At 39.0% G+C, this 288,358-nt stretch overlaps 1 protein-coding gene and 1 non-coding gene across 2 annotated transcripts; both read right to left on the bottom strand.

Annotated features, from left to right (window-relative positions):
- Window positions 1-45,846: 45,846 nt before the first annotated feature.
- LOC149286668 (BMP-binding endothelial regulator protein-like) lies at window positions 45,847-167,249 on the bottom strand. Its single transcript, XM_089493848.1, has 15 exons — window positions 167,132-167,249; window positions 165,675-165,760; window positions 132,789-132,888; window positions 125,735-125,817; window positions 123,068-123,158; window positions 121,843-121,925; window positions 99,572-99,671; window positions 93,171-93,280; window positions 92,664-92,804; window positions 91,892-91,996; window positions 85,172-85,217; window positions 84,219-84,548; window positions 76,941-77,277; window positions 54,571-54,701; window positions 45,847-46,028 (listed from the first exon to the last, which is right to left on the bottom strand). The coding sequence occupies exons 1-15, from the start codon at window positions 167,247-167,249 to the stop codon at window positions 45,847-45,849; spliced, it is 2,043 nt and encodes a 680-aa protein (XP_089349974.1).
- A 20,771-nt stretch (window positions 167,250-188,020) lies between these two features.
- Window positions 188,021-188,150, bottom strand: LOC149286669 (small nucleolar RNA SNORA35). Its single transcript, XR_016277593.1, has one exon. It is a non-coding gene; the product is annotated as a small nucleolar RNA SNORA35 (small nucleolar RNA).
- Between the last annotated feature and the right edge of the window lie 100,208 nt (window positions 188,151-288,358).

Genomic DNA, 288,358 nt, shown 5'->3' on the forward strand with positions numbered 1-288,358 from the left:
CACCTTGCTTATGTTGGAAAACAATTTCTGCATCTTTCAATTGTTGCTTTAATATGGCCAATAATCCCTTATCTTTCTTTATTTCCTCAGTCCATGTTTTCCAAGGAAAATGGTCTATCTGTGTTAGATTAAATTGCAGAGGTAGTGTTCTTAAACGCTCTGTGCCTATAGTTGAGATATTAAACTTTTTCCCATCTATCTCCAACTTTTTCAATTCACCTTCTATGCAATATAATCCTCTGTGAAGCGTATCATTATGCATACAATTTGAAAAGAATGCTCTGACCAATGACTCTTCCTTCATTACTTGAAAACAAACTTTCCCTATCTTTACTTGAGTCATTAATTCATGCATAGATGTAACACTTTCAATCCTGGCTTCACATGATGAATGATTGTGAAAACAAGAATGATAGACAACCTTTTCTTGCCCTGGAAGACATATTACTTTAGAAACAAAGTGAAGACAAGCTGAAACATCTAATTGTTCCAGATTTTCCCATCAAATACAAAATCTGTATATCTTAAATTATAACGAATCTAATTTGTCCAACAATGTCTCTTGATGTATCAATGTCCAATATCAGGAGTCGATCCACCCGAACTCTTATCTTATGTGATAACAATGATAAAGCCTGAACAAATAGGGCAATATATCAACATGACTTAAGATTTTGTTAGATGAATCCACAAAACCTCGTTTTTTCCACACTGGTAAGTAGTCTGTTAGTGAACGTACGACATATGAACTATCGCTATAGATTACCAAAGGATCGTTGTTTTCTTTCTTGTTAATTTCCAATACTGTTTTAACAGCTTCAATTTCTGCTCTCTGGGCAGAAAAATGTCCTGGTAGTCTATGCTGAATAGCTGGACCTTTCTTTGGAAACCAAATGGCATATCCGGTATAATATTGTCCTTTCAAGCAAAATCTAAAACCATCTACAAATACTGGTTCATCAGTTTCCTCTACTTCTTTCCTAAAAAGAGATGGATAATCCCCCTGAAATGTCTCAACACACTGATGTGATTCGCCCTCATATTGCATTAGTTGAGGGAGCACATATTTAGCTTTATGATCCACTTTGTTTTGGAGACAAAGACAACAAACAATGTGCAAATCTTTGATGTGACACTCCTGGGATACTTTTTTCAAGAAGCAATTTCAAAGTGGAGTGAGGAGTCTGCAGAATTAGTTTGTTAAACCCAACAATATGTTCAGTTGCCTTAACTGCAAAGTGTACACCCACCAAATGTCTTGCACACGTTTCAAACCCTTTTTCTACAGGTGAAAGGAGTTTGGAAAAATAGCCAACTATTCTCCATTCTTTTCCCTGTAGCTGCAGTAAAACTGCTGAGACAGCCGTCTCTGAGGTATGAACCTGTAAAGCAAAAGGCTTAGATGGATACACAGTTGTCAAAGCTGGTGATCTCTGTAAATCAAGTTTAAGTTGCTCAAACGCTTTCTGCTGCTCATCTCCCCATGGACCAAACAAATTATCATCATCAGTACTTTTTAGTAAGTCATATAAGGCTTTAGCTTTTTCAGCAAAGCCTTCTATGAAGTCTCTAGAAAAATTTACAAGTCCCAGGAATTGTCTTAAAGCTTTGAAACTTGTAGGTACAGGCAAAGCTGCTACCGTTGCTACTCTTTCCTGCAAAGGAGGTCTCTGGCCTGGACTTATCAAAACTCCTGTCACGGAGCTGGCTTGTCCGACCGACTACCTCCGCTGTCTTGTGCTCCCTTAGCCTGGGACAACACACTTTCTTCGGTTCCCCAGTCACTAGCCGAGACTCAGTGTAGGGTAAAACCAAACGAAGACTCATTTATTTTAGACACACAGAGCTGGATATATCCAGCAAAACACACATTAACATAAAACAAGATATTGGGACACAAACCGCCCCCTTAATCTGCCTCTCAGAGACAACAGGGGCAGTAACGGGATTAACAATACAATAGGGGGGAGACTGATTTATACAACATTAAACATCAAAGAATGGTGGTCACTCCCTGGTGGCAGATCCTGGCTGTCTGCTGGAGATAATCCCCTCAGCCAGTGATGAGATGATACTGCTGGGGGTAGCCACAGAAGTCTTTACAAACCCAGGGCCCATAGTCAATAGGGAGGAGGCTGGCAGTCAGGCTTCTCCAGTGGCCCCAGTGATGGAGGCTTCCGTCACAACTCCTAAGTACTGAACCTCTTGTTTAAGTAATTGGACCTTCCTTGGATTTAATTTCAATCCTGACTCATACAACAGATCAAACAATTCTGCTAACAAGATGAGATGTTCCTCTCTACTCTCTGTTGCCAACAAGATATCATCAACATACTGTAGAATACAATCTTGCCTTGAGAATTTTGATAACACTTTTGCCAATGCCTGATGAAACAGACTAGGTGACATGTGCGCCCCTTGTGGTAATCTGCAAAATACATATTGCTCATTCAGAAAAGTAAAAGCAAATTTGTATTGACAACTCCTCTCTATCTGAATACTGAAAAAAACATTACTGATATCCAGTACCGAGAAAAACTTCGCCTTAGCATTCAATCGAGACATGATGTCAGGGGTATCTGCTACAATTGGCGCCACATTTGGGGTACATTTATTAAACATACGCAGATCTAGAAGCATTCTATAAGAATTATCTGGTTTCTTAACTGCCCATAACGGATAATTTGTCACCGAATTTGATTTGCGTATGACGCCTTGTTGAAGTAGTTCTTCAATAATTTTGGACAAAGGCTCAATTGAATCTGGAGGCAATCGGTACTGTTTCTGATCTATGGATCTATGGATCTGTTCCTTCCACTTTAACAACAACATCTTTCATTGTCCCTACCTCATTCTTAGACTGAGCCCATAACGAGGGATGTTTCTGCACAATTTCTACAAGAGTCAAGTCATCAAAATCCATTTGTGGCCAAACATGATTTGGGGATACCTCCTCAATTAAATTGATAACGGCCACTATACTATAGTCACTTGGATCTATTACTACAGGCCCTTTAAGGTTATTACTTCTCCAAATCACTTGATTCCCTAAGTCAATGACCCAACCTCTTTCTCTCATTACGTCAGCCCCTAAGATATTTTCTGAGCTAGGACAATGCCAGATATCAATTTCAGTACACAAATAGCCAGGAATCTCAAACAAAACACCAGTAACCAAAGTTGCTGAAGTATTACCTTTTCCACTAAAACCTACAATCGTGCAAACAGGTGAGTTAGATGTTATAGGCAAAGCTTGATTAGTCACACTTAATTGAGCTCCTGTATCAATTAGGAATGTAATCTCTTTTCCCTGTAATTTTCCCTTGACATATGGTCTGCCACAGTTGTCAGTTGACACTGGAGCTACATAGGTCAACTTACAGAGTGATTGATTCTTATCTAGTCACTGAGAGGGTGTCAGACCCCTCCTGACATTCTTTCCTGTTACATTAATAGCAGTACTATTTGTTGTGAGCTCTCGCACCTGTCTTATTAGTGGAGTGTATGGGGACGTTGACTTAAACTGTTCACCAGTAGGTGGGGCTGTTGGCACCAGCCCATTCTTTTTCCCAAAATTTTATGTTCTAGGGACAAATTTTCTATTTTTAAGAAATTGTTTACACTGCCACTTCAAATGTCCTTTTTTACCACAATGATAACAACTGACATTTGGTCTGAATATCTTTTGGTTAGTATTATCAACTCGTTCAAAATTAGTAGGATTAGTTTGTGGCATGTGACAGTCATTCTGAGTTAATTCTAGCCGTTTGTCAATTAGTTCCTGTACTGTAGATACTTTTACCTTTACAGTTGACATTTTCATTGCTCTTCTAATACGATCAATGAATATGGCTGCTTCTTGCAAACTAGGTTTTTCAGAGGCAAGCTAAACTGATACAGGATCTAGATATTTAAATTTCCTTACAAATGCTATAATCATTGCCTGTGGTTCATCTCCATCATCAACTTCCATTACCATTCTATAGGCCTTCTCAAATTTCAACAAAAATGCAAAAGGATCATCTTGAAGATTTACTTTTAGAGATTCAATTAAGTCAAGAGAAGGAGATGAGTCACCAGTTGTAAACAGAATTAATTGCTTCAATCTATCCATATCATTTGCATGCACTAATTGACCTAATGCGCCTTCTGTAGGTGTGTCCTGTAACCTTTTGGACATATGGGAAGGTATCCAAACCCTAAAAATTGTGTTTCTTTGCTTGTTATTTAATTGGAATTTGTCTGTATTTGTCTCAAATACATCGATATTATGGAATGCATCCATTTTATCGTCGTATTTAGGAAGATCTTTAGCAATTTTCATTAATTGATCATTAATTTTTAAAGTCAATTTTGTTGCACTGTCTCTGAGCTTTTGTCTCTCAACTCCTCCTAAGTCAAGTTCCTCATCAGAATCTATCGTTGAGGTACCAGCTGTTTCAGGGACAAAGGATACGCCCTTCTTACTTTCTTGTCTTGTGATAACTGATACCTTTTTATTTTTAAAACATAATCTAGACAGTCTATCCCTCTCCAAGTTCTCTAATTGCTGAGCTAAAACAAAACAGTCGGGACAGCTGTTAAAGTCGTCAGTACTGTCATCAGGGTTAGATTCTGGTACAACTTTGTTGATCATGCAAATACTTTGTCTAGGTTGTAAATCCTCCACAATCAATTCATTGAACGTTTTAAACATGCTTAGGACATTTTGTAGTTTCTTCTTAAGTTTATCAATACATAACAATTTCTTATCTATCTATCTTCATATTTTCTAGCTCACATTGTTTGTACATACTAGCCCATAACTGTGCATTAGTAGGACAATTATCAAATTGAAAAGTTAGTTTACTTTTGTTAGCATACGTTTTTATAAAATCCATGATTTACCCTGTTTAGTGATCTCTCCTTGAGTGGCTGTTGTTTCACGCTGTATGGCTGTCTTGCGTCTGCCGTCAATAGCGTCTTTTAGCACGTGTTTTCCAATAAAATCAGGAAGTCTGTATCCTCAAAGGTCCTTTTCTTAATTTTCTCCCGACAGTTTGCAAAAAGTGTACAGATATATCTGCCCCTCCCCCTGAGCAAGCTGGAGGGCAAAGGTCAGGAAAAAATACGCAGGGCTGGCACGCCAGATATGTAATAAAATATATAGGGCCAATACAAACTTCAAATAATTGGATCAACACATATGTATGTATGTGCATCAAAAATAGGCAGAGTCACTTAGATGCAAACAAAGGTAAAACATTTAATACGAACAAAAATAGAAGAAGAATATAAAAAGAAGATAACAAAAATAATATGAAACAAGTCTTACAAAACCTTCGAGAGGAATTTAGTTCATGACATCTGTCCTATGCATTCCTGAGGATGGAGGGAGGGAGTGTTCGAGACGTGAAGAGTCCGTGGATGGCAAGTACATCTCCCCTCTACCTCTCCTTTCATGCTTCTCCAAGGCTTAACTTATATACACGGTTTGAATAATGATGTCAGTCTTGTTAGTCTATTGGTCTTCACCTAATTGGGTAAACATGCTCACTAAGATCTTCACACGTCGAAACCCTATTTTAGGTGGTAACTGTACGCATATTGTAATGCCCTTTTACAGTTACAACTATACCATGCATTAGCAAGTTACTATCCTATCTATAGAATGCCTGTTCAGCAAATCCTTCATTCTATATTTAAGGTCAAGGAAACCTTGAAGCCTATCATTGAAACATATTAATATATCTTAATAATCATTTATTTATGAACAATGATTACATATCTTTGACTACTGCCTATACCAATAATTATATATGGTCCATTTCTCAATTGAGGTTAGAAAATGTATTAGAATCTTTTACAGTGGGCCACGCACATAGAATACCAAAACCCAAGGTAGTAGTGGAGAGCTAACCTCGATATGTGATCGTCCCTTTGCATTACTACCACGCTAAAGAAGCCATCATGCAAGTCTTGTGAAAAAAGAAAAACAGACCGTCTACATATTACATATACATATTCTCAGATCTGTCGGCAGGGCGGATGATTAAAAGCAAGCCCTTCCGTAACAAAAGCCCAGGAGAAACAATATCCCCAACAGATGGGGCTTCCCTGTCAAACTGTTCGTATCTTGGGGAGGATTACCAACGCCCAAGACCGCCCCTACCGATGGCATGAGAGTAATTACAAAATGGGGCATTGTGATTCCACCTCAGAAGAGGACTAGCAGGAGCCTGATATCTTGACAGAGCTACAGAAACTCCCAGCTTAATGGCAGCAGATCTGAAGTTCTCAACGAAGGCCCAGAAACACAAAGACTTCTCCAGAGAGTTCACCGGGGACCAGCCTGCCATCACTGATACATTTTATTAGTTTACTTTTTAAACTATAATAAGGAAGCTCATTGAATATTCCTAGCGTACAAATCAATTTTTTTGCTGAATGCAGAAATCTAGGTCTCCATGAACTCATTGAGTGGCCTTATTATATCCAACCTCACAAGACAACATGACATCCCCAATGGAACTTCAATCATTAAGAAGTAGAATATGCCGTGGACTCACTTTAAGAGAACTCACTGATGAAGGGCTTCCCCTATACAAAGTTTGAAATTAGTTTTATGGCTTATATAATGCCATTTAAAGCATTTTAAACCGGTTGAGATTTTAAGCTGGTTAGAGGGAGATCTTTGATCTCCCCAACAGAGCCAGCTCCTCAGGTGGCGGACATTACAGTCTGTCTCTGGAGGGGTGCGCATTTGATGCTGGACTGGTGGCACCCCCCTGATGAGTGGCACCTGGGGCATACTGGCCCCCATGCCCCTGGTAGGAACATGCAGGAAAAACAACCACAGTAAGCAAAGAAGAAAACTTGCAAGGTAGAGAAACCTACCTCTTCTTTTTAGTCAGACTCAGAACCACTACACAGATTACCTATACATCGCCAGCACTCATTAAATCCTGCAATGACAGTAGAGGTAATCATTGAAGGAATGGCATTAAAAGTGGATGCTGATATGAGAGCTGTAGTTTCAGTTATTACACCAAACAGTGGAGACAACTACACATACAGACAACAGTCTGTCACGTATACTAGCACCAAAAGGCACTCACCACAGGAGATCTTCAGAACAGGAACCTCCAGGTAACTCAGGATGATCCCAACCATGAAGAAGCCGCAGTGATAGCAGAGAAAGGTAGATACTGAGCTGAAGCAGCGAGGTGCAGCAAGCAGCAGATGATAGGAACAGCCAGGGGTCAGGTACACGATGCAGGTAGTCAGACGAGCCAAGGATCAGGTACACGATGCAGGTAGTCAGACGAGCCAGGGGTCAGATACACTAAGCGGGTAGTCAGACGAGCCAGGAATCAGGTACACAAAGCGGGTAGTCAGACGAGCCAGGGATCAGGTACACGAAGCGGGTAGTCAAACGAGCCAGGGGTCAGGTACACTAAGCGGGTAGTCGGACGAGCCAGGGGTCGGTAACAAGAGTCTCAGGCAGAGGTACAAAATCAGCAGGCAAGAGGGTAGTCGGGAAAGCCAATGGTCAACCAAAAAGTAGCAGAATAAACTAAAACGCAGACTCAGGAAATAGACCACAACAGGGTGACTGTGAGGAGTACTGCAGGGTTTTTAAAACTGGCGCCACCTAAAGCCACGCCCCCAACAGTGCATCAGGGGCGTGCCCTAAGACGTCCCTCTAATTAGAATTAGCTGCGCCCCCAGTGGAGACCGGCGAACCGGTAAGTAAACCTCTCTGGGGATTCCTAAGGCAGCGAGCAGATTTTATTCTGATCGCTGCCGAATCCCCAGACCTGTCATCCTGCTTCCTGCACCGGTGATCGGGTTGCCGATTGCCAGTGCAGGGAGATTGGGGACTCCGAGCCCCACGGACATTATGTGCGGACGCCCGCCCGCCGGAGACGGAGCCCGAGCTCTCTTGCTCGGGTCTACGTGACCCGCGAGTGGATCGCCGCACACGAGATCCCGGGACCGTGACCGGACCTGGGACCGCGACACAGTCTGTCCAACCCCAATCAAGCTGCAGATGTATTCCATGCAAGTACTCCACCTGCTTGGTTCTGCAAAGGTACAGGTATCGTCAGGGGCGTACCTAGAGTATTTGGCACCTGGGGCGGATCCTGTATTTGGCACCCCCCCCAAACACTTTAAAACTGCATAGCTTCTATCGTTATATACTGGCGCAGACATTGAAGGTGGTACAGCATTACTGTTATCATTATATACTGAGGCAGACATTGACGGTGGTACAGCATAACACCTACCACTATATACTGAGGCAGACATTGATAGGGGTACAGCATAACACCTATCACTATATACTGAGGCCGACATTGACGGGGGTACAGCATAACACCTAACACTATATACTGAGGCAGACATTGACGGTGGTACAGCGTAATCCCTATCACTATACATTGAGCCAGACACTGATAATAGTGCAGCATAACTCCTATCACTATATACTAAGCCAAACATTGATGTGGTATAGGCCTACCACTTTATTGTCTGGCTTAGGGATGCACCTTAACGAAAATTCTGGACTGAAACCGAAAATCCAGCATTTACCTGTTCCAAACCAAATATAACCCCCCACCATAAAAAAAATATTGCACTTTTATTTAAAGTAAGTAACACAGCAAAATGGACCAAAACATTCAATAACAATATTAATATATATATATATATATATATATGATTGTTAACAGCAATCACACTCCTATCATGCCCAGGCATACCCAGATTCCAGCATGTACTAGCTGACTTGGCATGACAGGAGTGTGATTGCTGTTAGCAATTATATATATATATATATATAGTTATTATTATTGTTCACATGTGAACTCAGCACTGGAGGCATAGAATCAGACATACAAATACAATAATAATGTATGGAAACATAGCAAGAGATTTTTAGAGTTTTAGATATCTGAGGGTTAAGAGCTTCCTCTTAAAAACTTTACGTTGGAACCCGAACTCTACAGCCCACAGTTTTTTTAAACAATTAGCGGAAGGAGGAGATTGTAGAAAGCCACTGACAAAATCTTTAAAATTGATTAGGATGTGTAAAACAGATCATATTCCCCCAGTGTTAGCAAAATGGGAGAAAGATTTAGAAATGAAAATAAATATGGAGGAATGCAACAGAGCATTAAACCTAACATATAAAAATATACACTGTTTAAATTTGAACAAGCTTCAATTTAAACTTATGAATAGGTGGTATCTAGTACCCTCCGTTTTGGTAAAAATTTACCCTAATAATCTGCCAAATTGTTGCAGATGTGGAGCTGAGAGAGGAGACATGCTCCACATATGGTGGAATTGTAATCCAAATAAAAAATTATGGCAAAGTGTTTCACATAGATTGGTAAATAAATTCGGACAACATTGTCAATTAACCCCGGAAAGAGCTTTACTTCACATAAATTTACCCAACATTGCAAACAAAGATACACAATTTCTTTTACACTTACTGACTGCAATAAAAATTGTGGGATTTTGGCTCAAACCCTTTGGAACAGTAAAAGTTATACTCTCTGGGAAAATTGGATAAAGTTTCTGGTTGAAGGTAATCTAGACTGTTGAACAGAGAGTAACTTTAATGAGTAAAACTCCCCAAAAAATCACTCATACCGGATATTAAAAGGAACTATAGTAAAGACTAATGGAATCTTTGTATGTAATGTATGTACTGGATGTATAACTTATTGTCTTTAAATGCAGAAGTGGCAGAAATATATAATATAACTGTCTATGTATAGTATAATAGACATTGTACTAATTATCTTACAACAAACTGCATTTTTAAATTGTTGTTGATAAATATTTATAAAATTAAAAAAAAAAAGCTTTTGGACTTACCATCCTGCGGTGGGAGCACGACGCCTCCGTATTCCTGCTCTGCCACTGCTTCCTCCTCTGCCGCTGCGCTGCTTTACTGCTGAGCCCTGAAATATGACATCATATTTCGGCGCTCAGCATGACATGCCGGCACCGCGACAAAGTTAGAGACCTCGCGAAGGAGATTGAGGGGCCCGAGTGATTGCTAGGCGCCCCTATCTCTCCTCCGTGTAAAAAAAAAAAAAAGTGACGATGCTGCCGGGAATCCGGACATGTGGTCACCGTAGCCCGTGGCACCCCCCTGATGAGCGGTACCCGAGGCGGACCGCCCCCCCACCCCCCGCTAGGTACAATACTGGGTATCATACAAGAGACTATAATTATATATTCTAACACACAGAGAACCACCTCTCTTCAGCAGAGAATAGATTGATCATCAGGGAATGCCAGATATCAAGACTTCTTGCAACACCCTCACAGTCCAATCAGGACTGATTGATGTGTGGGTGAAATCCCTCAAACAGCATTTTCTTAAGGTTTTCAATGACCAGTCAGGGAAAATCAAAATTACTGTGTGAGGCTTAATTTGAAATAGGATGCTCAAATGGCAAAAAGAACAGGGCATGATTTCCAAGGAAGAGCATAGTGAATAGGCATCACCTCTTGTGCCAGTAAAGAAATAAAATGATTACTTTGCTTCTGTTGGGATTTTCACATAGCATTGAACACCCAACTGGATGTAGACCAGTATCCTCTACCCAGACTAGAAGGAACTTTATGGAAAGACATGGTTGTCATTACATTTGGCGTAACCTAACACTGCATTTCACAATAAGAACATCATACCAACAGTCAAGCACATTGGTGGCATTGTGATGGTTTGAGCCTGCTTTGCTGCTCCAGGGCCTGGGTGACTTGCCATAATGGAGCGAACCATTAATTCTCCATGAGAAACTTGGCTGTACATTTTCCTTCAGCATTACATATGTAACTATATAATCCTGAAGGAGACTGACAAGCCATCAGTTTTTGACCTGAAGCTCAAGTAGAGTTTGGTTATGCATCAGGGCAATGATCCGAAGCACACAAGCAAGTCCACCTCTAAATCGCTCAAAAGAAACACTGACTGCAGTGTCATGTATCATCCGACTTTCCCTGCTACTGTGGTGTATTTATTGTGCATATTGGACTTTTTACCTGATTTAACCCTTCCTGGGGCAGTATATTTATCCTATCCTGCATACTGGAATCCTTACCTGACTCAACCCTCATAATAGTATTAAAAGCCAAAGGTTGAGATCTTTGCCAAGTTTGCCAAGTGAGGTATTGGAAAGTCAGAACAGAAGGGGCCCTAGAACTGAGCCTTGGTGTCCCCCGACTTAGAGAGGAAGAGGAGGGGTAGTGGTACTGGAAAGGGAGACGCTGAAAGTACAATCAGAAAGGCAGAATGTCAACCAGGAGATGCCAGTGTTACGGAGTGGCCCATGGATTTAGCAGTAGAATATTGAGAGGGGAATCCAGAGTAAAGAGGGTCAAGTAAGGAGTTGGAGTCAAGAAACTGTGAAGTTGTATGTGAACCAAAAAGGCAAGAGGAAGTAGAGATATGGGACAGTGTTTAGATGGATCTGTGGAGTCTAGGGCTTTTCAAAATAGGAGTTTTGGTTGCATGCTTGAAGGAGGATGGGACAGATCCTGTAGAGATGGAGAGTTTGAAGATATGAGCCAGTGTAGGGACAAGAGTAGACAAGAGAGGCTGAGTAAGATGACAAGGTACCTTATCAAGGGGACATGTGGTTGGACAAGAGGAAAGAAGAAGAGCAGTAACCTCATCTTCAATAACAAGAGAGAATCGGTTTAATGTAGAATAGAAGGAGGAATTCGGTGTATAGGAGTCCAGGGCGCGACTCATGGGCCCACAGCTTTCTGCTGTGGAGCTCTCACACTGTTCAAGGAAACTCTTTTCACGCCCAGGTTCCTGCCTCCTCTGCACAAAAAAGAGTTTCCTCACATAGTGTGCAGGTGCCACAGTGTTAAGTTGCAGGCCTGCGTTAGGCGGCCGTCGGGTTGTATCAACTTCTGTGGGGCCCCAGTGATGCTTGGCCAGCCCCCAGACCAGTGAAATCTGCAATATAGGTAAATAGGCACAGGTGAGTAAGTGAATGAATGAGTGAGGGGCAGAAACGGGAGAGGCAGGCTGTTTAGGGGGCAGAGGTGGCACAGGCAGGTTGGTAAAGGGGCAGAGGTGGCACAGGCAGTTTACTAAAGGATAATACAAAGAAATAAGGTGTGGCCAGGGAATATATTCAAACAATGCAGCAGGGGTTAAACAACAATACACCTAATATTGTATAAAAGACATAAATAAAAAGGATAAACGAAGCGCAAGGATGACCAAAACAAACCCGTGAAAACACCAATGTGCTATAAACTTATTTGGGTATAAATAAAATATACCTGAAGGCAGATCCAATAAGAAAAAAAATAATAAAGAAAGATCTGCAAAACAATAATACACATAGTAGTGCAGAGTGTATAAATAAATAATATTAATTAAGTGAGGAAGGATTGCACTCACAAAATGAGCTCCATCTGAAAGTGTGGAGCAGCGCGGCAGGTAAAGAAACTCCAAAGTTGTAGGCTTCAGTGGTTAAAAGGTTTCCAAAGCGTCCACAGCAAAAGAGTCAACTACGAAAGCTATGAACTCCCAAAAGTCGAACCAACGCGTTTCGTCGAAGAAAGGACTTCATCAGGGTAACCTGCCTGTGCTCTTGAGGACGTGTTTATATATCCAATGCGGAGTCACGTTCATGTTTTATTTTCTAGATTACTTATGTTTTTATTTTGATATATTTATTTTAATTTGCAACTCCTAAAACAGAAGCCACATGAGACAATAGATATTTAAGATTAAGTAAATCAAAGAAAAAGTTTATTTGAATAAGGAGAAGCAATACAGTTCAAATTAAATTTAAAATTTGCTATATATTAGCTTAAGTATTTATTTGCAATGGTCAGACTAACTAAGTTCCACATCAAAGAGATACATTTTCAAGTATTCCCATTTCATTATTCCAATAAACTGTTCCTTTAGGCTGTGGAAGTCTGTGTGGTACATTTAGGACAGCTGTAATCTCCCTCACTCGTCTAATGATTTTCTTATTGAAGGTACATGCTGTGTGTTATCTGAGACTTCAAAATAGCTACTATAAAAAAGCAGAAGCGGAAAAAAGTTAAAAAAGGAGCTGACGTGACACGTAAATAATAGAACACATTAAGATAAATTACACATAGATTACTTCAATTACCATTTATACTTTGAGCATTGGTAATCAATGTTCCATCTAATTTTTCTTAGGTGGTGTGCGCAGAAAATTTCTCTTGTGCAAAAATTTTCCCAGAGCCAAAATTTTGTGCGCACAATATCCGCGCCACATAAAGTATCCAAAAAAATAATATATATTTTTTTTATTGAGAAAAACTGTTGTGCGCACCATTTTTGGACATGTGCGCTCTCTAAAAATGCTATGTGCGCGCGCACAAGCGCACAGCTTAGAGGGAACACTGTTGGTAATCAAATACCGTATTTCCCCATGTATAAGACTGTACTACTTCCCAGTCCATCCCTGCAGTCACACTGAAGACTGTCCCCGCCCCTTTCTGACTCATGATGATTGGCCCCACCCATTTCCTTATAGCAACCACACTCAGCAACTCATCTAACAGTGAGATAGTGTGTGGTGTAATAGGCCATGAGGCAACATTCTAGGAGTTTTGGTAGAAGCACAAACCTGGCAGTCTGAAACATACTTTCTTCAACTAGGCCACCAGAATAGTCTGGTATTAGCTAGAGTGTAGTTCTGGGCATTTCAAAACAGATCTAAAAGAGGGGATGATAAGGTAGTAACAGCAAACATATAAGAACAGTAGGTTTTCCTTTTGGCGATCTTCTTCAAAATCACTAAACATAGGAGGCATTAGCCTTTATATTCTTGGCTCCTGGGCAAATAAGAAATAAATGAAATCTGGACAAATTAAAGTCCACCCAGCCTGTAGTGGGTTGAGTCTCTTGGCTTTACTGATACAGTATATTTACCATGTGAATGGTGAGTATAGTCACATGGTCTGGTGATCCCTCCAAAATATGTCTCCATTTTTCTAGAGCTAGGATCACAGTGACTAGTTCATGGTTTCCAACCTTATAATGTTAAGCCATGTTAAGCCATGGAAAATTATCTGTAGGGGTATAAAGGCCTGTTGTGAAAGTATAGTTCCAGCCTATATCTGAGGTGTCTACTTCCAGAACGAATGGACTGAGAAATATTGGGATGAACAAGCACAGGACCAGATGCAAACGGTTATTTCAATTTGAGTCCAACTATGAGTACCTGCTTGCTTCTTAGTTATATCATTAAAGGGGACAACTACTTTGGAAAAGTCCCTAATACATCTTCGGCAGTAATTATCAAAATCCAAGAATCTTTGTAAGGGTTTCAGTCCCTTGGTTTGAGGACACTGAAGAATTAGTTTTTGCATTTCTAGATCCATCTCGAAGCCAGTGGCGGTTATGACATATCTAAGAACACAACATTTGTAGTTTCAAATTCCCACGTTTCCAGCTTTAAGTATAGTCTGTTGCCCACAGTGGGTCAAAAGACAGGGAGTGAACCAGAATGTTATGTAGGAAGATGATAACAAATTGTTGTACATAGTCTCCAAAATACTAATTTACAATGTCCTAGAAAACAGCAGGAGCATTACAGACTCTAAATGGCTGCTGTTTTCCATTCATCTTTGTGGCGAATTCTGATCAAATTATAGGCTAAAAGAAGACCTAATTTTGTGAAGATGTGTGATCCTATGACATTATCAATCAATCAATTCAGGGAGCAATGAAATGAGGTAAGCATTCTTTATGGTGATACAATTAAGACCTTTTTAGTGAATGTAAAGTCTTAAGGTACCACAGAGGACGTGGAATGATGGATGAAGCCTTTAAGTTTTCTTTGATGTACTGTTCCATAGCAACAGAGCTTCCAGGCACACCCTCTCCCCCGAATGGAGAGGGAGAGGGTGGATCCCGAGGCGCCACCCTTTTGTGGAAGTTCACTAAAAAGCCATGTCCACAGAGAAGAGAAGCCATGTCATGGACGAAGAAAGAAGACACAAGGAGAAGAAGATGCAAGAGAAGAATCGGTCTTGTTCAACAAGGACATAGGAAAACAGAAGTAGTCGGAAGTTAAGGAGGGAGACATTCCTAGAAAACGTGAGAGTAAATGAGTGCAAAGAATGTGAGTGAGAGTGTGAGAGACCTTGCACATATATAGGACCTGTGTTACTCTGGCATGGCAAGGGATGAAGTAATAGGCCAGCACAGGTTAACATCTGCCACTAAGGGTGTTCTTAGTTTTATACGTACATACATACATACTTGCTTGCCAGAGGTCTGGACAGGCCAACTAATGCCTTGACAGAACAGGCATTGGCAGAGAATTAAATCCCAGCATATTACTTATTAATATAGTACATTAAGTATTACAATTAGACTTGGGCACCAGGTCCTCCTCCAACCCCAAACAACTTTTCTCCCTCATCTGCCTTTAGCGTTGTGAGGCGTGAGCTGCCCGGAACGGAGAAAATATAGGTGGGAACCCGGTATGCAGGTAACAACTTGGAGCACACCACGAAAAAGCAGGAACGAAAGGAATAGCCGGGGCCTGGTACACGAGGTAGCACGTCAGGAAAAGCTGGGGCCTGGTACACGAGATAGCACGTCAGGAATAGCCAGGGTCTGGTACACGAGATAGCACGTCAGGAATAGCCGGGGTCTGGTACACGAGATAGCACGTCAGGAATAGCCGGGGTCTGGTACACGAGATAGCACGTCAGTAATAGTCGGGGTCTGGTACACGAGATAGCACGTAGGATAAACAGGAATACGAGGTATAAGGCACAATAACTGAGCACTGAATGAGTTTCAGTGCTCAGTTTTTAAACTTCCCGCCAGTGATCGCCACACCCATAGATGTGACGTCACTCGCGCGTGTTTCCCGCCGGCAGCAACGGGGAACACATAAAGTTTTGTGAGGGCGTGCGCGCGCTTAGGAACCACCACGCGGCCGGCTGAGGAGGACGGAACAGCCACGGCGCGGGCCCGTTTACCCGGAGCGGGTAAGTGATGCCGGCAAGGACCCTGCCGTCGGTCCTGACAGGAGGACGGGACAGCCGCGGCGCGGGACCGTTTACCCAGAGCGGGGGAGTACTGTTGGCGAGGACCCCGCCGTGGGTTCTGACAAGCGTCCAGGATCTTGTGGACTATTTCCAAACAAAAACACAATCCATCCGCAATAACATCCCAGCACATGGTCTCCATGTTCCTCCTCTTCCGCCATCAACCCCTCTACCTCTCTCCGCTTCTTCCCCCCTACCACAGTGGACATAGTTCACGCTCTACTGTCTTCCTCAGACCTCACTACATGCCCTCTAGACCCCATCCCATCATACCTATTTCATCACTCTCCTCTAGCCTTACTCCTGCCCTCACTCACATCTTTGACTCCTCACTCTCTTCTGGTATATTCCCATCCCCATTCAAACATGCACAGGTCACTCCCATCCTCAAGAAGCGCTGCCTTGATCCGAATTCCCCTGCTAACTGCCGCCCCATATCACTACTTCCTATAACATCTAAACTCCTAGAAAAACTAATTTATGACCGTGTAACCCACTTTCTGTCCTCTAACTTCCTGCTCGACCCCCTGCAATCTGGTTTCAGTCCACAGCACTCGACTGAAACCACTCTCACCAAGGTCACAAACAGCCTTCTTTCTGCTAGAAACAACGGCCACTACTCTATCCTAATCTTACTCGACCTCTCTGCTGCTTTCGACACAGTCGACCACCCCCTCCTCCTACAGACTCAGCTCTCTAGGTCTCCGAGACACTGCTCTCTCCTGGATTAACTTGTATCTTTCCAACAGATGTTTCTCTGTGTCTTTTGCTGGTGACTCCTCCACCTCAATGCCTCTGTCTGTTGGAGTGCCTCAGGGTTCTGTCCTGGGTCCTCTACTATTCTCCATCTACACTTCCTCACTTGCAAAACTTATCGACAGCTTAGGCTTCAAATACCACCTTTATGCTGTTGACACACAAATCTATCTCTCCACCCCTATCTCTCTGCATCTGTCCTCTCTCAGATCAGCAGCTGCCTATCTGGCATCTCTTCCTGGATGGCCTCTCACCACCTCAAAATAAATATGTCTAAGACCAAGATCCTTCTAATCCCTCCCTCTGACTCTATTCCCCCTTCTGACCTTTCCATCACTGTCGACGGTACCACTATCTCTCCTTCACCACAAGTCCGCTGCCTCGGAGTGACTCTTGACTCAAACATATCTTTTATCCCTCACATCAAATCACTCTCTAAATCCTGCCACAACCAACTGCGCAACATTTCCAAAATTTGTCCATTCCTGACTGCCAGCACCACTAAACAACTAATCCAGTCCTTGTAATCTCCCATCTAGACTACTGTAACAACCTACTTACTGGCCTCCCTCTCTCCCCACTATCCCCCCTCCAGTCTGTCCTCAATGCCTCTGCCAGACTTATATATCTCATCCGATGCTCTGCATCTGCCGCACCTCTCTGTGAGTCACTCCACTGGCTCCCCATCCATAGCAGAATTAAATTCAAATTACTCACTTTATCCTACAAAGCTCTCACTAACGCTGCTCCCCCTACCTATCCTCCCTCATCAGCAAATATACTCCAGCCCGCCCTCTAAGATCCAACAATGACCTGCTCCTCGCATCTTCACTTATCACCTCCTCCCACACCCACCTACAGGACTTCTCTCGCGCAACACCAACCCTCTGGAACTCTCTTCCCCATGCTGTCCGACTCTCACCAACTCTACCCTCCTTCAAGCGCTCACTAAAAACTTTTCTCTTCAGGTAATCATCAAAACTTCCCTCTCACCCACTTACAACCCTTATCTCGCCCCACATTAACGTAATTCACTACAATGCAGTCCTCACCTCCTGTTTCTTACCCCTTATCCACCTAGATTGTAAGTTCCTGCGGAAACAGGACCCCTCATTCCTCTTGTATCTGTATGTCAATTGTTGTATTGTATCTGTCATTATCTGTAACCTTTTCACCTTGTACATCTGTCGCACTTTAGAAATAAAGCATAATAATAATAATATTGGTCGCCGGCAAGGGCCTCCACTAGATAGTGAGAAGCAGAAGAGATCGTGCTTGTTTGCACTTGCACATAAATAATCTCTAATTAAAACTAGTTGTTTGTTACAAGATTTTTTCCCTTTCTTTTTTGTCGAGGGGGCGCCAGAGAAGTAGTCCGCACAGGGCGCCTGAACACCTAAGGCCGGCCCTGGTCTTCATGTATGTTTTGCCGCCGCAATGTTTGTTTCTTCGGTATTCAGGCTGTACAAGGAAAATGCACCCTTCATGTTTGTTTTCATGTTTGGCCGAATACGAATGCACAAGTCTATTAAGATCCTTTAACCTTTCCTGAACCTCTGAATTTTCTCCAATATATCTATATTCTTCTGTTGATACGGTCTTGAGTACTATACACAATACACAATTAAGGTCTCACCAGTTCTATTTACAAAGTCATGATCACTTCCCTACTGCTAATACCTCTCCAATGTATTACAACCAAGCATTCTGCTAGCATTTCCTGCTACTTTATTGCATTGTCTACCATTAAGTCATCTGAAATAATTACCCCTAAATCTCTTTCTCAGATGTTGAGGTTAGATGCTCAAAATCCTATCCTTTAACATATTTTCCATTAGTTTTCCCAGTACTGGTGTGTGACTCACAGGCCTGTAGTTGCCTGACTCCTCCCCACTGCCTTTCTTGTAAATGGGCACAACATTTGCTAATTTCCAATATTCTGCGACTACTTCATTGGTTAACGGTTTTGCTAGTACGCCACTAAGCTCTTTTAATAACTTTGGGTGTATCCCAATAGGCCCCATCGACTTATTGTCTTTACCTCGATAAACTCATATGTATCAAATGATTTTTCCTGAGGTCCCTTTCCTTTTTTTTTATCTGTAAAAACTAAAAACTTGTACGGCAGTGTATGTGTGTGTATAGGCAGATGCGTGTAAGGGCATGTTTATATATGTGTGTGTATGGACATCCACTGCCTGTCATCATATCCTTGCTGGCCAGACTCAAACCGGTAGCCCTCTTCTGCTCTCCTTTACATGTACATGGGTTTGGGGTCCCCAGTTCATTGCTTTGGCCAGGGCCTACAATTCTGTTAAGCTGGGGAGAATCTACCAGTTTTAAATGTTTTGTGCATCTAAACAGACATGTGAAAAAAGAAAACGATTGGCTTTGTATTGATCTATGGAAAATAGAAAAACTGGAAACTTTTGAGAATGTTATGTCTGATTTAATAATTAAATGCAAGAGCATGAACTCAATTTACTTCTTCATCAAACAGAATATTTCTTTCGGTGAAGTGACAGGCTATTTTTAATAGGTTGCTATCTTACGTTTTCATAACTGAAAATGGTGCGGGAAGGTTTCTTAAAAATGTTTAATTCCTTTAAAACCAAGAACATTATTTTGCTCTTTCTTAGAAGGATTTAAGCAATTTTATGTAATAAATTTTAAGGTAAATCCTGTAGCAATTAATACCATTACAAGTGTTCAGTGGTTGTTAATAATAACAAATATTTATCGATCACCACTAAAATGTGTTTTAGATTTTTACCATCAGTATACACAGGGGTTAGACATCTATTCATCCTGTCTAACTGGTCATACTAGCTAAATTACAATATAATGTTGTGAAGAAAATTAGAGATTATATTAGTCTTGGTGAAGGTATAATCTAAATTTTATTAAAGCAGCAGGCGAATAATTTGCATAAACCTTCTTTACTCTTCCACCAATAGCAGCAAAGAAATAAACATAGAAAAGATACAACCAATGAGCATGTAACACAATCCATAAAATCAAATGACAATCACACTCCATCCTCTTCTTTAGTGCGGCGAACACGAACAAGGGAATCCAAACACAGTCAAGAATCGGACATCAACACGATGACCAAACTGGAACCGGAGAGTCACTGCTGAAACCACAGGGGGGTAGCCAGGAACTCGCAGTTAAACTGAAAAAGAAAGAGAACCATAACAGCAACTGTGACCAGAGTAATGGAATCGAACATCATGAAGAATAAAATGCAGACAGCGTTAGAAACAGGTAAGAGCAACAAACGAAAAAGAGAATCTCCCACAACAACAAGGGAAGGGAGAGAAGGGAAATTATTTGCCTCCTGTCTTTAATACAATTTAGATTATACCTTCACCAAGGCTAATATAATCTCTAATTTTACAACAAGACAGGAGGCTTCATAATTTGCATTTTTTAATGCTCCACCAAGAAAGACGCGGCATGCGAAACCGGCCGAAAATAAAAGGTGCGGAAGGTAGACTCTCGAGACCAGTCTGCCGCCCTCAGGACATCCGATAAGGAAGCACCCAAAGAGACTGCACCTGAAGCAGCTGCGCCCTTGACTGAATGAGCCCCAAAACTAGGGTCAATCCCCACCAGACCCAAAAGCCAACGGACCCATCTGGCGATAGTGGGAGCCGAAACAGGCCGAAATGGAACAACGTAAGATAGGAGGAGTTGAGAACCCCCCGAATGATGGGCCGCAGTAACCGAGAGATACTGCTGGACACAGCAAGCCACACATAAGAGGGGTTGCTGGCAATTGTTTGAGCGAAAGTGATGGGTTATCAGGCCAGGATAACGAGAAATTGAGAATCTTCTGTACATCCCAAAGAAAGGCGTACCTGGAAGCCGGAGCCTGTGAAAGACGAGCCCCGCGCAGAAGGCGACAAATCTAGCGGATGCCGGCCGAGAGGCAATCCCTCCGCGTGAAAAGCCAAAATAGCAGAGCGGAAAACATTCAAGGTACGATAAGATTTACCCTGAGAAAAAAGATGGGATAAAAAATTCAAGACCTCGGTTACAGGGGCTGAGAACAGATCATCCTGCCGTCCAAGACACCCAGGATTTCCAAGCATAGGCGTAAACCCATCTGGTCCCTGGAGCAAGGGCATCCCGGAGTAAGTCGAGAGCGTGCTCCGAAAGCTAGCGCAAATCCCAGGATCATCTGAAAGGCTCCAAGCTATCAAAGGAAGACGCTGTTGTAAAATAAGGGGGTGAAATTGTCCTAACAGGTCCAGGAGCAGGTAAAACACTGAAGACAACAGAAGTGGTGTGTCCGCAGACAGTTCCACTAAAGCTTGTTGAGAGAGAGAGAAAGAGAGAGAAAAGAGGGGGGCAGGGCAGGAAGAACTGGACAGGGGGGTCAGAGAAATCTATGAGGAAACCCCGAACCGATTGAAGGACCCATGGATCTAGCGAGACGAGGGGCCAGATGTGGGAAAAGAGGGAGAGTCTGCCCGCAACTCTTGTGGGGAAATAGAGATTTGAAAATAAAGGACTCACCGAATCGCACTCTCCCACGGGAAGAGCCAGCGAAGCCTCTTTTGTTGGAGCATCTTTTTGAGGACAGGCAGCTGGTAGCCAGCCTCGTATGATGATGACTGGAAGTAGACACGGGAGCCTCTAGCGGAAGATTGGCTGGCGGCCCGGCTCCTCAGACATCCAGCCCTGGCCTGATGCAAAAGCCTTCCTCATGAAAGCGGCGTTCCTTGAGGAGGGCCATGTTGGCGTTATCAAGCAAAATAACACAGCACTGGGTCCATTCCCTGGTGAGGGAAGCATCCATAGGTGTACCGGATATGAGTTTCGTCGGCCATCAGAAACAGTTGTGTTAAGTCGCCTGCCACATCCAATAGCTTATCTTGTTCTGCCCCTTTCTTGGGATCTCGACCAGTTTCTGACATATATGTCGCCATGGTGGGGTCGAATTGTGGAGTTTTTAAGGACCTTGTGCGGGGCAAGGGCACTCAGCCTGTAGTTTATTGCGGACCTTCCTCTCCACAGGCTTGCGAATCCACTTTACTAAAAAGTTGTAGATGTGGTCGAGAGCACTCAGCACAACGTGGGTGCCTGATGCCTACCGGATCAATCGGAGTCCTATGACTCTCCACACCACTCATCTAGCAGGGCCTATGAGCTGCCTCAGATGAGGAACCATAAACATCCCCACGGAGCTCTGGGTGGAGCCGACAGGGTTGCGCACAGTGCGGTGTTTCCCCTTGCTGGTGCAAGGATACCCTTACGTGGGTATTTGTGTACTGAGCCCTTGGAATCAGGATCCGAATGGGTGGGATCTTCTCTACTGCGTACACCGCTAGGGGCATCCTGGGAAGCTGTGGTAGGCTGTGGGATGGAGGCCAGCGCCTGCTGTAGGGCCGAATCAAAGGCAGCCTTGGCAGTTGACAGCCAGGATGAGAGATCAATTGCAGAAGCTGACTGGGCACTCTCTGCCATATTGCTCAATGATGCGCAGCTTTCAGTAGTTAACACTGTAATTATAAGCAGACAAAAAATTGATGGCACCAGAGGTATGTGCAAAGCAGGTACAAATTACCGTGCAGAGCACAACTAATCAAACCACAAGGTGGCAGTAGAGGCTAAGAAAGCAGAAAATTGGTAATGGCTAGGCCCAAAGGTATCAATATCACCCAGAAGGGGACAGGGCCAACTGAGAGTGAGGTCTGCCTGTACCAGATCACCCTGTTTATTACTGAACACAGGGGACACTAAAGGGGACTGTATTAAACAATAAATATAATAAAATACTAAAATAAGATAATAAAATAAAAAATTCTCCAACAGGAATAGAACTCAGCACCTGAAGCGGGAAAGCCCCGGGAAGGCCGTGTAGACACAGGAGCTAGACCGCAATCAGACAGCACGAGAATATGAAAAGGAGGCATGGTGGCCCTGGAAAAGGGGGCCAGCGGAAAGGAAAACAGATAGTATAAACTAATACAAAAAGAAATGATACATTGACAAAACAGTAATAATAATGAATATAATAAAAATAATAATTAATATAATATAATAATGAAATCATAAAATATAATCATATATATAATGAATGACAATGTCAAAAATAATTAGCTAAAAGTGATCTGACCTTGTTGGTGGAAGCAGCAAAGAAAGAGGATGGAGTGTGATTGTCATTAGGTTTTATGGTTTATGTTTCATGCTCATTGGTTGTATTTTTTCATTGTTTATTTCTTTGCTGCTATTGGTGGAAGAGTAAAGAAGGTTTATGCAAATTATGAAGCTTCCTTCTTGTTGTAAAATTATGGTTGGCCAATATACTACAGAAGCACATACAAAATATAGAATACATATAGAAACGGATAATAAGGACACTTGAAAGGTCAATGCGCTCATCTGTCATGAAACTTCCTTTCTTCCAAAAAAAAAATCTTGATTTATTTGATCTTCTGGAAACCTTATTCATTTCTTTTATTTTCCTTCTGCCTTACAGCAATCTTTCATTCTTTCAATCTTTAAACATTCGCTCCAGTTGGGTTATATTAAAATATTCTCCAACTTAACATTTAGAATCTCAATAGTAATTATGCCAGGGCTGGCCCAAGACACTGTGCTGCCTGGGGGTGAAGTGTGAATGCTGACCCCCCTCCCAGAAAAAGTTCCGCAAAAAACAGCCCACATCCATTAGTAAAACTAAAATTACATTTATCAGGAAGTGAGAATGTACATGCAACAGCACAATAGAAAGGTGAAATAAACTTTATTACGTACAGTCTCAGCCTGGAATAAAACCAACTCAATATAATGCACATATAATAAAAAATATTTGGGGCCAAGAAGCTCACCAACATGGTGAAAAGAAAGGTGAAATTAAACTTTATTATGTCCAGGCTCAGCCTAGAATTAACTCAACTCAATAGAATGCATATCATTTCTGTCACTGCTGGCCGTGGCTGTAACTGTTGTCAGCTGACATGACACCTGAGGTCACCGCGCTCTCCTGGAAACTCATGCCTATGCTGCCACGCAAGAGCTGACCTTCAATCATGCAGGAGAAGACACTCTGCACAGCGAAGCATGCAGTAGGTCTGCAGACCGCAGACAAGCTAATAATAGCTTGCTGCGGGCTGTGTCGCCCAAAAGCATTTCTTGGTGCCAGGAGTGTACCCAGAGTATTTGGCACCCTGGCCAGATGCTATATAACACACAAAATTCATGTTGGCATATTTATTTCACAAATTTGTAACTGTATGTCAACTGAAAAAAAGAAATCTGGAAAAATAAATAAATTAAATTATTAATTTGAACAAATAACATTTACTGAACAGATATGGTACAGCGTAATCCCCACCACTATACACTGAGCCAGACATTGAGGGTAGTGCAGCATAACCCCTATTACTATATACTAAGCCAGGCCTGCCTGTGCCACTGCTGCCCCTTTAACAGCCTGCATGTGCCCCTGCTGCACTTGAAACAGCCTGCCTGAGCCAAATCTGCCCCTGAAACAGCCTGCCTGTGCCAACTCTGCCCTCCAAATCAGCCTGCCTGTGCCACTTCTGCCCCTAATCAGCCTGCCTGTGCCATATCTGCCCCCCTAATCAGCCTGCCTGTGCTACCTCTGCCCACCCTAATCACCCTGCCTGTGCCATTTCTGCATTTTCATTTGGCAATTTCTCTTTTCCCACCCAAGTTCCTGCTCCCCCTGCGCGTTAGTAAGCTGCAGGCCCGCCTTAGGCAGCCGTCAGGCCAGCGGGCACCCCCGTGCTGAGTGGCTCCCGGGTGGACCACCCCTCTTTAGGTACCCTACTGCCTGGGGCGGCAAAGTGCTCCTCTTCAACAGTGCTGCCTGGGGCAATTGCCCCACTCTGCTCCATTGCAGGGCCGGCCCTGAATCATACCTGAGAAGTCTCAGGCTTTGACCCTTCTAGTTTCATAATCAATATGATATCCCAGACAAAATATCTGCTGAGATACTGCATACAATTCAAAATATGTTTACATCCCGATAAGTACAATATTCCTTAAAATTTCATTTGTCTAAAAAGGAAGGGGTGGGCCAGGAATTTGACTGACCTTACCCTTAAGAGCCACCTTGCTAATCTTAGCTTCAGAGCGTTGCAAGTTGCCCATGAAGGAGCTGTGATGGAGGACAGCAACGACTTTAGAGCTCCCTGGGATGGTCAGGGGAGATCAGAGCAAGTACGTGTGATTAAGGGAATGAATGAGTATCTGTAAATGAATGAGTATATGAGCGGGGGTGGTGGCATGGCATAGGGAGCCTGCTATATATATATATATTGTTATTGATTTATTTTGGTGTGTTGACATACAGATACAAGAGGAATGAGGGGCCCTGTTCCCACAGGAATTTACAATCTAGGTGGATAAGGGGTAAGAAACAGAAGGTGAGGACTGCATGGTAGTGAATTACGTTAATGTGAGGCGAGATAAAGGTTGTAAGTGGGTGAGAGGGAAGTTTTGATGATTACCTCAGTGGTAGGCTTCCCTGAAGAGAAAAGTTTTTTTTGAAGGAGAGTAGAGTTGGTGAGAGTCAGACAGCACGGGGAAGAGAGTTCTAGAGGGTTGTTGCTGCGTGAGAGAAGTCCTGTAGGCGGGCGTGGGAGGAGGTGATAAGTGAAGATGCGAGGAGCAGGTCATTGTTGGATCTTAGAGGGCGGGCTGGAGTATATTTGCTGATGAGGGAGGATAGGTAGGGGGGAGCGGCATTAGTGAGAGCTTTGTAGGATAGAGTGAGTAATTTGAATTTTATTCTGCTATGGATGGGGAGCCACTGGAGGGACACTCAGAGAGGTGCGGCAGATGAAGAGCGTCGGGTGAGATATATAAGTCTGACAGACAGGGCCGGCCCAAGGCAAAATGCCGCCTGGGGCGAATTTTAAAATGCCGCCCCCCCCTTATCTACCCTCCCCCCCCCTGTACTTACCTTTCAGCAGTCCTGCGGCGAGTCTCCCTGTTCGGTCTCAGTGCCGGCTTGTAATGCTGAGCGCCGGAAATCTTCCGGCACTCAGCATTACAAGCCGAAGCCGGCACCGAGACCGAACAGGGAGACTCGCCGCAGAGGAGAGAGAGAGAGGGGCGCCGAGCGGGTACTGACAGCTTGGTAAGCGAAAACCACTCGGCGCCCCTTTCTCTCTCTTTCGCTTTTAAAAAAAAAAAAAGGGCTTGGGGCGGCAAAGTGCCGCCCCTTCAAAGGTGCCGCCTGGAGCGGTTGCCCCACTCGGCTCCATTGTCGGGCCGGCCCTGCTGACAGAGGCATTGAGGACTGGTGGGGGGATAGTCGGGAGAGAGGGAGACCAGTAAGTAGGTTGTTACAGTAGTCTAGATGGGAGATTACAAGGAGTGGATTAGTTGTTTAGCGGTGCTGGCAGTCAGGAATGGACAAATTTTGGAAATGTTGCGCAGTTGGTTGTGGCAGGATTTCGAGAGTGATTTGATGTGAGGGATAAAATATAAGTTTGAGTCAAGAGTCACTCCGAGGCAGCGGACTTGTGGTGAAGGAGAGATAGTGGTACCGTCGACAGTGATGGAAAGGGATTAGAAGGAGCTCGGCAGCTGCTGATCTGAGAAAGGACAGATGCAGAGAGATTGGGGGTGGAGACATAGATCAGCGCACTCACATCAAATAGTTTATAAACTCTCATAACTATAGTCTTTATTAAAGCTACTTAAAAAACACCTTTCTAATATAACAAAATGGGAGGTTTAGTTATATGGTGGGCTTAGCATAATATGGCCATATGATGTAACTATGACCTTGTATGATAGGGGTGTGATTGCTGCTAACAATCATATAAGTAATATTGTTATTTAAATCACACTCCTATCATGCCCAGGTTCTAGCATTGTCAGGACTCGTGTAATCAGGTTGGGTAGGAGCCCATGGGCAGGGGATACTTGGGGTTCAGTCTGTAACCCATGATGCATGATTATTCAAACAAGTCACCACAAGCAGAAATCTAGGTAATGCAATGTATTGTATGTAAATGACAGGACAAGCAAATAAGGGTAATACAGTCTGTAAGCAAGAAACCGGACGTATGGCAGGATAAATAAATACTGGTCCGGTCCACAGACTTCAATACAAAGGCCCTGATTGAAGGGCAGGGCAAGTTCATAAAGGCAGGGTAATCCAGGTAACAAGGCCCAGCTGCTTGTAATAACATGGTCTGGATGCTCCAGAGAAGAGGGGCGGCCACTAGTGGTTGTAAAACTACATGAGTAGTGAATAATTAGTGCATAGTCCTGGCAGGCAGGGTTGGTTGCCTGGGCACGATAGCAGTTTATAATATTGTTATTGCATTTTTTTTTTGTCCCATTTTGGTGTGTTACTTACCACAGTCTGGAACAGAGGGGAATGCCTGAGCACTGTACAGAAAACACCTGATTCTGCACTACTTACAAAAGAGCACTTTATCTTACGGAGGTGTCCGGTAACCCTAATTTTATCAATGCACATTTTGCACTTGAGCTGGTCCTCAAGTGTATGTTTGTTTATGAGTTTATTTACAACCTTGTGTATTGCCCCCTTTGTGCATTTATTTTTACGGTGTGTGTGTGTGTGTCTCGGTGCTGGTGTGGCAGAGCCTGTCCTGGTGTATCTGTGTGACAGAGTCTGTCATGGTGTGTGTGTGTGTTTGGGGGTTGGTGTGGCAGAGCCTGTCCTGGTGTGTGTCTGGGTGTTGGTGTGGCAGAGCCTGTCCTGGTGTGTGTGTATGTCTGGGTGTTGGTGTGGCAGAGGCTGTCCTGGTGTGTGTGTCTGTGTGTCGGTGTGGCAGAGGCTGTCCTGGTGTGTGTCTGGGTGTCGGTGTGGCAGAGGCTGTCCTGGTGTGTGTCTGGGTGTCGGTGTGGCAGAGGCTGTCCTGGTGTGTGTGTCTGGGTGTCGGTGTGTGCACTGTACTTACTGTAGTAATAAATTGATTTATTTAATGTTTATCCAGAGATAAAACACCCCCCTGAGTTTGTAGTCAATTCAGAGGACAAAACCTTCTAGCCCCAGAAATCAGTGAGAAGAAAAGTAAAGGTATTATGTTATTTACTCTTATTTCAATATGCATATTTTATCACAAAGGATTAATCACAGAAACGCGAATGGTGGTTGGGATCTTCAGAGTAAACCCCAATTTGAAAACCCCAAACTGATTTCATTTTTCTCATTGGTTTTACAGTCCTTCCTCCTTAAGAGAGGACCTTTTTGCATATACATACCGGCAGACCACTTTGCACCATTAACTGTGTGCATTTAAAAAAAAAAATAATGTATCTGGGATAATATATTCATTGGATGATGCAGTGCTAGAACAGTTGTGGTGGTATTAATAGCCAAAAGTTTCTTACAAGAAAATTGTGAAGAATAATGTGATTACTGTTTTGTTCCACTGAATAAAATGGAACTTTTTCATCTAAAACTTTTTGCAGTAGCAAATGTTTTGATTCCATTATGTCAAATTTATTTAATTTATTAGGGCATTTTAACACTTTTGCTTTCTTGTGTGTGTGTGGGTACAAGAGCTCGACCACGAGATTCAATATATGGGGCTGTTTCCAGGGCTGCCTTTCATTCCCAGTCCGGCCCTGTACACACTAGACATGTAATGTTTAAATAAATGTTTACTAAAATAACAGTAACAGTATACTGTACTTGAATAACATAATTTTTAAAAATGGAGGTTAAAAATATAACAAAATAGTTAAATCAACAATAATTTGCTCTGCCGGGCACTGTAATTCACTCTTTCACTTACACAGTTACCGGATGAGTCATATAGCTTAAGGAATAAGTGTTTCACACTAAGGAATAGGGAAATATAGAAATATCTTATTTCTAACTTACTATTACTATATATATATATTGTAAAAAAAACAGTATTGCATGATGTAATGATACCTTGTTTTTAGACTAATGTGATATTTAAAAGACAAGCTTTCAAGAGTTTTCCCTCTTTCTTCAAGTCTGAAGCAATACATGACAGAGGTTACCACTTAAAACAAGTGATGTTGTTAGAGAGGAGCGGGTGAGTGGAGTGTTAATTAATAACCAAAGGCCAGAACAAATAAGCATAGGATAACAAATAAACACATTAACATATCAGATATACGTATATCATTTAGACATGCATGGGCATTAAGATGTACAGTATGTTCATATAACGTTCTGGCTAGTGTGTCAGGAAACCAGAATCCACATTTAGTCCCTCTATTATAGTGTTGAAAATTTGTTATCATTTTCATCTCAAATGTTTTCCTTTCACAAGAGTCTTTAAAATTCCCTTTAAGTGCTTTCATTTTGAGATTTTGGATGAAGTGATCATTCACTTCATCCAAAGGGTAAAGTATGTCCTACCGTGGTACAATATTGGTCTTCCTCGTGGGTTTTGATAGAGCTTCCGTGCAGGTTCATTCTGAAATGCAGCTTAAAACCAGTTTCCCCAATGTAGCACCATCTGAAGACTATATAATGTACACCACATTTGCAGATGTGCATGATTCATTAATGGTGCATGTTTTGTTGTTCTGGCTGCCTTTGTTACAGCCACATACAGTATATTTTGGCAAAGTTTGCAGGGGGATTTATTGCATTGTACGGTGCCATTCTGTGTTAGCTTCTGTTCTGGGGTTAGTTTGCTGCGGACCAATCTTTTTGGAGGTTGAGAGGATATTTGGTTGGGTTGTAGGTGACCAGAGGGATCGCGGTTGTGTTTTCCTTTTCCTTGTACTGTATAAACCTTTCTCATGGTGTTCTTAGGGCGGATTCAATATTTGTAGATATAGTTTTTTTCCATTGTAGCCCTTTCTCTGCCATGACTCTGCCATGACTCTGCCATGCTAGTCCAATAAAACAATATTATCGCATTCTGCATTACTCAGTTGTTTTTTATATCCTGTCTACTGGACTAATACAGCTAACCCCATTAACAATTTAGTTAAATGCACACCCCCAGCATGTTAATTTAAAAGACAGTTTTCTCAAGACAGGGGGACCTTGTTTTTTTATCGAGCAAATTTAAAAATGCATTTTTTGTTGCCAGATGTGTTAAATATCCATTAAATGAAAGGAAAGTGCCAGCTACATAGGAGACCAGAAGCAGACAATCTTTACATGTTTTTTTAAAATCCAATAACTTGTTGAGCAAAAACACAAAAATGGGACAGAAATGAATGAATAATACATTTTCTATAATAATGTCACTGAACACTTTACAAGTATGAACCTTTGGCATTGAAGAACATCAATGCACATTATTCTGACAACTAATAGTCATACCTTCCACAATTACGGTTGTTAGACTGTGCCCTATAGGAAGCAGAAAATTAAAAGCGAGCACCTCAAGCTCCCACATGCGGTGGGGTCACATATAACATGGCAAAGGCCATTGTATCTATCCTTTCAACATCGTGAATTTAATGTAAAATAGGTAGCACATTTGTAAAAAAAAACCAAAAAAACCTTGAGTATGGTTTTCTTTGAGGACTAGAAATAGCTACTCTTATAAATATTAGCATTAATTCTGTTTAGAATGTGCTATTGTTTAGGACAGACAACAAAATGCATAGTTCTTTCTACTTTGCTGTTAATATGCTCAATTTATAAAGCTTGGTTAAAAGAAGAGTATGAGAAGATGCAAAATATTTAAATATTTAAAGGAATTTAACAAAGTAAAGAGGGAAGTTTATTTCAAAGGTGAAGAAATATTATAACAAGGTCATAATCTTAAACTAGAGGATGAGAGGATGTAAGGTATAAGGATGATTGGTAGAATCTAAAACAATGAGGGAATTTAAGCATGCATCAGTAAGGGAAAAAATTATTCTGAGTCTAAGACAAGATCAAGGACTGATCAAGCACCGCAAGTACCGTTATTTTGGAGGAATTTCCCACCAGGTTAATATTAATTTAGCAAAAAAATAAAGCCTGAATATAAGACCACCCTATAAGAAATTTTTTTTATTAGTAAATATGAATTCTTGTAATGTAAACTATTTTTTTATATTTAATAAAAACTATGATTGAGAAGAATGCATATTATATTTTTTTATTTCCTTGCATGCTACTCTGCCCCCCAGATATGCCGTATACCCTCTATATGCCACTGTGCCCCCCAGATATGCCTTATACCCCCTATATGCCACTCTTCCCCCCAGATATGACTTATTCCCCTTCATACGCCAATCTGCCCCCTGATATGCCTTATACCCCCTATATGCCCCCGACTTACAGGTGCATCCCAAGACTTGTCCCCAGTGCTCCAGACTCCCTGATGTCTAGTGGGGGAAGCCGGTGAAGGTCTGTGTGATGCGCACAGACAACGTCCACTACTACCCGGGACGGAGCATCAGCGTGATGTGACCTTGCGGTGCTTAGTCATAGAAGCCCCAGCGGATGTGTTTCGGGTAGCAGCGGAGGTTGTCTGCGCGCATTGAGCAGACATTCACTGGCTGCCAGAGAGGAGGATCCAGGTCTCCTGCAGCTGGTGAACGTCTACATGAAGCACATAGACAACCTCCGCTGCTGCTGGCTCGCTGGCTGCACTGGAAGGTCATGTCACGCCGGCACTCTGTCATAGAAGCCCTGGAAGAAATCTCGGCAGCAGCAGAGGTTGTCTGTGTGCATCGCACAAATGTCCACCGGCTGCCAGAGAGGAGGATCCAGGTCTCCCGCAGCGCTGCTGGATCTTAGTCTTGTAGTCAGACCTCTATTTGAGATCCGATTATAAGACGACCTCGAATAAAAGACCAGGGGTATTTTTCAAAGCATTTGCAGGTATTTCACAGGTTTTTTTCATTAGCTCTTGCAGATGAGTAAAAGAAAAAGGCCTTTTTTAAAAAAAAAATATTTCACCATATTTTATAATTTGTTTTGTAGTAAATTAGATGATGTGATAAAATGGTAATGGTATCTAACAAAAGCCCTGCTTGCCCTGAAAAAACAATATAGAATGTGTGTGGGTGCACTAAATGAGAACATTACAGCTAAACAACAACACCACAAAAATGTTAAAACAGCCTTTGTCCCAAAGTGCACTACAACTAAAAAGGGATTAACAGAACACAAGCAAGCAGTGGGGTGGGGGAAGGGTGAGAACCCTGACAGATGACAGCCCTCCCCTGCACAAATATACAGTAAAAGTAAAGCATTTCTTGAAGCATTGAGCAATGGTAGACATTGCATACAAAAAAGAAGACAGTGTTATTTTGTATAGAACCTATGGTTACAGTTGGTTAATAATTGGTCTATGATCAGACTAGCGCCTAACAAAGATTCTAACAATATCTACACCACTAGACACGGTATCATTGTTTATGATTTACTGGTACACAACCAGTTCGAAAACTATACTAATTCATATGACAAATGGGTCAAACCCACAGAGCAGAACCTCCCTTGCAAATACATTCCAGATAATTCTAGTACTTTTACATATACTTTTACATTTCGTAAGTTATTTTAATGCAAAGTAGCATGTCACATACATGCCATAATGTATAAAACATACTTATGTCCTGGTTCGGTAACATTTTGTGGATATAAATGGGGCATAATTTTGTGTCATGTTCTGCCTACATGACATTGCCAATTCAGACTGTTGGCAGATGGCAATTTAATTTCCATTTGTTTTTTAAATTCCTTATCACAACTCTATTCTTTAAGGATGATATTTAGTAGAGTTAATTCTAAGGTATAGAGTTTTTTTTTTTAATTATTATTATTTAAAGCACTCTGGGACTGTCCTCTGAAATGAGGAACACTTGGTTGCTTCATAGTTTATACAGGAAGCATTGTAACTATGTAGCCCATCATTGTAATTAAAACAAAGGTCCTGTCGTTTTCCTCTGTCAAAATCAATATTTAGTCATTTTTGTTCTGTAATATGAAATATTCTGTTATAGATCACACGTGTTAACACTTTTTTATGTTGTGATGAAATCGATATTCTCCATATTAATAATTATAATTCTACTACACAATCAATCAGACCCCAGCTCTGTCACTCAATCATGCAGCATGAACAAATGCTTATACCCAGAGAATCTACTTTGTACTGCGCGATAGGCTTCTTTCATTTCACGTTCCAACATGTTAGTATCAAATTTATTATTGGGCAACTTTTAAAACTCAAATTCGAAAATCTGATTCATGCTGAGAGGGATTTGGAAAGCATCTGTTTTCATTAACATTCCTTGTACTCTACAATGCTCTTACATATGTACTAGCCAGGCTATGTTAATGTTTAAGTTATAATTTGTGTTGAGTTGCATACCTATTTAAAATTTTACTTTACAGAAGACAACTTTGCTCATTCTTCAGATCCAGGGCTTAGCAATAGAAGTTTACAAAATGTAATACCGCCCTCCTGTGTTCAAGCACCACAATAGTGACATAATATTATTTTTTTATTATCATCTTAAAAGAGGGTTATTCATAAAGAGCAAATCTGATGTAAAGTTTCAAATGCCATATTTAAACCAGGGCAACCAATGAAAAGATCCAATTCCCAGGGATATTTCATTTAGATGTAATACCAGAAATACTTTCTGTAAACAAACCCCATAAGTTTCATCTTACTGTAAATTCTGTGTTCATTTTTAACAATTTATTTTTTTATCTAACAAAAAAGTGTTAGGTTTTATATTACTTAATCTAAATATTTGTCATAATCAACTAATAATATAGATTTTCCTGTGATAGTGTTCATTTGAAAGAATAGTTTTTAGATAAAGGCAACTTGCATTCATATTTCTATTTAGGACTTCTGATTTTTTTATATCTGAATGCGGCATATTGAATTACTTCTATATGCTAAATAAATCCATATAACTGTGTTAACAGATGAAAACAGAATAGAAAAAATATGGAATATATAGGGAAAAAATTGTTTAATCTCAAATTCAGTAGAACCGTCTCTATCATAGTTATATCCGTTAATTAAAACCTACCTATAGCATGGTTTGGGTTTTTGTGGTCTACCAGTAAGTCTCTAGTGTTAAACAGTAAAATATTAATGTTACATATAGATAAAGTGTAACGTTGCACCCTTCGCTGGCTGGACTTGTTTAAACTTTGAGTTGCTCATTCCCGTTTCCAACCTCTAGTGGCCGCCCTTGCCACTCAGAACCACTCAGACTCATTATCAGGTCCAGCTGCAGTGTATTACCTGATCAAGCCAGCCTATATAAACCTACCCAGCCCTGCAGTCTGGGCCTTGACATTGATGTTTGAGGACTACTTGTTCGTTCCCTGCTTTGTTCGTTCCCTGCTTTGTTCGTTCCCTGCTTTGTTCGTTCCCTGCTTTGTTCGTTCCCTGCTTTGTTCGTTCCCTGCTTTGTTCGTTCCCTGCTTTGTTCGTTCCCTGCTTTGTTCCCTGATTTGTTCCTGCTTTGGTCCCTGATTTGTTCCTGCTTTGGTTCCTGATCTGTTCCTGCTTTGGTTCCTGATCTGTTCCTGCTTTGGTTCCTGATTTGTTCCTGAGTTGCGGCCAGCGCCCCACTAAGTGGACTCCCAAGTCGTGTGCCCTGCAAGTGGGCAACCTGCCGTGTGCCCTGCAAGTGGGCAACCTGCCGTGTGCCCTGCAAGTGGGCAACCTGCCGTGTTCCTGAGTTGCGGCCAGCGCCCCACTAAGTGGACTCCCAAGTCGAGTGCCCTGCAAGTGGGCTTCCTGCCGTGTGCCCTGCAAGTGGGCTTCCTCCCGTGTGCCCTGCAAGTGGGCTTCCTCCCGTGTGCCCTGCAAGTGGGCTTCCTGCCGTGTGCCCTGCAAGTGGGCTTCCTGCCGTGTGTGCCCCAACTAGAGGGCTTCCTGCCGTGTGTGCCCCAACTAGAGGGCTTCCTGCCGTGTGTGCCCCAACTAGAGGGCTTCCTGCCATGTGTGCCCCAACTAGAGGGCTTCCTGCCGTGTGTGCCCCAACTAGAGAGCTTCCTGCAGTGTGTGCCCCAACCAGAGGGCTTTCTGCCAAGTGACTTTCCTTGTTTATATTGTTGTACCATCATATGCAATACAACTCTTAATCCTGATCTTCTGTCTGTGGTTTATTTCCTGCGCCTGTCTGTAACAACCCCAGGCCATCATGCATCGTGAGGTACAGACAGAGCCCCTCGTTTCCCCTGCACCTGGGCTCCTATCAGACCTGCTCCCCCGGTTCGTGACTTAAAGGAAGAAAATGCATAATTCATTTAATTAACAAATGCATATATTTAAATGCTGACATTTAAAAAAAAAATGGCACAATGAATATATAAGTGAAATAATTTAATTAAGACAGATACTGTTAGGTAATACAGAACAGATCCAGATGTATTTAGATTACATTAATGTGATAGGTGACTAGAAAGTTTAACTTGGTTAACAGTAATATAACTTAGAACTAAAGAAAGGGAGAGCAAAGCAGGTAATTTGGAAGGTTTCCCCAGGTGAAAAAAAGGGTAAAAAAAACCATGCAAAATTGTGATTGCAGCCATTGATACATGGTTTTGCAACACATTTTTATGATATTAAACAGAAGAAATGAGTCACAGCATGTAATAGTAAACAAGGATTTATCTTTATTACTTAGCGTTCACATTTGAATAATTACTAACAACATATCGGTTCACTGCTGGGTACAGAAATATTGTTTTGGTGAATGGAAGCACTTGGCATTTAACAATATAAATGATAACTGTCATAACAGCTTTATGCTTAAATAAAAGCTTAGCCTTCATAACATCATGTTGACATATCAGTCAACATTAGTTGATTAGTTGACAAAGTTTAGATTACAAAAATTCCAAAGTTAAAAACAATAATACATATATAAACAACATGTTAACTTATCTTATAGCATATAACAAGTTTTAAAGTATTAATATATTTATGATGGGTTTTTATAAACCCAGGACCACATTAATGACAAGATGGGTTTGATGAATTTTATTGACTGCCTAAGTGTATTCAAATGTGCTACACAGTGGTGTAAGACCAATAACAAAGTCTTTAAAATAATGCTTTTTTATTATTATTTGCTAGTGCATTTCCATGAGCAGTATACCTATGCTTTACCTTTTGCAAGTTTTCTACCTATAATTTTATGAATACCTTCCACAAGATTTTTTTTACAGTTTATTATAAAAAAAATCTGGTATTAAACATTTTTAAATAACTTTTCACAGATGATGATGAAAATTCAATACAGGCTTTATGTAGCTTATTGACGTATGTTAACACATGTTTAGCATCTATGGATGCCATGTTCATGTAGTCAAGAAGTTAAACTGTAAAGGTCATGTTCACGAAGAAAATTCTGTGACCATAGCCCTCTACAACTAACACGCAACATCTCTACCTACCCGTATCCTAATCAGTGGCGTCGGCAGGGGGGGGCCAGAGGGGGCCATGGCCCCCCCTACATCATGCTGTGCCCCCCAGTGTGCCCCCCCAATCGAAACGCCGTCTTTTTTTTTTTTTTAATAGACCCGGAGGAGAGAGTGAGAGGCGCCGAGCGGTTGCTGAGGAATAAGTTCTCAGCAACCGTTCGGCGCCTCTCACTCTTCTCCGCGACCGAGAGGCCTCTTCCTGGTTCGCAGTGCCGGCATTTCAAGCTGTGCGCCGGTATATGTGGTCATATCCGGCGCCCAGCAGTGAAGCCGGCAGAACCAGGGATACAGAGACCTCGCGATCTCACCGCTGGACAAGCCCAAGGTAAGTGAACTTCAAAGGGGGGGTTAGAAAGTTAGGAGGGGGTTAGAGAGTCAGAAGAGGTAGATAGGAAGTGAGAAGGGGTAGATAAGGATAGATTGGGAGGGAGAGGGGGTAGATAAGGATAGATTGGGAGGGAGAGGGGGTAGATGGGATAGATTGGGAGGGAGAGGGGGTAGATGGGATAGATTGGGAGGGAGAGGGGGGTAGATGGGATAGATTGGGAGGGAGAGGGGGGTAGATGGGATAGATTGGGAGGGAGAGGGGGGTAGATGGGATAGATTGGGAGGGAGAGGGGGGTAGATGGGATAGATTGGGAGGGAGATGGGGTGGATGGGATACATTGGGAGGGAGAGGGGATAGTTAGGATTGATTGGGAGGGAGAGGGGGTAGATAGGATAGATTGGGAGGGAGAGGGGGGTACATAGGATAGATTGGGAGGGAGAGGGGGGTACATAGGATAGGTTGGGAGGCAGATGTGGTAGATAGGGAGGCAGATGTGGTAGATAGAGAGTCAGAAGAGGTAGATAGGAAGTGAGAAGGGGTAGATAAGGATAGATTGGGAGGGAGAGGGGGTAGATAAGGATAGATTGGGAGGGAGAGGGGGTAGATGGGATAGATTGGGAGGGAGAGGGGGTAGATGGGATAGATTGGGAGGGAGAGGGGGGTAGATGGGATAGATTGGGAGGGAGAGGGGGGTAGATGGGATAGATTGGGAGGGAGAGGGGGTAGATGGGATAGATTGGGAGGGAGAGGGGGGTAGATGGGATAGATTGGGAGGGAGAGGGGGTAGATAGGATAGATTGGGAGGGAGAGGTCTTTATGGGACAAAAACGGCGTACGTTCAGCTGTTTGGGGACAAAGTTGACATAATGTGTAACTTAGGTGCTGGTCAGGTTCTATGTGGGCAGTGTGGACACCAGGGTTGGCTTTGGGGTGTGTGACCAGTGATCTATGCCTGTAATTTAGGGGGTTTTATCTATACCTTTAATGCAGAGTTTATATGTAATTTCCAATTGATTTATATCTGCAAAGCTGGGTTTTGTGTCATTCTGTTCATCTGTATCGGCTATATTTCCATACATTATTAATGTTTACCTGCAAATATAGGATTTGCATGTCTTATTCAGTTGATCAATACCTGGAGTGCTGTTTCCATGTGTTGATTATTTGATCTAAACCTTCAGTGCTGAGTGTACATGTGATTTCCAGTTGATATATACCTGCAATGCTGGGTTTGTGTGTTCTGTTGGTTTATACCTGCAATGCTATGTTTCCATACATTATTTATGTATACCTGCAAATACAAGTTTTTTTTTTATTCTCATTCAGTTGCATGTGCTGTTTCCATGTGTTGTTTATTTGATCTATACCTGAACTACAGGGTGTAAGTAAAAGAGCGCTATGGTTTAGTGAATGAGGGGACAAAGGGACTCTGGGGATGATTACAGTTGAGAGGACCTCTCAATGTAACGGTGCAGTCAGAAGGAGGGAACACTGCACTGACTCTCACTGTCTTCCCCTGATCTGCAGTCAGTGTGGCAAATATATTGGCAGCAGGGTCTAATATTAATATATATTGGCTGCAGGGGCTAATATTAATATATATCGGAAGCTGGGACTAATGTTTATATATATCGGCAGCAGGGGCTAATATTAATATATATTGGCTGCAGGGCCTATTATCAATAAATATTGGCTGCAGGGGCTAATATTTATATATATTGGCTGCAGGGACTTATACTATATATCGGCAGTAGGGGCTAATATTAATATATGTTGGCAGCAGGGTATCATTTCTATGTATATCGGCAGCAGGGTATAATATAAGTATGTATCCGCAGCAGGGGCTAATATTAATATATCCGCAGCAGGGGTTAATATTAATATATATATCGGAAGCAGGGTGTAATATTTATATATATCTGCAGCAGGGTCTAATATTTATATATATTGTCAGCAGGGGCTAATATTAAAGAATGAAAAATAACTGTCACTTTAGCTGTTATTTTGAAATCATATTTTAATCACAGTCTTTACTTCAAAGAGATAAGTGCATATTATGTAGTTAAAAATGCACGTCTAACGTGTGTGTGTGTATATACACTATATATATATAGTGTATATGTACCGTTTTATAATTGGCCCCCCTACTTTGGTCCCTGGCCCCCCATGTGCCCCCCCTAAATATGAAACCTGGAGACGCCACTGATCCTAATACTGCCACAGCATAGTAACACAATATGCTAACCTCAATATGAGATATGGCAGCTTTGCTATTAAGCAAAAAAATATCAGAAAATTCAAGTGTTCTCATTACATTTGTGGCTGTATTGGTCCACCTAGAAAGGCAAGTGAGATGTCTCAGATTTTCAGGTAGTGAGTTTCCAGGGAATATATAGTTTGTGAAGACAAAACAACCTAAATTCCACGTGTAGATGCAATATAGTGAAAGTAAAATGAAATAAAAAGTATTAGTACTCCCCAATTACAAGCAGCTTCCAATAACACTCTTCCTCAAAGCTCCACCTAACACAAACGATAAACCATGGAGCGCATATATATGGGGAAAAAAAATAAACAACAAGAATAGTGCAATATGTAAACACCAAAAGAAAAAATAATGGGGTATCAGATCCACTCACAAACAGGCTGGATAAAGTAGGCTCGTCAAGGATTCAATAGAATTTAATGGCTTCTAAAATCTATAAAAACAAGGAAACCAGGAATGGTGCAGTATCATCACAAGCATGGACCAAAAAGACTGGATACACTTACAGTTGGAAGTGGCACGACTATAAGAAAAATAGTGTGCAAAAGCGCAATGTAAATGTTTGTCCTTTTGCGCACTATTTTTCTTATAGTTGTGCCACTTCCAACTGTAAGTGTATGCGCTCCATGGTTTATCGTTAATACCGTATTGGCTCGAATATAGGCCACACTTTTTTCCCCCACTTTAAGTCTTTAAAGTGGGGGTGCGGCCTATATTCGGGGTCTAGCGCCCGACGCCTGGGACATGCAGTCCCGGGCGCCGGGGAGGCAGCGGGGTTAGGATACAGATCCCCCGCAGCGGTGCAGGGGACCTGCATCCTACTCCCTGATACGCTCAGACAGCCTCCCCTGCCACCACTTCCCACGGGAGGGGTGCCGGCACGGGAGGTTGTCTGAGTGCATCGTGCGGGCCGTCCGCACGATGCGTTTTACCTCTGCCCCCCCCCCCCCGACTTACCGGAGCAGACTCCCGAGTGTCTTGCGGGGCCGGCGGGGGACATCTACGCAATACGCGTATACAACTTCCGGTGCCGGCACATCCGCTGAGTGCCGGCACAGGAAGTTGTATACGCGTATTGCGTAGATGTCCCCCGCCGGCCCCGCAAGACACCCGGGAGTCTGCTCCGGTAAGTCGGGGGGGGGGGGGCAGAGGAGGACAGTGGCAGCATATTCCGGGGGGGGGGAGAGGACAGTGGCAGCATATCTCGGGGAGGGAGGACAGTGGCAGCATATCTCGGGGGGAGGACAGTGGCAGCATATCTCGGGGGGAGGACAGTGGCAGCATATCTCGGGGGGAGGACAGTGGTAGCATATCTCGGGGGGGAGGAGGACAGTGGCAGCATATCTCGGGGGGGGAGGAGGACAGTGGTAGCATATCTCGGGGGGGGAGACAGAGTGGCAGCATGTTTTTTTGGTGCTTTTTTAAAGAAAAAAACTTTTTCTTTAAAAAAGCACCAAACTTTTAGGGTGCGGCCTATATACGGGGGCGGCCTATATCCGAGCCAATACGGTATAGAGTTTGTGGCAGTTTAGGTAGCAGCCAACACCAAAATCATAATCCCTGGCTCAACTGTAAAAATGTTGAAACTTTGCACATTGATGATTTGGAGGTCTCTCATGAACAAGTAATGCTTACATACACCTGAAATGTTAAAAGGTAGATGAATAAAAATGTGTTCCAATTAGATTTGTAGTGGGCCACATAGAAAGTTAAGCAGGGTGTTTTAAAATCCGCAGTTGATTTATTTTCGGGAAACAAATAGTTTGTGGGGTTATTTTGGTGCTTAGGGGTAGATTTACCTTCCGGGTTCAACTGTAAATAAGAAAAAAATGTAAACCTGTAAACCACTTTGCACTCTTATGATGTTGGAGCCTCTTGTGGTCGTGTAAGGCTGATATACAGCATACATTTGGTATCTCTGTTCTCAGGAAAAGTGGAGGATTCGTTTCTTGAGTTTTCTTTCTTTTTATAGCTAGCCAAGCATGCACCGAAAACAAAACCCCTAAATATTCTGGTTCCAGTTAGATTTGTGGTTTCTGTTGGACACTGGTTTTAAAAATTGAAGGAATGTGCTTTTAGGGAATATGTAGTTTGTGGGGTTATTTTGGTGTTTAGAGGTAGACACCCCACAAATCACAAGGTGTGTAATTTTTTCCACCTAATACCAATTTTTCAGCTTGAAACCACTTTACACATGTGATACTAACTTACCACACATGTGCCCTTTTTGTGTTCAGGAGGCATGGGAGATTATTTGTGTTTTATTTCTTGTTCCAGGGAAGAACATCCATCCTAAAATATGTCTGAAGCATGACACAGATGGGGGAAAACTCCACAAATCTTGAAGATTCATATACCTTGTGGGCATTATTTTAGTGTTTAGGGGTAGTTATCCCCTCCAAATCACTGATTTGGACACCTTTGATTTGAGGACATATTGTGAGACTTTGGAGGTTCATGTATATTTTTTTTCTTTCATTCAACTAACACATGGGAAAAAACATAATTATATATTGTCCTAGAGATGAGTTTTTTTAGGAAAAATAAACTTCTGTTTATTTATTATGACACTTTCTACCAGTTTTACCATGGAATTTAATCACGATTAAAATAAATCATATACTGAAAATGTTGTGTAGGTATTGTAAATGATCGTCATCTACTGTTTTTCTTGAGAATACTGCCTGAAAGATAAGGAGAGACTGTACCTCTTTAAGAGCGATACTCGGGAATAACGGGCAGCTGAAGAAATCACTTATCGGCAATCACGCGATATGGACTGCTTTCGCGAGAAGTGCTGAAGAAATCACTTATCGGCAATCACGCGATATGGACTGCTTTCGCGAGAAGTGACGTATGCGGAAGTAAGAAGGGGAAGACACATATATAAGTAGTGATGGGATCATTTAGTGTGACTCACAGGAGTTACTGTTTCCCAGTCCCTCCCTGCAGGCACACTAACGTTTGGCCCCGCCCCTTTCATTACACTCAATGAACCCTCCTGCCTGCCTACTCTAGTGATGGTTAATGGGGTCTTTAGGGTTAATTTAGGGGCAGTTATGGTTGATGTGGTTTTTAGGGTTAATTTAGGGGCAGTTATGGTTGATGGGGTGTTAGGGTTAATTTAGGGGCAGTTATGTTAATGGCGTCTTTAGGGTTAATTTAATGCTGATGACTGAGGGTTAATTTAATTAACTTAAAGTTAACTTAAGGTGCAGTTAGAGGTAAAGGGGGCAAACCAAGGGGAATCTAAATCCTGGGGGCAGTGAAGATCATTAATGTATTTATTTATAAATATAAAATAAAAGTATGGCATCAGTGATATTCTCTGAATGATTCGAATCTCTGTAAGATCCGGATCCGTGTAAGATTTGAATCTATGAGTCATCGTTCCTCTGTGAATTAATGAGCTGTAACCTGATCCCAGAGTCTGTGTCTGAGTGCGCTGCAGATGACTCACTCTAGGATCAGGTTACAACTGCATGATTCACAGACTGAACTGCTACAAATGAATCATTCAGTCTACCGAACAGATTCATCTGGATCACGAAAAAGAATCGGATCAAATGGTCGATTCGTTTACGATCTGGACATCGCTACATATAAGGGACCTGCTTAGGAATGAAAGAAAACGCCTGGTTGAAGCTCCAGACGAGCGAAACGCATAGTGCTTTTTATTATTTATTTACTTGGAAAAATCCTTTTTAATCGGTTTGTAATAAATCCCATTTTAATGAGATTATGACTTCAGTGGAGCTGCTCTAGAGGAGGTTGGAGATCTGAAGTGCGAAGTGGGATGTTTATGAGGAGCATGCCTATAATTATCATTCCGTGAGTACATATATATGTCTGAAGCGGAATACTTATCCCAACTATATTACACTATTGGTTGTGTGTTTTCTCTTTTACTTTTAAGATATTCATCTCAAGAATTTATGTAAAGAACTAGCTGACATACAGGTTCTGAATAATTCATTATTCACTCTATTTGATTTAACACAGATATACACCGAGTGCACTTTAGTCTTTTGTATTTGTTACATCTACTCATATTCAATAAAAATATACTCAGGGGATGTTGTAGTTTAAAAATGTATTTGAATAAACTTCATGCATTTTGGTAGTTTTATAAAATAAAATATTATGAGAATATGTAATTATTTTATATATGTACTTAAGGCTTCATATCTTGTCCCATGACGCTCCCATGAAAAGCTGAACTTCTGCCCAAAAAAATATACCGTATTGGCTCGATTATAGGCCGCACCCGAGTATAGGCCACACCCTAAAAGTTAGGTGCTTTTTAAAATAAAATTTAATTCTAAGTGTAATATATATATATATGCTGCCACTCTGCCCTCCCCCGAGATATGCTGCCACTCTGCCCTCCCCCGAGATATGCTGCCACTCTGTGTCCCCCCCCGAGATATACTGCCACTCTGTGTCCCCCCCCGAGATATGCTGCCACTCTGTGTCCCCCCCGAGATATGCTGTCACTGTGTCCCCCGAGATATGCTGCCACTCTGTTCCCCCCGAGATATGCTGCCACTCTGCCCCCAAGATGTGCCCCCCCTCCCCTAGACTTACCAGCGCAGACTCCTGTGTGTCTTGCAAGGCCGGCAGGGGACTACACAATACGCGTCTCTGTCTCTCATAGTGGAAGTTTACCTATGGTGAAAATTAAAGGCCTCTCTCATCTTTTTAAGTGGGAGAACTTGCACAATTGGTGGCTGACTAAATACTTTTTTGCCCAACTGTATAGTACTCCTGAAGCAATTAAAATGTTTTAAAAACAGAAATACAAAAGCTTATAGGTAAATATAAAAGTTTGTAAAAATGCATGTAATGCATTTGGAAAAAAAATTCTACAAGCAACAACAAATTGTTTCCTCAAAATAATTTCTCATCCTAACAATTTTTGTTCAAGATTGATTTAGTTGAAAATAAATAAATGGTTCTTGTAATATTCAAGCAGTTAACATCATACTGAGTCTTTCTCAGCTTTGAACAAAATAATTACATTTTATGTTACTAAAAAATCATGTCAAAATGAAATATGAAAATAATTCACCAATGCAAAATCGTTTGTATTCATGATCTAGTTACAAACTTCATAACAACTAATTCTGTTTGAGGAAATGTTTTGGTGCAGTAGTAATCTACTTTTAATGGCTGACATTGAATTTAAGTATGTTTATTTTAAGATGATTGGTATTTCTTAAGAGGTTTAGTATATTTTAAGCACTAGCTGTGCTGTGTGTAAGGACAAAGTGGAATACATTGTGTAGTATTTTCTGCATATTGAAAACATAAAATATGTATAATTCTTCTCACTTATGCATAAGCAGGTGGACATGCTTATACAGTATCTCACAAGTGAGTACACCCCTCATGTGACAACACTGAAAAAAATGACACTATGCTACAATGTAAAGTAGTGAGTGTACAGCCTGTATAACAGTGTAAATTTGCTGTCCCCTCAAAATAACTCAACACACACAGCCATTAATGTCTAAACCTTGGCAACAAAAGTGAGTGCACCCCTAAGTGGAAATGTCCAAATTAGCCGTTTTCCCTCAAGGGTGTCATGTGACTCATTAGTGTTACAAGGTCTCAGGTGTGAATGGGGAGCAGGTGTGTTAAATTTGGTGTTATCGCTCTCACACTCTCTCATACTGGTCACTGGAAGTTCAACATGGCACCTCATGGCAAAGATCTCTCTGAGGATCTGAAAAAAAAGAATTGTTGCTCTACATAAAGGTGGCCTAGGCTATAAGAAGATTGCCAAGACCCTGAAACTGAGCTGCAGCACAATGGGCAAGACCATACAGCGTTTTCACAGGAAACAGGTTTCAAAATCTACTAGTGTAGGGTATTTTCTCAAGTTATTGAGTAAATGAGAATCACATGCATACATCACACAAACCATATAAATAATAACAACTTAACCTATCTGCTCTTAGGAAAAGCAGGAACAGGTTGTGGTAGTTATATTAAGAGTTGTGTGTTCATTAACAATTGTAAGTGTTACTGGGGTGAACCAAGTGTTTATTCAAATTAAATGTGTAAATTAAGTGATGTGTAATGCTCCTGCAAACTAAATGCTGTTGGAATGATTTGTTATTTGCATAGTTATGCCCTTAAGTCAAAGATAACCAAACGTTACTTATGAAGTATATATTTAATGCAGAGACTGCTGGCAATTTATCTTCCTCCTAGGCTGCAAGTGTTGGCAATATGCAATAATAAATGCTTAATCTAGTATGTCACTTTATTGCCAAATTTGACCTCAAATTGTGACTTTGTTTTGATTAACAATTGAATTGCATAGTTTATAACTCTTTCAACATCTAATGCCTCTTTGGTCAAATTCTTACTAACTTGAGGATTATCCAAGTCTAAGTACTCTCAAACACTCTGTCATATCATGATCCAATAAATCGGAAGATACTATCCATAATTACTTAAGGTTCACTGAATTATGTCAGCAATCACCATCCGATGTGACGGAACTATGTATTTTTCCCACTGTATGTAAAGAATGTCTGAGGAAACTATTCCTATTCCAAACAGCTTGTTTCCTGTTGAATTGTAAACTCTTATTGTGCATTTGAAAGAATTCACTTTGGCAACATTAGTGCCACAGAGGATCTTCAATAAACAAAAAATATATAAAAATAAATTTTAGGCTTAAGCTATGGCCAGACTATCAAATATACTTTCTTTAACCAACCGTGTTAAATTAAAAACATGTTTTATTATACAATTGTTCAAATAGCTTAAAATGATAGAATCCTAAAAAATAATACATAAAACATTATAGCAAAAAATATACATATAATAATTTGTCTTTCTTTTGCTTATATAAATGATGCATAATTTGTATTTATATTTATACATATACCATATTTATAATAATCAGTTGTGTCCATGAGTGAGAATGTGCCAACATGAAATAATAACTTTACATGTCCTGTGTTCACACAGTTGAGTCCTTCATTGGCTGGGAGTGTTTAGAAAAAACAAAAATCAGGTGTAAAAGTCAGAAGGCTTGTGTCACCGCTGTGGACAGAGGGCTGGTTTGATGCATTTTCCCTGATGAAGTACTAAATTGGCAGGGCAGTGACAGCCAGCCACACAGGGTCTGCTGCAGGGACCAATTTCATTCCAATTTTCACATGTCTTGAGGCATCCGGGTCCACAGGTATCATATACAGCTCCATGTTTGCACTGGGTTGCTGCAAGAAAGCATTGCACCAATATTAGTAGATAACAGACAAATGTATGCCCACATTCAGTTAAAAGATGAGAGTTGGTACCGTGTTAATCACATTCAGTTAAAATTAGAAAACAAAGCATAAATAACGGATTAGTATGAATCAATATACCTGATTAGAGGATGACCCTAATTATAAGACGAACCCTCAAAATTTGAATATACTAAATATTAATTTACATGTAATTATTTCATATTTAATAAAAACTATGATTGAGAAAAATGCATTTTTTTTGTTTTTATTTCCATTTGCCAACCTGCCACACAGCTTGCTATTCTGTCCCCCAGATATGCTGTATACCCTCCTATATGCCACTCTGCCCCCAATATGCCTTATACCCCCTATATGCCACTCTGCTTCCCTGATATGCCCCCCTGCCCCCCAGATATGCCTTATTCCCCCTTAATGTTGTATGTTTGGCGGTAGTGTCCTAAAGTAACAGCCCTTTAGGTTCAGATTTAAAAACTTGTAAAAGTTATAACAACTCATCACTCCCTCACCGGAAACTGCCCTTTTAGATTTCCTACCTGACCATATACACCATTCAATGAGTGAAATTTCCACCAAGTAAGTAATAGCAGAAAACTAAAAATCTCATAAGAATATACAAATACGGGAAGTGATAGATGCTCTCCATAAAATTCGGATATTCCTTTTTGTTAAGGGCTCAGATTTGGAGGAACCTGGTTAAAGCTCGAGTAAGTCCTGTCTACTACTAAACAGTACAATGAAAAAAAAAATTCCTGTTCAATTTCTGCATACGAATCACTTTCATGGAACATTTTCTGGAGTTATAGTATATGTAGTTTATGTGCCAACCTGTCAAAGACATGCACAGTGCTGTGAAAACGTATTTTCCCCCTTCCTCAGTTTCTTCTATTTTGCATATTTGTTACACTTAAAGATCATCAAACTAATTTTAATATTAGAGCAAAATTCCTTCAAGAGTGCATTGACAATTCATCCAGGAGGCCACAAAAGAACTCAGATAAACAAGCCTTAGCTGCCTCAGTTAAAAGTCAGTGTTCAAAGTTCTACAATAAGAAAGAGACTGTACAAAAATGGCATCCATGGCAGAGTTGCAAATGCGAAAACCACTGCTGACCAAAAGGAACAAAGGCTCGTCTCATATTTGCCAAAAACATCTTGATGAGCCCCAAGACTTGTTGGATAATATTATGTAGAATGATGATTGAAAAGTGATTTTTTTTTTTAAAGAAATGGGTTGTGTTACATCTGACATAAAGCTAACACAGCATTCCAGAATAAGAACCTCATGTCAACAGTCAAACACAGTGGTGGTAGTGTGATGGTCTAGGGCTGTTTTAGGATCTGAGTAACTTGCCAGAATTGATGAAACCATGAATTCTGCTCTCTATCAGAAAATCCAGGTCAGTTTGTGACCTAAAGCTCAAGCCCAGTTGGGTTATGCAGCAGGTCAATGAGCCAAAACACTCAAGCAAGTCCACCTCTTAATGGCCTAGTCAAAGTTTTATAATGCAGTTCATGCTCAAAAACCCTCCTATGTGGCTGAATAAAAACAATTTTGTCAAGAAGAGTGGACCAAAATTCCTCCTCAGGGATGTGGAGATTCATTGGCCGTTATCACAACCAAGGGTGGCACAACCAGTTATTAGGTTTAGGTGGGCAATTACTTTTTAACATGGGTGATATAGGTTTTGATTAATTCTTTACCTTTAATAAATGAAATGATTATTTTAAAAGCTGCATTTTGTTTACTCATGTTGCCTTTGTCTTATATTAAAATTAGTTTGATGGTCAGAAACACTTAAATGTAAAAAATAAGCAAAAATAAATAAATAGGAAGTCGTATTGTCGTATTGTAAGTAATATTGACAGAAAATCTGTGGGTGCCAAATAGCCATGGTATCCATGCTCCAGTAAACAACTGTATCACCAGCCACAGGTTCTTATCATTAAGATTACCTGACATAAGCAACATGTATTTATACGTGTTTTTTTTAGCCTAAAGGGATAATCGCCGTATAATTCTAGTCAAATTGTCTAAAGAACATAAGGGTAAAACGCCTGTAAAATTGCCTCTAAGGAGTGACACTGGTTAACAATCAATTATATTCAACAGCGTATTTTACTTTGATGGTAAGGGCATGTTTTCCTGTTAATTTAGCTTTCAAAAGCCATTACAGCTGATACAGAGATATTTTATCTTGGCCAACAAGTGGGATGAACATGTGTTGGCAAAAATCCCAGCTAAAACCTGTTTCAATTCTGTCTGTTGGGATAATGCTTTTCCAGGTAACGATGAAATGTAATGTTTTTTGAAACAACATGCATCTATTTCAACATTTTATGAAGGTTTTATTAAACCATTACTTTTTTCGTAAACCAGCATCTTGTAAAGAGTAAATTGTTATTATGATGTCTTGCCAAAGATCACAGGAGCTCCAATGAAACATTGAGAACAGCCGAATACGTTGCAAAAGGTTAATATTTACAATGATACAAGCAAATTAAAACAATCTCAGGTTTGATCTGTTTAGGTTAGGGGCTACAATGATATAAATTAATTGTTTTCATTATATAAGGCTTCCTATTGATTTATAGTTTTTACACATGATGTTATCGATCATCACACTGTGAACCAATTTTGTGTCCTAGCTATAATGTAGCACAGTATTACTAAATAAAAAAACCATAAAATAAAAATTCTGATATTTTTGGCAAATAATAAAATGTTGCCTTAATTATAGTCCACATAGGAAATTGTGCATGTGCAGTTGGCAGACGGTACACAAAATAATTAACTGGTCTGGACAGCCAGCACTCAGGGCATATGTACAGTTGCTGACAGCGACTTGACCAAATCAGGACTGCTGGCAGCAATTGGCTAGGTGGCTGGCTGGTTGTCAGCAGTGTTCTATTTACCTTCAAAAGTGCCAAGGCCTAACCTAGGGCAGTACATCCTACCAACACCTATGCGCTGCTGTCCTTTTAACTTGGCTTCGGGATATGATGTCACATCCTCGGCATGGAGCGGAAGGAAACTATGGAGGACTATGCTGATTTGGCACAGCCCTCCATGGTTTTAATGATCTCAGGTGAACAGGGCCCCTGTTAAGTGACAGAGGGGCTGCCTCACCCTAGACCTAGGCTTAATCAGCCAAGGCCAGAATATGCCACTGGCTGTGAACATGCAGGCATGCAAATTACAGCACAGAAGTTCCACTGTCTTGCAATTTAAGTAGCTAGGGGATAGGGAGAGAGAGAGCTAATGCATGATGGGGAGTCTGATTAACTTGCATAGAAAAAAAGAGGAGAGACAGCAAGTCCCCTTCAGCATACCAAGACATTTTGGACAATGCAATGCTTCCAACTTTGTGGGAACCATTTTGAGGAAGCCATTTTCTATTCCAGCATGACTGCGTCCCAGTGTTGGATGAGTTTGGTGTGGATGAACTTGACTGGCATTGCACTGTGCCCTGACCTCAACCCCATCGAACACCATCGGGATTAACTGCAACGGAGATTGTGAGTCAGGCCTTCTCAATTAACATCAGTGCCTGACCTCACAAATGCTGAGTCAGGGGTTCTCAACTAACATCAGTGCCTGACCTCACAAATGCTGTAGTAGATGACTGGGCCAGAATCTTGTGGAATTCCTTGTGGAAGCTGTTATAGCTTCAAAGGGGGACCAGCTACAACTGTCCAAAACTGACTTTTTGTCATATCGTGTGTGTTTCTGTGTGGATATATATATGGATATATATATATATATATATACACACACACACACACACACACACACACACACAGGAATTCAGGAACAGCATACAATGAACATCACAACCAAGTAGCTGGCATTGTGTAAAGGAACATCTGCACAGAGTATGGGCTAAACCCTGCCAAGTCCAAATGGGAGATTCCACAGAAGGTGGTGGAGAATAGCAGGGCTAAGATCTTGTGGGACTTCCAGATCCAGACAGACAAGCAGGTACTGGCCAATCTGACATTGTAGTGGTAGACAAGGACAAAAAAACAGCTGTGGTGATAGATGTAGAAGTGCTACGTGAAAACCACATCAGGAAAAAGGAGTATGAGAAGCTGAAGTACCAGGGCCTGAAAGATGAACTAGAAAAGGTGTGGAGAGTGAAGGCCAAAGTCGTCCCAGTGATCATAGGATCATTTAGATCTGTCGAATCAGAGTGCAGTGATAGGAGCAGCTCTCAACCCTCAAACTCTCAGGCCTCTGGTAGAGGCCCAGCAGTTGAGGATGATACATACCACCCATAGGGGTGAGAAGGAAATATATATATATATATATATCTTACCCAAATAAACTGTACCTGCCAATCTATGCAATGTGATGTATGTGTTTGTATGCATATACAGTATCTCACGAAAGTGAGTACACCCCTCACATTTTTGTAAATATTTTATTATATGACACTCTGCTAGAATATAATAATCATGTTGGAATACTGCCCTGAGGCCCAGTCTCCGAAGGGAGGGGGATCATGCTCTGCTTCAGTATGTCACAGTACATGTTGCCATTCATGGTTCCCTTGTCTTTGTACTCCTTTTTTTCAGATCCTCAGAGAGTTCTTTGCCATGAGGTGCCATGTTGAACCATGTGTGAGAGCGATAACACCAAATTTAACACACCTGCTCCCCATTCACACCTTGGAATACTAACGAGTCACATGGCTAATTGGGCCCAATTTGGGCATTTCCACTTATGGGTGTTCTCACTTTTGTTGCCAAGGTTTAGACATTAATGGCTATGTGTTGAATTATTTTGAGGGGAGAGCAAATTTACACTATTATACAGGCTATACACTCACTACTTTTCATTGTAGCAAAGTGTCATAAAAAGATAATAAAATATTTACAAAAATTTGAGGGATGTACTCACTTTTGTGAGATACTGTATATATATATATATATATATATATATATATATATATATATATATGTATGTCTGTATGCAGGTAAGTGAGGGTAAGTATATGCTTGTGTATGTTATGTTTCATTTTGGAAGGTGAAAACAGTGCACTACAGCAAAGGCAGGCACAAACATGCAATTTTGGCACTTTGAGGTCTGAATGTTTCCCATCATTGCTCTAAACGCAACCAAACAATATTGAAGATGGGTTATTATTGTTAGCAATTCTAAAACAAAAAGACAGGTCATAAGATCATTAGATGCTAAAACTGCAGGCTATAAATAACATTTTGGGATGCACTTAATTAGGACTGAGTGCACACTGTTCTCAGTCTTTAAGAACATTGCTTGCAGTTAGAATAATGTGCTCTTTTACAATTGTAATTGTTTTACTGTAGGGTAAGGACATGCAATGCCAGAGATTGCTAGCATACACACCAGAGATTGCTAGCATACACGATGCCTAATGACTAAGGCTTTAAAAGGTTTCAAAATCCAGAGTGCAGAAAACATGCTAATTTCTATTTGTTTAAATTAATACCAGGATTTCGCCATTCATAGGCTGTATTGTGCCAACATGAATAACATCTGTTAAAACTGTTTGGAAACTTGAATGGGAAATATAAAGAAAATCTTGAATCCATCATTGCTAAGCTTTACCCACTTGTGGCTTTTTGGTTTCTTTTTCCTTTTTTATGCCTTAATGAGAATCCTTCATGCTGCTGTGTTTCAGCTGTCAGATCATAGTCGGATGTGGTGGAAAGGAAATAGAGGTCTGAAGACAGATGTTCTTAGCCATGTTATTTGTGATCAGACAGATGTGAAAGTAAGTATGTAGCCCCTTTTTAAGGACAGATGAAAAGCGCCACTGGCAAACTTAAATGTAAGCAGTTATTCAATTCAACTAAAATTAACACCTACTAGTGATGAATAAATTCCATGGCAAAGCCAAGTAAAACAAATCATAAAACGTCTCTAAAAATTTTACCATGAGTCTCGGGTGACCAAGTCAGATCTCCAAAATCTTTCCCAAGTCATACAAAAGTATGAATAAGTATATTTAGTTTTAATTGCATTTTGTTTCTGTCCCTGGTGAACTAGACAGTCTTAAACAGGATATAACTGTTAAAGAGTGTTTGATTTCACGGTAGGTCTGCACTCCAAATATTCAAACATAAAGATAAGCAAGCGTCAACACAGGGTGGAATGAAATGTCATAAGGGAAAGTGGTCTACTAAGATAAAGCCAGTAGCTCTGTGCAGGGCCGGCCCAAGGCAAAATGCCGCCTGGGGCGAATTTTAAAATGCCGCCCCCCCCCCTTATCTACCCTTCCTCCCCCCCCCGTCCCTGCCACCCCCCCCCCCCATTATCTACCCTTCCTCCCCCCCCCCCCTTGTACTTACCTTTCAGCAGTCCTGCGGCGAGTCTCCCTGTTCGGTCCCGGTGCCTGCTTGTAATACTGAGCGCCGGAAATGAGGTAATCTTCCGGCACTCAGCATTACAAGCCAGCACAGAGACCGAACAGGGAGACTCGCCGCAGAGGAGAGAGAGAGAGGGGCGCCCCTTCAAAAGTGCCGCCTGGAGCGGTTGGCACACTCAGCTCCATTGTCGGGCCGGCCCTGGCTCTGTGTATTGATTTGCACTGATCTTATTTCTCCTGATGAGAGTGACAACATTTTGAGAACCTAACTAGAAGGATTAGGAAAACAACACATCCTCCAGGAACACGTAGCATCAGTACTGCCAAAATCACACTGTTATAAGATAAAGAGTAATCTTTTGTACCCTTTCAGAATTTTAGGGGTCCAACACTACTGATATCCTCATTTATCCATAGAGAGGGCAGAGTGACATCTGTTCTCTCACCATGATTGAGCATCCTTTCCTTTTCCTTTCAAAATAACATTAAATTTTATAGTGTCAAAAATGACCAGTCCTGTAGATAAAAACTAGCTAGTTTTGACTGCCCACGCAATCCATTCAACGAATGATGGACAGTTTTAATAGGAATTGACAAAGTACCACTTGTCATTGCAGCTAATTTTGGTAACAATAAGAAACTACTCAAACTCAACTACGGTCAATAATTAAATTACATTTAATGTGACCAAAATACATTTTGGTTAAGTGGTGCACTTCATAATGTGAAATTTGTTACCTTTTAAAGGTAATCTTGCTTTAATCTGTTAACATTTTGTGAAATGTGATATCATGTGACTGGATAAACTATGCTTTAGGAACTGCATCCAACAAAGATAGTCTTAATAACCATTGGCATTCATGTACCTTCATTTATTTAACTAGTAATTTAAAGAAATACATTTTCATGGCAAACATTTATTCTGAACAGCTATGCAATGATGTAGTAGTTTGTGAAATCCATAAACACTATTTATCTAGATGCTAAAAATGATCGAGGAGGTGTAATAACAGTTAAGGAAACCTATGATAAGAATTCATTTAAGAGTCAGATATTTCTGCCTGCAAAATCACACTGTGCAATTGTGTATATTAATACTGCCTGTAGGATTTGTTCATTTTGAAATATTTATTTTAGTATTTCAGAGCTGCATATTGTGAAATCCATAGTTCAGGAAAATCAACATTAAAAACAGAAATTCTCAGACGGAGAATTATTATCTAATAATTGTATGCATTTATCCTAAGCCTGAGTTTCTTCATACAACTACATAAAAGAACCTTTGCCCCAGTTAACTGTATCTTACTACAAACATTTTTTCCATTGTAGGGGACGGCTCACGCATGGGGCGCCAATGACTGTTTCACACAGGGTTCCAACGTAAAAGCGTGTTTATTTAGATGTTGTAATCACAGAGCACCATGTAAACAAAACAAACTATAAGCCTGTCCGGCTCTAACTAAACAGCAGGATACCTCTCTAGCAGCCTAAGGTCTGACGCAAAGTAACCAGTTTTGTATGGGGTAAAGCTTCATACCTGGTGGGCTGCAGCGCTGGCTGTAGCTGCTCCTTCATTCAGTGTCTCCCTCCCTCTGAAAACCTAACAGCCCTTTCTTTTAAGGCCTCCTCCCCAGTAACGAGCTTAGGAAGCCTCACCTGAGAGCACCTGGGTTTGCTACCAGGCCTGGCTGAGGTAACCAGGTGAGACATATATCCCATCAACCACTCTCCCATACACTTTACCACACCATCTATAACATTTGTGCTTTTTAAGGGGATGTCCCATCAGGGGCATGCTAAGGCATGTCGCCTGCACCAGATTCTGCCATAGAGGTTTTAAAGTTCCCACTATTTTCATGAAGACACAGTATGTCGTAAAGGGGAGAAGAGGTGAATATGCTAATGATTAATATTTGTTGCCTCTGTCATCTGTGTGAGTAATGATGCTAATATTGCTGGCGCAACACAATACCTCTACATTGGTCCTAAACTTGAAGCCCATCTAAAAGCAAATGCTCGGCACGCAAGACCATTTAGTTTGTTTTCATGTTTTCTAAGGAATGAAATGGGTAACTCAAATGCAATGACTCGGTTACTGACTCTTAAAAAAACTGTTTTATCAATATAAAGATTTGCTAATGGAATAACAATCAACATACCTGCACATGTGTGCTCGGGTTTCCATGGAACTTTCACGCCTTCTCTTAGACAGGCTCTGGCATAAGCAATTAAGGATTCACAATAACAGTTTTTATGCACTGGGCATTCACACATATCTGTTACACAGGACCTATAGGAGAGAATAGAAATATATATTGAGAACGTATACTTTTTGCATAATAATTGGCAATAAAAGGTAGCCAAAAGGTTTGAAAAAGCCAGCAGTTTTTAAGCTTTTCATTTAATATAGCTTAGCATTTCACGTATTCCAATGTAACATTAAACTCTATCAATCATCCTACTAATGAAGGATTTTTTACAACTGTAGCCATTAAAGTCAGCTAACTCAGTTTTTAAAAATAAATGCAAGCAAGGAAAACCCCTGTTAAAAATACTGTATATATTTATGATACTACAAAATGTGCATTAATACATCTGGTGCAGAAGAACATATGAAAAAATGGGTATGCAGGTACTAAGGCATATACAGAAATTTTCCAGAGCCATTTTTGGTGGAATAACGAATTTCCACAGCAGACTGATTTTATTACGTTCTATGAATTAGGAATAAACTAGAACATTGTCTTTTTGGGTCCTTCTAAGTACTTTCAACATGAATTTCATCATATACATGTGGACTTAGATAGAAGAAGAGACTTAAACTTTAGGCTTAAGCTTAGGGTTTTAAGAACAAATATGTCATAACCATACCTGGGAACTTCTTCACACCGGCTACCCGGAGCCTTCCCTTGCGGGATGTGGCCAGGACTGCCTACTGATGTCAGTGGGAAATACCCCCTTTTAAAGGGCAAATGGGCGGGGAGCGGGGCGTGTCAAGACCTCGCTCCCGTGACCCAGAGGATTTGGGTGTTGATCAGAGAACCAGTGCTTCACCTGGAGATCTCCGGGTCAAACATGGAGAGTTCCCAAGCATGGTGATAACAAAACATACTATCATAACATTGGTGCCCAACATGGGTGCCATGTTTTGATGGGGCAAAGCCAAAATGCCATGTCTTTCCGGCCACTAATTTTATAGTGTTCTTAAATTTAAACAGTCACCAAATACATGCTAGACATCGCTTAAGAAATAGAAAAACAAAACAAGTTGCGATAATGAAAAGATTTTCTATTGTTTTCTCGATGAGTAGGAACTAACCATAACTTGCTAACCATATGTAAAAAATAGCAACAAAAAGTACATATATTTGTTAATGTATACATAGCAGATATATTTCTGTAAATATATTCTTGATACAAGACGGTATATAATAAATATAATCTTTCTGAAATATTAATGCTGTATCTAATTCAGCTCACATGGCAATATGGCCACATTACGCCACATACCACAGCATGTGTATTTCTTGACACTTCTTACACATTGCAAGTGCGTTTGCTTTGTTTTAAGTTGTCTGGTTTTATTAGCTTGATGCTACAGCTTATATTTTAGCATTAAAAATACACTTTTTAAAGTAATAAATATTTTATTTTTCGATAATCATGACAGTTGTCATTACTAGTCCACTAAATGACATGCTGTTGACAGCACCTTCCAGTAGCCGGTGGCTTATGATTGTACAGAATTAGAACTGTACCACAAAAACAGCTTATTTGGGAGGTATGCTAAAAGTAAAATATGATTCCAAACCAGGCTGTTCAATATTTGTGTATTGTTATAAGTTTAGTGATATAACACAGGGGCTCACTCAGTGTAAGTGGGTCACTGCAGCTGTGCAGCTACCAGCAGCAAACACGTTAAGCCAACCAGATGCTTAGCTGCCAACCAGAGGCTGATCTGCTACCTACCAACCAGAGGCTGAGCTGCCATCCAGAGGGCTGAGCAGCCAAATGCCAACCAGCCAACCATAGGCAGTACTACTCAACTAGGAGTTCCTGCAAAGTCACTCCTTCTCCATTATACCTGCTGACGCAGCATCCAATAATGTCATGAAGACATCTTATTTCTGAAAAAGCAAAAGCTTATTCATCTGAGTGCACTGTGCAGATCGGCACACTAACAGCTCATTCCAGGACAATGTAAGATGCCCGGGACAGTGACTCAAAATGCGGGACTGTGCAATCCAGGCCATGTGGTCACCATACCTCTCTCACTCATTTATATGAACACATATTTATCAAAAATATCAGCAATTATATACTGTCGGACTCAGTAACTGACCAAAAATATTGTTTGCATTTAAACCTACTCTTGTGAAGACAAAGTCAAACAGATGCAAAAGTGAAGATTCATATCACAATTCCATATTATTTTGTTGTTTTATTGTTTTAACAATGTCACACAACAATGCTTACTCTGTTATCTGCTGCTAAACACTTAGAAGATTGTAGTTGATGAGCTTGTGGTCACTGGCTCCCTCTACTGACACATTCTGCAACTTCAACAACAAAATAAACATGTACAATAGCTTTAACCCCTTCAGTCCCAGGGTTTTTTGGCACCTCAAGTGCTGGAGCAATTTTGCCATTTTTGCAGGAAATGTCGGTTCAGCTATTATTCCCCTTTACTGAAAATAGTGTACCCATGTAAACTATGCTTTTTCAAGGACAGGGCTTTCTTTTGATACCATAGTTAGATAATTAGCTGAAAATTTAGGATGAGAAATTTAGTAAAAACTAGCGAAAATTAAAAATTTTAAAACACATTAATTGAATATTTGTAAGCACTGTTTACTAAAGTATAGGATTTAGGGAACAGGTAGATAAGATTAAAAGTGTTGTTAATATTGTATTTTAGCATGTTAAAAAGATAACAAACATAATAAACAACAGATACATATGTCAATAAGTAAAAAAATTACTTGTTTAGAACTTTTGAATAAAAATGGGGTGGAGGGAGTTCAAAACTTCATTCTGTTAGCATTAGATTTTGGAATATAAAATCCCTGAAAAAGGAAGGTTCCATTATTTTAGCAAGTTTTCATTTCCCTTCTTCAGAATAAAAGGAAGAAAAAATAATCACTGTAACATTAGCCCCGTTAAAATGAAAATAGAATAGCAACATTTTTCTTTCCTTTTGGTGAATACATTAAAATAGAAATGAGCTATGGACATCACATGCTGCTAGTAAAAGGCCAGAGTAGCAGAGGTCCATTTAAACTTTGTCCAAGCCCACCCATGGAGCCCTTCATCTTATTCTGCCTGTATAGCTTGCCAACATTTCCCTCTTCCAGACTCCCAGAGAGGATATGAAAATCTTACATTTCATCTTTCAGGACCTTAAGTGGCTATATAGTTAATGAGGGATTGTTCCTCTCTCAGTGGGACTCTCGCTTTACTAGTGGCCCAAATAGACTGCAGGGATCAGCGTGACTATTGGTTGCATGTATGAAGGTTTGATGAGTTCATCAGTGATAAGAACAGTTTCCCTAGAAGGTTATCCCTGCTTTACCTCATAGGTTGCATACCAGAACTTGATTAATATCTCATGCTTCAGTTATTTAATTAATTTATCTCAAGTGTATCATCTACATGAATATTTAATAATAAATATGTTTTACTTAAATAAATCAATAAAATATACCTGGTGATTTTATTACACTCAGCATGTTATACTAATATGGAAAAAACCCATTCCATTGCTATGGTAATAAGACCAATTTCCAGAATCATATTTCATACAGAACAACTTCTAACTGGACCCAGTCTTGTTAATGTGTTGCTCCCGTTGATATATGCCTGTTATTGAATTATCGCTGTTTTTTTAATGTGATGTATTATTGTAACTCTGTGTGCCCATCTCACCTATAACCATTCAATGTACACCCATGAGTCTTCACAGTATATACGTGGACACATTACTACTATTCAAACAGTAGGCACATTTCTGGTTGTTCCCTATGCCATACCTTCCCTAGGGTAAAATCTATTGAGGGGACACTCGCTCATCACATTCAATGTCCTATAAGTAACAGACAACAATAAATTAACTGATTTGTGTCCTGTGTGTTTATCCAGATTTACATTTGCCCTGTGTCCTTTAAAACACTATGTCTTCCCCAATAAACAGTTCTTTTATATCCTGACTGGTGTGTTGTGTCATTACTGGTGGTGAAGGTTCATTTAGGAGACAGCCAGGGATTCCACGGCCAACCTCTTCTTCCCGCTACAACCCTACCGTGTCTAGTGACTAATATCTAGTTATTTCTGAGAGGAAAAAGCAAATTGGCTGTGGTTTACTTTTATACTGACATTTCTGTAGAATAATTATCAGACAAATAGCATAATACATATTGCTTTATTTTTGAAAAATAGGTACAGCCAAGGTACCAACTTGTGACATGGCATACCTGTTGAGTATTACTGGCCCTTAAAGAAGTGAAGGAAGCTACACTATACATGTATCATAAATGGGAACTGTTGCACTAACAATTTTAAGTAAAATTACATTTATTTGTCAAAACTACTTATAGCCTATACTTTTTTTGTTTGATAACCACTGTAATTGTTTTGCAGATATTTAGTTTAGAGAGCTAACCTCGGGGAAGCTAAGAACATCAGCAGCCTGTGGCACGGCCAGCATTATGTAATCAATTTTTCTGTCCTGAAGTTCTCTCTTCCGCTCAATCATCCCACCCTTACAGACTACCTAAACCAGGGGTGTCCAAGTTTTTTCTGCAGTGGGCCACTTCATCAGAATTGTATACGTGCGAGGGCCGCACTCATTTTTCACTGTGAGAAAATATGGCCTTTAATAAAATATGCAGATTAAAATAAAGTAAATGACACAAAACCTTTACTTTTCCTCTCAATGATTTCTGGGCCTAGAAAGTTTTGTGACTACAAATTCAGGATAATTAAAAATGAAATAGTTCTATTTATTCTAGGGATGCAAAATGACCTGGACCAAAAACATTCACAGTTCACTTAGCCTAAACTGAAAATGACCCCCCACCTAAATAATAATAAAAACTCACATTTTTGATAAAAAGTAGGTAACACACCACAATTGGACAAAAAAATTAGCAATATGACTTGGCATGATAGCAGTGTGATTGCTAACAGAAATCACATGTCTATCATACCCAGGTAACCAGTAAATGCTGGTACCTAGGCATGATGGGACTGGGCTTGCTGTGATTGCTGTTAGCAATCACACTCCTATCATGCCAAGTCAGCCAGTACATGCTGGTACAGGGTGGCTGTAAGTGATGTGCAGACCCCATACTGCTGGCAGCATCAATACACAAGGGGGGCAGCTAGCTAGGTTTCAGCATGTACTGGCTGACTTGGCATGATAGGGGTGTGATTGCTAACAGCAATCACAGTCCCATCATGCCTAGGTTCCAGCACTTACACATCCAACCAGTAAATGCTGGAACCTAGGCATGATGGGACTGTGATTGCTGTTAGCAATCACACTCCTATCATGCCAAGTCAGCCAGTACATGCTGCTACAGGGTGGCTGTAAGTGATGTGCAGATCCCATACTGCTGGCAGCATCAATACACAAGGGGGGCAGCTAACTAGGTTTCAGCATGTACTGGCTGACTTGGCATGATAGGGGTGTGATTTCTAACAGCAATCACAGTCCCATCATGCTTAGGTTTCAGCACTTACACATCCAAGCAGTAAACGCTGGAACCTAGGCATGATGGGACTGTGATTGCTGTTAGCAATCACACTCCTATCATGCCAAGTCAGCCAGTAAATGCTGGTACAGGGTGGCTGTGATGTGCAGACCCCATACTGCTGGCAGCATCAATACACAAGGGGGACAGCTAGCCAGGTTTCAGCATGTACTGGCTGACTTGGCATGATAGGAGTGTGATTGCTAACGGCAATCACAGTCCCATAATGCCTAGGTTCCAGCACTTACACATCCATGCTATCACACACACACTCATTCATTCATATACTCATTCATTCACAGATTTATTCCCTCAATCACGCATTCCAGAGGAAGCAGGACTGGAGCAGAGTCATGTGATGTCACGTGAACTCTGCTGGGTTCCGCTTCCTTTATGTCTATGCAGTACAAAAGACCCTCCCACTGGTAAGTAGCAGGGCTCTTGTTGTAGCAGTGCTTCGAGGTGCGGCCCGTGAAAGATCGGTTGCCCTGGCTGCAGACCTAAACCAATCAACAATTCACAACCCTAAATCGTTCTAAGTAACATCCTTTATCCTAATCAATTTAAACTCTTGTTACAGACCACACCAGGATTTGTGTGCTCCCCAGGAGAAATATATGTCATGTCAAGACTAAGAAGGACTTCCAGTCATCTACAGGGTACACCGCAGGAAACATGATGCTTGAATTGCAACTTGATTTATTGTTGCTTATCAAAGAATCGGAACTTGGTGTAATACAACAAGGATACTATACGTTCACACGTGCAAAGAAAAGAATGAACACTCTCCAGCAATGCACACAGAGCAGAAGGATCTGATGAGGTTTCATTGTGTGTATTTTCCTGGGAGTCTTGCGGTGTAATAATAAACCAAGCAATCTGCTCAATGAAAGTTTGGCGTCCGTGGAGCAAACACACGCAGAGATTATCTCAGCGGTATTTTCTTCAAAACTAATAATACAATCTTTGTAATACATTTTATGCATATACTTGACACCGTACATTAATAACACATTCTAGTTTGAAATGATTATAGGTAAATTACAGCTGAAATACAATTATTTCTTTTACATAAAATATATAAAAATGTTCCATAAACATTTATTTTTAGACACCTGGGTGTTATTGTTTGTTAAGTATATTTTTTTCATTTATATTTTACTGCTGTATTTTACTTAAATATACCTTCAAGGCAAGTAACAAAGGGCACAGCCTAAGGGCATTTGTTTAGTACATGGTAGTGAATGTCCTTTTGTACAGAAATGCCTTGTGCTTCTGATTTTCTTAAAAAAAAATAGTTAAAACAGTGTTTTCATTTACAGACAAGATGCTGAAGTATCTTGGTTTTTCTGAACATGAATCCTCATTGATTTAAACAACAATGCTCATTACTATTTAAAGAACAGAGACTCCTATAAGTATATTTGAATGAAAGCTGAATAAAAATCCCATGTACAATGGGAAGCCCTGAATGTTTAAGGTCTCCCATTCTTCTGTCCGCCATTTAACAAATTCTAATCATAGATTTTGATGTTTGTCATCTGCTTAGAAACCTTATATTGCACACAAAGTCCAAAGCCTGCCTAGCTTACCCAAAGCCCACTTATTGGCTTGTGTCCATTCAGCAAAAAACTGAATTTGTGAGGTCAAGCACTGATGTTCCTACACGGGAACTTCTAAACTTCAGAGCCTTCCCTTGCGGAACATGTCCCGCTGCTGTCAGTGGGCGGTCCTGCTAACATCGGGGGCGTTCCTGCTGATACCAGTGGGCGTTCCCACTAAAAAAATTGTGGGAAACACCCCCATTTAAAGAGGAGATGGGCAGAGAGCGGGGCGTGTCAAGATCCAGCTCCCGCGACCAGGAGGATTCGGGTGTTGACCTGGAGAACCGGTGCTTCACCTGGAGATCTCCGGGTCAAACCTGGAGAGTTCCCAGGTATGCTGATGTTGGACAAGAAGGGCTGGCTTGCCATTGGTGTTCCAATAAATCCAGTTAAGGTCAGGGCTCAATGCAGGCCACTTGATTTCCTCCTCATGTATTTATGGACCTTGAGTTGGGCATAAGGCTACAGTCACTAGTACATACTGTGAAAAACAGCCCTGACCATTATCCACCTAACTTTACACTAGGCAATGTGCATTAGGATAAGTATAATTCTCCTGGAATTCACCAAATCCAGATTCGCCCATCAGACACATTTTAACTGCTCCAGAGTCCACGCTTTATACCACTGTAGCTGAAGCATGGCATTGCACATTGTGCTCATATAGTGTATTATAAAATGAATTATGTTATTCTTAAAAGCTTATTTTTTGTTAAGGGTTACTGCTTTGTCTAAGATAAGTATTTGTGAGCAATGACTAAATAGACACGTGTATCCAGATGTGATTATTTATGGTCAACATTGACAGGTGTTTTCTCTCACTTCAAGTGTTTTGCCCCATACCTGCTATGATTTTTTTTATGTAAATGGACTATATATAGCTGTCAGGAATATATAATTTTGTAAATATATTCTAACAGTGATGTACTACTACTACCAACACATTTTATTTTCAACAAGAGGAAGGCAAAACACCTGGAGGTATATCATGTTTCCACTTAACTTTAGAGCTAAAGACACATCCAAATTACATAACGCATGAAATACTTGAGGTCTGTTGTCTTAGCTTAGGCAGAGCTCCTGGAGGACATTGGTCTACAAAAGCACACAAGAAGTTTGGCTGAAATTCTACTTTATACCCTGTGGAAATGTAGAGCTGAAAAGTTTAAATATAAGGTCTTGAAGATATATTAAATCTAAAGTTGTATTTAATTATGCAACATTCAGAAGCCACAAAATACTTTTTTGGTAAATCAGTGATCACTATGTTGGTACACAACTACATTCATGACTTACAAACATATTAAACATGTCATTTAGCAGTCAAACCAGTCTTAGACTTTTTCCCATTATCTCTGGGAATCTGATTAGACTAAAAACATGGGGCCAAAAGGCAGCTGCTTAGCAGGGTCGCCTAATGATTTGTCACCTGATCCATAACTGTATGCGAGAGGGATGGTTCCCTTCAACCGGTAAGTGTGCGTTAGTGAATGGCACTTTTGAGTGCTTGAGTTTTGTTAACTTCACAATAATATTTTACTCCTTTCTGTGTATGTTTGGTCTCACCATGTTTATAACACAAACATCAGCTTTGTCCTATAAGCTTTCTTCGTCCTGTTCCCAAGTTTTGATGTAGGAAGTAACAGAGAGCATTCTTGCTTGGGGTGCCATTTGGACTAAGACCGCCCCTGAATACCCTGAGCTCATATATTGAATCACATTGCCTGATCTTTAGGGACAATGAGCTAAATTATATACACCAATATGTCAGGTTAAAATTCTGTATTTTTCAACCTGACATATTGATATGTCAAGTTGGTATGTTTGGTGTAAAAAAATCACATCATTATGAATAGTAATGTTTATTATTATAATTTAAGCTTAAAAATACAGATACTTAGCTGATATTAATTGGTCTCACATAAAATATTAATTGGGATTTAGAGTATAAATGCTAATGAAAACATTGCAATGCATTGTGCAAGCATAGATTAGAGTTTGGTAATATTGTCAGTATAAATTCTATTTATAGTAGATTCTCTGAATAATCCCTTACCTTTACAAACACAAAACTATATAAGAGATAATTTACTGGGATGGAAATAATTAAACTGGCAAAAAAGGAAGATTATAGCTAAAATATATGATTTTCTCTGCAAAGTTATGATATTTTTGACACTAGAAAATAATGATCACAACTTTGTTTGTCTTGCCAGTTGAGAAGTTTTAAATTGCTTGCCTGTGCTGTCTATTGCAGAGAGGGGAAGCAAATTGTTTTTACATCCCATACTTCCAGTGCTTTCCTCTTTAAAACAGGAGTGTTTTCTAGGCACTAAGAGCAAATGCAAATTTCTTCCCCTAGCTATATTAAGGACGGAATGTATGTGTTTTCCGGTTTTTAGGCATTGTCAGTATATATATATATATATATATATATATACCGTATTTGCTCGATTATAAGACAACCCTCCAAAATTTGAATATCAGTTTAGAAAAAAAGGAAAAAGCCTGAATATAAGACTATACTATAACACAAAGGTTTTACTAGTAAATAATAATTCACATGTATTTGTTCATATTTAATAAAAACTATGATTGAGAAAATGCATTTTTTGTTTTTATTTCCTTTTATTTGCCAACCTGTCCCCCAGTTATGTACATCTGCCCAACGGCTTGCTACTCTGCCCCCCCCAGATATGCCTTATACTCCCCTATATGCCACTCTGCCTTCCTGATATGCTACTCTGCCCCCCTGGTATGCCACTCTACTCCCCCGGTATGCCTTATACCCCCTGATATGCCACTCTGCCCCCAGATATGTCTTATACCCCCTATTTATCACTCTGCCCTCTTGATATGCCTTATACCCACTTATATGACCCCCTGACATACCAATGCATCCCTAGACTTGTTTCCCCGTGCTCCAGACTCTCTGGTGTCAAGTGGGTGCAGCCGGTGGACAACCCCCACTGCTACTCAGGACTTCTGCCGGGGCTTCTATGACTGAGCACCTAAAGGTCATGTCACGCCGGTGCTCCGTCGAGTAGCAGCAGAGGTCATTCACTGGCTACCAGAGAGGAGAATTCAGGTCTCCTGCAGCACTGCAGGAGATCTGGATCTTAGTCTTATAGTCAGACCTCTATTTGAGGTCAGATTATAAAACGAGGGGTATTTTTCAGAGCATAATTGTAATTCTAAATTAACAAATCACTTTCCCTTTTCCCTGTAGAATAAGGAGAACAGGAACAAATCTTTCCCATTGCAATATTAGTCGCAACCAATTTTGTTTTGGAGAATACGAAAGATGCTATTCTTAAGAGGTGTTTTACTGTTTCTATGAAGCTGAAAAGAATTATGACTTCTCAACCCATATAGTTCAGATTTTTTACACAGCAAATATATCTCTCTTGAGATCCTGACACACGTTCCTGTCAACGCAGCTGTGTACAAACTAACGAGAATAATTCTGTGGGCCAACTGTGACCTCTGGATAGTTCCCAGTATGTTCTCAAGTAGAACACATTGCTATACTCAAGCTAACAAATCATTTTGCCTGTGCTTTAAGGCACAATCCCGTTGACTTGGATCCTTAAACATAAAACATATTAAAGCAATTTAATATTTATAAAATGAATATGTATTGAGGGTCCAGTTTCTAAAGAGAAAAACATCCTATGTTTCAAAGAGAATATTTTTGGGATATAAAAGATACATTTATCTATTAAGCTATTTAAAATATATAATGATGCAAGATGCCAGTCCTTAAAAGCCCCCAATTATGGGGAAATAGAAAATATTATAGTCTTTTTAAAACCAAAAAGGTCCTCCATTCCTAACCAATTAACTCTATAAACATTTACTCAAAACATAATTCCACATTCACAAATCTTATTAAATTAGGAATTATAACAGAGAATATGTTGCTGTCCCACAAAACTATATAAATCAGGTGAACACACTTCTTGCTTGAATATCAATCCAATATACATTTTGACTGGCATGTGCCCACTATACCTCCCCTCCTGCATACGCTGTGCTATGGGAAGGAAAATTACAGTAAAAATTAAATGAACCAGCACTTTTTCCTAACCTCTAAATCCCCAAGGTAAATTATCAATAAAATATACTTTGTTTTAAGAAATCTGGTAAGGAATGCTCATATCATATTTAAATGTATTAATAATGATGTATAGTCCAAGACCAAAAAAAATGAACAATTATAACTCAAACATCAATATAGGTCTACTTCAGTATAAATATATATCTACACAGCATGCCTCTGTCTGTTTCAACCATTTTCCAGGCACTCTTTGAGCTAAACTGTTTCACAAAACCAACCACAGGACAATTTCTGTAATTCAGTTGTACTGACCTGGAAAGATCTGTGCAAATACAATTTGTAATGTGTAAATGTATACACAGGAAAAGGCTTCTGGAAAGAAATATTGCAAAAAAAAAGGATGATGCTAGCACGATATTGAAGGTAGGCATGCAGATGGTTTGGCCAAGGAGATTATATAAATAGTAGCTGCTATACTAAAATAAATGTGTATCCAATTAAAATTTTTTCTTGCGAATTTCGTGATGCTATTGACTTTTCCAAATGGAAACCTTACATAACAAGTGTATTAATGTAACGGATGCAAATCTGGTATGCACGGGAAATTGTTATGTCCTGAAAAATGATGGTACCTTTAATGTACCTGTTATTTTAGTGTTTTGCACACAATTGAATTCAAATGGTATGGTGGTAGTCATATAAGTGCCAATATCTGGTAAAGGTTACTCTTCACTGGTCCTAGGACACACTGAGGATTATTCCCTAAAGAAGACAAATAAAAAAATCCAGAGACCATAAAAACCATCCACCTAAAAGTAATCCAATAAAACCATACTCTTCAGCTAAAAAATAGCTTTACTCCATAGTATTTATTGACAATGAGGGGATACGGACAGACACAAATTGTATCAAAAAAAAAGAGTTGCCAAGAGAGTTTAACAGGACAGTTGTGGCTTGAATTCACTATACAGCTCATCCCTTTTTTTATTTTTTTTGCCAGAATAGCGAAATGAGCCGAAGCCATATTTCTCCCGATAGTGAATAATGGGTTTGCTGATGATACACTGTATAAGTGTGAACACATTAGATGAGAAAATCCCAATTACATACTGTTCTTTCTGTTACACTGTTGAGGCCAATTATGGTCAGGTCATTGATCTGAGCCCTAGTTATTTAATCAAATGTGTTCTATGCTAAATGTAATGTATGTTCACTTTTCTGCTCACTGATGAGATAAAAAACAATGTGATCCAGAGCACAATGGTAATGGTCCCTACATAATATTTCCTCCAGCTTTCACCATGTCTGCACACATCTATAGTTGGACATAATAGTATGTCCAATGGCACACCAATGAGAGGAAGGCAATAGTTCTATTGTCACTGCTTGAATTCTGACTTCTCCTCATTCTTCCCCTCTGCATAACTATCCTTGTGAAATATGAATCTATAATGTATAGGGTAAGGTAGCAGAAAATTTCTTCCCCTAGTAGCATTGGCCTCTCTTTCCCTTAACCAGACCCCTTGCCCTTTTATTGCATCAATACGGTAGGTTTAGAATGCAGTAGTATTAACAAATGACAAATATGAATCATTGGTCTCTTTTACTCAAAGAGTTAAAACCTCTTAAATTGTTTTCGACTTTCCAGAATTAAAATAAATGCCACCTAGGCAGATGCAGAGTCTCATAAACCACGTTTCTGCATATTAGTGCAGGTGCAGTTTAATTACCACTCTTGTATTGCCAAAAAAATGTTACAATGTACTAAGCAACCCATCATCTTAACTGCTGAATGCTTATTTATCATTACTACTCTTGAACGCAGTATTTGAATGCAACTCGATTTAAATAAGATCTTCTGTGATAAAGAACACATGTTTTAGAAGTATTTCATGGATGCTACTGAAAACAGGGTTTTTTCAAATATTATTAGAAACTTTATTGCCATTTGAGATGTTTTTTCTATCAAATGTTCAATGTGTTTCATAGGAGAGCAAAATAGTGTGTCTATAGAAAATCATACACAGCTAAAATCCCAGGTGAACTCAAATTCATCCAAAACTATAGCCTGGTCAAATTCTTTAAAAATATCTCCCTTTTTTCTATCCACGGTCCAGAGGGAAGAGGACACATCTGTGATCCCTCTGGCAAATGGTCAGTATGTTACAGCTGCGATAACTCTGCATACAAAGAGAATTATGTTTTTCAAATGTAGTCCCAAGCTGATGGGGAAAATATTCTGAACACACACAAGTACATGGAGTTGCAGAGCTGGAGACTTTGGTAGGTCAACAGGTCTCATACAGAACCAAGTTCAGATGCGGAGTGAGGACTTTTGCCTTTGAATTCCAATTCAAGGCTTCTCATCACAAATCTGAGAATATATTTCTGGCGCAGAACAACATCTGTGTGTGTCATAGGTAATAAAATCATCCTCTTCCTATTGTGGTGAAAAAAAATATATAACTGCATTCACACATCCTAGTAGACAGATGGCTTACGCAATTAAGTAGTAATTTAACTGCAGTTTCAATGCACATAGGGAAACCACATGTCTCGGATTGGCCAAGACAGTCTGGTAATTCTGCAAAGTCCTGGCGTAAACCTCAACCCCACACCAAGATGATGGATAGCAAGCAAGAGCAGCCAATGTTCTGTACCAATGAAACCTGATTGACACTGAACGGTGCACAGCCTAATTTTGCAAGCAACATTTAAAGTAACTTATTAAACATAAATACTTGACAATTTGGGTTGGAGTGGGTTCCTAACTACAATTTAGCTGAAGCAACTTGAAAAATCTGTACCATTAATTAAGTGGATAATTAGGATCATTAAACAATATGTATTTGGTTTTACAAGATATATTACATAAAATGATGTCCATGGTTTATAATACCAATCACATTTCATATTTGCATTAATTATTCATTCATAGATACGCAAGTAAAAAATGAGTACAGCAAATAATAACTCATGTTGGCTTTAGTGTCTCAAACTCCTTGTGTTCTATAGCAGCAATAACTTACCATGAAGCCACATGTAATATCAAAGTTGCATATAGATCTCTTTCTAAATATGTTAATGTAATATGCAAGTTCACTTTACAGCTACTATAAATCTGAAAAAGTTAATTTGCGTGAAAAACTAACAACTTTAAGATTCTTCCCAAGTGTCTATTAAAACATTACATGTCTTCAATTGAAAACAGAAGCAAAACACAGAATTAAATATTTCCACATGCAGCACTTTACACCTGTGTTAGTGTTAAAGCATGGATTAAGTGCAGGAAATAGTATGCTGAATACAATTTTATACAGTTCTTTTACAATTTCTATATTTTGTAGAATAGTCTTTACATTTTATATAGTCCACCACATGACACAATAATCTGTTTATGTTTTTTATTATCTTTATTAAATGACTTTTATGTGAGATAAAGTAGTTCGCAGCTGAATGATTCTCAAATACTGATGATGTTGAATTTCCTGCCATCATTCCAGAGTACCCATTGATTACAGCTTGTCCAAGCACTCCATTACAGGGAAATGTATGTGTCTCAGGCAGTAGGACGGCATGCCAAGATGAGAATTATGAATAAAAAAAATCCTCTAGGTGTAATGAAATGCATTTCTCTGCAAGCACATCAGGATTTCACAATAAATGCAGGATATTGGGACACCCAATACTGAAAAACTGAGAAAGTATGACACCTCTGAAGCACATCTTGAGTTTCCTTCACAAATGTTTATGGGGAATATAACCTTCCCAGATACTTTTGCAGAACTGCTTAATCGGCAATTTGTGCTTAAAATCACTGACTATCTTAACCTGACCAGACGTAAAATCGTTTGGTAGTTAAGATAGGTGTCTTGCCTATATTTTTGTAAATGCTCAATGGGAGGACCCTCTTCTCCTTCTGCACCATATCAATTATAGTAGCTATGGCTGTGGACGCCTTGGCATTTCTCGGCCCCTGATTATTTACAAATGAAGTCAAGCAAAGTCTACCAGTAAAAAGGTTCTATATTAAAACAGGGAACAGAGATAAACATGTCTATATAGCAACATCAGCTCATTATAGGACAGCACAGTCAAAATGAATTATCATAAATACTTAATGATGCAGGCCTGAGAAAACTGTACTTAAAAAGTAAAATATTTTTGAAACTTTTGCAAACTTGGCAGAATATCACATGAGCAATTTATGCAAAAATCTCAACATTTAGGGGGGGGGGGTTCATGTAATGTGACTGGCCAACAATCAATTGCTCTTTTAAATATTTGAAGGTAGTACGTCAGGCTCCAAATAAATCTTACATGTCTAAACATTTGCAATAAAAGCAATGCTACAGATAATCCAATTGGGTGATGTCTTTATGGGAAAATGCTTAATACAAACAAACTGTCACTTTGGAAAATAGCTCTCTTTAAAACAATTCAGCTGTATAATTCTATAAAAAGCCATTCTCACTAAATTTTGTAAATTATTATTATAACTATAAAAGCCGGTTAATATTACTTAAGATGACATATGACTTATTTGAATAATTAAAAGAAACCAAGAATTAAGTGCATTTTTAGGTGGGTACACCACACCCAGGCACAATTGTAACCCAAGCTCACCCAGCAACATGCAGATTTAATTTTACAGGTGGGATGTGGCTGGCAATGGGAAGACCATACAGAAGAAAGTATGGTAACATAAATAGGTATTGTACTGTCAGTAACCCCTTCATGACCAGGGGTTTTACTCCTTTAAGTGACTGAAGCTTTTTGCTATTTTTACTTTATCTTGTAATCTTTTTTATATTAAGTAGACCCACACAAAGTACCGTATTTGCTCGATTATAAGACGACCCTGATTATAAGACGACCCCCCAAAATCTGAATATTAATTTAGGAAAAAAGAAAAAGCCTATAGGAAAAAAGTTTTACCAGTAAATGTTAATTCATGTAAACTATTAATTTTTTTTATAAAAGCTATGATTGAGAAAAATATTTTTTTGTTTTTATTTCCTTGTATTTTCCAACCTGCCCCCCAGTTACGCACATCTGCCCCCAGGCTTGCCACTCCAATATGGCACTGTGGCCCATGATATGCCTTTTAACCCGCTATATGCCACTGTGCCCCATGATATGCCTTTTAACCCCCTATGTGCCACTCTGCCTCCAGAAATGCCTTATACCCCTATATGCCACTCTGGCATTTAGGGGGTTAAAAAGCATATTATGGGGCAGAGTGGCATATAGGGAGGTATAAGGCATTTCAGGAGGCAGAGTGGCGTTCAGGGGATTAAAAGGCATTTCATAGAGCACTCTGCCTCCAGAAATGCCCTATGCCCCCATTTAACACCCCCCCACACACACACACACACACTAAACGGGGCTTCCAATTTCCTGCTGTATACCGGGGCAGCAGTCTTCCTTCTGTCTCCCCCCCATTTAACACTCCCCCCCCACCCCACACACACTTACCGGTGCTTCCAATTTCCTGCTGTATACGGGGGCAGCAGTCTTCCTTCTGTCTCCCGCTGCAGCCGGAAGGAGGTGTGGCTAGCAGCGGGGGTTGTCTGCGTCCATCGGCTGTCAGAGATCAGAGTTCCCTGCACCGGTGCCACAAACTCTAATCTCTGACAGTCGGGGAAGGTCTGCGCGATGGACGCAGACAACCCCCGCTGCTAGCCACACCTCCTTCTGGCTGCAGCATAAGTTGTCTACGCGGATCGCGTGGATGTCAACCCGCTGCCCCGGTATACAGCAGGAAATTGGAAGCACCGGTAAGTGTGTGTGGGGTGGGGGAGAGAGACAGAAGGATCCAGGTCCCCTGCAGCGGTGCGGGGGATCTGGATCTTAGTCTCATAGTCAGACCTCTATTTGAGGTCTGATTATAAGACGACCCCGATTAGAAGACGAGGGGTATTTTTTGAAACCTCGTCTTATAATCGAGCAAATACGGTATATATTGTTTTTTCAAGGACAAATAGGGCTTTCTTTTTTTCTGTATAGTCTTCCATTTCATATGAATAATATTCCAAAAACAGGAAAAATATATTTTAGAAACCCTAATTTTTCCAATTTAAATCAGGACTTCCTCCACAAATTAGATAACCCCAATTTAAGTCAAGCAAGATTCCATAAGTAAAATAATATCCCGCATGCATAGGTTTTAAAATTTATAAGGGAGCAAAATGCTCCATTACATACCATACTATTTTGATTAATTTTAAACTTTGGATTGGGGCCAAGAAGATGTTATAGTTAATGTATACTTGTAGTGTGTGTGGGGTAAAACATGTTTGGTTGCCTATTTTCATTTTTTTTTTATCATTGTTATTATCAAGTATTTATTATTATTTTTTAAAAAACATTGTTGTTTCCCGCGGTGTCAGCTCTGAGAATGCTCGCACTTGTAAACGATGCTTGCGCCAAGCAACATCCATGTTATACCATAAGTTACACCATATCAGTCAGAAGGAAACTAATGATGTTAGCTTTTGCTGACAGAGGAGATCTCAGGCTGCCGAATGACATCCTAATCTTCCAATGCGAAACCCATAGGACAGGGGCGTCCAACATGCAGCCCGCGGGCCAAATGCGGCCCGCGTGAGATCGGCAGCCAGGATCACAAGAGCCCTGCTGCTTACTTGTGGGAGGGTCTATTCTCTGCTCTAGTCCTGCCTCCTCTGTGGGGAGAACGAGGGAGGCCGCGCCCCCTGCTGAAGTCTGTGATCGGCATCGAGAGCTGTAGTGCAGGTAAGGGGGTGGGGAAGGTTGTGTGAATGAGTATGTCAGATTGAGGGAATGAATCTGTGAATGAATGAATTTGTGTGTGTGTGATAGCATGGATGTGTAAGTGCTGGAACCTAGGCATAATGGGACTGTGATTGCTGTTAGCAATCACACTCCTATCATGCCAAGTCAGCCAGTACATGCTGAAACCTGGCTAGCTGCCCCCCTTGTGTATTGATGCTGCCAGCAGTAAGGTGTCTGTACTTACAGCCACCCTGTACCAGCATGTACTGGCTGACTTGGGATGATAGGAGTGTGATTGCTAACAGCAATCTGCTAACAGCAATCACAGTCCCATCATGCCTAGGTTCCAGCATTCACTGGTTGCCTGGGTATAAAAGAGTGTGTTTGCTGTTAGCAATCACACTCCTATCATGCCAAGTCATATTGTTGATTTTTTTTGTGTCCAATTGTGGTGTGTTACTTTTAATAAAAGTGTGGTTACACACTAAAATTGGACAAAAAATACAATGCCCAGCCAGCCAGTACATGCTGGAATCTGGGTATGCCTGAGATTGCTGTTAACAATCATAATATATAATTTTTTTGTACAATTTTGGTGTGTAACTTACTTTTATTAAAAGTGTGGGGGGGGTGCACTTTCAGTTTCGGCTAAGTGAACCCTGAATTTTCGGTTTTGGTCCAGAATTTTCATTTTAGTGCATCCCTAAAATAAATAGAACTATCTTATTTTTACTTATCCAGAATCCTGAATTTGTAGGCCCAGAAATCCCAGAAATCAGTGAGAGGAAAAGTAAAGGTTTTGTGTCATTTCATTTATTTTAATCTGCATAGTTTATTAAAGGCCGTATTTTCTCTCAGTGAAAAATGAGTGCGGCCCTCGCACGTATACAATTCTGATGAAGTGGCCCACTGCAGAAAAAACTTGGACACCCCTGCCATAGGACATACTATAACTATACTTATCTTCAGTATCTTATATCTACCTTAGCCTTACGTCTATATTAGGGTGACCACATTTTATTTCTGCCACTCAGGGACTATGAAAGCGCATGAGATTACACACACAGGTGTACATAATACATTTTTTATTGATAAAATTGGACCCTACGCAAGCATTTCCTTGGGCCCCGCTCCACGCTCACTATCACAATCACTCCCTCTGCTGCCCCACCAAAAAAAATATTTGTCACACTGACTGCAGATTAGGGGGAAGACTGTAAGAGTCAGCACAGTCTTCCCTCCTTCTGACTTTACCGTTACATTGAGAGGTCCTCTCCCCCGTAATCATCCCCAGAGTCCCTTTGTCCTGACATTCACTAACCATACCTCTCTTTTACTTACTCCCTGTAGTTCAGGTATAGATCAAATATACAGCACCTGTAAACATCACTTGCATGTATAGATCAACACATTAACATCACAAACCCAGCTTTGCAGGTATAAATAATGTATGGAAACATAGCATAGCTGATATGGATCAACAGAATAACACACAAACCCAGATTTGCAGGTATAGATCAATTGGAATTCACATAAAAACTCAGCATTAAAGGTATAGATAAAACCCCCTAAATTACAGGTATAGATCACAGTTTGCACACCTCAAAGCCAGCCCTGGGTCCACACTGCCCACATAGAACCTGACCAGCACCCAAATTACACACATAGCACTTGCCATCGCGCTCCCACCGCAGGACTCCTGCAAGGTAAGTGAACTACAAAGGGGGGTGAAGGTAGATAATGAGAAGGGTGGAGAGGGTAGATAATGAGAAGGGGGGAGATGCTAGACAGTGAGAAACGGGGGGAGACAGTAGAAAATGAAGAGGGGAGGAGAGGGGGGTTAGATAATGAGGAGAGGTGGTAGATAGTGAGAAAGGGGGGGAGAGGGATAGATAAGAATATTGAAATAAATAAAGAGTGAGAATGAGTTAGAGGATGAATGAATTAATGTGTGGATGAATTGTGTGAATGAGTGAGAGAATTAATGCATTTGTGAGAATTCATTAATGAATATGTGTAGATGATTTGTGTGAATGAGTGAGACAATAAATTATTGTGTGAATGAATTAGTGAATGACTGTGTGAACCTGTGAATTTGTAATGAAAAAACAAAAAAAAAAACTTACCTAAAAGTGTACTGAAGAATAGATTTACTCGTGGGAGATCATGTCAGACTAGTTTTGTCTTCTTGGAAATTGTAAATATAATGTATGGCTGTGAGTGGAGCGGTAGATATAGTTTATTGCATGTAAGTAAAATATTTGAAACTACTCAGTAAGTTCATTTATAATTTAATATGTGTACGGGATGGAACCGAGTGGATGATATGTCAGCCTAACAAAAGGCGATTATCTTGGTGAATGGACTACGTTCAGAGGAATAGGATATTTCAAGTATGGTTCCTTAGGGGTCATTCTTAAGGCCTGTTTGGTTTAATCCTGCAGTAGTCTGCAAGGGAATGTATGCTTGTTTGCAGATGGCACAATAATTTGTATTTGGTCTGGATTTAGGACGCTCGTTTTAAACAAAAAAGAGTACGAGAATTAGAGGGTATGATTTAAAGTTATAAGGTGGATGATTGAGTAGTACTGAAAATTATGTTACAGAAATGTAGTAGATACCGAGAATAGACTTCCAGTGGAGGAAGTTGGTAAAAACAATTCAGGATTCAAGGATGCATAAAGCTATCCTTAAAAAAATTACCGTATTTGCTCGATTATAAGACGACCCCCCAAAATCTGAATATTAATTTAGGAAAAAAAGAAAAAGCCTGATTATAAGGCAACCCTATAGGAAAAAAGTTTTACTAGTATGCATGTTATGCCTTTTAAACCCCTATATGCCACTCTGCCTCCAGAAATGCCTTATACCCCTATATGCCCCTATTTGCTTTTAGGCATAAAAAAGAAAAGTAAAAAAAGAAAGATTAAAGTTTCTAAAAACAAAAAAAAGTATTTGCAAAGAAACTAAAGCAATTATGTAGAATGGGCCTAAAAGCAACCAAATACTTTACTACATGCTCTCGAGATGAAGTGTGACCACTAGCAAAATAGTTTCATCCATCAAGTGAATAAGAATATGTGTGTCAGGAAACGGAAACCATTAAGACATTATGGAAACATAATTTATTTTAGAAATCCTAAAGAAGAAGAGAGTATAAGAATTTCTTCTACGCCCAGAAGATTTTTAACACTTTTGCGGTTATACTCTGATTTCCCTGTAAGCTAGTCACACACTTATCAGGAAGTAGGACAATGTCTTCTGTGGTGTCAACGCCGACACTTCAGGAATAGGATGCCCTAAAATTCACTCAGTCATCTTACTCCATTTCAAACCATAACAATATGGTGTACTTGAAAGAAGAAAGTCTCCATCATGGTTAACCTTCAGTTCTTGTGTGTTGGTTTACACTTTAAAATTAATTTCTGATTGCCATAGACAGGATCTTTATTTTATGTGTTAACCAAATGTGTTTTTAATAAACGTGGTACCCATATAATACCTTTAACCCCTTCAGTCCCAGGAGTTTTTGGTACCTCAAGTCCCGGAGCAATTTTGCCATTTTTGCGGTATGTCGGTTTAGCGATTATTTTCCTTTCCTGTGAATAGTGTACCCATGTAAACTATATAATGTTTTTTCAAGGAGAGATAGAGCTTTCTTTTGATACCATAGTTAGTTGATTAGCTGAAAATTTAGGATGAGAAATTTAGTAAAACTAGCGAAAATTAGAAAAAAACCCTAATTTTTTTATGTTTTCCCTCTGAATCCTCACAAAATTAGGTAAAGTGATGGAAAATCATCTCCAAGTTTATCAATTCAGGTATCCTGATCTCACAAATACCTAATTTATATAGATTTTCCATACTTTCCCAGCACTTATAGGGAACATACTTTGGGGGTTGTGAACGGGTGCAGGAGGGTTATACTTTTTAGATGTTGTGTTAGGGCAATGGGGTGTAATGTTTTTTTTTCTTTTTTTTATTATTATTACGGTATTATCTTTTTTATATATATTGTTAATTATTTTATTTTTTGTATTTTTTTCTTTTTTTGTATTTTTTTAAATGGTTAGAGGTCCTCTTAGGGACCTCTTGAACATGTTATTAATGACAGTCACAATGGCTCACTTTATTGTTTTTGTATTATTATTTATTCTATTATTTTAGTGACTTTTTTATTTATTTCTTCATTTGTGTTTCAGCATGGGAGAAGAGTGAGAAACACTCCCTGCGATCCCCCTGCACCGATCACACTGTGATCTCTATGCAAATCCCCACAGACTTCCAATGTTTTGGAAGTTTATCATAAAAAAAAACCATTATATAAATGATTCCCCCCATCATCAATGCAAACTTACTTGTAGAATATGGTGTAATCGACTGTGGAGTGGCAGTTCTGGAAGTCCCATGATTTTAGTTTTTGGCATTCTCTGTGAGCGCGAAGCTTTACCTTAACAGTCCCTTGACACAATTCTGGAACAGTCTTCCTCTGTGGACGGTTACAAAATTCATTTGATTCTACTCTCCATGAGTCTCCAAAGTCATCCACATCAAATTTAAAGTTTCCATCACTTCCTATAAGATCATCTCTTTTGTGCCCATTGTAATTTCCACAAAGACCACAAAGTTTTCCTTTGAGGTGAGGAGCAGCCATTACTTCTACAAAGCTGTCTCCATCCCATGAAATTTCCAAACCTGAATAAAAAGATAGAAAACAACAATAATTGGTTATGATAATAAGACAAAGTGTTACATGATATATGCTGGATTTAAAAAGACAATTTGCATTATACAGTAATAAATAAATATGGAAAACGTTAAAAAAAACTTGTCAAATAACATAATTGATATTTTTTGGAAAGCATAATGGTTTTCCCGTTTTGGAAATAAATCTTAAATGTTCTCAAAGTATTTATGTAATCATGTCATATCACTAAAACCCAAATTGTATAAAAAAAATTCCTGGATAATTAATTTGGGAAAACACAACACTATGGTTATTTTTCTTCTTTAAAAAATAAATAAATGTTATTGACACATCTGCTTTAAGTATTAGGCAGTTGACAAGAGGACTTGTGAAACAGCTTCACATTTGGGAAACAGTCCTTGTGCGCTCTGTTACAACTTTTTATATTTGGTTGTGTTTGTGGAGAACAGAAATTGGGCAGGAAATATGGTACCATCATCTCAATGGGGGAAATGGCAAAGCCATATTTGTCCAAAAGTTGATGTATTTAGTTTTATTTTAGTCTATTTTTTTCTGAAGAAGAGACTTTTGAGGTCCTGAAAGCTTGTGTGACTAGCCTTTGTGAAATCATTTTAAATGTTGGTCCTACAATCATCAAGGCAATGTTACTGCTGATTGCACCACTTTCCTCCAGAATTGCTTTTCGTACAAGTATGAAAATCTCAAAAATGGGCCTATAAGCAACAAAAATAAAGCCAAAACAGAGAAGCCATGTGTTAAAAACTAAGTATACCCTTACTGCTTCCATGGTAACTAAGATGCCCAAGTCTATAAAAGCCAAGGTTTTGTGATCTGGAGCATTCAGGTGTATGTTAACACAATGCCAAGGAGGAAAGACATCATCAATGCTCTTAGAGACGCAATAGTTGCTGTCTATAAATCTAGGAAGGGTTATTGGGCAATTTCCAAACAACTTAATGCCCATCATTCTACAGTGAGAAACATTATTCAAAAGTGGAAAACATTCTTGCCAGTCTTCCCAGGAATGGGCGTCCCAGAAAATTTACCCCAGGATCAGACCACCCAATGCTCAGAGAAATTGCAAAAAACACAAGAGTTACATCTCAGACATCTCAGCATGTTAAAGTTTCTGGCAGAACAATTAAAAAAAGACTGAACAAGCATGGTTTATTTCGAAAGGTTGCAGGAGAAAAAGAACATGGCAGCACGGCTGCCCATCAACTCCTCTGTATACCAAAGTATTCTAGAGTCAAATGTGAGGCCATCTGTCCGACAGCTAAAACTTAGCTGAAATTGTGTCATGCAACAGGACAATGATCCCAAGCACACACGAAAATCTACAACAAAATGGCTGAAAAATGAAAATAATCAAGGTGTTGCAATGGCCCTGGACCTTAAGAGAGCAGTGCATTTACAATGCCCACAAACCTCAATAAACCGAAGCAATGTTGTAAAGAAGAGTGAAATTAATTCACAACGATGTGGGAGACTGATAAAGTAATATAGAAAACGATTACTTCAAGTTATTGCTGCTATAGGTGGTTCAGCCAATATTGAATCATAAGGTGTACTTGGTTTTTCGCACATGGCATCCATGTTGGCTTTATTTTTGTTGAATAAATCATGACACGGTCTAACATGTCATGTGCTGTTGTTCATCTGAGGTTCTATTTACCTTATTTTAGACCTGCTAAGGACCGGTGATTGTTATTATGTCCTAAAATGTAAAACCATATAATTCAAAGAGAGTGTACTTTTTTGTTACACCACTGTATACAGTGTATATTAAATATTCTAAATGAGTCAGTAATATGATTATTAATATTGTTTTAGATAGCTGCCCTAATGTGCAGAAACTGTCAGCAATGTTTAGACAAACTACAGTGATTATAGTACCTAATGGTAATTATTTTTGAAATGGTGATATTGATATACTGATTGATAATTTGGTTAATTTGACATCACCGCAATTAAAATAATCACTGCCAGCAATACCTGAGATGAACTACAGTAACAGTTTTAATTCTATTTTGGCATAAACACTTTTATTTAGTATTTAGTCCAGGTTTTGGAAGTGTTACACTCTTTCACCACACTATAATAAATCTCTTGTAAGAGCATCTAAACATTATTTTTTTTCTTATAGACTCGCTTGTATATTGGATATACGAGGCCAAAATAGACAGATGTTTCCCATGCACAACAATGTCGATTCTTCCAAAAAAATTATATTATTTTAATAACAAGCATTCAGCTGCTGGACCTGATTATAAGATAAAAGGAATAATAAAGGTTTTAATTTGTTTATGTTAAGAAGCGTATTATTCTATGGTCTATCAGCACTTTTACTGGGCATATTGTAGTCATCACTATGTGTGGAAAGCACATCTTGGATATGGTTTAAATAAGAAATAGGTTCCTTAAGCATTTAAACTGTGTTGATCTCCTGAGGTCATATATATATAAGAAGCTGCAGATCCCAGTGAGAATGGTTGAGAACGACCATTAAAGTAATTGTTTTCATAATAATTTTCATGTTGTGATCACCATTATCTTAGCTTAATGAAAATGAGGCTCTTGGAAACGTTATCTCTCTAAGGACCCAGACACACTGATGCCAACAACCTGTCTAAGTGATTGATGTGCCTGTAAGTAGTTCTAAAACACATTTTTAAAGTTCATTTCGAAAATGGTAATTGAGACATGGGAAGAATTTAATTCAGTCTGGCGTTATCCTATATTGTGATGTTAGGTCCTGTAAATGCTTTCACTTGCCCAGTGCTGCTCAGTCCTTTTCCCCATGCCTAGTGACTGTAAAAATAGATAGGGTGACAGAAAAAAATGTTTCGAGAAAAATGCCTGGTGAACCCCCGCATTTAATGTGTGCCTGGAGCCGCCGCTGATGGCCCTCCACCTGCCTCCATACTGTTTGTAATCGTGTAAATGAAGTCTGCTAATGGCAAAGGGTGCAGGCACACATTAACACTTCAGTCCTGAATGGGGTTAATGTGTACCCGTAGCATCTCCCAATGCCCCTCATCTGCTTGCATTTTCTTTGTAACCAGGTAAATTAAGTTATAGGTGTACTTTACTGTGCTCTTTGTGGAATATCTCTACATTGTAAGCTCGTTTCAGCAGGGCCCTCCTCATCTGTTGTTTTGGATTTTTATGTTATATACTACCTGTCCTGTTTACCATTTGCATAGCATATTATGGCGCTATATAAAAAATAAATCATAATATGTGTAAGAGCTTTACTGTTTCACGTGAACAAGCATGACCTGACAGGTGGGAGTGGCTGTAAGCAGTCACTGCTGTGATGTAATAAATAGGGCAAGGCTTTGAAAGAATGACATCACTGTTTTTCTAGGCAACTGTAGAATTTCATTGAAAATTTCAACACACTTTATAAGTGACTGGGAGCATTAAGGATAACAATATAATGACAGGTGGCTTTCTTTTATTTTTCTCTACTTGATGCAGCACTTATCTGGGGATATTTTAAGATACCCCCCATGTGGAACAGCACATTTAAGATCACTGTTTCTTCTAATATCCTGCATCTCGGGCTGTTTGCTTTCCTCTCCTATAAACTTAAACAGCCACTTGCTGCAAAATCATTTGTTTCCCCTTGACAGCTGCTCTTTTTGTCCTTACTTAAGTTAGCCCTGACAACAGAAAAAGGTAGCAAATCCACTTTTAAGTCGCTATTGATCAAAGTTTTACTGCATATATTTGTTTCATTACTTTACTGGCTATTCTACTTGTTTACATTGAATATAATGAAATAACTATGTCATCACAACAGCTTACTCCAATCACACCAAAATATTACTTATATACAAATGTCTGCTATGGTGCTAACGTGTCATTTTCAGGTTTTAACAAAAATGGTATGGACAGTGGAGGTAGCATGCAGAGTATGTCAGACACCATAGGAGCATTATAACATAATTATATTAAAAATATAAATTCCAGTCATTATGTGTGTAAAAGGAGTTAAAGTGACCTGACATAACTAAATAACATTTGGCCAGTTGAATTTACATCCTCACAGAAAGGACAGGAGGAGAATTATTTAAGTGCAAATGTAGCCCTACCCCGAAGCCCACATCAAAGGGCAATTGTAATTCATGTATTACATTGTCTGTATGGTCTGATTGTAAATAATGTGTGATAGTGTTAGTATTGTCTTTTGATTTTGTATCCCTAGGATTGTATCTATAGGATTGTAAATTGTATGTATTGTCTTTTGAGATTAGTTTATCCATAGGATTGTAAATTGTATGTTGTGTGATAGTGTTAGTATTGCCTTTTGATATTGTTAACCAATAGGAATGTTAATGAAATTTACCTTTGATCCCACCCTATAAGAACTCCCTGTATGTCCTTAGTTTTGTTACAATATTTCCATCCTTGCTGCAGTTAGTTACAATCTTTCCATCATTGTTGCAGTCACAACTTCATTACCAATGTAACCCTGTGTGTGTTAGCCTTCATAGGCTTCATCACAGCATTAAACCCTCCATTTTCCTATCAAAGAAGTATTTTCTTGTGATTATTTGAGCTATGTGGATTTAAGTTATTAACCCCTAGACGAAGGTGTGTCGGCACCTGGAATCCCCTTTTCCCCCAAATATATCCCATTTCCGACAGACAGGATATTTAGTTTAAAGTTCAGGGGATCCCACTAGTTTTTACTGCAACTTCCTAAAAGATTCCTTTGTCTTTAATAAAAGGCTTTATTTTTGCTCACATCTGTTGTATCATTTTAACACTGTCTTTAACAGTTTGTAGGCAGAGTAGAGGTCAGACCATGCAAAGCACCAGGGACAAGCCCTCACAATCTCTCACTGTATACCGTAACATAGATCTTCAAAACCCATGTAAAAGGTTAACTCTTTAAGCAACTACATGGTGAGAAACATATTTGACTGCTGCATGTTTTACAAATCAACAGGACATAAAAAAATTTAAGTAAACATAACTGATCTGGAAGCAAGGCACATAATTGCATTGCAATTTATATACTGAAATCAATGCACAATAGAAATTGATTCCACATCATTTCTGTTACATGATGTACGTACATTCAAAATTATAATTTTTTGTTCCATAAAGAGCTGAAATGGTATTTTATTATACGGTATATGTTTCACCTTACATGCCAAATAAAAAGAAAAACATCCTATTTTTGAGCTTATTGATAAAATCTGCCAATAATGACTCTTTTTTGTTCAGCAACCTCCTTGTTTTATTCACTCTTACAGTAAAAACTCTTTCCAATACTGAACATGAAATCACCATTGCTATAAACCTAAGGGTATCCTTATACCCTTACCTGGGAACTTCTCTCCGGCTAACCGGAGCCTTCACCTGCGGGACGCGGCCAGGACTGGATATTCATACATTGTGTATTTACAACAGATCAGACCAAGATTAGGATAACTTTGAAACCATGTACCAATTGAAATATTCCACATAAACTTTCCTTCCTCACTCAGGACTTAAACGTATGAACCTTATAAGTGAATTGAAGCAAAGTGGAAAACAAGGGGGCTGTATTTTACTACAAGACATCAGAAACGCATGTACACTCACTTGCCACAACAATAACACCTCACTAGAGAAAAAATAATTGACATTTTTCTTTATACAACCATTTTTTAATTCACTTATATTCCACTCCATTCATAATATTTAATTATCCAGTGTAAGTGCTATCTTTGGGGAACTGCATACAGTTCTGAGCATGTGCGTGATCAAAAAACAAAGCCAGTATAAAAAATGTTTTCTAGTCATACTTAAGTATATGATAGAGAATTTCCGTCTAATGGTATTTATGGTTGAAGTTTTAGTTTTATTATCCAAGGCTATTTAAAGCACATACTGTATATTAAGGTGATTGTGAATTTGTGTTTAATCAACCAATCACAATCTTAGAATTAGCTTTAAGATCATTTTCAAAGGAATAACATTTTCCGGCCAAGTATAAATATGCAGGAACCCCCAAGCCAGTGGGTGTTATCTTCATTACTGTTATGAAGCCTAAGAGTTTTTTTTACAGTTAAAGGAAGAAAAGACGGAAGGAACATATCCTATTAAAATAAATCATACTGTATTCAGTATTGTACAATAAAGCTATATAATTGCTCCACGTGACTTAAGAAATGGCCATATTACATGACAAAACCGCCTCATTAATTTTACATACTGTTTAATTCATTTAAAGTGTAAATAATGTTTTTTCTGGAACACTAATACACTATACAGACCAAATCTCACAGGAATCCTCTATGTATCTGACACATGTTAATAAGACGTTTCTTGGTATTCACGCAATGTTTATCTACAACCAGGATATTACAGTCCCAAATCAGTTTGTCAAAACAAATTTAAGACCTTAACACATCTTCTAGGTTTCTGTGAACCTGCTTGTCTGTTCGCTCAAGAGTTGATCCAGGAAATATACCAGATGTTGTTAATGTTACTCTTACTTTTCTCTCCAATACATAGTCCAACAAAAACTAGCATTCTCCAACTATTCATAGTGGCCTCCTTACTTACCCTTTCTATGTGCCAACTTTGCATCAACACACTATTTAAAAGAGACCCCATTTTGCACTAGTTTTCCCGCTGAAAAACCAGATGATGTATTTAACATTTCCATAGTCAGAAATCCCCCTCCCCCACGTATATGTCATCCATGTCTTCATATCGCTGACATTTTACTTAGTTTCCCTATGGCAGAATATTTTTCTGCCTCTTATGATTATTTCTCATCCTACCCAATGCCCACCCTTACCTTTATATTTAGTAAAATATGGGCCGACAAAGTTAGCAATGACAAACAACTTCCTTGTAGGCCCTTTTTGAATCTTCTTGGATGTTTTTGTAGATATATAGATACAGTCAGTGGAAACCTCACCTGCTTTGGTTGTCACTTTAAGAAGGTAGCCATCCAGATCTATGTGAAATTGTGGTGTCTCAAAAGGAAGAGATATCCTTGATCCATTCCATTTCACTGTGAGATGCTGCTGGAGGCTAATGATGCTTCCTTCCATCAAAAGGTCAACTGTTTTTGTCCATGAGAAAGAATGTGTCCGTCGAGCATCATTTTTTACCAGTACTTGAAATGATGAGGTAGAAGAGGAGCAATCTTTTGTCAAAACGTACTTACAGGTTCCCTGAAAATTGAACGTTCTCCCATCGAAGGTGTTATAGTGGGGGTCTCCAAAAACAGTGCATACACCTGGTTCTAAATAAAAACCAAATGGACAATATTATTAATACTAATGAACAATATTTCTATGTTTGTTATATTCTTGACCTTGGCTGTAGATTTTATTTTACTAGTAACATTTTATCAACCTCAGCAACTGAATGCAGAGGCCACTTTTAAATTTGCCCCAACTTTATTTATCTAAGAGAATTCACAGTTTGCCAAGTTTGCTATACAACCGAAAGCTTAAAGTTCTACAATTACCCAGGTTTACTATATAAATTTAATATTACCAATTTACATAACCTCCAACATTTCAGGTGTCCAAACCAGGACCATTTTATTCGGGGCGTGGCCATAGACCAGTGGGTACAAGGCTATAGCCAAGACCAGTGTCACCTACTATACATTATCCTTAATAAGGTAGTAAAGCTGAACAGTGGGATTTGACATCACAGATTAATTACATAACACAGGGTCATGTTGTAGGTATGATTGAGGCTTGAGCTGAAACAGCTCAGTAGCCAAGTAAGAGTAGAGGTTATAATAATACTGTTACTTTTTAATATATTAGATATGTTATATAAATAATCCAAAAAGTAAAACAGTGTGATATTGTATGTATTGACTGGACAATTTTTTTATTTTATAAAACTTACTTTCAGTGCAAATGGGGCAGCATCCTTTTCTGTTCAGTATTTTGCCCTGAAAGGTAGAGATTAATTTAATTTCAGCAAATCTTCATTCTGGACACAACTGCGGGGAGGTTGTGTAGGTTAAGGAACAAGTAAAGACTTATTAACATGCAGGAAATATGTGAGACCTGATGCACCTATTATCTCTTATTGGAAGTCAGGTTCTATGTTAAATGAACAGCCTGGTCAACCAAAATTGTATTTTCATTTTTAATACATGTTGGAGTCCATGATAATCAGTGCATACATTCTTTAGTTACCGGAGTTAGAAAAGGAGACTTCTGAAACCAGAGGTAAACATTGAAAACATATTAGCCACGCCCCTATAATAGGAGGGTGGAATTAAATCCCAGATAGAGGTTCTAAGCAAAACAAAAGAAAATAAGAATATTAACTAAAACTTAACTTTTAATGCTTAAAATGAAAGTGGAAAGTGGTTAGTTCACAAAAAGCCCTAATATTAGCAATACCCACTAGTAAAAGATTGAAGGCACCGCGAGGGTGAAGAAATACTCACAATTAAAACTTTGGGTAGGAGAAGCCAATATAACAATGCAGCGCGGTTTGCATTCAACCCCATATAAGCCCTACCTACCCCCATGAAGCATCGTAGGCAGCGAAACCAATTATCACAAGCACCAGTGAGGCATCAGCTCCTAAATGGAGTTAATCGCCCCATTCTGTAATAAGTATGGAGAAAAGAATACCCGATGCGTGTTTCGCTAGCAGGACTCCAGCTTTATCAGGGTGTCTTTTCTCCTTACTTATAGCAGAATGAGTCGATTCACTCTATTTAGGAACTGATTCCTCACTGGTGCTTGCGGTAATTGGTTGCGCTTCCTGCAATGCTCCACAGCGGTATAACCACAGTTTTAGGAAGGCTAGGTAGGGCTTATATGGGGTTGAATGCAATCCACACTGCACTGTTATATTGGCGTCTCCTAACCTAAGAATACTGATTCTGTGTATATTCTTCACCCTCACGCTGCCTTCTTGTGCATGCTTTATTCCCCCCAAGGAGGTCTGTGGGAGTAGCAGCAGCCAGTCATTCTAAGGGCATTCTACTGAGCATGCGTAAGAAGTGTACTGATGAATGTGCCTTGCTTTCCATTTTAGCTGGCGGAGAAGTTAAATTACACAGAAGTATCAGCCCCTACCCTAACTTCTATAGCTACAGAAGCCATGAACTGATCTCCATGCAGTAATAGGTCCATGCAAAACGGATTCCAATATGAGAGTTCTAAGAAGAGCCTCTGTGTTGTCAGAGATGGGCAGGCTTAGCAATGAAGACAGACAGGATTCCGAGGCCCACTAAAAGGTTTTCAACAAGAAAATATAGCAAAATGCTATGTTATTTTTTTAAAGGAATAAGCTTATATTTGTACAAAAAAACATCTATGTGGAACAGCCCATTCAGCTACGAGCAGGAAATATGAAGATGAAAACAATTGCCGCAGTCATGGCAAATGGAAATAGGAAAAGGAAGAAAGATGGATAAATGAAGCATGTCTTTAGAGAAAAACATTTAAGGAAACTACAGGCCTGCTGCGCCAGAGTTCTATAAAGTACTCCCCGATGTCCTATTGAATAACCTATCCAGGTCAAAATATTTCCGAAAACTGAGTTATCTTAAAAAACAAATGACAGGAGTTTTACTCTATTGATATGCTAATGTATATATATAACTAAGAACAGTGGAACAGCAAATATAGGCATTTTTGTGCAAATAATTCATCATACACATTATGATAATACTAATAATAATAATAGTACATACATTTTATCTATAAACTGGGTTGTATGTATGTATATACTGAAACAGGAAAAAAAAAACTACATGCACCGTGCAGCCTGTAAAGGTATAAATAGTAAATCAATGCCAAAAAGACATTACTACAATTGAAATCCCATATGTTACATAGTTAACATGCCACAAAGACGAGACATTTATGGAGAACATTTTCATCATAGTTGGAAAGACTTCACATTTCCAAAACAATTCTTTAAATACGTTAGCATCTGCAGCCCTCTCTGGTCTTTGACCTCCTTTGTGCTCTTGTGAATCAATTGCTTTTTTAACAATAGCTATTATAAAAGTCTTAATACATAACCGATATTGTGGTGTTTTTTTAAGATTGTATAAAAGAAAATATGGGGCTATAATCACCAAAATAATCAGTGCCCTAAGTTCAAATAAGGTCGAACCCTGCGGCACGGCTGGTTTAATGAAATCTATGCATATTGGCAGGGATGTTTGTTTGTTTGTTTTATCTCAAAAACAAGGTAGCCTGTTATAATCCACATGTGTTGCGAATATTAGTGAATAGAAAGTGCCCCCCGAAGGAAATTGATGTGATATAATCCAATTTTACCCTACAAAAAGAGGCTCTCTAATCAGAGTACGTTTTAGTCTTCCTGGGTTTATGAGGCTTTCAGTTTTATGTCTGAAAATATTTCAGGCAAGACTAATTAGGCTTTTGTTTAGTTGTGCAACAGAAACAGCTGTTGTTTTTTTTTTGCCTCATTTGGCACCAAAGTAAAGAAGGCGACTTTTGATTTGTAATAAAGTACAGATGTGTATGAAATTAAATGCTTTCTACACCGCTGCTTGAAGGAACCTTAAGTGAATTTATAGCCAACTTGAGGATTTTGTATTGAAAATACCCTAGATCCACTTGATGGCAGCATTAAAGTTCTGCTGGGAGAATTCATCTCTTTGCTTTCTGATTGAACACAAGGTGGCTTATCCCATAACTGGCAAGCTATAGCACCCCATTCGGTTCTGTGAGTGTTTCCAATCAGCATGATTATTTTTATGAGGTTTCCAGCTTACGTCTGAAGTGGTCAGGGGAAAAAAAAAACACGATGGAAAAAAGCTATTAATGGTAAAAACAAAAATCCTCCTTCCCTGACATGTATTCTCAGTGAAAGGGCTACCTTTGGCTCATGTTACATTTAATGATATTACCTGAGTAACAACTTAAGTTACACACCGTGCAATTTTCTGCTTTATTAGCAAAAGAATCAAGTTGTCTCCATAAATGTGTTAAGGTTCTTAACACCGATGTGTCAAGAGAAACATTTTACATTTGAGGCATGCATTTCAACACCTGAAATGGTAAAATTCGGACAGTTCTCTTTTAGAAGATGTGGCTATTGTGCAGGACCTTAACAAGACTTTTTATGTGACTTTTCACAGCTATATACTGTATGTAAGTTTTATGATGGAGTTGTGTATGATCCTCATCATTTTGTAGAGCCAGAGAAGGACCCTGTACAATGGCTTTTGAGTCAACCGTGCTCTAATACATTGCAGATATGCCTACATCCTACTTCAAGCATTTAATTATCACAATTAGTATCCTTTAACCCTTGAGCTCTTGATGGTAATCAGGAAAAAAACGTAAGTGTGTCTTAGGTTTACTTCTTTTTCTATAGCCTATAGGTTTTATCTAGTCTGTTTCTCCAAGTGCCTTCCTGTTGCCAACTTTGCTGGTCCCTTGTCCATCACTTTTTGCCACCAGACCTTATTTGACACTGTTGACTTATCCAAAAATTGACCTACATGTTCTATTAAATGGTTTTCTCCTTCTATTAATGAGAGTCCCTCAATGTCCTGTATACTGAATCAGCAGACCTCTTGGGGAATTAAGCAGGGGTAAGTAACTTCTGCGGGTCACCTGCTCAACAAGGTTCACACTGAGTACCATAACAAGGCATTTAGAAGAAGAATCATGTATACTTATTTCTACAGTTTAAATGTGAAAACATATTTTCTGCTGTTCATATACATATTACAGCAACTTTTAGGACTGGAGACCACTGTGATAACCATGAAATATCCGAAGCTCCTGAAAACAGAGAATTCAGGGGAAGAAAGTGGGACAGGTGGATTTTGTCCCAAAGATGGACTATCTTTCTGAAAGACTGATACCTGGGAGTTACACGCAAGTCATTGCAGTGCATCTTAAATCTGGGTCTTTAAATGCCAACAAGATTGGATGGCAGAAAAAAGTATATCTTAACAAAATAATAAAATAAGATGACCATGGGGAAAAGTAAATATAATACTGTACAATATTTATAGGAAAAAAAGGATTATTCTTGTATATCTTGGAGAATGGACCTACTTAATCTACTATATTGTGGTGAATTTGCCGCAACATTCCTAATTGTGTTATACTCAGATTATATATATAAGTCCAAAAGGAAAGCACTCGCCTGAACTAGCATGCATTCAGGTGAGTGCTTCCCTTTTGCATTTATTTGTATTTGAAGATCTGACCAGGCTTTGGGTTTATCACCCCTCCCCACCACAGGTGCTCCATTAATGGGTCCTTAGAAACCTAAAAATTGCAGGAAGTATAGGAAGGTCTTTTGGTCCCTGGCGAGTAATATATTTGTTTTTAAGTAAACCTTAATAAAAACTATAGTTTTGAGAGTTTTTAACCTATTTGATGTGAGTGCTCTGATCTATGGATTATATATATATATATATATATATATATATATATATATATGCTTTTGAGATCACGTTGACATTTTAAATGATAGTATGACAAGATGTCTGAGAAACCCTGTATAAATGCCAATAATGAGTCTATATTTAATTAGTAAGTAAAGTGGTTAATACGCTGCTACTACTATCATTGCAAAAATGATTTATTAAACCCAGCTGAGTAACTTAATGTGTCCAGTACTGTATCTGTGACTTTTATTTATTTACTTTTAAATATCAGTCTATTTATTTTATCTAAAGTGCTGCCTGTTCTAAATTAGTTGTGACTTATTTGCCAGGCAGCAGCCTAATGTAATTTGCTCTGAGAAAGCTGATAGGGATGAACAAGAACTTTTTTTGTTAGAATTTTGCATCAGAAGTGCAAATGCAAAGTCTTTTTTTTTTCTCTTTTTTTTTTCCTCTTTTGATGCCTGTATTATATTATGCATATTAATGCCTGAATGACTTTCGTAAATCATTTTGTGTAATGTAACTACAGTGTGGCTAAAATATTACTTAACCTCTTAAGGACAATGGGCGGTCCCTAAACCCATTGAAAACAATGCATTTTGAGCCTGTACATGTACGGGCTTTGTCATTAAGGGGTTAAATATCGATAGTACTTATTTATTTGCATCATCATTAAAAACAACTTTACCTTTACCTTCACTGAAACATCATGTTTTCAGTGAGGTACTGTTGTACTTTTATGAAGTAAAGGTCTACAGAGATTATGGCAATATTATGCATATATGCATTTTATGCATATTAATGCCTGAATGACTTTCGTAAATCATTTTGTGTAATGTAACTACAGTGTGGCTAAAATATTACTTAACCTCTTAAGGACAATGGGCGGTCCCTAAACCCATTGAAAACAATGCATTTTGAGCCTGTACATGTACGGGCTTTGTCATTAAGGGGTTAAATATCGATAGTACTTATTTATTTGCATCATCATTAAAAACAACTTTACCTTTACCTTCACTGAAACATCATGTTTTCAGTGAGGTACTGTTGTACTTTTATGAAGTAAAGGTCTACAGAGATTATGGCAATCTTCCAGAGAGCAATGAATCAATTCTTCAGGGTCCTGCTCTTGTGAGTTTACAATCTTATTAGGATGTTGAGGGTGGGTAAGGGACTACTTGGGCAGGGGAGGATCAAGGTTAGTTGAGGCCCTGGGGCAACATTATTATAAAGGGGCTTCTCCATAAATTTTATAAAAAAATATATATATATAAATATATATACACACATATATATATGTCTATACACACACACACACAGTGCATTAGAAGGCATTGTCTGCTCAATAGGATTACTGCTTTTCCCTTCTCCAATTTATAGCACTATTTAGCCTGGGATTGGAAAGCTCCAGACAGTATCATGGATGTGAATTATATTTGCCATTGTTAGTCTTCCCTTGTACTTGGGTCAGGATTTCACAAGCAAGGATAATGTGAGTCTGACAGAACAAAGTGGGGAATTCAAGAAAACAGGTACAGCATTGGTGAAGTCCTGAATATGCGAGTGGGAAAAAGTGATAAAGGTTGAGGAGCTAAGCAAGTTGTTGAAGGGCTCAGTGAGGAGAATATTAGGACGTAACGGCAGAAATGTAGGGGCTACAGTGATGTTTGAGGCACAGTAGGTAAGGGTCAGAAGTTTGACATTTATCACGGAGGTTACTGCGAGCCAGTTCAGGAGTTGGCGTAACAGGGTAGCAGAGAAAGAGTGATGGGATAAGAATCTTAATCTGGCAGATGTGTCAGTCCTGAAGCATACCGATCGAAAGCAGCAGGGGAGACAAACAAGCACTCGAGAAAGTAAGTGTACAGCCAGAGACGTAGGATTTAAAGGAGAGAGCTGTGTCCAGAAAAATAAAAAATATAACTTCCAATATTTTAAATGGAAGAGGCCCTGTTTTAAGGCACAATTGAACTAGATTTTTAAGTGACATCATAGCCAATTAAAACATATTTATGATAACTATTAATGTAAAATGTATGTTCAAGTAAATGGAGCTCTGTGATTTTCAAACATCCACAAGGTAAAAAGAGAGGGCTAGGTGGGTCTCCAAAAGGAACTCTTCAATAGAACAGACTAAAAGACGCAAACTGAATAGTTAAACCATGGTGCTTACAGTTTGATTTTGTTAAATAAATAAATGAGACTTAAATACTCACATGTGGGCAGCTGTTCACTGGAATACATTGTTTCTTGCGACACTCAGTTTTGCCTTTCACACATGAACAGATGGTGCAGTTGACAGAAGACCACATCTCCCCATCCTGGAGAAAAAAAAAGTCAAGATGCAGCAATCAGCTGGGGTTTTGCTACTAAGGGACCCCAGTCATACATTAGACTACTGGAGAAAGAAACACATTGTTTTCCCAAAAGCGGCTGTATCATTTCTTAACTTAAATTGCAATGTTATGACTGAGATATTTGTTTCACAAAAGGGTTGCTTAAAACCTAAAAGATTTTGTGTTGAAATTAAATCTCAGTAGTAAAAGTTCCATTCTTATTGGTTATGCACAAGCATTATTTTCAAAATCATCCCTTAAAGAGGCAAACAATAATAAAATATCATGCCATACACCCCCCCATCTTGAGAGGGTTGGCATTTTGTCCACTTTAAGGTAAAGCACTATTTCACAAGTAATGTTTGCATCGAGTATGAATGGTGGAACTTACTACGACCCTAGGAAGTATGACACTGATATTAATATTAATAACTACTACTTCTACTACTACTACTACTACTACTACTACTACTAATACATTAATATTATTCTATTATTGTTCAGATATTTTGTAGGTAGACATATTCTGTATCAAGAATATGTAGCCAGATCTTTAAACAATACATTTACCCCAACATACCCCCAGATTATATCACAGATTTTAAGATGAACAAATGGAATGTACTATTTATTTGTTCCATATCCATTATACCCTGAATATCTTGTTTCCAGACTTGCAGATTTTGATTTCTTCTGCTGGCACGTAGGAGACACACTCATCGCAGCAATGCTCTTTCCCACTATTGCATGACCCAGCTGGAGAGCATTTCTTCTTACAAACTACAGTGGAATCCTGTTTGGAGACATGGATATATTTTTTTATATATTCATGTTATAAATATTATTTATTTCTAAATAAGAATTTTCGGTGATATACAGTTATATAAAGGTTTAATACATTTTTAGGACATGAACAAAATATATTTAAAAAACACATTTTCCAAACACATTTTCTGTAGTTTATAGAGAAATTATTATTATATTGTTGTGGTACCAACAGGACCTCCCTTAGGCACATGCGACAGCCCTACATACCCCTTCCCAAGTGCAAAGGGGCCCTGCAATAATAACATTTACAGCACAAACACAAAGTGCCAACAGAAAACAAAGAATACATTGTACATAGGAAAAAGGTAAAGTGCATAAGTACTATACTTACCCTGCAGGTGCATGTAGAGCAGGCATCATCCATAACTCTGGAATTATTGTCATAGACATCACTGCGAAAAAGACAGCTTCCTGAAAGCAGGTTAAAAACTTTCCTTTGGCCTAAAATAAGGCAATAAAAAAATAAATGGGGCAACGCTATACTTTATTACTAAAAACAGAAAAAATATAGACATATAAAATATTTTTGGATTTCTGAATAAACATTTATTAGTCAAATAATAAAAGAAAATACTTGTAGATTGAAATAGATGTATGGAAATGTGATGAATCTACATTTCAAAAAGGGTTTTTATTCAGACATGAGCCAGACTAATGGCCAATAAAAAAGCACTAGTTTAGCTTAATGTTTCTATATCTGTAAATAGGGTCATTCTATTTTAACACTTCCGTTCATATATTTAAATAATGTTAAATAAAAAAACAACTTTAGTCAGTGTTGCTGTGTACTGTACATTTCATACTTTGCATTCAAATTTTTGTAATACACTCAACTTTGTTCTGCCTAGATCTAAAACAAACTTGCATAGAAATGCATGGTTTCAGCCATTCTCATAAATCATATACCCATGCCTGGGAACTTCTGGTCTCCGGCTACCCAGAGACTTCCCTTGCGGGACGCGGCCAGGATTGCCCACTAACGTCAGCAGGCGGTCCCGTGACGTCGGTGGGAGGTCCCCCTGATGTCAGTTTTCACTGATGTCGGGGGCAGTCCCACTGATGTTGGGGGCGTTCCCGCTGACGGCAGCGGGAAACACCCTCTTTTAAAGGGAAAATGGGCAGGGATCGGGGCATGTCAAGACCCCGCTCCCGAGACCCGGAGGATTCGGGTCTTGACCTGGAGAACCGGTGAAGCGGTGCTTCACCCGGCAATCTCCGAGTCAAACCCAGAGAGTTCCCAGGTATGCATATATACAGCGACCCCTTGAGAAAGGAGAACCGAAACGGCGTAGGGGTGGAGGTCATATTTATTAAATGGACTAGAGCACTTGACATATTTTGATTTATAATGATTATCGGATTATCCATGTATGTTTGTGATTTTGCAAAGGTACAACATGTTATAATAGATACAGGTGCACTCCATAGTGAGTAATTGAATTGTTAGCACCTTATTCTTATTTATACTTTTGTAAATATGCACATAGGTCACTTTATATATCTCCACATGCTCGGATTTTTTTCCAAGAGACTTTCCTGTCCAACGTTTGAATGCTGTATGTGTTTTTATATTTTTGTATAATAAAGTAATATATTTTATAATAGAAGGGCTTATTTGGAACTCTTTTTCTCTCAGTATATAATACCTGTCTATATAAAAAGTCTTACTATTTAGTCTCAAGCAATATGTGTACACAAATAAGTCACTCAATCATTGTCAAATCCATCTAGTTTAATTACCCAATGTTGTTTACCCAATTTACAAATACAGTTAGGTAGGGTTTGCGTAGTGAGAGAGTTTCATTTGTTCTGGCCACTGCTAGCAATTGTGACCAATATTCCCTTTTGTTTTGCCATGTTTTATTGTAATAAAATATAAATGCAATATCTGAAATTACATATGTATGTTGTAAGAGTGTGTGTGTGCGCATGTATGTGTAAGGTGTTAGAGTGGGTGTGAGCACGAATGGGTTTATGCTTTAGAATGGCATCACAATCACCCACCTCCATCTTCATGCCCCCTAACGTAACTTCTCATCATTTCCATACCCACCATGCATTATTTCCATACCCACCCTGCATTATTTCCCCATCCTCTTCATACTCTTCCCTTAGTACACACCCCTTCATATTCACACAAAAATATTTCTCCCCTCACCCCTTCATCTTCGGCCTCTAAGTCTTGAAGTCTGTGGTGCAGACTTGCACGTCACATCTATTTTCATTGTTTTCATGTATCATAATATATGCTTGTAAAACATGTGGCAAAGTGATTATTACAATCTCAGCTGATTGCGGGAATGATTAACACAGAATAAACAGTGCCCAGATACTGGAATATAAATTCAAGATGCAAGATGCCAAAACACAAAGGCACTCTTTGTGCAAGGATAATACATCTCAACAACAAAAGTTATCATTGTAAAAGTTGCTATTTCCAGTCACACACTATGTTCACACAAGTCAAAACAGATGTTTTTTTTAACCATACCACAGCTAATCTGGGCCCACAAGAGGTGACCATGTACTATATGACCTTAGTGCTTTTAGTAGTCATTGGAATACTTCAGAATTATTAAATATAATGTATAATGCTAATAATGTAGCATGTGGCTGTGTATCCAGCAGACAGCCTTATCGGTCTTAATATTATTATTATTTTTTTATTTATATAGCGCCAACAATTTACGCAGCGCTTCATACAATACATATATTCAAGGGGTATGACAAGACGAGAAAAGATAAACCAATACATTAGGAAGATATAGCCCTGCTCGCAAGCTTACTGTATGGCGTTTGAGGAGGGAAAGTCACCCAAAACATCACGACCTACAACAATGGCAGATTTATGCCATCTTTAATGACATTTATTAAAGAAAAAAATACCCTATGTTACTGTATACATCACTGTATTTTATGAAGTTAAAACATATTTTTATTCCATGGTTATTCCCATTTAAATGTTTTTTAATGATCTGGATTGTAAGCATTATTTTAAAGAAAGCTAGACCATCAAGATTCTATGTAAGAAATAAAAAGACAAGGCTGTTAACACTTTAATAATGGTTGAATATGTGTCGTGATGTATGTTATAGAACCTCTAAAACCTAAACTTTTTGTAAGTGGTTCAACCCTTGATTATGATTTGTATTACTGTAGCATGTAGAAAAAAACCCATAAAGGCCTTTGGTTTCTTAGGTAATAGTAGTCATAAAAAACTAATACGTGAATTTACCTTCTTGACATTATATTTTATTTATAGTAAAGCAAAAATCTTCCCTTGTGTAACCTCACACTTAAATGTATAATGAGGATCCTTAAGATCCTTCGAAAGTTAGTATTTTACGTTTCCCCATAATCTAAATGATATTGCAAGAGTATATACAAAACTTTACTCATATAATTAATGTTCCTCATAGGAAAATATTGTGACTTTTTTGTAAATTGGTTAGAAGAATAATATACTGAATACAGTATTTAATACACTGCATAATGAATACATTGCATATACCCTAATAGTAATGGTTAATAGTAGTTTTATTGACCGTATTTGCTCGATTATAAAACGAGGTTTTTCTGAAAAATACACCTCGTCTTATAATCGGGGTTGTCTTATAATCAGACCTCAAATAGGTCTGACTATGAGACGACTAAGATCCAGATCCCCGCAGCTGGATCCTCCTGTCCCCCCCCCGCCCCATTTACCGGCGCTTCTGAGTCCCCGGTGTGTAGCCGGGGCAGCGTGTACATGTCTACGCGATTCGCATAGACAATTTACGCTGCAGCTGGAAGGAGGTGTAGCAGGGGTTGTCTGCGTCCATCGCGCAGACCTTCCCCGGGTGTCAGAGATCAGAGTTCCCTGCACCGGCGCGGGGAATTCTCTCTGACAGGCGGGGAAGGTCTGCGCGATGGACGCAGACAACCCCTGCTACACCTCCTTCCGGCTGCAGCGTAAGTTCTACACGCTGCCCCGGCTGCATGACAGGGGAGTCAGAAGCACCGGTAAGTTTGGAAGAGGGAGGGGGAAGGAGTGTTAAATGGAGGGCATAAGGCATTTATGCATGAAATGCCTTTTAACCCCCTTAATGCCACTCTGCCTCCTGAAATGCCCTAAACCTCCCTATATGCCACTCTGCCCCATAATATGCCTTTTAACCCCCTTAATGCCAGATTGGCATATAGGGGTATAAGGCATTTCTGGAGGCAGAGTGGCACATAGGGGGTCAAAAGGCATATCAGGGGGCACAGTGGCATTTAGAGGGTTAAAAGGCATATCATGGGTCACAGTGGCATATAGGGGGTATAAGGCATTTCTGGGGCAGATGTGCATAACTGAGGGGGCAGGTTGGAAAATAGAAGGAAATAAAACCAAAATATTTTTCTCAATCATAGCTTTTATTAAAAAAAATAGCTTACATGAAGTAACATTTACTGGTAAAACTTTTTTCCTATAGGGTCGTCTTATATTCAGGGTCGTTTTATAATCTAGCAAATACTGTACATGCAGGGAGAGGGCCATATATAATCCAAAAAGTTGCAAACTGACCGCTGCAAATGTCACTGACCTAGACAATCTTAATTTATAATTTGAAGACCAACCTCTATGAGTTTATACATAACCAGATACTAACAAACCTGCATTACATAAAGCAGAGGCACTCAACAGGCACTCTAATAGGTTGAACTTTATCTACCATGATCACCATTTAATTATTTGCTAATTTATTAGTAGTAGTTCCATCATAGTTGGACTTTTATATCTCTGTCAGAAAGATATATTAAGAAAATGTTTTTGGTTTTTTTTCCCTATCAAAAAGTGAACACTATTGTGGCAGAAAAATGATAGATTATACTGCAAATACTACTGTCAATAAAACCAGTCCTCACTGGTAGTTTTGCACGTTCTACAGTTGACAGATTAATTCTCCCTATAGTTTTTTTGATTACTTATTTTTTATGTGTAAACATAAAAATGGAAGAGAAGTGGAAGGTCTGCCACCTTAGTGTTCAGTGTCATTACCCCTGTCCTTTTAAATTTGGAAAGAATTCCAAAATTCTGAAGAATGTAGTTATGTGTCAATAATATGTTTTGTTTATATTTCCTAACATGTTGTAAATTACATACCAAACATTGAAACAGGAGGAAAAAAGTTCATAAAACACACACAAATGCTCTCAATATTTACAAAGGTCATATCACAAGAGAACTGTTTATTCTTTCTGGCAAGGGTGGTTGACATTGAGTCGTAGACAGCAAAGTTTTGGGCTTGTTGAGCAATAACATTGTAATCCTGAACTTAAGTCAAATACAGTACAGCCTGGCAATAGAATAATATCTAATATTCTAGAACCATTATCTATATAGCAAAGGTGACTAAGTTATCAGTCAGATTTAACATTTTATGCACCAGAAAGTAGTAATGTTATTTTAAAGGAGCAGTCATGTCATATTTTGTTGAAACCCACTGCCTTCTTTAAGTTGTTCCACTGGCCAGATACAGCTGTGTGTGGGTTAATTTGTCTGTGGTTGTGATCTAAGCTGTGTGACATCACAAATGCAGGGATAGTGAAGCAAACACCGACCCCTGAATAATTGGGATTGATCAATACTCTATAGGAGAACTATAATTGTTATTTAATATTAAAGGGACAGCCTAATTATAGACTATAGAAGAATGCATATTAATGTACTCTGCCAGTACTTTCTAAATATGTAAATATGCATTCTTCCAAGAGGAAAAAGGTAAGTTTGCAGCTATTTCTGACATTTCTTGCGACTGATTGGTTGCTTGACGTTGTCAATCAGTGGCAGGGAAGCACTGATGGAACGCTCGTCTGTTTAAATAGACCCCTGCAAGCAGCGTTCACCAGAAACAGCTCTGGAGCTTACTGGAGGCAAGTACATCATGTGCTGGGTTTTTAGTGTGTGTTCTGTTGACCCCCCCCTCATGCATTTGCAAAATGGAGCAATCAAAAATGTAAAGGTACCATGCGGCTATTATACGTGTTAAAGTGCATGTGAAGGATGGAGTGTCCCTTTAAACTATGCAGCAACTTAACTTCATGCCACATTTTTCAGAATATAAAACCAAACAAGTACCAACGTAAAAATTGCCAATGTTTTATCCTTCAATGCATATTGGAAGAGAAACAGGGCTGGCTAAGAGCGCCCACAACTTTTGAAATGCTTTGGAATCCTTCTGTGCAGTAAAGACCCTAAAGCGTCTTTTCATCCTCTATGACATTAAAATTAATGCCCATTTCCTCTAGTTTTGATTTGTAATATATGACACCACCATTACCCGTAAGGCTCCAATATAAATACATGCATGGTTTAATACTTATGACAAGGCTCGTTAATTCCATTACATCAGGGGTGTCAAATTTGGTACTCTGGGGATGAAATCCAGTATTTTAGGAATTTGCTAATTAATAAGCAGTCAAACAATTGTGTTAATGTTGTGCGTCGGCGCCTCTGCACTTTATGATCTTGAGCAAAAACCGCACAATATATTTGAAAACATAACTTACTTTAGACACTACAATAAAAATACAATTGAAATAATGTTTTGGTATTTCTGATATTGAGAGAAACAGATAGAATGAATCAGATGAATTTGAAAGTATTATTACACTGATTTTTTTTAAATACACAAACAGTGAGGTATTTCCTTAATTTATTTTAGAATATCATCCCAGGCTTGTATTTTATCATGTAATATGTTCACTCACCTACACACTTAGGGCAACACTGTCCAGTGGGTATATGGCTGAGTTGTTGGGGGCATGACAGGATCGGGCAGACTTCTTTTATGCACTGTGTCCTGCCTCCCTAGAATAAAATAGGCGAAGTAAGAAAAAAATATTGTCTATTCCCAAATTTCTCTTAGAATGACCTCCTCTGCATTTGAAGACAAGTTGTACTCCACTTTAAACCATAGGTTACAATAACCAAACATTTTTACTTATTTATCAATGTCAAAAGCAAGCTACTGGCTCCTGCAAATAATTTTAGTTACAAAACTTAACTTAATATCAACCTTTTAATATTATACAATCTTCCCAGGGGATTACAAGAGGTCATGGTATGTTATGGTCAATTAATGTTATGGCAACATGTTCATATGAGTAATATGATAACATATAATTTTATTTCTGGCTAAAATGTAAAAATAAAGTTATTTAGTTTGGTAGAAAAAATTGCATTGCTTCAAGAGAAAACCCTCTGATTATTAAATTATAGTTATTCTAAACTGCCAAATGTTGAGTTCTTCGAGCAATGTATTTTCTTATCTTGCCTACAAAAAAGCCAAGTTCAGCAGAGGTATTTTTTAAATCAGCTCTGTTCCCTTTTGACTCCTAAACATGAAATGAGAGTTGTATCACGTGTTATACTGTTTTAAAACATTGTGTTTTATCTTAGACTGTGTGGCATTACATCATAGAGTATACAAGAGCTGACTTATATGTTAACAAAAGCCCGGTAACTAACCTATGGCAGATAACAAGAAACACATGACAAGCTTCTAATGTCACTAATTTAGAAGAGCTTGAACCTCTACCAAAACTAGCAGTATTTCCACAACTACCTAAATGGTAATACATGGAGTCTCAGCAAAAAGAAAACCCTCATAAAGCTGTCATGAATCAACATTGAACTTTGATTGCATTGGTGAAAAATGAGGTGCGAATCACAAAGGAAAAGCTGAGAAAGACCAGATGTTGATGAATTGCAGAGTTAACCCATTGAATCCCAGAAAGCTGAGCGTGGGCCTCGATTTCCCACCAGGATGCACTCCATTTTGGAATGGAAATAGTGCCTAATCAAAACCTTTCTCTGATTTGCTTAGGAAACCCATGAAGCATTTATCTATATGAACACAGTGGCTGCTTTGTACAATCTACAAAATGTTCTTGCGTTTATTTCTTCATTTAATATTATTATTATATGCAACGTATTGTTTTAACAGGGATATGACATATTTCTTCACAAGATAGGTTCCATCTGTGAGGCCTAGCCCAGATTTGACCTAAAATAAATTACGATGACACCTACAAACTTTATCACAATAAACCCCAGCACTTTTGGGACAACCCTAGTCTAAATAAGGCTGACTGTAAGGCTGACTGATGTTTACTCCTCTGAGAATGCTATGTGCTCTATAAACATGATAGTTTTAAGAGAGTAGAAAGGGCCAGTGATAGTCTCCATTCTGTCTACGAACAAATAAACGCAGCCAAGGCCATGAGAAACAGTTTATGTCATGTATGTTTCCATGTGTATTATAGATAGCTGTAATCCATTATAGCCATGATGTAATAACATTACAATACATTTTAATGCTGTATGGGTGTTCTTAATGGGTGTTAGTTAAGGAATAACCTTCTCTTGTTGAAATGTGTAATAATAATAATAATAGTGACTCAGTTTGTGTCTAACATATTGATGGAACCACACTGAATATTTGCATTTCAAGGCTAACAGGGAGCAGTAGGTCCAGAGAAAACCAGAACAGTGGCATCTAAGTAAAACATGTATTTTGAAAAGAATTATTGTGTTATTCACTGTATTTATGACATTATTAACCCTGTTAAGAGTTGTGCAGAGGTTGTAGCCAATTGACGATCCAGTGTGATCACGTATTGCTCAAAAGTAAAATAATAAAGCATTTTCGCAGATAACTGGATAGCAGACAATGACAACACATCAGGGAAACGTCTTACAGGGCAGTGCACCAAGGCACCTCTCAAGTACCATTATTACCAGTTGTGTGGGATGCCAGCTGGGTTATATAGACATGTGCTGAAAAACTGTAAGGATGTATGTATCCAGCAACGCCACACACATGTCATTTGATTGCCGCTGACCTTAATGCAGGGTCATGCCAAGCTGACAGTCTGGAAAGAGAGCTGAAGTGGAAACTTATCTTTCTCTTCAACTCAACTGTACCTTTATGGGTTCTCCTTGAGATTAATTTTATTAAGTACATGACATTAAAAGATAAAACCAAGAACCTAAACTTACACAGTGGGAAACATCTGAAAATGTAATGACTTGGTGTCTTGGTTTAAAAAAATCAGCAATGTTGGTAAAAACTGACTACCATAAAAGGATATCACATCAACACAAAGTCATGAAGATCAGCAGAGTGACTAACCTGGATACTCCATTATTAATATTCAGATCCTCCACAAATTCAATATTATGCGCTATATAAAAGCAGGGCATTCTATGTATTTATAATAATTAAAATAAATGCATGTTGACTTTTATTTGAAAGATGCCAAACTTATAAAATAGAACATATTTAACAGAGAGGTTCAATAAGAGTATCCATCAATTACATGAACTATAGAGTGCAATATGGAAGTGTCTTTATTTTAGTTATTAATCACCTGTTGTCCCTGTTAGTCAATTTGTTATGTTACATACTACTTGTTATGTCCTGTCTACCCAATGCACAGCGCTACGGAATTTGATGGCGCTATATAAAACAATAAATAATAATAAATAATAATAATTTTGTTAATTTAAATGATGGATAGAGAGAATGTATTTTAGCAAGAGAGGATATTTTTTTAGGATTTTATTAGATCCATGGCTGGTAAGATGAAATGTATTATTTCAAAGAATAATAAGACATAGTTCTGCAGATGAGGTGTTTTACAAGGGGAAAAAACAGAATATTCTAATTTTATTTTTCTGTATAGTATCGACATCAATGAGTAAACTGAACCCTAGAATGCTTTAAAAAACTGTTGGTAAACAATAGGAAAATATAATAATAATGGATTTGAATTGGGGTTTCTGTGCAGATTACAGCAAAGATGAAAAAACTATCATGCTTCCTACAATTAGCTTGGAAGACTTTTTTTTTAGCGCCAGTTACGTTCCAATGGAGTTCTTACTGAAAGCATAACAGACCTCCAGATACTTCCTTTAACATATTTGAAGCAATTTTTTCGGCTTGGCACAACTTCTTCACGAAAACACTAAAAATATTGTGAGAAACTGTATTCCAACCATGTGTATATCACAAGGCATTGACTTCCAGTAGCTAATATCACGCTCAGGAACATTTTCAGCTTTTCATGACTTCTCAATGCAGTAAAAGATAGTCCCTCAACTGCCGTTTGGTTAAGTAGAAGAGCAGGTGGTAATTAGCCTATAAATTAGCCAACTTTTGTGGTAAACAGGCTCTATCCAACAGCAAGTATTTTCCTGTCTAGTATTTCAGCAAAGTTATGACAGCTTTATGTACTTTGGTACATAACTTACATAACTTTGGTTATAAGGGAAATTTTGGATAGTATCCAGGTGAAACAGTAGTGGTAACAGACAGAAGTACTGGATGTCATTTTAATTTATATAACATAATTCTGTGTAAATTGATATGGGTCTGATTAAAAAAGATATATTGTTTTTATAATTCTGAATGACATGAAATTGGCTGAATTCTGATGAACTTTTATGATTTACCAAGAATTATCTTGTTTTCTTACTGATTTTCACATTAATCCAGTAAGAAGCTTATGGCTGGCTTACATTTGAACAATAAAGTCATATAATTTTTATTTAGTTTTATTGCACATTTTTGTGTCTTTATGTATACTCCATATTGGGGATATTTTCACATTATTAATGAGAGGGACCTCTACATAAAGCTATGCGCTGACAAATATATAGAGACAGCAGGAGCAATCACTTTGATTTAAACATTTAGGGCTACTATCCAATTTTTTTTACTTGCAATTCCACATGTATTCACCTGGGTACCTAGAGTAACAAGGCAGCATTTAGATCCTGGCTAGCTCCTTTCCGTGGGCTTTTATTTTCTTTCCTTTCTGCAAAGGTGTTTTGGAGAGGACTGGATAATGCACGTCGAGCCTATTAAATGACGCATCTTGGGCTGCCTTATTACTAGGCCACCTGGCAGGGCTTCCTCTCCTCTAAGGATAAATGTCCCCATTTGGACACCTTAAAGGTAGATGGGTATGCACGTGATGCACCATCAACAGAAATTTGGGGTTACGGCACCGGTGTTTAACCCCTTAATGACGAAGCCTGTACATGTACGGGCTCAAAATGCATTGTTTTCAATGGGTTTGGGGACCGCCCATTATCCTTAAGGGGTTAATTCAATCAAAGTGATTTAGGAGCCTTTATTGAAACTACAATAAATAATGTTTGATAAAAAAAAAAGATATACTTTTTAAATACAACCGAAATGACAAAATAGTACACAAACGCAGGGAGAAATCCAAGGAAGATCCATTGTACATCTAAAGTCTCATATATAATAAGGTATGTTTTGACACAACGGGGCCGAGGAAATTCTGAATGAGTAAAACCTGATGTCATGCAACACTGTAAAGGTTAAGGGCCACTTAAAGTACTTAATCACAATATATCACAGTCTGCAAAGCACACCATTTTATATATGCAGGGAAGCATTTCTGGGGATAATCCATGGTCTTTGGAAACAACACAAGTCTCCCTGGCTTTTTACCAGCAATCCAATCAACAAAACATTTGGAACATTTTTGTTTTTTAAGTTGGCAGTTCCTTCATTCATTGCAAAAATGGTACACAACTCTAGTGATTTTTCTCCAAACATGGCAAGAAGTTTATTGTGCCCAGTCTGCAGATGTTACCTATTTTTTATATGTGACAACAAAATTAGAAGCAGCTCACTAAGGTGAGAGCGAAATAGGAAAATAAATATATGACATGTTGACATTCGGAAAACATCATGGAGTGTAAGTATTGTTAAAGTGGGGGACCCGTGGGAATATATTTTTCTTGCTGAGCATAAAATCTAGCATTGTATATAGTCATTTCTTCTGGCATTGACAAAAGCCTGGTTTGAACTCATTTTATCCAATACACTTTCTTTAATTGCAGATCTGGAGGCTGCCACTGTCAGTCAGGGACATTTGGGATGACTCTCCCTGTTCACGTACCAAACTGATTTGATTCCTTATGGCAATTCCAATGAAGTCTGTTCCCTCAAAGGCTGCCATTAGTCAAAGTAGCTAGATGGATGATTAAGACAGGGCCATTCTATTGTTTAGCATAATTTGTACGAGTCAGAGCATTGGTCTACTAGATAGGAATAACATAACAGAGCTCGGACATATATAAATGGTTCAGTGAACAACACTGAGATAAATTGAGTCTGCCAGGTAAGCAACATAAGAGCAAATAAGCTATGCTTCTTTGATCATGAAAAACAAATGAACATGACTGGGCCTTTAAATTTATGTTACCATTAGACTATCCTGTATATCTATATTGCGCCAAAACATCATGTTGAGGTTTCGTACTTTAAAGTTTCAAGTAATGAAACATAGAATTTGACAGCATATAAGAACCATTCGGCCCATCTAATCTGCTTGTTTTTTCAGTACTTGGTCTCATACATGTTTAAATTCCTGCACTTTATTAGCCTCTATTACTTCTGATGGGATGAGCCCCTCCATCCTGTAGTAGACTTACTTGATTTGTAACCTGTGCTGCCTGTAAGCTCTGGAGTAATGGGAGCCACTGTTACATTAAGTTTTATATTACTTCTCTGTCCCAACCGTAGGTCAGTTTAGAGGTGCCTATTTTTTCCACTCTTCTGTTGCGTAGTATATGTAATATGATGTTGTGACCTACATTATATTTGTTTACAATCATTCTCAAATGAATGAGGCAGCCTCAAGCGGGAGTTATTTGCCACTTGCCAACTGTCCAGTCAAATGTCACAATAGATAAAAGAATGTAGATAAATCTGCACAAAAAAGATGTATTTTTAAAAAAAGATTAATTTTGTTTTCTTTTTGACGTGGAAAAATAGTTGGGCACAAGAAAAAAAACTGTCCCTTTATGTATAAATGCTCCAGAGCCCCAAGCACTTAATCTGGCTTTGCCTGTTCCATTCATCTATCACCCTCACAATAAAGTAAAGGGTATTCATATTACACTTACACCTCTGACCCTACAGTTTTAGACTATGGCCTCTTGTTCTAACATTTCTCCCCTGAAATAAACATAGTTTGTTAAATCCCTTTAAGTGTTTAAATGTTCCTATCACGTCTTTCATCTCTCTTCTTTCCTTTGTTTTCCATTGGGTGTGGGAATATGCAATACAGTTTCATTTTAAGGCAAGTTCTGTGTTAACCATGAATATTTTAATTAAAATAACACAACTGTTCGTTTTTATACCATATATAAATACCATATAATATATCATACATTGAACAAAATGTCATAAAAACATGTCTATATCATCTGACAGTTTTTGACCATGTTCTGTATCGTATGTATGCACATTTGTTAGAGTATAGAGGAGCCTATGGTAATTGTGGCAAAGGATCCACGATGTATGTATGTGACACTGGTGGGAATTATTTCTCAGTCTCTCAAATATAGTCTTTGAATTACAAAAGATGAAGTCACTGAACCATCCCGAAACAAAAGTGTTAAATACAAAAAAATAATCTTTCAATTAACTCTTTCATGCAGCCTTCTTGCAGTCAGACAGATGCTCAACTGTGGACACTTGCCAAGCATTATATTCCCATACTTAAACTGGTTTTAGTCACACACGCATGCAAATTTATTTTAGGAATTCTGCTTTTAGGTTCTTTAGAGTTCTGTTTATATAGTAGAGCCGCGACACACATCATCATCATCATCTGGTGAACATTATAAAGAATTTACAGTATGTGTTTCAAATTAACAGAAGAAAGATAAATGCACTCCTTTTTCCTGCACTGCAGCTGAGTTGAACAAAGCAGGTCTGAGTTATCCGGCCACTGACGTATTCATTAATATAATAGAAAACTATATTACTGTAAAAAAGTGAGTTCCATTTATGTGTCTACAAAATTCAAAACAATATCTGCAGCTTAAGGGGTTAACCGACTGGTTGACAGTATATGATGCCTCCCAGTGTTCATCCAGTAACTCTGAAACAGGGAAATGTTTCAATTGGGGAATGTGATGAGATTAAGTGTTCCAGTTTGAGATTTATTTTTCTGTCCAGTTGCTGGATCTATGCCTGCCTTGATTTTTACTCTTGGTTGGGACAGACCTGCATAGTGCACCGATAGGTGTGAGTGAAGGGTTGAACTTTCCTTATGTCAGACTTAAGAATAGCAAGCAGCTGTAAATTGTTACATGCTGCCACAGGAAGTGGAGTTTATCTGCAAGTGAAAAAAAAAGCCAAGGGGTTTTTTTTATCCGAAATACAAAAATGAACTTGTTTAATATGACTTTATACATAAAGTCATAATAATTTCTGAGAACAAAGGGTGCATTAATAGTTTATGTTTGGTATCATCCATGCTCAGACTAGAATTATTACCATTTATGATGAGAATTGGCTGGCTTTTTAATACCACGTTCTGCAATGATTAACAAGTCAGTCAGTGGAGATGTCCACATGTAAGTCATTAAAGACAACATTGCTAACAAAGATCATCCATGCAGCCCACATACATCAATGACCTTAGACTGCCCATGACCCTGTTGCTGGTTCATCACATTTCCTTTCTTGGACTACTTTTGATAGGTACTGACCACTGCAGACCAGGAGCACCCCACAAGAGCTGCAGTTTTGGAGATGCTCTGACCCAGTTGTCTAGCCATCACAATTTGGCCCTTGTCAATGTCGCTCAGATCCTAATGCTTGCACATTTTTCCTGCTTCTAACACATAAACTTTGAGGAGGAAATGTTCACTTGCTGCCTAATATATCCCACCCACTGCCCAGTGCCATGACAACAAGTGTTATCAGTGTTATTCATAATGTTATGGCTGATCAATTTTCTATAACTGGGAAATTCCTTGGTTAAGCTACCTAGAGATCTCCCTCATCTAGTCTTAGATGGGACAAAGCTAGCCATGAGTAGGGGCCCGTTTAACAGCCTTTAGTTGGCATTAGGCAGGAAGTAGGTAGATGGTGGGCCTGGCCAAAATTCCACTCCCCAGCATGAAGAAAAAAAACCAAAAGAGACCCAGAGGTACTGGGCTTCACCCGGAGACTCCAGGTCAAACCCAAAGGGATCTCTGGAATTCGTATTGCCCATTTGTTTTATATGTTGTATTATATGTGTGTGTGTATATATATATATATATATATATATATATATATATATTTTATGATTTTAATGACTGTAGAAAACAATGGTACATACTCAGCAAACCTTCCAAGCTCCTTGATAACACAGCGACAAGGGATTTTTTTTCCCCAAGAGGGACTGCCTTTTAAACAGAGAAACTTGGCTGGTATGGTGGCAAATACACAGGACAATGGCACCAGTATCTGTCAGACATGCTGGTGCCAGTGTCAGTAAACAGATTAGGATAAGTAGATTGGCATAGTATTTTTTATGGAGCCACCATGTTAGGGTGCACAGCCAAGCCTACTTTGCGCATGGTCATTTTATTTTACATTTTGGTACTTGGTTTTATACATGTGACACCTGCTTGTGCCATTTGCACTCCAGACAAGCTATTGTGCCAGATCATAAAAAAGAATGGGGACATTGTCAGGAATGGGGACAAAAGACATTATTACCGTATTTGCTCGATTATAAGACGACCCTGATTATAAGACGACCCTGATTATAAGACGACCCCCCAAATCTTAATATTAATTTAGGAAAAAAAGAAAAAGCCTGAATATAAGACGACCCTATAGGAAAAAAGTTTTACCAGTAAATGTTAATTCAATTAAACTATTTTTTTTAATAAAAGCTATGCTTGAGAAAAATATTTTGGTTTTATTTCATTCTAGTTTCCAACCTGCCCCCCAGTTATGCACATCTGCCCCAGAAATGCCTTATACCCGCTATATGCCACTGTGCCCCATTATATGCCTTTTAACCCTCTAAATGCCACTGTGCCCCATGATATGCCTTTTAACCCTATATGCCACTGTGCCCCATGATATGCCTTTTAACCCTATATACCACTCTGGCACTTAGAGGGTTAAAAGGCATATTATGGGGAAGAGTGGCATATAGGGAGGTTTAAGGCATTTCAGGAGGCAGAGTGGCGTATAGAGGGTTAAAAAGGCAATTCTGTAGGCAGAGTGGCATTAAGGGGGTTAAAAGGCATTTCACAGAGCACCCTGCCTCCAGAAATGCCTTATGCCCCCCATTTAACATCCCCCCCCCGCCCCACTTACCGGTACTTCTGAGTCTCCTGTCATGTAGCTGGGGCGTGTAGACTCACGCTGCAGCCGGAAGGAGGCGTGGCTAGCAGCGGGGGTTGTCTGCGTGCATCACGCAGACATTCCCCAGCTGTCAGAGATCAGAGTTCCCCGCGCCGGTGCCGCACATCTTGAGATTCAATGAAATCTCAAAAACAACTTTCTTTAATCAAGTTAAGGATTGTTGGAGGTGTGTTTTTGGCTTTTTACTGTTTGCATATTGAGTGTGGCGTATTAATCTTCGGGGTTGCTGAGCTTAGGCCTAAACTCAGGCAGCACCATCAGCCACAACTTTCTTCTGAGTGTTAAAACAATGATGTCATATTCTGATGTTCCCCCTTTTAAGGATGTATAGCACACGGCAGAAGTAAACTATGGAGGTTTTGCCATCCGGGCATAGTCCTCCATCGTGTTAATGGGCTGGTTTTAAGAGATCAGCAACCTCCCTTTTAACCATTCCATTAATTAATGGTGCTACAAGGAACGATTGGCTCTCTGTTATGCAGCAGAGGGACTGTGCCAGTTGACCTGCCACCCTAGACCAGAATACGCCACGGCCTTTTGACTTAAAATAATACATAAATGCATAAATGTGCCACTTATTTATTAAAACAATTAGCTGATCAAACATTAAAATTGGCATTGGGAGTCTTACCATTTTAGGAATAAACACAAGTTTGGAAAAACATTATACTAAACTAAATAATATAACCTTTTGCAAGTCAAGCTAATTGAATGTTGTATTCTTCCATATCTGCATCACTTACAAACCTTTATGTGCTTTCTTTTGTTCAATTACATGGTTTACAGCTAAAGATGTCAAAAACTGGGTTCACCTCAACTGACATGTAACATAAGATCTTCTAAATTGATTTAATAAGAAATGAATTTCTGCCTGTGAGATCCAAGTTTTAATGCTTATCAGGTTCTATTTCAATGTAATTTTGGCTTTTGCTATTAGTATTACTAACACATTCAAAATAAGAAACTTTGCTTATCTTCTCAACATTAGTCCTGTGGTTTATTTGAAAGCATACTCGCTGTGGAATTCTTCTAATCCATACTTGAGTATTATAATCAAAATTCCCTTGTTAAAATTTCTTCAGAGTAACATGATCCATAAGAATAACATGATCCACTCAAAAAGTGATTTGTACGGTAACACAGCATATACATGTATTTATGTGCTGGTATTAGTGCTGATCTTGGTTTCATGGTAATATATGTTGGATATTCCATGAGGCCTTTTTTAAAATGTATTTATTTATTTAACTTTTTTGTTAAATAAAACAGGTTATTAAATCACCTGCTGTCATGTGCCAGATGGATTCATGTGATATCACAGCACAAACAGCTGAGTCACCTAACATGAAAGCGGGAGCAGGTCACTCTTCTTTGCTTAATTAAGGGGGTTGTGGAAATGTTCTTTTCACCAAGAACATATTTACAGACTTCCCTTGTCAACCAAACCAAGCTGAAGACAATTAATGAAATGCTTAGGCTGTTCTGGGTAGTCCATAAGAAAAAAAACATGTCTGTTTTATTTATTTTTGCTGGGGTAACATTGGTACCCTTGGGGGTAATACATTTATCTCCAATGTTTGCTATTTAAGTAATTGATATGTCTAATCAATTTGCTAACTAAGGTCATTGTGCCTTTACTGCCTGCAGGGAGCAGTATTTTCCTCTGTTCTATTTGAATGATTTCCTAGTAGTTACATGAAAGTGTTAATCTGCTATATTAAAACCAAAAGGAAGATTTGTATGTTGTGCTAAAAATTAAGCTTGCCATCTACATATACGGTATTGATGTTGTACGATAAAGGATACTATACTAAGAAAGCAGAGTATCAAATATCAGTACCACAAATCACTGTAAAGCATGTAATCATCAAGATTACATTTTTAGATATAAAAAAATATGCTTTAGCCTTATTCTGATAGGGTTGCTTATAAACATTAGGAAAACGACTGAGAAAAAGTACCAATTAATTTCTATTTTTGGTGCTTCATTCCATATTCAAAGTCTAAATCACACAACTTTCCCCCCACTTGCAATTGCCAAGGCAATCTCTTTTTTTTATAAGAACATTTTTATTAAAGAGAGACAATATATATAGATAGACGTACCGTGGATCTTCCAGACATAAGTGAACAGGGATAGAGAATCTATCTCTTTTAACATGGGACTTGGGGGGAAAACACCTTTCATGATAACAATGGCTTGAAGTGAGTGAAAGAATCTGGTATCCCTGGTTTGGCTGATATCATGTGATAATCAATATTATGAATTTTATCATATTGATAATATAATCATATCTATCGATCACTTGCTCTACACATGTGATGCAAATTCTGTAGACTTCTAATCTCTACATTTGCGGGCTAAAGGAATGCCAACCATGGCTGCTTCTAGGGTTGGATGTTTTAATAAGTTTTCTTTTTTAGTGTACTAAGGGACAGTTGGGTATAAACACTAAAGATACCTTTGTATTCAGTTACCTTTCTTTATATTAAGTTCCATGTAACCAGTCCTAGCAGGAAGGCCATATGGACTGCAAATGAAAGGAAAGTGAAGAGACGAATTCATAGGAAACCCTAGACAAATTCCAAAGGATCTCTCCCATAAATCTGAGCAAAACAGATGACATTAAGATGAGGCTCAACAAACTGACAGGTGCATTAAAGAAAAGGTTTTTTTTATTATTTCATTTAAAGGGACAGTTTAATGTCCCTGGCAGTCTAACTAAAAAAGAATGCACGTTAAAGTACGCTATGAGTATTTTAATATGTGTTTTTTAAGGTTAATAGTAGTAGTAATAATAAATCCTTACATTAAAGAGAAGCTGAAGCTCCAAGGCACTTTCCATGTGTATGCAGGCTGGAACTGACTGGCAGTAAGTATATCATGTGGCCAAACACACCTACTACATGGCAAACAGCTGGGGGGAGGGGGAAAGGTACCACCACATTACTATTATATTTAATATGGCTGCAGTTCCCCTTTATTTATTTTTTTAAATAATATACAACCAACCAGCCTTCCTGTGCCCTCCTTTTGAGGTACATTTTATAAACCGTTGCGGGAGCGGGGTTCTAACACACCCAACTCCCTGCCTATTTCCCCCCCATAAATGGGGGTGTGCACACTGGCTTAGCTACAAAGGCAGCTGCAACGGGGCCCGTTCCTCTAGGGGGCCCGGTGCGACCCCTGTGACCCCTTCTTCCTATCTCATTGTACCGGTTCAAAATTGTTTAGAAAGGCCCCCTCTGACCTGGACCGCACCAATCCAGGTCGGAAAGGCCCTTTCTAAACTATTTTGGACCGGCACGGGTAGAGAGGAGCGTATTGGGGTAATGTGACATAACGTGACGCGGTGTGAAACAAGCTGCTCGCACAATGTGTGAGCAGCCAGATAGCAAGCTACAGGAGCGGTAAGAGGTAAGCAGGGTCGGGAGGGAGATGTATGTAGATGTGTTTGTGTGTTTATATATATGTATGTATGTATGTAAGCGTGGTTGTGTACTTGTGTGTGTGTGAGCATGGATGTGTACTTGTGTGTGTGTGAGCATGGATGTGTACTTGTGTGTGTGTGAGCATGGATGTGTACTTTTTTGTGTGAGTATGGATGTATACTTTTGTGTGTGAGCATGGATTTCTGTGTGTGTGAGCATGGATTTTTGTGTGTGTGAGCATGAATTTGTGTATGTGTGTGAGCATGGATGTGTAAGTTGGGTGAGATGGAGTGTGTGTTAATGAGTATGAGTAAGTGTGTAATTTCTGTGTTTACATATGTTTTATGTTGGAAGGAGGCGGGCAAGGGGCATCGGGGCCCTGTGGTTTCTAGTTACGCCCCTGGATGTGCAGGACCACCCAATGACGTCAGCGGGTAATCTTTGCCGCCAAGAGGGGGTCTCTGGTTAGCCACAGGCTAAAAGTTCCCAGGTATACCTGTAATAATGCACAAATGTTTGAAATAAAATACAGATTGCTCGAGTAGTAACATAATAATCTTACCATAACTGAACGGCCTGTAAATTTAGTATGGAGACTGAAACTTTAACAAATCAAATTTAATAAAGAAGAAGTAAGACTCATGCATAGTGTCTGATTGCATGTCTCAGTCAGTCATGTGTCATAGTAGCAAAGAATGTTTTGCCAGCCGAATTCATATTAGCAAACTGCACTAAGGTATTTGTAAACCAGTTGGAAATCAGGAACCATCATAATGTTTTCCACCTGTTTTATTCAGTAGTCTGCCGCAATGTGGTTTATCAAAAAGTTACGTAGGTTAAAAAAATGGGTTGTTTAGATAAAATTTCGTCCTTTCTATTCCTCTTTTCGAGGAGCTTAGAATATTTGGTGGATGTAAATGTATGATAGTTTTCTGCACAAAATATGTAAATAAACAACAGGGAATTAGTTTATACGGTATGTTATATAAAAGTAGAATATATCATGCTCTTTAGAAATGCATTATGATGAGTGTTGAATAGGTCACAAGGGCACACAAAAAGACTCATAAGGCATAAACCAATTTACTGGGTTTTTTATATATTTTGTGTAGAGCACTATCATACGTTCACATCCCTCGTACCACACTGCCTAAAACAAGTGTCCCTCTTTGGCCATTTCAAACATGGTAGGCATGCTGTTAAGGCAGGCACAAGCTGGTCAAAACATTCAGTTAGATTCTGTGTAGCAGGGAAGACACAATGCTAGACCATCTCTGGTGGGTTGATCGACAAAGATCCCTGTAAAATAGGGATAGTCAAGAGAAAGCTATTCACCTGATGCGGAACTAAACTCATAGGAAGCTTAGTGTGCATTGTTAAAACAAAAGTGTGTGCCTGTTGCTTGCTGAGGGTTATCGAGTTAAATTCCAACTATAGAGCCGCTGAGTTGCAGCTCAATCTGTCCTAGATTATGTTCAATAAATACAGATGCTGATATACACATGGTCTATATAGATACATTTATGATTTTAATTATCTCGTTTTTACAATTTTGAGTTGTTGCCATCCTTTTCTTGTTCTGCATATAAAGGCAGTGAGGGGAGTGTAAAAGGCTTACTCTTAACAAATAAACAAAGAAAGCATATTTTTTGTGGGATTCAAGCTATTATTTTTATGTTGTTTTGGCACAAGATTATAGCCAAATAAATTAACATATTTTAAAATGTTTTTATGACATATGAATAGATTTTATTACCAACAGCATGTGTTTGGACATAAACTAATATTTAATATGGCATAAACTACTTGTGGAATTACATTAGTTTAACAAATGTTTTCTATGAAATGATTGTCACATGAAAAAAAGATGTTTAAGAAATATCTTAAATAATTATATTACTTATACTATTTATTTTTATTGATAAAAATGAATTGTCATCTGAGGTGTGTCATCTTCTTCTAAATGCACTCACTATGATATGACAAAAACTGGTTAGTGACATGAAACAATATTTACATTTTAGTTAATATTTAGTATAAATCTATGTAAGGTATCAGTCCTTTTTAACTTGTAATGTATGTTGGTCATCAAGCAGGTATACACATTTCATAGATTGTTTATAATATGACTACGTTTTGAAGTAACTGATTTTTCCCCTTTTTCCACATCCTTAGGTTTACTTTGACAACTGTATTAAATTTATTCCCAGAAGAATTAGGCAACCTGCCAATGGTATTCCCTAGAGATGTAGGCAGTTACGCCTTTTATACACTAGATGGGGCTGGTGGCTAAATCTCCACAACATGCCAGCAGACATAGATTACTTTACAGGATGATAGACATTCAATTAATAAACTAGTTGCTACAGAAATCCAGCAAATTGATTTGCGTGTTACTGTATATTGATCCTGTGCACTTGGAAAATACAATTTGCATGTATCTATGGTTTATAAAATAAACTAGCAAGTCAATCATTTATTGATTCTAGTATTGACGTACTCAGAATAACAAAGGTAAAGGCTTTCAGTGTAATACTGATCATGTAGCAACATCAGCATTTTTTTCTGTAACGTTGCATAGGGTAGATCTCAAATACTATTCCCAAATGCATCTATGTTTTCATTAAACACATGAGAATGTTTTGGTATGAAAGCATGCAGCATATTACTGTTATTAGGTCACGTCATGTCATCTACAGTATCTCCGTATTGCAGACCACGAGTAAATAAATATGAGTAAATCATATTAATTAATGAGTCATGTCTCTAAACATTATCCACATGGTAGTTAGGGATAGTTTAGGAAATTTAGAATTAATTTATTGGCATAAAGTGCAAGCATATTCTAGCTCCATGTTCAGTCAGCGAACATGGCATAAAAAATATTACCGATATTACAAGTTTAGATGCTTACAATAATTCCCGATACAGATTTAGTGATTAGCCATCAGTCTTTAATGTTTTAAACAACAAGCTTACCTCCTGTCATCATATTTTCTAACATGACATATTTTTTTTACAAGGGATTCTCTACAAACTTGCCATTACAAAGAACAAGTAATTCTTAGTGTAATGTCAAATCATGAATGACTCTTTATTAATTGTTCTGTTTTGAGTGGTATGCTTAACAAACCATAGGGCTTTTCTTCTACCTAGTTATCATGTTTTCTTTTCACAATTGGTAATACATTAAGAAGCAGTTTGGTTAGAGACAGACAGGAAGCAGACATAGGAGAAAAAGTAAAAACCTTAAAGGAAGGAAATCAATAGGTCAGCAAGTTAATTTCTAAGGACCTCATAAAGGGAATTTCAGAACTGTTCTACCTTGTTACTGTTTGTAAATAAACTGTTTCAAGATCAGTTTCTTGATCAACAAAGCTTCTTTTATTTAAAAACACACACAAGGGTATGAAAAATATTCAACTGAAATAACAACATTCCCAAGCGTGAATTTAGTTTCTGAAATTAGTAATATATCAGAATCATGGCTTTCTAAGACATTTGGTTATCATGGTTCTTTGTTCAATACATAAAACCTATTTATATAGAATAATATTTATATGGTGATATGTTGTGATCATATGACATTCAGTAGCAAATGGGTCCCACTACCTTCACACTAGTAATTTACTGATATGACCACTGGTAATGGTCCATGTTCATATTGAACGTTATGTACTTTCCAGCAGTTATGTACTTAATATAGTTGCTAACATCCTTGTCTTCACATGGTGCAAACACTTTGTAAGAGCAGGTTTGTGGTGGTTAAGCACTGACCTGCTTAGTGTAAATTGACCAGTTACAAAGGAGATCTCTAGCAGATCTATTGAGCCACAGCCTACAGTGGACCTCGACCACCCAACAGGGGGATCTTGCCCTGGTAAAGTAGGAAGGATTGTGCAACCCTAGGCATGCAAATGCCACTGCTTTCCATGTTGTATCTTCCTCTGTGTAAAATTCTAACAATTATGATAAAGAAATGTACTTGCAGCACTCTACAAGCACTCTGTATGCAAATGCAAAACCATAACTGCACTGTTATATCAGAACTTTCATTTCATGTATGGTCCCCTCCACTACTCCTTATCATTCAGGCCTCCTATACTACTGACTCAAACATATCTCATGCAATAACTAAATTGTCTCATAACAATTTTTAAACTACTTTCAGTCACACCATATCTTTACCATGGTAAAACATTTTCCTGAAATCAGTTTGTTATATTTCCAAATGTGTTATACAATGTAACTATATATATTATTTGAATATGTGATGAGAAGTAGCATATTACTATAAATTTTGACAACTGAAAAGCAAAGTAGCAGAAAACGTTAATGTTATTAAAAAGAGCCTAATTTTCAACCTATTAAAAGGCTCGGTGAAATAATATCAAAGGTATCAAAGAGGCTAAATTAAGTAAGCTTTCGTAGGGAAAAAAACTAAATTTTACTTAAAAAATATATAATAAATTGTTTTGTTTTAAACATACAAAAAAAAAATCCTACCATGTAGATTTTTACATTACTGCCAAACAATGAAATACAGGAGCTTGGTCGGTAATTTGAGAGACTTATTTATGAGCTTAAATGCTGCCTTTCAATTTATGCTTCTCCATGGTTACAAATATCACTACGTACTTTTCTTGTCAGAGTTTCCTTTAGTGCATCCTACTTCAAAAGAAAACATTTATGCGTACTAGAATCTAAATCTTTTATAATAATATATTCAGTGAGTAAGAACATTTATGAGCTACTCTCTAGGGTGCCATTCTGCGTTTTGCCTCAGGGAGTCAAATCAACAAGGGAAAGCAGATCAGGATTTGTGTTACAAATTTCAGTCTGGGAACGTTCATTGTAGGTGTCTCTGAATTGTTAAGTACAATCTAACTATATATATAAACAGAAACAATGCATTGTCCCGGATCAATAGAAACACCCTCCAGTGTCTATTATTCAGAAGACCTTTCAAAGACTAACATAACCTAGTCAGATTTAAAGCGACAGTCTCTATTGAAACACCACAGGATTTTCTGCATGTTAAATAATTTTGCTTCAAGGTGGAAATGTAGGGGAGAAATGTATTCAGCTGCGAGAAACTCTTCAATGCAAGGAGCCCTAGCACCCCATATCATTATTAGAGTAGCCATAGAAAGAGACGTTTGCATACAGCAATTTAAAGCGATATTAATCAAGGAATTTGGATGTGCATACACAAACACTGCAGATGTTATTAAGTGTTTACACTTTCTTTGCTAGGTATCAGAATAGAACCCATAGGCACTTTAATGCCAAATGCATGGAGGCCCGTGACTTTACCAGCAAAAATTATAAATTGTCTGCAGACATTTTTTCTAATAATGAGAGTCCGTTATTTCAATAATATTCATAAAATCTATTAAAAATAATGCTTTCTAAAATAACATCATAAAAAGTAATTTAGCTGCAATCACATACTTTGCATTACTTTGCTGGTATAAACATAATGTAACAAATAATAAATATCATAAAAATGAATTTCTGTACTTATATGGGCTATATGCAGATCCAATGGTGTGCATGAAATAATATATGCACTATATACATAATATTACTACATATATTACAAACTTCTTGTTCTGGAGTTTTGTTGTTTTAAGCTAAATTTTCTGTCAGTCAAGTGAAAAAGAAATGTTCCTGGGTGCTTTGAAGTTTAAAATCAACACCCTTGTAGTGTGTATTGAATTTGCCTGTGTGGTCCATGCAAACCGAACATTACTGGGTCTGCTGACAGTCTTTTGACGCTGTATTAACAAAAAGGTTTCATGTGTACATGAAATTCTTAGAGGAACAGACGCCTCAAAATATGCAATAGAAATAATTCAAAAGAACAAAGAAAGTGGAAAACAGAGACTAAGCAAAAAATAAGAAAAAAAACATACAGGTAAAGATGATATCATTGCTTTCTGCGGTAACCTCTCAAATACTGTCACTTTAACTAGAGTTCATAGACTGTATGTCCATGCATTTGTCCATGCACTATTTCTCAACTGAAATACTGGGGCAAATTACTTTTCTTATCTAACACAAACTTACTTCATAGAAGGTGCTTCACAGGAACACAGAAAGCATCATATCATTGTATAAACACTGCCTAAAAGTTCCCATTATTCTTAGTGCCCTGTGGAATCATAAATAAAATGTGTCAAAAGAAAAAAGCTGCCCCACCTGCTAGCCCTTCCATGAAGATTACCCTTTTTCCGTGGTTTTAAGATGGAGAGTGATCACAAGTCATAAACGCTAAAGGGAATTTAAACAGTAACTATTTCTACTATGCTGAAATTCCAGGACGGTCAGGAGCTTCAGCTTTCTAACTGTTATCCTAGAGCAAATCAGTAAATGCCTCAAAGGCACCAATGACTTCAACAAGCCATTTCATGGACACTGGTGTCCATGTACAGCCACTTTGCCTACCCCAACTGTAGGTATTTTCTTAGAAGCAAAAACACTATAGTTTATTGTATATGATGTTATTGATTAAACACAATAAGTCCTTCAGCTAATGTCATAAATAAGTTCTATGAAGGCAATGCTTTTTTATAGCTTGAAGCCCAATTAAAAACTGATGCCTCTAGAGAATATGCAAATTGGCTTTCACAACATAATTATGTGTACAGGGAATCTAGGTGTTTTGTCTACATACCTGTCTTTATCCGAGGGTACTTAGATATGGTTCATGTAGACATTGAGAGACACCTTAGTTAAGATCATGAGACAACAGATGTGAAGATAAACTCTTCCTGCAGGCAACATTGTTAGTACATGCAACCCAAACTAATAGTTTCTTCTACTTCAATCAGGAAATGTGGTGGAATTTTTCATGAGGTGTAAAATAAATATATATATTTTTTTATTTGAGGAAAACTTATAATTCACACAATTTAAACTTTTTCAGATTCTGAAATTATGTTCTCTTAAGCTATAGCAATACTGTATTCAAAGCTATTTTTATATGTTATAGCTATAAACAGATATGTCAAAATCTTAACAACTCAACAATACACTTGGTAACCAACTGTCTAGTGCTTTGCATAGATAAAAGATGATCATCTTAAATCTACAGCCCATCTTGTCATATTATATTGGTCTGTCACTCTGTGACCTGCCCAGCATGACAAGTAATTTGCACACTGACAAGGGGCTGCCGAGTGAGGGGCTGCCAGGTAGTCTTGCGTGGAGGGTGACGGGCTACCAGATACTCTTGTGTAGACAGAGGAGAAAATGAAGACGAGAGAACAAGCCAGAGAGAGAGGGCGAAAGAAAAGAGAGAAATGGATGAAGTGAAAGGAGAGGGAAATATAGACGTGAAAAGAAAGGAGAAGAAAATATATTTGTGCATATCATTTTAATGACAAGAGAGAAAGATAAGTACATAAGCTTGTTTAATATACTAGTGTTATGTCAGTGTTATAGTCAAAGATAAAGATAATACTCAAAGCATTAACAGATACAACCCATTGCACTTAAGTGGTTATATACTGCTGCTAAGCTAAAACCACAACTGACATACAGCATACTGACATGAAGCAGGCAGGTTGGAAAAATGTGTGATGTTTCATTTCTGGTGTTTTTATGGACTAGCCTATACCTAACCAATAAATTAAAACATAAACTATTTACATTGCTTGTCTCATATAAAAAAGTAAAAGTATAACATACATCATAAAGTGCAAAGCATGTTGTAATTCACCCTGGAATTCTTTTAAATAGAAATGTGAGAAACCCAATTTTCAGTCTCTAGCTTAGACAAAAACACCAAGAGTCTAAAGACCTATATAAAAATATATCCCATGATGTATGTCAGCAGTGCAGTCACCAACAAAAGAACACTTTTCAACTGGGGCATGAAACAACACCTGTTAGCATAATTGTGTTAATAAAGATGAACATTAATTTTATATTATAAAGTTAACAATATGTGAGCCTTTTTAAGCTGTCCAGCATCATGCAGCTGAATGTGAAAACATGCTTAGGGTATTTTATTGTATGGTAAATGGATTTTCTAGGTTGTTCACCTAGAAAATGCATTTGACGGTGACATTTTGTCTTGGGCTGGCCCTGCTGTTACTTCATAAGATATTGGCATTCATAACCAATTAAAGTTGAACTTTTGCTGTAACTAAATCCATTCAATAAAACTACCGATAGACCATGTGTTTTGTTTGTAATGGCTTAGGGGCTAATTCACCCAATGGAAGCTGAAATCCCCTTTTTTAAGCACAACCTTACACAACCTAAACTGCCCCAAATAGGAATAGTAACTTTTCAAAGGCGTTTAAAAAAGGGTCCATATGATAAAACATGCATGTAAGGTGGCTGCTGCTATACATATATAGTGGGTTTCAAATACAAAAATGTGATAGATCCTTTTTAACTCAGATCACATCCGTCTTCCTGGCTACAAATTAAACAACAATCTATGTCACAATAAAGGTAGGGGCCGTTTTTTTTCACCGTTTGAGCAATTTATCTCTGCTTAGTATGGCCCCTTATGCTCTGCCCTGTCTACTGCTATGCAGATAGTAGATAACACATATAAATTATCACAGCTGCACATTTTTCCTTTACTATAAAGTATGGATTTTATGAGGTAGGATACTATTCTCAGAAACTCATACCCATGTCTCCATGTTTGTGAATATTTACACATGGCTTGATGACATGTTAATGGTAATATGTACCAGTTCTGATGCTTCATGTGGGAACTGGTATCACGTAATAACCCAATCTGCTATATGATCACGCACAGCTTTCTTTTTATCGTTCAGGGTAAACGTTGAAAATACAAGGTAAGAAAAAAAAATGCTGCATAACTGACACCATAAATTACCTCAGAAGACCTGTAATAATATAGAGAAGAACTCAGCTACTATTGTATACCAGATGTTTGCGCTGAATCTTAAACCCTATCAGATTCTCCTATGTTTAACAACTACAACACTTATAATCCTCAGCCCACATTGGAAGGTTGGATGATGCCCAAGAATTGCTACAGGGTCACATATTACAAACTTTTTTTTTTGTTACTCTAAAAACAAATCTCTGCTACAGATTAAACCTAGATGAACTATAACACATTTAACAAACTTTTCCTTTCTTCACCACAACTCTTCGTTAGGTGCAAGGGAAGGGAGTGTTCCCAACACCACCTAGGCTTTAAGGTGTTAAGGTATGTTTAGGATAAACCACAATGTTCTATGATAATAAAAAATTATTCCCATGCATAGATTTACAGTTTGTTCATCTATGCCACGCTTCCCAGCCTTCTGAGCACTTTCATGCTTAATTTCAGCAACCACAACTTACGATGCAAGAGCACTTAAGGCATTTGTTCCCTTCTGGCTGAAATTCATCTCCTTCTTTATACTGTCGCCCTTCATATATGCAACCTGAAACAGACAGAGGAAGTGGTTAGGAAATGGATGTTTCTTGTTCTTCTGCACACACTATTACCAGTACCTTTGATCAGTGTTACATTTTATCTGTGCTTCCTCAATTAATTTATATAATTAAAATCTTTTTGGAAGGAACATGCTTCCTATCTGTAGTTGGTGTTCATATGCTTATTATCCCCAGTCATGATAACAATCTTACTACAGTATCTGAAGGGAACATGCATATTTTCAAAGTCCAACTCAGTTACTTTTTATTAGAGAAGTATAAAAAAAACCAATCTGCATTTGCCGGAAATATTAGAGACGGTCATATTTAAAAACCACCATTAAATACACATGTATATTTCTTTTGTTAGGAAATTAGGACCCCATTCTAGCTTTTCTCCGCAGTATGTTTCCAGAGCCACTTTTGCCATGTTTCTTTCCAAGATATGTATTTTAATCTTTATAACATTTGTATTTTATTTATAAATTCGTTGTGTTTTCTTTACTTCACCAAAAAAACATAATGGACGGTGACTACGTAGCAAGGAGAAACATTGGTATATTAGACTACCACTGATGTATGTTGTAACAAATCCATAAAATTAGAGGAGGAAGACGAACAACAGATTCAGGTGCAAAAATCTACTGGTTCTAAAACAGTTGTGGGTAACTCTGAAAGCCCAGTTTAAGAGTGAGAAGTACCCTAGCTCCCACATATTTTATATCTAGCCTGAAGGAAAGACAGAAGAGGCAAGGCCAGTGTTTTTTTATATGCTGTCATACATGGATTATCTCTCCATCTTGTTAGATGGGGCCAAGAACAGGCCATAATGTTCCTAGCAACCTAGGAGAACCATGTCTCTGGCGATTCCCTTCATCGAGCAGGTGACAACTATATATGACACATCAAACAAGCTCCACACCATGGGCAACCAAATAATTTACCAATAGGGTGAAGCCAGGCCAGACAGTACAAAGAACAAGGCTACATGAAGTAGGAGCTCTTACGCATGAAAGTAGTTATATCCACCGTTTTAAGAGAAGAAAAGCTACATAATTTTCATACTGTAGCTTGGTATAACATTTCCAGCCATGGTCTTTTATAGCTCCCAAATAGTTTCTAAGTGGTAACTGGACAATTAATATATCACCTGGGCATGTAGGACAGCACATTCCTGGTTGTCTTAAAGGATTTTTACAGTGAACGAGACACTGAACTTCTGATTCAGTTATAACTCCTTCCTGAAAACAAAAATACAACTTTAATATTGAACAATACAATCTTACATATGGAGAGAAAAGATGTGTCACATTCTTGGTGTCTATACCACCGTGCAATATATAATTTAAAGACAAATCACACAATAATATAAGGAATTTTATGCATATTAAACATGTTTATGTGCAATTAAAATTTAGTACTATAATAAATTAAAGCCAAGGTTTTGGCAGCTATACCCACGCCTCTAAAACAATAAAGGGTATACAAAAATGGAAACTTTCAAGGACATTACAACCCATGTAATTGTCATTAGTACTCTTCTGCAAGTTAAGGAAAGTTGCACAAAGCTCATCAATCCAAACTAAATGCTGCAAACTTTTTTTAAAAACACTTTAGCAGTTATAGAAGGCAATACCAGAAGCATCCAAAGTATACAGTTCCTTTTTTTCAAGTACAAATGACAGAATAAGATCAATGTCAACAACCAACAAATGAACATAGCACGCTATTTCCACTCCCAAATTAAAAAAATACCCTCTAGCTAGATGTTTTCATTTGCTGTTAAGTGGGAAAGCCCACTGTAATTGGTTTAGCATGAAGACATGTATATTAGGAAGGTAATTTTATAGGAAATGGAAGTTTCTTTTAACTTACAATAGAGCTTGTAATTTAGCAGCCCCCAGAAACAATTTCATTTACTCTACATCATAAATGTTGATGTCACCTGAAAGGACATGAAGCGCCCCCCCCCCCGTCTTCTCTACAGTGGCAGGAGACAGCTAAGAAGGTAGATAAAATCATATTATTTGTGAATGGAGCCTGTTATCTGTGATTCCTGTCCTGATATGCTTGTAAATTACCATTTCCTTAGCTATCAGATTTGCATAGGTAGAATCATGAAATTGCATTTGTAAACTAATCAGGGATGGGCAACAGTGGCCCATTAAATGTTGTTCTACGAGTTTAATACATCCATTGAGTCAAATGGTGGGCAGTGGTAATGAAAGCTGCAGACTGACTGACTGTGGGTGCAGTTTTTAACGTAGGTTTTGGTGTAAAGGAAAGATAACACAAAAGGCTTATTTGGGCTTATTTGGGATTTTTCCCCACCGCTTTTCTTACCACATATCCTTGGTCTATTTGTTAGTTGATGGCCCATGCATCTATTTGTGCTGCCAGGTCTCGCCCTATCAGAGAGACAAACCAGGCAGCTGTCTAAAGTGCTGAGCTGGTAGACAGTGTCACTAAATAACTACTGTTACCCAAGTAACTAAGCAAGCGTCGCAGCAATTGTCCTTTTATGTTCTTAGAAACCGGATGGTCTAAGTGTTGTTGAAAACTTCCTAATCCTATCTAATATTTCTCCTACATCTGACTATGAACCCTTGTTTGCTCGTCAGTTGATGGCTTGTTCAAATTAAAACATATTCATGTAAACTACTCTAAAAGCCTTTCGTTTTATGTCACAAAAACAAGTGAAAAAAAAGAAAAAATTAATAAAAACATGATACCTTAATGATAGGTCTGACTAGATAGCACTTTAGAAATTATATGCCTAAGGTCTGTTGGGTATCTCTCACAGTTCTCTGGCTACTGGTTTTTGGTTAGCTGGTGTAGGGTGCCGGGTAGGGCTCCCTGCTAAAGGTATTACCTTCTCCAATGCCCCAGGTAAAATTCTAAATTAAACATTCGCCTTGGCACACTTTTACATCAACACACTTCGGTGGACTGCATGACCATTCTTATACCACAGGGTTTCCAACTATGGAAGGTGTAGTAACAATGCTTACCAGCTTGGTGGTCTGGGCAAGCGCCGAGCTTACTTATATGGTAGGTCTGATCCAGCTAAGACAACTCAACTGTCAATTCCCTTATTTAAGAAATGCAGATCTTCAAAGTGGTTGGTCAATTTTTTTGTCAGTTAATATGACCTGATTCCAAATGGTTTGGGAAGAATCATTTTATAATGGGTAAACTAAATAATTAAAACTGGCCCTACCTACAGGAAAAGGTAATAATGGATTGAAAGAAGCAAGTTTTCATAATTTGCATACTAGAGTAATATTTTGACTGTTTTAATATTACAAAATGGACTGGTACATTTGCTCTATAACCTGACTACATGAACCCAGTCCAACTGTAGTCAGTGCTCAAGTAATTAATCTTCTTGTCCCTAAGCTCTTCTGAACAATGGGGCCTTTTAATGAACCAGACAATGTCCTTGGCAGGCATTGTAATAATTAAGGAAACAAAAATCTAAAGCAGTATTTTAAAATGAACAAGGAATAAAAAACTAAATAACAAAAGCATGAGAAGCATTAGGCAACTAACAGTATATGGACCCAAACAATCAACCAATTCTACAATGCAAACATACAACTTGTATTCCATGCAACATACAGTATTTGTGTAAAAAATAAAATAATGACAAAGTATTAAAGCTTCTTTTTTTATTTCCCCAGAAAATTTAAGGTGTACTAGGTTTTTAGATTACAGAACCAATCAGTGCTGCCATTTTGGCTTTAGCGATAGCCTTATAAAAGAACATCTCATATAGAGATATGAGAGGCCTTTGTTTCATAATTTGGAACCTTACCTGACACTGTCGGATAATGCAGGGTTGGTTGGAATCGTGCCATTTCATAGAGCTGTTGTAAAGGTTACCTTGGAAGTTGCAACCTTGAAGAAGGAAAGAAAAGCTTCATTACAATAAAGGAATTCAGGAGGTTATTTTAAGTGTTTCAGTAGCCCCTTACCAAGAATGTTGATATATGCTGATTTAAACCATCACCATTAGTGACTTTTTTATCATCCTCTAGGCTTCCTCTAGGAAACCAGAGATGGGAAGATTTAGACCTAGAGAGGACAGGGTAAATATTAGGTAGGAGCGATAAGAGACAAAAAGAATCAGAGTGTGTCTAAAACTTGCTTGGGGGTGAGCAGAACGAGAAACCTAAAGTCCAAAGTGTTAACCTAGAAGGCATAATATATGCAAAGGGGAAAGCATATTTTGTAGGTTAGTATTGACAAAAACCTAGTTATATTATGGGGGACATTCCCTGCTCAGATATAAGAGATATCGAAATTGATTCTTTAAAGTGATGCTAATGAAGTTTGTTCCCCCATAGAGTTTCATTAGTCACAATGTCCAGCTTGGTGATTGACAACAACCCATTCTATTGTTTACCATTAGGCAGCATGGTAAAGAGTCAGGGTTTTTGTCTCACAGACTGAGATAAAGACAGAGTCAGAACACATATATACAAAAAAAAACAAGTAGTTGCCAAAAAATATTGCATTATCTTAAACCTAGAGCCGCTTTAAAACAGAAAACAATACAGTATTTGTGCAAACTCGCTTTCGTGATGTGAAGGGAATGCCCCTTTTAAGTGTCAGGGTTAATAAACAATTAATTGCATAGACAGATCCATATTGTACATTGTAATGCATTTTGCCTGACTTACATATACATGACCTATAGTTCAATTCAATTTCAGATTGTGCTCAAGCACTTTTCTTTCAGGTGACAGGCCCAATTTATTTTTTGTGACATCATGTTTCTCTGATGTAGAAGACACAGTGTGGTACTGTTTGGCCTATGTAATTTTATAGAACAAATTCTTGTGACTTTTTATTTATAGTTATGTAAGGTGCATTTCAACATATAGGAAGTCCAGGATCTCCAGATCTGCATGATCTCCTTCCCCCAAAAATGCATGTTCTCTTTACATGATTAATATTAATCTGTCAAGCCACAAACTTATTGACCTACGCTCATACAATAATGAAAAAAAAACTTTAGACCGTACTGATGACTCACTTTGGAAAACATTTTCCCTTGACTATATAATTTAGGCAAAGAAACTGTGTACTATGAGCATACAAACTGCCTTACTGCTACACTCCAAGCTCATCTAAGCTCTTTGTTTCTTTTATTGTATTTCTTAGTGATGTCACAGCATTAGAGAAAACTAATGGAAAATATTTACAACAAAACCAGTACATTGTAAAACATCTAGGCTATAATACTTCTGCAGGAATCCCTAAGTCTCACATTTCTTCTCCTTATTTTAAAAAAACCACAGTCTATATATAGAAAGCCATGCGATTGCTTTCAAAATGCTTTGAAATACCGTTATAGATGTTAAGCAATTTATTCCATGTATGGGAATAAATATAATTAGTACTTTCAGCATTTTATGAATGCGTTTCAAAGAACCCACAGATCTAAGCATACTTATTATTGACTTACTCTGAGAACACACAAATAGTGTAATTTAAGTTAGTTCTATAAAATAATGGCTGGATACCAGAAGGTAGAAGATTGTAAGTTTACAAGAGCAGGACGCTGCTCAGCTTCTTTACCTCTATGGCCATCCTAGTATAATGGCACTCTATAGAAAAAATGACACATAATGTAGGGTCCTTCCTTTTGGAGGGGCCACCTGTGGAAACTAAATTCTTGCATTGCTCTTTTTTAATCTGGCATTCATTTGGAAAGATTGGATTTAGTATGATATAAAATTCAGATAAGACGATTTTGTCAAACCCTACATGGGTGAATTGTCAGACATCAGCTGAATCCAGTTCAAATTGAGGAATAGTAATTTACACATAAATATAAATAAATAGTAAACATAGTAAATAATGCAAAAGCTTCAAAGTGGGAAAGCTTCATCTGAAATATACCTCTATGTTCATACTCAATTTTTCAGACCAAGTGGTTCAATAAATGGATCTAACAGACCTGGAAACTACAAGTTGGAATGCAGTACACTATTACAAGCAAATAATAAATATTTCTAATTTCCTTGTACAGAAATGTCCTTGTATAGAAAATGTCCATGTTGCCTGTTTAGAAAGTGAAGGACACATCATATCCCAGTGTAAACAAAGACAAAACATGAATAATTATTAGTAAGGTGTTACTTTTAGTTAGCTTTGTTGTAATCCATGTCTTAGCCTACTAAATCAGAAACCACTGTATGGCACTTCAGTAGGAGAAGTGTTTTATTAATCAACATTCCAAGACATTCTCCAAACAGCAATGATACTGAGTTGTATCATCATAAACACTAGCTGCCATCTTTTCTATGCTGACAAAGTTTTATTGTTTTTATTAATAAAGTTAATAATGCATTGTGCAAGAGGCCTTTGCAGAACATAATTTAATGTGTAAGGAGACTTATACATTAAGAAAGAAAATCTTGCTGAGTTACGTTATACAGGCCTAGCTAAGCTTGCCCTGCAGCAGAAGCTCACCGGGGTTGGACCTTCATGGTATATATATATATAGTTTTTTATTTTATGCAGTAGCAGCATCTTACCACTTAGGAAATCAAATTATAAATCTTCCAAAGATACAGAACTCTGCGTTAGCATTTTAAACTATGAACTGTGTAACGAACAGGAAGGAAAGGACACAGTAAACAAATTCATTCTTATCTGAAGTTATGTCGGGAGGTTATTACATCTTTCCTGTTTAAATGAAGAATAACATTAACAAATAAAAATCTACATGTTGCAGATTTCATATTTGTATACAAAAGACTACTCAAAGATATGGGAGAACCCTCATTCCAAGATATGGGCATTAGAACTTTTTGAGGTCAGTAAGTCCACATTAAATTAACAATGACTTGCTAATAAGTAGTAGATTTGTGCATTTGAATTAGTACGAATTGCAAATTTAAACAAATTTGCTGATTTTGTCAACTTGTACGAATCTATGAAAACAAGGCCAGGCCCCCCCCCCCCACAAAACGAAGCAAAACGCTACAAAATGTTCTTCGACCACGTCCATGTCTTGGCAAAAATAGCCGAGCTTCTGGTGAAGTCCTCAACCCCCATTAGCAGAAGATAACCCTGTGTAAACGCACGCCAAAATGGTGGAGCCTCCTGTGCCGTCCTCTCCTTCTGATTGGAGGATCGGGGAGAAGACATCGGCAGAAGATCCACCTTTTTGCTCTAAGATAACCTTGTGTAAACTTTGAGTGACGTCCTCTCCCCTGATTGGAGAATCGTGGAGAGGACAGTACCGGAAGCTCCGACATTTTGGCGGAAGTTTGCCGGGAGGTTATATCCGTTGAGATGCAGACAAAGAAAGAAAAAAGAATAGAGAAAGAAGAGAGGAAAAGAAGATGCAGAACAAGAAGATGCGAGACGCAGCAGCGTAGATGCGAGACGAGGAATCGGTCAGGAGAGAAGGTAGGGAGACATTCAGAGAGCATGAGAGAGACAGTGAGCAATAATGAGATTGTGAGAGATTGCGAGTCAGAGATAGTGTGAGAGTAAATATGGGCGGTGGACCACAAATTTCATTCACAAATTTTAAATGGTCCCTGATTTTCATCCAAAACGAAAATGCAAATTTGCAAATATCTAATTATCAGAATAATTTGGTCAAATACTGTAAAGAAGTAAAAAGGCTTTTGCTATTGACACTAACAAATTCTATCTATCAATATTCCTTTTATGTTGATAAAATAAACCAGGGGAGGGCTGGCAGCCTAAGGCCTGGGGGGCAAGTCAAGTGAAGTGGCTCCGCCCCCTCGCACTCACCTTTCACCCCTCACGCTGCTCCCATCACTTTGCGGCTATCAGGCTGCTGGAAAACTTATCTAAACGGCCGCTGGTTGCTGATGCCACCGGCCGGAGCTACTTTAATCCTTTTTTTTTTTTTATTTAATATGCCGGATCGGCTTGCCATATTAAAAATAATTAAATAAAGTATTAAAGTAGCGCCGGCCGGCAGCATCAGCACCCAGCGGCCGTTTAGATTCGATTTCCAACAATCTGATGGCCGCATAGTGATGGGAGCAGCGTGAGGGGTGAAAGGTGAGTGCGAGGGGGCGGAGCTTTCACGCCCTCACGCTGCTCCCATCACTTGGCGGCTATCGCATACGGCCGCTGGGTGCTGATGCCGCCGGCCGGCGCTGCTTTAATACTATTTTTTTTTTCATTTGATAGCCGATCCGGCTTGCCATATTCAATTTTAAAAAAAAGTATTAAAGTAGCGCCGGCAGGCGGCATCAGCACCCAGCGGCCGTTTAGATTAGATTTCGGGCGGCCTGGGGGGCAATTGCCCCCCTGCCACCCGGCCCAGCCCGCCCCTGAAATAAACTCAACAAGAACATTAACACAGGAATAAATAACATCATTATTATAACATTTAGAAAGAGAACATGTTAACCCTGAATTGATTTAAATTAGGATTAAAACAAAAAATAAAACCACAACACATGTTCCATCCCAACGTGCTATGACACATTCTGCATTTGTTTAAATATGATATAAGAACTAGATTTTTACCCTATGGAAGATCTAGGTCAATGATCAATATGGAGCCAGCGCTAGAGGATTATATATTTCTGATGAAAAACTCTAGGAATTTTATAAAATTATGAAGTAGAATTTGTATCATTTCTGCAACTTCAAAAATCTGACACAATAAACCCTTAAAGAAGAAAGCATGAAACGTATTATTATTATTATTATCTTCAGTTGAATTATTATAACTTTAAAATGCAATATTAGTTTTAGAATTGATTTCGCCTAGGTTATCAGTGTTTTCTTTTTTCTTTATATTAATACTGAAATTAATGAAATTTATAAGGAGTTTATAAGGAGCCCTATGTGCTCAACATAATTTTAACAGATAAGTCATTTTACGAGCACACAGCAAACCAAAAATGTGTTCTACACCCTTGCTACTTATTATTATTTATTGTTTTATATAGCTCCACCATATTCCGTAGCGCTGTACAATGGGTAGACAGGACATAACAAGTAGTATATAACATAACAATTTGACCTACGGAAACAACAGGTAAGGAGAGCCCTGCTCAAATGAGCTTACATAGAAAGACTCCTTTGTTTTTTCAAGTGAGATACATAAAAGTTCCTTTTGGTAAGGTCCTGGAGAGTCACATTTGGAGGACAGTGACTTAATGGCTTATGCTGCTGACTAGGGCCCACACACTTGGAGTGGGGACGCTGGCCTCCAAGCCTGTTTTTTGGTGCGGCAGGGATAAATTGCAGCATATATAAAATAATTGGTACATTGCCTAGGGCCCCAAAAGAATCATTTATGAAAAATAATAGGTCTTGTCATTGTCAATGCATGAATTCTTCCACATGTTATTATTTAATTACAGGGAAGGAGACTGTGAATGGTTGTTGTTATTGGCATCTGATTTGAACACGTAAATGTTATGCCCATTGAAATATCTAATTAAAGGAATGTACATATCTCCTAACATTGGTTAACCCATGCGCAGAGTCGCTCGGTACAGTGCTTCATTGTGCATGCACAGTTATCTGACATGCATTTTCCAGCCCAGCTCAATGCATATGCAGCTTACTTACCAGAAAGTTGCCATCACAGTGCGTAGCCACTGCATGTGTATACTTATATCATGTCATCTGATTAACCCCTTAATGACAAAGACCATACATGTACTTGCTCAAAATGCATTGTTTTCAATGGGTTTAGGGACCGCCCATTGTCCTTAAGGGGTTAAAGAAGCAGTCTAGTCCCAAAAATTTTATTTTTATTTTTTAATGCATGTTGGAGTCCATTGTGTGTGGATGCCATTGTATTTTACTTTAAGCACACCGGGGAGTGTAATCTTTAGTAACAGGAGTCTCATTTTCAAACCTCACTGGGGATGGCTGGACTTCTCCTTTAAGTTAGGCAGCAATCATTGGATACCATGTTTACCTAACAGTGATCAGTAGAATATTTGACAGTTGTTGCCACACTGTATCCATTCTTTCTATTATTTGCAGATAGATGATTTAAATAAAAAGTTTTACTCTTAGTTGAAACGCGTTGGCAAACATTTTCTGAAAAGGATGAATATGGTTTAACCTCATTCAAGTGATTTGGTACCAGCTATCTTGCCTCCTTTTAACCCCTTAAGGACAATTGGCGGTCCCTAAACTTATTGAAAACAATGCATTTTGAGCCTGTACATGTACAGGCTTTGTCATTAAGGGGTTAAGCAGAGCTGTGTTGTTTCTCTCTATGCTTTCCCAATGTCGACTTATTTTATTTATTTTCAGGAGGGCTTTGGGTAGTCTTTGTGGTTAAGGATGGTTAGATGTAAATCCAGCCTTACTATCATGTGTTTATCAAGGGAGTTCTCCAGTAAACCTTGGCAAATCGTGCAATTCTAAGTTTGTATTTGTTATTGATAAACTCTAGAATTTGATGGCAGATAAGAACAATGTGGCTCATCTACTCTGCATGATGCTACTTATGCTGGAAGGCTGTTCCACTTATCTACCACTTTCTTCTACATTACATCTAGGCCTCTGAGTCTCTAGTTTTAAATTAGAATGTCATGTTTTGACTAGAAAATATGTTGTCCGTGGACAACAGATTCCAAAATGCATTCAAAAATGGGCTACTAGAATTTAACTTTATGGCTGCAGAGCAAGGCTTTCAGCCTTATGTGAAAATACAGTTACATTGAAAATGCCACAGAAAATAAAATTAAGAGTGGAAAAAAAAGGAACGAAAAAGATGTACTATTAATTGAAGATGCCATAGAAAATTATATTTGAATGGAAGTGACCCAACTTATTACCCTTTAGAAAATTCCCCATGTAATAACTAAAAATACGTCCTACTGATTAAACTGCACCTTTACACCGTTCACAGCAAGTTCCTGTCTGCTCTATAACCAGAGCACAATCCTTGGACAGCACTGGGCATTTCTCTCGTTTGCACGTCACTTCTTTATTCTAGGATGACACAGAAAAAGAAAATGCGATATAAATATATCACTCCAGTTTTCCAAATACAGGTTTACAAATAATTAAAATAACTATATTGCGAAAGGGCCTCATTAATTCTATGGCAATCCTAGAACATTCTAAACGGCAGGTATGATACACAAACATATCGCAGATACAACGCATAAGAATTAGTTCAATTTAACACATTAGTGGCTTCAATAAATAGGTTGACATTAACACGTTCTTCTCACCTATTTATATTTTCCTCCATAAATTCTCAAGCAGTACAGAAATAGTTCAGGGTAATAAAAAATATGTTTTTGTAAAATGCTATTACTGTATGGAGATTGCAGTCAAAAACATTAATTTTGATAAAATTGCTGATCTATACATATAGTTGACATTTAAGTGTAACACAGATTGCTATCAGTCCTATTTATTTATTTATTTATATTTGTCTAGTGAACTCTGTAGCCCAACTTGTTTCCCAGGAACCAGTAAAAATCATGTCATAAACATTTGTGTAAAAAAGCATTTGTGTAACAAGAACCATTAAGAAACTCTACCGCTATAGAAACCCCTTAACTTCTCAGTGTTCATACACTATTCCAAGAACAGCACAGAACTCTTTTACAGGCTACTAAAATTTCATGTACAGCTGATGGTGTTCCTATCCAGAATACTATTCCGGTAATAAAGGGTGTATATATATATATATATATATATATATATATATATATATATATATATATATATATATATATATATATATATATATAGAGAGCTTAAGGGCAGAAAGAATAGTTATGTCTGCATATTGACACAATCATAAATAAACAGCATAGTGTAATGTGCTGTCTACTAAAATAACAGATGAAATTTCATTTCCTTGTGAGTTCCATGGCTAATGTGTCGCAGTGTCAACATACTTCAGCTAAGTGTTTGCCCTGTACTGCACTCTGTTATCGAGGCAGACTAATTCACTTTTACATGCAACAACATCTAAAACCAACTGAAGAATTACATTAGCATTGCAAAATATTGGAAGCAGTGACACCTCACATGGGAACTGGTAGGGTTTATTATTTCAGCCGCCTCATTCAACCCTCCTTAGCAGTGGAAAGGGAAATGAAGTTCCGCTCTTTCAAGGAAATGTACGAGTCATTAACAACCAGAAGACACTTGTATTAACAGACACCTGATTTTCTCTTATGTAGAACCACAAGACTCCATTATATTTACTTTAGCCTAGACTTCCAGTCTCACCAAATTTCCCAGTGTAATAACCCAAGGGTTCCTTTCAAAAGATTTAATCATTTTTTAAAATAGGTAAGCCAGCATAAAAAACTATTAAAATAATTGTGATAAATAATAATAATAATATATTATTGTAAATGTTGACTATAACATATGGTCTGATATACTAATAGTATACTATAGAAATGGTACCATAAAAGCAACTGAGAAAAGTTGTAAGTATGTAAAACGTTTCACAGCTTTGTCAACTTTACCAGTGCATCTTAAGGTGACTTAATTTTACTGTTACTTTTGTATATTTACTATTTTAATGTAATTGGAGATATTCTGAAGTATTGTAATCAGGCCCGGACTGGGACAAAAAATAGGCCCGGGCATTTCAGACTGAACAGCCCATTTTTAGGAAAAAACATATATGTACATACATATACATAATACTTGGTCATTCAACATGGGAAGCCTGAAGCCACTATCCTTGAAATAAATATTATAGAGTAAATAACACTATACCTTATCTTTTCCACTAAATTATTTCAGGGCCTTGAATGTTTTGTCCCCTGAAGTCACTACAAATTCAGGAGGGCGTTTTATCTCTGGATAAGTAAAAATGAAATAGTTCCTACTGTAAATTAAGGAAACAGATAACCAAACACACACACCAGGACAGGCTTTTCCACACCGACACCCAGACACACACACCAGGCTTTGCCACACCGACACCCAAACACACACCAGGACAGGCTCTGCCACACCGACATCCAAACACACACACCAGGACAGGCTCTACTACACCGACCTCCAACCACACAAACACCAGGACAGCTAAAAAAATAAGAAATGGTTCAGCACTCAACTCCCAGGAAGCTGGGGGCTAGCAGCTAAAAAGGGCAAAACAAAAACAGAAAGCATAACAAAAATAGCAATGTTTCGGCCAAACAGGGCCTTTTGAGCTTGACAAAGTCCCTGTTTGGCCGAAACGTTGCTTTTTTGTTTTGCTTTCTTTGAATAAAGTAACCTAAGGATTGGAAGCTGACTGGAGTGCTGGGGTTCTTTTCTGCGTTCGTACACACACACACCAGAACAGGCTCTGCCACACCAACACACACCCCAGGACAAACACACACCCCAGGACAGGCTCTGCCACACTGACACCCGAACACACACACTAGGACAGGCTCTGGCACACTGACACCCACACACACACATCAGGACATGCTCTGCCACACTGACACCCAGACACACACACCAGGACAGGCACACCGACACCCAAACACACACACACCAGGACAGGCTCTGTCACACCAACACCCATACACAAACACACACCAGGACAGGCTCTGCTACACTGACACCCACACACACACACCAGGACAGGCTCTGCCACACCGACACACACACACACACACACACACACCAGGACAGGCTCTGCCACACCGACACCCAAACACACACGCAACAGGACAGGCTCTGCCACACTGACACCCAATCACAAACATCAGGACAGGCTTTGCCACACTGACACCCGCATCCGGGGGTTTTCCACGGACGGTTTCACTCAGACTCCCTGTGGCATCTTTGCCCCCATAACAGCTTGCCTGTGGCAACTTTGCCACCAAAACAGCCTACCTATGGCATCTTTGCCACCGAAACAGCCTGCCTGTGACATCTTTGCCATCAAAACAGCCTGCCTGTTGCATCTTTGCCCCCCTTACACATCCATGCTATGACAGACACATATTCATTCACTTGTTCACAAATATTTATCCACTAATTCAAAGATAATCATTCACTCATTCAGATATTCATTCATACATTGATACTCATTAATTCCCTCATTCAGATACTCATTAATTCCCTCATTCAGATACTCATTTACATATACTCATTCACAAACATTCATTCACTCACTCCACAGATACTCATTAATTCACTCTTTCATTCAATCTCACATACTCCATACGGCCTCCCTCACCCCCTTACCTGAACTGATGATGTACGCGCCGCTCGCAGACTTCCGCGGATCTGCACAGGGGAAGCAGACGCGCACATGGCTCCGTTGGATTCCTGCATCCCCCTGGCGGTAGAAGAGACGCTGCTCGAGTTGCGGGCCCGGTCGCAGTTACTGCGGGCTTAAGGGGCAGGTGCCCCTTTTGCCCTGCGTTAAGGACGGCCGCATAGGCCCAGTCAGTCCGGTCCTGACTGGGCCTATTTTAAGGTAGGGGCCTGGAGCTGCAGCTCCATTAGCCCCTAAGTCAATCCGGCCCTGCTGCGGCCCGGGCTGGCCCAGCGCGGCCCTACCCCGGCCCACCGGGCCTGATTTTAATAGAGCTATGAAATCTGCTGATCTTCTATTAATAAGATGTCTTGAAATACAGTAGACGTTGATAATAAAAAGCCAGATTTTTTCTTCTTTTAACAAGCCCCTTTCTGTAACCTTCGTAAGTGTCAGTTCATTCTTAGTGTCCGGTTTCACTCCATGCAGCTCCGCATGTGTACCATGTTTTAATGTAGTGAACTGGAGCCAAAAATACCAAAGCCACCTAGCAGATTCACAGTTGGGCATCATAAAATAAAACAGTTCTAGGTATTCCATAATATAATGTTTTCAGAAAGCTGCATGTTATCTATTTGTGTGTAATACTAGACCAACATCCAAATTCTTTATCTTACCATGTAAGGTAAACAATAGAATGCCAGTTTTAATCACCCAGACGGACACTCTGGCTAATTAAAGCCTGTGGACTAATGGACATTAGCACTCTAGTTCTGTAGATAAAAGAAGTATATTTTCAATATTAACCTACTGTACAACGCACTGCATTTTATGCTCAAGGAGCAGAATATTTTGTTTCTCCTTTAAGTACATTGGGTCTTCCTGGTCAATAATTTGGACTTTTGGGGGGTTTCTTGCTATGCTTACCCCTAAGCTGGTTTTAGTCTTCCTCCACCCACCTCTTGTTTCCTAGAGAAAGGCTTTTGGGAAGTTCCCAGACATTCTTCTTCACTTCCCCTAAAAGTTCACATAATAAAATGTCCACCACTAGAAAATTCTGAACCCCCGAGTGACACAGCGTTTTACATTGTATCTTTGGATCAAAACAAAATGCAATGACTTAAAATAATTAAAAAACAATCGTTATAGTAATAACCGGCATGCACCTAAACAATTTTTCCTGGCTTCATCAACTGCTTGTATTCTAACTTTTTAAAATCATGAAATCCTTTTAACATTTTATACGGCTGCTGCGTAGATCAGGAGAAGGAGGCGGCAGATGTGCTTCCAACCTAAGGTTAAAGTTATTAAAATAACATACCAAATATTAAACTACCGTATATATATATTTTCAGCTGCACTTATTTCCTTATAGACACATTTGTGCTTTGACATATCTACTTTTCAGAAACTCACTCTGACTTCTTATTGTTACCTTTGGGAAAACTAAACATTGGGTGCTGATTTCTTGAGTTGTATGATTTGGTTAGACACAAATTAGAGAGCTATGATGACAGTTCCATGTTTTGTAACACATTTTAATGTGTAAAAGGTGATTCTGTTACTATGGTTGAATCATGGCCATCATTAGCATAGGGCAAGAAGGACAGGAGCCCTGGGTCGAGGCTTACCTTAAGTCTTATTGTCATGACAAAAATGGGATCATTCTACCAATTGGATCATTTTATTAACTGCTAGGCTGATAAGATTACTTTTCAAAATTTGCACCAGAATCACCTTTCATACATAATCCCTAATGACCCTTACTGATTGCGTCCCGTACACATGCACATGCATGCACATTTGTAACCAGATGTATTGAAGGTCCACTTCAACCATCATGTGCACTATAATATTTATGAGAGCAGAGTGGTCCCCTTCAATTTACATGGTGCCCCCCTTGCAAATGCATTAAGGGGTTCTTCATAATGCCTCATATGCATTTGCCCCTGTTAGTTGCTGTGCAGGAGGTATGACACCATTCAGTTTCAACACTGACTCACCCCCTCCCATTGAATTAACTGGGAACATCTCCCCCCAGAGAAACAATTATGCTGTTCAAAATAAAATGTTATTTTAATTCTTATCCTCCTAAGTGAACATAGTTCTAGACAACGTATTAAGCAAAGTATGCTGGGCTTTTATCTATATTTTATATATGTATAATATATTCTTTTATTAACCTATGAAGAGTCTTTTTTTCCCCCTTCGATATAATAGTGTTAACTTCCACTGGCCTATTGACATAATTGTCTTAAATTACACCATTTGAAATGCTTACATTATATACATGACATGGATTTATTATGCAGCTTTGAATTCGTGTAACCTACTGTTAACTACGGCTAATATCAGGTTGTCAAAATTAGGAGACGGTCTTCATTTATAATTTTTGAAACTGATGTACAGATTACAGTGTTACCGTATTGTAATTAAGTAAATTTTATGACCAGATTACCCACAAGGCAACCTTGAATACTTACCAGGGCAATGAGGCTATATCTCCCACAATTTCAAACAGGAACACTCGTGCTCTGGTTGGCGCTTGTGGTTGGGGTATGGTTAGCAGCTGAGGGTTTATCAAGACTGTTCATATCACCATCAGAGACAGAGACAGGTACACTCACTAAACCCCTAAACTTAGGTCCATGAAAATATACAGAATTGATAGTGTTAGAAACACTAAGCTATGTATGCCCATACCATTCCCAAGGTAGGCTACCCTTCCTCTTCTGGTGTAGTGACTTTACGTAGGGATGGGGTAGCCAAATGTAGTAAGGGGCTAGCCCCTAATAAGCCTTTAATGGATGGGAACTTGGTATGGAGCTTGGAAACGTGTACAGGGAGTAGGTGTAACACGAAAAGGGAGAGGGCATGGCTATCCTGCCATTAGAAAATAAAAAATTGACCCGACAAGTCTCCTGGTATGACACAAGAGAAAGATATTTCTCTGTAAACAAAATACTAACAAAAATAATTTTTGTACCTTGATCAGATGGTAAAAAAAAATACACCAATATACAGATTTTCTTTTTCTTTCTATAATCACCACTGTGTGTACTAGTCAACTTTACCATATTTGCTGTACAGAGTTTTCATACAGCATGTTGCTAAAAAGATATACACATTTTAATTGTTATTAATCAACACAATATTTATTATAATAGGCTACTTTTATAAAGCATGCATAAATAAATCAACGAATATAAAACATATGTGAAATTAAACAATCTAGAAGTTGCAGGAGATTTGAATGTAAAAATCCTAAAATGTTTAACAATAAGAGTCATTCAGCTGGCGTTTATCAAACCATACACAATTTTCACATAACTATAATGAAGTAACATCTGACATATGGATATGTCACCTTCCTTATTTCAACATTAGTGCTCACAGCAGGAAGGCTGTCATTTAAAAGCCTGGCTTTAGAGATTTACAATAAAGCTATACATATGCAATAAATGCAAACATTTTGAGTGTGTACTTTTTGCACCGACTTAAATTTCATTACGTATTTAGGATCCTTGCTTTTATGCATTTTTCTGTTATTTTTTCTTATTCAACAAAAACACAGAAATGGCCTTCAACAGGATTGGTCACCTGGGGAAATTAAAATGAAAGAACACTTACAACTTATGTCCCTATGTCGCAGTGCCTTAGAAATAATGGTCCTACTTTTGTTAAACCCATGATACACATTCACTCTCACATATGTATTTTATAATATAGCAGTGTTTTGTATGATATGTGTTGCCGGGCAGCTTGGACCTGATGAGGTCACCATATTCCAATGACCCACAAAAATAAGATATTAGTAACTCCTATTATAATAAACTAAGATTTTCAAACGGGAATGTAATCATTGCATGAATGGTTTATTGGTGCCATATAGTGAAATATTACATGGACGAACATGGTATTTAAAGAGTGGATGGTTGTGGGCATGTCATAGAAAGCTAGGAACTGGAAGAAAATATCTTCGATCTAAAAGATCCAGAATTAGCTTTTTTCCCTGTCTCTAAATAATGTAAGAATTATGATAGCAGGAACGCTTAACATATGCAAGCGTTTTTTGGCGAAAGACCATCATTTCTAGCAAAATCATATTAATTCCTCAAAATAGCTATAGTAATAGCTATACATTTGCTTGCGATCCTCCTAGAGATATACACTATACAATGTTTTTAAGCTTCACACCCTAGCCCTGGAAACTATAATTTTAAAAAACAATTAGTATGTGGTCTGCTAATGAGTTTTTTCAACATATTAAATCCAAAAATTCAAGTTTCCATTTCACTGCTAAACAATCGCTATGCTATTCAGAACTAACGTGTTTATAAACGTCACAATATCTTATTATAAGTTACGATAAATACCTATTTGAGTGTTTATTTTTCTTTGTGGTAACCGTTGGTTTACATAAATGTGTGAGTTCTTTTCACCTTTGAATAAATTACCCCACAACAGAAGAATTGTTTTATAATTTGGTCCATGACCTGTGTAAGTCACGGAGAAGTAAAAATTCAAGGAAAATATTGTTTCCCTGTGTTTTTTTCTTTTGTGTAATAAGTTATTCAGGTTCGTTATACCCAAGGAAAATCCACAAGAAACTAAGGAGGGTTACAGGAAACAGTTATTTGTAACCAGGTGGACAATGTTTTTTGTTCATGTAATATATTTATTTGGAAATTGGCCTAGAGAATTCAACATGTTTTTTTGCCTTAGAAAACAAGCAAACTAGTGTTGAATATTAGCAGCTGCATTGTCCCTCCAAAAGTCTGGATTATCTGTGTATACGAGATACCAGCTGTGCAGTTGGACCAAACTTTTGTGTCAAGAAGACTCATCCACCAAAAAATTCATTCATTTCACCTGCACAATTAAATAATTTATATTGAAAGTACAGCACCATTGACACCTTCTCTTTAACACTTTCATATCTCATGTACGAACACCATTGTATTTGTATACAGATTAATAATCCAATGATTATTGTAAAGATGCTGTTTCTATAAACTTCAACAGATTAATCATTTGTTTAATCACTTTTAAGAAGCCTTTTCAGACAACCTATCAGTGTCTTTTGACACATGACGATGAACATTCAAAGCAAGTGGAACAGCACCTTTAATGCAAGCTGTAAAGATTGCCCAAGACATGTACTAAATGGAATACAGACTCTAAATAATACGTAGCGATAAACATTATGTATGTATATGTAATTGTACAGTACCCTAAATTATACCACATGCAAATACCATGTTATGATTGGACGGGGATAATTTGATTATAGCAAAAGTGCTGATGAGAGTGAGATGAGGATCTTGAAGGTAGGGAGAAAATACTTCTTTCACAATTCAGGTAGTTTTAAGAGTAAGATTGTATGCAAATATTTGATGTTAGAATACACACAGTATGAATTCCAGCATGGTGACATCCTGGATACGCAAGTAAGAAGAAGGGATAATAGTGGAGGAGTGAATCAAGTTATGGTCAGACTTAAGTGGACAGTTAGGAGAGCAATTGTTTATACTCTGTGTTTAAGGGTCTGGAGTATACATTTTATTTGGACTTTATTGGACGCCAGTGGAGGGTCTGTGTATGTCTCTCAATGTTCACATATGTTTGATTTGATTTTGAGCATCTGTCTCCAGAAGCCTAAGGTATCATGATTTTCCATCACAAGATGATTGTACCATGTAAGGCAGTAAATTGATGAATACCCAGCCTTCACCTTAGGGAGCCACAATCCCCAAAGGGGAGCCCCTTCATTCCCAGTGCATGCAAAGAACTTAAATAAACAGGTATGCAAAGAACTTAAATAAACAGGCACATAAAGAGGTCCAGTGTGGCTAAAATACAAAAATAATAAAAAAGTGCGGTATGGAACCAGCCTGTGGTTGAAATGTTAAAGATTCCTCTATCTCTAACCAGCCATAGGCCAATGAGTACACAATAAAATGTGCAAAGAAGGGTCTAGGCCTAAACATAAAACAAGCTAAAGGACAAAGTAAGATGTGAGGTCATTTTTATTCACCAACGTAACAAACCAGATAAACATTGACTTTTGGTAGAGCTGTCACTTTAAGATCTCAGGAAATCTAATTTTATAGCAAGACAGGAGGCTTCGTATTTTGCATTAAACCTTCTTTACTGTTAACCTCCAGCAGCAAAACAGTTAACAGAGAACAATAAAACAACCAATAGGAACACTAGCGTTTCCCCTACTGGGGTTGAGGAGTCAGATGCGGGTGGTTCGTCTTCCCCCGCGGGCACTGCTGCTTCCCAGAAGCGTACCTGGAGCGAACTACCTTCAACGTCAGCTAAGGGAAAGACCCCTCTAAAAAAGGCCCGCAGTTCGGCCTTTCCCATGATCTCTCCAACGGAGGACCTCGCTGACTATGAGGTTTTGGATGAGTACTGCGCTGGTTCGTCTGGACTGGCCTCCCCTGCCAGGGAACGAGACTTCGCTCCAGATCCTCCCAAAATTCCGCTCAACCCGTCCAGCGCTCCTGACCAACCGTTTGAGGTTACGGATGACCTCGGCACTCCGTTGTTTGACCCCAGAGCCCTTCGCCACCCACGCTCTTCAGAGTGGACTCCTTCGGCGCACATTGCCGAGTTTTTGCGGTTCTGGATCCGCCGTCCTCTAGACAAGGACGTACGTCAACGACTCCGCTCTGAGTGTCCTCGTCCTACGGTCAAGGATAAGGTCCTTAATACTCCCGAGTTCGACCAGACTTTCGTGACTTTCCTTACCAAGAATGGCAAAGACCCTCGTAAGGGCATTGAGCTGGGTTTGCGCTCTGCCCAAGATAAACTTTTGGACGTCTCGGGCCCCTTGACGCAAGTCTTTCAAATGGCTGACGAAGCCATCACTGATGGCACTCCTCTGGATCCCCAGTTGGTTCGCGACTGGACTCAGCGAGCCTTATGTCTTCTGGGCAACGCCAATTGTGCTATCTCCTCCGAACGACGCAAGGCGGCACTATTTAAACTGGACGCCAAGTTGGCCGAGTTGGCCCCTAAGGAGCTGGGCGCTGATGCTAAAGGTCTACTCTTTGGCGAGAAATTTATTAAAGATTTGAGCCAACACGTGAACTTGTTCACCTCCCTCACCAAGGCCCAGACCAACATGAGGCGTGTATTCCAGTCAGAGAGTCGTTTTTCCTCCAGAGCTGGCCGGCAGAGGGGTCGTGCCGCCAGCAGAACGGCCTCGTTTGGCTCAAGACCCCGGTTTCCGGACGCCTCCACCGCCTACCGCTCCCACTACCGGCTTCCGTTCTCCAGAGGTGGTTCCAGGGGCAGAGGCTTTTCGTCCTCCAGGAGAAGATCGGCATCAGGTAAGACTGTTTCCTATTCTTCCTCACATTCCTGTCGGGGGTCGGCTCGCCCATTTTTTCCATGTTTGGTCTCGCCTCACGTCCGATCCTTGGGTCCTTCAGACTGTCATGGGTTTCCGTCTCGAGTTTCTCTCTGTCCCTCGGCAAGCTTCTCTCCCTCCTCCCCCCAGGCTGTCTCGCGACGCCGCGTCCCTAGTGCACTCCGAGCTGTCCTCTCTCCTAGAGAAGGGGGCCATCGAAAGGGCAGATTCCCCTGCCGGCTTTATCAGCAACATTTTCTTGGTGCGCAAGAAATCAGGGGAGTTCCGCCCGGTGATCAACCTCCGGGCCCTCAACAGGCACGTAGTGTACCGTCACTTCACAATGGAGGGCATCCACCTCCTCCGCGACCTTCTCAGGGAGAACGATTGGTTTTCTCGCCTCGACCTAAAGGACGCCTACCTCACCGTCCCTGTCCATCAGGACGATCGGAGGTTTCTGCGGTTTCGCTGGCGCGGCCGCCTTTGGCAGTTCACCTGCCTCCCCTTCGGCCTCAGCTCCGCTCCGTGGTGCTTCACCAAGCTGTTGAAGCCGGTCATGGAGTTCCTTCGAGCCCGCGGTATTCGTTCCATAATTTATTTGGACGATATCCTTCTCATGGCCCAGGATATAGAGTCCCTGCGTCGCGATACTTACCTTGCGGTCCACCTGCTTCAGGATTTGGGGTTTGTCATCAACGAGGCCAAATCGGTTTTAGTCCCAACACACATCGTTCAGTTCCTCGGGTTCTCGGTGGATTCGGTGGCGTCCGTCCTCAGACTTCCCCGCGACAAGGTCTTGGTGATCAAGAAGGAGATCCGCAGGCTCCTGCGCGGTGGCTTGGTCTCGCTCAGGAACCTCGCCAGGGTTATTGGCCTGCTGTCCGCATCCATTCAGGCCATATTCCCGGCCCCCCTCCACTATCGGGCCCTTCAGCGCCTGAAGACGAGGCACCTTCGCCAGTCAGCCTCCTACGACACGCTGATCTCCCTGTCGGACGAGGCCCGGTTAGAACTCCATTGGTGGTTGGTCCACATGGACGCGTGGAACGGCCGTGCCATTTTCGGGTCAAGTCCAGATTTTGTCTTGGACTCCGACGCAAGCCAATCTGGTTGGGAGCAGTTTGCGGGGATACTGCTACCGGGGGTCCTTGGACCACGGAGGAGCGCGATCTCCATATCAATTGCCTGGAACTCATCGCTGGCTCGTTCGCGGTTCGCAGCTTCATGAAGGGAGTCACGCATTGTTCCTTGGTGCTGCGCATGGACAACGTCTCCGCCGTCCGCTACATCAACAGGTTGGGGGGCTCCAGATCCCGGCTCCTCACAGAGCTCACCAAGGATCTTTACCAGTTCTGCCTGGACAATCATCTGTCCATACGGGCGGAGTACCTTCCTGGCAAGGAAAATCTTGTAGCGGATTGGTTTTCCCGACATTGGAGGGACGTGAGCGATTGGCGCCTTCTACCGAGCGTGTTCCACTCTCTCCACCTTTGTCGGGGTCCTCTCCATCTAGACCTTTTCGCATCCCGGTCGAATCGCCAGACAGAGGCGTTCTTCAGCTGGCTCCCAGATCCGCTGTCCTCGGCGGTGGATGCCTTCCTGCAGTCTTGGCCTCTCCAGGGAGCATATGCCTTTCCCCCATTCAACATGATCCTCCGGACTCTGCATGCGGTCAGTCGTCAGGGTGTCTGTATCTTTTTGATAGCACCCCTATGGAGGACTCAGCCGTGGTTCCCGTTGCTTCTGGAACTGTCGTGCGCAGATCCTCTGATCCTTCCCTCGACCTGGGATCTGCTTCAGGATCCGGAGGGGAACCCTCATCCTCTTATCCTCCAGGATCGTCTGACGCTGGTGGCTTGGTTGGTTTCCGGGGATCCTGGCATGTGCCGGGCTTATCGGAGTCAGCTAGAAACCTGCTCTGGGGCTCTTGGGCCCCAGGCACCCGGAGATCTTATCTCCAGGCTTGGAACGCCTGGAGTCGCTGGTGTCTGGTTCGACACCTTGATCCCCTTACTGCACCTGTGACGGCGGTCCTTAATTTTTTGGCCCATCTTTTTTCCTTGGGCAGGTCCTACCGCACCATTAACTTGTTTCGTTCGGCCATTTCGGCTGCTCACGTTCCGGTGCAGGGTTTGGGTGTCGGTAAGGATCCGGCGGTCTGTCGTCTCCTTCGTGGTGTTAGGCTCTCTAGACCCCCGCAGGCTCGTTATCGGTCCTTCTGGGATGTCTCCCGGGTTCTCAATTTTTTGGAAACTTGGCCGGATAACGATGGCCTGTCTTTCCGTCAGCTTTCCGCCAAGACGGCTCTTCTCCTGTGTCTCGTTTCCTTTCGCCGGGTGTCCGATGTTCGGGCTTTTGATGTGTCCTCTTTTTCGTTTAGTCCCGAGGGTGTCTCGGTCTCCGTGTCTCGTAGGACGAAGTCCAACTCTTCCTCGGTGTCTTACCCTTACTTTCCTGAGCGGCCACTCCTTTGTGTGGCCCGGTGTGTCCATTCTTACCTCGCCAGGTCGGCTCCGTTTCGGTCGTCCCTCTCAGGTCCGCTTTTCATCTCTTACGTACGCCCCTTTCGTCCGGTCTCGGTCCCCACCCTTTCCAGGTGGATCCGTTGGCTTCTTCTTTTGGCTGGCATTGAGGGCTCCTTTGGGGCGCACTCGGTTCGCGGCGCGGCCGCCTCCGCGGCTTTGTCGGCCGGCTGTTCCCTTTCAGACCTGTTGTCGGCGGCGGATTGGTCCAGGGAATCAACTTTCCGGACCTTTTATTTCCGGACCCCGACTCATGCGGCTTTGGCGTTGCTTTAGCTGCGTTAAAATTGCAAAATACGAAGCCTCCTGTCTTGCTATAAAATTAGGGATTAATCTAGCCTTGGTGCAGTATTAATCTAAATTTTATTAAAGACAGGAGGCGAGTATTTTCCCCCCCTTTCTCGTTGTTCTGTCCCTCCCTTCTTTGTCTTCCTATGGTGGCATGTTTGGGGGGGTTATCGGGGGTTTGTCTATTGTTGCTTTGTGCCTATGAGTTGTCATGATTTACTGGTCTGTTGCATGGTACTGTCACGTTCTCTGTCTTCCAGGTCGTCCTCCGGTGGTGTGAGGTGTTGGTGCCATGGTGTTCCTGTTTTCTTCTCTGTTCCTAATGGGATGTTGTGGCTGTCGTTTTCAGCCTCGCAAAGAAAGAGGAGGAGTTTCTTGAGCTGCAGACTTTTATAGACTGTTTCCTGTGTTCCTATTGGTTGTTTTATTGTTCTCTGTTAACTGTTTTGCTGCTGGAGGTTAACAGTAAAGAAGGTTTAATGCAAAATACTCGCCTCCTGTCTTTAATAAAATTTAGATTAATACTGCACCAAGGCTAGATTAATCCCTAATTTCTGTGATCAATTACTACAGGCCATCGTGTTGCGTAGTAACAATGAATAAATCTGGCACATTTGGTATACCTGCATTGTCTTATCATGAATTTAAATGATTTAAATGTGGTTTAAATATTTAGTAGTTCTTTCCTCTGAAGTTGACATTTACAGCACAAAGATATTAATAAGTTATGGCACAAAATACAAAGCATTTAATGAACAACGCAAATTATGCACCTGGAACAACTGAAGAGCTCTTCTGTAAGAAATTTGCAATGATTGCCTTTGTAGAGCTATTAAATTAAGCAACTCCAGGCATTTCAGTTATGAATAACTTAAAGTTTTTAGAGCAAGAGTTATCAGGGAAAAAAGGTTCCTAGACATAAATAATACATAATCAGCCATCCATAGTGAAAAATAAAATGGAAATTGCAAATGTACTTGGATTACATCATCTTAATGCCGCATTAGGGCAGGCAATCTCTTACACCCCACCACTATTGTGTTCACAACAAACAGTAGATGTAGAATCAGAATCTGCTTATACTTGGTATTTGTGGTTTTATGATAATTGGCATTTGAAATAACAAAAGATTTCTTTGATACCAACTGACCCCTTCAAGGATAAAATCATAATTGAATGCAACACTTATAAGCTTCTAACTTGTATTATCAATTTTAATGTCAGGAACTTCCCAGAACCTGCCTTCCCCTCCATCTCATTAAGGGAGGCAGGAGCTGGGTGTGTATGTGTAAGGAAGTGGGACCAGCTGTGTGTGGAGGAAGGGCTAGCCCCTAAAGAATTGAAAGGGGCAGGTGCTGGGCGGGTAGAGGGCAAAACATGGGTAGGGAGTGCATGACCAAACTAGAATCCATTGCCCGTAAATGAAGCACAATGACCCATGGGCCCTGTAATAAAAACTGATTTCAAGAACCTCCAGGGGAAATTCAGAGTGTTTCCAAGCATGCCTGTATGTAAAATGTCTGAATTTCCAATCTAAACATGTGCATTAGTGGGGAAAAAGACAAGAATGCCATAAAATGACCCCCATCTGCTATCTGCAGCATTTTTGGACAACAGTGGCTCCCTCAATGGTGTCCTTCTATGAACACGGTTTTGTTCATTGTTTTATATATATATCATAAACTTGTCAACAGAGATGTTATCATGTTCGAGATATTTTTGTATTCCTTTTAGCTGACACTCTAGGATTCTTTTATAAGTATTCTGCATTGTGCTCTTGTCATATTTGCAGGATGATCTCTCCTAGGGAGAGTGCCAACATTGCTGAATTGTCTCCAGTTGTAGCCAATTTGTCTTATGGTGGATTGATGCACATCAAAGCTTTTAGATATACTTTCTTAACCCCTTCCATCTTTACGCAATTCAACGATTCTTAATTTTAGGCAATGCTTCTTGCGTATAGCAAACTCATACTTTATGATACGTCAGGGCAGCTCTGACCAGTACCTCCAATATCATCTTACTGATTGGATTCCTGGTTAGCAATCAACCTTACAAAGACCCCAGCGCTTAATTGTGGCTGTAGGTGAGGCTGGGGTCTTTGTAAGGTTGATTGTAAACAGCACTGGTCAGAACAGACCTAGGCTGTGAAGCTGCAAATTGTGGGCTATACTATGAGGTTATATATGAGGATATCTATTTATATATACTAAATATATAAACTATAACAAGTGATAAGGAATATCACAGATACCCAACCTACTTTTTATACAAGACTATTTCTTCTGGTCAATATGCCGGATGCGTTGGATAGTTCACAATTGCCTTATGCATTCCACAGTGGCAGAAACAAGAAGTGGGACTGTTTCCACTATGATCCATCTCAAGGAATTAGTGAGAAAGGATGCATGGTCTCTTGGAGACTTTTAAATGTATTCTTTCAGTTCAAAAAAATCTAGATTGAATAAATCTGTTCTGTTAATGTTGAGCCATATGGCAGTCCTACTTTTTTTCATTAGCAACAGCTTGTTAGTGTGAACAAACAGCAATTAGGAAGAATCCATAATTAGGAATCCTGTGGTACAGCTTAGAAAAAGTAAAGGAAAATAATATAGTCCTGTTTGGAATCTGTAATTTACTATGCTCATATTTCACTCTGGAGAATAAAAGGTATTTGTTTGTACAGGAATATCCCAATAGTGTGAGAGTACAGACTTAAAGACTGGGGAAGCAAAATGCCTATATGTGATACTCATGAATGCAAACCGTCATCAAATATCTTTGGCAAAATTAATTCATACATTTGCTGGCCATATGAGGCAAAAAAACCCAAAAACCCTCTTTCTCTGATTTACCAGATCAGTTCAATTTGGAAAATAATTTTATCACAAGACATCATCAATACAAAAAAAAGTATATAATTAATCTGTGCAGTTGACTATTTTTTAAAAACATGGCTTTTATCCAAATAAAAGATTATATGTGAAATCGCCATATTTCTGTTACAGTCCCCAGGCTTATTGTGGGTTTCAGCAAAATGAAAAGAAAATTAGTAACATTATAAACAAAAAGAGAAAGCTCATAATTTGATTATCTTTTCTTTAAAATTGTTTATGCTTGTGTGAGTACTTTCAGAAGGAAAGTTATGTGTGACTAGTATTACAATATTTGCAGATACTTTGGATCTGCTGTTTCTCACCAATGTTAAAAAAAAAATAAAAAAAAGCCAGATGCAAAAGTATGTGCCAGAGATGTGATGTATTTCAAGCAACTAGTTAATAGGCAATTGTGTGTGGGTTTTTTTTAAAATAAAAGACCCACCTTTTTTGACAAGGTGACGTATTAAAATACTGATAATACACTTTTTATTAATTGCTAATAAATTAAAATCTATTATTTTGATGATTGCTAAGGCGCACCCCTTATTTGAATTGAAGCCAGTGGCAATATAGAATTGTCAGACATCAATGACAATAAATGGTAGCAAAGACAAATCAAATTGTTAGAACAGTATTATAATCTTGTATATATATTATCTTTTATTTATATAGCGCCAACAATTTACGCAGCGCTTAAACAAAAATATATCTCAAAGGGGTAAGACAAGACGAGAATTGACCGACTAAGACAAACCGATACATTAGGTGGAGAGAGCCCTGCTCACAAGCTTTTATATACAGAATCTCATAAAAGTGAGTGCACTCCTCACATTTTTGTAAATATTTTATTACACTCTGCTACAATGTAAAGTAGTGACTGTACAGCCTGTATAAATAGTATAAATAATACAGGCTATAAAATAGTGTAAATTTGCTGTCCCCTCAAATATGACTCAACACACAGCCATTAATGTCTTATATGATAACTTATATGGTTCAGATGGCGTGAAGCGTGTGTGGCGGCAACCAGGTGAGGAGTACAAAGACAAGTGTATCTTGCCTACAGTCAGGCACGGTGGTGGGAGTGTCATGGTCTGGGCCTGCATGAGTGCTGCCAGCACTGGGGAGCTACAGTTCATTGAGGGAACCATGAATGCCAACATGTACTGTGACATACTGAAGCAGAGCATGATCCCCTCCCTTCGGAGACTGGGCCGCAGGGCAGTATTCCAAAATGATAACAACGCCAAACACACCTCCAAGACGACCACTGCCTTGCTAAAGAAGCTGAGGGTAAAGCTGATGGACTGGCCAATCATGTCTCCAGACCTTAACCCTACTGAGCATCTGTGGGGCATCCTCAAACAGAGGGTGGGGGAGCGCAAGGTCTCTAACCTCCACCAGCTCCGTGATGTCATCATGGGGGAGTGGTAGAGGACTCCAGTAGCAACCTGTGAAGCTCTGGTGAACTTCATGCCCAAGAGGGTTGAGGCACTGCTGGAAAATAATGGTAGCCACACAAATAATTGATTATTAATTTCCACTTAGGGTGTACTCACTTTTGTTGCCAAGACATTCACGGCTGTGTGTTGAGTTATATTTGAGGGGACAGCAAATTTACACTGTTATACAGGTTGTACACTCACTACACTACATTGTAGCAGAGTATCATTTCTTCAGTGTTGTCACATGAAGATATAATAAAATATTTTCAAAAATGTGAGGGGTGTACTCACTTTTGTGAGATACTGTATATATATATACTGTATATGCTCGATTAAATAATAATTTGGGAAAAAAGAAAAACCCTGAATATAAGACTACCCTATAGGAAAATAGTTTTACTAGTAAATATTATTTAATGTTTAATGATTGAGAAAATATTTTTTTTGTTTTTACTTTCTTTTATTTGCCGACCTGTCCCCCCCAGTTATGCACATCTGCCCCACGGCTTCCCACTCTGCCCCCAGAAATGCCTTATACCCTGCTATATGCCACTCTGCCCCCTGATATGCCACTCTGCCCCTGATATGCCTTATACCCCCCCATATGCCACTCTGTTTCCCTGTCACTCTGCCCCCCCCAGAAATGCCTTATACCCCCCTATATGCCACTCTGCCCCAGATATGCCTTATACCCCCCATATGCCACTCTGACCCCACCTTGACTTGACAATGCATCCCTAGTCTTGTCCTCCATTCTTCAGACTCTGGTGTCTAGTGGGGGCAGCCAGTGGATGTCTGCGTGATGTGCATAAAAAACCTCCGCTGCCCATTTTGCTGGGGGTTCTATGACTGAGCACAGGAAGGTCATGTCATGCTGGTGCTCTGTCATAGAACCCCCAGCGGAAGTGCCGGCAGGAGCATAGGGGATCTGGAGCTTAGTCTTGTAGTCAGACCTCTATTTGAGGTCTGATTATAAGACGATCTTGAATATAAGTGGAGGGATATTTTTCAGAGCAAATGCCTTGTCTTATATTGGAGCAAATGCAGTATATGGCATGGGTAAACATTGTTCATGTAAGGCACAAGAAAAACTAGAGCTACTATTGCTACTGTACAAAAGTTCCTAATTTTTTAGTGACTTACTTTGTGGACAGTGGTTTGTGCCCCCAAATTGCAAGGAATTTTTTTGCTGCATTTAATAAAAATAAGGTCAGATATTCTTTAGAACCTGTAACAGAGGAACTAGTTGTAGAGGGTACTTTTATCTGAAAGCAAACCACTGTATCCCAGAAAGTTCTGCATGGTCCTTTTATGCCTTGGGCTTCAGTATTAAATTATTTTGTAAGGGCCTCTAATCCTTAAATTGACAATGTCTGTTTTTCAGATCTTCCCCTGCAGCATAGGGTTTACTGTTGGACCCAAACTACAATTGCTTCATGGGCTGCGTGGCTTCAATGTCATATTTTGTTCTGAAGGAGCTGTTCCCACGCGGGTGGCTCAGTAAGCTTTAATTAATTCATTGGGGATGCTTTCACACACAAGTAAGATACTGAGGATCTCTTCCATTTCCAGTCACTGTAGGCAGTCAGAATTGTGAGGTATCAGGCTGGAGCAGAACTTTCCTTCCACACATCTGCTCACATTGACAGCTAAACCCCAATCTTAACATCTTACAGCACACTATGAGCTGAATGTATCTATAAAAGAAAACCAGACTATTAATATCTGACACTTCAATTATCATTTTATTTGCTTTATATGCACTTGCTGATTGGGTTGCATTATTGAAATGGTAGACAGTACCATGGAAACACCATACAAACACACCTACAAGATCCACTTTTTCCTAACACAGCTGTGTGATTATAGCTTTTATTTTTTTTGCTCAGAGAAGGTAGTTGTTAATATACTGGTCACATTCTTTCAAGCCATCCACTTAACTACATTGTTTCTATGTATGATGATTAGGCACTATGTTACAAACAAAGCAAATTTTAACCCTTTGGAGAATAAAAAAATGAATATTTTTCTTTTCTTTTTTATATAAAAAGCCATATTTTTCATGTGTATTGACCATTTCTGACATTGCTGATCTCTATAGGTTAGCAGCTATACCCCCTGTATCTGCTTCTGTACTGCAGCCTATAAACTCTCTGGTTGTGCTGTCTTGATGAGCATCTGTTAAGCTTTATTTTTTATTTTTCATGTTCTTTCCTGAAGAGCCTGGTCAAAACATTGCTGTTATATGGACATTCTTTTGTTTTTTTTAAATACTGATTCTTCTGTGCGAGTGCATGTACATTTTTCATTTTTTGTCTCATGGGGGCAAACTAAAATACTCGCTTACATTAACAATGTGGGTCTATTAATTTGTTTACAGAACCATCCTGGAGTTGACTCAATCCCATTAGCAGCAGAGGAAGTACCCACATCTAAATGGCCAAAGTCTAACTAATAACCAGCTTACAGTTTTAAGCAAACATTAGAACATTTTCTTTCTTAAATGTTTTTCGTAATTCTAATGATGAAAAATTAATGCAGTATACCAACAATTGCACCAATTACAAAACAACAATAAAAAGTACATTTGTATCATTATTCCAATCATATAAATTGCATTTTTGTACACAATAAATCTTGGTGCAGAAACATTAATGGACCCTTTCTTCCGAGTTACAGGAAATGAAATCTGTGATAATAGCAAATACTTTTAATGAAACAGTAACTGTCATAATGAAAGCGGTATTTGGACAATTAGTTTCTAAATCTTTCTTGCAAACAAAGTACAGCCTATTTCCTTTAATGGCATTTAGCTCAGTTTCAGAAAAGCAATTTCTAGAAATAAAGAAGTCTGATTATTTATAGATCAGAGCATCTTGGGGTTTTGAAATAGTTGGTATATTATATATAATATGATCTTTTCAAACAATTAACCATTTAAGCTGCTCATTATTGGGAAACAAACGTTTCAGCTCCTTTATGAGTAACCACTGTTAAGCAGTCATTAAAGACAAATTATAATGTACTCCTTCAATATCAATACAAGGACTAAAATTACCAAGAAAAGAGTTTCCTTACTATAATACAAAAATTGTATGGCTGGTCTTCATCAAGGAGTGACCAGTCATTATCCTAAGACTTCATCATTATGAGGTCACCCACACATAATTTAATTCTACAACCACAGTTATGAATGCTACATATGATTGCAAGAAGATAATAGTCTAATACTATACCAAATGGTGTTTTACATATACAAATACTGTTTGGACATTTTTTTCCCAATATGTACTGGATTCAGCAGAAATATAGAAAGTGGCTAGCTTAGACTGACTAAACACACAGAAAGCTTCTAAGTACAATACAAATGTAATTGTTTGCACAAAAAGCAAACCCTCCCCCCAAAACATCCCAAATAATAAACACAATATTTTTTAATGATAAATGATGAATGTCTTCAGAAGTGTAACTGTTTGAAGACATTCCATCTAGGGTCTCCCCTTGTTCTCTAAGTTTATGACATTGGTACTTAGAATCCTTGCTTAGATTCAACAAGCAATGCATGCACGTAATAAAAACTATTGTACTTAGAGTAGGCAGCTGAGGCTGGAATAACTTCAGTCTGTAGTACAGGAGCATCTGACCAGTACCTGATTAAGGATCAGTGTTTAGAACTTGTTCTTTGTTCGCTAAAGGGAGAATTGTGTTTTCAACTGTTTTACTTCGACATTCATTATGAAGGCCAACAATGGCAAGTCTCGCCAGTGTGAAGGGCTGAACCAACACTGTACATCGCATAATTCAATGTGTAAAGGGAGCTTGAAGAAATCTTGCTCATTTAACTATTCATTTTACAGGGCTGGCCAAGCTCTTCATGGAGTAGAACCTCACTGGGGTTAGCCCTTCATAATGTATAATTAAGTGATAGCGAAACACAACTCTCCTGCCAACTCCACTGCCAACTCTCCTGCAAACTCCACTGTCATCTATCCATTTACTGAAGTTTACACATACTGCTCTGTTTGAGACCCAAAACCTCAGCTTTCACTTTCTTTTCCCTATTATCCTATCGTTGTTCTCCCAGGAAGAGTAAATTAAACTGCAAAATAATGTGAGATAAGATAAATCCTTTATGAGCAGACTTTCACTAATTGTCTGCAGCAAAAACATATTTGCAGAAAATATGAGATTATGTACACTGAGATGTAGTTATGGATTTAATGTATCTTTCTGAAATATGTAATACAGGCTTTGGTGCCACAAGTTATCAACTACATTGCAATAGCGATCATGCAAATATCTCTGTCAACTTTAAATGAGGTTCACTGATCATTTGTAAAAGATTTACTTAACAAAGCACAAGGTAAAAACAACCTTAATAATAATAATTACATTTTTTTTTTACAAGTTAACCAATGCCCTAGAATGTATAACCTTACCTTTATTTAGCGATAATGGGTGGGAAAAAAATCAGTTGAGAAAGTATAGAGTACAACCATAGTCTTAGCTTTTGACCTTGTGAATTAACACTGTAATATTATCTTAACTGTGTGCTTTGTAATGAATATCAATATGTTGTCCCAAGGCAAACGGTACATTTGATGTTAAAACTTAACAAGGACTTTTGTTTATTGTAGAGAGTGACCTCAGAGAACAAAGAGTCTATGTCATGGAAATTGAATATGTGTGATGTAAAATTCAGGCCTCTTTATACAAAGCAGAACTGTTCTGGTTTTCTCTTTTGCAATACAAAGTTTTTAAAATAAAACCATCAACATTGAACGTGATTCTATTTATGTTTGTTGCATTCTGCTTTGTATTAGTATTTACTGTATATATACTACTGTTTAAAGTTTGACTTAGATATGTTCTTATTTTTGAATGAAAAGCAAATTTTGCCCATTAAAATAACAACAAATAGATCAGAAAAAGAGTATAGACATTGTTAATGTTGCAAATGACTATTGTAGATGGAAACAGCAGATTTTTAATGGAATTTCTTGAAAGGCGTACGTACCCATTACCAGCAACCATCACTCTTGTGCTCCAATGGCACTTTGTGTTAGCTAATTTAATTTTATCATTTCAGAAAGCTAGCTGATCCTTAAAAACCTTTTTTTCAAATAATATTAGAAATGTCCTTGTTTTCCATGAAGACAGCTAGCTGCCCAAAGTGACTCTAAACTTTTAAACAGTAGTGTAAATAGTGTAGTGTTTTGTATTCTTGGAGCAAATCCTCCCATATAAATGAATGACCAATTCCATAAAAGCAATCTAATCTGCTAATTTGTTTCGCAGTATATCCATGACCTATTTAATTTGGACCTTCTGCTAAAACACTTGACATTAATCATAAGAACATAAAGAGAGCTCCATATGTTGCGTTCACATCTTTTTAACACAACATATAGTGAGTCTTAAGATACTATATTTATTTTAGGTGCTTCTGCCAAACCTCATCTGCTTCTTTCTTAATTTGTTAGCGACAGATGAAGGCTGGCCCAATTAACAACAGCTCACTGCAGAGGATGTGGTTTGTGGGGTGAAGTGACAGGATAACCAGGAGACAAGCTCAGGCTCTGTGAAGATGCAAATGTCTGTATGTTACAATGATTGTGTGCTTGACTATGTTACAGTAAGTATGCCTTCGTGTTACATTTGAAACCAAAAGCTTAGAGTCCTCTCCTACATAGGGCTGTGTCTTAAGCCCCCTTAGCAGCTAACTGGGATACGCTAAGGCTATGAAAGTGAAAACCTGAGCAGAAGCTGGTATAGACCTCTCCACTCCTTCTTAATCAGTGCAACACCTCATATTGCAGAGTACAGGGAGTACTTAAGTCAAACTTCCCATCTAGTATAGCATCTCAATTAATGTGTCTTGGGTTTTGATGTCTTGAAAGCAACAACCTTCATGTAGTAAAGTAACACTGACTATAGTGTAGCAAGTGAGAACCCTACTGCATTAAAAAGATGCCATGGGTTTTTTTCAAGCAGCATGGGAGCTATGCAAAAACCCTTGAGGGCCACATCACTGGACAGGAATGCTCCAACATTTTTCTCAGATATTTATCTAACAGGTTCTCTGCATTCTACTCATCGTTCTGTTATTTCACAGAGCTTCCCTGATGTTTATTCACAAAAGAGCTAAAATAAAAAGATACAATAGAAACATAAGTGTTTTTTTATGTGTTTCGCAGTTAAGTCCTCTCGATGTATAAAAACACAAACAACTAAAAATAACAGTCAACGAAGCATGATAAGGAAAGATTCCCTTTCATTCTAAGTGAAAAATGATCTTGAATGGTAAGCCATCATTAGTTGTCTACTTGCACTGGGTTTACTTACACTCAGCATTGTAATTATGAACAAAAGGTTTTATCCACGCCTATCACTTTGAACTGGAAGCTGTTACGATTCTCTATTTTTCTTTCTTTCTTCAATCTACACATTTTGCAAAATAGGTTCATCAATGAGAGATTTCCTTTGATTTGGTGATTTAGTAAAATTAAAACAAGAAAAATATTTAAATGTAAGAGAAGCAGAATTTTCGTTACATCTATAAATGGCAGTCAATTCAAACTAGCAATTTGGCGTGGTCTATGAAAAATGTCAAGCTGGTGCCACCTAAAATTTGTTTTGGGAATCAGTATTTTTTTTTAATAATAAAGATTTAGAGCCAATTTATCATATTTTATGAGTCTAATACACTAAATAAACCCATGTACCTGTAAACATATTAAGAAAAGCAATATATATATATATGTAATAACAACCCAACTATTGTATATACCATGGGGGAAATATGTTAACTTCCTTTTCTTGAGATCTGTTTTGTTATCCCTCTCCATTAACTTATCTCTGCCCTGATGTTAAGTTGCTGATTGTTGTTGATTGGCTCAGGTATCCTTTGTAATGGTTGGTGAGTGGAGGGGCGGGGAAAGAACGTTAGGGCAGGACATTGTTAGACAATGCTAAACATGCCATTCTGAGATACATATTTCACCTTTAATATGTTTAGTTAGATATCCCTAAAGCAAAATGCAAAACCTGTGTATAGTTTTAATTAAAACTAACACTCGAATCCCCAACATCACATCAAACCAAGCTCTATGTACTTAATCCCTCTCCCACAATGGATACTTCACATATAAGACTTTACCCATTTAAGTGTTCTCTTGGTTATTATACTATTAAATAGTTAAGTAGTTTTCTCAGACCTTTTTAAAATTGAATGCAATATTTATTTTAACTTGGCACACGTATTTGTAGATGTGTTTAATGTATGCTAATTTAATTGGTGCATGAAGTCCATCATCAAGTAAAGATATTGAGAAAAAAAAGCATATGAAGACAAATGTATGCTTTAGTAGTTAAAGTTCCCCTTAATAACAACTTGCTTGAATGCAACGGCATTTATGGATTTGTTTTGGTATAAATGCACATAAGGGCATGTTATGTTCATAGAACATATAATGTAATTCCAAACATCCCTTTCTATATAAATAACTACATGCATATTAATTGGCTATCGTTCCTTCTGCATGTCTCTGTTTATAAAGTATATTTGTAGCAGCAAGATGGTAATAAAGTAGAGGAGATCGCATTACTTTAAAAAAGAGAAGCAAGTATCTATCAAGTTGAGGCTTAATGAATAATCCCCAACATTCTCATTAACTGTACACAGTGTTTTGGAGGAATTTGAAGTTTACGTGCTGCATGTTTTATAGTGTGATTTTAATCATTTCCAAAAGAAGACAATAAATCTCTGCACTATATATTTGTAGCTTTAGAAGTATTTCAACTGTGCTCTCAGCTAGCAGTCGCCCTTGTTGTGACTGGTAAAATGAAATCGGGAAGGTGAACTATTGAAGTATGTCAGAGCCTCACAAAAAAAATGTAAAAATTGTGTGCATAATGGTTAACTGAATGCCTTGATGTTCTATAATGGATTATTTTAAGTTGTCAAGGAAAAAGCAAAGGTTGTCATTAAGTGATTTTTTTTCTGTATACTATAATATACCACTGCTAACACATTAGTATCCAGTGTATTATCTGCCACTTTAAGATTTCACAGCAGCATCTCCAAAAAAATGCAAAAGCGTAAATATAATGGTAAATATAATATCAATCTTTCAAGACTATCTCTTCTTCAAGCATTTTATTACACCATATGATAATATGCCTAAAGAAGAGGCCTGAATAGACTTAACCTTGCAATATATTATAGCTCAGTTAGCCAATAAAGGTATTTACCAAATTTGCTTTCACAATAAATGCAAGGAACACAGAGATTTACATTAGCTTGCCAGGTATTGCTATGTCATTTTCTACTTGCATCTTAATCTCTGTTGATGGCTATTTTAAGGACCCTATTTTACAAGGTATAATTGCAGAGCAATAGAATGAAAGTGTTCATATCCTGCTTAAATCTTCAATAATACCCCAAACACATGAATTAATACCAAAAACCTATCAAGACAATGATCACTGAGAAATTAACACAAGAAATTAAGATATAAATTATAGTTTTCAAAAAGTTAATTTTAAACATATACAATAAAATATATTTTCTCTGCTTTGTTTGTGACATACAGATTTGTATGATTTTGTGCTGCTAGTATTATTATTTCCTAGATAATCGTAGAACAAGTCACATTTTACAAAGCCTATTAACTTTTAACCTACTATTTCAGCACTTTCTAAATTTAAGCATAACTTGCAGCAACTTTAATGTAATAAACTAAAATTTTGCCAAGCATTACCCAGTTTCCACATTGATTTTTCTATGGACTTAACTCTATGAAAACTGAAGCAAGTTATTTGAAACCCACTAGCTCATTCGGATCTGTTATGAAACTTGACTGTATCTCCACGAGAATGTGACTCCAGCAATATTCATCTTTAAGAAGAACCAAGTAGCCCGTTTAATTACAATTACAAAACCTGAGCATGATTATGGGTTAGTCTTTAGCCAACAAGACTTGTGTGACTAGTTAGTGATTCCCTATGGCCACTGTTGCAAAGAATGATGGTTAAGTGGGTAAGGCGTTTGCTTCTATGTATAAATAAATACATCTTAACAAAAACAGGGGTAAAAGGCCAATAACATAAAACATATATGAAACACTTGCTTCTTGGAGGCTGATGGCTACATTATTTTTACTGTCTAGTTTTCCTGATTATCTTGGCTGGACAACCCACTATGCAACATGCCTTTGTGCCAATATTTCTAGCAAATTTTCAAAGATATTATGCCACTGGGTGGTCATACTGCAGAGTGTCAGATGTCATTAGCAATGTGTATTTGTAGCTAATAGAAAACACTGCAAAACACATTAAAGAACAGTACAGCGGAACCACAGATTTTAATAATCTAAAACGCAACATGAAATCCTCCCATAATGAGATAAATAAGCAGTGTTGAGAAGGGCTTTGTAACTATTTTTTTAAAATCATATTGTTCCCTGTTATTGATGACTTTGGACATATGCCATAGTTTAAATCTGGAAAAAAACCAAAAAATTAGGGATGATGCTTTAAATGTAATGTTTGTTGGCTGGCATTTTACTTCTTACCATTAAATCTGCTTGGGTTCAAGAGCCATATGGAATTTTAACAGAGCTGTAAGTTTTTCACATTTAACTCCATAGCTAATATAATGCAAGTTGGCGAATTTGTAAAGCAACTTTTTTTTTTACTGCATAATACATGTAGGATGACCAGACATTCCCTTTAAACTTGTTGTAATAGTTGTAATCCAGTCCTGCTGTGTACATTTTTATAGGTGTCATCCGTTAACCTGGTTAACCTATATACAACATTCAAAATAGAATCTTACAGTTCTAACGTGGGAAACGTTATCCACAGGGTGATAGTTAAAGTATGTTTCAAATTACCGCTCAGTTTACACGACAGGGCAAACGTTAAATAATTGCAATAATTACGTCTTGTCTGGAAAAAAAACACCCTAAAGTATTTATAGGCAATGCATTGACTACATGTAATATCCTACTTTTAGGAAATACGTTTGTAAGAGTATTTCTCCTACGCGGTTGTTCTAAAGCTGTATGAACTAAGACTAAGTACAACATTACATTTTTCATATTTTTCTTATTGAACAATGTAACCAGATAGAAGCGATAAACAAACCTGTTCAAAAGTCCATTAATAAAAATGGTTCATGTCCTGACTCATAAATGTAAATGCAAATCTGCCTCTTAAACGTGAATCATTTAAGAGGCAGATTTTCCATACTTTCATTGTAATTTGCGTAGCCTAAGTTTCCAGAAAAAAATACACCACATTTGAATCTGAAAAAATTACTAGAGCTTTCATGGGATCCTGATCTCTCTCTCTCTCTTTTCTTTTCCCTGTCTAGAACCCCCCCCATAAGCAATAATCATATTATCATCCAGGTAAGGTGTGCAGAATCTGAGTTGAAAAGGTGAAAACATATGTTTGGAGTTGATGGACAGTGTGCTGAGTGTAGATCGATCTGAATAAAGATTGGGCAGAGGGACGCTTACTTTCAGAACAGAGTATTGTATCAAGAGATCCTCATATAAACAGCTTCCATAAGGATTTCTGAGGTCTTATAGCAAGTTCTTCCGGCTTAGGGAGGACTGTCAGTAGTCCACATACACAAATACCATCTTTAATTTTAGCAAAATATTACAATTCTGGATTGTAAGATTGGGGCCCTCTCTTCCTTCCTTTTGTATGTTTTTAACATGTGTTATGTCATGTTCAATTCATTTATTTTCACTAATTCTAACAGCTCTATGGAATCTGCTGGTGCTATATAAATAAATGTAATGTATGCATAAATGTGATACCACCACTTTCGGAAGTTATATTATTGGATCATAAATATTTTTTTATTATGTGCTAAATGAGGGGATTTGACTTTGTTGCATTCAAAGACCTGCATTGTATCACAGATACAGAGAAATCTGAAAGAATCAATGTTATTTAACTATCATGCATTAAAATGCCCAAATTCTTTATAGGGCAACCTCAGATGATATCATCAGTAATGTGTCCAGGGATTCCCCGTGGCTCTTGATACACCAAAAGTGGGTCTTTCCTATATGCTCTCACGTTCTCAGGATCACATAGTGTACTAATGTATATTACAAATAAAGAACAATATCTCTGCTGAGAGATGCTGAAAGAATAACCACCCTCATCAAACAATTTTGGATTCCTCCATTAGATAAATACATTTAAGATTATTTATACAGTACTTTGCAAAACACAGGCAGTTGTGATAAAATGCCTTAAAGTTAGAATGCTTTTAAAAAGACATGTTATTGTTATCATTTAACAAAATGCAAAGAAAGTAAAAAGAAGAAATAAAATAAAATTAATATTTGGTGTGACCACCATTTGCCTTCAAAACAGCATAAATTTTCCTAGGTATAATTACACAAAATCGGGGATTTTGTCAGCATATAGTCAGGTGATACTGCATCCACAAGGTCTCTCCCAAGCAGAAATTTCACGGCAGGGGTTTACAGATGTTCTGTCCAAGATGTTTTGAAGAAGCCCAAAGAAACTGGCAATGTAGGTGGACCAAGGAAAAGTGCAGCAGATGAAAGACACATCATGCTTGCTTGCGTTTGCAATCGGAAGATGTCCTACAGTGCCTTTCGCTCAACATTGTCAGAAAACAGTGAGACCCAGGTTTGAAAAATTTGGGTGTAGCAGAAGGTAGTTTATTCCCTGAAGGGCTAGAGAGCGGTGCAAGAATGAGTGTTTGCAGGCAAGAGGGAAGCATGATGGAGGTTTCCTGCAATTTAGGGCAGATCATTTTCCATCATGCAATGCCATCAGGGGGCATCTGATTGGCCCTACATTTATTCTCCAGTATGACAATGACCCCAAGCATATTCCCATAGTCTTAAGAACTATCCTAAGCATAAAGCAGAATAAGGGGTCCTGGGATTGATGGTATGGTCCCCACAGAGTCCTGATTGCAACATCATTGAGTTTGTCTGGGATTACATGAAGAGAAAGAGAGCACCAACTGAGGATGCCCAAGTCCACAGACTGAACTGTAGTCAAATCTCCAAGATGTTTGGAACAACTGTAGAGTTCCTTACAAAACTGTGTACAAGTGTACCAAGGCAAATTGATGCTGTTTTGAAGGAAATGGTGGTCACACCAAACATTGATTTAGATTTTTCTTCCATTCAATCACTTTGCATTTATTAAAATGATAAAAATAAACTATTAGCATATTTTATGCATTCTCACTTAACAGCATTTTTCACACCTTCCTAAAACATTTGCACAGTACTGTGTATCTTAATTTTAAATTTAAACAAGGTCATAAATACTATGCCCCTGTGTGTCTTTAAATATATGCCTATTAGTCTGAATGTTTTGTGCCATCATGAGTTAAGGGTATGTCATTCCTGCACACTAACCTTGGGGAACATTTCAACAGCTAGGGAGGGTGCTCCTTGTCAGGAACCTTGCTCAACAGCTTTTCACCTTCTCTGTTAATGTCTCTCATTGGTTGGGGGCTTCTGGCCCCTCTTTTTACAACAAATTTTTGTTTTACCTCCTCTAGTCCCAATTGTTTTTCTATTCCCCCTAATGAACTTGATTTGTGGCCACAGGCTTCTTAACTTTCTTCTCTTCCACTCAGTAATTTTAACCTATCTTTTTCTACCACCCCCTAGGCTTCCATCATGCTGGCGGTAGGGCCTGTGTATTAGTTAGTTACTAACACCACTGTACCTGGAGCAGCCCGTACACGGCTTGTTACATTGGTTGATATAATCCTAATCAATTTTGATCTTCATATACAGTTTATCGCTCCTTAAATGTTCTGCCAAGTTTTACGAATGTGTTTATTGTACCATAAATTTTAGATAAACGACTTCTAATTGAAAAAGATATTTACTGTTCATTTGTTTCTAAGTTTTAACCTCAACCTTAACACTTCTTGAAAGGCATGTTTTCGTTGGTAAAGTTTACTTCAAAAGCACACACACTTTTGCTGTTTATTTTATATTTGATGTTTATATTTCATTGTTTCTTTGTTATATGAAATATGTGCAATATACTGTATACGGAACTGAAATCATTCTTTCCATGTGGCATGTTTGAAAGCAGTGATTTGTGCAAAGTGCTTTATGAAATCTAACAATATGTTAAAAGACATTATATCTAAAAAAAATAAGCTATATTGGAAACAGTTTACATTGTGCACATTACAATTGATATTGCTACTATATGTTCTGTTATGAAATACCATTATCTAACTATATTTTGCTTATTATTACACCTTCTTGTAGCATATACGTTTTGTACTTTAGATGGAGTGGTATGTAACCTAAAATAACTATTAGATCGTACAATGACCTATACCAAGACCACATTCCCATAAGATTTTGTGGGGCTGGATCAGTTTGCCAGTCTTTATACAATACCACAAATGCAGCAGGGAATGCCCTCTTTAATGTCATTTAACCACTATCCTAATATGAAGTTGTGGAAGGAGAAGTGGCATACTGCCCTTTTACCTGTAGTTTGTGCCTTTCTCGAAATTAAGTTGTCCACAAAGATCTTTATGCTATTACAATTTCCGGAACACTAGTTTATCTTCCTATAGCAATATAATGCTACATTTCCCCAATAAAGGAGTATGCATGTAGCTTTACTGTCAATAATAAATGTCTTAAAAGTACCATGATTATATATAAAGTACCAACCAGCTCATATAGCATTCATTTGCAGAGCAACCAAACTTTGAAAATAATATTTAGATGTGTTTTCCCCTACAACATTCCTCTTTTTTTAGGTTTCTGTCCTGTATTTTTGAAAAAATCATGAAAAGTACCTCAGCACATTGGGTAATTGTTCCAAAAAGTAATGACCTTAACTGCTACATAATTGAATTGCTTTGCTAGTGCTTGGCTCTCATGTTCTAAGAGATAAATGCCTATTAGTATAAGGGGTCAAATTTGCTGACAAAAGGCAACTTGTGCAAGAGAAAAGGCGCAGACAGCATCCAAACAATTCCTTCACTTCTATCACATTAATATATAATAAGTTATTGTATACCACACTGCTCTTATTAACAGAACTTGTATGATGCTTATAATGCCACTTTCCGTTGACATGCAAACCCTAACATGTCAATTGCCCTGGACCACATCTACATGATAATTACCCAATTAATAAAATTATGAAAATAAATTGATGACCATAGACATCCCCATGATGTTCCTTTTTTAGTGAAATATTTATCTCCAGAGAATAAGAGAGTAGTATTAGTGGGATGATTGCCTTTTAAACCAATTCAGCAATTAACCCTTTCGGTGCCTGCGGTGAGTACTACCATCCTTTGCACTGAAAGGATAAAAAGTACAAAAATATCTTTTTCTCTAAAATATATCTCAATCTAATCGTATTTTCTGTGGTTGCATAGCACCCCAAACAAGCATTGCATGACTGAGTTTTTTGAGAAGAAAAAAATTAAAGATTATTATATTATTGTGCTAATTCATGTGAATCATTTCATATTTTTTTTATTGGAAATTGGAAAGAAATTTTGCCTCCAGGGATTTTTTTTATTTTTTAGATGAGCAGGCACAAGTAACTAGCCACTTATAGTCAAGGGTAAATAATGTCTCAAAAATACAAATAATGCTGATACTATGACTAATCCTGACACTAAAATTAACTTGCCAGTATCAATTATCTTGATTAAAAACATTTGTATTAGTTAAGCTGTGAATTTGTAAATCACCACATTCATAATAAAATAAAGTGTAGTGCAATCCAAAGAAATAGCATAGACATTAGGCAAGAAATCAGATTGTCGACATCAGTTGAGCTTCATTTACATTTAGTCAACCTGAGATGTTAAGTAATAGCTGGTTGTTGAATTGGATAAGGATTATGTTCATGCTAAAAACAGGTATATAACTATGTAACAGACATTAATATCTACTTTGCAGTCTCTTATTTGAAACTAAACAAACTTCTAACGTTAACCCCTTTAATTTTCAGTTGCCATCCCACACTCACCAGACACAAGCAGGAGATGCAGGGGTTATCTGTGATCGATGGAATTGTTAATGCTTCCCCCTCATTCTCGCATTTAGCCACAGATCCTTACAAAAACAATAAGTAAAAAAAAATATCAATACAATATATAAGTGATGGGCAGAAATGGTTAATAATGCACCAAGGTATGTTTATGTGCCTAAGGGACCGATAGGTTTAAAGATGGCATATACTGGTTGAAAGATGTGATACAATTTAAAGGGAAGCCTAACTGATGAGTGACATGGGTTTTAAACGATGGCACCCCTGAACACCACTTGTAGCAAAAACTTAACTCTCTCATGTCTGAGTTCATAACCATTTGAAACCCATTTTGGCTCCCATAGGGTTAAATTAATAGTAAGCAGTATACACATATCCACTCTGGCATTGATGGGGTTAATCTGTTATTCTAAAGCAAAGACAAAAGGGATCTGAATAAAATAAAAAGTACCAGGAGGTGAAAAGGGAAAGAAAATAAGATTGTAATGAAAATGGCAATTAATTTATAGCCGACTGAGCTTGCATGCATGGCTGGAAAAGGCAGGATATCTCTTAACACTGATTTAACAGATTGTGTGTGGGGGGGTCGAGACACATCTTTAATAACTCTGCCAAGTTGAGTGATCTACGGTAGCTTTCAATTAGTTGAGAAAACACATCCTGTAGACTAAAAGAAGAGGAAAGGAGACAAAAAAAGATCGTGCCTCTAGTTGTTACATGTTATCCTGGCTAAATATGTCTTTAAAGAGACATAAGGAAGTATATATGGTGCAAGACAGTATACTTAAAACAGTGGTGATCTCCAGATTTGGCACATTTGATGATGTATCACAGGTTGACACTCCAGTAGCTAATTCTTCAAAAATCAAAGCTAAAAGAATAATGATGTACCCCATAACAATCGTTTTTTTTAGCTCTCCTCCTCACCCCTGTGATCGTTTTAACATTATCTCATATTGAGATCACCTTTTGAAACTCGACACTTGCTTGCATTTAAGAGATGAATCTAAAGGTTTCTTTTATGCACCAGGTGTCACTAAGGTATGCCCTTGAAAAAACGTCTTAGGTCCTCCTCACCTGCCTACAAACATGTAATTACACCCAGGAATAATATTTTTTTTTTATAAAAGACATTTCCTTTGTATGTAATGTAGATATAGGAGGTAAGATGTTGATTGCTATACTGGAGTGAAGGTTTGCAAAGGACACCTGCCTTATATGTACAGTATAGTACTGTCAATCACCAGGCTTTTAGGGGATTTGATACAAATTACAATTACAGAAACTTAATTCATTTTCATAAAATGAGTCGTGTAACTATATATATATATATATATATATATATATATATATATATATATATAATGGAGCTCAAATTTAATGAAGAAATATATGCATAGTTCCAGAATGAATTTGGAGAAATACTCCTTTCTTACCTGTCAAGAATGAAGATCCTAGAGACATCTGAAAAAAGGTGCTGAGTACAATGATCCAGTAGGTAAATTTAATAATCCCAGGAGATGTGGCACCTATTGATAAGGGTGATGAGGTCATGCCACTAAAGAGGTGGTAGAAAGACATGTTCCCCAAAGCAGATCCAGGATTCAGGAGGATCCAAATGAGTTTATGTGCAGCCAAGTGCTTAGACTCCTCTCGCTAGCCCGTGCTGCTGAGCTACTGCTGGAACTGAGTACAAGCGGTGATCAGAGGAGGGTCCCTCTGCTGGTGCTGCTGCTGGATAGACCTCTGCTGCTGCTGCTGCTGCTGTTACTCTTTTTGGTTGGCTTCCGTTTCCTTTATTTTCTTTCTCGCACCCCTCCTCCTGTGTGTGGTTTTTGTGCAACACACACAAGCGTGGCTAAAGTCTCGAGTGTGCTACTAACGAGGCTGATTGTGCTGGTGTTTAATGCGTGCAGACAGCCTGGGCTGATCCCCCAGATCCTGTGATAATCACTCATCAGAGGTGGGAGGTCACAGACCTGGCAGACAAAGAGCTGACACGGGACGCCACCTCTTGTGATCGCCCCACACATACAGGGGTCGCGGTACCCTCATCCCCCCGTGTCCCGGGCAGAAGACAACCCAGCACGGGGGACAAGACTGCGCTTCTACGATGTCACCAGAGAAGCTTCTAATGCGGACTGTTACTCTAGATCCATACCTGGAACAGAGGAGCTCAGCGCTGACATCCCAGGAATGTCTTCTTTCCAATCTCCCTTCTTTCCCTTCACCTTATCGGTCTTAATTCTCCAAATACTTTGCCTAACGGTCTTTATTGGCGGCTTCCAAGTCCAGACAATATTTATGTTACTGTCAGCCCCCCAGGGATCCCAATGAATAAGTTGGTCCCACCACCCCGTTAGACACCCGGTAGTCTGCAGTCCACTAACTTCTCACCAGACACAAGACATCGGCCCCCGACAGCTGGTGGGTGGTGGAGTCTCCTCTCATTACCAGTTACTTTTGTGCGTTCCTAATCCTTCCAGCCATTATGTCGGCTTTCTGTAGCCACAGAGTAAACTCCTGCACGTCAGACCACTTTACCTACAGCCAGGGATCAGCCTTTTACAGGGATAATGAATGCGGGGAAAACATAGTGTTTTTATTTAAGCAAGCAAAGCATCTGTGTTTACAGGACAGTTTCCCGAGCAACGTGCATATTCTCTGCATTCCTTTACAAATAAACCCCATTGTGTCCTCATTTAACCCATTTGGTTCCCAAAGTATCCATATGCTGTAACACGTGCGACCAACCAATCAAGGACCCTTTAATAAAATGTGTTTTAACGGACAGTGAGTAATCCGGGCGCCTTCCAGATGTGCGTTCCCTGCATTTCCAATCTTTTTTGGGATCCCGAAAAATTAACACTTTCGTTGCACTCCAACTAGATTAACTATTTGGAGCTCCTCTTAAAGTTATGCCATCAAAAGTGCCTTATTAGCACACGCTCTGGGCATGATCGTCCATGAAGTCAGTTTTGTATGTGAATAAAGGGGATTTAAGGAGAGGCGTGCAGTGATTGTACAATGTAAACATATAGGATCCCACATAATCTAGTGCCAGCCGGGTAACCATGCGAGCAGCAGGCAGCAGGCGACAAGCAGCTCCTTTCTCTGCTGTGACCTGATCAGGGTCAGATAAAGACAGTGATGAGAGACTAATGCAGACGAGACAGTCTGCTGAGGCTGACCCCTTACCAAGCACTGCCTTGATGAGATCTGATCCGTCTCCTCCCTTAAGGCAGTGAAATGAACTCATTAGTGCTCTAGTTATGCTGTGGATTTTAAGGAGACTTCCCACTCATTCATTCACTGCTGTCTCCACCCTCACCATGTCAAGGAGACACCAGTTATTGGGACACGGGGGAGGAGAACCTCCAGTGGCTTCAACTTCTATGAAAGTGCTTCTGGTCCCCCTCATCTCCGCAGGATAAATCACTGTTAACATGATGGTGAATCTGTAGCGTGCAGAATCTCAGCATGTCTAAAATACATCTATCTCCACATTATATATCGAAAAGGAGAAAAATGTCATGTATCCTCATTTTTTTCCCGTGCATTTCCCCCCTATATTTTTTCTGCATTCATTAACAGATTAGAGAAATTAGATCATCGATGCCAGGAATTAAGAGTTACATTTATTATTAATATTAATATTACATCTAAAGACTACTGAGAAGCTACATGTTTTGCATTGACAAGTTTAAATATCTTGTGTTTATTTTTTTATCTACAAAAAAATATTTTTCTACCATTTGATAACACTGTTTTTTTTTTCTCTCTAATCATGTATTTTTTTATAAATATATCAGTGGTTTCCAGTTACCATTTAAAATGCATGTTCTACAAAACAGGAATATTAGATCACCTTGTATGTACTATATCACAGATTAGTTTGTTAATAATTAACAAAATCTTGTTTAATACAATTGTCTTTATTTAGCTCCTATACTAATTTAGATGTTTACACAATGGTTTTTTTTAGAAATTTCACAACAAAACATGATAAAACATTAATTATTTTAGCAATCACAATCAAACAGTACACTTGAAAAGTTGTATAGTAATCTTTTTTGAAGCGCCTTATCATTGATCTCTATAAGAAGTGTTCATTCTGAATACTGTAATTTATGATGCTGTTATGTGAACACTATACATTTTATTAATTTTACTAGATTTTTTCTTGTTGTTTTGGTCTAGTTTTTTAAAGAAAAATATTTAATATTATCAATTCATTCTTAGAGTAAATGCCATTTAAATATACATGAAACTGCAAATTTTTTAACATGTCACTCTTTTGGTTCAAAGCACAACTTCTATTCCCATAATAGACTGACAGTAACCTATCTTGGTAAATTCATGTAAAATGAATTCACAACACAATTTCTACACACACCTATCTTCTCCATTCTATTGATTAATAATTTTATGTTTCCATTCTAAAACATAAGTTATTATTAGATTTAGATTTTTTATACACACACATTCAAATGATACGTAACAAAAATAAAATAATTAGTGGTTATTCTGCCTCCACCAGCACATCTAAAAGTAACAATGCCAAAATCTGTATATATTACCAACCATATTTTATTCCTTAAATCAACCCTTTCAAACTTACTTTTGCAGTCTTCGGTGTTTTAAAGCTATTCACATTTTCTACTATTGCATGCTATATTTTACAATTTAGAGCATGGATATTTGAGGATAAAAGGGTTCATGAAAGCAAGGTATGCAATGAGTGTATTGAATTTGTGGTTCATTCTGTTGCTTACATCTGACATCAGGAATTACTAAATCTAAATCATATGTAAGGCACTTGCAAAATTACACGGTCTATGTATAAAGAATAAGAAGCATGGTTAGGGGGATTTTTATTAAAAACAAACATTACTTGAATATATATATATATATATATATATATTGTATTTACTCTTTTTTATGTAAATCTCTATATCTTTTAAAACTGAGAAAGTTAGCTGTGGCAAATCAAGACATGCCATAGCATTATGTTTCATATACTGTGGAGTCTACTCATTAAATCTGAGTTGCCTTGAGTTAACTCTCAAGCTGACAATAGTTAAAGTTCTGAAAATTAACTTGGGTACTAAATTCAGCAAAACTGCCTTAAACTTGACATGATCACTACATGTAAGTTAAGTAAATTGTGTTTGTAAAAAGTAAGGTGGTATCTTTCATGGCAGACATTGGCAAGATCTGTACATGTATTTTTTTTACTATTATTATTATTATTATTATTATTATTATTATTATTATTATTATTGTCCTTTGTGTTTAACCATGACAAATCTCATAACTTCCCCCAAAAAGCTCAGCAAACATTTAGAGCAGCACATTTTTAATTGTATAAAATCAATTGTTTCTTTTATGACCCCCCCATGGATATTTTCTACAATAAAAACATTCTAGTGTTTTTAAGATTTTTTTATAGATTCTGACAACCCCAGCATGTACCTCTTCATTAGGTTAGCTCAAAGTTTTAAGCCATATACTTATCATATTCACAGCAGCAAGCTAATAACATGTATAGCACAAAAAATATATACAATAACAGGTAAGCACACATCCTAAAAAGCATTAAAGGGGATTCCATGACACTATATGGCAGCCACTATGTCAAAGTACCCCAAGTTTGGAGTACTTTGACATAGTGGCGGGCTAAGCAATATATGGCCAAATAGTGCGACGGAGTCCCTAATTTATTCCTTAGGTTGGTGTTTATTTGAATGGTATTCACTGGGTGTGCGCTGAATTCTTGCTTTGTTTTTGTGTACATATTGGTCATTGTTATTCTAGCAGCAACCCAGGAATCTGAATTGTCTTTTAATGCTTTTTAGGTTGTCTGCGCCTCTATTTTTATATATTTTTGTGCTATGCAAATTTGCAGATTCTGACTAAACCGTCGGGTTGAGCAGCCCCTCCTCCAGAAGGCTTTAAATTGCATGATTGTCTCATTTGGTTTAAAATGCAGTGCAGTCCCACTTTAATTTAATAACATCATGTTACAGAGAAATCAGCCACCACCTTTTGAATTACCAGACAATGTACCATGAAGGAATACGCATAAAACGTGACTATAGACTATAGCGGTGTTACCACCATAGCAAGCAATGGCAATCTATTGCTTGGTGTTATATTAAAACTTTTTTTCAGTTGAGTGGCCATTGGCTCCATATTTTACATTTTAAGAATACATACAAACCCAATTCCAGATTGCTGATGATCACTGATCATTGACAGAGTACATCATCTGTGCATATTTGAAAAAAAATCATATATCCTAAAACTACTACAAAATTCCAAAAAAATCCTAAAAAATAAGATCTCACCTATTACCTTATTGGAAAATTACATTAGAACTTTACAGATTAGAAAAGGCTTCCAAATGTATCTCTTGACATGAACATATATTCCCAGTATTTCTATTTAACATATAGGTAACCGATAAAACTAAAACACTAAACTATAATAGATTAAATATATATCAACAAAGAAGCTTGGTCGTGCTTGACAAGAAAACATTAACAGCATAAATTTATTTTACCCATGACAACATGGCGAGCACTATTTCTTTTGTTGAAATAATATGTAAGCTTTAGAAAAGATTGTAAGCTTGCGAGCAGGGCTCTCTCCACCTAATGTGTCGGTTTGTCTTAGTCTGTCAGTTCTTGTCTTGTCATACCCCTTGAATGTATGTATTGTATTAAACGCTGCGTAAATTGTTGGTACTATATAAATAAAAGATATTAATAATAGGAAAAATGAACTAATACTCTTGTGTCTTCACACCTCCCTTGTTCCTATAAGAGAAGTGGTGTAATTTGATCTTCCAGTATAATCTCCTCCCAGCATATCATTCAAGGACAACTTTCTCCATTAATGATTTGGAGAAGACAGTTGGTTACAATATGAAAACCACATGCTTTATTTGCCATTTGACTGCAAATCCAAATGAGGCAAATTTAGGGAAAAAACCTTTGCTTCTAGGTGATATATACATAAAAATATGTTAAGGACAATATATGTCCAGAGGTAATTATTAGTACATATTTCTGTAAACACCAAATATAGCTTCATACATGTGAAATCCTGGTCAGGAAAAGAGAAATTACAATAATGTTTATAGTTTACAGTTTAACTTTGACAAAAGACAACCTACAACTTTAAGATATTTAATATAATGGATAGAAGTTTGGGTAAAAAATAATTGGATTTATAGTTGTGCCATTTTCAAAATAACTCTGACTTTGTTAAGAATTTAGCACAGGGATCAGAAAAAAATGCTATTTAATGGTGCTGGATTTGGCATTGTTGCTCCAAATGGGGTTTATTAATTATATTAGTTTATTATTCATTTATCCATTGCCATCATATTCTGCAGCACTGTACAACGGAGGAACAGGACATAGAAAACAGTGGCTCACAGGGCACAGGGAGAGAAAGTGGAGGTTGCTCAAGCGAGTGTACAATCTAGAAACAAGATTAATATTTCATAAAAAATATAATTCTTGCACAGAGGACAAATGCTGGTGGGCAAGATTTGTCTGGCCACACGCTACATGAGCCTGTGCATATCTAGCTGTTGGCTCCACTGACGTTATCAGACAGCCACTGGCCTTAAAGTGCCAGGACCATCCCATCATCGCCAGTCTGGCCCTCTCCCCAACATGAACTGAGAGCTTTGGGGTTTCTTGCCTGAATTTAGTAATCTCTGATGATTTACCAATAAATGAACTGGGACAATATTTACTCAAATTTGCAGTAAATATATAGTTACTCCCCTAAAAATTTTGTTTTACTTTTTTTAAGCTAAAAAAGTGCAAGGCTTGTGGAAAAGAGGGATTTTAACCTTGATATATGACCCAGCATGCAAAGAAAATGTGCATCAGCTGGTATGAAAATCCAGTAAAACCTACCAAGAAGATGGTGTTTGATAGATGAAAACAAAAAGTTTTTTTAACTCAATGGTTCCTTGCATGACTAAAGCAAGGCTAAAACAAAGCATTGCAAAGCCACTTAACTTGCAAAGAGGTTCTTGAACAGTAGTCTATTTCAATGGGTCCTTTTCAGCAGGGTAAACCAGATTGGCGACACAGTTCCATTTCAGGGAAAGTTTGGCAAGGGGTGCAGTTCATGAATATCACTGCCAATCCATACTAGAGACCACCATGTGGCATTAGTGACTGAGTTAGAAAACAAGGCATATGCTTTGACAGTGTTTAAAAGTCCAAAAGCAGGCTTTTGGTCTTCATGATGTCACGGAGACCAGCATCCAGTTTTATATTAGGGAGAATAAGAAGAAGTTTTTGGGACAAATCAGATAAAACCAGGTTTTAATCACTGCTAATACACCTTACTGTATGCAGCACTGCATTTGTGCTCAAGGATAAAAATATTTTCTATATGTAGAGTCCCTTAGCTGTTTTTGTTGGTTTATTATTGCATGTCATTAATGACCATCTACAAACTAACATCTACAGCGACATTAACTCCATGATACATTGTTCTCCATGATAAAAAGGCAATTCTAATAAAACCAGTAGCAAGTAAGGGTTTTTCAATGACAGTTCCTGGATAATAGCTAAGTCTACTTTAATATATACAGATTTTTTAATGAAATATTCCTTTTGAGCACAGAACGGGGAGGTGGCAGGATTCACACAAATCAATGAACTATAAATCACGCAAAGCAATTATTCTGTGTGAGAAATATATAAACATATTGTCCATTGGTTGCATCTGCCTAAGAATATGTATTATGTTACTAAGGAATGTAAACAGATTTTGACTATTTTGTTAAATTATTGCACTTTACCATTGCTGCCAGGTGCAATATTTCATGCATGTTTAAGTTATATCATACAAATTTTGACAATCAAGAATTACGTGTAATATTTGACCAGGATAGAAACATCTGCACTGTGGACCATATTTGGACAGACTTTCTTTAGCTTCTCTACCATGTCCAACTTTTTGTCTAGCTTCTCCCTTATGTTCTAATTCATACTGAATGGGGCCGCTGGGACTTAAATGACACAAAATAAAAAGTAAACATGACACTGCAGACAAAACAAATGGAACAGCTGGATTCTGTTTGTGAGGCTAATTTCTCCTCTACTTCTCCAAAGTCATTTGACCTCCCAGGGTCACAAAAAATGTTTGGCCTTATTGTATGTGTAAGTAGGTTTATGTTAGTTTTGTTTCAATACAACACTTTCAGTTTTGTTTTGACACAGTTAGGACTAGTTGGAGCAAGCAAATTAAAATACACAAGGGTGACAGTGTATGTTAGAGAACAAAGGGTTAAAGTAGTTACCTGATCCACTACTCAACTGTGCAGTGATGGCTTGAATTTAATTGATGGAACTACACAGTGAAAATTTCAACAGCTAACATATAGTGTTTCTTTCAGGGTTCTGGGTAATTAAGAAATTTCAAATTTATTTTTTGGAAGGAAAATACATTCTCCTTATGATTTTCATGCTTATGTTTTGAGTACATCTGTGTGACTTTGTGCTGTAAACTTGTAGAATGTAAAATCAGGTCTATTCATATATGTGCAATGCATCATATCATTTCTCACTTAGCTACACTTACTGCATACCCCAATTATAATAATCAACTCTATGAAAAAGCATTATCTATGTAAGCAAGGTGTATTATATACTGATGCCTCATTTTTGCAGTGCTCATGGCTCTAAAGGAGTTATATGCAATGTGATACACTTTCAAGGAGCCATACTGATGTTTTTTTTATTGGGTACTGCTTTTAAAATACTGTAAACATGATATTGGAATTTCCATTACTGTTTTTCGATATCTACATATCTACATAAACAATTATATGGAAAAAAGAGATAATACTTGTTTTATCTATACATTTTGCCATAGGTAATATTGCTAACATTAGAAAATATTTTGGCAGCACATCCACTTTGAAAAAGCATTTTGGATTTTTTCACTATGCATCTGTGCAATGAAGTAGGTAGCTACAGTAAATGGATGCAAACAGATGAATAGGAACCTATAAATCCAGTAGGTGGCAGCAGTGTTCATTCAGCTACCGTTCAATCATTCTAACCTATTTCTAACAGGGAATGCCACCATTTGCATGAATTTTACTAGCAAATATCTGTTTACATTTACATTATAATGCTAATAAATATGAATCTTATGTGATAACTGTCTTTGTATTTTATACCTCAAAAACACAACAGAAACCAAACTATACATTAGTTAACAACATCACATCATAGTCCATAATAATATATTATCCATGTTATAATGTGGTCCCAGTGTAGTTAAAATAAAAAGATGCCAATAATGTTGTCTTATTTAAGATGGTTATTTATTAGGGATTAATCAACTTCATGTAAATATTAGAGAAAATGCCTATTTTTACATTTTTTTACTTTAGGAAGTTTGAATTATGCTGACTTTTAACATCCACCGTACTTAACTAGCGTGCAAATTATAATTGAAGTTTATGAAGTTGTAAACGATGTCCTTTGAGACCTGTGTTAATATTCACAACTAATCCCTTTGTCAACACACAAGAGCACATATGTTTATTCCTATGAATACTGCATTGTCATAGTGGATTGCAAAAATGATGTTCTACTGTTTTGTCCTCTGGGCTCCTGCTACATGGGACGTACAATAGATTTCAGGTTACTCTGTTTTCAGGTTAGGAGAGTCAGAAAACATGTCTGCTTGGGGTATGTAAGAACTAACACCAAATTGCCTGGGGACCAGTTAGAGAATTGTGATTATTCACTTATGTATCTTGTCTGGTTAATTACGATGATTGCAATCACAATTCTACCTCTATAAGGGCTGATTTTCTACCCACAAAACTTTGCGGTCAGATGATTTTGGGATGTCAGATAGACTTGAGTTCCTGCTTGTTCCTTGATGTGCCACATCAAATCTGAAGAATACAGAGGACAACATTTTTTTTCTAGTTAAGGAACCAGTTATCAGCCTGGCACGAAAATCGGAACTTATTACGAGTAACTTAAAATACAGATGAGCCAGTCAGTATGCAGCTGTAAACTAAAGTGGTATTTTGCAGATGAATTAACCTACCCAATTGGCATGATATCAGTAGCATCAGATAACACTTAACATGGAGATCAAGCAAAGCTAAAGAAATGGTTTACTTACTTGGACTCAATTCAGTCTTCAATTAAATCATCTGTGATCAATCACTATATACTCTTATGAAATATCAGTGAGGACATCACCATTAGGGAGGCTCAGTGTTCACTTCTTGATTATCAACAGGATCATACTGGTTCTTATGAAGTGGTTCCTTTTAGGGACGAGTTTACAGTATGTATGTACTTTTAGAACATATCAGTACACACTGAGGGGACCTTTTTTCGCTTGGAAAAGTGCCACTCACATTATAACCAAACTAAGAAATACCACAGATGAGGATATTCTAGACGATGGGATAAAATCAGAAAAGCACCAAACATCTATATAAGAAAGTACTACTGCAAAGTTTTAGCTGCATATAAAGTTTTGTTTAATTTCATTTAATAGTATTGAGAACCAAACTAAAGTGTTTGTAAGCAAATACATGTCCTCTATGTGTGGTCAGTTTATTTCAAGACCTTTTGAAGGTCATGTTCACAATTTGCTGAAATGTATTAAATTGACTTAATGTTAATAAAATAATTATGGTAAAAGTGGAGGAACACAGAACAACTTGCTAATCCTGTAATTGGAAGTACTCAAATGATTATCAGCCAGACTATATGTGACTTGCCAGCTGTCACAATTTGACTTATTGTCCTGTAAGATGGTTTCAACCATTGTCCCCATTTTTCATTAAGTTTATGTTACTTAACAATAAGTTTGCATGCATTACGTTGAGTACTCAATTTTAGGATTTATATAAAAAAATAAACACCTAGCAATGCCCTATTGGGGGGTTTTCTTAGCAACCTATGAGGGCAGCAGCTTACTGACTGAGCTCTTGCCGAATGGGAGTTTGAAACAGCAATGTCTTGGCTAAAGGCTACAGGAGAAAAGTGAGACATGTTTCTTACAGAAAACTTGTAAGGCGCTGCAGATCCAAGATGGCGGATTCTTTCCGCGTTGAGCTGTATCCCTGGAAGAGACATCAGAAAGTGCTTTAGACATGCCATCGGAGGCTACAGTAGAACAAGCAGTGCCTCTCAATATCCTGAAAACCTTACTGAGAGAACTCAGAAACTCGATCCAAAATGATTTTCAAAAGAGAATTGCAGAATTCAGAAAGGATATTAAAGACATAGGACAAAGAACCCCCCCCCCACACCCACACACAATAAAATTGAAGAGGTATGTACTGTAAAAAAACAATCTGGCAGACATACATGACACTTGCAAGAAGAGGTAAAAGCACTTAATGTAAAGATCTGAAATATGGAAGATAGGCAAAGGAGAAAAACTATCAGGTTTAGAGGGTTTAAAGGGTTAATCCTACACCTGCTCTCAGACAGTAATCCCAGAGCCCTGATAGTGGACAGAATTCCCCGCCTGCCTAAACCAAAGCATTTAAGCAAATCAACAACCAGAGATGTTATTGTAAGTATACATTTTTCCATATAAAAGAGGCGATTATGTCTGCAGACAGATTACAAGATTTAAGAGGCTCCCCTTACGAAGGGCTACAATTAGTTGCAGACTTATCAGCACATACCATGATGAAGAGGAGGGAATTCTCAAACATCACAAAGGTTCTCAGAAACAACAAGACAAACCACAGATGGGGTTTTCCAGTAAAAGTAGCAGCAAGAAAAGACTGAGTAGCACAGATTTGAGACTCCCCTGCATCTCCATGGAAGGCATTGGAGAACTGGTACATGGTGTCACCAAGAGATTCAAATTGACAAACACACAAAAAAAACCCAATTATAATATCATGGGAACCTACAAAAAGTCCAGAGTGATGAAAACTGCAGACAAGATCACTGCACCAGGTTACCCATTTATGGTACTAAAGACCAGCCTTTACAAAAGATATCTAGATTATTCAATTAAATTCCCAATTTCAGGTATGTTGTTTAGATACCCTTTCCCCTTGCTGTAATCTATGTTGATATATATAACCTTCAAGTTTTCAGCCAAATGCTTATGCAACATGGATCAATGCATAAAACTGATGCTTATATATAAGAGTAAACCCTTATAGGCTATGCACCTATCAAAATAAGGCTAAACACTCCTCACTTACATCTATCATCTACAGGTATCAAGAATAAAACATTAACTCCTATCGATGTAGAAATGGTTTGGTTTAATAAACTAACTTTATATATATTTATATATATACCGTATTTGCTCGATTATATGACAAGGTTTTTTTCAGAGCAAATGCTCGTGTTCAAGGTTGTTTTATAATCTGGTATAAGACTAAGATCCAGATCCCCTGCAGCGCTGCAGGGGACCTTCATCATCCTCTCTGGTAACCTCTGCTGCTGCCGGGGCTTGTATGGGGGAGCTCCAGCATGACATGACCTTCCGGTGCTCCATGATAGAAGCCATCATGCAGATGTTCAGCGCTGCAGGGGACTTGGATCCTCCTCTCTGTCAGCTGATGCACCTCTGCGCGATGCATGCAGACAACCTCTACTGATACCGGCACTTCCACCGACGCTTCTATGACGGAGCACCAGCGTGACATGATCTTTCAGTGCTCAGTAGTGGCAGAGTGGCATATAGTGGGGTATAAGGTATATCTGGGAGGCAGAGTGGCAAGCCTTGGGTCAGATGTGCATAACTGGGGGGCAGGTTGGCAAATAATAGGAAATAACATTTTTACAAAATCATTTTTCTCAGTCTTTTTATTATTTTTTTAATAAATATGAAAAAATATTTTAAATTAATTAATATTTACTAGTAAATTTTTTTTCCTATAGGGTAGTCTTATATTCAGGCTTTTTCTTTTTTTCCTAAATTGATATTGAAATTTGGGGGGTTATCTTATAATCAAGTAAATACGGGATATAAATACATTAAAGATAAAAAGAAAATAAATGAATATAAACGACTGCCTTTATGTTCTTCCTTAATGTCCTTTGACTCCACAAGTCACAAATGTGTTGCAATAATATGTTATGTATAAATATTATAATGTATAATGTTAATGTATGGTATTTTGTAATATTAAAACTAAATTAGAAATTAAAAGGACACTTTAATGTCCCGTACACTTCCACCAAAAAAGAGTGCATATTTGTACTTTGTAAGTATTTTAATATGGTCCAAAAATAGGGGGGAAAAACACTAACCTGGCAAAAAAACAAAAACATGCTGCATCTGTGAAGCTCCCCACCCCCTCTACTGTCCATGGTTGGCCCGAGCTTTGGCACCTTAAAACAGCCAATCACTGACAACAGAACACTGTTATAGAAATCAATGGGAGTACTTTCTAAGCATAAAATTAAACGTCTACATCCGGCGAAACGCGCAGAGAGGCTTGACTGATTTATTGTAAGTTGTTTTACCCCAGCAGGCACTATGTTTGCCGTGATATGCTGCACTATTTTGTATACTTCTTTTTATACAGAGATTAAATACCTCATGAACATAGAGGATCCCTATTCCGTGTTTGAATCTTTTATTGCACCTACACTTGTGAGTGCATCTTATTAACTATTTCCATTTACTTTATGTATTTATGTATTACACTATGATTTGATTCCCCCACTTACCTGTATGATCCTGCGCTATCCATTTCTTTGAGATTTGTATTATTTGTACACTGAGAGGAGTGTCTAGGATAGCTGCACTTACACTGCGGGGCACGTTGCGCTTTATCTTTGTCACTTTCTAAGCATACTGCTGTGCATGAAATGCAGAGTAAATAGGAGATTTGCGGAATTGTGGAAGAGAGCAAATGCATAGAATAGAAAATGCATATTATGCCTAGAGTATCCCTTTAAGATCTAATATATAATCATACCTGGGGATTTTCTGTCTCCGGCTCCCAGCATGTGGGTAGGAGGTCTCACTGACATCAGTGGGCGTCCCACCAACGTCGCGGGACACATGCTTTTTTTAATGGGGAAGTGGGCAGGGAGTAGGGCGCGCTACAACTCCACTCTTGCAACCTGGAGTTTCCTCTTCGTAACCCAGAGAAGTGGGTATGCATATAATATAATATTTTCCATGGTGCAAAATAGATTTTACATGTATTAAGTGTAGCTTACAGTAAAATAAAATAGATCAGATTTCACCTCACTGTTTTTAAGTGTTCTATACAACAAAAGCTTAGCAATTCAATAATACGTAGGTGACTTTACCGTTTACTTCTGCCAGCAGGGCTGAGTTGGACAAAAATATCTAGTGATTATAGTTAAAACATTCAATACTCCTTCAAACCCTTAGTTTATTGAATTAATATTATTATTATTATTACCTTTTATGTATTAAGCACCAAGAAATAAGCAGTGCTGTGCAACATACACTAAACCAGGGCTTCAAACTCCAGGTCTTGAGGGCCAGAATGAGGCCAGATTTTCTGAATATCCCAACATGAACACTGGCAGCTCAATAAAAATGGTTTGAACGGATTAAATATCTTGTCCAAAGCAGGGATTTACCGAAATCCTGGTCTGGTTGTGGCCCTAAAGCCTTCTGTTGCACCACCACCAGCACACAATGCTCCCCATTCCACTGAGATCCTGAGAATAGTTTCTGCAGTAAATGAATCATGATACTTCAGGTCTCTTTTCAGTATACAAACTGTTAAGAAACAGCTGTCAAAGAAATTGCAAACGAAAATACAGAATATATCTCTATATATGGATACCTGCAAAACAAGTCTGCTTCTGAGCTTTATGTGATTAATACCATTGTCAGTAGACTGTAATATATAGTGCTGGGTTTCTTTTGGAAGTGTACATTGAGTTATAGCATTCAACAAGGTTGTGGCAACATGATATATTAACTGAGATGCATAAGTTAAGTTTATTTTTTCACTGATAAGTGACCTCAGAATGTTGGTTTGGCAAACACATTTTCTTTTCTGTCTGTAACCATCGTTTGTTTAACTTTCCAAGGGCTGTCCTAGTAAAGACCAGGGAACCGGCAAAAAATATAGACACCTTTTATTTTAATTGAGTGTTTTTTAACCACTTTGTGTGTTTTTGCTATGTCTCTTTTCAACTGTGATTGCCATGTAGCTCATTTAGTGACAGGAGGGCTTTCTTTAAAAAAAAATAATAATTATATATATATCTGAAAATGTGGGGAGCATCCGAAAAGGCAAAACAGTTAAACAAAAGTAAAAATTTTTTGAAAGTTGACATCATAAAGTATTTTACTTGGTTCATTTTAACACTTTTTATTTAACCATTTTAGCGCCAGTCTGTCCCAAACACTGCAGCAAAATATTTTTTTTTCAATTTTTACAAACCCATTTTATATAAACACAGTATTTAGTAAACACAGTACATTTAATTCTCAAAGTATCCCACCTGCATGGCTAAGGGCATGTTTTTTGGCACTGCAAGTAAAATTGGAACATAGAATTTTGACAGATCAACATCTTTTTTGAGACACATAAAACATGGTATGTGAGCGTCGTATAAATATATATTGCAAAAAAAATAAAAATGTATTGCTATTAGAACACTTGTAAGTGTCAAGTTTAGGCCACTGACATTTACATTAGACAAATGTGGCGATGTAGGGCATTTCTTAAGCATGACGTATGAGGCATGTCACTGGTCCTATGAGCACACTTTGGCATGCCACGTAGCTGGCACATAAGGGGTCGTGAAGGGGTTAATAAAGTGTTGTTAAACAGATTTTGTGATGCAGCTATTTTTTTAAGTCTACTTTTCTAGACAATGAATGATCACATATAGTTTTCTGCACCTCATAGAGATCATAGGTAATTATTATACTCATTCATGTATTGTAACTAGTGTATATATATATATATATATATATGTATATATATATAATGTTTGTGTTAAAATTAAATGTTTTGGCTAACTTACAGCCTTTCTCTTAAAAGAACATTTGCAGCAGAGGAGAGATTATTCTTTCATGTGCATTATCATAAGTATTTTTCTATAAATGCAAGTTGTCGCATCTTCAGTACCAGCAGTTTCTGGGATGGATGGACAGATCAAAAGATCAATAGACAGAGAGGCAGAGAGTGGAGCTCAGCAAAATGTGAAGAAAAAAAACGTTCCAGCGCAAAATCCCATAACTCTCACAAAAATGTTGATTCCAGCAATTAGTGCTTTGCTTCGAGTATGTCATGGTTGATATCCTTGCGTAAGTGTATCTTAATAATAAAGTCAAGATTTTGTCAAGGACCAGTAGTGGGGTCATTTGGTTTACACATTTGATGAGTCTCTACATAGAATCTGCGAGAAGGATCATTCAAGTGTTACTAGTAAAAGTGACTTGGGGTCAGATCATTTAGAAAGTTCCCACGTATGATCATTGGTGAAGAAATATTCAGTGTTTTTAGTGTATTGCTTTAAAAGAAATGTAAGTAAAATGAAAGCTCTATGGCTATGTTTTGCATTTTTTCAAAGGGAAAAAAATAAATAAAACTGCCAATGCCAGAATTACTTGTATGAAAAGATGCCACATCCTGATACCAAGTTAGTTGAGTTTACTGTGTCTAATTCATCAGTACGCTTTATAGTAGTTATATAAGGGTCATGGTTAAAATGCATTCGATAAACGCCATCAATTTCTAGCAATTTTACCCTTAGTATTGCTTTTCGTTTGTTGGGAAGAGACGTGCATTTTTTCCACATTATTTCTTTGTAGAAGAATTCTAGAAGCATTTATCAAGGATTGTTTTTTTGTTTTTTTTCTTCGTCCTATATACTACCAATGCCAAATAGGCATCGAAACAAAGAATATGACAAAAATCACATTATGTGAAATGTAACCTTATTAAGTTAAAGCCAGTGAGACCTAGCATATCATTCGGAAGGATTAACACAATTACACAAAGTCGGATTTGTTGTTTGAGAATAAGCAATGGTGATCTTTCTTTTCTCCAGGATAACTACATCTAACATTGCAATCATTATTTGTATTTTCTTATTTTTTTAATTTTCCTTTACTCCGTTGGAATTGAAGAGTGGACGATTAAAATACTAATTTTAATAATTCCTGTTTGAAGTTTCATCCTTAAATTAAAACTTCAGATACCCCGTTTCACAAGGGAAACCTAAAAGTTTATATATGTAGTTATATGTAAAGGGACAGTATAATGCCCCCGACACAAACTATAACAAAAAATGCATATTAAAGTATTCTGTGAAAAGCGGGGAAACCATACTGTGAATACTATGATTTATTTATCAAAAAATAATATTAAGCAGCAGCTGCTCTAATCCTCCATGACTTGACTATTCTTGCCATTGATTGACTCATTGGAAGTAAGTATATCAAGTTCATGGATGTATGTTTGATTTAACACATCTCCTGCATGAGATATAGCTGTCATAGCAAGTGCGTATATTTTCCGAATGGACCACATACAAATGTAAATACATTAAAGAGCATGTGATAGCTAGACTAGCCCTTTGATAGAGACGGATACAAAAAAATAATTGCCCTACAATAAATGACTTAAGAAAATATGGCATATGTTTCTTAAGTATTTTATTATTTTATATTCTGGGATGCGGCAAAACGAATCGGAGCTGGAACAGCTATTTTTATGCCCCTGCGTCATTTCAGCTTTTAGAAGCATATGTGACATCACCGAGGGACCAGAGACCTCTCACCATGCCCCAGGCACCAATAACACTAGTTACAGCTCTGTATACAAAGTAGAAAAAACAATATACCGTATTTGCTCGATTATAAGACGACCCCCCAAAATCGGAATATTAATTTATGAAAAAAAGAAAAAGCCTGAATATAAGACGACCCTATAGGAAAAAAGTTTTACCAGTAAATGTTAATTCATGTAAACTATGTGAACAATTGTTTGTTAGTAAAAGCTAAGATTGAGAAAATTGAGATTTTTTTCAACCTGCCCTCCCCCCAGTTATGCACATCTGCTCCCAGGCTTGCCACTCTGCCCCAGAAATGCCTTATACCCCATATATGCCACTGTGCCCCATGATATGCCTTTTAAACCTCTATATGCCACTGTGCCCCATGATATGCCTTTTGACCCCCTAAGTGCCACTCTACCTCCAGAAATACCTTATACACCTATATGCCACTCTGGTATTTAGGGGGTTAAAAGGCATATTATGGGGCAGAGTGGCATATAGGGAGGTATAGGGCATTTCAGGAGGCAGAGTGGCATATAGAGGGTTAAAAGGCATTTCTGGCAGCAGAGTGGCATTAATGGGGGTTAAAAGGCATTTCACAGAGCACTCTGCCTCCAGAAATGCCTTATGCCTTCATTTAACACTCCCTCCTCCAAACTTACCGGAGCTTCTGAGTCCCCGTTGCTTAGTCCGGGCAGCGTGTAGAGCTCTACGCGATTCGCGTACACAACTTCCGCTCTACGCGAATCGCGTAGAGCTCTACACGCTGCCGGGACTAAGCACCGGGGACTAAGAAGCACCCGTAAGTTGGGGGGGGGCATAGCACAGGAGGATCCCGATCTTAGTCTCATAGTCAGACCTATTTGAGGTCTGATTATAAGACGACCCCGATTATAAGACGAGGGATAATTTTCAGAGCATTTGTTCTGGAAAAAACCTCGTCTTATAATCGAGCAAATACGGTAACTAATTAACTATGCATATAGCAGCCATGATTTAAATAAATAGATACAAATAACTGCAGAATACTTCAAAATGATGCCCCCAAAAGACTTATTTTTTACAATGAAGTACAGTCCTTTCATTAATAAAGTGCTCTTATATTTCTTTAACATGTATATTTAACAACACAACATCTAGTGAGTACTTATTGTCAATAACATTTTGGATTTGGTGAATGTCACTTTTTAAAGTAACAGACTTCATATGGTAGCGCTGTCAGCGCTTAAACATTGTTACCATAAAAAAGCACTGTACAGAGATTGCAAGGAATGGGTGCACATAAAGGACATGACTGTTTACAATGAACATTGAAGGCAAATGCCCCTCTCCCTCAAATAAATGTTTGTTAAATGAAACAACCAACATGGGAGACTTGATTTAAGACAAAAGAATGTAGTTATTGATGCCAAATTCAAAAATAGTGAGAACAGTTATGTTTCCAAATGTTCCATTGTGATGATACATTTATCCATCTCTGCTTTTGATGATAATATGATTCTGCCAAAACAAATATCTCCCATAGTATATATTCTCACACAAACTGATGGTCATTTTTTATGGAAAACATATTGTTTTGTTGTATTTTCTGAATTGTAGTTGAATCCACTATGTTCACTTCACATATAAGAGGAGTCTTTTACCTTCTCACATATAGTGTATACAGAATATTATGGGTACTTTTTTTTATCTTTCAGACCTTGAAGAAGTACATATGGTACCATTTAAATTAAACTGTTAATCCGAATTGAAAAACACAGCTGGACCTGCATAAGCTGTTAATCCTTTTACTTATTTATGGAGATGTATATATGGGTTTCTGCCTGCACTTTATTCTACCCTTCTGCCAAATCCACAACTAGTTTCCGTATTATTATAATCTGTCTCATCATGGCTGTTTAACATTCCTGCCTTCTAGTCACTATATGAATTTATCTCGCTCTAGCCAGCCAATCCTACTTGGACATTTCTTGAAATGTATTTTAATAGGTGAAAGACAGCACATAGTCTCAAAATCATAAGGGCTTCTGGGCCCATAGAAAAGGGGCTTTTATGTAGAACTCTTACAATATTGAGAAACAATTGCTATTTCAGACTTAATGACAATGGGACAGCTGTTTAGGCTGAATGTAGCATTCAAGAACTTTACAAATGCCTTTGATTTAGGGATTCAATGATGTGGCTATTTTAACTGATCTTCTTAAATGCACATATCAAATTTCCTTCCCAAAAGTCAATATTTTGTTGCAGTTACGCCATGTTTTTACAGTGACCTCTACCAGCTGTAACAGAAGTGACAAAATTTGACCATGCTTACTAACCCACTCAAATCTTTCACATTTCTTTGATTCTAAGAGTTAATTCTCTGTTTGTGCCCCAAGGTTTTAAATTGATTTGGGTTAGGTGTCTGACTAACGAAATATACCATTTTACATTCATCTTTAGCCATGTCTGCATTAGGCCATTTCCAAACTGAATTTTCTTTAATTACCACTTTGTTATCTTGATGCACATCCAAGTATTTGATTATGTGAAACATTCCACTATTAAGATCCAAAGAGTCTTTATTCAGAGGCTCGTCAGACAGTCTGAATGAAGTTTGCCACTTTGCACCCGAGTGCTGGGTCGAGAATGGGCCACAAGTAGTATCAAACTTTAGAATGTTTTGCATGACATATTATGGATTTTAGCCCTATTAACCCCTTCGTGACAAAGGCTGATTTTACTTTTTGTACCCTTCGTGACAATGGCTGTTTTATCGTTTCTGCGGTGTTTGTGTTTAGCTGTAATTTTCTCTTAACCCATTTACTAAACCCACACAAGTTATATATTGTTTTTTTCAGGACAAGAAGGGCTTTCTTCAGACACCAAAATTTTTTTCATATGATGTAATTTCCTATAATAAAAATAATAAAATATGACGAAAAATTGAAAAAAAAACACATTTTCTCACTTTTATTTGAAAAATCTTTTATTCATCATAAAAAACTACTGAAAAAACCTGCTAAATAGATTCTACTATTTGTCCCGAGTTTAGAAATACCCAATGTTTTTATGTTTTTTTGCTTTCTTCTACACGTTATGGGGCAATAAGTACAAGTAGCGTTTTGCTAATTCAAAACCATTTTTCTCTGAATCTGGTAATTCTGTCTCTATGTGGTATTTGGGGCATCTTTGAAGCCAGCAAATTAAATTTACCCCACCAAACCATATATTTTTGAAAACTAGACACCCCAGGGTATTTTAGATGCTGATAGTTTAACCCTTTCCATGCACTAATCCTACCACCAACCCTTGTCAAAGTTTGGGATAGTAATTGTTTTTGGTGTTTTTTTCACATACTTTGTACTTCAGGTGTGAAATTACAGCTCCTGGTATATGTCACTGTCACACAACACCCAGATATGTGTCCAGCAACATCTCCTGAGTACATTGATACCCCACATGCATGGGTTTGTCAGATTGTTTGGGGGCAAAAGGGCCACATTTGGAACATGAGCAATTCAAATTCAGTAGGAATTTTACATCTGGGTAAAGAAAAATGCTTGTACCCAACTATCAGTAGGGACAGGTTACAAGAAAGCCTGGCCTATCTCCAAGAAGGGATTTGATCTAGCACCTTAAGTGGTCCCTCATGCCACGGAATGGACACAGGGGTCACTTGACAGTGCAAATAAAAACGCTTAAAAATGGTGGAGCAAATAAAAGCTAAAAAACAGTAAATGTAACAAAAAATTAAAAAAAAATACAAAAATGGAGCAGGAACAAAAAAAAAATTAAAAATGGGAAACTGTGTGATACAGCTTGAAGCAGTCACCGACACAGAGTGCAGGTTTTCCAGGGCAATCTGGACAGTAAAATGTGGTGTCCTTTCTTTGCCCCCTGCTGTAGCATACCCTGCATCTCTTTTGGGGATTCTGCTTCTTTGCTGTAGGGGGGATTTTAAAAATAAAATGGGTAGCCCCAATTCTGTTGGTTCCCATCACTACTTCGGGACCAGGTGCATCACGGTACAAGATACCTGAAATTACTTCGAGCTGAAACTGCAAAAAAGACAGCTTCAGCCCAGTGTCTGCTTTTTTGTGCAGCAAAAAAGCGTTATAGGTTGCAATTTGCATTAGATAAATTGCAACCTTCTTGTACCAGGCCTTTGTCTTCCTCATAATGAGGTAGGGCTGTAGGAGTTGATCTGACAGATCAACTCCACCCATGTGCTTGTTATAGGCCCTGATGCACACTGGCTTTGTAGTGACCCCAGCTCTGCCACGGACAGAAACCTCCACGGTTCTCTCATCGTGGATGGTGCTCAGCATGCACACCTCTTTTCTGTCCTTGAACTTCAATGCCAAAAGCTCCTCTTGGCGTAGAGCTGAGGTCTCCCCCTTTCCTAGCCGGGTTCGTACCAGGCGTTGTGGGAAACCCAAGCGGTTCTTTTTTATAGAACCGCAAGCTACCGTATCGAAACAATACAGCAGCTTGAACAAAGGGACGCTTGTATAGAAGTTATCTACATACAAGTGGTAGCCTTTGTTCATAAGGGGGAATATTAGGTCCCAAACAATCTTGGCACTGGTGCCCAGATGATCTGGGCAACCTGGAGGGTCAAGGTAGCTATCCTTACCCTCGTATACCCGGAAGGCATGAGTATATCCTGTCTCGCTCTCGCAGAGCTTATACACCTTCACTCCATACCTGGAGCGCTTGGAAGGAATATACTGCTTGAATCCCAACCTTCCTTTATATTTCATTAGGGATTCATCCACGCAGATATTCTTTCCAGGTGTATAAACCTCTGGAAACCTGGCAGCGAGATGGGTAATCAGGGGGCGGATTTTGTACAGCCTATCAAACTGGGGGTCCTCCTTAGGGGGGCACAGGCTGTTGTCGCTAAAATGCATGAAACGAAGAATCATTTCATACCTTTGCCTAGTTATAGTTTGGGCAAAAATGGGGGTACTAAAGATGGGGCTGGTGCTCCAGTAGGAGCGGATGGAGGGCTTTTTTATAATGCCCATTAACATTGTGAGTGCCCAGAATTTAAGAAATTCTGGCACGTCAATGGGAGTCCATGGCTGTTTTGCCCAAAAAGAATTAGGGCTAGCAGCACGGTGCTGCTGGGCATAAATGTTTGTTTGTGTGACAATGTCTCCCAAGACATCGTCTCCCAAAAAAACCTGCACAAATTGCAGTGGAGTGAATCCTGTAACATCAATATTGATGCCAGGAATTCCAGAAAAAGGAGGGATAGCTGGCTTGTACCTATTAGGCGCTACCCATGCCTCTGGTGCACTGCCACGACTACGTGTGGTAGGCGTCCTAACAGCCACAGATACATCACTAGATGTATCTGTGAACTGACCAACGTCAAAATCTGACGCTGTATCAGTGGCCTCAGAATCTGTGGCCAAAAAGGCATACGCCTCCTCAGCCGTATACCGCTGCATGGTAAGAATTGCAGCAAAAATAGTGGGGAAGGAAAGGGTTAATGGCTATAATAAAAAATAAAAAAAAAACCTAAAAAAAGTAAAAAAAACTAAAAAAAGTAAAAAAACATGTAAAAAAAAACAAACCCAAAAACAATTGCCACTATGCAAGATCACTGTTTATGCAGTGATCAATGGCAATGAAGGGGTTAATATTATATGGGTGGCTCTTATAAGAGCCTTTGGATCAATATATATATATTTTTATTAGGGAATACCTGAAATACCAGAACACACCGATCTGTCTCTCTCCCTCACTAGAAGCAAGTGAAGGAGGGGGGCAGATCCAATACTGATCAAAGGCAATGTTTAGAAAACATTGCCTTTGATTTATCAAATCATGATCACTCTTATGAGTGATCTGACCACTAGGGGTGTTATTCACTGGATGTCCATGACATCCAGCAACACCCCCCCGATGATGTCAGCAGGCTCCGCCCCCCGGCTTGATGGGCGCCGCCATCTTGAAACACCGCGTGTGTTTCGAAGACACCGGCACCGGGAAGGTAAGTTGAGCATTTAGGAAGCGATCGCGAGTCGCTTCCTTTGCTAAACAGGTGTTGCAAAGATGCCTCGATACTGAGGCATCTTAGCAACACCAGCTAAGCAAAGGAAGCGACTCGCGATCGCTTCCTAAACCCGTTTTTCGGCGGCGGGCGCCGCCATGTTTGAAAGACGTGCAGTCTTTCAAACATGTTTTTTTTTTGCTCCTAGGAGCGATCGGGGGGGGGCGGGAATGTTTTTTTTGGTGTTGCTCAATGCCTCGATGTCGAGGCATTAGAGCAACACCGTTTGAGTGAAAAAATCGATCACGGATCGATTTTTTCACCCGTTTAAAGACGTGCCGGTCCTGGCACGTCAATTGTCATAATCGTCACGATTTTCAGTGACGTGCCCGGACCGGCAATTGTCACGAAGGGGTTAAGGAAACAAATACCGGTATTTATTCTATACATTATATAGTAACCACGCCTACTAAAACATATATATAGGGCAAATCATACCTGTGTGGTGATATATATATTTATATATATATATATATATATATATATATATATATATATATATACCATATTTGCTCGATTATAAGACGACCCTGATTATAAGATGACCCCCCAAAATCTGAATATTGATTTATGAAAAAAAAGAAAAAGCCTGAATATAAGACGACCCTATAGGAAAAAAGTTTTACCAGTAAATGTTAATTCATGTAAACTATGTGAACAAATTTTTTTTAATCAAAGCTATGATTGAGAAAAATATTTTGTTTTTATTTTCCTTTTTTTTCCAACCTGCCCCCCCACATCTGCCCCCCTGGCTTGCCTTATACCCCCTATATGCCACTGTGCCCCATGATATGCCTTTTGACCCCCTATGTGCCACTCTGCCTCCAGAATTGCCTTATACCCCTATATGCCACTCTGACATTTAGGGGGTTTAAAGGCATATTATGGGGAAGAGTGGCATATAGGGAGGTATAAGGCATTTCAGGAGGCAGAGTGGCGTATAGAGGGTTAAAGGGCATTTCTGGAGGCAGAGTGGCATTAAGGGGGTTAAAAGGCATTTCACAGAACACTCTGCCTCCAGAAATGCCTTATGCCCCCCATTTAACACTCCCTCCCCCTCCCTCCTCCAAACTTACCGGAGCTTCTGAGTCCCCGGTGCGTAGTCCAGGCAGCGTGTAGAGCTCTACGCGATTCGCGTAGACAACTTCCGCTGCAGCCGGGAGGAGGTGCGGCTAGCAGCGGGGGTTGTCTGCATCCATCGCGCAGACCTTCTCCGGCTGTCAGAGATCACGGGGAACTCTGAATAGAGTAGAGCTCTACACGCTGCCCGGACTAAGCACTGGGACTCAGAAGCACCGGTAAGTTGGGGGGAGCAGGAGGATCCAGGTCCCCTGCATCACTGCGGGGGATCTGGATCTTAGTCTCATAGTCAGAGCTAGTTGAGGTCTGATTATAAGACGACCCCGATTATAAGACGAGGGGTATTTTTCAGAGCATTTGCTCTGGAAAAAACCTTGTCTTATAATCGAGCAAATACGGTACATATACATAATATATATATATATATATATATATATAAATTAATATAGAATATATATATATACATTAAAGAGTAGTATTTTTCAGGATTATCAACTATCAACTGTAGAATATTTAGCATAAATTGAGCGTAGCTTATAATAATAGACAAATGTGCAAGGTTCATGAGTCTGCTTGCTATACACCTATGGCACATACAACGCTACTGTGTATTATAAAGCAGGCTTTACTGCATGCTGCTGGAAATTTAACCCTAATATACAGCACCTTCAGAAATGGTGTATTTCATTTTGGCTGGTTTATTTTTGTATGTTGTTTGCACTTTGACTGGAACAGATGAAAGAACACTTTGCAAAAAATTCAGCTGCTGAAAGCCAGTTCAAATCACTTAAGTGCGTAACATTTCATGCTCCTTCACAGTGACTGTTCTTAGCGTCACAGTAAGTACTGCCAGGTAGAGAAGCTGCATTTTGTCAGTCACGGCTGAAAATATTTAGGAAACAGAAGATAGATTGTGACTCCTTGTGGGTACAGAAAAACAAAGTTCCATAAAGCAGTTAAGTGAGTTAAATAACTACCAAGAAGGATCAATTATTTCACATGGTCTCTTATACAAGGTTATTACATGAAAGAATGTATGGTTTTAAATCTTCAGGGTGAGATCTAGAAATAAGAAAAAAACATGTTACTGTAAAAAGTCTTGTTCCACTAATGCTTAAAAAATTAAATGGAGGTGAATGAACGATTTATAAGTTACTCTGAACCTGTTAAAAAATGTGAAAAGCTCTAGTTTTCACACCAGTAGCCCAAATGGTAACGTTTTAAATTAGGCATCCTTAATATAATTTGCTACAATTTAAGATGCATTTGTTAATTTAGAACATTTTATCCATGTCTTAAATTTATATACAGTTATTGTTTTACAACTATAAACTACACAATTTAGTATGATATACCACACCACCTTGAGCACAACCTAAACTTTGTGTTGTGCTTCAACCAAAGTTTGCACAAGCCATTAAAAAAATATACAAACATTTTTGTAAAAAAGACTGGCTTTACTCCTTTTATTAACCTGGGATCATTGTAAAGGTTGTTTTACTCATCAGTATATTATAACATAATAGATTATGAAATTACAATAATTAACCCAATAATTTAAGCGTGTCACTTTAAATGGCATCAAGACAAAAAGAACAGAACACTTATCCATATATACACTGAGAAAAGATGGGGTTAATATAATAGGAGTTTGGCCACCAGCAAATACAGGAATACCAGGTTTTTTTAGGGTACTATATTACATATTGCATAGCAAGGCTGATGGTTGATGGGTTAACCAAGTACATATAACTAATAAAACCTGAGGTTTCTGGTTCCAAACAAGAACGTTCTAAAGTACAGCAGTAAATTATTTCACAGTTAATTGATATCTCTAGTAATAATGGGTGTTTAGGTATAGACAAACAAAAAAGTATATCCCGAAAACTCCCAAGGCAAGCAATTACATAAAAAGTAACATTAGTCAGTAATTATGGTTAAAAAAGTCCATGTTCAACCCTTCTCCCTATCTTTCCTGCTTATGATCCAAAAGAAGGCTTAAAATATCCAGAGCATTTTTGTAGGCATTCATTGTATTTAATAGCACCACATCTCTTGGCAGTGAATTCCATACCTTTATTAGCCTTACTGTAAAGAATCCCTTCCATTGTTTTGTATGAAATCTTCACTCTTCTAGTCTCAGAGGATGACCTTTTTTTTTTTTTTTTAGTCTCTCTTCATAACTAAGGTCTTACAGTCCTATTATATCATATATATTATATAGTTCTATAATGTTCTTTTGAAGGACTAGTGCCCAGAAATGCACCACATTATATCCCCTATAAGACACCATTTTTCTAGTGTATAGATCAACATTTTTAATCTCTTTTCATAACTAAGGTCTTCCAGTCCTATATATATATATATATATATATATATATATATTATATAGTAATATAATATATATATATATATATAGTAATATAATCCATGCCCCATTTTATACATGCAAATATCTTAATGGTCTTTGCAGCTGTCTCACAGTAGATACTTTAGTTAAGTCTGTTGCCTAAAACTATTCCTAAACCAGTCTCCTTAGTAGTTTTTCCCAGGGAGATACCACCTCACTGCACCTTCCAGCATATACCAAGCCCTCTCATTCTGTTCCTTTGAGGTTCACACAATCTGTCTTTTCTCTCTACTCTCTCTTCAAATTGCAGTAATATATCGTCCTCCAGGTCCTACCTCACAGTTCTTTGACCACCTTTCTGCCTGGCTCCCTTTCTTTCTCTCTCCTAATATCCCCTGTCTTTATGGGGGACTTTAATATTCCTTTCCTTGACATCCAAACTCCTTTCCCTGACATCCTCTTCTGGTCTTTCTCAATGGACTAATTCCCCTACATACATTGAGGGACACTCACTTGATCTGGTTTTCACCAGATCATGCTCCCTTTCAGATTTCTCCGTCTCTCCCTTCCCTCTGTCTGATCACCGCCTTCTAACCTTTTCTCCAGTGCTAACCCCTAACAAAACAAACTTGCAGCGCTCACCTCATATTTGTAAGCCGTAACCAGATAATACCATTACTCAACTGTCAGCCTCACTATAACCTCTCTTACCTTCTTTAACCCTTTCCTGCTTAGACGCAGCAGCCTTTTTTTGATACTGTTGATCACCACCTTCTTCTTGATTCAAGATACACCTCTCTCCTGGATCTCCTCATATCTATCTAACCGTTCCTTCTCTGTCAGCTTCTCTGGCAAGACATCATCACCCCTTCCACTTTCGGTTGGCGTCCCCCAAGGTTCAGTCCTTGGCCCTCTGCTGTTCTCTCTTTATACTTCATCTCTTGGCAAACTAATCAACTAATTTGGCCTCCAGTTTCATCTATGTGCAGATGATACCCAAATGTATCTGTCTTCTCCTGATGTCTCTTCATCTCTCATGTCCCTTATTACCAATTGCTTGTCTGACATTTCTTCATGGATGTCACAACCCTATCTGAAACTTAATCTTTCCAAGCCTGAACTCATTATCTTCCCTCCTTTGATCTCCACTCCACTCCCTGAATTCTCTATCACCATTAACAACACTACTATGTCTCCTACTAAGTAGGCCCGATGCTTGGGTCGAAGTTTGGGTCATTCTTGACTCTAACCTCTCCTTCATCCCTCACATTCAGTCCCTCGCCAGATCCTGCGCTTGCACCTAAAAAACATCTCTCACATCCACCCATTCCTCACCCAAGAATCCATAAAAACTCTTGTTCATTCATCTATCATTTCCCATCTTGACTACTGCAACACTCTTCTGGTTGGCATTCCAGTGTCTCGACTCTCTCCTCTACAGTCTGTCCTAAATGCTGCTGCTAGGCTTGTCTTCCTTGCACGCTGCTCCTCTTCTGCTTCCCCACTCTGTGAAACTCTCCACTGGCTCCCTATTACCTTTAGAATTAAATGTAAAATCCTGGTACTAACATATAAGTCCCTCCATAACACTGCTCCTCCATACATTTCTACCCTCATAAGCAAATACTCTCCTACTTGATCCTTACATTCTTCCCATGGGCTAAGTCTCTCCTCCTCACTTATCGTCTCTTCCTTTTCCCGTCTACAAGATTTTACTCAGGCTGCCCCATATCTCTGGAATCTACTCCCAAGGAACCTTCAGCATTCATCCTCCCAACATTCAAGAAACATCTCAAAACTCACTTCTTCACAGAAGCATACCATCTTAGCTGCTAGAACTTCCTTGTCATTGATACAACCACCATACTACGTCTCACTCTTTCTCTGTGCCTTATGTTTGTCACCCCATTCCCTCAAGATTGTAAGCTTGCGAGCAGGGCTCTCTCCACCTAATGTATTAGTTTGTCTTAGTCTGTCAATTCTCATCCTGTCTTACCCCTTGAATATATGTATTGTATTAAGTGCTGCGTAAATTGTTGGCGCTATATAAATAACAGATAATAATAGTAAAAATGTTGAATTGTTATTATTTTCCCGTAATGCATAACTTGAACGCCATTTGCCACTTGCCGGCCCTGTCCCCTACTCTGTCTAAAACCTCCTGAGAGAAGCAACATCAAGCTTATGCTCTATTATCCTACCTAATTTTGCAAATACAAAGACATGTTTCTCAATGCAATATGGGAGGTCATTCATCAACAAATTAAAAAGAAAGTTCTTATTAGTGGATATACTATGTCATATAAAAAAAATCTTCTCACCCCTATGGGTGGTATGTGTTTTCTTCTACCTCCGGTCCTCTACCAGAGGCCTGGGAGTTTGCGGGTTCTGTGCAGTATCTTAGCTGTTCCTAGCACTGCATTCTTCTGGACAGAGGTGCCCTGAGTGCTCCTATGACCACCGGGACCACTTTGGCCTTCACCTTCCACATATTCTCTAGTTCTTATTTCAGGCCCCGGTACTTTACCACGGCTGTCATCAGGTCCTTGTCTAATTTATATGTATACCCCAGAGGTGTGTATTTTGAACCCAAAGTTTTACAGTTACTCACCTGTATAGTGGGAAGGTACAGTCCTAGGTAGAGTATAGTGTAATATTTGGGTATATTTGGGTCCCTGGAGTGGAGTATACAGAAGAGCGAGGTGGGCCGGTTCTCCGTCCCTCTGACAGGGTGTTTATGTACTGAAAAGTCTGGTCCATATTTTCTAAGGACTGCGAGAGGTGAAGTCTAGAGCCAATGGGAGACATTTGTGAGCAGAGCAGGGGAAGATGCTGCCAGGCTGCTTTTAAAGATAATTGGTAAGATATTATCTTTAAAATGATATTTATATTGGTAAGATGTAAGTGCTGAAAAGGGCAATGATTTGTTTATGTTTATTTGTTTCTTTTGTTTATGTAACCCTGACAAGGAGTGTGCAAATAAAACAGGTATTTGCTTATTAATCCTACCCTAGAAGACTATGCAGTTATAACACTCTAACCACCTGCTTAATGTTGTGTAGGTCCCCCTTTTGCAGCCAAAACAGCCTTAACCCATCATGGACTCCACTACACCTCTGAAGGTGTGTTGTGGTATCTGGCACCAAGATGTTAGCAGCAGATCCTTTAAGAAAACAACATATTTTTCTGGGATCTTCTTTTAACTGGCAAAAAGCAGGCTGCTATTTACTAAAGCAATCCAAATGTATTTCCCCTCAACAACTTTCTCCCTAAATATATATATATATATATACAGGGGCGGACTGCGAGCAGGATTGAATGCGGCCGTCATGCGTACCTGGCGTGGGGGGGAGGGGGGCGGTCCGCCCCGGCTGCCGCTCATCTGAGGGGTGCCACCATGCCGGCACGCCTCCAGAAACGATGCGCGCGGCACAACATTGAAGCCACGCCCACCGTCTTCCGCGCTCAGTGCACCGGAAGGACAGGAAGAAGAAGAAGAGGAGGAGGAGGAAAAGTGAGAGTGAAAGAAGAAAAGGTAGGAAAGAGTGGATTAGTAAGTGTGTGAGAGTGATGGGTGTTATGCTGAATGTAAGTGTGTGAGAGTGATGGGTGTTATGCTGAATGTAAGTGTGTGAGAGTGATGGGTGTTATGCTGAATGTAAGTGTGTGAGGTTATGGGTGTTATGCTGAATGTAAGTGTGTGAGAGTGATGGGTGTTATGCTGAATGTAAGTGTGTGAGAGTTATGGGTGTTATGCTGAATGTAAGTGTGTGAGAGTGATGGGTGTTATGCTGAATGTAAGTGTGTGAGAGTGATGGGTGTTATGCTGAATGTTTGTGAATGAGGGTTTCAGATAGCATGGATGTGTAAGTGTTGGGGGATAGCTTGGCATAGGGAGTCCGTAATCACATTCCTTTCATGCCCAGATTCCAGCATGTAGTGGCTGCCTAGGCATGATAGGAGTGTGATTGCTGTTATAAATTATTTTTTGGTCCAACTTCGGTGTGTTAACACTTTTATTGGACAGAATAATTCAATGACAGTATTAATATATATATATATATATATATATAATTGAAAACAGCAATCACACTCCTATCATGCTAAGTCAGCCAGCACATGCTAGAACCTGGGCATGATAGGATTGTGATTGTTGTTATATATATGTGTGTTTGTGTGTATATATATGTTAATATTGTTGTTGATTTTTTTGTCTAATTTTGGTGTTACTTTTAATAAAGTATTTTAAAGGGTTTTTTTTGGTTTTTTTTTTCAGTTTTGGCCAAGTGAATGCTGAATTTTTAGTTTCAGTCCAGAATTTTCATTTCGTTGCATCCCTACTATATACTTTGCCAGTCACTAAAGTGGTAAGCCTACACCACATCAATGTTTGGCTTAGTATATAGTGATAGGGGTTGTCAGTGTCTGGCTCAATGTATAGGCACACATTGACGGTGGTACCGCATAATCCCTAAGCATATAATGATAACAAATATGCTGTACCCCTGTCAATGTTTGCCTAACCATAGAAACTATGCAGTTTTAAAGTGTGTGTGTGTGTGTGGGGGTGCCACATACAGGGTCTGCCACAGGTGCCAAATACTCTAGGTACCCCCCTGCATCATGCGGCTGTCAGACCCAATGGCCATGCCTCAGCTCCTCTTCCCACGTCTTAAAAGTGGTGGGATGAAGAGCTGAGGCATGCGGTGCGTGCACGCCGGCCACTTTAATTTCATTAGGCGCTGGTGGAGTGACTGCCGCACGACGGCCGCTTTCAATGTCGCTCGCAGCCGCTTTGATGGTGCAACGGGCCAGTTGACTAGACTTGCCCCCCAGGCCTTAGGCTGCCAGCCCTCCCCTGTATATATATATATATATATATTCACACACACACAAGCTTCATACACCATACATTCATACACCATACATTTTATCAGTTGAATCCATGACATGCATGACATGCTAAAAGCTCCTACATACCATTGATTAGTATATTTTAATAGTGTTTATACTCTAGTTGTTAGAAGTATGAATGATTAATGTTTTGCAAGTAATTACTGTAATCATTATATGCCCCTTGAACTGGCGCATCATGGACTGCAACCTTCTAACACTCAAAGGTTGCATTGTGGCCTGTCCTGGAGTGTGCTTTTGTGCGTTCTTGTTATGACTGCCTACTCTTTATTTAACCTTGTATAATGACCCTAACATTGATTGTAGTCTGTTTGACCTCTGACAGCAATGCTGTTTTGACTCATGCTTCATCGGGAGATGCTGGTAAAGGGACGTTTGCCTTCTGGGCATCTCTAAGTTTAAGATTTTTTAATCTATTTTGGGATTTTGGAGTTCCTAATATAGCTGTCAGGGTGTCTGTATTAAATTCAGCCGATCCCTTGACAAAATCTTTCTGTGCTTGTTTTATAGGGTCTGAGCAGATCCTTTTGGTGAACAGTGTCTGATATTGTACCAAATGACAAAGGTTTGTTGGATCACTATACTAGTGGGCTAACAGCCCTCCTTTTCGTTTACAATCTGATTACTCTTCTACATTATCTGATCTGTTGTATTGTGATTACGAAGAAAAAAAACCTCACTCTATCTATCTAGACACTCGGGAGTCAGACGGGATCTACCATGCAAGCATCAGTGAAGATAAGTGATCCACTCACCAGGCATTTGCTCAGTTTAATACATGACCATTCTGGGTCAAAAGACACTGTATGAAATATTTTCTATAATGAGTTTCTGGTTTACTTTCCATAGGATACATGCATTCTGTATATTATGCTATTAAAAATGTTATATAGGTTTTAAGGACCTAACTTTGTATTATTTAACAAGTAGAATTTTGGTGAGGGCAGCTCCAGTTTTATACTTTGTACACCTCAGTGTTACGTTGTTTGTGGAATTAAGAAATGCGTCTTAAGTACGTGCTAAGCACCATGCTTAGCCTAATTAAAAAACAAACAGATATTGCGCATTGAAAGACGATTCAGTCTACAACCACACCAGTGAACCTTTGCAAACAGGAGAGCATTAAATGTTCTTTCACATTTCAGACCCCCTGACACCACGGGTTTTCCCCAGACATGCTAACTAGTTACTGTGCTAGTAAAAAAAGTAATTTGTTATTCTATTACCTTAATGTTTATCTTGCCATTTTCTTCAGACATTCACGGTAATCCAGGACAATTTTTTTCTTTTATTCTTAACTCTTTCACTGCCAGAGCAGACTAAGATACATTTACCAATTAGTGTCACGATATCCTCCTGAGCCTACTGACACATGGGGTAGGTTTGAGTTTGGGCACTGATGGATTGGGGGGCTCAGGGTGACCAGGAAAAACCTGTCAGGTCTGCCATAACCAGACCATGGACTAGGTGGCTATGGGGCTATAAATGGGCAGAAATGCTCCATGCGCCTGACCATGTCCCTTCCTGGCACAGCTAAGCACCTGAGTTCCTGTGGGGAGTGTGTGCAGATTCCTGATTTTGGTGACCATGTCCTAGACGCAAATCCATGGAACTGTGTGGCAGCTGGGAACCAAGGTGATGCCCGGCAATATTTGAAACTGAGTCGCTATGGGCATCTGTAGCCCTACCACGTCGCTCTTTTGGGGTTATACTGGGATCATGGTGGGTCACAATGAGAGGTAGCTACAGAAAGGGAGCTAATTTTGGAAAACTTGGTTTTATTACTAATCCTTAGAACCAGGGTTTACCCAGCCATGGCTCTGCCACTCTGGCCTGGCTACTGTGCGGACTATTCATGGGGATGTTCCTGACACTGCTGCTCAGGGTCCCAATGATGGATCAGGTCACTTTTTGGAACATAACATCCTTGAATCCTGGGTTCTCTAGTGGTCCCCCCGGCATTGATGCCACTAACTCGGGATCACCCAAAATTGTGACTCTTTTTTGGGTAGGCATTGCTGGCCATAGTACTGCATGGAAAAATTCTAAATTAGACAATTTTTTCATCTCTTGGCATTGGACAAATATTTAATATTCAAATCTTCTATAATATTATGTTAACTTCTTTTGGGGCCTTGCTTAAATTTGCAATGTCTTCCAACAGCTTAAGCAAGAAGGGGAAAGTTGTATCTACTTTAATTAGACCCATATAAAATTAGTTGAATTTTGCTTTCTGAGAGAAAAATTTGTTTTAATGAGGCAGACTTTTTTAAGAAGAACAAATTTAGATTAAATATAGTTTGCAATTGTCAGTGTCTTTTCTGGTACTGAGACTTTTTGGTAGCCTTTGCAACTAGAAATTATCAGTATGATTAAAATATTATTTCTGAAGTTAAGACGGTTATAGGCAGTTTTCATTAAGTCAAAATAGAGGGAAATCTGAGGGAAAGTAGGAAATGTAAAGGAATAATCATAAAAACCAAAGGAATTTCCTGTTGTTGGCGCCAAATTGCTCCAGTGTCTCTGATATATAGGGCCCAAAATGTCTTGATACTATAAAAAGTGTGCTATTTATTTTAATACTTATGAAGGGAATGGTATTGAGATCTTCAAAGAATTAAGTATCATTAAAAAATAAACTAATTCGGATTGCATATTTTTTGCTTTACCAGTAATGAGTGATGTTGTATTATTCTTTTTAAGTAGGTAGAGAAAAAAAGTAAGTCAAAGAACAAGAACCTTTAGTCTAAACCTGAACAAATGAGCCTTTTGAATGCATGAATGGACAACCTGTACTTATTCATGACTGGGTGCAGTAGTCACTATAACCTGTGTTTCTACACCGGCAATATGTGTGCAAGAGTAGCAGAGGTTTTGATTGTACCTATTAGTCATGTGAATAAACATGACCCAGATTTTGTTAAATGAGAGTTCTTCTAGTTCGTGCAAGGGTTATGTCAACCATAAGGTGCACTGGTGATCATTGTATAAACATAAAGGGATCATTGCAGCAGAGCTTATTGCATATAAATGTGGATGTCAGGGTAATTAGCTGAACTACAACAAGAACATTTACATTCTTAAATTGACACAAAAACCAAATCCTGTGAAATTTTTTAGGAGTATTACGATGAGTTAGTTTCCTTCTGATGTATAGATACTGTAATCAAGCCATCTTTATTGTTGATTGGGCCCTAGGCGAGCATTTACTTGACTCCTCCCCACGCTTCCTGCCATGTAATCAAGCCCTCTACCCAAACACACAAAAAAACACACAAAAAAACAAAAGTACTTGTCTCACTCCCTATGCAGATTAGCTTGATTTTGTGTAAGACGTCCTCATGTCATATGTGCAGGGCTGGAGCACAATACCGGGCAGCCGCACAGAACACACAACGTTCGAGGGGGCAGGCACACAGAAGGTGTTCCTCGTGGCAAGGAGAGGGTCTTCACATCGGAAGAGAGCTGGTGTGTGTCGGTGTGGCAGAGCCTGTCCTGGTGTGTGTGTGTGTGTGTGTGTGTGTGTTTGGGTGTCGGTGTGGCAGAGCCTGTCCTGGCGTGTGTTTGGGTGTCGGTATGGCAGAGCCCATCCCGGTGTGTGTTTTGGCATCTGTGTGGCAGAGCCTGTCCTGGTGTGTATGCTTGCCCTGGTGTGCGTGTGTCTGGCTGTATGTGTGGCAGAGCCTGTCCTGGTGTGTGTTTGGGTGTCGGTGTGGCAGAGCCTGTCCTGGTGTGTGTGTTTGGGTGTCGGTGCGGCAGAGCCCGTCCTGGTGTGTGTGTATGTATGGGTGTCTGTGTGGCAGAGCTTGTCCTGGTGTGTGTGTTTTGGGGTCGGTGTGGCAGAACCTGTCCTGGTGTGTGTTTGGGGGTCAGTGTGGCAGATCCTGTCCTGGTGTGTGTGTGTTTGGGCGTCGGTGTGGCAGAGCCCTGGTGTGTATTTGGTCTTCTGTTTCCTGGCACTGCAGGAATAAATAGTACTATTTAAGTTTTACTTATCCAGAGATAAAACACCCTCCTGAATTTGTAGTCAGTGCAGAGGACAAAACTTTCTTGGCCCAGAAATCAGTGAGAGGAAAAGTAAAGGTTTTATGATATTTAGTTATTTTAGTGGCACTAAATTGTGGCTTCAGATGTCCCGTGTGTGATGACACATAAGATTCTATCCTATATTTTCTGCCGAGCACTGATGTCATCTTTATCCAGTACACATCGATGCCGAGGAGTTAAGATTCTGTCTATTTTATTTATTTCCATAAAATGGCCACCAAAATCCTCAGCACCAGGCCCGAGATGCTCTTAATCAGGCCCTTCCTCCAATGTGCGTCAGCCAGCTTAAATCCAGCTTGTACCACAGTGTGCTCCAGCCTTGTGCAGCTTTATTTGGCTAAACTTATTTTAAATGGTTTGTGGACTGACTTTGTTTTACTGTTTAAGTAATTTAGTAGTGATAGAATGACCATAAAATTTGATCAAAAAAACGTTTCCACCGCTTTTTTTGTTATCGCCAAATTAACCCTCTATTAAAATGCATGATAAAGCTAAAAGGCCATATTTTCTCTCAGTGAAAAATGAGTGCAGCCCACACACTCATACATTTCTGATGAAGTGGCCCATCGCAGAAAAAACTTGGACACCCCTGCTCTAGGCTAATCACTTTAACAAAAGCTAAACTGGAATCAGGAATTGGCAAACCCAGAGTCAAATCAATGGAACACAATTGGAGGTGTGTTTTAGAGCTACTTTGACATTAAAAAAAAAACACATTTTGAGTTTTCTACTCCTTGAACCATGCCTTACAAAAAATAAATCTCAGAAGACTTACAATCAAGAATTGTTGATTGCATAAAGCTTGAAAGAGTTACAAAGTAATATAAAAGACTTTACATATTCATCAGCCAAATTATTTATTACTGTGCCTGCTCTCGCTAGAAGTGGCCACCCAGCCAAGATGATTCAAGGGCACAATGCAGAATGCTTAATGAGGTAAAAATGAGGGGACAATGAATTCCCAATTTTATCAAGGAACCATGATAAATGTCAGGATGGCTATCTGCCAGCTGAAGCTCAGTAGAAGCTGGGTGATGCAGCAGGACGATGACCCTAAACATTGAAGTAAATAACTACAGAATGGCTTAAAAAAAGAAAATACATCTTTTGGTGTGGCCCATTCAAGCCCAGACCTTAACACATTAGAAATGCTGTGGAATGACTTCCAAGAGAGCCATTCACACCAGACACCCTAAGAATAAGGTTGGGCAAAGGAGGTTCGACCGGTTATTAATCCAAGGGTTAGCTTACTTTTTAAACCAGTGCTGTGAATGTTTAGTGGGTACAGTATGTTTAATAAAGACATGAATGATTATCATTGTTATGTGTTATTAGCTTAACCACATTATGTTGTCTATATTTGTGACTTAGATGTACATCAGATCACATTTTATGAAGTTAATGCAGGTAATTCCAAAGGGTTTATTTACTTTTTCTTACCACTGAAATATTGTTAGCAGTACAGTAAGTGCTAAAAAGTATTTCTTTAAATAAAATTGTAGCACAATGAGAGAAAATTGGCATTTTAAACCATTGAAGGTTGGTTACAGACACCCCAAGAGAAACCTTCAGAATTTGAAGGGCAACTAAGCCACATCTCACTTAAATTGTCACATTCTACCTTAGATCTCAGTGAGTACCTTAGAGAAATAGTAGAAGTATTTCTACAAGTTCTTCATTTTTGATGGAAACTCAGACTCCGGCACCTGCAGTTTCCAGTGAATTGTGCTCTTGAACTGATATCAGTAGGAACCCCAAATTGTAGTATTTAATAGTCATGTGCACAGCAAGCAAAATATAATTTTTTGTTTCATTTTTGTTGTGCTTGTTTTCGGACAATGAATTTTGAGGTCTTTTTTTATACCGAACAACATTTGGGGGTATTCCCAAAAGAGGGAGGTCCTGACACCTTCTTGACTCATCTTTCATTATAGAAATTAAAAAAGGTTCCCCCAGAGTAAGGACGGTGAAAAAGGTGCAGCAGTAGGGGTAGTAGTAGTAGAGCACTGGGCGTGGGCAGGCAGACACTGGCAGATAATAGGTGTCTGCAGCCCTGTGGAGCAGGACGGAATTTCCCAAATATTATATATTATAATGCCTGTTTTGTCACAAATATTTATCAATGAAGAATAATAAATGATATTATAGAAAGATAATTAGTTGTCCACAAATTAAAGGTTTGGTTGGTAGCATAAATGGGCACCTGTCTTAATCAACTGAACTCTACTCAGTCTGCTGCAGTCCCTTTAATGCACTACAGTAGTCACTACAGCTTCTCCAATCCACCCCACAACAGTACATTTTCTGCACTAAACTATTAATTAAAATTGCACACTTATATATTTCATGCTTTTCCCTTCCCCTTTTAAATGCTGATTGGCCAGAGTAAAAAATAGTAAAGAAAAACTCCCACAGGTTGTTTGAGCCATCAATCACATCAATTTTTTGCTACGTCTTCCTATCAGTTATTGACATGTACCCTCCTACACACAGTCCTTTCCACGTTACCTCATCAAGGAGCACCAAAAAGGCTTGTAATGGTGGCTACCTGTGGCAGCGGATCTAACAAATTCAAACAAACTTTTGTCACTTTTGCAATTTGTTTTATGTTTTTCATCAGAGATCACCCTTCTTTTTGTTGAGTCGTACAAACTCACGAAACTGTCAATTTTCGCTAACAATAAAGTTCGTATGAAAACAAATGCAGATATCTAGTATGTAAGAGAGAGAGATTGAAGCAGCTATTTGTCAAATAGTCAATATGGATTTAAAAACATCAAAATAAAATGTGTTTTTATAAATGCACAAAGGCTCTGTAGAACAAATTTAATCGTTAGACTAGGCAGCGAAAAATATAACATTATAATGTTATAAAAAAACAGTATCCTTGGTCTAGAAGATTCACTCATTTGTGCTCATATTTTTGTTGTAAATTGTCATACTTGGAAATCCATTAACAGAACATAAAACTTAAAACCAAAACGAGAAATAGTTATTATTATCATAATGCAATCAGTTTAACTACGATATAAAGTGCCAAAAGTGCCTTTTTATGAGCACTCTCTCCTAGGGACTAGTATTTTTGAGAAGATTGGTTACTTTACTGTCAATTTCACTGAACCAAAACCACAACATCATAATCCAAATCAAATTTAAAAGAGATTTGGAAATTTGGCAAAATATTTGTGTAGATTATGTTGGCTAAACCATATGGTGTTGAATTAAATCTGTACTAATACCAATTTAACCTTTGAGTTTTCGATTTGTGGAAATATTTTTAAAAGAAAATTGAATCAAAGTCATAAATGAGTCGTATATGGTTTAACCAGAGGCGTATCTACTGAAAATAGCGCCTATGGCAAGCACTGAAATTGCTCCCCTGTCCAAATATCTAAAACCCATTTACTAGCCCCTGCTGCCTATATATATATATATATATATATATATATATATATATATATATAAATATTAGTCCCTGAGCCGATAGCGGGTATAGATCAACACACAAACCCAGATCAATTGAAATTCACTTGTGATCTCAGCACTGAAGGTATATATCAAATAAACAGAATCAGACATACAAGTCCTGTATTTGCAGGTATTCAATAATAATATATGAAACGTAGCATCGCAGGTATAGATCAACTGAATAAGACATATTAACCCTGTATTTGCAGGTACACATAAATAATGTATGGAAACATAGCATAGCAGATATGGATCTACAGAATAACACAAAAACCCAGCTTTGCAGGTAAAGATCAATTGGAATTCACATAAAAACACAGCATTAAAGGTATATTTAAAACCCCCTAAATTACAGGCATAGATCACAGGTTGCACACCCCAAAGCCAGCCCTGGCATCCACACTGCCCACATAGAACCTGACCAGCGCCCAGATTACACACATAAAATTTGCAATCTTTGTCGCCAAATAGCCCAGCACAAGTCAACTTTGTCCCCAAACAGTCCGGCCAGAGCCATCTTTGTCCCATATACACCCTGCCTGTGCCATCTTGGTCCCCAAGGCTCAAACCTCCTGCTAGTGCCATCTTTGCCCTTCCACAATTATACATCTATGATACACAAACACTTTTACAGTCACTCACTAATTCACACTTTCATTAAGACAACTCATCCACACATTAACTCATGCTCTCCCTCATTCAGACAATTCATCCACACATTAACTCATGCTCTCCCTCATTCAGACAATTCATCCACACATTAACTCATGCTCTCCCTCATTCACTCAATGCATCCACACATTAATGCACACTCTTTACTTATATCTACCCCCTCTCCCTTATCACTTTTTAACCCCCTCCCTCCCTCGTCACTTTTTAACTCCCTCCCTCATCACTTTTTAACCCCCTCCCTCCCTCGTCACTTTTTAACTCCCTCCCTCCCTCATCACTTTTTAACCCCCTCCCTCCCTCATCACTTTTTAACCCCCTCCCTCATCACTTTTTAACCCCCTCCCTCCCTCATCACTTTTTAACCCCCTCCCTCCCTCATCACTTTTTAACCCCCTCCCTCCCTCATCACTTTTTAACTCCCTCCCTTCCTCATCACTTTTTAACTCCCTCCCTCCCTCATCACTTTTTAACTCCCTCCCTCCCTCATCACTTTTTAACTCCCTCCCTTATCACTTTTTAACCCCTCTCCCCCCCCTTCTCTCTCACCTTGAAGTCCAGCGACGGGAGGACGATGCTTCTGTCTTCCTGCACCGCTCGCTGGTGCCCGCTGCTTCACTGCTGAGCGCCGTAATATGACATCATATTTCGGCGCCCAGCAGTGAAGCAGCGGGCACCAGCGAGCGGCTTTTAAACGCTGTCTTCTTTTTTTTTGATGCGGGGGAGAACGAGGGGCGCCGAGCGGTTGCTAGGCGCCCCTCTCTCTCCTCCGTATCAGTGTTTAAAAGCCGCTCTCTGGTGCCGGCATTTCATGCAGAGCTCTGCATGAAATGCCGGCACCGGGACGGGGGTAGAGGGCTCGTGGAGGAGAATGAGGGGCGCCGAGCGGTTGCTAGGCGCCCCTCTCTCTCCTCCGCATCAAAAAAAAAAAAAAAAAAATGCCGATGAGCGGCATTTAAAAGCCGCTCACCGGCGCCCCCCTTGAGATGGCGCCCATGGCACGTGCCATGGCTGCCATACCCTATATACGCCTCTGGGTTTAACAAAAAAAACTACATTGCTAATTGTTCCCGGTACAATGCTTTTCATATTGGCATCATGGCAGTAGTCATGACTGTAATAAAATAGAAACAAAAATAAAATAGAGACAGATAAGAACCATTTGGACCATCTAGTCCGAGTCCTTGATTCAGGATATGCATGTAAGTGCAGGGCTTGGTCATCCCAAGCAGCTGCCTGGGATGCTTGAATCATGGGGGGAATGGCCAGCGGAGACAGGTCTGAGGTGGTGGCAGCCTCTGGTTCACCTTACTAGGGTCACATTGCCCCCCTTTACTACCCTAATTTCCATCCATTCTAGAATCTAAAAATGGTTCTTATCTGCTATGTGAGACAGCAGATAAGAACCATTTGGCCCATCTAGTCTGATGATGTAGGGGGTTTATCAGTCCTATCCTATCAGTTCTATCAGGTCAGCTCCTATAGTGAGTATAGCTTTATGTCTATCCCATGCCTGTTTAAATTCTCTCATTGTATTAGCCTCCATCACTTCTGCTGGGATTTATCTACTATCCTCTCAGTTAAGTAGAACTTTCTTGCGTTACATCTAAGCCTCTGACCCTCTAGTTTTAGACTATGACCTCTTGTTCTAACATTGCTCCTCCTTTCAAATAAGCTTTCCTCCTGTACTGTAAAATTCCTTTAAGTACTGTATTGGCCCGAATATAGGCCGCACTTTCCCCCCTACTTTAATTTTTTAAAGTGGGGATGTGGCCTATAATAGGGGTTTAGCATGCAGTTCCGGGTGCCGGGCAGGTGTTTTTTCCTTTTTCATTTAGCCCCGCTGCGGGTAAGTAGCAGGGTTAGGATCCAGATCCCCACAGCACTGCAGGGGACCTGATTTCTCCTCTATGGCAGCAGGTGGAAGTCTGTGCAATGCGCACAGACAACCTTCGCTGCTGCCAGCACATTTAATGTTTCTATTGCATCTCCCTCTCTCTTCTTCCTTCCAAGCTATACATATTAGGATCCATTAATCGTTCCTTATAATTTCTGTCCAATTTCTGTCCAAAACTCTCTCCAATCAGAGCAGCTTCCCTAACCCTGAGTCACCATAAGAAAATGTCATCGCCCTATAAAAGTACCCTCCAACATAAACAACAGTAAATGCAGGGTCGTGGGACAATATGTACATTTTGTCTTGAGCTCCAACTAATATTTTATTAATGTCACATGAATAAGTTATTATTCTGATAAATACAAACATATTGAAGCTGTTGATCAAGGTTATTGTAAGGTTTCTATTGTCATGCCTTAGGTTGTTCCCTTCTCATTGTGAACTATAAATGCTACTCAATATTTCTCACATTTTATTTAAATATTCATGTTTCTTGATTAATGAAAATCAATCACATTTTAAGTGCACTTGTTATGTCATATTCCTGTTGGAAAGGGGCAATTTCAGGGTGACATTCATTATAATGTCTTTAAAATCCTGCTATGCATTATTAATTGTATATTGAATTTTGAAACATTAAGTGCCACAGATCAATTTAACAGGTGTGTCTGGTCAAGGAACTAGCAGATGTCACAGTTTAATGAGATAGTAGTGAAGAAAGTAATTGAAGCATTTTATATTATACATAGATGCTGTGCTGCAAATATACCTACAAGGATGTATGGTAGTGTTAGTGGGATAAAAATTATGCTTATTATGTGGGTTGGACAGAGTGGGTGGAGCTTTGAGGCAGTGGGTGTGGTACATTTTCAAGTAAGTAATTCATAGCACAAATGTCAATGTAACCCCCACCAGTTTGAAGGATTTATATTAGACATGAGCACAAAAAGGGCTATATTATCTACAACAGATGCCAATTTAGCAAGTGTCCTTTTTTCATTCCACTTTTTTAGGTATGGGTGTTTTCTACATAATAATTATTTGAGACTAAAGGTTTTATTAATAATTACATAATTTGGTTCTTAAACTTGTTATTCTGTTTTTTAATTGAGGTTTATGTTTTGTTTTTGATACACATTTACATGGTCTTCCTTGCATGGTTCATTTTTTTAATTGTTCTATTAAAAGCAGGAGGTACCAATTGTATTTTAAAAAGCCAACTGCAGCTCATAAGGCCATAGCTGACCAACAGTCCTCCACTCTAGCGACAAGATTTGAGAAATACTGTTCGATATACTTAAACAAATCAAGGGAACTATGTCTGCTTCCTTTCTCCTATTGCTATGCCTGTATGAAGGGTCTCAACAATGTATTACTATTATTATTATCTTTTATTTATAAAATAATACATATATTCAAGGGGTATGATAAAACCAGAACTGACAGACTGACGAACCAATACATTAGGCAAAGTTAAATATCTCCATAATTACACTAGACTCTTCTTTTTCTTATGGCAATATAGCTAGGTGAGATTTGAATGGATTTTCCTAGTAGAATAAAGAAAGCATATATCAGATTACATTAAACAGATTATAATTTTATAAACTCTGACATCTGTATGGACCTAAAGCTGTTGAAATACAATTTATGATGTGTTTAAGGATGCTTCACTAAGTAACTAAAATGAAAAATTGGAAACACATGTATTACATTTGAATGCCCAAACACTGCCCAGAAATATGTGGAACAACATATTTCAAATTAAAACAAATGTTTTATTATACTGTTCCATACAAAACTGTTGTTAGTTTGAGCATTCTTTTTATTGTGAGTATTTTCAGGAATTATATTTGCATCAAACAAATCCTTTTTTTTTAAATCACAAATGAACATGTGTATATGCATGTGAACTTAGAATCATACATGTTTGGTGAATTGTTCATATGAATAATATTTATAGTCTGGCCAGTTACCTTCATCTTTCATTTCAGCTTACTGTATATAATAAAAACAGGAGGAGGTATCTGGTAACTCTCTATTTGCTCTTGGGCTCACACATGAATTATAAAGAACCGTAAGCAGGACAGGAGTAAAAATGTTTAGACCAAATAACAGCATTTTTGTGTACAGGATAATTTATAAGTAACAACGCAGGGGCTATAAACCTACCTATTTTGTGAAGCATAAAACTAAATCTTCTTAATACCCCCAGGCAGGCCCGGACTGGGACAAAAAATAGGCCCGGGCATTTAAGCCTGAGCAGCCCATATTTATTTATTTATTTATTTATTTATTGTTAAAGCCCACCCTTCATGTACCATCTTTGCATTTAATGATTCACACAAATCATTAACACATTCATTAATGCAGTCTCACAAATCATTCACACAATTCATCCTCACATGAATTCATTAATTGTCATACGCATTCACACAATTCATCCACACATTTATTCATTCATTCTCATACGCATTCACACTACCTCCTCTCTTCATCTTATCTGCCCCTTTTCACTATGTAACCCCCTTCCCCACTTCTCAATATGTACCACCTCTATCTATCCCCTCTCCCCCTTTCTCACTATCTAACCCCCCTCTGCCTCTTCTCACTGCACCCCCCTCCCTCACCCTACTTACCTTGTTGCCGGAACAAGCAGCAACTGCGACCGCACCTGTGGCAGGGGAGGATTGACTTAGGGGCTGATGGAGCTGCAGCTCCAGGCCCCCACCTTAAAATAAGCCCAGTCAGGACCGGACTGACTGGTCCTCTATGGCTGCATTAACGCAGAGCCCCTTAAACCTGCCGCAACTACCCCCTCCTAACTATCTACCCTCTCCCTCTTTGAAGTTCACTTACCTTTCAGGAGTCCTGCGGTGGGGGTGCAAGGCCTCTGCCTCCCAGCTCTGCCACTGTATGGAACAGTATAGAGTGATGGGAGTTATGATGTACTTTTAGAGCATAATTAGATCATGAAAAAGACATTGGAAATGGTACAGCATAACACCCATCACTCTCACACACTTACCAATCCACACACCTACCAATCCACACGTATACACCAATCCACACGTATATACCAATCCACACATATATATACACCAATCCACACATATACATACACCAATCCACACATATACATACACCAATCCACACATATACACCAATCCACACATATACACCAATCCACACATATACACCAATCCACACACATACCAATCCACACGTATACACCAATCCACACGTATACACCAATCCACACGTATACACCAATCCACACGTATATACCAATCCACACACATATATATATATACCAATCCACACATATATATATACCAATCCACACATATATATACACCAATCCACACATATATATATACACCAATCCACACATATATATATACACCAATCCACACATATACACCAATCCACACATATACACCAATCCACACATATACACCAATCCACACATATACACCAATCCACACATATATACCAATCCACACACATATATACCAATCCACACACATATATACCAATCCACACATATATATACCAATCCACACATATATATACCAATCCACACATATATATACCAATCCACACGTATATATACACCAATCCACACATATATACTAATCCACACACATACCAATCCACACATATACCAATCCACACACATATATACCAATCCACACATATATACCAATCCACACATATATACCAAGCCACACATATATACTAAGCCACACATATACCAATCCACTCTCACTGAATGTTTTCCTACCTTTCCTTTTTTTCTCCTTACAGCTCCTTTTCCTCCTCTTCTTCAGTTCTTCTGTCTTCTCTGTCTTCTTCCGGGTCAGAGGGCACGAACAGCGGTGGGCGCGGCTTCAGTGTTGTGCGCCGGGATCTGACAACAAATCCCGGCGCACAGCAGCTGTTGCCGCGCGGATCACAAGGGAGCGGTATCGGAGGTCTTTAGCAGACCTCCGGCTCCCTTGAGTGATTTTAAGCCGGGTTGAACCCGGCTTAAAATCACTCAAGGGAACCGGAGGTCTGTTAAAGACCTCCGATACCGCTCCCTTGCGAGCCTGCTCCTCCAGCGGCGGACATTACTGTCCGTCTCTGGAGGGGTGCCGGGTGCCGCAAGTTGGCACCCCCTGATGAGCGGCAGCCGGTGCGGACCGCCCCCCGCCGCCGCCCCCTGGAGTGTGGCGCCCTGTGCGGTCGCACACCCCAAAGGCCGGCCCTGCTCTAAGGGGCCGGGAAGCCCCCACCATGGCCGGCCTTAGGGGTCTGCGGCCGCACAGGGTTTAAATTAAAACATCGGGTTTTTGCGGCGGTTAATGCGGCCGTAGGTAGGGTAGGGGCCTGGAGCTGCAGCTCCATCAGCCCCTAAATCAATGCGGCCTTGCCGTGGTCCGGCCCACCGGGCAAATGCCCGGTGTGCCCGATGGCCAGTCCGGGCCTGTATATACCAATCCACACGTATATATACACCAATCCACACATATATACTAATCCACACACATACCAATCCACACATACACCAATCCACACACATATATACCAATCCACACATATATATACCAATCCACACATATATACCAAGCCACACATATATACTAAGCCACACATATACCAATCCACTCTCACTGAATGTTTTCCTACCTTTCCTTTTTTTCTCCTTACAGCTCCTTTTCCTCCTCTTCTTCAGTTCTTCTGTCTTCTCTGTCTTCTTCCGGGTCAGAGGGCACGAACAGCGGTGGGCGCGGCTTCAGTGTTGTGCGCCGGGATCTGACAACAAATCCCGGCGCACAGCAGCTGTTGCCGCGCGGATCACAAGGGAGCGGTATCGGAGGTCTTTAGCAGACCTCCGGCTCCCTTGAGTGATTTTAAGCCGGGTTGAACCCGGCTTAAAATCACTCAAGGGAACCGGAGGTCTGTTAAAGACCTCCGATACCGCTCCCTTGCGAGCCTGCTCCTCCAGCGGCGGACATTACTGTCCGTCTCTGGAGGGGTGCCGGGTGCCGCAAGTTGGCACCCCCTGATGAGCGGCACCCGGTGCGGACCGCCCCCCGCCGCCGCCCCCTGGAGTGTGGCGCCCTGTGCGGTCGCACACCCCAAAGGCCGGCCCTGCTCTAAGGGGCCGGGAAGCCCCCACCATGGCCGGCCTTAGGGGTCTGCGGCCGCACAGGGTTTAAATTAAAACATCGGGTTTTTGCGGCGGTTAATGCGGCCGTAGGTAGGGTAGGGGCCTGGAGCTGCAGCTCCATCAGCCCCTAAATCAATGCGGCCTTGCCGTGGTCCGGCCCACCGGGCAAATGCCCGGTGTGCCCGATGGCCAGTCCGGGCCTACCCCCAGGTAAAACAAAAGGTCTCTGCAATAAAGGTACAGAGGCTTGATTTTTCTCTTGACTTCACAATTTGTAAGCATCTGCATGAGATTGAGGAAAATAGTGAAAATGATATAAGGAGGAAGAGTAATGTGTAGTTATGTTAAACGTTTCATGACTGGAGGCAGAGGAACATAACAGAAGATAACTACCTCCCACACCCAATCCCATGTACCTTGTAATCTAGATTGCGAAATATATAAAGTTGGCATCAGATACCTTGGATGTAAATGCAAACCTTAAAGCAGTATCTAATGGACTGATCCCCAGTTGTGAGACTTTATCTATTAATTAGATTGATCAATTTACAGATGTAGTGTTTGCCTGGAATTAAGGCCAGATATGGGCTTATGGAAGTCTGAATTTTCTTGCTAACAATGGAAATATGTATGTTTCTTGTTATAGAGGCTTAATCAAGTCTGCCATCATAAAGATTAGATTGACATATATGAAATATTTGCTCTGCTTGTGTGTGCTGGAAGTTCTGATTAGGTAAGGATATAAATAAGGACTTGTAGGTCATACCATATAGTGATTTTCTGAACAATCATCATGCTCTAATTATAGGCTATATAAATGGGGTTAGATTTACAATGCAGTGGAATCTCCTTGTATGGGGCATGCAGAAAATAATGCAAGTATAGGTAAGGTACAACTTGTTAGTTGTTACCAGTCTGTATAGCCAAAGGATTGGGCAATCTACTCAAAGGAGATAAGTAATATTTATCCCCCCCCCAATTAAATCCTGGTGCAACCAATTTATGAAGACTTATTTTTTTCCCAAATTAACTTGGAAAATGTTTTATTCAGTTTCACACAGTAATGTGGCTGTGGCAGAAGAGGAAGTATATGATGTTTTTAAGATTAGATGGAGAGGAGTAGTAATTTTACTCAGGTTCATAAGAAGACAGGAGGCAGTGGGTGTAAAGTTGTGTTCATACAGCAAGGTAGGATCTCTGGGAAGCACAATGTTCCAATATTTCATAACCCGTGAGGGCCATTTAAAGACTTGTTTGAGGAGAGAAAACGTGCCGGCCCTAATTATTCTGATTTATCGAGGTTTTTATTTAAAGCCAGGAAATATTGCAATATGAGTGGAATGGTGGTCTAGGGAATAAAAAATAAATAAATATATATATATATATATAAAAAAAGTTTAAAATTAGCACTAAATCTTTACAAAAATTCTCGCATTTGAACGAGTTAAAATACTGGCATGTTAAATCCCCATGGGGTGTCAAAGACAGATTTTGCTATGCTTTTTTTTAAAAAAAAAACAAAACATTGACTCTTTCTACTTGCCCTCTATGTTTATTTTAAAAAAAGCCTTTCCATTAGCCCCCTCAGACACCCCCGCGGCTCCATATTACAATCAAAATGTAAATGTATGCAATGAGGGACAGTACACATAAGTAGGCTCTTAAGGACTCTAGAGGCTGAGCCACATCCAGCTGTTCTGGCTGCACCCTCTTAGCAGCGCAGAAAAAGCAAAAGCAAAAATAAAGTTGAATAGAAAATGTAATGTAGGATGGAAATGAAGTATTTTTAAAGCACTGCTAGCTGAGATTAAAATGTAATAATAATAATAATTATATACGGTATATAATAAACCAAACTATATATATATATATATATATATATATATATATATATATATATATATATATATAGAACACATACAACCATTAATTCTAAGTGTGCTTGAAACAGAGAGAAACCTTAATACACTATAAATGCATATAATTGCAGCTTTTTAAATAGCTGTGTTTTTAATCAGGCTTTTATGTATCATTTATTTGCATGCAGCACTTTTAAGGCAGGCATAGGTTTGTATTTGGAAGTTACAGAAGAAAACATACTTCCAAATTATGCATTTCTTACTTTCACCATGTTCCGTCATCTTAATGGAAGCTGAATGGGTTTGTTGATACAACGGATCCTCACATTGGCATAACAAGCAATAAAATGAGCCAAATGGAAGCAACTGCCAACTAGGAAATTACCTATTCCATTAATTCTGAATGAAACTGTTGGACGCAGGTATCCTTTTTTTACAGGACATTCAAATAGGCCGACGTGGGTAACAAGAACTGAAAAGAAAAGTGCTTTGGACTTTCTTCATGTTTTGTATAATATAATGAAAAAAAAGAACTCACTGTTTCATGTCAGTAATGAAACAGAGAAGTACTATACATTTTGGTTCATTTTGCAATGAAGCCCATAAAAAGTGATGTGAACAATTTAGTTTATCCTGCCCATAAAGACTGTAGTAGAATAACATTAAGGCAATATGGGAGGTTGTATAAGTAGCCATTGTCCATGTTGTTGGGCAGACTAGATGGGCCGAATGGTCCTTATCTGCCTTCACTTTCTGTGTGTGCTTTAAGAGGGGAGGGGGAATTCCCCTGCCTGGAGAAAGAGGAAACTGACCCAGAGAGAACATGGATAGTTCCTAACCCTACAATCTACCTTAAACTAAAATTTACCCATTCCATTATTTTCCTATATAATGCTAATTTGTACAATTTGAAAGATATACAAACAATTAGACTTATGCATTAGTTTTCTAACAAACCTTATTTATTTAACAATTTTGTACGAATTAACGAAAACAAGAGCGTTCTCCAACAAAACTAATGAAAAAGGAAATGCAAGGGATGAAAGTTTGTTTGGATTCGTTAGATTCCTTTCCACGTGAAGCCACCATTTGGGTGCTCCTTGGTAAAGTGGAAGGGACTGTGTGTGGGAGAGTACATATCAATGACTGATAGGTAGAAGTAGCAAAAATAATGAGAGATGGTCTAATTGATGATTATGGCTGTGATCAATGGGTCAACTGGTGGGAGTTTTGTCCTTTCTTTATTCAGCATTTACAAGGGGAAGGGACAAGCATTACATATATATAAGTGTGCTGACACCATTTTAACTTGACAGTAGCAGCAGTTACAGACTAATGGGAGTTCATTAATATATTTACCTATATGCCTACCTACTTAACTCTATCATTAGAAAACTAGCTGGATAACCCATACCTTATCCAGGATCAAAAAAATAGTGTTCTAAAACCAAGACGTGCAAACAGGCCATCAGTATAAGCAAGCGGAGTATTTTTAGAATATATCCACTCTGCCGCACGGTATCAATGTTTGTCCATTTAGTACCACAAAGTTATGGAAATAAACTGCAGCACTATCTTCGGGCTACATTGATATTTCAGTTATAGCTGTTCAATTTGCACTAGGAAATATGTCTCAGGCTTGCAAATAAATCCTTGCCTCACTTCATTTTCAGCAAAGATTTCTTGGACAATGCTGAATAATTGGCTAAGTTTGCTGGATAATGTTGTGTATCAAAATACCAGCATTTAAAGCATTCATGCCAAGACCTTTCAAGAGTTTGCATTGTCCTGTGGTCCAAATGTCTGCGTTTCACATGTTGAGTCAGGAAGTCAGAGTTTTCTACACTGACAAGTTCATACATACAAGTTCATAAAGGAAAATAAATATATAAAGTATTATTCCTGCAAAAACACAACCGGTTTATTCCCATGGCTGCTTTTAATAAGTCACAGCACAAATTGCTGAGTCCTTTGTTTAGAATGACAATGCCTACCACCTAGTGTTTCATCACCAAAGTATTCTATTGTATGTGAGTAAATTGTATGATGCTGCATATGTTTGGAGGCCAAGGAGGGTTCACAAAATATCCCCAAATAATATGTGACAAACATTGAAGTAAGCCATAAAAACGAATTGCTAATTTATCTGTTCATTTACATTATTATTAAATTATTTATTGATTCTGCAGTGCTATACAATGGGCAAACAGGACATAACAAGCAGCAAATAACATAACAATTCGACTTACAGAAACAAGAGCCAAGGAGGGCCCTGCTCAAACAAGCTTATGATCTGAAATAAAGAAGAAGAATGAATATAACCCTTATTAGTCCAAGAAAAAAAAAATGTCTTTAGCTGAAGTTGATGTTTTTCATTTGGCCAACAGGGCAAAATAAGTCATATAAGCTTTTAGGACTCCAGAAGTCTCTTCATCAGATGAAATCCCCTTCAAAATTAGACCTCTAATGTGTATGTAACTGACACCGCTAAGGACTTATTATTGTGACGTGGAAGCATTTATAAGTAACAACAGTTCACCCATGTTTCCTCTGTATGCCTGTTTGCCGAATAAATCCCCTGTCTGCTATGCCCAGGTGAGCAGGTGAATTCCAGTTGCTCTTTCTTTAACTATTTTAACTAACACCAGCCCCACACAAGGTCATGTCATCTTTACCGAGGATCAGTGGAATCAGGTAAAAGTTCTAAGTGGGTGGGTGCAATGTGCATTCCGTAACATGTGACAGATCCTGGCCTAGGCCAGCAGGACCAGGAAGGCACCAGAGGTCTAGCTGCCCCTAGTGTCCTACTGTATGAGCTGGTTACAAGGGAGATCTTTATGCTTTTTATGCTATGCCATTGACTTCATTAAAAGGCGCGGCGTCATATCCTGGCACTCCGTTCCTTAAAGGTGCACAGCGCCATTATTGTAACTGAATGTTGACCACGTAGGGGAAGGGGACTGTATGTAACTTTTTATTGTAGAATTTCAGATCTTATTTCAACCCATTTGATATTTGTAAACAGAGACCTCCTACAGAGGAACAAATGAGTAGCCTAGTCAGAAATGATCCAAATAGCAAGACCACTTTTAACACTTTACTTTTCTAAATCGCCTGTTATAAATAAAACCCAATGTAGTTCTGTATGGATGTAAACAAACAAACACATAAATAAATGTAAAAAATATTTATGGGCAGGGCATAGCAGAGGGTTACCACATGTCCTAAAAATAAAAAGATGTGACAAATTTAGCTACACCCATCCACCTCTGGATTAATTTTAAAAAGTCTATCGGGAGCAATACATGAAAGATGAATAACTTGAAAATGGTTATTCTCCTTAACACATGTACGGCATGTACCTAGGAAATAACAGTTGAGAGGCCTTATAAAGGTCCAAAGGGAATGAAAAGAAACATTGCCATAATGTAATAAAGCAAGACAAAAGTGCAGCTAAAGATTGTATTTCAAAATCCTATACTAAAAAAATTGAGGGTGTTTAAGTGAAGTGTGAAACAATATATATTGTCCCCAGAATCCTAACAGGTTGTGTGTATATAGCACCCCAGGGAGATGCAGAGTAGTGCACGTGATTTATTGTTTATTTTATCCTGTGTATTTTGGGGTGGATCATTTGGAGCGTCTGGTGGGCCAGTGGCCCACTCTACATTTTATTTTAGCTCGTATATGGCAGGTGAGGATTCCAGACAGTCTTGGACCTGTAGGCAAGATAGCAGGTCTGGTTGGGGAGATTGAGCGTGTTGTCTGTCTTCCTTGCAATTCTGCCAGCACCATCATATGCCATCATATGCCAGCGCTCAGCTGACATTGGTGAATTGCTCCTCCCTAACCCCCATTCCCCCCCCATGGGGGGTAGCCAAATTAGCTGCGTGTGTGTTTGGGTATTTTAGTGTGTTTTTGTTTGTTAGTGTGTGTCTGCCTGGGTTTCTATGTTAATGTCTTGGTATGTTAGTGTGTGTTTGCCTGGTTATGCATGTGTGTATGCCTGCATGTGTGTCTGGCTGGGTATGTCAGTGTGTGTATGGGCATGTTAGCGTGTGTGGCTGGGTATGTTAGTATTTGTATCTGGGTACTTTAGGTGAAAGTGTGTGAATGTAAGGATGTAAACATGTGCATTAGTGGGAGTGTGTCTGGAAGTTAGTGAGTGTGTTTTTGTTTTTTTTTGCACTTCCACCACAGGACCTCCGCAAGGCAAAGAAATTAGGAAAGACCGTGTGAAATCTGGGTGCTGGCCTAGTCCTATGTGTGCAATATGGGTGCCAGGGCTGGCCTTTGGGGTGTGTGGCCTGTGATCTATGCCTGCAATGTAGGCGCCGTCAATGCAAGGGGCGCGGGTCATGCATATGATGGACAGTGCACAAGGGGCAGAGTCAAAGGGGCAGAACAATGAGGTTTTGCCTAAGGTGACAAAAAATCCTTGTACTAGCCCTGATTTCAGACCAGGAGTTCCAACACTTGACTTTACTCAGCTGCTTCTCGTAATAAGAAGGGAGGTAGTTAAATATTCCGGATGCACTGTGAGAGCCATTTTGTTCCCTGAAATAAGAAAGCAAACATCAAAAACCTATGATTGGTGAATATCCTTAAGATTAAAATTTTGGCAAATGGCAAGCAACCCAAAATAATTATTTAGTGAGTGCTCATCAGAGCAAGGATTTTGTTTTGTTTATTTTTAATGCTGATTCTTTTGTTACATGAAAACCATTAAAAGAGTCCAACCTAGAGGCAAAATGTACAATACCAGAGGTACATTTGTCACTATATATATATATATATATATATATATATATAATTTTATTTAAGAAAAATTGTGAATTTGTGGAGAGAGCCAGTATACAAATGAGTCCACTGGCAGAGTACAAGAATGTCTGTGACAGACACAACTGTCCTAATCAGGAAATGGCATTCAGAATGGAGATTATGAGTTTTAGGAAACTGATTGGCAAATTGAATGAGACTGGAAGAGCACGCAAGTCCTTATCTGCCTAACCAAAATTTATTAAAAAGAACATATCTGTGAATTCTGAGAAGACATTCCAAAACTTCAAACTCAATGTGGGGTAATCTACAATCTTCACTCTCTGCAGTCTCAGGCTACAATACCAGCGATAACCAGTTTATCCCCTTTGATAGGTCATCTTTCCAACAATTGTTTAGAGTCCTACAACCATCAATATCAAAATTTCCTTTCTTGTGAGTTATCATTTTCTCACGGATTTCTTTGTTAACCTTTCAGCTTCATACGAGGATTCAACTGGAAAACAATAGATGCATTATAATAGTATTTTTTTTTTAAAGATACAACATGTTGGGTTCATTTCAAACATGTAATTGATTTCCTTATGACTTTTACATTAAAGTGACACTCCAACCATCATATGTGCTTTAATGCATTATGGTATCCTTCTTTTGAGTGCACAGGAAGAATTCTGCAGATCGGGGGGGTGGTGGCGGTTCAGGGCTTCTAAGGGGTGTCCCAAAGTAATCCACAGTATCCATTTTGTAAATTATAGCAGATCTAATGAAATGTCCTTGTTTCCTATTTGTTTTCCTCTGTATACTGCCCACATACATAGAGTTTTAATACTATTGTAAGTGTTCGCTATATAATTTGGCCAGAGTGTGCTAATCTTTCCCCCCACACCATGATTCATTTAATCTGTGAATCCTACTTAAATATTACCATAAAATTAGAATTTTGTAAATTCTTCCATGATTTACCATTAGTAGATCACATAACATTGAGTGGGTAAACAGCTTAAAGGTTATGGCCATATCCCTCCAAAATATACAAGTTAGATCCAAGACTGGGCATGCTCAACAACGAGCAATAGCTAATCTTTTTTAAGTTTAGAGAAGCTTAGGTGTGACCAAGAACATGGTAGCAGCAAAAGCATTCCAAATATTTTGTTTTACAAAATAATATTGGTTTTATAGATGGTTTTATGATGGCACTTCACTCCTGTCCTTAATTGGTGTATTCTCCTGTTTGTTTCTTTACTCTCAGCCAGTGAAAGGATTTTCCTCTTCTCTCCTCTTTTAATTTCTCTGCTTTCTTTTTTTCCCTTCTCTCCATCCTTTTTTTCTCCTTTCCTTTTTCTCCTTTGTTATATCACTCCCTCTCCTTCCCCTTTTTTCCAGGATGTCCAGGAATTGCTTGGAAAAAGGTGGCAGCCCTAACACTAGAGCAGGCAGCTATGAGCAGTGACATATTCACATTGGGTGCTGCCCTAGGTCTGACACAGGGCAGCTCCCCCAACTACCCCATGTGCAGCAGCTGTTGTGCAGCGAGATACAATTTATTATCTTGGCATTGCACCTGGTGCTTTGAAGATTACACAGGCTGTGCACAGTCCTCACTAGTATAAATTTGTTGGTTGGGGCCAGATAAGAAATCTCCCTTGTAACCAGCCACTTGAACAGTGACAGAGGGGCTGCCTCCCCAAAGACCTGCTGCCCTAGGCTGGAAAATGCCACATACCAAAACAAAAACCTGAGCTTACAAGATAATGAAAATGTGTACTTTTTTAAAGATTTTGTTGGCTAGATAAATTGGTATTATTATTTTATTAATATTATTATTAAAGCTCAAACATACATGCTCAGACAGAGTCACCCCAGATAACATCAAGGTAAGTCTTCTGCAACTATACCCTGTTTGATACCTGCTACAAAATTAAAATATATTTATTTTGCACTCATTCTGTACGGAAAAGCATAATATTGTAAAGTATACTTGAAGAGAAAAAAAGTGCAGTGATTCACCTCAGTTTGTTTACAGGTGTCTTTTTGTGCTAAAGGTCAGTTAAATTCTTGAACTGTACTGCTTTCTTATAGCTTAGTATTTCTAAGTGTGTGTTCCCTTTATTATTGTTTTATGCATTCACATCTTCTACCAACTATAGAATTCAATACTGCAGTGTGTCCATCAGTGGAAACGTGGGAGGGCTAATCTTGAGCTCTGTATAATAGGTTTCATATCTTTCCCTTCTCTCTTCTTATCACCCCATGACTTCAAATGCTGACCAAGCCCAATCTGTTTCAGACAAAAGAGGACAAAGGCTTAACAAAATGGAGATTTGCTGAAATTAGTTTAATGATTCCATATTCCATCGCTCGATCTGTTACCAAATGTCCACATAGGGTACATGACAACACAAGCATTATGCACCAGCTTAACCCTGTCTATACTTTCTTAGGGTTATTTACATATATCACACCATGCCTTGAGGACTGATGGTTAAGACTACATATTATCTGGAGATCAGGACTATGAAACTCTTGCCCTCAAGTATCACAGACACACTGGGTTTTAATCTTTAACATGTTTCTTATACACAGTTAAATGGCTAATTACACGTTAATTACAGAGAAATTTGAAAACAATCTAATGAGTTAATGACTCTAAGAGACTAAGTAGGACTAGATTATAAACTATGATATGCTTCTATTTTAAAACCTCACTTACCAATCATTGGCTATTGTTGTTTAGTATCCAATTACCTGAATCCAACATTGTAATCTCCATCAGTGGAATGTTTTATGACACTTCTATGTTCTACTATAGAATAATTAAACCTTAAGTAATTACATTTGTACTATTGGCAGTTTAGGCATTTCAGTGTTCATCCTGGAAGGGAGTATTTCTACGGCCCAGAACATCTTTGACCAACAATTATGTGGGATCTCGTGAAGAATGCTAGGCTTTACAACTAAAAGAGTAACTACCACCAAATGTTTTTTTTACTGGTATCAGATTAACCCCTTCGTGACAAAGGCTGATTCTATTTTTTGTACCCTTCGTGACAATGGCTGTTTTATCGTTTCTGCGGTGTTTGTGTTTAGCTGTAATTTTCTCTTAACCCATTTACTAAACCCACACAAGTTATATATTGTTTTTTTCAGGACAAGAAGGGCTTTCTTCAGACACCATAATTTTTTATATATGATGTAATTTTCTATAATAAAAATAATAAAATATGACGAAAAATTGAAAAAAATAAAAAATTTCTCACTTTTATTTGAAAAATCTTTTATTCATCATAAAAAACTACTGAAAAAACCTGCTAAATAGATTCTACTATTTGTCCCGAGTTTAGAAATACCCAATGTTTTTATGTTTTTTTGCTTTCTTCTACACGTTATGGGGCAATAAGTACAAGTAGCGTTTTGCTATTTCAAAACCATTTTTCTCTGAATCTGGTAATTCTGTCTCCATGTGGTATTTGGGGCATCTTTGAAGCCAGCAAATTAAATTTACCCCACCAAACCATATATTTTTGAAAACTAGACACCCCAGGGTATTTTAGATGCTGATAGTTTAACCCTTTCCATGCACTAATCCTACCACCAACCCTTGTCAAAGTTTGTGATAGTAATTGTTTTTGCTGTTTTTTAAACATACTTTGTACTTCAGGTGTAAAATTACAGCTCCTGGTATGTTGTTGCTGTCACACAACACCCCGATATGTGTTCAGCAACATCTCCTGAGTACATTGATACCCCACATGCATGGGTTTGTCAGATTGTTTGGGGGCAAAAGGGCCAAATTTGGAACATGCCTCCTCAGCCGTATACCGCTGCATGGCAACAATTGCAGCAAAAATAGTGGGGAAGGAAAGGGTTAATGGCTCTAATAAAATTTTTTTAAAAAACCCTTAAAAAAAAGTACAAAAAAAAAAAAGTAAAAAAAAATGTAAAAAAAAAGAACCCCAAAAACAATTGCCACTATGCAAGATCACTGTTTATGCAGTGATCAATGGCAATGAAGGGGTTAATATTAAATGGGTGGCTCTTATAAGAGCCTTTGGATTAATATATATATATATATTATTGAGAATACCTAAAAACACACTGATCTGTCTCTCTCCCTCACTAGAAGCAAGTGAAGGAGGGAGGCAGATCCAATACTGATCAAAGGCAATGTTTAGAAAACATTGCCTTTGATTTATCAAATCATGATCACTCTTATGAGTGATCTGACCACTAGGGGTGTTATTCACTGGATGTCCATGACATCCAGCAACACCCCCCCCCGATGATGACAGCAGGCTCCGCCCCCGGCTTGATGGGCGCCGCCATCTTGAAACACCGCATGTGTTTCGAAGACGCCGGCACCGGGAAGGTAAGTTGAGCATTTAGGAAGCGATCGCGAGTCGCTTCCTTTGCTAAACAGGTGTTGCAAAGATGCCTCGATACTGAGGCATCTTAGCAACACCAGCTAAGCAAAGGAAGCGACTCGCGATCGCTTCCTAAACCCGTTTTTCGGCGGCGGGCGCCGCCATGTTTGAAAGACGTGCAGTCTTTCAAACATGTTTTTTTATTTGCTCCTAGGAGCGATCGGGGGGGGGCAGGAATGTTTTTTTTGGTGTTGCTCAATGCCTCGATGTCGAGGCATTAGAGCAACACCGTTTGAGTGAAAAAATCGATCATGGATCGATTTTTTCACCCGTTTAAAGACGTGCCGGTCCTGGCACGTCAATTGTCATAATCGTCATGATTTTCGGTGACGTGCCCGGACCGGCAATTGTCATCAAGGGGTTAAAAGAGTTTTTAAAAACAGCTGGATGTTATGTTCTAGCTATTATTTTAGCCAAATATATTAGACAAACACCCAGACTCTGTATCATACTACCTTCTGATAAACTATATAATGGACCAGCCTTAATTACCAATCAATGCAGACTAATGGACAAGCAGGGCTTCTTTAGCATTGCCATAAACAGGTCAGAGTGGTTTTTGAGCAGGGAAAGTCACTCACAATATCACATGACTACAACCATGACGGACTACAGATCTGTATGTAAAGGAAGGTTAGTGGAACAAAAGCAAGTTTTTTTAATGTAAATCTACGTTACTGTAGATTTGCATTAAAAAAAACACTTCTATGTTCTACTATAGATTTATTAAACCTTAAGTAATTAAATTTGTACTATTGGCAGTTTAGGCATTTCAGTGTTCATCCTGGAAAGGAGTATTTCTGCGGCCCAGAACATCTTTGACTAACAATTATGTGAATGGGTTAGGGATCTCGTGAAGAATGCTAGTCTTTACAACTAAAAGAGTAACTACCACCAAATGTTTGTTTTTTACTGGTATCAGATTAAAAGAGTTTTTAAAAACAGCTGGATGTTGGCTCAACATTAGGGAGCGCGAGGTCTGTCACTTCAGTCTGTCACTATGGCAAATAATGGCGAGCGTGGGGATATGACGTCATCCCTGCACTCTACAGCAATAGCCGACGCGTAGTGAAGAGGGATCAGTAAAGCGAGGTCTGAAGTGACAGACCTCGCTCCCACCACAGGATACAGGATGGAGGAAAAAGGAAGAAGGATGGAGTAAGAGGTAAGAGATTGGGAGAAAGGGGTGTAAGGGCAGTGTATGTGTATGTATGTGTTTGTAAGCTTGTGTATATGTATGGGCCTGTGTGTGTAAGAGCAGTATAGTTATTTGTTAGCTGGTGTGTAAGGGCAGTGTATATGTGTGTGTAAGGGCAATGAACATGTATATGTGTGTGTGTAAGGGCAGTGTACATGTATATTTGGTTGTAAGGGCAGTGTATATGTGTGTGTGTGTAAGGGAAGTGTATGTGTGTTTATGGGCAGGTGTGTAAGGGCAGTTTATATGTGTGCATAAGGGCAGTGTATATATGTGTGTAAAGGCAGTGTATGTGTATATGTGTGTAAAGGCAGTGTGTTCGGGTCTTGGAAGGGAGGCTAACATTAGCCTTTTTTAATTTAAAAAAAATCTCTGCTGCTGTGGACTACTCTTCCAATGATGCTCAGCCAGCATTATGGTGGACACCTGGCTGGCTGAGAATCATGGGAATTTTAGTTCACAGCTAGCATCTGCAGCTTTACTGTTGCTGCACTTCCCATGATGCTCAGCCATCATCATTAAAGTAGTATGTCTGGCTGAGCCTCATGGGAATTCAAATCAATGTGTTGGTTATTTTTAATATGCATGACTATGCTGACAAAAATGAAGCGTGTTTTAAGTGGTGATGCAAGCAGGACATTTAAAAAAAGTCCCTCTTTCACATTTTGAAATGTTGGGAGGTACGCACATAACATGTCTTACCTGGTGCTGGCTGCAGCCTGCACTAAGCTCCATGTGGAGGGACTCAGCTAATCAAGAGAGGCTTCTGAACTCCTGATTGGCGGAGACATCCTTCATCCTAATAAGAACTCCTCCTCCAGCCCCTTCTAATTAGTTGTCCAGTGCCTTCCAGAGTGGCCTCCAAGGACAGCTGGGCCTCTTGCAGCTGTAATGGTTTTACCTCCTGATGGTGGTCCTGGGATTAAGAAAGATTTTTTTCTTTGTGCAAACCTACATTGAACTTTGTATTTGTAATAAATTCACATTAGGTGTAATAATGTGACGTATATTGAAAACTTAAACTTGGCATCCATTAGACAATACATTCCTATTTCTGTATAAAACAAGTAAAAAGGACATGTGAAAATAGCATGGTTACACATTTACCCTAAGTCCCTTTCGTTATGTTCACCTATCCGTTATTATATAGAGATGTGTTAAACATATAAACATTCCAAAAATGTCATCAATAAATTAAATTAAAAAACCTGTGTACGTTTGTAAAATATATTGACTTACAAATTTATGAATTTGCATTCCATGGAATCGCATGGTTTCATTTGTATATATTACAGATTTACATTGAGCCAAAACTCTCTGATTTGAGTTCAACTCTGAACCAGCACATGCCAAAAGGTTTAGAACAGATGTTGTCTGAATTTATGAGAAAGCTTTAAATCTCTAATCTGTGTCACACATTGGCTCTGTCATTATACCGCATATTCCCTTAAAGGGGCAATAAAAAAAAAACCTCATTGTAGATTTTATGGTTGTTACATATTTATAACACAAATAATTGTTTTGTGTCACTGGGGTAACTACAGTGGTAGTTTCTAAACAATTGTCCAGGTCCAGGTTGGAAGGGCCCTTTAGCAAACCAGAGATAATGGAGCGCATATACATGTGGGAAGAAAAAAACAAATCCAATGGTGTAATATTGTTAATAAAAAATAATATTAATAGTGTATAAGTTACACACACAAAGGGACTGGATAAAGCAGGCTCATCGGAATGTCAGACTTCCAGAAATTGAATGTAGTATTCTATAAAAACAAGCATAAACCAGGATGGTGCAGTATCTTCAATCAACTGATCTTAAAAGATCAAAATGCACTTACAATTAAGATGTAGCACAACTCAGCGAGTATTGTGCAAAAGCAAGTAGAAATCAAACATCCGGTCTAAGGTAAAAGTATTTCCAATTTATTCCCTCTACGCGTTTCGCCGATGGGTCGTCGGCTTCATCAGGAGAAAAATAAATAAGTAAAAGTGCAGTCAAAAATCAGACAGCAGCATAAACCAAATAATAAAGTTCCGTATGGCTTCAAACGTCCTTTTGAATAGATGGGGATCCTTCCGGGTACGTCATCGCGTCTTCACGTCCTCGATCGCGTCATCACGTCATCGCCACAGCTCCAAGGGATTACGTGCCGGCATCACCGCAATCTCACATCTAGATTGTGCATCGGCGTTCCCTCGCTCCTACCGAAGCTGCGTGTTGGCGTCACCGCGTCTCCGACTGAAGCTACGCGTCGGCGTCATCGCCTCTCAAGTTGGAACCACAGACCTGCCGGTCTGCATATACGAGTTCTTTCGTGTGGCGTGTAATCTTTCCATTATTTATGCATGGCTCAAAACGGCTCGTCTCCCCCATGGAGTCCTATTGTCAACTGACAGATCTTACCTAATCCCGGGTATCGCCCATGATACATAAATCAACTTGGATATACAGCTGTATATGATCATGATGATTAAAAATATATTATTCAATTTACATAAATATTAAAAAGAATACTACAAAAAATCAATTGTGGTGTGAATCTATAAAAGGAAATCCTAGATATTATAGATGCTAACATAAAAAGGAGATATAAATATATCTATTAGCCAGAGGTAATACAAAAATGGGTAGAATGAGACTAAAAGATGGATAAAATATAAAGAAGAAACATTAATATTGCACAGATGTTATCAGTAAGTGCACAATATATATCAAAATCATTTTTCATTATTACACATGTTATAAAGTGCTTTGTGTCATTATTGCACACACTAAAAGTGCTTTATATCATTAGTTGTTATGTATACATTAAAGTGCTTCGTATCATACATATATACCGTGCTTCATAAAGTGCAAACGTGTTTCAAGTGTAGTGACAATATTTTACCTTAAATTCATACAGTCAATACGGTCAGTACTATACAGGTAAGTATATATATCTAAATATATATATATATATATATATATAAATAATTTTTTTTTTTTTTTTATATGTTAATCATTCATAAAAGCTAGAATATCTAAGTCAGTATTTAAACCCCCATATTTATGTGTTTGAAATTTAAAAATCTTTTTTTGCAAGTGTTTGCTTTACGTCTCCACCTCTCCAATGTGGGGAAATTAGATCAATTCCTATCACTTTAAAATCTGCCAAAGAGAACTTGTTGCACGTATTGCAATGTTTTGGGACACTGTGTTTTTGGCTCTTATTACGTATCCCCCCGAGATGCTCCAAGCCTCATACTTTAAGCTCTCTTATAGTTCTTCCAATATACTGGACCCCACAGCTACATTCCAGTAGATAAATAACATTAGTAGACTTACAGTGGATAAAATGTCTGATGTTATATTCCTTTTTGGTGTTAGAACATTTAAATTTAATGATTTTTTTCTCTTGCTTATGACATGTTCTACAGAGTTTGCATTTCCCACACCTATAACAACCTGGATTTCTTTTAAATAGGGCGTTATCATCTTTAGTTGTTGTATCTATTTTGGGTAACATGTGGGTCTTTTTGGAAGATGATCTTTTAATATATTATCTTGTTGTAAAATCGGCCAACATTTATTCACTGCCCTTTTTATTTCAAAAGCCTTGCTATTATACTTTGTTAAAAAAGCAAAGTCAAACTTCTTTTTGGGTTTATAGTTTCTTTCTCCCAGAAAGGACTCCCTTTTTGTATCCCGTATTATTCTCAGATTGCTTTGTAGCAATTCTTCTGGGTAGTTTCTCTCTCTGAATTTATCAATAAGAACTTGACTTTGGGTGAGGAAATCATGATGTTCTGTACAATTTCTGCGTATACGCGCAAATTGTCCTTTGGGGACATTCTGTAGCCACTGTGGGTGGTGACAGCTTGCATAATCTATGTAGCTGTTACCGTCAATTGGCTTAAAACATGTTTTGGATTTTATTTTATCCTCTTGGACATATAGAGTGAGATCCAAAAAATTAATTTCGTTGGGGTCAATACATGATGTAAATCTTAGATTGTATTTGTTGTCATTAATATATTTAAGGAACTGATTAAGTCCATCTACCGGACCATTCCATATAATTAATACATCATCGATGTAGCGCCGCCAGAGGACCAGATTCGCACCAAACGGATTATGGGACCAGATGTGATTAGCTTCCCAGTCAGCCACATATAAATTGGCATAGCTTGGTGCGAATCTGGTCCCCATGGCGGTGCCACAGAGTTGCAAATAGAAATTATTCTCAAACCAAAAGAAATTGTGATGAAGTATAAAATCTATACACTTTAAAATGAACTGGTTCTGCAAAGGGTCCATTTCTTTGTCGCCTTGGAGGACTTTGTTTACAGCCTCAATTCCCAGGTTATGTGGGATAACAGTATACAATGATGACACGTCAATAGTGGCCCATAAATAATCCGATTGCCATTTTATGCTCTGTACCATTTTAAGGATGTGTTTGGTATCCTGGACATATGAAGAAGCGAGACGGACATATTTCTGCAGGAAATAGTCTACATATTGTGAAGTATTGCTTGTTAAAGAATTTATCCCACTAATGATGGGTCTACCCGGGGGGGATGTAATATTTTTATGAATTTTTGGCAAAAAGTAAAAAATTGCCACTTTCGGAAATTCAGTTTTTAAAAAATTAAACTCATGAATATTTAGCACCTTATTCTCTTTGCCTTCTTGCAATAAGTTCATGAATTTATTTTTAAATGATTGCGTAGGGTTACTAGATAATTTTTGATACGTGATAGTATCTCCTAAAATACGATTAGCTTCCTCGATGTAATAAGACCTGTCCATAATTACTATGGCTTCCCCCTTGTCCGCTGCCTTCACAACAATTTGTTTATCTTCTTTTAATTTTTTTAGAGATTCCTGTTCTTTTTTGGATAAATTAAAACTTCTTTTTTTATTATTCAATTCAATTTTTTCAAATTCCTGCAAAAGCATGTCAGAAAAAACTTGAATGTATTCACTCTTTTCATGTTCTGGATAGAATCTTGATTTAGGTTTAAAATGTGTATGCTTATACACATCTGGAAGAGTGGGCTCCTGAAAATTGTATATACTCATGTTATTCTGTTCTTTTTTCAGAAAAAAAACGTTTGACCGTTAGCTTTCTGAGGAATTTTTGAGTGTCCATAAAAAGATTAAAACTATTAGGACCCTTATTGGGTACAAACTTAAGTCCTTTTGACAACAATTCAATTTCAGTTGGGTTTAATATGGTTTTTGATAAATTTGTTATATCATTAGTATTTGATTTAGTAGTGGATTTTAATCTGAGTCCCTGTCCCCTGCAGCCTCTCGATCTCTTGTGGTTTTTCGTTTCTTGATTGGTGAGTGTAGGAATTTGGAGAACCTGTTCTTTGTTTCTATTGGGGGACCTACAGGGAGTTGTTGTTCTGTGGATCCTTTCCTTCGGGATCGCTCCCTGTCTAAAAAAGAATACTTGGAGTCGCTGGGGGTGTCAAATCTCGAATGTTTATATCTGTCGGACTGATTTTCTATCCTAGCTTTATTCGGTAATATAAAGGAAGAATTCTCTTCCATATGTGTTCTATCACGATAAGATTTATCATTATGATGATGAAATCTTTGATTTCTTTCTCTTTGTGTATAAGTGTTACGATGAGAAACAAAGTTTCTTGTGGTCTTTTATTTTATCTCCAATGTGAATCCTTCTGACCAAAGGAATTGTGTGTTCTAGAAACTATTCTGTGTGTACCTTTATGATAATCATCTCTGTCTCTTTGTAATTTCTTCTTTTTATTATCTATGATTGATTCTTCCATTTTTAATATTTTTAGCTTTAAAACTTCATTTTTCTTTTCTATCTCTGGCATAGTAAATTGTGTATGTATTTCCTCCTCTATCTGTCTAATATTCCTTTCTGTATCTTCTAGAGTATGTTGCTGTAATTCTATAAGAATTTTCATAAGATCAAAAGCACATGCTTCTAAAACGTTATTCCATTTGTCCATAAAATCTTTATTATCCTGCCCAAAGGCTGGATACTTTTGAATTCTCAGCCCTCTTGGAATTAGCTTATTTTTCAAATAATGTTCTAAAGTGGTAACCTCCCACCATTTTTTGACTTCTTTCTCCGCCAGTCTTTCCAATTGATTAAAAAGGCTGGTCGCAGAGTTAACGTCTTCATGGTTGGAAGTAAATAGTGTATTAATTTTAAGGGATCTTTGCTCCCTAGTACTTGTGTATTGACTTCTGAATTGGGCCATTGCCCCACGTGAAATAAAGGTGAAGGAAGATAAACCAATAAATATAATAACAAAAACCAAAATACCACGTGTGAATGTGAATCACAAAAATATAAATATAAATACTTCCCACAATGAGAGCAGCTACTAACAAACACTCTTCCTCAAAGTGTGTACAACAGCAAACCAGAGATAATGGAGCGCATATACATGTGGGAAGATGTTTTTTTATTAACAATATTACACCATTGGATTTGTTTTTTTCTTCCCACATGTATATGCGCTCCATTATCTCTGGTTTGCTGTTGTACACACTTTGAGGAAGAGTGTTTGTTGGTAGCTGCTCTCATTGTGGGAAGTATTTATATTTATATTTTTGTGATTCACATTCACACGTGGTATTTTGGTTTTTGTTATTATATGGAAGGGCCCTTTATAAACAACTTTGAACCGGCACGGGGAGACAGGAACATATTGCGGTCACGTAACGAGCAGACGGAGAGAATGCTGCAGTATCAGTGAGCGGTAAGCAAGGGTGGGAGGGAGGTGGGCTGTATGTATGTGAGCATGGGTGTGTGTTTGTGTGTGAGCATAGATGTGTAATTGTGTGTGAGCATGGATGTGCAATTGTGTGTGTGAGCACGGATACGTAATTGTGTGCGTTTGAGCAAGGATATCTAATAGTGAGTGTGTGAGCATGGGTGTGTATTGTGTGTTTGGAGGTAATTGGAGTGAGATGGAGTGTGTGTTAGAATTAATGTGTACATGTGTGTTAGTATGAGTAAGTGTGTGTAATTTGTGTGTTTACATATGTGTGCCAGAGTGTATGTTGGAAGGGAGGGTGTTGAGATATAATCTGAAAGTGCTCTCACAGTGCTATAGCCTATGTGATACAATTGTATGGTTAAGATAAGTATAAATAAAGTTTATGTTGTTATCTCCTCCTTCCTCCTGAACAGGAAGTGAAGCAGTTAATATGTTTCAATAAAGACACAGAAGCAAGGAGTACCTGAGTGTTTGCCTCCATCTTTATATATATAAATTTCTTATATACCCGGTTATCCTATCCTAATAATTCAAATGGCAACAGGTTATGGGCCCAGGAAGGATGCAGGAAACCGATGGAGCAGACTTTGCTTTGATGGAGATGAAAAGAATTATGAACTTTGGGAGAATAAGTTCTTGGGACATCTGAGGTTTATGAATCTTAAAAAGACCATCCTGAATGTGCCTGCAGACACTGAAGATGAAGATAACAGTAAGAATGAAGAAGCATATGCTGAATTAATTCAATTTTTAGATGATAAAAGTTTGTCCCTGGTTATGAGAGAAGCAGCTGATGATGGAAGAAAAGCACTTCAAATATTGAGAGACTATTATGCAGGTAAAGGAAAGCCACGAATAATCAGTTTATATACTGAACTAACATCTCTACAGAAGGCTGTAAATGAGAGTGTAACTGACTATATTATACGTGCAGAGACAGCCATTACAGCGCTGAGAAATGCTGGAGAAACATTAAGTGACGGACTGTTGATTGCAATGATTTTGAAAGGTTTACCTGAATCATTTAAACTATTTGCCATTCACATTACACAAGGGGATGAAAAAGTAACTTTTGCAGAGTTTAAAACACAATTGAGAAGTTTTGAGGATACTGAAAAATACAGCAGCAGTGCAATTAATGATAATATATTAAAAGTGAGTAACACAACTCCAAGATTTAAAGAGAGAGATAATCCTAGCATTGTTTGTTACAATTGCGGCCAAAAGGGACACAGGGCCAGAGCGTGTTCAAACAATAAAAATAAAGGTCAATCGCTGTGGTGTAGCTATTGCAAAAGCTCAACACACAAAGATGCAAATTGCAGGCGTAAAAAGAAAGACAATGTCAGACAAGCAACAGATGACGCCGACAACAGACACTCATTTGCTTTTAAAATTAGAAATGACCCACTAGATGAGTTAAAACTAAAGGGACTAATGGTTGATACAGGAGCAACGTCCCATATAATTACTGACATCAGAAAATTTAAGAGCTTTGATGACACTTTCAAACCGGAGAAACATTCAATGGAACTTGCAGATGGAAAAAAGACAACTGGTGTGGCACTGAGAAGAGGCAATGCAGAGGTTTGTTTGCTTGACAGCGAGGGAAAGCAAAAGATGATAACACTGAAGAATGCGTTATACATACCTTCATACCCCCAAGACATCTTCTCTGTAGATACAGCAACAAACAGTGGAGCATTAGTCAGGCAGGAATGAACTTGTGCATAAAAACGGTACCAAATTCACAATCCAGAAGTACAATAGACTTTACTATCTGAATGTTTTTGTTAAAAATGATGACAGTTGTCATGAATGTCATGATATACAAATGTGGCATGAAATCCTAGGTCACTGTAATTATGATGATATTGCAAAACTACAAAATGTGGTAGAAGGAATGAAAATTAGGGGTAAGATTGATAAGTCTAATCTAAATTGTGAAGTTTGCATTCAAGGAAAATTTGTTCAGAGCAGGAACAGAGAATCTGATACAAGAGCCACAGCTATATTAGAGCTAGTACACACTGATTTAGCAGGTCCTATAGAACCACCAGCTAAAGAAGGTTTCAGATATACAATAGTGTTCACTGATGATTACTCTGGTGCAATATTTGTATATTTCCTAAAACACAAGAGTGATGCAGTGTTAGCCACTGAAAGGTTTATTGCTGACACAGCCTTGTATGGAGTCATAAAATGTATAAGATCTGATAATGGTACAGAGTTTATGGCAAGCAGCTTTAAGTAACTGCTAAATAAGAGAGGCATAAGACATGAAACCTCAGCACCTTACTCACCCCACCAAAATGGGCCTGCTGAGAGAAATTGGAGAACGCTATTTGAAATGGCAAGATGTCTGTTAGTTGAGAGTAAATTACCAAAAGAATTATGGACATATGCAGTAATGACTGCGGCTCATATCCGAAACAGGTGTTTTAACAACCGTTTAGCACAAACTCCATATTACCTTTTAACGGGCAGAAAACCTAATCTTTCTAAGATGAGAGTTTTTGGGTCAGAGTGTTTTGCATACAGGTATGACAGAAAGAAACTAGACTCAAAATGTGAGAGAGGGATTTTCATTGGCTATGACAAGAACAGTCCTTCTTACCTAGTGTTTTATCCAGACACTGGAAAGGTCCTTAAACACAGACTTGTGAAGTTTATCACAAAGAGAGTTTTTGAAAGAGAGACTCAAACTGACCTGTTACATGATGATGAGGAATGCCATAGTGAGAACTATGTACCCTCTATACCAAAGATTAATCCAACTGAAACTGAGTGTCCAAACTCGATTCAAATTTCTGAAAAAGAAACTTTGAAGAGCAAGGACAATAGTCAAGCGGGGAATGACCATAGTACACGTTATCCTAAAAGAGACAGAAAAACTCCTCAGTATTTGGAGGACTATGTTTCAGAAGTGGAATGTGATGATCAAATACTAACAAACATTGATTATTGCTACAAGGTGTTTGATGTACCACAAAACTTTAAAGAAGCTATAAGCTCACCTCAGTCACAGAATTGGCTTAATGCTATGACAGAGGAAATTGATTCATTGAAAGAAAATGACACCTTCACTTTGACAACTTTACCAGTAGGTAAATGTTCAGTGGGGGGACGATGGGTGTATGCAATGAAAAATAATGTTGACGGATTAGAAACGTACAAAGCCAGATATGTTGCTAAAGGTTATTGTCAAGTAAAGGGAATTGATTACAAGGAAAGTTTTTCTCCAACTGCTAACATTATATCCGTACGTATTTTTATGCAACTGGTAGCACAGTATGGTTTACTTCTTCACCAGATGGATGTGAAAACAGCCTACCTACATGCTCCAATTGATTGTGAGGTTTACGTGGACCAACCAGAGGGATTTGAGATAGAGTCCAAACAAAACGAGAGACTAGTTCTAAAATTGAACAAGTCATTGTATGGTCTAAAACAATCAGGTAGAAATTGGAACAAGATGCTGCATGATCATTTAACTGAGAATGGGTTTGAACAAAACCCAGCAGACCACTGTGTATATGTCAAACATTCTGGACATGAGAGAGTAATATTGCTAATATGGGTTGATGATCTCATTATTGGCTCCAGTGAAGAAACAGTACTCACTGACGTAAAGAAAATGCTCACAGCAAAATTTAAGATGAAAGACCTTGGGAGTATCAAACATTTCCTAGGTATTGATTTTGAACAAAGTGATGGTTTGGTAAAGATGAACCAAAAGAGATACATATCAAAGATTCTGGAGATGTTTGGAATGTAAGTCATGTATATTAAAAAAAATAAAATAAAAAAAAATTAAACACTTGAGAGCAAGTGGGGGTGTTGAGATATAATCTGAAAGTGCTCTCACAGTGCTATAGCCTATGTGATACAATTGTATGGTTAAGATAAGTATAAATAAAGTTTATGTTGTTATCTCCTCCTTCCTCCTGAACAGGAAGTGAAGCAGTTAATATGTTTCAATAAAGACACAGAAGCAAGGAGTACCTGAGTGTTTGCCTCCATCTTTATATATATAAATTTCTTATATACCCGGTTATCCTATCCTAATAATTCAAATGGCAACAGAGGGCAAGAGGCCAAGAAGGCACAGACAAGTTGTTTGGGGTCAATGATGGCACAGACCAGCTGTTTGAGTTGCGGATCCCCGGGGCAATTTCCGCACCAGGACCCTGTGGTTTCAAGTTATGCCCCTTCTCTGTTTACCAGATGTCCTCCCCTGTAATAGCTACTATGTCCAGGGTGGTTTTAACATACAATACCAATATTTTCCTACGCATGACTTAGCTGTTTTAACCAGACGTGGAAGCAGGAGTTTATTGTATGATGAGATGTATGTTTTTTTTCGAGGAGGAAAAAAGGCTGCATATACTGTAATTCTATTAAAACATCTCCTGAACACTTAAATTAATGAGGAGTCCCACGATAAATGGAGCAATGTACCAGTTTCTTAGCAGAACCTCATGTTCTGTAACAACTGCTAAGTAAGAGAGGAGTGCAATACCACTGTATTTGGAGGCATTTTCTTGAAGACATATTTACTAGACTTGCGCATTCGTCTTCGGGCGAACATGAAAACGAGCACGAAGAGGCCGTTTTTTTGTTCGTTCCGAAGACACGCCGAAGAGAATACAGTGCCGGCAAAACGTAGGAGAAGACGAAGACTCCCAACCACGAAGAATCGAAGATTCTTCGTGATCGTCTTCGTTTTTGCCGCGCAGCCGCCAAAATTTCAAACAGGAGTGAGCTGATCTCGTCTGTCCAATCAGCTCACTCTTGTGACGTCACGCTAAGGGTCTCGTCCAATGCCTGTGCTGCTGTTTTTTGAATTCTGAAGGCGCCTTTATAAGACCAGAGCTTGCCTGAGAGATCCATTCATTTTTCGCTGTGACTGCTTTGGCAACACTCCTGTGCTGCATCCGAGCGTTACAGAGAGATTGTTCTGTTCTGTGTGAGACTGGTAAGCCTTAGCCCTTAGCCTGCCATTTCTCACAGTGTACTTCATCCTCACTTCAGTGCTACTTAATATAATTAATAATAATAATTTGATTATTTTTTTTTTTTTTTATTTAATTTGTCATCAACTGTAGTGTAAGTGCTGTTGAGTTGACAGTGCACCCAGTGTCTCAGTGGCACTGGGGTGCCCTTGCCCTGGGCTGGCACTAGTGCCTACTGCCTGTCCTGCTTAAATAAATTAAATAGAATTTATAAATAATAATTTAATAGAGTCTATAATTTAATAGTTCATTATAATATTATATATATATATATATATTTGTCAGTCATATATATATATATACTATAGTATACTAGTGTAGAGTGTACTGTAGACATTCATCTACTAGTGTCTAATTTAAAATCAGTAATATTAATTAATATAATTAATAATTGAATTCATTATAAAATTATATATATATTTGTCAGTTATAGTTAGTAATAGTATACTAGTGTAGAGTGTACTGTAGACATTCAAGACATCTACTAGTGTCTAATCTAAAATCAGTAATATCAATAATTCTATAATTCTTTCTTATCTTAATAGTTAATTAAATTAGCTATAAATAAAAGTAATAATATTAATTAATTACTACTAGTGTATAGTTCAGCTAATCTTATTAGTACTGGTGCTGCAGCTCTATAGTTTGTGCTTTGTTTTAGCAACAGCAAGAGACCAAGTAAATTTTTCTTAATTAATAATCTTTCATTTTATTTCATTTGTTTTGCTCACCTCAGTCCATCAGTGAAGTGAACTTGTTGGGCTAGTGAGTGCAGCCGCATAAGTGCTGTGTTTTTTTTTGATCAGCAAGCAGTGACGTTAACTGTTTTGCAAAGATTTTCTCATTTATTTTACATTTTATTTCAATTTTATTAAAAGTACCCTTAGTGTTTTGCTCACCTCAGTCCATCAGTGAAGTGAACTTGTTGGGCTAGTGAGTGCAGCCGCATAAGTGCTGTGTGTTTTTGTTCAGCAAGCAGTGAAGCTAACTTTTTTGCTGTGACATTTTATTTTATTTCTAATTCTTTTCAAGAAAAATTGACTGTGACGAGCTGTACTAAGCAAAGCTTCAAGCTACTAGCTGTAGTACTAAAATAATTCTAATCTTCTTTAATCTTAATCTATAATATATTATAAATAATATATAACAATATAAATTCTAATTCATAATCTATAATATAAGTAATTCTAATTCTAAATTCTAATTCATAATCTATATTCTTCTATCTATAATACATAATATATAAGTAAATTATTTCTAATCTATTAATATTATATAACTTAATATTAATTAATAAATCATACCGAATCTGATTTAACCTCACTTTAGCTTAGTGGGTTTGAGAGCGTCTGCCTAGAGGTAGACTTATAGTAAGGAAATATAGCTTTAGGCTAGCATAGTAGTAGGCTAAACTCTTAGGCCCGTGTAAATTCAAATTAAAAATAAAATACTGCTAGTTATTAAATAGTTAATAATTTAAATAACTTTAGCACTTTGCCAGATTGCACACAACAGCACAGTGCAGTAGTGCATAGTTTTACTTTTTAAGCAGTAGCACTGAAGAGAACTTCCTCTAATTTTTTTGTCTTTAATTCATTTTTCCTTTTTTTTTATATTTTTTTTATTTTTTTATAGTTTTTTAAATACTACACTACACTACACACAACACAAAATTTGAAATGGATCCTCCTTTTGGGACTAAGGAGGGACAAGCTCCATCTACCACCACCACCACCACCAGCACCACCAGCACCACCACCACCAGTTCTAAGATGCAGCCTTTGCGTCAGTCTAGTCGGCCAAGTAGGCCAAGCTCTCGCTTATCATTTGGGGAAGCATTGCTTGAAGGATCATCAAGTAAAGGAAAGGCACCAAAAGCAGGCAGTAGTAGTGCGGCTAGGCCCACAAGCTCTATGTTTTTTTACGGAAAGCCTAAAGCACCAGAAGCACGTTCAAAGTTAAAGGGTAGCACAAGTAGTACCAGCCCAGTGACTAAAAAGAAGTGCCTTTTGCCCCAAGCAGCATCTTCCCCATCCACAGAAAGATCGCTGGGCACTTTCACCATAGTGTTAAGGCTAGCCAACTTTTGAGGGAAGAGCAAGAGAGGTCAGGTCTTCCCGTACACTGCCTACGCCAGGATGTCAGTACACGGTGGAACTCCACGTTAGACATGCTGGAGAGGATTTTGGAGCAGCAGAGGGCAATCCAATATTGGGATTACCTCTCCATTGAATAGGGAGGAGTGGACAGTGATCGCCCAGCTAGTGGCAGTCCTTAAACCATTCAGGGATGCCACAGAAAATTTAAGCTCAAACACTGCCAGTCTGGCCCAGGTAATCCCAGTGTTCTCCCATCTAGGCAGCAAGATGGATGTGTTCCTTGGAAACCGTGAGGCTGTTCAAGGTGGCACTCTACATCCTGACGTAGCAGCCATAGCCAGGAAGCTGAAGGATCTGCTAAAAGTACACCTTCGCAAACGAATGGAAGAGAGTCCCGAAATGATGCTAGCGTGCCTTTGCGATCCAAGAATTAAGGGAAAGCTAGCTTTGAAATTTAATGTTCTCAGTAGCTACCGGGAGCAATTGGTCAACAAGGTGCGTGACTGGCAGCGTAAAATGGGAATGCTGTCCGAGGAGGGAGAGGTGCAGGAGGAGGAAGAGATGATGTGGTCTGCTACTCCTAGCAGCAGCATCAGCAGCAGTGCCACAAGCAGCACAACACAGCTGAGTGGAGCAGCTGCGTTTTGGGAAGAGGCACTTGGGAGTATAGTTGGACCATCTGACAGAGCTAGCAGCAGAAAGGAGAGTAGTGCTGCTGAAATGGTCAAACTTTACCTCTGTGAAGTTCCTTCTGCGCCTAATGTTGATCCTCTTAGCTACTGGGATGAAAAGAAGAGTGTGTGGCCTGCACTCTCATGGGTTGCGCAGCAGCTACTATCATGTCCGCCAACCACTGTTCAAAGTGAGCGCGTGTTTTCTATGACTGGAAACATACTGAGTCCACAGCGCTCACGCATGGCACCTCATCTGATGGAGCAGATTGCCTTTCTTAAATTCAATCTGCCCAAGTTGGGTTACCCAGCTCTTAGCTTGGAAAGTTAATTTTTTTTCTCTGTAATGTTTAAGGTAGTTTCTCCCCCTGGTTGCACGTGTTTGTGGTGTGGCAACGTCTGCTACCTCCGCCGGTGTAGCCAATTTACGCTAGGGCCTAGTGTCTGAGTTCTGGAAGTCCGCTCCCAAACGCCAAGGACTGACAGTCTTCGGATGCTTTGCCCTGGGGTGAAACAGGTGAGCGGGTCGTCAATTGCCCACTCATTCACCTTTTTCCGTTTCCAACGCTGCTGCTGGTGGTGGTGCCAGTATCTTTTGCCAGTTCGCTTCCTGGCTGAAATCATGCCTCAAATGTCCCTAATGGAGAGGGTAGTTTCTCCCCCTGGTTGCACTTGCTGCGGTGTGGCAATGCCTGCTACCTCCGCCGGTGTAGCCAATTTACGCTAGGGCCTAGTGTCTGAGTTCTGGAAGTCCGCTCCCAAACGCCAAGGACTGACAGTCTTTGGATGCTTTGCCCTGGGGTGAAACAGGTGAGCGGGTCGTCAATTGCCCACTCATTCGCCTTTTCCAATGCTGCTGCTGCTGCTGGTGGTGGTGGTGCCAGCGTCTCTTCTCTGCCAGTTCGCTTCCTGGCTAGTGTCATGCCTTAAATGTCCCTAATGGAGAGGGTAGTTTCTCCCCCCTGGCTGCGTCTGTTTGCGGTGTGGCAACGCCTGCTACCTCCGCCGGTGTAGCCAGCTTACGCTAGGGCCTTGTGTCTGAGTTCTGGAAGTCCGCTCCCAAACGCCAAGGACTGACAGTGTTTGGATGCTTTGCCCTGGGGTTAAACAGGTGAGTGGGTCGCCAATTGCCCACTCATTCGCCTTTCCCAATTCTGCTGCTGCTGCTGGTGGTGCCAGCGTCTCTTCAATGCCAGTTCGCTTCCTGGCTAGTGTCATGCCTCAAATGTCCCTAATGGTAAGGGCAGTTTCTCCCCCCTGGTTGCACTTGCTGCGGAGTGGCAACGCCTGCTACCTCCGCCAGTGTAGCCAGCTTACGCTAGGGCCTTGTGTCTGAGTTCTGGAAGTCCGCTCCCAAACGCCAAGGACTGACAGTGTTTGGATGCTTTGCCCTGGGGTGAAACAGGTGAGTGGGTTGCCAATTGCCCACGCATTCGCCTTTCCCAATTCTGCTGCTGCTGCTGGTGGTGGTGCCAGCGTCTCTTCAATGCCAGTTCGCTTCCTGGCTGGTGTCATGCCCAAAATGTCCCTATGGTGAGGGCAGTTTCTCCCCCCTGGCTGCGTCTGTTTGCGGTGTGGCAACGCCTGCTACCTCCGCCGGATTGGCCAGCTTACGCTATGGCCTAGTGTCTGAGCTCTGGAAGTCTGCTGCCAAACGTCTAAGACTGACAGTGTTTGGGTGCTTTGCCCTGGGGTGAAACAGGTGAGTGGGTCGCCAATTGCCCACTCATTCGCCTTTCCCATTTTTCACTGCTGCTGCTGGTGGTGGTGGTGCCAGCATCTCTTCCGTGCCAGTTTGCTTCCTGGCTAGAGTCATGCCCAAAATGTCCCTAACGGTAAGGGCAGTTTCTCCCCCCTGGCTGCCTCTGTCTGCGGTGTGGCAACGCCTGCTACCTCCGCCGGAGTGGCCAGCTTACGCTAGGGCCTAGTGTCTGAGCTCTGGAAGTCTGCTGCCAAACGTCTAAGACTGACAGTGTTTGGGTGCTTTGCCCTGGGGTGAAACAGGTGAGTGGGTCGCCAATTGCCCACTCATTCGCCTTTCCCATTTTTCACTGCTGCTGCTGGTGGTGGTGGTGCCAGCATCTCTTCCGTGCCAGTTTGCTTCCTGGCTAGAGTCATGCCCAAAATGTCCCTAACGGTAAGGGCAGTTTCTCCCCCCTGGCTGCCTCTGTCTGTGGTGTGGCAACGCCTGCTACCTCCGCCGGAGTGGCCAGCTTACGCTAGGGCCTAGTGTCTGAGCTCTGGAAGTCTGCTGCCAAACGTCTAAGACTGACAGTGTTTGGATGCTTTGCCCTGGGGTGAAACAGGTGAGTGGGTCGCCAATTGCCCACTCATTCGCCTTTCCCATTTTTCACTGCTGCTGCTGCTGGTGGTGGTGGTGCCAGCATCTCTTCCGTGCCAGTTTGCTTCCTGGCTAGAGTCATGCCCAAAATGTCCCTAATGGTAAGGGCAGTTTCTCCCCCCTGGCTGCGTCTGTTTGCGGTGTGGCAACGCCTGCTACCTCCGCCGGAGTGGCCAGCTTACGCTAGGGCCTAGTGTCTGAGCTCTGGAAGTCTGCTGCCAAACGTCTAAGACTGACAGTGTTTGGGTGCTTTGCCCTGGGGTGAAACAGGTGAGTGGGTCGCCAATTGCCCACTCATTCGCCTTTCCCATTTTTCAATGCTGCTGCTGGTGGTGGTGGTTGTGGTGGTGCCAGCATCTCTTCTGTGCCAGTTCGCTTCCTGGCTAGAGTCATGCCCAAAATGTCCCTAATGGTAAGGGCAGTTTCTCCCCCCTGGCTGCGTCTGTTTGCGGTGTGGCAACGCCTGCTACCTCCGCCGGAGTGGCCAGCTTACGCTAGGGCCTTGTGTCTGAGCTCTGGAAGTCCGCTGCCAAACGTCTAGGACTGACAGTGTTTGGATGCTTTGCTCTGGGGTGAAACAGGTGAGTGGGTCGCCAATTGCCCACTCATTCGCCTTTTCCATTTCCTTTTCCATTTCCATTTCATTATTTTCCTTCTGATACACAACCAACCAAACATAACACACACAATAACACAAATAACACAGTGACATAATACATAACACATATAACACACAGTGACAACACACATAACACACATAACACATACACGTACAATGCACAAATCACAAGGACCTTTCCTCTTGTTATTTGTCCTGGCCTTCACTTCTACACTCACTAGCATTAACGCTATAACTCACACTTCATACTATAACATTTTTCCATCCACATACCTGCCAACAGACCCAACTTTTTCAGGGACAGTCCTGCTTTTTTCCAGTCCTGTCCCATCTAATTTAGCTATCTAGGTATGCAAATACACGTTGGTAGTTATAGCTCGGTAGGTAGCACTAGTATAAACATTAAATAAATATAATAAAGTACTAAATAATAAATCTAACTTTAAAATACATTTAATTTTTTAAAACCCATTAAAATTAAAATTAAATTATTATTTAGACATAATACATCTTTAACCAAACCAGTGCACTGCTACTAATCTTAAACATAACCGTACATTAACCCTAAGCTATTTTTTAGTTCTTGTCCAACATTTTTCCATCCGCATACCTGCCAACACACCTAAGATTTTGGTGGACAGTCCTGCTTTTTTCCAGTCCTGTCCAGTAAAAGTTGGGTTGTTGCAAAGTATGCCATTGTGAATAGGTAGCAAATGTTAGGCATGTATTACAAGTGGTCCAAAATCAATTTAAAAATGTAAAATAATCCCTATTCTTTTATTAAACATCTATGGATGTGTGACTGTGTATGATAAACGGAGGCCAAGTTCCTTGGAGCATTTGTCTCTAGGTCATTTTGTGTACAGTACACCTCAGTACGTGTGTGCAACTCTATTGGTCGTTTCGGCAGGGGGCTGGCCTGCCATCAACGAATGAAGTGCGTTCTGCAATTCACTCGTTGATGCCAGACCAGCCCCCTGCCGAAACGACCAATAGAGTTGCACACACGTTCCTTCACGGCAGCTGCTGCTGCTCCGATGTGTTGTTAACCCCGTATTAACCCCTGCTAGGCAACCGGGAAGGAAAAGAAGATTAAACGAGCACGAAGAATGTCCGCGAATATTCGCCCGAAGAGAAGACAGGCACGGGCGAATATTCGCGGAATACGAAGGTTTTTTTCCCCCCGAAGACGAGCACGAAGACGAACACGAAGAGCCCCCTGGTGCCCAAGTCTAATATTTACATATGAGGCGTTTGTTATTCCAAACTGTTAAGATGTTCCTCAAAACATTTTTCCCCCCGCAAAATCACATCAGAACAATGGGCATTTGACAGCACATCCAGTTCGCTTGTCCTTGGCACAAGACAAACAAACATAGTTTGCCCCTAGCGTGCTTGGGGCAAACAGGGCAAAATGTTGTTTCCTTTTCAGTACATTAAATAAGCTCATAAGCTTACTATACAGCTGAAACAACACTAGAATGGTTTGGGTTTTAGTTATTTTGTAATTTACAACTGGTGCGGTAGTGCTATTTTCTATATGTAAAATAACAAAATGGTGGCACAAGTGTACCATATGCTAATGCGAGTGCGTGACATACATTTGTTATTTGTTATTGATATTGTACTAAATTAGATATGTAACGGTGGATTGTATGCTCAGACAGTGCCCTAGGAAATATTATCTGTGTGAGTACTATTACATGTAGTGCAATAGACCACAGACAAATACATACAGTGACTGATAAAGCAGTTCCCCCTGCTGTGGTTATATAAAACATTTAAATATGAATAGCCTGTGTTTAGAACAATGCATTCAGTTTAATGACTAACTCCATCATTCTTTTGAACGCAGAGCTTATCCTGTAAGTGAAAAGACACAACATCAACTCCCAACTGGTAAATATAGCTAAGCTCTCTGATTTTTGCACAGGTGGCTGATACCCCTAATCACTTGAACACCAAGATAATTGCCCATATCATCCAACCCAAATACCATCTCCACATGGCAGCTACCCAACTTTGCTTTATATTTGAATTCAATTGAAAGTAGCTGCTTTTCACTTTTCAGAACTCACTAATGTCTTAACATTAATCAGGATATGTCTGGGAATTCCCGTATAAGACTGATCCCCTGTGGTGACATATACTGAAACTCTTTTGAGATATGTCCTGCAGTGCTACATGCTGATAATGTTTATAGTGAAACTCTGAAAGAAAACACTTCTGTAGTGGCAAAGTATACAGTGAAACGATTTAAACATGTCAGTTTCATTGCTGCAATAAGAAACTCCTGTGGTGCTATTTGCTAACGTTAAAATGAGTTACACAGCTAACCTACTGGTCTGAAAGAGGTTTCTCTGTTACGGTGTTTTAGGCTATTGTTGTCATGTCAATTGTTTGCTGTAGTCACCTCTGTCAATGCCATATTTATATGACTAAAGGTTATGTCAATACCATATTTACTATTCACTTTGTTATAGAAATAAGGAAAGATCAAAGTTTGTGCAGGGTAAGGATTTGCCAGACATAATAATAGGAGGCAGTGCTTGTGCATGTACTGTATATACTAATAAGAGATATCATCACTGTCTCTGCACTTTGTCTACATTTGCCTTTTACTCTCTGTTCAATACACTTCAAGTGATGCAGGGGTTTGATCCATATTTCTTTTCTGTTATGGTTATGTATATTATTTGTAAGATGTATATATGTTATCTTATGCAAAATTAATTGTTAAAAAAGTTGGATATTTCTATGAAATAAGGATCATATGGTATTGTACATTAATAAACTATTATGTTATATGCCGAGAAAATAAAATTCTCCTTTGAGACAAAATCAGAAATTGTATTTATTTATTTTTTTCTGAAACTTTTATTTAATGAAACTGATAATTTATATAATACAAGTAAATCTACTCAGGGAAATTATAAGAACACTAGGTATACTCAAATTATAGATATTAGTTGTATCTGCTGCATATAGTGTGTCTTTAAAGAAAATTCTATTTCTATTTTCAAGAAACAAAAATATATCATATTTCACTTTTCTGACCAGGGATTTGGACCATGCATGCTGAGCATGATACTTTAAAGCAAAATGACTTGACCATAGAAGAGATACTGTATATTTAAACGACAAATAATAAATGCCACTATGCAATAATAAACATGAAACTTCCAGCAACTACACTTTCTTCACAAAGGATTAGGTGGACCAAACAATGTCCATATTGGCATAGGTATATTTTATTTAGCTTCTTGTGCTTGGTACAGTGTTTTGCTTCCGTTGGTTTGTTTCTATTAATACATTCATCCCTATATACTAATACCACACTAAATGTAATTTTAAAAAATTACTACTCAAAATGAACAACAGATCTTGAAATGAACAATTTATTACACAAAGTACAAGCCATGCACAATGTATAATGCTGTTTAATGGTTTCAGACACCCTATTCCCTATTTGCCCATTTCTTTCCAAGTCCTCCTAAAAACTAACATTTTTTGTCATCCTCCTAGCAATGCATGGGTATTATCTCCTTTTTTTTTTTTTTTTTTTTTTAGTTTTATTGAAAGTACTAAGAGTGAACACAGTGTGAGTGATAATAAAATCAGTTGTTATATAATAGGTGTCATAGTTACAGCAGTGTGCAATATTTTTTCAAGCATTAGCAATTGTAAAATACATGGAGAAAATAAATGTATCAGCTGAAGAAAAAAAAGCGGTAAAAATACTTCCAATAGAAAAAAAAGTACTTGGCAAAATCATAAGAAAGAAAAAAATCTTTTGAGTTTACATGTCTATCATTTTCTTATGTAAATATCTTACACAAGATATGATGCCCCCTTGAGAAGTTAAAGGTTACCAGTACATAATTGAGGGAAAATAACCTGCCAGGCAAAAAACTTCCAGCATACTTACATAGAAGTAAGCAATAGTCAGTTTTCTTGATTAAAAACTTAAAATTACCTATTTTATAGCCATGTTAGTTTGGCAAAACAGGTTAAAAAAAAGAATTGATTCACCAAGAAGGTTAGAGAGGAGCAGCAGCAGCAGCAGTAAGGCACAGGGCCTGGGCAAGCAGGTACTGGCAGATGACAGGCACAGACAGCCCCTTGGAGCAGGACTGCATTTTATAAAAGTGATATTAGTGATAAACCTATACTTAATAAGAATTTTTTTTTTTTTTTGCAATTAAGTGTACAATTTCATCCATACTGTAGGTGCCACAGCCAAACCATGATCCTATTTATGTCCAGCAATTGCAGTCATTACAGTAATACCCCACATTTATTTATTTATTTATTTATTTTCTTTTTTAAAGCAATATATCAACCATAAATATTATTACAAAATTACAAAACTCCCACCCACCCCCTCAAGGCAAGGTCTGGGGGGAAAAAAAATAATGAAAAGTCAATTTTACCAAAAACTCCAAGTGAGATGGAACTCTTTCTTTTTCTTTTTCGACTCCAAACTTCTATAATGTTCGTATTTTATAATTCGTTGTATCAATTTTAACCACTGAGAAAGACAAGGGGCCTTTTTATTGAACCAGTACCTAAGGATCAATAATCTCCCCAAGAAAAAAATCTTTCTCAAAATTTTATTAAATTTACCAAACTGTTCCACATCTCCTAAGATCATGACCTTTGGGTCCATTATACCATTACATCTAAATTTTATTTTAACAAAGGTAAATACATCTTCCCAAAAAGTTTTTATCATAGGACATTCCCACCAAAGATGGAGTAGACCCGCATCAAAGTAGCCACATCTAGGACAGTCTGCGTTTTCTCTACAATTAATTTTCCATAGCTGAAATGGAGAATAATATAGCCGATAAATTATTTTAAGTTGTGTAAATTGGTATTGTTTATTTGTAGTGCAACACCCTGTGTATTTTAATATACGGTTCCAAGAGGCCTCATCAATAGTACCAACGTCCCCTTCCCATTTCCTCTTAATATTACCACGGAACTCTATTTCCATTTCTCTAATCAAAAATTTATAAATAAAACTAAGTGTCTTTTTCCTTTTAGCATTTTTTTGCAGAAATTCAAACAAATCGTGTGTCCTAACATCAAAAATCTTCTTATTTTTCGTGGAATTATATGCGTGTATTAATTGATTATACCAAAATTTATGTCTATTATCTAATTCAAATTCAGATTTAAGAAGATTAAAATCTTTAATCTGTCCCATAACAAACAACTGTTTAACAAAACTAATCCCTTTTTTTTTCCAAAAATCACTACCTAATCCCTTGTGGAATTCCTGAAATTTTAAATTGTGCCATATTTGTGTATAGGGTAAACTCCCCTCAATTTTACAAATATATTTAATTTCATCCCAAATCTTCCTATATAATTTCACCGAAGGTGTGTTTTCCAAATCCCCTTCCAGCTGTAGATCTGTCTCCATCATTTCCACAGGATTAGACATCCCAGTAGAATTTAAGAGAAATTGTATTAAAGGTCCAGGTCGATTAGCTCTCAAATTCTGAGCCTTTGAGGCCAAAAAATAGAATTTAAAATGTGGCAATGCCCAACCCCCCTCCCCCTCAGGTGCAGTAAGCTTAGCATATTTCATGCGGACTCTACCTCTACCCCACAGGAGTTTACTCAATGAGGCTTCTAAGCCTCTAAACCATTTATCTGAAATCCATACTGGTGAGGCAGAGAGAGCAAACAACACTTGAGGGAGAACAATCATTTTAACAAGGGCCACCCTATCTGCTAGTGAGAGTGGAAGTTTAGTCCAGATCGCTACTTTTTTTTTAATCTTAGTGGCTAAGGGAATAAGATTCTGCTTCATAAACAGATTGATTTTACTCGAGATTTTAATCCCTAAGTAGTCCATAGGGTCTCCTTGTCTCAGAATCCTAACACCCTCAACCTTGGGGATTTTTACGGAATTCAATGGCAAAAGTATTGATTTATCCCAATTGATTTTAAGACCTGAAAATCTACCAAAATTCTCTACCGTATTTATCACTATTGGGAGCATTTTTGGTTAAATATAAAACCTACATGAAATCTTTGGAACGTTGGCTTTAATGTGGAGTTTCTTTAAAAAGACATTTGAGTTTAAAACTGAAGAAAGCCATAAAGATTGCATTTTATTTTCAAAGAAGCTGCACAAGTTGCCCTGGGAGAAAATGTTTAACCGTTTTTATTGAGCTGTAAGTGCTCAATCTGGGATACCCTAAATGGGATATATGGAACTAATGAAGACAAAGTATGAATATTCTGTGTATCAGAGGGCCCCCGATATTTATTAGCCGAACAAACTTTTGTGGAACCATGCTTTCCCAATAATGAAGGGTTGAATCAGATATGTTCAAGATAAAAATCGAATATGTTCTTTGATTTCTTTTAACATATTTGGCCACCGAAAGCATTTGTAATCAATTCCAAAGTCTTTTTAAAGACTACATATCCAGCTGTAGGATGATCGTGAACAAGGAACAAAACCTCAGGTCAAGCCTTTTGGGGTACAAATATAAGGTCATACTTGTGCAGAGGTCCTTGTTATGCCTGTAAGGATAGGATATTATACGTTTGTACAGGACATTTACTGACTAAGACGGTCAGTCAAAGGAAGATTTGTAGCAAAAAAAGGCCCGGTTGCAAAATAGTTTTTTTTGTACTGGAGAAGTTGGATTGTTGTGCATTTAATGGAGATAGGGCATCCGCCTTACCATTTTGCTTCCCTGGACAATAGGCTGTGTGCAACTGAAACCTTGTTAAAAAAAATTGTCCACCTAGCTTGCCGTGCACATAAGTGATGTGCCTCTCTAAGATATTCTAAGTTAAGGTGGTCTGTGTAGACAGTGACTGGGTTGTGTGCGCCTTCTAATAGATGTCACCCACACTGTAACAGGATTCCACTGACAACAGTGTACAAGGGGTCAGGAATAACCAATATAGTAGCCGAAGTAAACTTTTATGTGAGGGTCTCGAAGGCTTGTGGTGACCAGACAAAAGACAAATGTTTTTAGTTAATTGGGTAATATGAGATTTGATATGGGAGAAATTGTGAATTCATCTTCTGTAAAAGAGGTCCTTGGCTTAACAAGAGCTCACAAGAGGTTAAGAAGGATCTATTCAAGGTTCGGTCAACAATCCGGCATTTTCACCTATGGTTCAGGATAAGCTGATGCACCCTCTATAGTCAGTTCACTGGTGGGAACAAGAGGTGGAAGAAGGGCCATCAGTGGTTGAACAGGTGCATCATGAAGGCCTTGTACTTGAGCTTTTGTTGCCATCTAGTTTTCATGTATCTCCTGAATGTTTTGGGATGAAGCAGCAATCTGTTGAGTCAGGGCTATTATGGTGTCAACAAGCATTTTCCATATGGTTTCTGAAACATAGAAACAGTGGTTCTAACACTGAGGTGGTCACCAGAAGACACCAAAAAGTACTAGGACAAATCCACAGTTTAATGCAAATAAGGAAACAAGTAAAAGCATAAGGTTGGTAGAGGCAGCTAAGGTTCAGGAGCATAAGACGTTGCAGATTTTAAGGTAGGAGACAATCGGCAGCAACAAAAGACAAGCCAGGGGCCAATAATCACACAACAAAGTCCTATGATGAGCAAGGTGTAAGTAGCTGACTGCTCCAAGGCTGGAACAAGGGATTCAGACAACTGACTTTTGCTTATGAGCATATTGTTCTGTTTGGCAATGTAGTATTAGTATTAGGAGCACTAAAAATTAGGATAGAAACAAACATGTTGTTGATCCCTTTTTTGTGTCCCTATTTTCTTCTGATAATCGTATTTTTGATTGTCACTACATGTGACAGTTTTAAACCTGCCTTTAATATTATAGTTATTTTAAAGCAGATGGAAGACAGACTACTCACTATAGTGAGCCCAGTATGTGACCATGAGAATCCTATGTGCAAAAATCACAACATAAATACACACAACCAATCATACATTAGCATTTGAGTAGTGTCCTTTATACTATATACCCTGAAGTGTCAAAATCGGGTGTAGCTAAAGGTGTGCAGCCAGGATGTAAGATTGGGCACAGCTGGCACCTACCCTCACCAACCTTAAATGAAAAGCCACCTCGTGGCACTCAGCGCATCGAGAGGTAACCAAATAGGAACTTTAGGGGAGGTCTGTGCTTCCACAGCAGTAGGTCTGTTTCTGTCAGTTCCTGTCTAAAACCCTCTAAGTACTTGGTCTCACCAACATATTTGATAACATGGCTCTGTTTCTCATTTGCAGCTATTGGATTTTCCCCTCTTCTTAAATACAGTGCGCACAGTTTACTTCAAATCAGACTTCTTACAGATTCAGAATACACTAGGTTGAACAGCACTTCTTGGCAAATATGTTTTCAGTAAGTCAATGGTGTGCTTTCACACCATTGACCGTAGAATATTCTGAATACTGGGGGCCTTACATATTAAACCAGCCATCTGACTGAGGAACACTGTGGAAGTTGAATGCAAATAACTATTTGCGGTGTGTCATAAAGTTTGTTAACATTTTATAAAAAAAAGAAGCAAATCATTTACCTGGATTCCTCTGCTCACGTTCCTCTGCTAAAATACACAGAAATTAAATCTAAGCACAAAAAGCTTTTCCAAACTTATCTTAAAATATAAATTAAAGAGGTTAAGGAATGTTAAAGAAGTTTTTTCATATTAGTAACACTCATGGGTTTGGCCCACAGAGGGTTTGGCCAACACCTGAATTCTCTGGTTTGCGGGGTCTTGACACAACCCACTTCTCACTCATTTCCCCTTTAAATGGGGACGTTTCCCGCAATATCAGGAGGAATGCCCCCGACATCGGCGGGGCTGCCCTTTGAAGTAAGTGGGACTACCCTTTAAAGTCAGCGGGACTGCCCTTTGATGTCAGCGGGACCACCCACTGATGTCAGTGGGCGGTCCTGAACGCATCCCGCAGGTTCTGGGTAGCCGGAGCCCACAAGTTCACAGGTATGCTCATGGTGACATGAATCATGATCTAATAATTTGTTCATATTTTCCCCAGTAATGTAGAGAACACTAAGTCATTTTATTCTTTATGACAAAGATTCATATTTAGAATCCCCAATGCATTCGCTAGAGGGATACCTTGAAAATTAAAGGGACTTCCATGATGGCTTGAGTGTAACACAATGGAATGTTGGCATTACTGTTCTGCCTTAATGGTTAAGGAAAAGAAAAAGAAAGCGCACTAATATTTTAAGAGAATTAAAATGAAAAGCAGCTCTGTAAACTTTAATCTGCATAACTTTTTTTACAGTCCATACAGGGCTTTATAAAAGTGCTTTAACACATTATGAAAGGTGTTTAATGTATTGACCTTTAATATTTTGGAAGGAATACAACCTTTAAATTTGGAAAATACCAATGAGCCATGGTTTAAAATTAGAATTCTTTCATTTATTTTCAATCATATGGACATGTGAAATTATTTTTCCATGAAAGTTATTTTTATACTGCAGATTATCCTCTGTGATTATGCCGCAAAAAGGAGGTCAACTACCGTAGTTCCTTTCGTTGTATTTTGTCTGTATTCATTATGTTTTGTTAGTTCAATTTCTATTTACATAAAAATTAAGATTCTTCATTGAATTTCCTGAATTAAAATGTACAATTAGATACTTAGTAACCATGTTAGTTAGAAATGTGTTAAATCAAGTAAATGAAGAGGAAAAAACAAGAGGATTTTTTATTTATCTATTTACTTCCGAATATGGGTAGAATATGGAGTAATTCACCAAAAGCTTTAATGTTTGTTTTAGGGTGGGGTTGGCTGGTCTGGGAGGCATTTGACCGATTCAAAATAATTCAAACAGGGCTGGTCTGACTTACCTGTTTTTGAGGGAATGTGTGTTAATGTGCTTTAATGTAAGTTAATGTGAGGGTGTATGAGAGTAACTGTTACTGTGTTAAGTATGTTACTTGAGTTACTGAGTAACTGTTACTGAGTGTGTATGTGCGTAAGTGTGAGTGTGGGTAAATGTAAGCATTCTAGTGTGTAGACATGCTGTCTAGCCTTAAGGGACCTTTACATAAAGTTCTTGGCAAGAATGGTGGGCTTATGAGGGACCAGAAAAGAGAGGTAGATTTCAGGATGTAAAAAAGAATGTATAAATAAAGTGAACAGAGGGTTGGTTGGGTGGGTTACTGCTTGTGTCAGAATGATGGCTTTCAGAGGGTCTGTGGTATTTTAAGAAAGCTACAAAATGAGAAGGAGAGATGACTAAGAGAGAGGATTTTTTAAAAGTGAAAATGGGGAGGAGTTATGGCTGTAGAAGACTAGTGGGGGAGCAGATCAGGAGAGAGGGAATGTGAATTTCAAAAAGTAAACATCAACATTTGGTAAAAAGAAACAATCTTCCCAAAATGATACCCACAGGGGCCAGAATGGGCCCTGACTGGGATCTCAAGTAGGGCTAAGCCTTGTCACCAATTTAAGTAGGTTAGGCTTGGGGTTTAGGGGGTAGTTATTTAAGGGGTTGTGACATGAGACTGAGGCCCATTTTGCTGTCACCTTACCGGGTGTTGTTTGTCTGTCCTGGTCTCCTGTGTTCGGTGGCTGACCTTTCTTCTTGTTCTCTCCCCTCTCTTTTCTTTTCCCTTCTGGTGTTGCAGGTTCCATGGATCAGGACGTGGAGCAGCTGTTGGAGGGTGTCAGGACGGCGACCAACTGGGCCCCTTGCTGGACCAGGCTGAGCCCTGGTGGGGTTAAAGACATTGCATTAGGAGCTGCAGGCCCAGAAGAGGGCATCAGGACTCAATGCCTCCGCTCCCTGGCCTCCTGAGGCCTGCCGGGGAGTGGCATTGCATCAGGACGAAGCTAGTGTCCTCAGCAGAGACTGAGGAGCGTAGTAGGGGCAAGGTGAATAAGCTCATGGTGAGTTTTAATCAGAAGCACCAGGGGGTAGTAGTAAGTCATGTGGCATTGGAGGGTTGTTCTGCAGGTTTGTTTAGGGATGATGAGGTTCATCTCTCTGACTTAGGCTTTTGGCAGTAGCTTACCAGGCATCCAGGGTGTCAGGGTTTCGGCCTACCTGCACTGGCTTTCCTCCTCATGGCTCTCTGTTTGTTAGGCTGCGCCCCCTTCCTCTTCCAACTTTATGTCCTAGTTAACCCCTCCTCTTCCTGCAGGCTGTGACTATATTAACCAGCTAGTTCAGTTGCTGGTTGCCCTTTCGTGGTTCTGGACCTGTGAGTGCGTGCTTCCTTCCAGTGTTTGATTCTTGTGTATGACCCGGCCTGTCTGACTCCCATTCTGGTGCTGACTCCTGCCTGCTTTTGGACTACGTGGATTTCTGGACTCCTGATCTTGGCTCGTATGACTACTCGTTCTGGCTCCTGACCTTGGCTTGTTCTACGACCACCTGCTTGTCTTATGTTTTGGATTCTTGTTATTATTTTATTTTAATAAACATTTTGACCAGTACCTTTTTGCCTCCGTCCTGATTCACTGGTACCCTGACATTACGAAAGGGCCATGAATCCTGATGGTACTGGTACTCTTCCTGTTCCTACAGTCTTCACCCGGTTAGACCAACAGGATCACAGGTTGGACCAGTTGGCTGCTGCAGTACAGACACTCCTTAACCGTACAGCGCATTTGGAACCACCACCTGCACGACCTATAGCTCCAGCTCCTTATGTTGTTCCTGCACCAGCTGTTGCAGCTGAACCACTGGCTCCCAGAGGCATGAGTGGTACTGCTCCTCTGCCCCAACGCTATGGAGGGGACCCCACCCAGTGCCGTGGGTTTTTGAACCAGGTTGGCATATATCTCGAATTGGTGCCTCAGGCTTTTCCGACCGAGCGGGCCAGGGTTGGTTTCCTGATCTCACTACTAACCGACAAAGCTCTAGCATGGGCTAATCCACTTTGGGAGGCGAATCGGCCTGTTGTGCAAAATTATGCAGAGTTTGTGGTTTCTTTCCGTAGAGTCTTTGACATTCCGGCCCGCGCTACCTCTGCTGCCAAACACCTTATGTCCATTCGCCAGGGGACTAGGACTGTGTCTGATTATGCGATTGAGTTCCGTACCTGGGCAGCATAGGTCGGGTGGAACAATGAGGCTCTAGTGGCTGCTTTCTTCCATGGTCTGAGCGATTCCATTAAGGATGAAGTAGCAGCTAGGGATCTCCCTACTGACCTCGAAGCCTTAATCACCTTCCTGACCCTTATTGATACAAGGCTTAGGGAGAGACCCTCTTTCAAGGAACGCCTGAGGAGGCATCCTTTTAGGTTGGCGCCAACCTTTTTGAACCCACCCGTTCCTCCCTCTCCTCCCGCGCCTCCTGTGGATGTCCTGCCGGAGGGCGTTGAGCCCATGCAGTTGGGGGCTACCCGGCTCTCTGAGGCCGAGAGAGCGTACCGTAGGAGGGAGGGCCTATGTCTTTACTGTGGCCAAAGTGGGCATTTGCTACGTTCCTGCCCAACTCGCCCGGGAAACGCTCGCACCTAGGGTCCGGTCGGGGACACACTCTAGGTGGGCTTACCCGGTCCCCTAACATCTTCAAAAACAAGCCTCTAGTTACGGTTGTTTTGTCATGGCCAGTGGCTTCGATTGTTACTAAAGTGCTCATAGACTCAGGTGCTGCCGATGCCTTTATTGACACCTCCTTTGTGGCTAACCATTGTATACCTGTTATTAACAGGGAGAAGCCCTTGGCCGTCCAGGCTATTGATGGTAGGCCTCTGCAGCCTTCGCTCATTACCAAGGAGACTATTCCTCTCTCCATGTCCATCGGGGCTCTCCATCAGGAGAAGATCCAGTTCCAGATGATCTCCTCTCCTTACTTTCCTGTGGTGTTGGGCTATCCGTGGTTACAAAAACATAATCCTACCCTCGACTGGCGGCAGTCTGAGGTGTTAGCCTGGTCGCCTTCTTGCCAAAAGGAGTGTCTTTGCGAAGTTATCAAGGTCCTTTGTACTGATGCTACCCCGGTGTTGCCACAAGGATACAAGGACTATGCTGATGTCTTTGACAAAGTTCGGGCTGGTTCCCTACCTCCCCATAGGTCCTATGATTGCGCCATAGAACTCCAGCCAGGCGCTGCTCCTCCTCGTGGTCGAGTCTACCCATTGTCAGTTGCTGAGAATAAGGCCATGGAGGATTATGTCTCCGATGCCCTGGCTAGGGGATTTATACGTAAATCCACTTCCCCCGCTGGTGCCGGCTTTTTCTTTGTAAAAAAGAAGGGGGGTGAACTTAGGCCCTGTATTGATTACAGAGGTCTGAATAAAATTACGATCAAAAATGCATATCCAATACCGTTGATCACTGAGCTTTTTGATCGGTTAAAAGGGGCCAAGCTGTTCACCAAGTTGGATTTACGTGGGGCCTACAATTTGGTACGCATTAAGCAAGGACACGAATGGAAGACAGCATTTAATACCAGAAGTGGGCACTATGAATATCTGGTAATGCCTTTTGGCTTATGCAATGCCCCTGCTGTCTTCCAGGAGTTTATCAATGACGTACTCAGAGATATGCTACAGGAGTGTGTTGTTGTATACCTTGACGATATACTCATACACTCGCCTTCTCTCGAGACCCATATCAGTGACGTCAAACGTGTCCTCCAACGCCTCAGAGAGAATGGTTTATACTGTAAGTTGGAGAAATGCGAGTTCCATAAAAACCAGGTTGCATTTTTGGGCTGTATTATTTCTGATAAGGGCTTTTCTATGGACCCTCAAAAGGTTTCTGCGGTACTTAATTGGCCTCGTCCTGTTGGTCTTCGGTCTGTCCTACGCTTCCTCGGTTTTGCTAATTATTACCGCAAATTCATACGCAACTTCTCTGATTTAGTCAAACCCATTACTGACCTCACCCGAAAAGATGGTGATCCTTTACGATGGTCTCTGGTTGCGATTCAGGCGTTTGAGGATTTGAAAAAAGCATTCGTGTCCGCTCCCGTCTTGGTCCACCCAGACCCGACACTACCATTCATCCTGGAGGTAGATGCGTCTGAGACAGGAGTAGGCGCCCTTCTGTCTCAACGTCCTAAACTTGAAGGCCCGCTACACCCGTGTGGCTTCTTCTCAAAAAAACTCTCTCCAGCCGAATGCAACTACGATATTGGTGATAGGGAACTTCTGGCTATAATTCTAGCACTCAAGGAATGGCGTCATCTCCTTGAGGGGACCACGACACCTGTTTTGATTTTAACAGATCACAAGAATTTGACCTACCTCTCCGAGGCCAAACGATTGACTCCTCGGCAAGCTCGTTGGGCCTTATTCCTTTCCAGGTTTAATTTTCTGGTATCTTACCTCCCGGGCTCGAAAAACGTACGTGCGGATGCTTTATCTCGACAATTCACTTCCTCTTCCAGAGAAGAAGTGCCTCCGACACCGATTATTCCTCCCGATCGCATCCTGGCAAGCATCCGTACCAGTCTGACCTCCCCATTGGGGGAGAAAATCCTGGCTGCACAAAATCAGGCTCCACCGTGCACACCGCCTGGCAAGTGCTACGTACCTGTTCCCCTCCGACATTCCTTGTTGCGCACTTACCATTGTTCTAAGGCCGCGGGCCACCCTGGTAAGAATCAAATGATTTGGGGTATGACCCGCCAGTTCTGGTGGCCCAAGATCCGTAATGATATTAAGGAATTTGTTGCCTCCTGCCAGACCTGCGCTCAAAGTAAAGATCTCAGGCATCTTCCTGTGGGTTTACTGCAACCTATTCCCAATGGCGAAAGACCCTGGACACACATTTCCATGGACTTCATTGTGGAACTTCCTCCCTCCCAGAACAATACTGTCATTCTGATGGTAGTGGATCGGTTCTCCAAGATGTGCCACTGTATCCCACTTAAGAAACTCCCGTCTGCGCAAGAATTGGCAAACGTCTTTACGAGGGAGATCTTTAGGCTGCACGGAATACCTAAAGAAATAGTCTCGGATAGAGGGAGTCAGTTTGTGTCTCGCTTTTGGCGTGCCTTTTGTCTCCAGTTGGGGATACGCCTTTCCTTTTCCTCGGCCTACCACCCACAATCTAATGGAGCCGCAGAGCGCTCGAACCAGGGCTTGGAGCAGTACCTTCGTTGTTACATTTCGGATCATCAGAACAACTGGTCTGACCTGTTGCCTTGGGCGGAGTTTGCTCATAATAGCCATGTATCCACCGCCTCTGGTCTCTCGCCTTTCCTGGTAAACTACGGGATGCAACCTACCATGCTACCCGATAGCTTTCCACCCCAGAGCATCCCTGCTCTCGAGGACCGTCTACGCGAACTCCGATCCATGTGGGCACGGGTCAAGGACTCACTCCAGTTATCAGCACGACGGTACAAGCTCCAGGCTGACCGCAAACGGCTTCCGGCTCCTTCCTACCAGGTCGGGGAGAGGGTTTGGTTATCCTCTCGCAATCTGAACCTCCGGGTTCCCTCTCACAAACTGGCCCCTCGTTTTGTGGGTCCCTACCGTATTCTGCGCAAGGTTAATCCGGTGGCTTATGCCTTAGATCTTCCTCCCAACATGCGTATTCCGAATGTCTTCCATGTCTCGCTGCTGAAACCACTTGTTTGCAACCGATTCACTGCTTCAGCTCCTCGCCCTCGCCCGATTCCGGTTAATGGTCACGATGAATATGAAGTTCAGTCTATCATCGATTCTCGTGTGTCCAGGGGTCGCCTGCAGTATTTAGTTCATTGGAAAGGATACGGACCTGAGGAACGATCTTGGGTGCCTGCCCAGGATGTTCATGCCCCTAAACTGGTACGAGCCTTTCATACGCATTTCCCCTCTAAACCTGGTCCCTCCCCCCGGGGGAGGGGTCGTTAGGGGAGAGGTACTGTCAGGGTTTCGGCCTACCTGCACTGGCTTTCCTCCTCATGGCTCTCTGTTTGTTAGGCCGCGCCCCCTTCCTCTTCCAACTTTATGTCCTAGTTAACCCCTCCTCTTCCTGCAGGCTGTGACTATATTAACCAGCTAGTTCAGTTGCTGGTTGCCCTTTCGTGGTTCTGGACCTGTGAGTGCGTGCTTCCTTCCAGTGTTTGATTCTTGTGTATGACCCGGCCTGTCTGACTCCCATTCTGGTGCTGACTCCTGCCTGCTTTTGGACTACGTGGATTTCTGGACTCCTGATCTTGGCTCGTATGACTACTCGTTCTGGCTCCTGACCTTGGCTTGTTCTACGACCACCTGCTTGTCTTATGTTTTGGATTCTTGTTATTATTTTATTTTAATAAACATTTTGACCAGTACCTTTTTGCCTCCGTCCTGATTCACTGGTACCCTGACACAGGGGATGTGAATGCTCTGGGGAGAGCATTTGGTAGGAGGTTCCTGGTAGGTGGTGCTAGGAAATCAGGTTTGGGTTTGGGCATCTTGGTATGTCCTTCCCTGTGTGGTGGTTCCTAGTTTGCCTGGTAGGCTTTATGGTTGTGTTAATTATTTATGTTTACCAATGTTATTTTTTATATTTGTGTTCAGTTTGGTAGTGTTTGCCTGTTAACACAACAAGGTTGCGTGACAATTACTTGGTTAATAAATAAAATTTACTGTGGCCTTTTCAACCCCAGTTTCTGGTGCCTATCGTTTTTGGGTTAAGGGAAATGGGTGGAGAGCCTGGCCTGGATATCGGGGTACTTCAGTCATACATATTTAGTATGTATACAGGAAAAAAAATGCATAATAACACAAAATATTAATAAGTAGTCGAAATGAGGTTGAATACCTATATTAAATCTTGCTTTCAGTGGGCTTGTGGTGTTTAAGGGAAAAGTACAAGAGGGGAAAGAAAGCAATGTTGCCTAATTCAAGTCCTCCATATTCAGTCATTGAGCAGAATACCGGTAATAGGCAAATATTAAAGAAAAGTCAAACAAAACTCAGACTATGTTAAGACGGAATCCAAAGGAACACACAAGGACTGATCTATCTACCTTACACTATATGTCCAAAAGTATGTGGAAACCATTCTTAGTTGTTGAGTTTTGATGTTTCAGCCACACCCATTGCTAACAGGTATATATAATCAAACACATAAACATGCTTCCTTTATAGACAAACACTGGCAGTAGAATGGGTCATACTGAGGAGCTTGGTGACTTTAAACATGGCACTCTCATAGGATGCCACCTTTGCCACTAGTCACTTAGCAGAATTTCTGCCCTTCTAGATGTTCCCTGGTCCACAGTAAGTGCTATTATTGTAAAGTGGAAGCACATAGGAGTAACAACAGCTTAGCCACAAAGCAGCAGACCACGGACATGCGTTTGGAGAAAGCCCATAGGCTCTTATTTGATGTAGAGTATTATAAAGCCCCTAAAATATGACTGTAGCCTAACATTGAAGAGAAAATGAAAAATTCTACTTAAAGGAGGATTGAATTATTGATAAGAATGAATTTAAATTCCTCTATATAGAAATGCCTCGTACAGCTATTTATTACTATTTACCAAACGTCAACAAGAGTCTCCTTAAACCTCCTGGAAGTCCCATTGTGTCTGATATTGACCACTTGACTTAACAGAGGTCGTTAGAAAGATGATATGTGGCTTGTAATGGCTAATATCCAATCACTGTATACCTCCATAAGTCACAAGGACAGTGTTGAGGGTGCAAGATTGTTCCTTAATAGGATTAATTTTCTTGATTCTAATAATAGAAATTTAATCTGTGATAATATGTATTTTATTTTGCAGTAAAATAATTTTTATTCTAATGGAACATACTTTTAGCAGACCTGTAGCATTTCATTGGGGACTTAGAAATAAATATTTAAGTAAAAAATCTAATGATCAAATATGGAGGATTAATCAGATGGTTATCTGGTGAAGAGTGATTTTGCGCTCTTTATCACGAACTATTCTGATAAATTTCCTGAGCTTAAGACTATTATGGATAGTTTCTGGTATATTTCTGGAATGATCCAGTGTATATCTGAGAGAATCAAAGTAATTTGCCTGAAATTAAACCAACCCAAATTTAAAAAATATAAATGCGCCGTCTCCAGTATATTGGGAAAACTAGCAGTCCCTTAAAAAGTGACTATTAACATTGCAAATAATATCAAAAGACATTTTCGTGAGGATCATAATAAGGATGCAAGAAAACTGAAGGCTATGGTAATAAAGCAAGTAAGGATTAACCATAGAAGTGGTAATAGAAATAAAATTTTGGGTAAACGTGAAACTTAGTGGCTATTTGAGTTAAACACTTTATTTCTACATGGTTTAAATGATGGTTTTGATTCTGTGTCTTTTTTCTAATATTTTTATATTTTATTATTGAAGTGCTGTCCACTTTATTGTTGATTAATAAAATAAAAATACATTTTTGAGACCTTTTCTATAAAGTTCCTTTACCCTGATTTGTCATTCTCCCTGATAAGTCAGACGAAGACAAATGATTTGTATGCTTTGAACTGATTAGAATCACATAACAAAAACTTGACCCAATTATTGATAAGAAAAGTTGATACTTTCTGCATTTCCCCTATAAAGATGCTACAATGACTATTACAGTGCTTAACATACAGTAACATTCTAGCACCACAGTATATCCATAAAATATGGAATACAAAGATCATGTTTACACTAAATGGATATTTATAGCTTTTGCCTTAGTGTTTTAAACAACCAATAAAACAGAACTATATTGCACAAAACTGTATTCTACCCCCCAGTGACATATTCAGGCCTAGGCCAACTAAGCCCAGGGCAGCCAGTCCAGGGGGGGCAGCAATTTCCCGGTGAAACACATGAGGGCAGATTGCAAAGCTCTTTGGTAATCAGATCCCCCAGTGTGCCGCTTCTGAATGGGCTGGGTGCAAGGGAGATCTCTCATCATCCCAGCCAGCCCATTTACACCGACACAGTCTCCATACACTGCTCACTCTCTTACACCTTTCAGTCATGGGGATATGGATTGTGGCCATGGAGAAGGCAGCTTCACTGTTGTGTTACTTAAAGGGCCTACACCCACTGGTGGGCACAGTGTCTGTATATGGATGCCAGTGTCTGTAACAAGGCATGTGGAAGTCTCTGACGCAGTAAACCACTGGTCCATGTCTTTTTGAAAATGTTACATTTTGAATGATTCAACCCAATTTTACAGAACTACAAAACATTATGTCATATTTTTGTGCTTTCTGTCTAGGATTCCTTGCTTTGAACTTGCAGTAGAGTGGTGGTAATAAAACCTAAATAAAAATCTACTGCATTCACGCTTGGGGTTATCACTTCAAGAAATCTCACTGATCAATGACATCTTAGGGTTTTGAAAAAGGGGCAGTCTAGGTAGGCCAAATAGTTCCTATCCAGTGTCAGATTCTACAATTCTGTTATTCATGCTCTTTGTACTTTGATTACTTCATGTTACTACTGTCAACTCATTGTAATAATACTGTAACTACAACATCACATCATTAGTGCACATACCGTTGTGCAATATGCAGTTATATACTGTATAGCTGTACTGCAAAAACAATCACGGCATGTATATAAGTGTTTCAGTGTCCTTCAATGTTAACATACTGTAAAGAAAGCTCAAACCAGACAAGACTGTACTCTTTCTTACACATGTGCGTAATATGTGTCACTGCCAGATGTCAAAGAGTACACTTTGTTGGAATAAGAAGACAGATTAATAGAATGAAGGCCTTGAAATTAATGGAATTAAAGACGAGTAAAACAGGCCAACAGCCACAATCCATTACTCTGTCTTGCCACTAGGCGTGACTTTATTCATTAGATGTCTTCATCATGTTGGTGCGGACTTAATGCCAGCCAATATACATATACAAATATCCAAGCCAAACTGAAATTTGCCAAACCTGGTAAATATCAAATGACATATATTGCTCTGTATCAGTAGCAGGATCCAAAGGAATCTTTGAAAGGGTTCACCACACCTATTGGTATGTCTGAAACAGAACTTGGCCGAATCTGTCCTGCCTTTTACTGACAGACACTTAGTTATACGAAGAACCTTTTGGCATCTGGCAGCACATGACATAATGCAGAAATAACAATAATCTAGACCAGGGGTGGGCAATTAATTTTCCCATGGGGCCACATGAGAAATTGGAATGGTTTTAGAGGGCCAGACCTCTACAAACTACAAACTCCGAAGCCTTGTCCATTTTGTTAACTTATGTGCTGTTTAATAAAGTTATTCAAGCCTACGTCATTGGTAGAGGTGCTTTAATAAGTAAGGCCTGAATAACTATTAGCACAGCACAGAAGTGAACAAAATGAACAAGGCTTCGGAGTGCATACCGTATTTTTCGCTCTATAAGACGCACCTGCTGATAAGACGCACCTAGATTTTAGAGGAGAAAAAAAAGGAAAAAATATTTTGAGCTAAAAAATGGGCTAAAATATTTATTACAATAACTGAATAAGCTATGAACACAGTAAGACACACGCAGTAAGACACACACAGACACAGTAAGACACACACAGACACAGTGAGACACACACAGACACAGTAAGACACACACAGACACAGTAAGACACACACAGACACAGTGAGACACACACAGACACAGTGAGACACACACAGACACAGTAAGACACACACAGACACAGTGAGACACACACAGACACAGTAAGACACACACAGACACAGTAAGACACACACAGACACAGTGAGACACACACAGACACAGTAAGACACACACAGACACAGTAAGACACACACAGACACAGTGAGACACACACAGACACAGTAAGATACACACACACACACAGTAAGACACACACACACAGTAAGACCTCCCTCCCTAACCCCCCTTCTCAGTATCTCCCCTCTAACTCCCTAACCCCCCCTTCTCAGTATCTCCCCTCTAACTCCCTAACCCCCCCTTCTCAGGATCTCCCCCCCCGCCCCGGTCACTTACCTTAAACTCCTGTGTTGGAAGCGTGAGGCGTTTGTCTCGGGTGCCGGCGCTTCACTGCTGATCGCCGGCGTCTGACGTCATATGCCGGCGCCCAGCGTAAAGCGCCGGCACCCGAGACAAACGCTTCCAACACAGGAGTTTAAGGTAAGTGACCGGGGCGGGGGGGGACACCGGACTCATTGGTGAGTCACCAGGACACTCTTTGCGGGCCGGTCCGAGCTATTCAGCGGGCCGGATGTGGCCCGCGGGCCGTGCTTTGCCCAGGTCTGATCTAGACAGTGGCTTAAAACATTAAGGGCAATTTTCAGGCTGTTTATTAGCGTTGGCTTCAGCGTCGAGATCTATTCTTAGTACACCTAGTGGTACAAACACTAAAGTCATCAACTTATAGCCTTTCAAATCTGTAAGAAGAGCAATTATGCTTTTATGAGCTGAGTGACTGATACCAAAATTGTGCCAAATGGATAAATGTTTGTTCACACAGAAACAATTCAGTTTCTACATAAATGTGTAGTTTCCCAGTCCTTTCATTTGGTCCAATAAACATATAGAAAATATATGTAATAGCTACAAGAATTTTTTTTTAAAATTGGCAAATTTATTGTACATTTACATTTCGGAAGGAAATTGTATGCACCTATTTTTATGTTACTGTACTTCAATTTAAGATTTACTGGAATGGGGTTTAATACATTTTTATTAGAAAGAATGTATAATGTAAAAAGTAGACTAGAATGAATAAAGAAAGCCAAGGTAATTTCTAGAATTCTGTATGCAAAACATGTAAGGTGGGTTGTTTAGTCTGTGACATGTTCTCCTCCTCCTTTGGCATTATCTTTTCTGCATTTTCAAACTTTTCAAACTATACATATTTTGTTCTTTATGTGCCTCTGTTGGTTATTATTTAAATATCTCATAACCTCTTCTGTTCTCTTCGTACTTTCAATCAATTTAATATTAGCTGGTGCTAGCCACACCCCTTGCTTGACTAGCTTCGCCCCTACAATGGCTATCCATCTTGAAAGCCACAGAGGGAAAGCTTCGCGTAGTCTGCCCTGGGAAGTTACCAGCTAAAACATAGAAACATTGAATTTGACGTCAGATAAGAACCAGTCTGCCCATACATTTTGAGTATCCTTTATCTGAAATGCTTGGGACCAGAAGTATTTCGGTTAAGGGAAAATTTTGGTTAATGAATCCATGCTTTCTCCTGGTCAGGCTTCTTCATCCTGTTCAGACTTACCTAGAGTGTTTCTGGTCCAGAAAAGAGAGTGAAAGTTATCTGGAAAAGCCTGAACAATGGACCAGAAGTAAGAAACTTGAACAACGGTGTGGACAACAGGGAGAAGCTGAAAAAGAGGCAGGGAAAAGATCTACTGACTACAGCAGAGGTCAGACACCTCTATCCTGGCCTATCATGAGTATCCCTTATCTGAACTTCACTTATCTTAAAAAAAGAAAGGATTTTGGATCATTTCACTTAGGGATTTTCGCATAAGGGATATTCAACCTGTATTTCCTCATGTAAAGACTCAGACTTCAAGCAGTCCTTTGTCTAGGCTTAGATTCAGAATAGGGTTTTGCCTAGCCTATGCATGTTTCAATTTTCTTACTGTATTAGCTTCTGCTACTTTTGCTGGGAGGCTGTTCCACTTATCTACCACCTTCTTAGTAACGTAAAACTTTCTCCTCCTTTGCAATAAACGTCTCTCCTGTACTTTATTAAATGCCCTCTCTCTTCTTTCCTCCAATCTATATGTATTAAGATCCCTTAGCCGTTCTTAATATTTTTTATCCAGCAAACCATTGACCATTTCAGTAGTCGTCCTCTGAACTCTTTCCAAATGTCAATAAGGTATGCAGATACTGTAACCATACTCATTTTATTCTATATCCAAATAAAAACAAACTATTTTCAAAAAATGCACCAAACAAATGAAGTCCCTGCTGAGTTTATGTCAGACCCGGCGGGGACCACCTACCTTGCTGTGGGGTCCGTCGCCCCGGACCGCGATCCCCGTCGGCCGGCCTCCTCGCGATGCGTCGTGGGAACCGTCAGGCAGGAGGTCTACTCCTGCCCGCGGACCTCCCGATCACGGCCTCGCGGTCTGCGTGCACGGAGTGCCGCGCACGCACCGCGCTCTCGGAGAGGAGGGGGCGGGGCTTAGCCCCGTTGATGCAACCTCCCTCTCCAACAGCCACCAGAGGGAGGGGGAGGAGGTAGACACTGCTCTGTCTCCCTCCACTCAGGTGTAGCAGCAGGGAGGGGAACAGGCACTTAGTGTGGGAGGGGATCAGGTGCTAGGGGGTGGATATCTCATTATCTTCCCCTATATAATCCCCACAAGCCTCTATACCAGTGCTTCTTTGTTAAGCTTCAGTGTTGCGTATAACCTCTCTCTATTACTTGAATCCCTGGTATCCTGACTTTTTGGCTTTCGTCCCACGTTTACGAGGTCTGCTGCCTGCCTTGACCTTTGGACCGTGACCCCGACTATTCTCTTGGATTTGCCCTCTTTGTACTGCGTTACTGGACTTTGTGTAGTGGTGCCTGCGCCACGCTCCGTACCTCCCCACCTGACAGTTTAAACATCTCCTATACGACCTTTTGAGGATCTGTACTTGAAATACCAATGTTATTGTCTGAATTTTCATAAAAACCCCAAGACCCTTTTAGCTTTATATTATGTTTAAAACTAAATGATATGATTAAACTAGCATTGTAATATGTTCTTTAATTTTTTTATTATCTCAGTGAACATAGTAATGAAAGGGAAAAATATCAAAGGGTTTGCTAATTTTTGGAATAATTATGAAATAGGAAGTGGAATATCCTTAAATTTATAAAGGCTTTTAGAGTGTATATTTACGTATTCCATAAAAAAAACAACTACATTTCTTCACAGCTGCCGAGGTGTCACAATGACTACATTAAGAATACCTTGCATATATAAAGTAACCTTAACATGTCTCTGCCAGCCTAGCTGTTCTTTATAATAACCATCATTGACCAGCACTAAATATCAGTTTCTGTATTTACATGTGGATTGCAATTTCATTCTGACTATGGTATATCTACTGTTTATGTACCGTTCCACTGAGGCAAATTAAATATAAATATTCAGTGCTTGCCCAGTCAATACTTTAGGCAGGGCCACCATGTTATGCCAAATGAAATGTCCTGTCCAAGTAAGTCTACATAGAGAACACTGAATCCATTTTAGGTGAACTGTGCTCCATTTATATTCTGAATTTCTGTCACATAAACAGTATGAGTTTCTACTGTAAACAACATGCTTGGGGCCTATGTGTGCTTTCATTTTAATACTACCAGTAATAAGATTCAGGGGTCAAGGGTTTTTACGTTCTCGAATTTTGTTAGGGGTTGTGCAGCTGAATTTTATAAATTTCAGAGTAACTCTACAGCACGCAGAAACATCTACCTAGCTTTAGTAGAGCTATGGTCTTTGGTATGGTCTTTGGTAAGCAAAGCCAATCTCATATAATGTTTATAACACAGTATGATGGGCAGACCTTTAACCCACTGTTGGCTGCTTGGGTTAAAGCCAAATCAGTTGGGTCATGGGTAAATCTACCCTGGTCAGAAATCCATTAATTCTTTTTACAGTATACTCTACATGTATATAAGGTATCAAAATGTAGGACAGTAAAAGTAGATTTCAGAATGATAAATAATTGTAAGAATTTGTCATTTTGGCAACTGTCTCCCATCTTCTCAGGTCTATTTTAAGATAAATTATACAATAAACAGATATAACGTAGATAGAGGTTAATTATGGAAATTCGATAAAAGACATCCATAAAGATTAGGAGTGATGGGAATAAAAGATTATGGGAAGCACAGAACTGAAAAGAACAGCCATGGCTAATTGCTAATTGATGCAAGGGCTGCATGGCAGTGTATGATATAGTCATTAAGTATATGTAGCCAGTTGCAATTTTTAGGACAGGAGGCCTTATATTATAGCTTTTTAGTTAGGCTTCAATAAAAGATTATATCAGTGCCCAGTAAGATAGACAGTATAGCAGGTTAGGTAGCTTGGACTGGTGATCTTAGAGCAGGACAGCAAGCAGCATTAGGAAAGGGCTGCCCACTGCATCTTAATTATTTTCAAGTAAATTTAAGGTGTCAGGGTAGGTAAAGCTTGCCGTGTAATGTGTATAATAGTGTAGGAATTGACATGAACAGGACTGCTTAGGTTCAGGATAGGAGTGTTAGGGCTCTAGAGTTGAGATAGCAACCTATAATTTAGCATTAATGAAAGGGATGCTTGGCTAGTCATGGGATATCATTAACATACAATGTTCCCAGCATCCTGAACAATGTGGACAGTGAGTGACAACAGTTGGTCCAACGTGCCAGGGATATTATACCAGTGGCTATGCATTTGTCAGTAGATAGCTCCATTGGTAAATGCCTCTGACTGCAGAGCCTATTCAGACCTTGGATTTGGTTAAAACCAAGAGTGTGCGCCAAAGCGCTTTGAGTCCCACTGGAAGAAAGGCTCTTTATAAAAACTAGGCATTATGTAGTGTGAAGAATCCCAGCAAGTCATTGAGATCGCTTCAGTTTGCAAGTTTAAGCTAACAAATTTGATCACTTGCATCAAATATTTGATGTCAAGGCATTCAACAACACAGAGATCGACATCAGGGGCCATGTCTTGCCCCTCCCCGGGACGTCAACATCTGCCATACACCTCCTAAACTTCAATGGTGTCACTAAAATGCCTCAATCACGAGGCATTCAGCAACATCGAACACCCCAGGACGAGCTGTGACCACTCCGGAGAGCGGTCACAACCGCCACTGCGAGTGATTTTCCCACTCACAAGATGGCGGCACGTCCTTTAAAAAAAATAACAAAGTTGGAAAAGTTCGCCAGACCCTCTAGAGAACTCTGGCTCCACTTGCAGGTTGACTACAGATACTGCATTCAACCATGCAAGTCAGTGGAGCCCAGCTTTCTAATCACAATGTGATTAGTAAAATATTTTAAAAATATTTAAAAAATACAGAAAAAAAAACCTTAAAAAAAAGTGGTAACATTTTAAATAATTATGCATCAGACAAACCATCCAGTTCCAGCAAAATGTAAAAAAGGCCAAAAAGAATAAAATAAAAAATAAAAATAAAGTTTATTATTATGAGCAAGTGCTAAAATTAGCGCTGTATCTTCCCAAAAAAAAGTAAAAGCATTTCAAATACCGAAGGGGTGTCTAATTTAAAAAAAATGAATGGTTTGATGGGGTAAATTGGAGTGGCCGGGCTCAAAGATAGGGCATAGGCACAGACTGACCCGAATGGGGGAAAAAAGCGCACTTACCAAATGTGGCATTTTAACCCAAACAAACCCATGCATGGGTGGTATCACTGTACTCGGGAGATGTTGTTGAACACACATTGGGGTGTTGTTTGATAGTAACGTATACCTGGAGCTATAAATTCATACCTGAAGTACAATTTGTGTGAAAAAATAAAAAAAAACATTACTACCACAAACTTTGGCAAAGGCTGGTGGTAGAATCTCATGCATGGAAAGGGTTAAAATACTAGCATTGGAAATACCTTGGGGTGTCTAGTTTTCAAAATTATATGGTTTGATGGGGTAAATTGCATTGGCCAGGAGCTGTAAATCCATACCTGAAGCGCAATTTTAGTGATATAAAAAACACAAAATGAATTACTACCACAAAGTTTGACAATGGGTGAAAGTAGAATTAGTGCATGGAAAGGGTTAAAATACCAGCATTTGAAATACCTTGAGGTGTCTAGTTTTCAAAAATATATGGTTTGATGGGGTAAATTGCATTGGACAGCTTTAAAGATACCCAAAATAGAACATGGGGCAGAATGACCAGCTTTCGAAAAAAAATTGTTTTGAAATAGCAAAACGATACTTGTATTTATTGCCCAATAAATTGCAGAAAAAGCAAAAAAACATAAAAACATTTGGTATTTCTTAAATCAGAACAAATAGTAGAATCTATTTAACAGGTTTTTTCATTAGCTTTTTTGGATGAGTAAAATATTTTTCAAATAAAAGTGAGAAAAAGTTTCTTTTTTTAATTTTTCATCATATTTTATTACTTGTTTTTTATAGGACATTAGATAATATGATCTGAAGAAAGCCCTTCTTAACAATAAGTGGGTACACTAAATGGGTGAGGAGCAAATTACATCTAAACACGAGCACCGCAAAAGGGTACAAAAGGTAAAAAAACAGCCTGGTCCTTAGAGTTTAAGATAAATTATTATAGTGTTCAATAACACTAACATTCTATCTCCATGCCTCTGCATCTTTAATATAATTTCATCACCCTCCTTCCAGTTTGTGCAGGTTTTGTGCTGTAAATAGAAGAAGATATCAACTTCTGAGAACCCCCCCCCCGAAAAAAATATTAACTGAGCTTTTCTAGGTGATCAAACAATTATGGAAATACACATTTGATACTATTCTTGGCAGCACATATACTAATGCTGAAAACAGTGAAATGATACATTGCATTTTTTCCAGATATGTGTGTAGTATAAAACACAAACAATGAGGATTCATATGTTGAATTATGGAATGGTAATATTATGCACCACAAATCTATAATAGTTTTACAATATGTCAATTGTGAAACACATTTATTTGACGACCCTATAGGAAAAAAGTTTTACTAGTAAATATTTATTCATGTAAACTATTTTTTCATATTTATTAAAAGCTATGATTGAGAAAAATATTTTTTTGTTTTTATTTCCTTTTATTTGCCAACCTGCCCCCCCTCAAGTTATGCACATCTGCCCCCAGGCTTGCCACTCTGCACCCAGAAATGCCTTATATCTCCCTATATGCCACTCTGCCTCCTGGATATGCCTTATACCCTCCCTATATGCCACTCTGCCTCCAGAAATGCCTTATACCACTATATGCCTATATGGGCATATCATGGGACATAGTGGCTGTCAGGAACCAATTTTTCACTGCCTGAACCATGGCTTTTTTATACCTGTGGCATTTACATCTGCGACAACTAGTGGCCACCCTCCGCCCTCTGGAGCACTCAGAACTCAGGTGTGCCTTGTTACATGGGTTGAGCCCTAGTCTACATCCAGCTGGGCCTTGTTACCTGGATTACCCTGCCTTTATGAACCTGCCCTGCCCTTCAGTCAGGGCCTTTGTATTGAAGTCTATGGACCTTCCTGCTGTGGCTCTGCACCTGTACTGTTCCTGGTTCCCTGCTATTGTGTCCTTCCAAGTGGACTCCCTGCTTTTGTGTCCTTCCAAGTGGACTCCCTGCTATTGTGTCCTTCCAAGTGGACTCCCTGCTATTGTGTCCTTCCAAGTGGACTCCCTGCTATTGTGTCCTTCCATGTGGACTCCCTGCTATTGTGTCCTTCCAAGTGGACTCCCTGCTATTGTGTCCTTCCATGTGGACTCCCTGCTATTGTGTCCTTCCAAGTGGACTCCCTGCTTTGTGTCCTTCCAAGTGGGCTGTGTGCCTTTCCGTGCCCTTCCAAGTGGGCTCCCTGTCAAAAGACTTATTACCGGTATTTATTTTGCCATACGTCCGGTTTCTTGCTTTGACTGTATTACCCTTATTTGCTGGTCCTGTTATACATAAAATACACTACATTACCTGGAATTCTGCTTGTGGTGTCTTTGTTTGCATAATCATGCACCGTGGGTTACATACTGAACCCCAAGTATCCCCTGCGCATGGGCTCCTACCCGACCTGATCACCCGAGTCCTGACAGTGGCATATAGGGGGTTAAAAGGCATTTCTGGAGGCAGTGGTATATAGGGGGTTAAAAGGCATTTCTGGAGGCAGAGTGGAATAAAGGGGTTTAAAAGGCATATCATGGGGCACTCTGCCTCCAGAAAAGCCTTATGCCCCTCTGTATAACACCCCCCGACTTACCAGTGATGTCTGGTGGGGGCACCGGAAGGTCATTTGACCAGCAGTAGTGGGGGTTGTCTGCGTCCATCGAGTGGATGTTCGCTGGCTGCCAGAGAAGAGAATTCCCCGTTGCGCGATGTGGGTAGACAACCTCCGCTGCTGCCTGCACTTTCGTCGGCGCTCGGTGATAAAATCCCCGGTGGAAGTGCCGGCAGCAGCTGAAGTTACCTGACAGGAGGATCCAGGTCCCCTGCAGCGCTGCGGGGGATCTGGATCTTAGTCTCATAGTCAGACCTCTATTTGAGGTCTGATTATAAGATGACCCCGATTATAAGACGAGGGTTTTTTTCGGAGCATTTGCTCTGAAACAAAAACCTTGTCTTATAATTAAGCAAATGATAATACCGTATTGGCTCGAATATAGGCCGCACTTTTCCCCCCCACTTTAAGTCTTTTTAGTCTTTTGCCTATAAAATGTGATTAATACATTACCATCTGTTTGAATGTCAGGACAGTAGAAATCCTTGCAAAATAAACATTTAGAAAAATCATTAAAAAAATGTGTTTATGTGTTGATACCTAGCTTCTGCAGCTGCGCTTCTGAAGCTGTTTGTGCAAAAAGAATTCCATTTCAGTTAGCGGGTGAGGGTTTAAGTTTCCACTCGTTTGTGATAAATCGCACATAAAACATGTTTTGCTTTCTCCCATCCTTAACCCCTTCGCGACCTTTGCCGGTTCAGGACCGTCATAACAAGAAGGTCACTAAATGACCTTTGACGGTCCTGAACCGTCAAAAAAATAAATAAGCTTAGAAAGTGATCAAGGATCACTTTCTTCGCTTAAACGGCCTTGCTGTAATGCCTCGATGTCGAGGCATTCAGCAAGGCCGAGATCGGCATCGGGGGCCATGTCTGGCCCCTCCCCGGGGCGTCATCAGCCGCCATACATTGTATGGCGGCGGACGCCCGTTTTAAAAGCGTTTAGGAGGCGATCAACGATCGCCTCCTAAACTTAAATGGTGTCGCTGGAATGCCTCGATCAGGAGGCATCCAGCGACACCAAACACTTACCTCTGGGTGGGCTGTGACCGCTCCGGAGAGCGGTCACAGCCGCCGCTGCCGGTGATCTTCGCCATCAAGCAAGATGGCGGCGGCCCGGGAAATAAAACAATAAAGACGAAAAAGTTCGCTAGAGGGTCTCCAGACCCTCTAGAGAACTGGCTCCACTTGCTGGTTGAATACAGGTACTGCATTCAACCATGCAAGTCAATGGAGCCCAGCTTTCTAATCACTATGTGATTAGTAAAATATTAAAAAAAAATAAAAAAAAATAAAAAATGGAAAAAAAAATTAAAAAAAAATGTGCTAACATTTAAAAATAATTATGCAGTGATGTCACTAGATGAACCATCCAGTAACAGCAAAATGTGTAAAAAAATATATAAAAAAAGTATTACAAAAATAAAATAAAATTAAAAAATAAAGTTTATTATTTTGAGCAAGTGCTAAAATTTATCAAAAATCTCAACAAAGAGTTAAAATAAAAGCACTTCAAATACCCAAGGGGTGTCTAATATATAAAAAAAATGGCTGATGGGGTAAATTGGAGTGGCCTAGCTCAAAGATAGGGCATAGGTACAGACTGACCAAAATGGAGAAAAAAAGCGCACTTCCCAAATGTGGCATTTTAAATCTGAAACAACCCGACAAACCCATGCATGTTGGGTATCACTGCACTCAGGAGATGTTCCTGAACACACATTGGCGTGTTGTTTGACAGTGGCATATACCAGGACCTGTATATCTATAACTAAAGTACAATTTGTGTGAAAAAAAAAAAAAAAATTACTATTACAAAGTTTGACAAAGTGTAGTTCTATAATTGGTGCATGGAAAGGGTTAAAATAACAGCATTTGGAATACCCTGGGGTGTCTAGTTTTCAAAAATATATGGTTTGAATGGGTTAAATTGAGTTAACCGGCTTCAAAGATATTCCAAAGAGGAGAGGGAGGCACAATGACCAAATGACCACCTGAATTACGCATGCCCCAAAAGTAGCCTTTTACCAGCCAAACAATCTGACAAACCCATGCATGTGGGGTATCGCTGTACTCAGGAGATGTTGCTGAACACATATTGGGGGGTTGTTTGACAGTGACATATACCAGCACCTGTATATCTATAACTAAAGTACAATTTGTGTGGAAAAAAAAATAAAAAAAATTACTATTACAAAGTTTGACAAAGTGTAGTTGTATAATTGGTGCATGGAAAGGGTTAAAATAACAGCATTTGGAATACCCTGGGGTGTCTAGTTTTCAAAAATATATGGTTTGAATGGGTTAAATTGAGTTAACCGGCTTCAAAGATATTCCAAAGAGGAGATGGAGGCAGACTGACCAGATTTGTTAAAAAAGATTTGGAAATCATAAAACGCTGCTTGTACTTATTGGCCTATAACTTACAAAAAACAGCAAAAAAACATAAAAACATTGGGTATTTCTAAACTCAGGACAAGTAGTAGAATCTATTTAGCTAGTTTTTTTACTTGCTTTTTTAGGTGAGTAAAAGATTTTTCAAATAAAAGTCATAAAATGTGTTTTTTTTTCAATTTTTCACCATGTTTTTTTAATTTTTTTATAGTAAATAAGATGATACGATCAAAATAATGGTATCTGAAGAAAGCCCATCTTGTCCTGAAAAAAACAATATATAACTTATGTGGGTACACTAAATGGGTGAGGAGAAAATTACAGCTGAACACAAGCACCACAAAAGTGTCAAAACAGCCTCGGTCCCACAGGGTACAAAACGAAAAATGAGCCCGGTCCTTAAGGGGTTAATGTGGAGGACACAGTTATGCTCATTGACCCCTCTGTGACCTGTCCATATTATTACCAAACTAGCCATTTAGGCAGATTAAAGTGATCCCACTTTATAATGAGGTCTTCAGTGATCTGCACCCTACCTGGTGGTACAGTGCAGAACCCAGAAGCAACCTTTGTCAGTTTCACACTAGCTTGCTAGACAGATTAATGTGCTTTCACACATTCTGTACAGCGGAGAGCTGGTGGACATGATTGGTACTACTTTTGGAACACTAAGAACATTTTTTTCTGTAAAACAATTACTCAAGAAAAACATGACTAATAATCCAAGAAGAAAAATAATTTGATTCTGCATTTAAGGTTGCAGGTGACATAATACAAATGCAATATTAATCTGTTAAGGGAACTCATGCAATATTCATTTTATTATTTATATTGAATCTGCTTAAAAGCATGTGTTACAAATTTGGAAGACAGTGGAATGTCTCATTCATTCTCACTTGATTCAGGACAGACACTTTTACATAATATATATAGCACCAGCTTTTCATTCAGAGGTATTATGGAGGCATTATTCCAAAAAGGTATATTACATTTCAAATAGATATAGTTATTTTCCATTTAAGAAATCTAATTATTCAAAATATATTAAAACTAATATATTTTTAATATGAATATGCTCATTGTATGTGCAAGATTGTTGAACATTAAACGTCTTCTGAGAAATGTGAGCATTTTACATTAATAAATTATCTTCTTTCCTTACTTATAGCATGCATTTTACATTAATAAATTATCTTCTTTCTTTACTTATAGCATGCATTTTACTGAATGTAATATCTATTTTTACACTGGAAATGCAAGAATTCAAAATAAAGAAATCATTTTCCATTTCTAGTTTTATAAAATTTTATAAAATATAAACAGCTGGCAATTAAAATCACTAAAATGACCCATAGCATCATATAACATTTTATTGCTATGAGTGCCCTGGGCACTAAAGATTGAACCTCTGATTTGTGTTGCCATAAAAGAGCAATGCACAAAGTCTGCAAAGAGAAAACTGGACAAACAAGTGGTTGGTCAGGACTAAGCAACAGAATAATTCAAATACACTGCAGCTTCCATTGACTAGAATTAACATTCTCAAAATATAGGGATGTGTAAAGGAATTGCAAAATTCAGGCCAAAATGGCCAAATTGGAATAACAGCTAAATTTGAGATTTTCCCCTAGATATACTTCCACTATTAAAACCTAATCTTGTCTTATATAGACATGTATACATTCTCCCCCCACCAGCCCCTTTTTGTCCCCTCCAGCCCCTACAATGTTTCTCTGGCCCTGTATTATTACCACAACCTCTGTATTGTCCGTGCCAGCTCCTGCCATATTCCCACCAGCACCCACCATGTTCCCCTCAGTCCTGTATTGTCCTAACCAGCCCCTATAATACCCTCCAACATGCCTGCCTTCTTATCAGGACAGGGTTCCCTGGCTGTATCAGATGCACCCATTGTGGCTTCACATCCAGGGCTTCTGATATTGCCACACAGGACCTGCAGCAGTTTTGCAGACTTGCACTTCCATTGTGCATTTAAGTTGCATGCAGTAAAATGAAATTGGAGTCCCTGCAAATTGTTATCAAATATGCATTTAATATGAAAATAGGGCTGGAGTAGGGGGGCGTGGCTGGCCAAGCGAGGAAGATGCCACATAACCTGGGTGCTCTGCACTCCCCCCCTATAAAAACGCACACCTGCTAAACCTGACATGGGCAGGAATAAAAAGACTTCTGCAGACCTGGCTGCACCAGGGAAATTACAGCTATCCGTGAAGACATCTTGCGCCTGGACATGAGGGTCTCGAGTACTGAAACCAGGACAAGGAAGGTCGAACGCCAACTTTCACATCTCAACTGCTCCTGTACCGCTAGACTTAAAGATTTATTTTACCATCTGGAGATTTAGATAACCACGGACGGAGATCCAACATCCGAGTGAGGGGCATTCCAGAGAGAGAGCGCGCTGAAGATCTTAAGCGACTACTGGAAAAGCTGTTCTCCCTGATACTCGAATGGCCTGAGGACCCTGCCAGAAAACCCATCAAGTTTGATCGAGCTCATAAAACCCTGACATATGGAGGAGGCCCTAGTAACCCCCCCAGGGACATAGTATGCTGCCTACACAATTTTGTACTGAAGGAGGACATCATGCAGAGGGCTGGGGCCCACAGATTTTGGACTTTTGAGGGGCATAAGGTCTCCCTCTTCCAAGATTTATCTCGCTATACACTACAGGCTAGAAGAGCGATTCAACCTGTCACTGCTGTCTTACAAGAGCACAAGCTCACTTATCGATGGGGACACCCTTTTGCCTTAACGGCGCATAGGGGTACCACTACAGCAACTGTGAGAACGCCGGCAGACATCCCAGCTTTCCTTCTTACCTTGGAGCTCCCGGCGGTGGAGGTAGAAGATTGGATAAACTGGTGTCTGGGGCCCAGACCGCAGTGAGATAGACCTGCGCCCAACGGGCACAACGTCAACGAACACATCGACGGGCTGAAGCGGATGATGACCAGAGACCAGCACAGGAGGAGTAGTGGTGATGGAGCACGGGAGCTGTGACCGCGGCGCCCTCTTTTTGTCCGAATCTGTCTTCTCAGCCCGGCTCCAGACTCTTCTGGCATGGAGGCCGGTGGAATTGCCCGCACTGCGACACAAGCATCTACTCACTTCTGGTAGACTAGAAATAGAAATATTTCCCGTTCCCATTTTAATGCAACAGGATAAGCACATGGAATTCATTACATTGATTTTATACAATGATGGAAAAATATCCATACAAAGGACTAACAATAATATAGTGCTCTGATCAGAAATACTTAAACCTTCTTTTATACATGACAAAATTATAACCTATGCTGGTCAGTATGACATCTTGTGGAGGATAAAAGCTTTAGCCACAATATCATGGGAGATGTTAAGTATTCTCTTGTTCCGCACAAATGGGCAGTGGAGGTAGTTGCTGGGCTATAGAAAATGTCCATTGTGCCCTTTGCCACATTTAATTTGGCAAGGGTTATTACACAGTAAAAATCATAGCCTTGGGGCCACAAATAAAGACACAATACTAACATACATATAAAAGTACATTATTCAGCTATTTAAAAAAAGTATATCATAATGTTTAAAATCCGCACTATTTGCTCACTGACATGGTGAGAGATAACGATTTATAGTCACTAATAAGATGTCTGCTACTGTTCCGAAAACTGTGTTTGATTGTGTTGGAGCTGTCATTACCAAAGGGATTACATGGAGACACATTCCATTACTCTGTTCTAAAAGACTGCATTTCCTCATTTGTCAGTGTGTGCTGACAGATCTATAGAGATAGGTGACAACACCTTATGCGCAAGAACATTTCCAAAGCAATCATTGTCATGCTAGACGCCACAACATATCTGAAAATCAAGTAATATTGGTAGGAAGGTATTTGAGAGTCTTTATAATAGCATGGCAGTGCTAGCGTATTTACCTTAGTAAAAAAAAAATTGTACAATAAGTTTTTAAGGTTAGCACAATAGGTTATCTGAGACTTCAGTGATTAAAGGCCAATAAATAGTTCTTGTAAAATGAAGTGAATGTGTAATTAAACCAGTATAAGGAACCACAAGCAAAGGCAGAGTAGCTTATTATTCATTATATTCTTTCACAATGTCAAACGTAATATATATTGTATACAAGAAGAAGAAAATATTTTAAAATTAAATTCCACAATCATTTGGGTTTAGTTATTCTGTGGGTAAGGCAAATCACATTATTACCTTTAATACTAGCACGGTTGAAATTTAAACGTATATTGTCTTCAGTGCCTTGGTAAACCGAGACAGATAACCAGCAAACTATCTGCAGGTTTGTCTTTCTCCAAAGCATTTGTCACTTCTGGCTAGATACAGAGTTACTACAGTGCCCCATTAGATAGTGGTAGTAGTAGGATAATTGCTTGCTTTTTTGAGGGATGAGGTCAGTGACATACTTTCAGGGGTTGTTAGCCTAGAACCCTGAACCAAGGCAACCCCTGAAGCTCCCCCTCCCTTGGACCTACCAAGCTGAGGAGGATCCTCTTCCTTTTTGTGCTGGGATATTGCATCTAATAATAGACTAACTGGACATCTATCATGCTATATATTTATGTGGTTGATGGCCTCATGCTTTGCACTAATCTAGCCTACCACAAACTGGTAGTAGAATTAGTGCATGGAAAGGGTTAAAATACCAGCATTTGAAGTTCCCCTGGGTGTCTAGTTTTCCAACATATAGGTTTAATTGGGGTAAATTGAATTGGCCAGCTTCAAAGATGTCCCAAATAGGATATGGGGCAGAATTTTCAATGTGTCAAGATTCCAAGTTGAAAATGTAAATTGCACATGTCCCAAATGTGGCCTATTATCCCCCAAACAATCCAACATACCTATGCATGGGTGGTATCACGGAACTCAGGAGATGTTGCTGAACATGTATTAGGGTGTTTGACAGGGACATATACTAGGAGCTGTAAATTCATTCCTGAAGTAAAATGTGTGTAGAAAAAAAACCACAAAAAACTTACTACCACATAGATTGATAAAGGCTGGTAGTAGAATTAGTGCATGGAAAGAGTAAAAATACTAGCATTTGAAATACCCTGGGCTGTCTAGTTTCAAACATGTAAGGTTTGATGGTAGTAAATTGAACTGACCATCATCAGAGATATCTCAAATAGGACATGGGGGGAGCAGTATCACCAGATTTTGAAAAAATAGAAAAAAATAGAAATACGCTATTTTTACTTATTGTTCTATAACGTGCAAAAAAAGAAACATAAAAACATTACGTATTTCTAAACTAGGGCAAATATTAGAATCTATTTAGCAGTTTTTTTCATTATGTTTTGTAGATGAGTAAAAGTTGTTTCCAGTAAAAATAAAACTTTTTACATATTTTTTTACTTTTGTTTAGTAAATTATAAGATACAAAATAATGGTATCGAAAGAAAGCCCTTCTTGTCCTGAAAACAACATATAACTTATAATATGTACAGTAAATGCTAAAATTACATGAGTACTCCAGAAATGTTAAAACGGCTACGAAGGGTACAAAAAATAAAAAACAGCTCTGTCCTTAAGGGGTTAAAGTGATGGTATGACCCCCTGACCTCAACATCATCTAGTCTGTCTAGGATTACATTAGGAGAGAGGATTATTTCAACTGAGGATGCCTAAATTCACTGCGGTTAGTGCCCTAAGATGTTCTGAACAACCCACCGACCTAGTTATTTAAAGTCTGTGTGCAAGTGTGCCTAGAAGAATTGATGTTGTTTTAAAGTCAAAGGGTGGATTAGTTTGCCCAGTTGTTGACAGTATCAAAAAAATCACTCAATGAAACCACAGCCAGGCAACAGTAGAAAGAGAAAATCTAATGTGGGTGACTCCAGAAAAGGAAAAAGATAATCCTGAATTGAAAAAACTAAAACCCACCCAGCTTCACATCTTTCAGCTGCTGAGTGACACTTTGTACATAGTGAATCATACGATGGCTTCTACAAGAATACACTATCATTTCTATCACTATGTTTTTTCATTATTGTGAAAAGTGATCTGCTGTGTACTACATGTGTTACAAGTTTCTATATACCGTATTTGCTCGACGATCCAGATTATAAAACAACCCGCCAAAATTTTAATATTAATTTAGGGAAAAAAGAAGAAACCCAGACTGAATGACTACCCTATAGAAAAAAAGTTTTACTAGTAAATATTAATTCACATGCAAACTATTAAAATATTTAATAAATGATTGAGTTTGCATTTTTTTATTTCCTTTTATTTGACAACCTGCCCCCCAGTTATGAACATCTGACCCCAGTTATGCACATTTGCCCCCAGGCTTGCCACTCTGACCCCCAGAAATGCCTTATACCTCCCTATATGCCCCTCTGCACCCCTGATATGCCACTCTGCCCCCCCCCCCCAGACAACCTCTGCAGGTAGAAAACCTCTGCTGCTGCCTGGCACTTCCGCCGGGGCTTCTATGACAGAGCACCGGAAGGTCACGTAATGCCGGCAGAAGTGCCGGGCAGCAGTGGAGGTTGTTTGTGTGCATCGCGCAGACGTCCACCGGCTGCCAGAGAGGAGGATTCAGGTCCCCTACAGTGCTGCGGGGGATCTGGATCTTAGTCCTATAGTCAGACCTCTATTTGAAGTCGGATTATAAAACAACCTCAAGTATAAGACAAGGGGTATTTTTCAGAGCATTTGCTCTGAAAAAATCTTGTCTTATATTCGAGCAAATACCGTAAATGGGTCAGAAGTAAGCACTGCAAACATTATCAAATGCATCAGTTGTTTGGGTGTTATGATGTTAGTAATGATGTTAGAGAGCTACCTGCTTTGTACTATACCTATGTATCTATTTCCACCTATCTCTTGTCCAAATATGGACAATTGAGTATGTGGCTGTATCCAAGGGGTTTCCATCAATGAGTGCCTGGGTTATGAATCTAAATGTGTTTGCTGTGGCTTATTTTTAATAGAAAGATTAGTATGTATTTATTCGATTCTGCTGCAGAAGGGCTAGCAAGGGGGTAATTATTCCGATTTAAAGCTTCCTGCAGCTGTTTTACTTGAAAATTCCATATATGGTCACCACACTTTCAGATTCACACTTCAATCCAATCTATCGCTTATGTTGTTTTATTGTAATTTTTTAATAATCTTGCATTTTCAAATGATATACTCCAGCCTTCATATGCACTTAAATGAGTATTAACTATTTTGTTTTTGCCCATTCACAAACCGCAGTTATGGTATCTGATTATATTTCTCAGCAATGCCTTGCAAGTGCAGTGAAGCAATTACATCAACACAAACACAATAATAATAAATTAAGAATAATAAAACCTCGTAAAACTTGTTTGCATCTGTTCATCTGTTAGATATCTCAGCAGCTAAGGATATTAGATCAAACACTTGGTTACATGCTAACTTAGAAAGTAAGAAAATGTGTGACAGTTACACAACAGAGATCTTTATGTTGCCTGTAGCTGAAGCCCTATTACCTCTTCTCAAAGCGCCTTAGGTTAGGTTGTCTTTGTAGTTGTGTAATTCAAGTGACTGCTGGACCGATCAGACATTTTGATTTTCTGGAGCCAGATCAATCAGCTACTGTTCATTTGTTTTCCACCATTTCCTGACATGACCCAAACTATTTCTGAATTCAGCACCTGTTTTGTGTTTCTTTAAACCAATAATAACTCAAAGGAAAATCACCCAGACCGCACAGCATGCATTTTACTACATTGAGGCTGCCACCTCAATCAAACCCTTAGCTTCCAAACCCACACATTAACCAACTTTCTTCTGAATCAAGGGTGTGGTTTTCATGTGTTTGACCTCTTTTTAAAAAAAAACACTACTATGTTTGGGTGACCATATGTCAGTAAAAATACATTGTGCAAGAGCGCAATGAATTTAATTTGGCCATTCAGAAAATATTTGGCGTAAGTGTCCCATGTTTAAGTGGAAACCTGATTAGCCCAATGCTAGTTCACCATGCACATACAATTCAAATTGAAAGCTTCAATATGCATAATTTAAGTGCATTTTCCCTTGAGAATGGTCCTTTGATCACCACATCAATGTGCAGCCCCCTGCTCGGGCTGGTGGTCTGTCTGCATTCCACCCTATTACTGGTGCCCAAAGCGGCACATATTTGTTGGGGGTGTAGTAGGGTGACCACATCAGATATGTTTCCTAATAATAATAATAATAATAATAATGTACATAATTTCTACATATTGCTCTCCAGCCCAGATAAAATGCTACTAACTACTAATTGGTTCCATTCCATAAATGTATACATCCTATATACTGCAGGACAGCAGTTTACCTGTGCTGGTCATCAATATGAAAAACATATCCTGGGAAACATGGCCGATTTGGTCACTCTAGGATGTGGGTCCCTAAATGTAGCTATAGTAGAATTCTGAAAACGGAGCTGGCATATACTAGTAGCAGTCATTATTGGGTTAAGAAGGTCAATGGTAATAAGGCGAGAGGTAGAAAAAGAGAGGGAGGAAAGGGAGAGAGACAGTGTATGTATGCATACATTAATACACTTTGAGTGCTTTTCCCACTTAAAGCAGACCAAAATAATATATACACTTTAAAACAAAAACATACTTTCCTCTATAGGATAGACTCTGCAAGTTCTTCGACAATCCCAGAAAATATATGAACAAAACCAGAGCTTGATGCCATCAACCCGAGATAGGAATACTGTAGAAAAACATTTTCACGGAGACCAGTGTACACATAGGAAGAAAGAGAAACGGTATATACAGTATATGGTGAAATGCTTTGTTTTTGTTTATATGCTTTTCCCACCTGCAGCTGTGTTCCTTAACCCCTTAAGGACGATGGGCGTTCCCTAAACCCATTGAAAACATGTACGGGCTTTGTCATTAAGGGGTTAACAAATCCACTGATAACATTTCAGTACCATAAGAGATGTATGCCTTATGGTACTGAAAAGATTTATGTCCCTCTATAAATGATTCCTGAAATACCACTATGAATTGCAAAAACACAGAAGCAAATCTTTATATGTATATACTCACATTGAAGAATTTGACATGTGTATCATGCATATTTTGTGAAAAATGAGTATAATTATAGTAAAGATAGATGCTCATGTTATGTCTACATCTAATATGCTTTGTGTTTTTAACACTTTTAACAATTACAATATCAGTTTATGTTGATAAATGGCTCCAGGCTGATTCATTTCCTGGAGTGTAATTAAACTCAGTCATTTTCAGACAGTTCATAACTTTAGTTCCAAATCAATTCTCTGCAGGCTGTTCATTCTTATTGGATAACAAGACCATGATGAACCATAATGAACAAATGAAAAAGATGAGGCAAGTGCAAGAAAAAGTTTATTTGGGAAAAGCATAATTTTATTCTGTATGTCAAGAATGTCTTGAAAGAGTATAAGCAATATAATATTAGTAATTGATTCAAGATCAGTGCTTTATGCTTAGGAATATTAAGTCCTGTTTATACAAGGGACAATAACCAAAAGTGTACCCCCCTTTTCATCTCTAAATGTATTTTAATCAAGATAAAGCTTTCAAAGTGCATGTTGAAAGTTAAGCTTAGAGTAAATTATTTAATTATTTTCATAAAAGGAGGACTCTTTCATCAGCAAACCTTGAGTTCAGGTTAAGGCTCTTATTTTTGCTTAGCAGAATTTGTAGAATCCAAAAATGCTTTTATGTGGCCATGCATGTTTAAAGCCAGTGTTAATGGGAGGGGGCCCAGTGTCTAGATTTGCTGATATAACATTAGCAGTTTTTGATATAATAACTGGAAATTTCCCATGATATTGGGCAAGTGTCTTAAGTCTTTAAGACTTACAAAAGATTGGTATGTAAACCTATAAACTATGGAAAAGATTAACCACTCGTCTATATGTCAGAAAATGTTTCAAAACACTTATTTTCAGCTACTTCCCATTAGCCATTGTAAAGTTGGCACATTTAATGTGTTATATCACTAAATATCTTTAGCACAAAACTGTCAATCTGGAATGTTTACTCATGCCGACAACAGATATGCATGTCTTTCATCCACAGTCAGACTGATGATGGCTAAGCGGCCCTGGCACTTTAAGGTCACCACACATATGTATGGCCACTGTTGTCTCTCTTACTTCACTATATAACCGACAGACCAAGTTTGCTACCTTGGTGTCACACTTGACTCCTCTTTCTACTTCATTCCTCACATTCACTCCCTCACCAAATCCTGACGCTTTCACCTGAAAAAAATCTCTTGCGAATTTGCCCATTCCTCACACAAGAAACAACAAAAATATTAATCCACTCCCTTGTAATATCCTGTTTGGACTATTGCAACTCCCTACTAACTGGTCTATGCCTCTCCCGCTTTTGTGCGCTCCAATTCACCATCAACAGTGCAGTTAGATTAATCTTTCTTTGTCATTATTCACCCTATGCTGCTCCACTATGCCAATCATTCCATTGTCTCCTCATACTCTTCAGAATCAAATTTCAACGTCTAATCCTGATCTACAGAGCCCTTAACAACTCTGCACCCTATATATATCTCTTTCCTCCTATTGGGTGCATGACAAAAAAACACAGGGCCCAGGTTCAAAAATTGCCCAATGGCCCCCAAATTCACCAAGCAACATGTCCCACTTGGCCCCTTTACCCCCAAATATCTTGTGAGTGCCACCCTCGCCTAGGCCACTTATCAGTGCCATCCTAACCCCAAACACTCTGTCTGTGCCATCTTTATTCCCCAACAGCTTATTTGTGCCTTCTTTGCCCCTTGCAATATATATTCTGGCACACATGCGTGAACAATTTTACACAAATTTACACATGTTAATGATCTAGCTGCATGATACCTGCAATATAAATTGCCTGTTATATTAAAATGATTTAGAAAATAAAAATAAAATAATTAAATCCCTGGTCTTAAAAACCAATATAGAAGACTTTTTTCCAATATATTATTACCACCATCCTGAAAACACATTATAATTTTTTCTACAAGTGGAAACATTTTAAAGTATTGTAATGGATCTGCAGACAGTAGTGAGACAAAGAGAAATGAGTATGAATGGTGATCTATAAAGTAACACTGCAATTAAGTTAAATTAATATATAATCAGAAATGGAGTGTGAAATTAATTGTGGAAAATAATTGTGAAAGTAATTGTGACACATGCAATGAATCATTGGGTTAGCTTTACACTTTCAAATTAATTTATGAAGCTTTAATTTAACTTAATACCTTGTGCCTTGGCAGCACTATGTGCATTGTGCTTCACAACCTTCCATTTTATTGCAGGAGAAGGCAAAGTGTCTATTCATGGAGATCTATGTCAGTAACAAGAGTTGTGGATCTCCATATAATATTAGGTGAATTTTGTCTCACAGAGACCAGTAACTGAAAAATCTCCATCATGCAGACAAAGGTGCTCACTCCATATCTTGTTAAATAACTGTGTAAATATATATTTTTTTCCATTGACAATAAAATGATAAAAATTGGACCTTTTCATTGGTGATGCCATTATCTAGTACTCTATGTGTCTCTATGTAAAACAATAAACTGGATGTCCTATCTGTGTGCATGCAAAATTGCCATAGGCAAACTTGCATCTAGAATGAACTGTATGGACTTATGCATGTAACATGAATGTCTGTCATGTCGGCTGCATGTTCCTAACGTTCATATCCATAAGTTAAATTGTACAGAGCATAGACTATATACAAATAAATTACAACAGCTCATGAATTAGATCTCTTTCACTGAAATGTTACTATGTATTGATTGGTACAGGGAACAAGATTTAGATATACCACTCTACCCTATTCAACTCCTTTACTGTTGAATAGAAGACCTGTAGAAAAAGTACCCAATGACAGCTTGTAGATATACTTTGCTAGTGTTTTTATGGGGTTTGTCTTAAAATACTGTACTATATACTTGCATTGTAGTATTGGGAATTAGGAATTAGGAAATTAATAATATGGCACAAATGGCCTTTCAACATTTTATAAAAGATTTGAATACTTTATTTCTTTATGGATTAAATGTAGAGTGCTAGGGAAAATGCCTGCACATGAAGGAAAATATCTTGTTAAAACTAGCCGATGTAGATTATAGATCAGCTTTGACTGCAACTATTTAAAATTTGATAATGAGGACCTTCATTTTCAACCAGATGCAACATTTACATTTTTGTTAGTGGAGCTAAGAATTTTTTTTTTAAACAAGCCATGGTGTTTGTCTGTTGTTGGATTTAAGAAGAATGAGCAAATGGCTAGTAAAAGCATGATTACATTTCATATATACATGTAATAATATTTATTTGGTACATAAAAGCTCGGATGCATCTTGTTGACTACGCCCTAAGTGTGTCCTTAATTTGGATGGATTTAGAAGTGTTTTTTGACATGAGACTAAGAGTGTTACATTTTGCATTACATCCAGTAAAATTTTATCACTCCTCTAAATGGTAAAGAAAGTGTCTTTATTTCAAATTCTTAGCAACAGTAAAGTACCGAACAGAAGATTATTATGCATCATGAATGTCATTAATCTCAGCAGCTGGACTACCACAGATTGGCTATCCTTGATCCAAACCAGAATAATCAAAACATGCAATGAACATCTGCATACGATCATAGGAATCTCAGTGGAAACATTAATGAAACAGATGGATGAAAACAATCATTTCAATATAGCAAAAAAGCAAAGATAAAACAACAATATAACAAGTAGGGAATAAAATTGTCTTCAGGACAATTCAAATAGAAGCAAGAAAATTAAAAGCTAAACAACAATTACAGCAGAAATAAGGAATGGATCAAGCATTATAGTCATTATTATGTATCAAAAATAACCTCAGATTTCTTTTTGGCTGTGCTGGCCGCATTGGTGACATTATATAAAACAAGTTGAGGCAAAATCTATAGTGCAAAGATACTAGTATTTAAAGTAAATAATAATACTTAAGAATTCCATACATAACAATACATACATATGGCCAAGGGATACAATTGAAAATAAATCTATGTCAAACTATAATGAAGCAGCTTACCATTGCCAAAACATATGTCTGGCCAAGCATTGATGGATAGTATCTCTACTGAAACTATGCCAAGAACAGATAAACAGAAGACTGTTTTTTATTATTATTATTGTTGTTGTTGTTTTATATATGGCCATCATATTATGTAGCACTGTAGAAAAGATTAACAGGACATAACAAGTACTATAAAAGATAACAATTTGGCTTA

Source organism: Sceloporus occidentalis, unplaced genomic scaffold (assembly GCF_023333645.1).
Source record: "Sceloporus occidentalis isolate IW3139 unplaced genomic scaffold, rSceOcc1.0.p SCAF_67, whole genome shotgun sequence".
In the NCBI taxonomy this organism is placed as follows: Eukaryota; Metazoa; Chordata; class Lepidosauria; order Squamata; family Phrynosomatidae; genus Sceloporus; species Sceloporus occidentalis.

Bases quoted from the DNA above. Each gene is read 5' to 3' on its own strand.
- LOC149286668 (XM_089493848.1), bottom strand. From the start codon at position 167,249: ATGACCTCATCACCCTTATCAATAGGTGCCACATCTCCTGGGATTATT. The intron at 132,889-165,674 runs GTGAGTGTGGGA...GTGTCATCCTAG, and splicing joins GCATCTCCTGCTTGTGTCTG to AATAAAGAAGTGACGTGCAA. The intron at 77,278-84,218 runs GTGAGGTTTCCA...CTTTTTATTCAG, and splicing joins TAAAGTGACAACCAAAGCAG to GTTTGGAAATTTCATGGGAT.